At 38.8% G+C, this 276,754-nt stretch overlaps 2 protein-coding genes across 2 annotated transcripts; both read right to left on the bottom strand.

Annotated features, from left to right (window-relative positions):
• Positions 1-55,594: 55,594 nt before the first annotated feature.
• On the bottom strand, positions 55,595-91,556 carry SERPINI2 (serpin family I member 2). The gene is made up of 9 exons (XM_069580349.1): positions 91,423-91,556; positions 88,779-89,033; positions 82,560-82,790; positions 80,947-81,141; positions 80,671-80,863; positions 66,839-66,936; positions 62,290-62,376; positions 59,982-60,071; positions 55,595-55,819 (listed from the first exon to the last, which is right to left on the bottom strand). The coding sequence occupies exons 2-9, from the start codon at positions 89,023-89,025 to the stop codon at positions 55,743-55,745; spliced, it is 1,218 nt and encodes a 405-aa protein (XP_069436450.1). The 5' UTR covers positions 89,026-89,033; positions 91,423-91,556; the 3' UTR covers positions 55,595-55,742.
• A 5,021-nt stretch (positions 91,557-96,577) lies between these two features.
• Positions 96,578-261,302, bottom strand: WDR49 (WD repeat domain 49). Its single transcript, XM_069595505.1, has 18 exons — positions 261,135-261,302; positions 229,961-230,401; positions 223,961-224,137; positions 222,933-223,107; positions 208,190-208,357; positions 205,527-205,675; positions 180,753-180,986; positions 156,441-156,605; positions 153,104-153,219; positions 143,392-143,522; positions 141,136-141,234; positions 139,315-139,479; positions 136,412-136,599; positions 135,450-135,647; positions 131,535-131,701; positions 122,563-122,672; positions 119,987-120,133; positions 96,578-96,708 (listed from the first exon to the last, which is right to left on the bottom strand). Exons 1-18 carry the CDS (start codon positions 261,300-261,302, stop codon positions 96,578-96,580), a joined length of 3,129 nt encoding a protein of 1,042 aa, XP_069451606.1.
• Positions 261,303-276,754: the final 15,452 nt, after the last annotated feature.

Here is a 276,754-nt window from a genome sequence, read left to right as displayed (position 1 = left end):
GTCACAGAACCCTTAAGAAAATCTTGGATTTCCATTCTGCATCATCCATTCATGTTTTAGTGTTACTGATTGCCTACCTTAGGATCACAGGATAGGGTAAGGGTTAAAACAAAAAAGTCCTGCCTTGCCTGGTGTGAGCCTCACAGGTGTTGAAAGCATATCATTCCCCAGAGACCACATCCACACACCTCCCAACATCCGCTGAGGACCTCTTACCTGCCTTGCTCTGGATGCATGCCGTGCATTCTTAGACCTTTGCTTACTGAATGCCTAGGCATCAACTGATCATTCTTGTTTCTCTCTGCAGGATCTCAGTGGTGCTCCTGGAGAGAATTTTAAATGACCTACTTTCTCTTACATTTTTGCATGTTCCATGTCAGACCTACAGAAAATGCTGTCTCATACTTTCCCTGCCACACTGTGGGAATGCAGGACAGCCAGCATGGTCACCTCTCTTTGCCTCAAACACCAGCAAACTTCCAGCTTAGCAATTGTACTTCTGACTCCTCAGGTGGAATATAAAACCAGCCCACTCTGTCCCCAACTGCACCTACCCACTGATGTACATCTTGCCAGGCTTTAAATGATGGTCAGGGACATCATTTAAACTTGTCTGAAACTTGGAAATCATTTAAAGGAACAACTGCATGTCATTTCAGATATACTCTAAAAGCCCACTCAAAGGTTATCTTATCCTCTAGGAAAATATGCCTTTGTGTGAGTATCATTTACTAGTCATAAAGCTCATTCTGTGAAGTAATATGTTAACTGGTAGGTTTTTTCCCATCTACAATTTTCACGTCATTTGCATTTAGGGTTTTGAACCAGTTTAACCATCCTGGTGGTTCCTTCCCTTATGAATTAAATAAACATGTAAATTCTATTAATATATTTATAGAACATCATGGTCTTAATTTCTGAAGTTATATTTTGATAGTGGGTACCAAGCTTTCCTCTTCTGAAGGGAGATGGGACACATGACAGAGCAGAAACTTATCAAAAGTACTCTTTCAATATCCACTCCACTCTTGGTTCCCCAAAGTTTATTACAGGCAGAAGCTGATAATCAAATCAGGATTATAAAACAGATTTTCTATCATCTCCTTTTTGCAAGTCCTGAAATTTAGCCTTACTTCGAAATGGAACATCTACTTTCCTCATGCCCAGGAAGACAGAGGCTATAACATCCTATACATATGTATGGGGTTTTTCAAATTGTCAAGCATAGCCAAGCTTTAAAGACAACATAAAATTACAAAAAGATTTTTAAAAACATAAATTAGTATGGTATAAATGTATTTAGACATATCTTAAGGACTAAACTTAAAAAGGAAAAAGAAGAAACTTATAGTTAAGGTGTGACATTGTCCTTTTTGTAATGTTTCTCAGCATTGTAATTTCTGGCAGTCACCCATGGCATAGAATTCTTCAGCAAATACATTTCCATAACACAAGGCAATGATTACTGATGTTTCACAAGTGTAGGAAAATCATCAGGGCATATGATAAATTCCTGCTTCCTTCAATGTATAGTCCTTTCCCAGTTGAAAAATAAATATATAAGCTTTTTCAATGGGCATGTCGTTTTCAACCAGTATTTATACAACACCTGCTCTATTGTTGACACTTCCTAAAAGTGGATACAAACAGGAACAAAGGCTCTATCTCTGCCTTTGAGGAACCCATTGTCTATTGAAGAAAGTAAGAGATCACAAATAATATGTAATGTAGCAAGTACTATATTCACAACGTATGGGAGAGAGACATGTGTGGCATAGCCAGAAGTTCTGGTTGGTCCAGACATAATATAGACGGCAGGGAGATAAGATAAAAAGCTGTGCTAGAGTCAAATTTAAAAGCACCTCAGACATTACACTGTTCACAGTGGAAACAACAAAATTTTTTTTTTAAACAAAGTAGTCATCTCAGCATGCTGAAATGCAAATAGAGCCAAAGGATAAAATGGAGAGAAAAAGACATATTTAAAGTATGGTTATATTAGTCTAACATAGAAATGATGAGTCTGGAATAAATCGATGCAGAGGGCACAGGCCAAAGGAAAGAGATTCAAGGGGATTTCATAAACTCCAGCAGGATCTGAAGACTGAAGAAACGTGGATGTCAAACAGGGAACAGTTCACAGAATGAGGACCATAGAGATGGCACAGAAATGAGTTCACTTTTCAAGTTTGTAATCTTGAGATAGCGATCAGAAATATTTTTATTGTTTCCAACTGTCATCTCAAAAGTAAAATTAGGTCGAGTTGTAGGGAGAGTGATGGGTCATGTATATTAGAGTGTCTGGTCATGCCATCAACATATAGAGAGTAACCACAGCTAAAGGAGGAGTTAAAAATGTCCCAGGAGCATTCAAAAAACTATGGAGGAGCTGGATTTCATAGAGCTATTCATCCACCATACCTAAAATAGATGGATATGAAACAAATACTTGGCCTTTTTATCTTGCAGTGTTCATTGCAAGGTCCTCACAAATGAACATGACACCATGCATGAATGTATTAATGTGATTCTCAGTTATTCTCAGTGTCATTCATATTTTACCATTGAGAAGCATGCACTAAAGTAATTGTTAAAAAAAAAAAAAGAATTGCCATTGGTCTCTGAAACGTGTTGCCAATATAAATAAACCTACACTCAGCTTAGGTGAAGAAGTTCAAAGCAGGCAAAGAGAAAATTCAGGTGATGAGGTTTTTAGAAAAAAAAATCTATTTGAACAAAAAATTATTTTATTTTGTTTTTCTCTACACTTTCCAATTTAATATGAGGTTAGTATTTTTTGGTTCCATCTAAAGACTGATGCTCACTCCTTGGAAGAAAAGCTATGACAAACCTAAACAGTATATTGAAAACCAGAGACATCTCTTTGCTGCCAACAAATGTCGATAATAGTCAAAGCTGTGGTTTTTCCAGTAGTAGTGTATGGATGTAAGAGTTAGATCATAAAGAAGGCTGAGTGCCAAAGAATTGATGCTTTTGAACTATCGTGTTAGAGAAGACTCTTGAGAGTCCCATGCCTGCAAGGAGAAAACCCAGTTAATCCTAAAGGAAATCAACCCTGAATATACATTGGAAAGACTGATGGGAAAGCTGAAGTTCCCACAGTTTGGCCACCTGATGCGAAGAGCCAAATCATTGGAAATGACCCTGATACTGGGAAAGACTGAGGACAAGAGGAGAAGGGGAAGACATAGCATGAGATGGTTGGCTGGCATCACCACTCTATCAACATGAGTTTGATCATACTCCAGGAAATAGGGAAGGACAGGGAAGCCCGGCGTGCCGCAGTCCATGGGGTCACAAAGAGTCAGACGCAACTTAGCTACTGAAAAACAATAACAATAAAGTATAAGAAAAGAAGCGAAAAGCAAAGGAGAAAAGGGAATATATAAGCATCTGAATGCAGAGTTCCAAAGAATAGCAAGGAGAGATAAGAAAGCCTTCCTCAGGGATCAAGGCAAAGAAACAGAGGAAAACAACAGAATGGGAAACACCAGAGATCTTTTCAAGAAAATTAGAGATACCAAGGGAACATTTCATGCAAAGATGCGCTCGATAAAGGACAGAAATGGTATTGACCTAACAGAAACAAAAGATATTAAGAAGAGGTAGCAAGAATACACAGAAGAACTGTACAAAAAAAGATCTTCATGACCCAGATAATCATGATGGTGTGATCACTCACCTAGAGCCAGATATCCTAGAATGTGAAGTCAAGTGGGCCTTAGAAAGCATCACTACGAACAAAGCTAGTGGAGGTGATGGAATTCCAGTTGAGCTACTTCAAATCCTGAAAGATGATGCTGTGAAAGTGCTGCACTCCATATGCCAACAAATTTGGAAAACTCAGCAGTGGCCACAGGACTGGAAAAGGTCAGTTTTCTTTCCAATCCCAAAGAAAAGCAATGCCAAAGAATGCTCAAACTACCACACAATTGCACTCATCTCACACGCTAGTAAAGTAATCTTCAAATTCTCCAAGCCAGGCTTCAGCAATACGTGAACCGTGAACTTCCTGATGTTCAGCTGGTTTTAGAAAAGGCAGAGGAACCAGAGATCAAATTGCCAACATCTGCTGGAGCATGGAAAAAGCAAGAGAATTCCAGAAAAACATCTATTTCTGCTTCATTGACTATGCCAAAGCCTTAGACTGTGTGGATCCCAATAAACTGTGGAAAATTCTGAAAGAGATGGGAATACCAGACCACCTGACCTGCCTCTTGAGAAACCTATATGCAGGTCAGGAGGCAACAGTTAAAACTGGACATGGAACAACAGACTGGTTCCAAATAGGAAAAGGAGTACTCCAAGGCTGTATATTGTCACCCTGCTTATTTAACTTCTATGCAAAGTACATCATGACAAACGCTGGGCTGGAAGAAGCACAAGCTGGAATCAAGACTGCCGGGAGAAATATCAATAACCTCAGATATGCGGATGACCACCACCCTTATGGCAGAAAGTGAAGAGGAACTAAAGAACCTCTTGATGAAAGTGAAAGAGGAAAGTGAAAAAGTTGGCTTAAAGCTCAACACTTAGAAAACTAAAATCATGGCATCTGGTCCTATCACTTCATGGGAAATAAATGAGGAACCAGTGGAAACAGTGTCAGACTTTATTTTTGGGGGCTCCAAAATCACTGCACATGGTGACTGCAGCCATGAAATTAAAAGACACTTACTCCTTGGAAGGAAAGTTATGACCAACCTAGATAGCATATTCAAAAGCAGAGACATTACTTTGCCAACAAAGGTCCATCTAGTCAAGGCTATGGTTTTTCCAGTGGTCATGTATGGATGTGAGAGTTGGACTGTGAAGAAAGCTGAGTGCTGAAGAATTGATGCTTCTGAACTGTGGTGTTGGAGAAGACTCTTGAGAGTCCCTTGGACTGCAAGGAGATCCAACCAGCCCATTCTGAAGGAGATCAGCCCTGTGATTTCTTTGGAAAGAATGATGCTAAAGCTGAAACTCCAGTACTTTGGCCACCTCATGCGAAGAGTTGGCTCACTGGAAAAGACTCATGCTGGGAGGGATTGGGGGCAGGAGAAGAACAGGATGACAGAGGATGAGATGGCTGGATGGCATCACAGACTCGATGGACATGAGTCTGAGTGAACTCCAGGAGTTGGTGATGGACAGGGAGGCCTGGCGTGCTGGGATTCATGGGTCACAAAGAGTCGGACACGACTGAGGGAATGAACTGACTGACTGACTGACTGATACCCATAATCTGCACCTCATTTCCCTCCCTTTGCCTGGCAACAATTTGTGAGCTTTTGAAGCCAACAATTTGTGAGCTTTTGAGTTTTCCTGCACAATCCTGGGCCACGCTGGTAACGATTTAGTGGACAGAGTATATAAATGAATAAATTCAAACAAGATTCTTTCTTGTGATAATGTAGATTTGAGACTGAGAAAGTGATTCTTGGGTTAGCAATATTCTGCCATGTGGACAAATGAAAGAAAAAAAATGAAAGAAAAAAAATGGAAGAAAAGACAAAAGGAATTTTAAAAAGACAGAAAAGAATGAATTTTATAGAAGTGTTCCCTTTCCTGAGAACTAGCGACATTCTAGCCTTTGGGTTCCATGATATACTCTAATAATCTTAAATTCCCCTTTATTATTTAAACTAGCACAGCTTAGTTTCAGTTGCACAGAAAAAAAAAAAATCTTGACTACAATGCCTGTTAGAATTGTAGTACTAAAGTAACTAGGCACTCAATCGTGTCTGACTCTTTGTGATCCTGTGATCCTGTGATCCTGTGATCCTGTAGCCCACCAATCTCCTCTATCCATGGAATTCTCCAGGCAAGAATACTAGAATAGGTAGCCATTCCCTTCTCCAAGGGATCTTTCCAACCCAGGGATTGAACCATGGTCTCCTACATTACAGGCAGATTCTTTACCACCTGAGCCACCAGAGAAGCCCCTACTTCTTTTATAAGTCCAAAGTTAGATTTCCAGGGAATTATTTTAAACAATGGTTGAACATTAATCCACGTCTCTCATAATTTTAAATTAATATTCCTACATATACAAGGGTAGGAAGGTCATTTGGCATATTTTGAAGCCATTCTATCAAAAAAGGATAAAAACCTTTTGTTTATTTTTTAATTAGTTTAATTTCTTAGTTTATTTTCTTTAAGCTTAGCAGTGCTAGTTTTGTAGCAGACAATTATTTATAATTGATGTAGCTTTAGGAAAAAGCTAATCTTAAAAAGAAAAAAAGCTGACATTTCTGAGAAAACGACATTCATTTTGATCTTTGCCAAGTTTTAATAAGTGTATCTACTGTCTTCTTGAGATTTATGCACTGTTAGTTCTACTTCATTTGGAAAATTTGCATTTTTTCTCTTATGCGCTCAAGCTGGGAGGCACAAAACAAGAGTTATTAGGTTTGTTTGACATGAGATGTCTAACAATAATTTTCTTTCATCAACTTTATTCTATGGCTCTGATCCCCAAGGGCAGATTTTTCATTGGATTTTGTGAAACATTTTATAACAGCCTTACCTTTTGCAGAAGTTGCTCCCAAAACATCCTGAAGGAATTGTCGCAACTCTCTCCACTGTAGAACAAACTAGACTTACCATTCTTATGCCTACTGTGAGTTAACATGACCTATGTATTATCCATCTTTGCAATGATTCAAAAAACCATATGTATATAATGTAGCTAGCTTTCATGAAGGTGTAGACATCAACCAAATACTTCTTGAGAACATATTTTGTCCCAGTTACCTGGATAAATAATGGCTACAAGGATGAGCAGGATAAATTTGTATTCTGCTATTGCAGAAAAGACAGGAGATACAGACAAGAAACTCGGAATATTAATTACTAAAACTGTGTGAGAACATAATACTATAGAAGCACAGAGGAAGGAAATTAACACAACAGTTGAAAGTTCAAGAAAAATTTCTTAGCCTAAATGATTTTGATTTGACTCAGATGTTGAGTAGGAACTCCAGATTTGATCAGGGGAGTGCAGAAAATTAGGGCATGTTGTGGGTAGGAAAAAAAAAAAAAACATGCAAACTTCCCCATGAGGAGTCAGAATATGCTAAGTTTGCTGTTCTGCTGTTCAGTTGTGTTTGACTCTTTGCAACTCTTTGGACTGCAGCCCACCAGGCTCCTCTATCCATGGGATTTTCATGCATGAATACTGGAGTGGGTTGCCATTTCCTCCTCCAGGGTATCTTCCTGACCCAGGGATTGAGCCCACATCTTCTGAGTCTCCTGCCTTGAAGAGTGAATTCTTTACCCACTGAGCCATCGGGGAAGCCCATGGTAAGTTTCGAGACTCTGAAAATGCCAGCATTAGTGAAACTTGAAAGGAACTTAGGAGAAGTAGAAATGGGATAAAAGAAATGACAGTCATACAAGTCTGGCAAAGGAGAGACTAATTAAGAGGCAATAGCCATAGTGAGGCTTCACTGGTAGCTCAGTTGGTAAAGAATAGTCCTGCAATGCAGGAGACCCTGGTTCAGGCAGATATTACTGGCCTAAGACAAGATAGCAGAATTAAAATGAAAATAAGGATCAAATATCTATATGACAAATTCATTAGTGGACTTGGAATTAGAGTAAAAGTTGAGGAAAAGGGATGATCTCCAATATTTATGGATCCAAAGATGGAATTTTTGCATTTATATCATGCGAGATATTAGTTGATAGTTTTCTTTTCCTATAATGTCCTTTTCTGGGTTTTGTTACTAGGGTAATGCTAGCCTCACAGAATGAATTAAAGTAGTGCCTGTGCTGCCCTTCTGAAAGAAATTGTACAAGAGTGGTATAATTTCTTCCTTAAATGTATGGTGGAATTCACCAGTGAAACGTGTTGCTTTCAGTTTTGAAAGTTTATTAATTATTGGCTCATTTGTTTAATAGGAGAAGGCAATGGCACCCCACTCCAGTACTCTTGCCTGGAAAATCCCATGGATGAAGGAGCCTGGTAGGCTGCAGTCCATGGGGTCGCCAAGAGTCGGACACAACTGAGTGACTTCACTTTCACTTTTCACTTTCATGCATTGGAGAAGGAAATGGCAACCCACTCCGGTGTTCTTGCCTGGAGAATCCCAGGGATGGGGGAGCCTGGTAGGCTGCTGTCTATGGGGTCACACAGAGTTGGACACGACTGAAGTGACTTAGCAACAGGCCTATCAGATAGTCTACTATGTGTGTGTTGGCAAATTTTGTCTTTCAAGAAACTGGTCCATTTCATCTAGGTTATCAAATCTGTGGACATAGAGTTGTTCTCTCATTTTTCCTTAGGTAGCTTAGATAGAGACTTTGATTTTATTGATCATTTCAAAGAACCAGCTATTTATTCCACTTATTTTCTCTGTTGATTTCCATTTTCAATTTTATTGATTTCTGCTTTAATTCTTATCATTTCTTTTCTTCTTTTTACTTTGGATTTAATTTTGTCTTATTTTTTTCTTTAGATTCCTAAGGTAGAAACTTAGATAATTGATTTTAGATCCCATAAGTATTACATTCTCCCAATGTATACATTGAATGCTGGAAATTTCCCTCCTAAACACTGTAATCACTGCATCCCACAATTATTGATAAATTGTGTCTAATTTTTCATTTGGTTCAAAATATATGTTTTCATTTTGCTTATATTCCTTCTTTGACCTATGTGTTATTTAGAGTGTGTTGTTTAATCTTTAAGTATTTAAAGATTTTCCAGCAATCATCCCATTATTGATTTCTAGTTTAGCTTCTTTATGGTTTGAGAGCAGACACTGTGTGATTTCTATTGTTTTAAATGTATTAATGTGTATTTTATGGCCTAGAATGTGGCCTATCTTGGTGAAAATCCATGTGTGCTTTAGAAGAATGTGCATTCTGCCCTTGCTGTATGAAGCAGTCTATTGATGTCCTTTATATCCAGCTGACTGATGATGTTGATGAATTCAGTCTGTCCTTACTGATTTTTTTCCTCCTGAACTTGTCTATTTCAGATAGAGAAGTGTTGAAGTCTCCAACCATAATAATCAACTTATATATTTCTGCTTTCAGTTTTTCCAGTTTTGCCTCACATACTTTAACACTCTGGACTGTGAACGTCCCGTACGCTTCTCAGTCGCCCTACCTCCCCTTCAGCTGGGACAGAATGACCCATCATCTGGAGCTGAGTATTTCCCTTCCCCCAGGTCGGTTAGACTCTGCAAAAATCCCAGCAGGTTAGACTCTGACTAAATAACTGTTCCTAAGGATAGATCTTCTGAAGAAGAACTGAAAGCTCTGGTATATTCTAAAATAACTTTTCCCCTCCCCCTGCCAAAAACTTGAGGGGTTTTCCTCCAATATTCACTATGAGAACCTGGTAACATTTCAGAAGTTAAAACACACAAAAGTGTGAGGTCCCTCCAATGACTGGGTCCCTCTGGAGTTTTTACTTTTCTGGGTTGTCTACACTGCACCTCTTGCAATGCTTCAATCACAGTTGTGATTTCCTGACCCTGGCACTGGCTCCCCAGGATGCTTCTGGTCCAGCAAGTTGTGATTCTCTGTATTTGCTGATAGGTCTCTGTAATCTGGGGAGCAGTGGCTTGCCCTGTGACCTCATTTCTCCTATGGATCTAAGAAACACTGTTGATTTTTCACTTTGTCAGCTTTTTACTTGTTAGGACTGAATGGTAACTTCCAAACTTCTTGCCAGAAGAAGCTCATCAGACCAGATATCAGAATCTTCTGTTTGTTTTTGTAGCAGTTGATATGAGAAAATCATAAATTTGCAAATCTTAAATTTTCGTTTACTTCATAGTGAGTTTAAACATTTTCTAATGGCAATTTGTATTTCTAGTTCTGTGAAGTACTTCTTTTCAACATGATTGATTTTTAATTTTTACCATTTGGTCTCTAAACAAGGTCATTTTTCTTTCACCCAAATTTATCAATATATATACATGTATATACACATATAGTGCTGTGTCCATATATATATATATATATATATATACATACATACATACATACATACATATATCTGTCTTAATTGCCCATTCATGTCCAATTCTTAGTGACCCCATGCACTGTAGCCCACCAGACTCCTCTGTCCATGGGGATTCTGCAGGCAAGAATACTGGAACAAGTTGCCATACCCTCCCCCAGGGAATCTTCCCAACCCAGGGATCAAAGCCAGGTCTCCCACGTTGCAGGTGGATTCTTTACCATTTGAGCCACCAGGGAAGCCCAGGAATACTAGAGTGGGTAGTCTATCTGTTCTCCAGGAGATCTTCCCAACCCAAGAAATGAACCAGGGTTTCCTGCATTGCAGATGGATTCTTTACCAGTTGAGCTACCACTATATATATATATATATATATATATATATATATATAACTGAACTGATATATATATAGTGGTCTTCCCAGTGGTAAAGGATCTGCCTGCTAATATAGGAGATACCAGAAAAGTGGGTTCAATCTCTGGGTCAGGAAGATCCCCTAGAACAGGAAACGGTAACCCATTCCAGTATTCTTGTCTGAAAAATTCCATGGACAGAAGAGCCTGGTGGGCTACAGTCTATAGGATCACAAATAATCAGACATGATTAAGCAACTGAGCGCACACACACACACACACACACACACACATACAGTACAATAAAATACACATATTTTAAGTTTACATCCAATGAGTTTTGATAAATATATGCACGTAACTACCACTAAAATCATGATACAGAAAATATATATCATTTCCCCAAAGCTCCTGTTTGCCTCTGCAGTTAATACTTTCAGTCAGTGATCTGCTCTCTTCCACTGTGGAATAATTTTTTCTATTCTTGAATTTACCAAAAGTGTAAATATAAAGTTTGTATGTTTCTGTGTAAAACTTCTTTCACTCAGCATGTTTTTGACACTTTTGTGTGTTGATGTGTTTATCAGCAGTTTGTTCCCTTTTGCTGCTGAGAATCATTTCGCTTGATAGATATACCACAATTTTTTATACACTCACCTTTTAATGAACATTTGATTGTATCTAGATTTTTATATCTTATAATAAAGTTTCTATAAATATTTATGTACAAGTTTGACAATTCAGTCTACCACCACTTGTTTTATGGACATGACCTCGAAATTGCTTGGCTTCAGTCTATATCCCTTTAAACAGCACTTGGTCATGTGACCACATCTGACTGCAAAGGGAAGCTGGAAATATACTCTGTAGCTGGGAGACCAGGTGTCCATCTAAAACCCAGAGTTTCGTTACAAATGGAAGAAAGTGAGGGTGGAAACTCAGAGATTGTTTTCACGTAAATGGGGAAAAATCTAATCTGGCTTCTAGATTTTGGATGGATATTGGTGCCATTATCTGATTTGACATTCAAGTGGATGGATGAGCAAACTATTCACTGTAACTCTCTAGTGTATTTTCAGCAATAATCAAAGCTGGAAATATAAATTTTGGGAATCATCAACATATAGATGGAATTTAAAGCAAGGGATGAGATGAGATACTCTAGAGAATAAATTTAAGATGTGGTTTCTATCTGGTGATGCAGCGATTTCACAAACTACTTTCAGAGTCTAAGCTAAATATATCATCACTAGCATAATGCATGTTAACCTAAAGCAAAACAAAAAATTCTTTTACCCTTTTTTCCCTGGTAATACAGTAAACTACTTAGGAATTACATTTCCCAGCCTCTCTAAAAGCTAGGTATGGCTGTCTGACTAAATTCTTACCAATGGAATGTGAGTGAGTCGCCAATCTGAATACTCATTTCCAAACAGACTCTTACATAAAAGGAAAAATTATTTAACTTCTTTCTTATTTAAGCCACTACATTTGAATTTATTTTTAGCAGCTTAAGTCTTAACTGATTCATGAAGTTAATTCATCCAATTATTTCTCATGCTTAGTTAAACAAATCTCCATTGCCACTCATTTTATTCATTTTTTATTGATTTTATCACAATCTTGGGTTTTTTAGCATTATTTATTTGGGCTTAGTTTTCAAGAATATCAGATTGACAGTATTTCCATAATGGTCCAAGAAATAAAGTAATGTTAGTACCTTGCAGAATATTAATGAATATTTTCTTCATATACTTCCAATTCTCTCCAGCCATTGCCTCAATTAATTCTTCATGCTAAAGTTAAAAGAAAAAGAAAATCTAATGTGGTTGTCCTCATTTCACTGAAGAGGAAACCGAAGTAGAGATATTAAATTATTGGCCTATAAGAGCCAACCAAATTAATGGAAAATGTGGAAGTAAAATGCAGTTATCTCACTTCTATTTTTATTGAACTATTAGATTACAAGTCACAACCAATTAAAAACATGATGTAAGATCTAAACAGTATAACCTTTAAATCGTGTAGACGATGGGTCCTAAAACCTGCCCGTTAGCACTTTGTAAAGTGTTTCTTTCTTCCACTTAATGTTATCAACATTTTTCACCATTAGGTTTACATATAGATACATAGATATAGGCAGATAGGTGAAAAATGTAGAAACATTATTTTTAAATAGAAAATATATTCACTCCAAATTTTCCACATTTATCAAAACCTGTTTACATCCGGATATTTTTTTTCCAGCCCTTTCTCTATCCATATCACTAATCATTTAATTTTCACAAAATTATGATCAAATGTTTGTGATCAAATATAAATTCAAATGGCATGTAATATATATTGTATTCCTCAGCCCAAGTGAAATTCAACAGAAATCCATTGGGTGGAGTTGTACCATAGCTTAACATTTTAAAACATTTCTAAACTTTATCCTTTTTACATTTTCTCCAGTTTTATATAGCTTGTGACTAAGCAATATTTACTATTTGAAGACAAAAATATTTTATTCCCACTGGAAATCTTTTGGAAAGTATTTGTTTAGGCGCTATTCTCTTTTCTGATTGTATCTAATACAAGTAGCATACAATTTAGAATTAAATAATCTTGTCAAAGAATATAGTTGCTTATCTTCCAAGAAATATGCAGATTAATGAGATTAAATAGAAAATAACAGTTGGCTTAGTGAAAAAAAAATGCTGCTCTGTCTTTTCACCTCTCAAACTCGTTTTTTCTGCCATCAAAAAAGCCAGATAAATGTCTGATATTTCAGCTCCTCTGAGACAAAATGCTACGTGCATTAAACAAACAAGGCTTCATTAATGTTCATCCATTCTAATACGTGCTACAAAAAGTTGCCACAAGTTTGATTTCTCCATGGGGAACTAGCTCTCAAGAAGGTTTGCACATGCATACAAAAGCAGGTTAATCTCTCTCTGGCAGAATTTCAGACTCAAGTGTGCATAAATATCAAGGACCCAGTCCTGGAAATTCTGATTTAATGGATAAGAGGTGGACCTCAAGAATTTTACAAGTACCTGCAACGGTCCAGGGACCACATGTGAAAGCATCGCCCTGAGGGAAGGTCAAAGAAGATGGGGACCCAGCCATCAGTTAATTTCAGTCTTGAGCCACAGGAGGAAATAAAGACATATTAAAACTAGCTTCTGATTCAATTATCCTTTCAATTCCGATTGATTCACCCTCTGAAAGAAGACCTAAGATTTTCCCACTTACTCCCTAGTGTTCACTTCCCCAACCTTCCCTTGCCATTTAGAAGAACGAAGGCAAAGACTATAATGGAAAAATGATGAGATACAGGAATTTGTAGATTATTCTGGATAGGTATTTTCTTTGGTTAATTAGGAAGTGCTAAAATTTTTTCTTAGAAAAAAAAGTTCTTGAATATTATTCCTCTTTTGTTCTCACATTTTGTATGTAATTGTTATCGATTTTGGTCCTAGCTGGTTTCACCCATAATACTGATCTTTTTATGCAGGAATAAGGCTGTGAATTTTCTTTTGCTTGGTGTACAGTAAGTATAGACAGGATTACTAGTGTTAACAGTCTGACACCACAGAAAGATCATAGAGTTAAGAATCCTAAAATCTGAATTCAAATTTGGATTCTGGATATAGTAGCTGAGTGTACAAAGGGCTGGTTCTTGACATCCCTGCTGCTGCTACTGCTAAGTCACTTCAGTCGTGTCTGACTCTGTGCGACCCCATAGACGGCAGCTCACCAGGCTCCCCTGTCCCTGTGATTCTCCAGGCAAGAAAACTAGAGTGGGTTGCCATTTCCTTCTCCAATGCAGGAAAGTGAAAAGTGAAAGTGAAGTTACTCAGTCGTGCCCGACCCTCAGCGACCCCATGGACTGCAGCCTTCCAGGCTCCTCTGTCCATGGGATTTTCCAGGCCAGAGTACTGGAGTGGGGTCCCATTGCCTTCTCCGCTTGACATCCCTAAGTTTCACATTTGTAAAATATCAGTAATAGTGCTTTAACAACTTTATCTGGCTGGGATGAAGTTCTCAACAGAGCAAATAATAAAAATACTTTGTAAACTGTGAAACATTTTGAAAATCACAATAATTTTTTTTGGCAATACCTCTGAAAGAACACTGGCATAAACTGTGTAAACTATGGCATGTAGACTATGCACATGAATTGAAGGCTGGGAATCTATCAGAATGCTCACCAATGAATAATTAAATCAACACTGAATATCCTTTCTATTCTCAGTAAAATGTTAACTCTGATACAGCCATAAAGATATATTCCTCATGGTCCAGATGTCTACAATAGAATTCTAGACTATTTGAATGAAAGACACCTTACATGTGTGTTTCTTGGGGTGTTTGTTAAAGTTTCCTGGTCCCACATCAGATCTACTGAATCAGAAACTCCTGGAGACCTATAGACTACAGGATCTATATTCTGTAATAAATACAAGGATATTGTTAATTGTTATGATCAGAAAAAAAAGAACCCTGGGAAATTGTTTCAAAGTGACTTTTTTCCAAACTCCTAGACAATGTTAAGTATCACTAAGCCAACATCCTTTACCATTTCAAAGTGTAATATATTCTATTATTGGTCTTTCAGTCAACAAAGAGTCGGGAAGACAAGGTCATATACATAAAACAGTAGCAAGCACTGTATTCGGTGAGTGTTTTAATGATACACACTTATGCTATGTGCTGGACACCTTTGTTCAAAGTAATGTGGACAGATGAGAAAGAAAAAAGAGCTTGAAGACTGCTTATCTTATAGTGGAGTAATGGAAAGAATATACACAGAATTATAATTGGAGAAACTGGGATTGTTCATATAGAGGGGATAGAAGGAAGTCACCACGATGGATAAAATCACTGAGGGATAAAGTATATGTCAAAATATACAACAGAGATAAGGTTGAAAATCATGTCTGACTTTTTTTGACCCCATGGACTATAGCCCACCAGGCTCCTCAGTTCATGGAATTCTCCAGGCAAGAATACTGGAGTAGGTTGCCATTTCCTTCTCTAGGGGATCTTCCTGACATAAGAACTGAACTCATGTCTCCTGCATTGACAGGTGAATTCTTTACCACTGAGCCACCAGGGAAACTTAGAGCCAGAATAGTGCACATAATTAGCATGGAAAAATAAGTAAAAGAAATGCAGATGGAGAGATGAATCATCTGATGCAATACTTTGAAATCCAAGGAAGTTAAAATAAAAAAAAAGAAGACCACATGTGTCTAATAGAAAGAATGGGGGTCTTCAGATGATACAAGATAAGTGCAGTGCTTGGACACTGACTATCAGAGATAATATGACTGTGGTTGAGAGAACATGTGCTTGATTGTGGAGCAAATTCCCTACTACATACAAATTCTTTTGCTCTATGAAGTACTATAATTGCTGTTAGGTTCCCTGAGTTTGTGATTAAAAGCAATGACAATATTTAGATTTATCTGAAGGCAATAATACTTAAATTTTAGAGCGCATTTATATCACCTGGGGACTTGTTAACAATGTCAATCCTTTAAGCTCATCCCATGAAGTCCTGACTAATTAGGACCTTCACAAGCCTGTTTATTCAGTGTGACTCAAAGAACCAGTGTGAACTAGAAAAAATGTTTGTTCGGTCCTGGGAGAAAGAAGGTAACAAGAGAAAGGGACTAGAAATTTTCTGAACCATTTGACATTGCTGCAACACCTAATCTCCATGGTTAGCGGACTTGTTTCATTGTGCAGATCATAGAACAAAAATGCCAGTCCTCTACGGATTAAGGGGAAAAAGATCCCATGGCACAAAGCTTAAGAAGCCAATTATCTAATGGAAGCGTTAGATAATTCTGAGGCCGATGGACCATTCATCAACATTTGAAAAGATATGCTATTCATGGGCTTCCCTGGTGGCTCAGTTGTAAGAATCTGCCTGCCAATGCAAGAGATGAGGATTCTATCCCTGGGCCAGGATAATACCCTGGAGAAGGAAAATGGCTACCCACTCCAGTACTTTTGCCTGGGAAATGCCATGGACAGTGGAGCCTGGTGGGCTAAAGTCTGTGGCGTCACAAAAAGTCAGACACGACTTCACGACTAACAAAAAAAAGTTCCATAAAAATCTTAATTCGATCACATTTGAAATGTATTTTATTTGTATACAAAGAAATATTTTATATGTGTATACACATTCATATGTATGTGTGTTTATTTATTTATATGTCAAAGTGATATCCAAATGGACCCATACACAATTTCAAATAAGTAGGCAAAATTGAGAGTCACAAATCTAGAGATTCTTGTTATATTTTATGCACAGATTTGACCTGTTTTAAGAATTAGCAGCTTATTTTGTTTTGCTTTGTCTTGTTGAAGGGGCTTCTCAGGTGGCTCTAGTGATAAAGAACCTGCCTGCTGATGCAAAAGACGTAAAAGACGTGGGTTCTACCCTGAGTCAGGAAGATCCCCTGGAGGACAGCAACCCACTCCAGTATTCTTGCCTGGAGAATCCCATCGACAGAGGAGCCTGGTGAGCTACAGTTCATAGGGTCACAAAGATTCAGACAGGATTGAAGCGACTTAGCATGCACGCACGCACATCTTGTTGAAACTAGTCATGAATGCCTGGGCTTGTTATAAATATTTATGATTTATGATTGAGAGTGTGCAAATGGCAAAGTCCTTTTAAAATGAACACAATGATGATGATACACTAAAGTCATTAGGGTTTTGCAAATGAACGCTTTAATTGGAAAAATAACGTTAGCAATCTTTGTTGTCGTTTTTTTTTTTTTCAAAGAGCAAAGCGTAAAGAAGACTGAAATACAGCAAAATGACCTCAAAGAATTTCAACTATCACCAATTGTCTCTGCTTTTTGCAAGACTTAAATAAAATATCACAGTGTCAGATTTGGTTGTTGTTACTGAAGAGGAAAGACCGGGAGGAAGGCAATGTGCTGTAGTCTCATATGGTTAGCATGACTCTGCTTACCTTTTTTTTTTTTTACTCATTAAATTCTTGAGTATCTCATTTATAAACATGAGAAACTCAGTTACTTGCCTGCAAAACTGATGAGATATTTTTTAAGCACAGAGATTCTTGCTGGTAAAAATCTGGCCCCTTTCCACAAACTTCTACATCTCACTGGTCTTCCCTCATTTCAATTTCTTGGCATTTTTCATTTTTTTCCCTTCAAGCCACCAATTAAATTGCCAAGTTTCACTTGACTGAGGAAGAGCTATGCCCTAGGTCTGCAAAGATACACCAGTCACCTCTTGTATACTGTATGGATGACTCATGGAAATGTTAAACTACTCCCTTTCCCATTCTAACATACGCACGCGCACACACACACACACACACATCATACACACACACACACACACACACTTTTCCTTTCCCAGGTCAAGAGAAAATTATTAGATATGTGTTATTTCCTTACTTTGTCTTCCTTGAAACAGTACCTAGTCTCATATATTAATATTTCATTCCCCAATGTAACATGTCAAAGTAAAGAGTTGTGTTGACCAGCAAGAAGTCAGAAGGTAAGAAATTTCTCTGCTTCCAAGAAAACTATTGTTAGTACAGCAGACAATAAATAAAGGGGAAAGGCAGGAGGGAGCCTTTTATTCCAAGAGAAATGCAGACCATGACAAAACTTATAAGGCTAAGAAAAAACAAATCATCTTTAGGAGAACTTTCACTCGAAATGGTTTTGCCTTTCAAAAGGAAAAATGCCCTGCTGAATCAGCAGCATTTGGGAAGAAAAATCTTATGTGGTTTTCTAAATACTAAACGGAAACTCACTGGCAAAAAAGGAAGGTTGTGTTTGCATGTAAAATGAGAATGAATTTAAACTCAGCAAATTGCAAATTTCAGAAGAGGACAATCAAGAAACGAGGTTAGGGAGAAAAGAAACAAAGCACATTTGGACTGGTGGTGTTAGGGGAAGCACACTGTCTGAAACCGCCCACCCTGGCCAGACTCTCTAGTAACTATTCGCATGAGTTGTTTTATGACAGGAGGTCCTAATTAGGAATACGAAACTAATAAGCCACCACTAACCAGAAGAATTTGGGAAAAGTCAAAAGGAGATACCATGTGTCCATCCACCTCCCAGAATCCCTCTCAATAACATCTTGGCTGAGTGATGCATGCACCACCAGGAAGGACTCTGAGTCAGGATGATTGGCCAAAGACAACCCGGAAACTAATCCCATCACCATAAAACCCGAGACTGGGAGCCACGAGGCAGAGCTGTTCTTCTGGGTTCCCTTACCCTACTGCTCTCCACCCAGGTGCCCTTTCCCAGTAAAATCTCTTGCTTTGTCAGCACATGTGTCTCCTTGGACAGTTCATTTCTGAGTGTAAGACAAGAGCCCAGTTTCAGGCCCTGGAAGAGGTCCCCCTTCCTGCAACAGTGGCGTCCTGTTGTATAAGAGAAAAATCCACATGGTTGAGAGTGGGCCCATTTCATCCTGGCACCGTGTTGCATGAATGTGCTCTAAGAAGATGAAAAAATGAATGAGATCTAATTCTTGTTCAGCCATAGAGCTGTTCAGTCAAGCGAGATAACAAATAATGAATCTCTACAATAGAAAATTGATTTGTAGGCTCTCAAATTCTCATTTTGTTTATTTTCTAGAAATGTGTAGATGTGTCAGGATGCCTTACAAGGTTTTGGTTTGTTTTTTTTTTCTTTTCAATATTTTATCATAGCAAAAAGGGAAAACTTGACTATAACTGTGAAATGCAAACTGATTTTATCTCGAAATGTCAGATAGACTATAGTCAGTCTAAGACAAGCATAAAAAGGATAAGATTCTCTGAAGGACTCGATAACATAGTCAGTAACATGCTTTTACTGTGGAAAATAAAAATCCCCAGTTCTTCAGAAAAATATTGTCTGGGTTTTTACAAACGTGAAAATTACAGGCCATAAATAGTGCTATGTATGTTGTATTAGCTAAGAAATATTTTCTGTATCTAGTGAATTTATTATGTAATATGTTTACATCAATTATATAAAAATTTAATGAATGTTTATAGTCACTGCTGGTTAGTATTCACTGTAAATCCTTCCCTTTTTTATCTAAATAGTTATGCTAGCACATCAAAGTTTAGTTTTAGATATCTGATATTTACAACCATTTAGAAAAAACTGAGAAGAAGTGAGACACCAGAAATATATTGTTCTTAAATATTCAGGGTATTGTCATAGGTCAATGTGGCTACATTCAAAACCTTGTATTAAGAGCCATTGTTAAACTGATGAGAATGAGCAAATCTCAGATATAAGAAAAGGTAATTTATAGAGATAATCCAAGTAAAAGCTAAAGCTGTTGAAAACTTAACTGAAGCGTGACAGCTACTGTTCATTCATTCACTCATTCATTTAGTCACTCATTTAGTAAGTATCTTGTGAATATTTCTTAACAAATATTTTGTTAATACTATAAATGACAGTAATTGTCATTTACAGAGTTCCATTAATGTGTTTGGAGAACAGGGAAGAGGTCCAGTTAGAGACGATTGCAGCAATTGAATTCATTGGAATTGTCAAAAAAAGCTCAATGAGAAAAAGAAGTGGCAGAACTCTTGATTTCTGTCATTAAAAAAGGTAGACAGAAGATAACCATCCTGAGATGGAGACTAAGAAGGAAAGAAAGAAGGACTTAACATGGTGTTCCAATAGTTAAGACTCTGCATTTCCATTGCGAGGGGCCTGGGCTCAGTCCCTAGTCAAGGAACTAAGCTCCCATGCCCCACTTGCTGCAAGGTGTGGCCAAAATGACAACAACAACAATCATAATACACTAATTAGGAATCCACTTGACACAATCTCTTTGGCATTCTATGTTCCTGTTGAATTTTTTTTAAAGCAAAAAAACACACACACAAAAAAACAAAGAATGAAATGATATGTCACACACATAAAAAAGAGAGATTAATTTGAGATGAGGATAGTGTCCAAGGGAACTAAATGTTGCAAGAGAATGAAAACTAAAGCACATTCATTTATTTGGGGAATAGAGATCACTCCTGAACTCTAATCGAATATTTTCATGAAGTGGTGAGACGGAAACCTCATGGCACTGAATTGCAGACTGAATGAGAGATAAGGTGAAGAAAGAGTTAGTATCTGTTCTTTTTGGGAGCTTGACTTTTAAACAGAATGGGAACTCCTGACCTGAAAGTAGTAATTGAAGAAGTGAATCATTGTCACCAACAATTAAAAAGTATATGGTGAGAAAGATGTCGTAGTCACTTTCCCACTTAAGCAACCAATAGAGTCTTCCCAACTGGAAAAGAGCTTATCATATCTCCCTTTATGTTATGTTGATTTTCAACCTAAGTGACATCTTCAGATATAATTAGCCCTTGATAACAGGCTTTAATAAGCAGCTCCTCTGTGTGAAGCATTGAGGAAAAGCTTATATTTATAGGAAGAATATCAATAAACACTCAAAGGCAATTTGGGCAAAAGCCAACTTGCATTCTTCCCAACAGTGGACAGGTTTAACACACCTTCATACAATGGAAACACTTTCCAGGGAGCTCATGAGATTGAAAGGGTATGTAGAAAAGATGTAAACGTTAGAAGAAATCTAAATTATAAACCTTTTCATATGTTTCTCCTTAAAAAAACCCTGGATATGAACACCAGGGATATATCTAGGAAAGGTCTTTACATTTCAGATTTCACTGCAAATCAAGGAGCTCTCTCTGTTTTTCTACTTTGATCTCCAGGAAAGGAAGAAGAGAGAAGAAAGGACTTTGAGGAGTGGCGACCAAGACCTAAACACTAACATTATTTCTGCAAAGAGGGTAAGGAATTATGCAAGTTGGAAAAGTTTTAATTTTGTGGGTAAGACAGTATTTGAAAAATAATAGAGGGATTAGAGAAAGATGGCGGAGGAATAGGACGGGAAGATCACGTTCTCCCTCACAAATTCCTCAAAAGAACATTTCAACGCCGAGCAAACTCCACAAAACAACTTCTGTAGGCTGGCAGAGGACATCAGGCAACCAGAAAAGCAGACCATTGTCTTCAAAATCAGGTAGGAAAAAATATAAAAGACGAAAAAGGAGACAAAGGAGGTGGGGAGGGAGCTCCGTCCCGGGAAGGGAAGCCCGTCCCGGGAAGGGAAGCCCGTCCCGGGAAGGGAATTTTAAGAAGAGAGGTTTCCAAACACCAGGAAACACTCTCCCTGCCGAGTCTGTGGCGAGCCTTGGAAACACAGAGGGCAACATAACAGGAAGGAAAAATAGATAAATAATTAAAACCAAGAGATTACAAGCCCACCAGTAACTCCCCCAGCGGAAAAGCAGCACAGACACCTGCATCCGCCATTGGGAAGTGGGGGCAGGGCAGGGACGCGCGGGAGGCGCGGGCTGCAGTGCTTTGTAAGAATCGGGCAGGAACGCCCCACGCTCCATCAGAACGATCTAACTTGGGCTAGCAAACCAGACTGTGGGATAGCTACCACGCGAAAAGCTTGAACATAAGACACCACCAGGACCCAGCACAGAACAAAGGACGGAACGGAAAAAGCCGGCTGCAGACCATTCCCCGCCGGGGACAGGCAGCCAGAGCCGTAAGGACTGGAAAGGGGCAATTGCAGACCCGGAGAGACTTTACTTACCTAACTGCAAGCAGGCTCCTTTGCTAAGACTTCTGGGGGTGCTGGACAGTCACAGTCTGCCTCACGGGGTGCGCCAGCGGTCCACCCAGAGAGCTGAGCGGCAGCGGCGGAAAAGGTGACAAGCCGCGGCGATTGCGCTCGCCAAACTCCTGAGCTACTCGGACCTGGGAAGGGCACAAAGCGCAGTCCCAGCCGCATTTGTGCCTCTGAGGGCTGCCTGAGGGCCGAACCTGAGCGGCTTGGACCGGGGAAGTGCACGCAGCCTAGGGCCGGCCCCAGACGGTTCCCGGCTGAGCATCGTAGAGCCGGAGCGCCGCGAGGAAGGACAGGTCAAGCGGGGCAGAGATACTGTGTACACACGACAGTGCTATTTGTTTGCAGCATCCCCCCTCCCCACCGCGCGACTGAACTAGTGAGCCTAAAAACCAGCAAACAGAAGAAGTTAAACAGAGGGAACCACCTTGGAAGTGAGCCCACACGGCCCATAACATCAGAGAAGAGCCAGATATATTTTTAATTTTTTAATATTTTTAAAATCATTCTTTTTTTTTTTTTGCCTTTTGCTTTTTTTTTCCTTTTTTTTCCGAGCTTTTTTTTAATTGTTAAATCTTCCATTTCTCCTCTAATTTTTATTTCTATAACCTAGTATTACTATTTTTTTTTAAAAAAAGACTTTTTTTTTTTTTTTTTAAGGCAAACACCATATATACTCTTTGGATGGTTGTTGGTTTTTTTTTTTGTTTGTTTGTTTTTTAATAATTCTTTTTTTTCTTTCTTCCTTTTTCCTTCTGCTTTTCTTTAATATTGTATCTTTGAAAATCCAACCTCTACTCCAGATTTTTAATCTTTGTTGTCAATTTTGTACATTTAAAAACCCAAACTTCACTACCCAAGTTTACCTGAGAGCGAGATTACTGGCTTGTCCACTCTCTCCTCCTCTGGCCTCTCCTTTTTCTCCACCAGGTGGCCTCTGTCTCTTTTCTCCCCCATCTCTTCTCTATCCAACTCTGTGAATCTCTGTGTGTTCCAGACGGTAGAGAACACCTAAGGAACTGGTTACTGGCAGGATTTGTCTCTCTCCTACTCATTCCTCTCTCTTATCCTCCTGGTCACCTCTGTCTACTTCCTCCCTCTCCTCTTCCCCGTATAACTCTGTAAATACCTCTGAGCGGTCCAGACTATAGAGTGCACATAAGGAAGTGACTACTGGCTAGCTTGCTCTCTCCTCTCTTGATCTCACCACATCTCATTCCAGTTACCTCTAACTACCCCCTCCATCTTCTCTTCTCCTTGTAACTCAGTGAACCTCTCTGAGTGTCCCTCAAGGTGGAGAAACTTTTCATCTTTAACCTAGATGTTTTATCATCGGTGCTGTATAGATGGAGAAGTCTAGAGGCTACTGTGAAAATAAAACTGAAAACCAGAAGCAGGAAGCTTAAACCCAAAGCCTGAAAACATTAGAGAACTCTTGAATTCAGGGAACATTAAGCAATAGGAGCTCATCAAAAGCCTTCATACCTACACTGAAACCAAGCTCCACCCAAGGGCCAACAAGTTCCAAAACAAGACATACCACGCAAATTCTCCAGCAACACAGGAACACTCCCCTGAGCCTCAATATACAGGCAGCTCAAAATTATCCCAAAACCTTTGATGTCTCATAACCCACTACGGGTCACCCCACTGCACTCCAGAGAGAAGAAACCCAGCTCCACCCACCAAAACTCCAACACAAGCCTCCCTAACCAGGAAACCTTGACAAGCCACTGATAGAACCCCACCCAAAGTGAGGAAGCTCCATAATAAAGAGAACTCCACAAATTATCAGAATATAAAAAGGCCACCCCAAACGCAGCAATATAACCAAGATGAAGAGACAGAGGAATACTCAGCAGGTAAAGGAACAGGAGAGTTGCCCACCAAATCAAACAAAAGAGGAAGAAGTAGGGAATCTACCGGAGAAGGAATTCCGAATATTGATAGTGAAAATGATCCAAAATCTTGAAATCAAAATGGAAACACAGATAAATAGCCTAGAGACAAGGATTGAGAAGATGCAAGAAAGGTTTAACAAGGACCTAGAAGAAATAAAAAAGAGTCAAAATATAATGAATAACACAATAAATGAGATCAGAAACACTCTGGAGGCAACAAATAGTAGAATAACGGAGGCAGAAGATAGGATTAGTGAAATAGAAGATAGAATGGTAGAAATAAATGAATCAGAGAGGAAACAAGAAAAACGAATTAAAAGAAACGAGGACAATCTCAGAGACCTCCAGGACAATATGAAACGCTCCAACATTCGAATTATAGGAGTCCCAGAAGAAGAAGACAGAAAGAAAGATCATGAGAAAATCCTTGAGGAGATAATAGTTGAAAACTTCCCTAAAATGGGGAAGGAAATAATCACCCAAGTCCAAGAAACACAGAGAGTCCCAAATAGGATAAACCCAAGGCGAAACACCCCAAGACACATATTAATCAAATTAACAAAGATCAAACACAAAGAACAAATATTAAAAGCAGCAAGGGAAAAACAACAAATAACACACAAGGGGATTCCCATAAGGATAACAGCTGATCTGTCAATAGAAACTCTTCAGGCCAGGAGGGAATGGCAAGACATACTTAAAGTGATGAAAGACAATAACCTACAGCCCAGATTACTGTACCCAGCAAGGATCTCATTCAAATACGAAGGAGAAATCAAGAGCTTTACAGACAAGCAAAAGCTGAGAGAATTCAGCACCACCAAACCAGCTCTCCAACAAATTCTAAAGGATATCCTCTAGATAGGAAACACGAAAAGGGTGTATAAACCCGAACCCAAAACAATAAAGTAAATGGCAACGGGATCATACTTATCAATAATCACCTTAAACGTAAATGGGTTGAACGCCCCAACCAAAAGACAAAGACTGGCAGAATGGATACAAAAACAAGACCCCTCTATATGCTGCTTACAAGAGACCCACCTCAAAACAAGGGACACATACAGACTGAAAGTGAAGGGCTGGAAAAAGATATACCACGCGAATAGAGACCAAAAGAAAGCAGGAGTGGCAATACTCATGTCCGATAAAATAGACTTTAAAACAAAGGCTGTGAAAAGAGACAAAGAAGGCCACTACATAATGATCAAAGGAACAATCCAAGAAGAAGATATAACAATTATAAATATATATGCACCCAATATAGGAGCACCACAATATGTAAGACAAATGCTAACAAGTATGAAAGGGGAAATCAACAATAACACAATAATAGTGGGAGACTTTAATACCCCACTCACACCTATGGACAGATCAACTAAACAGAAAATTAACAAAGAAACGCAAACTTTAAATGATACATTAGATCAGTTAGACCTAATTGATATCTATAGGACATTTCACCCCAAAACAACGAATTTCACCTTTTTTTCAAGTGCTCATGGAACCTTCTCCAGGATAGATCACATCCTGGGCCATAAATCTAAACTTGATAAATTCAAAAAAATCGAAATCATTCCAAGCATCTTTTCTGACCATAATGCATTAAGATTAGATCTCAATTATAGGAGAAAAACTATTAAAAATTCCAACATATGGAGGTTGAACAACACACTTCTGAATAACCAACAAATCACAGAAGAAATCCAAAAAGAAATCAAAATATGCATAGAAACTAATGAAAATGAAAACACAACAACCCAAAACCTGTGGGACACTATAAAAGCAGTGCTAAGAGGAAAGTTCATAGCAATACAGGCATACCTCAAGAAACAAGAAAAAAGTCAAATAAATAACCTAACTCTACAACTAAAGCAACTAGAAAAGGAAGAGTTGGAGAACCCCAGAGTGAGTAGAAGGAAAGAAATCTTAAAAATTAGGGCAGAAATAAATGCAAAAGAAACAAAAGAGACCATAGCAAAAATCAACAAAGCCAAGAGCTGGTTCTTTGAAAGGATAAATAAAATTGACAAACCATTAGCCAGACTCATCAAGAAGCAAAGAGAGAAAAATCAAATCAATAAAATTAGAAATGAAAATGGAGAGATCACAACAGACAACACAGAAATACAAAGGATCATAAGAGACTACTATCAGCAATTGTATGCCAATAAAATGGACAACGTGGAAGAAATGGACAAATTCTTAGAAAAGTACAATTTTCCAAAACTGAACCAGGAAGAAATAGAAAATCTTAACAGACCCATCACAAGCACGGAAATTGATACTGTAATCAGAAATCTTCCAGCAAACAAAAGCCCAGGTCCAGATGGCTTCACAGCTGAATTCTACCAAAAATTTCGAGAAGAGCTAACACCTATCCTACTCAAACTCTTCCAGAAAATTGCAGAGGAAGGTAAACTTCCAAACTCATTCTATGAGGCCACCATCACCCTAATACCAAAACCTGACAAAGATGTCACAAAAAAAGAAAACTACAGGCCAATATCTCTGATGAACATAGATGCAAAAATCCTCAACAAAATTCTAGCAATCAGAATCCAACAACACATTAAAAAGATCATACACCATGACCAAGTGGGCTTTATCCCAGGGATGCAAGGATTCTTCAATATCCGCAAATCAATCAATGTAATTCACCACATTAACAAATTGAAAAATAAAAACCATATGATTATCTCAATAGATGCAGAGAAGGCCTTTGACAAAATTCAACATCCATTTATGATAAAAACTCTCCAGAAAGCAGGAATAGAAGGAACATATCTCAACATAATAAAAGCTATCTATGACAAACCCACAGCAAACGTTATCCTCAATGGTGAAAAATTGAAAGCATTTCCCCTAAAGTCAGGAACAAGACAAGGGTGTCCACTTTCACCGCTACTATTCAACATAGTTCTGGAAGTTTTGGCCACAGCAATCAGAGCAGAAAAAGAAATAAAAGGAATCCAAATTGGAAAAGAAGAAGTAAAACTCTCACTGTTTGCAGATGACATGATCCTCTACATGGAAAACCCTAAAGACTCCACCAGAAAATTACTAGAGCTAATCAATGACTATAGTAAAGTTGCAGGATATAAAATCAACACACAGAAATCCCTTGCATTCCTATACACGAATAATGAGAAAGTAGAAAAAGAAATTAAGGAAAAAATTCCATTCACCATTGCAACGAAAAGAATAAAATACTTAGGAATATATCTACCTAAAGAAACTAAAGACCTGTATATAGAAAACTATAAAACACTGATGAAAGAAATCAAAGAGGACACTAATAGATGGAGAAATATACCATGTTCATGGATTGGAAGAATCAATATAGTGAAAATGAGTATACTACCCAAAGCAATTTACAAATTCAATGCAATCCCTATCAAGCTACCAGCCACATTTTTCACAGAACTAGAACAAATAATTTCAAGATTTGTATGGAAATACAAAAAACCTCGAATAGCCAAAGCAATCTTGAGAAAGAAGAATGGAACTGGAGGAATCAACTTGCCTGACTTCAGGCTCTACTACAAAGCCACAGTCATCAAGACAGTATGGTACTGGCACAAAGACAGACATATAGATCAATGGAACAAAATAGAAAGCCCAGAGATAAATCCACACACATATGGACACCTTATCTTTGACAAAGGAGGCAAGAATATACAATGGAGTAAAGACAATCTCTTTAACAAGTGGTGCTGGGAAAACTGGTCAACCACTTGTAAAAGAATGAAACTAGATCACTTTCTTACACCGCACACAAAAATAAACTCAAAATGGATTAAAGATCTAAATGTAAGATCAGAAACTATAAAACTCCTAGAGGAGAACATAGGCAAAACACTCTCAGACATAAATCACAGCAGGATCCTCTATGATCCACCTCCCAGAATGCTGGAAATAAAAGCAAAAATAAACAAATGGGATCTAATTAAAATTAAAAGCTTCTGCACAACAAAGGAAAATATAAGCAAGGTGAAAAGACAGCCTTCTCAATGGGAGAAAATAATAGCAAATGAAGCAACTGACAAACAACTAATCTCAAAAATATACAAGCAACTTATGCAGCTCAACTCCAGAAAAATAAACGACCCAATCAAAAAATGGGCCAAAGAACTAAATAGACATTTCTCCAAAGAAGACATACGGATGGATAACAAACACATGAAAAGATGCTCAACATCACTCATTATTAGAGAAATGCAAATCAAAACCACAATGAGGTACCACTTCACACCAGTCAGAATGGCTGCAATCCAAAAATCTGCAAGCAATAAATGCTGGAGAGGGTGTGGAGAAAAGGGAACCCTCCTACACTGTTGGTGGGAATGCAAACTAGTACAGCCACTATGGAGAACAGTGTGGAGATTCCTTACAAAATTGCAAATAGAACTACCTTATGACCCAGCAATCCCACTTCTGGGCATACACACCGAGGAAACCAGAATTGAAAGAGACACATGTACCCCAATGTTCATCGCAGCACTGTTTGTAATAGCCAGGACATGGAAACAACCTAGATGTCCATCAGCAGATGAATGGATAAGAAAGCTGTGGTACATATACACAATGGAGTATTACTCAGCCGTTAAAAAGAATTCATTTGAATCAGTTCTGATGAGATGGATGAAACTGGAGCCGATTATACAGAGTGAAGTAAGCCAGAAAGAAAAACACCAATACAGTATACTAACACATATATATGGAATTTAGGAAGATGGCAATGACGACCCTGTATGCAAGACAGGGAAAGAGACACAGATGTGTATAACGGACTTTTGGACTCAGAGGGAGAGGGAGAGGGTGGGATGATTTGGGAGAATGACATTCTAACATGTATACTATCATGTGAATTGAATCGCCAGTCTATGTCTGACGCAGGATGCAGCATGCTTGGGGCTGGTGCATGGGGATGACCCAGAAAGATGTTATGGGGAGGGAGGTGGGAGGGGGGTTCATGTTTGGGAATGCATGTAAGAATTAAAGATTTTAAAATTTAAAAAATAAAAATAAATAAAAATAAAAAAATTTTAAAAAAAATAAAAAAATTAAAAAAAAAAAGAAAAAAAAATAATAATAATGTAACTCAAGAGATCACTTCTCTCCTAGGAATTCCTGAATGGCCTCTCTGCCCACTGACAGGAGCAAGAACACGAAGGACAGACAGGCTATCGCTTTTGAAGCTCAAAGTTCTGCCACCCAGTCCCCCACTAGGAGTGCCTTCTGCCTGCTCACTCCACTCTGTGCCTTAAGTGTCCACTGAATCAATGTTCGACTGATCTGCTGGGTGGCGCCAGATCATCACATAACCACAGAATCCCAGCAGCATCCAGCATTTCAAAAACTTCAAAAGTGTAAGTATAAATACACAACCCTCTATTTTTTAAATTTCTCTAACATAATCCAAATAATGATACCAGAAAGAAAGAATATTAGATCTCTCCAAGTGTAATGCATTATTTTAAAATGAATTTTTCTAAGGCAAGTGAAAGTGATAGTCGCTCAGTCATGTCCTACTCTCTGCAAACCATGGACTGTAGCCTGCCAGGCTCCTTTGTCCATGGAATTCTCCAGGCAAGCATATTGGAGTATTCCTTCTCCAGAGGATCTTCAAATTAATGCTAAAACATTTTCATATAGAAGGAATGCCCAAAGGTGATGTCTGTACCTATATAAATTTTCCAGTCATTGAGGCAAATACAGGTTCAATAAGGTTTGTGAAAATAATATACAAGCTTTTTATTATTTTTATCCATGCTTTTTAAAAATATTTACTCAGCTGCACCAGGTCTTAGTTGTGGCATGCTGGATCTAGTTTCCTGACCCGTGCTTGAATCTGGGCCTCCTACATTGGGAGTGGGGAGTCTTAGCCACTGGACAACCAGGGAAGCCCCTATCCATGTGCTATAACTACTGATATGCTTTCAGACAGCTCTGGAAAGATCCGGACCTGGTCCTACCAGCTCAGTGTAACATCTTCACTGTGTCCCAAGGTGATCCCTCCTAGTGCCTCCGAATTTATCTTTGCTACTATATTCTCCCCTAAACTTGTTTCAGGCAACTGCAATTGCCTCCTCATACCCAACTCACAATCAGCCCCAACTAGCCTGCGGAGGGCTTACGAATATTCTGGCTGTATGTCCCATACTTTCAAGATTTCACTAAAGCAGTAGCTGCTTTATTGAATTAACTATATCAAAAATGTTCCGAATGATTCTGTGGTGGATACTGCTGCTCTATCGAAATCTACACTCCTATTCTGGTAAAGAGTCCACCTGCCAACACAGGAGACACAAGAGACATGGGTTCAATCCCTGTGTTGGAAAGATACCCTGGAGGAGGGCGTGGCGACCCACTCTAGTATTCTTGCCTGCAAAATCCCGTGGACAGAGGAGCCTGTTGGGCTACAGTCTATGGGCCCGCAAAAAGTCAGTTCCACAGTAACATGGTTCAAACTGAGTGTATGGTTACCTAGCTAGACCACTGCTTTAACAGACTCTTTTGCAGCTGGGATGTGACTTACTTAGCATCAATGGAATATTTATGGAAGTGATAAGTGCAATTTCTACCTCATTAGTTTAAAGGAAAATTGCCTGCCCTAGACATCTGTTCTTCTCACTTGCCCCCGGCCAGAATATGGACTTGTCTGCAATTCAGCCTGTATTGTAGAGATGAAGACTTTTCCTAGGAAATGGCAGATCTTTTAAAGTCCTTGTGTTTGATACCTACTATATTTTATAGCTATTAAGCCTTTACCTAACTAATACAGATGTTAATAGACCAGTGAGTTTCATTTGCATTTGCATTTTTAACACAGGTGGTCCAGAGACCTAGTTACTTAATGACAAGGAGCAGCTCTGTTACAAGAATTCCCCACACCGTAGCAAGTCAGACACATCTGTTACTCTCCTAGCACTAATGATTCAAAGGGAAAAACCATGTCTATCTAGCTCTAGCATTTAGCACTGGTTTCAGTGCAATGATATGTACGGGAGTCGGTGTTTTACAATATTAGGAGTAGGAAAGGTTTGCAGCCACCTAACCTGCTTACACACAGAGTGAGCCCTGCAAAGGTTAGGCTTTATGAGCACTAATGTTGCTGCATTGATGTATATACTATCAAGCCGGAAAACAAACCATATGGTTAATATATCCACATTCTGATCTGCCAGAAAATATGGCAGTTCATCAGGAGATCATCAGTGAGTAATATTGACATTGCTAACTTTATTGACCTCTGAACTGTGCTTTAATATTGGGTGTCATAAAATCACACGAATGGTGAGATATCTATAGGCTTAATAAAAAATGCTGTAAAATTAAATTGAGGAAAAAAACTGTGAAATTTACCAGATAAAAAATAATAGGACATTTGAATCTTTAGCATTCATGCTGCTGTTTGGATGCTGTATTAAAGCAATCCTGGCTCTCCCTGGTCCCTCATGGAAGGCTGTGTTTGCATGAGTTAGGGCACACCTGGGCAGATATGGACCTCATTTCAGCATTATTCTCTAAAGGATACCACATGAGAGCATTTCTTTGCGCTACACAATGATCTTAGCTTCAGTTGTATATTTGGTCTGCCAAGTCTAGGCACCCATCTATAACAACTCTTGAAAGTGATTTTTGTTCTGGGCTTGATCATAAGAGCAAAATCAGTCATAGAAGAATATACTCAACCTGCAGTTTCTTGACTTAATATATGCCCAAGAGAGACAAATAATACCTTGATGGCAAATTTCAGTGCCTTTTCACAAAGAAATCAGAGAGAGGTGTAGATAGAGAAAATATATTTCAAGATACAGAATGGTTTTAGTCTGCTGTTCTCTGAATCTTATACTGATCCCTTTCTCTTTCAACCTTCTCTGAAAGTGAAGTGGCTCAGTCGTGTCCAACTCTTTGCGACCCCATGGACTGTAGCATCCATCCACGGCTCCTCCGTCCATGGGATTTTCAAGGCAAGAGTACTGGAGTGGGTTGCCATTTCCTTCTCCAGGGAATCTTCCCAACCCAGAGACTGAACCCAGGTCGCCCGCATTGTAGGCAGGCGCTCTGACCGTCTGAGTGTAGGTTCACCTTCTCTTGCTTTTGAAGATTGAATTTAAAGGGCTGATGCATAGCTATGGGGCGGGTAGAGACGTAAACAAGCTGCCTGATCTGAGTCTGGTTGAAGCTGCCCTATCATAGAGGGTTTCATTTTTGTCTCTTTCTGTCCAGCTCAGCCTATAAGAAGGATACTATGCAGTTAGGGCAAAACAGAAGTGCTTAAATATTAATAAAGCATTTGCATTTTCTTGGTCTGGAAGCTCTCAAGAATCTGAGCAAGCTGACTGCAAATATTTGCAGGTGACTGTGAAGAGTCAAATGGAGGCCTACATACAAATATGTCTAATATTTACAACTTTTAAATAAAAGTTGTAAATCCAGCCAAAATTTTAAGGGAAGCAAATCTATTCTCTTCATTCAGTTCAGTTCAGTCACTCAGTCATGTCCAACTCTTTGTGACCCCATGAATCACAGTACACCAGGCTTCCCTGTCCATCACCAACTCCCGGAGTTCACCCAAACTCATGTCCATCGAGTCGGTGTTGCCATCCAGCCATCTCATCCTCTGTCATCCCCTTATCCTCCTGCCCCCAATCCCTGCCAGCAACAGAGTCTTTTCCAATGAGTCAACTCTTCTCATGAGGTGGCCAAAGTATTGGAGTTTCATCTTTAGCATCATTCCTTCTAAAGAATACTCAGGGCTGATCTCCTTTAGAATGGACTGGTTGGATCTCCTTGCAGTCCAAGGCACTCTCAAGAGTCTTCTCCAACAACCGCAGTTCAAAACCATCTATTCTCTTACCTTAATGAATAAACTTTCATAGTAACCTGGAAGGAGATTTGAATTCTTGAATTAATTGGGTTCCTTTAGCAAAACACGGTGGTAAGAAGAGAGCCAGACCCTCATCCCCAAGGAGGTAACCCACTCTCTTCTCTTCCACTCTGCCTCTGCCTCACTCTGCGGGGAGCCTGGTTGCATACCCATCCCACCCTGTAAAGCCAGTCTCCATCTGCCACCCTGTGAACACCAGTCTTTTGGCCCATTCCTGGGTCTCAAGATGGTCTCTCTAGCTGTGCAACCGTTCCTGGAGAAAATAGATTCTCAGCAGTGCCCTACGCTCGCCTGGAAAGAAGGCTTGGGACTGTTTGGGAAGTGAATTCTAGGACTTTGAGTATCTAAAGCATGGTCTAAAAGATCTAAATGAGAGGGTTCCAACCTCTGGATGGATTCATTCTCTTAGTTTTGCAGACTTTTAACTCCTTGGTCAGAGGAGGTTTATATCATGGGACACTAACTCTCTTGCCTGGATCTAATTGTGATACCCAATCTAAGGCAGCAGTAAGCAACCAGGAGATTTGTAAGTTGGGTTCTGGTCCTCTTTCCTAATACAACCGCCTGATCTTAACATATGGAAAAGGACCCTCTTGAGCATGTATATTGTGAGCTACGTTATACACCGGCATGGGGATTGATCACATCAAATCAGATCCCCAAGACTGGTGAAAAACTAGGAAGAAATAATTTCGGGCTTACCTATGATATGCATTGGAAATGAGAATTTTAAAAGAATTGTTTATAAAAAGAACTATCACTGCAGCATATGTCATATTGCCCTCATTACTAAATTAGTCTAATTAAGATCTGACTTTCTAGTCCCAAGTGTAGAGCTATAGAAATGTGTTTTTTTCCCCTTTAATTCAGTGTGTACTTACATAGAGACACATAAGACAGTACTGATAAGACAGGCAACCTTGAATACCACTCCCAATTGCTCCCTTTAACTAGAGGAATAAAAGTGCATAGTCAAGGAAGAGAGATGGATTTTTTCAGCATACTCTAGGCAGGATTGAAAGGGAATGGACCACATTCCTTATAGCTTTTTTGGCTATTCTAGAAGGAGTCCACAGTTGTCTGTCAGATCAAATGGGGCATGTCCCATTGAGTCAGGCTGTAAGGGAGGAGTGGCATTTAGACCTTCCATTTTATGACTGCAGTTGGGTGTAGTTCTAACATCACCAACACTGATGAGGCATTCTGGAAAAGAACATTCTGAACGGAATACTTTAAACATGGTTCCCAATGCTTAAAGTCAACTCCAGGAGTCCATTTCAGACTTACAGATATCCACAGTTATTTTCTCAGGTTGCATCAGCCCCCATTTATACATAGATTTTGATTAGTTTAGGTGAGAGTCTGGTGCCTAAAGAGGGAAAGTTCATTATAATATAGCAATTGCTTAGGGAGCCCCAGCTTCATAAAGAGAACTGTCTGGGGCCTTACACCAAAACAGTTACCTACAATTATATGTTTTTTAAAAAAAGTGATTATGCTAGTTACTAAAGCTGCAGTGACTATGGGTTGGTTTCATGACTGGCTGAGACTCTGAGTAAGGTAATTAAGTTACTTAGATATAAGTAGAAATCTGTAAAATATAATTACATCTCTCTTACTTTTAGTGAAAGGAAGTGTTTGTCCAGCTCTCAAGTCTCTTCTCTGAGACCTAGTTTATGTTCCTTTAGGAATGTTAGCCCCTAAATATCTGTAGACAATAACTATCTTAATCAGGACTGAACATATAACCCAAATAGGGCTAATCAGATTATTACAAACTGGAATAATCTGGAACTGAAATTTAATGATGTTAACCAGCCTCTGCTGGTAGGTTGGCTTGTGAATATGGAAACTTATGTGGGAACTTACTATATACTTAACTGTATGCATGAAGCAGCAAAAAAGCTGACTTACAGAGACAAATGAATTTATCAGGATCCCAAAGAAAAGCAAAGATGAGAAAACAGTGTTTCAAAAAGAAGGATGGTAATTTAATAACACTCTGAACAAGATGTTGGTTACGTCTGGGTGCTCATCCTTCCTGAGAGTTGGTTACAGTTTCTCCCTTGGTAATCAAACTATTCCTAAATCCTTTTTCCTGTTTCAGTATGGTGAGTTTCTGTAGCCAAAGAGCGCCTTGACTAAATATTACTTGAATTTCTAATTTACCCTGTAAAGAACTCTGCAAACACTGAGTAGACAAAGATTAGTCTTGCTTTTCTCTTAATATGTGTTCTCTACAAAACAATTTTAATGATTTTCTATTTCCTCGGGGGAAGAAATACACATCCATGTTATTTGTTTTGTTTTATTTTTTAATTAATTTATTTTTATAATTGAAGGATCATTGCTTTACAGAATTTTGTTGTTTTCTCTCAAACCTCAACATGAATCAGCCATAGGTATACGTATACCCCCTCCTTTTTGAACCTCCCTCCCATCTCCCTCCACATCCCACCACTCTAGGTTGATACAGAGACCCTATCTGGGTTTTCTGAGACATACAGTAAATTCCCATTGACCAGCTATTTTACATATGCGAATATAAGTTTCCATGTTACTCTCTCCATACACCTCACCCTCTCCTCCCCTTTCTCCATGTCCATAAGCCTATTCTCTATTATTGCTGTTTCTCCATTCAGTTCAGTTTAGTTCAGTTGCTCAGTCATGTCTGACTCTTGGCGACACCATGAATTGCAGCACACCAGGCCTCCCTGTCCATCACCAACTCCCAGAGTTCACTCAAACTTGCGTCAATTGAGTCAGTGATGCCATCAAGCCATCTTATCATCTGTCATCCCCTTCTTCTCCTGCCCCCAATCTTTCCCAGCATCAGAGTCTTTTCCAATGAGTCAACTCCTCACATCAGATGGCCAAAGTACTGGAGTTTCACCTTTAGCATCATTCCTTCCAAAGAAATCCCAGGGCTGATCCCCCCTGGTTGGATCTCCTTGCAGTCCAACAGACTTTCAAGAGTCTTCAAAACCACAGTTCCAAAGCATCAATTCTTCGGTGCTCAGCTTTCTTCACAGACCAACTCTCACATCCATACATGACCACTGGAAAAACCATAGCCTTGACTAGATGGACCTTAGTAGGCAAAGCAATGTCTCTGCTTTTGAATATGCTATCTAGGTTGGTCATAACTTTTCTTCCAAGGAGTAAGCGTCTTTTAATTTCATGGCTGCAGTCGCCATCTGCAGTGATTTTGGAGCACCAAAAAATAAAGTCTGACACTGTTTCCACTGTTTTTCCATCTATTTCCCATGAAATGATGCCCTGCAGATAAATTCTTCAGTACCACTTTTCCAGATTCCATATATATGTGTTAGTATGCAATATTTCTGTCCTTTATGGAGCCCATTTTGTATGAAATGTTCCCTTGGTATATCTAATTTTCTTGAAGAGATCTCTAGTCTTTCCCATTCTGTTCTTTTCCTCTGTTTCTTTGCACTGATCACTGAAGAAGGCTTTCTTATCTCTTCTTGCTATTCTTTGGAACTCTGCATTCAGATGCATATATCTTTCCTTTTCTCCTTTGCTTTTAACTTCTCTTCTTTTCATAGCTATTTGTAAGGCCTCCCCAGACAGCCATTTTGCTTTTTTGCATTTCTTTTCCATGGGAACGGTCTTGATCCCTGTCTCCTGTACAATGTCATGAACCTCATTCCATAGTTCATCAGGTACTCTATCTATCTATAAGATTTCATGCAAAGATGGGCTTGATAAAGGACAGAAATGGTATTGACCTAATAGAAGCAGAAGATATTAGGAAGTGGTGGCAAGAATACACAGAAGAACTGTACAAAAAATAACTTCATGACCAAGATAATCACAATGGTGTGATCACTCATGTAGAGCCAGATATCCTGGAATGTGAAGTCAAGTGGGCCTTAGAAAGCATCACTATAAACAAAGCTAGTGGCGGTGATGGAATTCCAGTGGAGCTATTTCAAATCCTGAAAGATGATGCTGTGAAAGTGCTGCATTCAATATGCCAGCAAATTTGGAAAACTCAGCAGTGGCCACAGGACTGGAAAAGTTCAGTTTTCATTCCAATTCCAAAGAAAGGCAATGCCAAAGAATGCTCAAACTACCACACAATTTCACTCATCTCACATGCTAGTAAAATAATGCTCAAAATTCTCCAAGCCAGGCTTCAGCAATATGTGAACCGTGAGCTTCCTGATGTTCAAGCTGGTTTTAGAAAAGGCAGAGGAACCAGAGATCAAATTGTCAACATATCCTGGATCATGGAAAAAGCAAGAGAGTTCCAGAAAAACGTCTATTTCTGCTTTATTGACTATGCCAAAGCCTTTGACTGTGTGGATCCCAATAAACTGTGGAAATTTCTGAGAGAGATGAGAATACCAGACCACCTGACCTGCCTCTTGAGAAACCTGTATGCAGGTCAGGAAGCAACAGTTACAACTGGACATGGAACAACAGACTGGTTCCAAATAGGAAAAGGAGTACATCAAGGCTGTATATTGTCACCCTGCTTATTTAACTTCTATGCAGAGTACATCATGAGAAATGCTGGGCTGGAAGAAGCACAAGCTGGAATTAAAATTGCCAAGAGAACTATCAATAACCTTAAGGCAGAAAGTGAGGAGGAACTAAAAAGCCTCTTGATGAAAGTGAAAGAGGAGAGTGAAAAAGTTGGCTTAAAGCTCAACATTCAGAAAATGAAGATCGTGGCATCCGGTCCCATCACTTCATGGGAAATAGATGGGGAAACAGTGGAAACAGTGTCAGACTTTATTTTGGGGGGGCTCCAAAATCACTGCAGATGGTGATTGTAACCATGAAATTAAAAGACGCTTACTCCTTAGAAGGAAAGTTATGACCAACCTAGATAACATATTCAAAAGCAGAGGCATTAAAATTACTTTGCCAACTAAGGTCAGTCTAGTCAAGGCTATGGTTTTTCCAGTGATCATGTATGGATGTGAGAGTTGGACTGTGAAGAAAGCTGAGCATCAAGGAATTGATGCTTTTGAACTGTGGTGTTGGAGAAGACTCTTGAGAGTCCCTTGGACTGCAAGGAGATCCAACCAGTCCATTCTAAAGGAGATCAGCCCTGGGTGTTCTTTGGAGGGAATGATGCTAAAGCTGAAACTCCAGTACTTTGGCCACCTGATGCAAAGTGTTGACTCGTTGGAAAAGACTCTGATGCTGGTAGGGATTGAGGGCAGGAGGAGAAGAGGACGACAGAGGATGAGATGGCTGGATGGCATCACTGACTCAATGGATGTGAGTCTGAGTGAACTCCGGGAGTTGGTGATGGACAAGGAAGCCTGGCGTGCTGCAATTCATGGCCGCAAAGAGTCAGACATGACTGAGCAACTGAACTGAACTGAACTGAGCTCTTCTCTAAATGTTTCATAGAATTCTCCTGTGAAGCCATCTGGTCCTGGGCTTGTGTTTTTTGGAAGATATTTGATCCCAGCTTTATTTTAAGTGCTTGTAATTGGGTTGTTCATAATTTCTATTTTTCCCTGGTTCAGTCTTGGAAGATTGAACTTTTCTAAGAATTTGTCCATTTCTTCCAAGTTACCCATTCTGTTGCCATATAGTTGTTCATATTAGTGTACACCTTTGTATTTCTCCATCGTCTGTCGTAACCACTCCTTTTTCATTTCAAATTTTGTTGATTTGATTCTTCTCTCTCTTTTTCTTCAGTCTGGCTAAAGGTTTGTCAATTTTGTTTATCTTCTCAAAGAACCAACTTTTAGTTTTGTTCATCTGTACTATTGTTTCTTTCATTTCTTTTTCATTTATTTCTGCTCTGGTCTTTATGATTTATTTCCTACTGCTAATTTGAGGGGGGGAGGTTTGTTCTTCTTTTTCCAGTTGCTTTAGGGGTAAAGTTAAGTTGTCTATTTTTCTTGTTTCTTGAGGTAGGATTGTATTGCTACAAATTTCCCTTTTAGAACTGCTTTTGCTGCATGTCATAGGTTTTGAGTTGTTGTGTTTTCATTGTCATTTATTTCTAGAAATTTTTTTGATTTCCCTTTTGATTTCTTCAGTAACCTGCTAGTTATTTAGAAATGTATTGTTTAATCTTTATGTGTTTGCATTTTTTATAGCTTTTTTTTTCTTGTAATTGATATCTAGTCTCAAAGCATTGTGGTTGGAGAAGATGCTTGATATGATTTCAATTGTCTTAAATTTACTGAGGTTTGATTTGTGACTCAAGATGTGGTATATCCTGGAGAATGTTCCATGTGCACTAAAGAAGACGGTGTGTTCTGCATTTGGATGGAATGTCCTGAAGATATCAATGAGATCCCTCTCATCTAATGTGTATCATTTAAGACTTGTATTTCCCTATTAAGTTTCTGTTTTGATGATCTTTCCATTGGTGTGAGTGGGGTCTTAAAGTCTCCTACTTTTATTGTATTACTGTCAATTTCTCTTTTTATGTCTGTTAGTGTTTGTCTTATGTATTGTGGTGCTCCTATGTTGACTGCCACGATATTTACATTTGTTATGACTTTCTCTTGGACTGATCCCTTGATCATTATGTAGTATCCTTCCTTATCTCTTGTTATATTTTTTATTTTAAGGTTTATTGTGTCTGATATGAGGATTGCTACTCCAACTTTCTTTTGCTTTCCATTTGCATGGAATATATTTTTTCATCCTCTCACTTTCAGTCTGTAGGTGTCTTTAGGTCTGAAGTAGGTTTCTTTTAGACAGAATATATATGGGTCTTATTTTTGTATCCATTCAGCCAATCTGTGTATTTTGGTTGGAGCATTTAATCCATTTACATTTAAAGTAATTATAGATATATATGTTCCTATTGCAATTTTCTTAATCGTTTGGGGTTTGATTTTGTAGATCATTTTCTTCTCTTGTATTTCTTGACTATACAAGTCCCTTTAATAGTTGTTGTAAAGCTGGTTTGGTGGTACTGAATTGTTAACTTCTGCTTGTCTGAAACGTTTTTGATTTCTCCATCAATTCTGAATGAGAGCCTTACCGGGTAGAGTAATCTTGGTTGTAGATTTTTCCCTTTCAGTACTTTAAATATATCCTGCCATTCCCTTCTGGCCTGCAGAGTTTCTGCTGAAAGATCAGCTGTTAAACGTATGGGGTTTCCCTTGTATGTTACTTGTTGCTTTTCCCTTGTTTCTTTTAATTTTCTTTGTGTTTAATCTTTGTTAGTTTGATTAGTATGTGTCTTGGCGTGTTTTTCATTGGGTTTATCCCATATTGGACTCTTTGCACCTCTTGGACTTGATTGACTATTTCCTTTTCCATACTGGAGAAATTTTCAACTATAATCCCTTCAAAATTTTTCTCATACCCTTTCTTTTTCTCTTCTTCTCCTGGTATAATTCGAATGTGGGTTTGTTTGATTTTGTCCCAGAGGTCTCTGAGACTATCCTTAGTTCTTTTTATTCTTTTTACTTTATTTTGCTCTTCAAAAGTTATTTCCACCATTCTATCTTCCAGCTCACTGATTCATTCTTCTGCTTCAGATATTCTACTATTGACTCCTTATAGAGTATTTTTAGTTTCAGTAATTGTGTTGTTTGTCTCTGTGTATTTATTCTTTAATTCTTCTAGGTCTTTGTTAATTGATTCTTGCATTTTCTCCATTTTGTTTTCAAGGTTTTTATCATCTTTACTATCCTTATTCTGAATTCTTTTTCAGGTAGTTTGCTATTTCCTCTTCATTTATTTGGACTTCTATATTTCTAGTTTGTTCCTTCATTTGTGCAGTATTTCTCTGTCTTTATTTTTTTTTAAACTTATTGTGTTTGAGGTCTCCTTTCTGCAGGCTTCAAGGTTGAATTCTTTCTTCCTTTTGGTTTCTGCCCCCACTAAGGTTGGTGCAGTGGTTTGTTTAAGCTTTGTATAGGATGAGACTTATGCTGAGTTTTTGTTGTTGTTGTTGTTTTGTTTTTCCTCTGATGGGCAAGGCTGAGTGAGGTGGTAATCCTGTCGGTTGATGATTGTGTTTGTATTTTTGCTTTGTTTGTTGTTTGGATGAGGCATCCTGCACAGGCTGTTACTGGTGGTTGGTGATGCCAGGTCTTGTATACAAGTGGTTTCCTTTGTGGGAGTTCTTATTATTTGATACTTCCAAGGGTTAGTTCTCTGGTAATCTAGGGTCTTGGAGCCAGTGCTCCCACTACATAGGCTCAGGGCTTGATTTCTGGTCAGGAACGATGATTCCACAAGCGGTGTATTATGGCATTAAATGAGATTAAAACACATACCCCAAAATGAGAAACCAAAGATGAACTCCAGACAAATGGCAGTTACAAAATCATGCACATAATAATTAAAATAATGAAATATATACATACATATCCATAAGCAAAATCAAAACAGTCCAACAAAAATAAAGTGCAATAGATTGACCCAGTGAACAAAGGAAACAAAAACTTATATCTACCAGTTAAGAACAAAACTAACTGGAAAACACAAACTGGAAAACAAAACTAAAGTAAGGTGCCAACTGGGGGATAAAGCTATGAAAACAAAAGTAACAAATATGTTGAGAGGAAAGGAAAGAAAGAAAGAAAGAATAGATATGCAAAGCTAAATAGAGGTAGATAAAGAAGATTCATATGCATTAATGAAGGGGAAAAAAACAGTAAGAAAAGCAAACAAAAGAATAAATGTAGAAAAAATAATAATAGGTTTAAAAATTTAAAATTAAAAAAAAAAAGAAAAAAGGAAGAGGAAAGGAAAAAAAGAAAACTCCACAGAACTGCAAAAGACCAAAGTAGAGGCAGAAGTTTATAACAACAATAAAAAGCATGATTGAAAAACAAACAAACTCAAAAGCTTAATTAGATTTCATAGTGCCAATAAAATCAACAACTACAACACGAGGTGGAAAAGGAAAAAAGAAAAGAAAAATCTGAAAGAAACTATAGAACAAGTCAAAATATAAGAATAATAAATGTTTTTCTTGAGTCGCTGCTGTCAGGATCCTTTCCCTTGTTGGGAGTCACAGCCCACCTCACCTCCCTAGGATGCCCTCCAACACCGTGCTAGTCTCTGGACCTGTTGTGGGGGCAGCTCAGATTATAATCTGGTCCTAGTCTTGTGTATTCTTGCCGCCAATGCCCTGTCCACAGCTGTCAGAACTAGTGTGCTTTCTTTTGTGGGAACTCTCAATGTCCTTCTATATATTCTGTAAACAGTCTGCCTAGTTGATGATGTGACTTTAATCTGCAGCTTGTACAGCTGGTGGGAAGGTTTTGGATCTTCTTCCTTAGCCGCACTGCCCCTGGGTTTCAATTGTGGTTTTATTTCCACCTCTGCATGTGGGTTGTCCACTGGGGTTTCTCCTGAGGCTGCCCTGAAGGACTTGGGTCTGCCCCAGTGAAGGCCAGGTGTGGAGGTAGTACAGCTGCTTGGGTTGCAGGGATTCTGGCAGCACCAGGTACTCAGGGGTGTTGGTGGCTAGGGCAGCAGGAAATATAGTGCCCTGGAAGGGTATGGCAACCAATATTGGCCAATACACTCCAGCATTCTTGCCTGGAGAACCCCCCTGACAGAGAAGCCTGGCAGGCCACAATCCACAGGGTCACAGAGTGTTGGACAAGACCAATGCAAGACTTTTTTTTTTTCCCTGTGGCAGCTCTGCCCCAGTGAGGGTTGAGCATGAATTTGGCACAGCTGCTTGGGTCACGGGGACCCTAGCGTCACTAAGTGTGCAGGAACACGGACTGCCTCAGCTGCTGGAGTTATGGCCTTATTAGAGTCTTTTTTGAACCTCTGGTAGCTGGCAATCAGAAAGACTCTTTGGCTACTCTTTCTCCATAGCTCCACCCATTCAGGCATTTAGAGGGCTCCCTCGCCTGGGGTCCCTTTTGTTCATCATGCCGGGCACATAGAGGGCTCCCCCAGGCTAAGGTCTTACTCTGTAGATCAACACATCAGGCCCTTAAAGGGGCACCATGGGTGGAGTCCTACTCTGTAGTTCCATGCCTCAGGCTCTTGATGGGCCAGCCTCTCTATTGTTCAGCTGCCCATGAAGGTGTGTGGGGAGAGAGAGGCTATGGTAATGGCTCCATCCCCTATGCATGACTCAGCAGTACTGCCTTGCTTCCATGACTGCCTGGCTTTCCTCCACAGGCATTTCCCACCTCAATCTCCTGCCATCCCTAAGCTCCAGTTCCCAGCCACTTTGCCTTCTAGGGGACCTGCATCCCAGTCCAGGGTATGTATGGCTGTGGCAAGGACTGTCTGATTCTCATTCCATTTAGGCTGCCACAGATCAGCTGTTTCACTCTCAGCCTTAAATGTTTCTCCTCTGATTCAGACAACTGCCCTGATGTGGGGATCGGATCCCTGCTTTAGTTCCTTCACCCACTGAGGGCAGGTCCAGTTCTAGTAACGCTCCTGTTTCTCTCCTGAGTTCCTTCATCCTACTGAGTTTTGTGTGGTTCTGTATATTATTTTCCACTGGTCAGGTACTCCTGTCCACTCTCAGCTGGTGTTCTGCATGAACTTCTGTGTCTGAAGGTGTATTCCTGATGTATCCATGGAGAGAGATGTACTCCACGTACACCTACTCCTCAGCCATCTCATTCACTCTCATGTATTTTTTAATTGTATTAATTCTCTGTTGCCCTTCCTATAGCAGTATCTGCTCTGGAGTCATGCTCTGCAGTCAGTCTATCCTGTAATTACGTATAGGATTGTATAGCTATTCTGTTTCCTTTTCTGGTAGGACAAAAAAAAAAAAAAAACCACAGGACTGAGATGTGACAGTACTTGAAATAGTTATCACATTATACACATATCTCTGCGATGTACCTATTCCACAGTGTCATATACTCTTGGTTTTTCATCTCATTTATTTGTTTTTGTAATCTTTAACTAGGGGCTTCACTAATGGCTCAGCGGGTAAAGAATCTGCCTGCAGCACAGGAGACACAGGAGACATGGTTTCGATCCCTGGGTTGGGAAGGTCCTCTGGAGGAGGAAATGGCAACCCAATCCAGTATTCTTGCCTGGGAAAATTCCAAGGACAGAGGAGCCTGGTGGGTTACAGTCCATGAGGTCACAAAGAGTCAGACATAACTGAACATATGGCACAATCTTTAACTATCTCATGTCCATGTGGCTTATGTACATGTATGCTAGGGGTCTGTAAGCATTTTAGCTTTAAGGTATCTACACTTAAAAATCACACTTTTAAGATAATTTTAAATATTTAAAGGTTTTTTTCATACTAGAGGAAAAAAAGAACGATTTTTAAAATAATTGTATTAATTCAGTTTAAAATGGCAATAATATGGGAATTTCCTGGTAGTCCAGTGGTTGGAACTCCATGCTCCTGATGCTGGGGGCCTCAGTTCCATCCCTGGTGTAGGGAGCTGAATCCCATATGCTGAAACTAAAGATCCCACATGCTGCAACAAAGATCAAGCACTCCATGTGCAGAAACTGAGACCCAGGTCAACCAACTAAATAAATAAATGTTTTTACAAAATAAATAAAATGACAATAAACATCTATGATGTGTTACATAGTGTATTTTTATTTTAAAAAACTGTTCTCCAAATTTTAAAACTACAGGAAAGAGAAGGCATATCGTTACATTATTCATACCTCTTTTATATCTCATCTAATAGAAGGCAGCTATAGTTTTGCATCTGTCTGTTGCAGTATTATGTCATTTGTCCACATCCCGTGGAATTTTCACTGTACATGCGTGAGAGACTGAGGGTGAAATGGGCAAATAACTTCATAATGTTGTTATGGAAATAGCTTGAACTCATGTAGTCTCAGTTGCTCCCAAGGATTCCCAGACCATACTTTGAAAAGTACAGCCAAACACTAAAAAATTACAATATTAAGAGTCAAAACATAAAATATAAAACAGTTTTTCAAAAACAAAGCTTTTTGCTGTGGCTTTTAACTAATCTGAACAAATTCACATATTTGTGGCATCTTACACTACTAATTTCTGAAGGGGAAATTACTTTCCTACTTTAAATTTGCCAATGCATAATATACTTTGGTGAAATTTAAATTGAATCTGAAAAAGCTTACATTATCTATTCATATAGTGGGCTGGTTTGTTAACTTTTCATTATCAGGTAGACAGAATGAATAAATTAGCAACTTACTTTATTAAATCTCTTCAAAGATTAGCATCACTTTTTCTTTTGAATGTTCCCGTATAGAGCTGGACTATTCTAGCATTTTTCAGTTTGGTATATTTTTTACCATGCTACTGCTAAGTCACTTCAGTCGTGTCCGACTCTGTGTGACCCGATAGATGGCAGCCCACCAGGCTCCCCCGTCCCTGGGATTCTCCAGGCAAGAACAGTGGAGTGGGTTGCAATGCCGGAAAGTGAAAAGTGAAAGGGAAGTCACGCAGTTGTGTCCGACTCTTCGCGACCCCATAGACTGGAGCAGACCAGGCTCCTCCATCCATGGGATTTTCCAGGCAAGAGTACTGGAGTGGGGTGCCATTGCCTTCTCCGATTTTTTACCATATATAAGTATATATTATTTATATATATACACACACACTCCTGGTACAAGAAGTACATAAATAAATATACTAATCAAAATTGAATTGCAGAATTCTATGTATGGATGTAAGAGTTGGACTGTGAAGAAGGCTGAGCACCGAAGAATTGATGCTTTTGAACTGTGGTGTTGGAGAAGACTCTTGAGAGTCCCTTGGACTGCAAGGAGTTTCAATCAGTCCATTTTGAAGGAGATCAGCCCTGGGGTTTCTTTGGAAGGAATGATGCTAAAGCTGAAACTCCAGTACTTTGGCCACCTCATGCGAAGAGTTGACTCATTGGAAAAGACCCTGATGCTGGGAGGGATTGGGGGCAGGAGGAGAAGGAGACAACAGAGGATGAGATGGCTGGATGGCATCACTGACTTGATGGACATGAGTCTGAGTGAACTCCAGGAGTTGGTGATGGACAGGGAGCCCTGGCGTGCTGTGATTCATGGGGTCACCAAGAGTCGGACACAACTGAGCAACTGAACTGAACTGAACTGAACTGATACATCTCTAAAAGGAGAATATATTCTGTGATTTGGTGTATTTGAGAAAATTCAAATATCCCAACTTCCAAATTATCTTTCTTCAATAATCTCTAGATAATTTGATCAAACTCAATTTCATCTGTTGACAATATTTTGAAAATGCACCAGAGTCAAACTCACTTAATCATATTCTGTCTATTCTTAGGTGATTAGTTCCACACTAAATTTGATATTTACAAAGGTATCTAAAGTTACCTTCTTGTTTGTTTCTCCACTCTGGGCATGCACACTCTTCAAGGTGATGTTAAAGGTCAGGAAATAGCCTGAGAAGTAGCCTCTCTGGATTGCAGTGAAATTGCAGGAGATATGGAGGAAAAATATGTATCTACATGTTCTCTGTTGAATTCTAGACTTTTTTTTTCCAAAGTGGAGACAAGATGAGAAAATATGGATATAAAACTAAATAAATAACTATTTATATTGACTTAGATGAGAAAATATGGATATAAAACTAAATAAATAACTATTTATATTGACTTTAACTATCAGCAGGGAAAACAGTGTAAGAAGTTTCCAGTTCTTTGAAGACTTAACCCTTTCACATGTAAATCACATTCTTCCCTTTCATGTTATTATTTTCTGAATCTTAACTGAATTTCCTGTCTTTGGCTTTGAAAATATCAAGCTGATCTGCAAGTAATTTTAGAGCTGCTAGAATGAAACTCAAATCTCTTTAAAGGCAGGCAGCAAAATATAATAACAATATTAACAATGCCCAGCATCTAATCAGAATCACTACATGTGCAAAGAAGCAGAAAATGTCCTCCGTCAATTAAAGGAAAATCAACCAATGGAAAAGTAGACCCTAAAATAACAGTGAATAGGACTGACAAGGACTCAAAATAGCTTTTATAAACATATTTAAAGATTTAAAGGGAATCCTAAATAAAAACCGGAGAAAAATTGAAGATTTTCAAGCATAATTTTATTCATTTATGGCTGTGCTGGGTCTTTGTTGCTGTGTGGATTTTTCTCTAGTTGCAGTAAGTGGGTCTGCTCTGTTGTGGTGTGTGAGCTTCGCATTGTGATGGCTTCTCTTTTGGAGTACAGGGTCTAGAGCGTGTAGACTCAGTAGCTGCAGCTCTGGGGCTCTAGAGCACAGCCTCAATAGTTGCAGTGCACAAGCTTAGTTGCTCTGAGGCATGTGGGATCCTCCCAGATCAGGAATCAAACCCATGTCACCTGCATTGGCAAGCAGACTCTTTACCACTGAGCCACCAGGGAAGCCCGGAAAATATTTTTTTAAATGAAACTTTTAGAGCTAAAAATTGTAGTAAAAAATTTACTGGATGGAATTCAATGAAGATTAGATTCTGCCGAACAAAAATTTATTGAACTTTAAAGACATTAAAATAGAATCTATGCACGCTAATTTATAAAGAAAAACATAAAGCCACAGTGTCTTGTGGAGTGATGTAATGCAGTTAATCTACAGGCAGTGGAAGTCCAGAAGATGTGGGGAGAGAAAAAAAATGCTTAGAAAAATAGTGGTCAAAAAGTCCAAATCTGATGTTAATCCATGAATCCAATAAGGACAACAACCCCAAGCAGAAGGAATCTAGTGAAGATAATATCACAGCCCATTGTAATTAAATAGCTGAAAAGCAAGTAGAAAACAAGGTCATATTACGTAAAGGGAACACTTTAATTGTGGATTTCTCAACCTCACTAACTGTGAGAATTAAATGTCTGTGTTTAACCTACCCAATCTACGGCATCTCATTGATGCAGCCTGAGCTAAGATACACCACCACAGAGATGGAGTTACTAAAGGAGGCTGAGTCTCGTACAGTCATGAGAGCTCTGTATCAGCTGGGGACTGACAACCTCCAGCCTGCTTTGATCTGATACAGAAGTAAATTTTTGTCATTTTAAGTGACTTTTTTTTGAAACACTATTATTCATAGTCAAAAAATTCTACTTTATGCAATTATCTATAATTTGGGGGGCCCTCATACAGTCTGATAAGGCAAATATATACCTGAATTGGTGACTCTAACCACCTGACCTGCCTCTTGAGAAACGTATATGAAGGTCAGGAAGCAACAGTTAGAACTGGACATGGAACAACAGACTGGTTCCAAACAGGAAAAACAGTATATCAAGACGGTATATTGTCACCCTGCTTATTTAACTTCTATGCAGAGTACATCATGAGAAATGCTGGGCTGGAAGAAGCACAAGCTAGAATCAAGATTGCCAGAAGAAATATCAATAACCTCAGATATGCAGATGACACCACCCTTATGGCAGAAAGTGAAGAGGAACTAAAGAACCTCTTGATGAAAGTGAAAGAGGAGAGTGAAAGGCTGGCTTAAAGCTCAACATTCAGAAAACAAAGATCATGGCATCTGGTCCCATCACTTCATGGGAAATAGATGAGGAAACAGTGGAAACAGTGTCAGACTTTATTTTTGGGGGCTCCAAAATCACTGCAGATGATGATTGCAGCCATGAAATTAAAAGATGCTTACTCCTTGGAAGGAAAGTTATGGCCAACCTAGATAGCATATTCAAAAGCAGATACATTACTTTGCCAACAAAGGTCCATCTAGTCAAGGCTATGGTTTTTCCAGTAGTCCTGCATGGATGCGAGAGTTGGACTGTGAAGAAAGCTGAATGCGAAAGAATTGATGGTTTTGAACTGTGGTGTTGGAGAAGACTCTTGAGAGTCCCTTGGACTGCAAGGAGATCCAACCAGTCCATTCTGAAGGAGATCAGCCCTGGGATTTCTTTGGAAGGAATGATGCTAAAGCTGAAACTCCAGTACTTTGGCCACCTGATGCAAAGAGTTGACTCACTGGAAAGACTCTGATGCTGGGAGGGATTGGGAGCAGAAGGAAAAGTGGACGATAGAGGATGAGATGGCTGGATGGCATCACTGATTCGATGGACGTGAGTCTGAGTGAACTCTGGGAGTTGGTGATGGACAGGGAGGCCTGGTGTGCTGCGATTCATGGGGTTGCAAAGAGTCGGACACAACTCAGCGACTGAACTGAACTGAACTGAAGAATCTTCTTAAATTACTTGGATTTGATGAGCCCTTACTAAGCAACCCAGAGAAGCAATGGCAACCCACTCCAGTACTCTTGCCTGGAAAATCCCATGGATGGAGGAGCCTGGTAGGCTGCAGTCCATGGGGTTGCAAAGAGTCGGACATGACTGAAGTGACTTAGCAGCAGCAGCAGCACTCAGCAACCACCAGTATGCAGCAGACTCCTAAATCCTATGGGAAACAAATATGAATGCAATTTCATTACGTGCAATTAAAACACGCAACTCTTCCTGGACCCATTGTTATCTGAACAACTCAATAATTTTGATGATACAGGGAAGAATTCTGGTGGGAAGAAGTAGACATCAAGAGAGACTTAGATGGCTGTTTTAGGAAAGAAACTATTTGGACTAAATCTTGAAGCACAACTAGACCTTCGACAGATTTTGCAGGAAGGGAGAGAAAAGCATTTCTAGGCAGAGGAGGTATCCTTTAGTATCCATTAGTAGATACCACCCAAGGTGAGAGATTGTAGAAGTGCTGGATGACCAAGCACAGATGAGTGAAGATTACTCTAGAAATCTGGTGTTAGTTTATAAGAGACTTTAAATATTGGCTGCAGTCTTGCATTCATTCTTCATGCAATGAGGAATCATCACCTTTGCAATTTATTTACCTTCTTTCACTTGGATTTTAATGTAATCTTTTGCCATTGACCTCTTTCTTCCTTAAATCATGTGTTCTCGTGGTTCCTTTCTGATCATACTGATTATTAGGTCATTCTGAGTATAGCAGAAAAAAGTAAAAATAAAAGATCATAGAAGAGAAGCAAGTATATCCTATTTCAGTGGTTCTCAAAGTATGGTTTCCAGACCAGCAGCATCAGCACCATCTGAAAACTTGTTAGAAATGTAAATACTTAGGACACAATCCAGACCTCCCAAATCAGAAACCCTGGAGGCAGGAACCAACAATCTGGTTTGACAAGGGTTCCAGATGATTCTGATGCAATCGAAGTGTGAGAAGTACTAGCTTAGTAATTAAAAGTGATGTCTGGAGTCAGAGAAGCCAGGAATTGTGTGTCCAACTTTTCTACACCGTGGACTGTAGCCTGCCAGGCTCCTCTGTCTATTGGAATTTTCCAGGCAAGAAAACTGGAGTGGGTTGCCATTTCCTTCTCCAGGAGATCTTCCCCACCCAGAGACAGAACCCAAGTTTCTTGCATCTCCTGTGTCTCCTGCATTGGCAGGTAGATGTATCAGAAGTCAAATACCAGTTCTGTTATTTATACTCCACATGTGCCCTAGAGCAAAGTGTCTTAATATTTTGATTTCAATTTTATCATTTTACAAAGGGTGAAAGAGAAATACAAGGATTATATAAGATATTGTATAGACATTACTTAGTGATAGTAAGATCTCTGTGAGTATAAGCTCTCAATTATAAAACAAACTTAATCACCAGAAATGTTTTTTCCTATATATTTTCATGGACACAAAGAATATGAATAATGTGATACAAACCATGACAAGCTGAAGAATTCAAATATAATATGTATATTAGAATCCAAAATAATGTGTATTTATCTCCAAAAATGATTGTTGAGATCTAATACTTGCAATTTTTTTTTTGTCATTTTCTCTGAAGCATTGAGCACGTGCTTTTAAGTTATCATTTGCAAGCAAGCAAAGGATGCCTACTTTTTATATTAGTCAAAAACCTTTTCAGGACAAATCTTTAAAGATACCCTCAACCCCCAGCCCCTATCTCCACCACACACACACACACACACACACACACACACACACACACACACACGCACACAGGCACACAAAGAGTAACTAAGAGGTAAAGGTTGCTTTTTTACTGAGAGAGTTGTGTGGCAGCCAGAGCAGCTTTCTGTATTTTATATTCTTTTCTCTCTTTTGGTAAAGATACACTTTTATCACAGGGATGAGGAATTTGCTAGAGAAAATGTGCTGGATAATTCCTGAGTTTCTTTCATGAATCAGGCAAAATGAAATAGCATTCCAGAATATTGTCTTACCAAGTCTCAAGCACCAGGATGAGAAAATATACACTACAAGTTAACACATGGAATGTATGTATTGAAAACATTATATTATTTTTGTGAGTTCTATCTACCTACTTAACATGGCTTAGCATTGTACGGTGTATTTCTTGCCCCTAGTACAGTGCGGGAATATCTGGTCAAGGTTGTGATCTATGCAATCATTCAGGGACTCAGGCTGATAGAGATAAGCCATCTCCCAGATGTCTTCTAAGGTTTTCATTTTCATCCTAAGAGTTGATATGCAGAAAACAGGGTGGACAAAAGAGAAAGATAAGTAGGCAAACTTGCTTCCTAATCATTGTGGCCAGAGGGAACAGGTGGCATTTCTGCTCATATTCCACTTGGGGTGTGTGTGTGTGTGTGTGTGCATGCACGCTTAGTTCTCAGTCATGTCTGACTCTTTGCAACTCCATGGATTGTAGCCCATCAGGCTACTCTTTCCACGGGATTTTTTGGGTAAGAGTCCTGGAATTTTTCCATTTCCTTCTCCAGGGGAATCTTCCTGACCCAGTACGCCACCAAGTTCAAGAGAGATGTGAAATGTCATCTCTGGCTAGATACTAGGTCTGTACACACACGGTCTGCTTTCCAGATTATCACAAGCAACAGTTTACCAAACAGTTCCACAGCTTAACAAACTCTGCTGCTTTCAGCCTGCTATGTCTGTGTTGTTGTTGTTTTTGCATCCAATTTCAAGTTACACCACATGCTTTCTCTACTTTGTAGACTCACCACTTTAAAAGTACCAAATCAACCCTCACCATTGTCACTAACAACCTAACTCCAGTGAAAATGGAACTAACTCTTGCTTACATGAGTCCCAAGCTGGTGTTTCTGGTTGGCTTTGGACCCAGCAGCAAGATCTGTAACATACGATGACAAAGGTACCCAGGCTAGCAGACCTCTGTCTTCTGTTAAACAGGACTTCTAGGGTGGCCTTGAGCATTTGCATCTAGCTGGAACAAGAGAAGAGAGCAGTCAGAAACAGACTCACAAGTGACACTCACCTCCACTCAAATTCCACTAAGGAGAACTAACTACAAGGCTCCACTTCGATAAATGCAATGATAGGTGAAATGAAGTGCTCAGCTAGGCTCCTACTGTCCAGCAACATCTCAAAACCACACTCAAAAGCCTTCACTAGAGAAGAGTCTCTGCTACAGTAGTAAGATTGTTTTATGTGCATTCTGTTTTTAAAAATTAAATCTCAAACCTATGAAGAGAAAATTTTATCATTTTTATAACCTATCTGAAAAAGAACGAATATCCATATATGAATAACAGAATCACTTTACTGTACACCTAAACCTAATAAAGTTGTAAATCAACTATACTCCAATAGAATTATAAAAAGAAATAAGTATAAATAGTTAAAGATAGTATCATGAACCAAATCTCTAGTGCATCCTGGATTTCTGCTTCATTTATGCAAAAACACTGCTTATAGAAACAATATTGACTCAAAAGACATAATTCCAAACATGTCTTTGTAGAGAAATCCTGAAATTTACAAACATAGGACTTTGGAATAAGGAACTTAAATAGGATTCGTCCAACCCTTCACTGTACAAATGAGGACACTGAAGTTCCAGAAAATTGAGATGACAGGCCAAAAATATAATGTTAGTGAAAAATATATCATCTTTCATTTTCTTTATATTATAACATTAAGGTGGTCACTTGAGGCATCAAAAAAGAGACGGAAACTAGATTTTTGATCTCTTAAATTTTGGGTTCAGATTAAGAGATGATCACACAAGGAGCCAGAAAAAGAGTAGCTCTGTCAGTAAAGAACCTGCCTGCAACCCAAGAGACCCAGATTAGAATCCTGGGTCAGGAAGATCCGCTGGAGAAGGAAATGGCAGTATTCTTGCCTGAAGCATCCCATGGACAGAGGAGTCTGGCAGGCTACAGACCATGGAGTTGCAAGAGTCGGACACAACTTAGTGATTAAACCACAGGGAGAAACAGTGCTCTTATGAGCAGACTTTCAGTAGGCCCCCTTTCCCACTCTAAGCATGGAGTCGGCCTCAGGACGCACATCTCAACTTACCCCATATAGGGTGTATCTGATGCCATCCTGAGAGAAAATATCTTCTTTACAGAGGTCCAAAACACTGGCTTCTAATAAAACTTGCCCTAAAGTTTTCTCTGCATCTTTCAAGGTTTCCAGGTTTTTATTAACCAATTCAAGAGACTTCTCTAAACCTCACCCCTGAAATAGAAATTGTTTATTGTCTCAGACCTTTGATCTCCCAGGTCCCATTTCCTAATGTAATAGACTCTGTGCTCTAAAATATCCCATGTATTATAACTGTGTGAAGTCAATGAAACCTAATTCCTAATAACTTTGAAATTATGTCATATATATATGATATATTAAGCTTATATATATATATATATAATGTATTAGGCTTTTACAAGAGTTATTAATTTGAAAATTTTTTATCCCACATATATTTTATACTGTTGTGAATCTTAATGGTTTCATATAGCTTGGCAGAGAAAATTATTTCATACTTACTTTATTTCATAAATAAATAAATACACATATATTATAAATACATTCCAGACACTTCTAACCTTTGTAATATGTAACTATAATAACCACTGAGTTAACTGCAATGAAGGTGAAGACTAAGGTTTTAATCTTAGAAGTGCTCTGGAAACTATGTGTCTAGAATGGGGAAAGGAGATATTTTAAGCTTGAATCCACACCAGAAGGCTACTCTCTTTTATAAGGAGATTAAACCATCTCCTTTTGTAAGGCAAGTAATGCCTACCAGATGTAGAGAATGAAATTGGCAGAGAAAACAGCAACATTGCAAAGTTGTACTCCACAGTGGGAAAACTGAGGCAGACATTTAACAGATCTTACTTAAGAGAGGCGTATATATTAGGAACATATTATGAAAACGTATACTTAAAGTGAAACCTGGATAATCACTTTATTACATTACTTGATGTTATAAATTCCTTGCTATTTCATTATCCGACTTTATTTTTTCCACTGGTTTACTATGTTTCTACCACTGGTAAATTGTCAGTTTGGTCAGGTCAGAGACCTTGTCAGTTTTGTTTACTAGTTTACCCCTGTGGTTCAGTGGTAAAGACGCCTCCTGCAATGCAGGAGACAAGTTTGATCCCTGGGTCGGGAAGATCCTCTGGAAAGAGGAATGGCAACCTGCTCCAGTGTTCTTGCCTGGGAAATCCCACGGACAGAAGAGCCTGGCGGGCTACAGTCCATGGGGTCACAAAGAGTTGGAGACAACTGTGCCTGGAACATAGAAGCTCAGTAAGTATTTGTGGAAGGGATGAATGAATCTCCAGAGCAGATTAACATGTAACACATGGAAGAGAATGTATAAATTTACCTAACCCAAGAAAAACACCTGAAAATAAAAATACTGTCCTCTTAATAGTGTACTATGCTCTTCTTCCTAAATTAAGGAAGCATATTTTTAAATCAGTTCCATGATGAAGAACAAACTTGTGATATATCACTAACATATATATTAGCATTCACTGTGTTATATCTAAGTAAGATGCAATTTACAGTCTAGGAAAGCTAGCATTACTTTTGATTATGTTATGGTTTGAAGCCATCACAATTCGTTGTAAAGCTCTCTTCATATGGTCTTGAGTATTGCTCTAGGTTTTGCTACAGACGGACATCTAGACATTGGAGACCAGACAGCATGAAGTTTCAGGGGAAAATCTGCACTACTTTAAAGGACTCAGTGATTATGGTCACAGTCTCCTGATACAGACAGTCCTGAGCTCAAACTTTGAAATACGGTAAAGACTCCATACTTATTTGTTATGCGTCCTTGACTGCTTATATTGTGCTTGAGCTTCAGTTTCTTCATCAGGAATATGGGTAATAGTAGCTCATGGATCTTTCCTGCATTTATCATAATGTCCAAAAAGTGCTGACTTCAGTCCTTGACACAAAATCAGGGCTCAACAAAGGGAAGCCATTATCATTAAACTCTGCAGAGAATTGCCAGCACAAACAAAAGGACATTTTACATCACTAACATGAAAATAGAAAAACTGTGAAATGTTATATGAAGTCATTTGAAAGTAGTATTGTTGGGGGTATTTACATCTGACATCAGAGGAAGTGTGTTGCATTTCATATTTGTAGATTACAATCTTGGCTCTAATCTTCCATTAGCTCAGTGTTATAAAATCATGGACAGTCAGGCTCTGAAATTATACTAATTTAGCTGCCAATTTCATGTATAGGAAAGCTTTATTAAAAAGTTCTTGTTGCTTCTACTTTCTTTCACAGGTTTAAGGCATAAATCAAGAACAAATTGATATGTATTGAAACAAGGCAACTATTAAACATAACACATGGAATGCTAAGTTAAAATAAACTAAATACTCAAAGTTCATTTAATATCATAGGTACCGGATCTTGGTATCTCAAGTGGCACCCCACAGAGGTACCAGCACATGTACTTTCTCTTGACTCAATTCCCCATGGTCTGGATGAAGGTGCTATACTTGGGAGTCAGATAGTTCGGTTTTGTAGGAATATAGAGACTTTTATATCTAAGATATCATAGATAGACTGTTCTAATATATTAATATTTTATGTAAGTTCACTGCTTTTTATTCACATATACTTTATAAAACAACAGAAAGCACAAAAACACTTAATGCATAATTTCATTTATTCATCGATACAGATTAACACAGCCACTGTTTAAGACAGAAAAAGATATATAGAAAAATAGTTGATGATATTTTGCCAGTCAACTATTTTCCAGGAACAACCTTCTATTCTGAAGCTACACTTTCCATTCACAGTGAATCTAAATCTCTTCCCTTCATCCTTTGGGTGTCAGGATTTGTCACCCTTCCCATAAGCAAAATTGAATCTAGGAAAAGAAAAAAAAGATCTTTAGGAATTTCTGGAGAAAAAAATGATAATAATCAATTTTTCTTTATGTTTTAACAAGCCATTTAGTCTTTTTACTTATAAAGTAAACTGATAATGTCTAATAACAAACAAACACTTCTAATAACAAAAATAACACTTCTCTAAAATAGATGACTATATCATTATTAATCACTTTTTGATCATTTATGAAGTATATTAACATCCACAATAGCTTGTCATGGAAAATGCACTAGTTCTGTTTTTCATAAAGGAAAGCAAAATTAAAGTGACAGAGAGGTATTCTTCTAAACATAGAGACTCAGTCAGGCAAACATAGAGTAATAAAATGGTGATGAGCATAGGAAACGCTTTAAATTTAGGCATTAGCAGTCATCTCTTTATGCATGTAATATAAACCCTTGGGGTTAAAAGTGCAGCTTCTCAGTTCCCCTCCTTCAGCTCTGAATCAAAGCTTATTGCTAAAGGCAATATTTTCACATCTCTCATACTTTACATCCTCACCAAAGTGATATAGTATACAGCATAAATGTAAACACCTGTTTCCAGCCATTCTGTGTTTTTCAAGTGAAAAGGAACTATGAACTAGAGGACAAAACAGAAATAAATGACATGTCAAAAAACCATTCACCTTTCTTGCCAACTAGGGTAAGGTAAATAAAATGGCTTGAATGGCTCAATGTCGTGTTGCTTTGGGTTACCTCCTTCAAACTCATATGTAATAAAGATTCATTTCAAAAGTTACAAAATAAAATTTTACATAATTTTAAAGTGAATGAACATTACACTTACAAGTATTGAAATAACAATGGCAGAAATGAAGTAAAAAGGAACAGCCCTTCTTCATTAACTCTTTATTGTTCAGTCCAAAGACACAGTCTTAAAAAAGCCGGTTAACACAGAAATAGACATAATCTCTAGCAGGTTTTTTTTCTTCTTTTTATGATTATAATTAATAATACTTTGTCACAAAAATCTCAAAATAATTCCAACAATACAAGAAAACAAATACTCCTTTTTTTCAGATAGATAAGCATACATAAATAACTTCCCCAGGCTGTATACTGCATTTAGTCACAAGAGGAAGCAACAATAACTCTTATATATTTGTAATTCTATGGCATTAAAATGTCTACCAGAAATGCTTGTTTGAAGAATTTTTAAAGTAACTAACCTCATAAATTGAAGACAATAGTTTAAAATTTTAAACTATCAGAAGTATATGACATTACATAAAAGCCATTTGTCCAAGTCTTTTCAATCTGCTTTTCTGACCAAGGAGAACCACATTTTGAATTAAGTCTACAAGAAATCACCAATCTACTCACTACTAAACTGGACAGATTAGTTAAATCTTCCTTGACATAGTTTCAATGGGTATAGAGGCAGGCTGAAGCAGATTCATTGTTGTTTCCACTTTTCATGCCCACTTCTTAAAGAGGTATCCCTCATATTTAATAACATAGCTATAAAACACCTCTGTCAGAAGCAGTTTTTTAGTTCATAATCTAAAAAATACGATAGCATAACCAAAGCTAACAGCCTAGAAAAAAAGATTTTTTTAATGAATACCCTGCAGTCTGCTTCTCCCCTCAACCCAGGACCTGAAAAAATTCTAAACACAATATTTTTTTGTTGTTATGTATGGAGCACTGTCAGTTTCAAAACCATGATTCACTACTTTCTGGAAAATGGCACATTTCATGTAGCATTTTTCACAACCTTCTTCAGAAAGTCTGTAATGCTGCCCTATACCCTCATCCTTAAAGAAGAAGAATTGTTCTTCATTTCTCTGGAAGTTTGGCTCAGTAAAAGGTTTGGATGAGCATACTGAAATGTATATATAATAGGAAGTTAAATACTGATAGGAAAATATAAGTAATGTATGGATTTTACATAAGAAGGTTGTTTTACCAAAGGAAATTTTAAAATCTAGGTAAAAATTGGTTTTACTAAAACTAAAGTCATTCATTCTCATACTTCAGGAACTGTCAAATGAATATATTTTATATAAATCATTATGCCATTTGGTAGTTCACTGGTAAATCACCAGCTTCGTTAATCCCAAAGATTTCTTCAGTTCATTTGTGAAAGGAAAAATAAATAAATCACTGAGCGAGTATTGTCTTAAGATAATTGGCCATTCTACATTATATATGGCAACAATTTACATCCTCCTATAAACGAGTGGCCATTCATTTGAAACAATACTTCAGGGGAGTAACCCTAATTTAGAAAGCCTCATTACAATAAAGATCATAAAACAGTGGAAATTGTCATTAAGGGCCTGACACTTAAGCATTATCACAAATAAGTAAATAAGTGAATTCATTTGAATTTTCACTACAATTTAACTGATAGCTATTACATATCCTTTGCCCCTCAGTCATCAACTTGGAAAATAAAGAGTCAGATATTATTCTAAATGCCATATTTCCTTGAGCATTGATGCCCAGTGCAGCTTCAGCTCTTTCTGTTCTGCATACTCAATAATTACATACTAATGGTAAGAAATTAGACATATCCTAAGGTTAAGGATGTGTCAATCAAATGACATACGACTATGTCGTAACACTGACTCATCCCCTATAGAATTGAAGCCTCAGCAAATCTGAAACTGTCCCATTGTTTCCAAGATGTAACTTTCAGAATGGTCATTCAGCGTTAGTTTTACACAACCTAAAAAAAGAGACTGATATATCCCTTAGGGGGTAAATAATATCAGTATTGCTAGTTAAACTAACAGATTCCGTTTCTGAAATTAACTATGTCTCTTCTCCATGTAAATCAATTCATTTAGAGAAATTTTTCCACTTTTCTTCCTTCCTTTATGTATATTTATTGATGTATTCACAGTGAACATCATGTGCCAGGCATTGTCACAGGCTTAATATATTCTTTTATTTACCTCTATGAGATAAAGGCTTCCCTGGTGGCTCAGAGAGTAAAGAACACCTGCAGTGCAGGAGACCTGGGTTTGATCCCTGGGTTGGGAAGATCCCCTGAAGAAGGGCATGGCAACCCACTCCAGTGTTCTTGCCTGGACAATCCCCATGGACAGAGGATCCTGGCTGGCTACAGTCCTCGGGATTGAAAAGAGTCGAACACAACTAAGCACAGCACAGCATGACATAAGTACTAATATTATGTTCAAATAGAGGGTGGGAAAAATATAGCTTAGAAAGTATAGTGACTTGTCTTAGAATTATTAGTTCATTAAACTGGTCCTTGGACCCAAGTCCAAACGTTCAATCTCTAGAGATACTGATATTAAGTGCAGGGCACTTTGCCAAATTCTGAGCTGGATACAAAAATGAGTAAGATATTATCTCTTTTCCAGTGGTATACAGTCATCAGGTTATGACTCCTGAGGAGCCCTAAATATATACTTAAAGAAAGCTTCCTCAGTATCCACATTTCTGGCCTCTTTCATTTCATAAGATGCAAAAACATCTATCCAGACCATCTGCATTTATGTGTCCACCATGTCTGTAATGCCAGTCCAACTGACTACTACCCTCACCTTTAGTACCTAACTGCATAATCTTCTAGAATTGCCCAAATTAGGGAATTGGAATAATGTTTGATCCCTCCCTGCCACTCAGAGCCTATAGCTAGTCACTTATTCTTGGAATCTACCTAGGAAACCTTTCACAACTGTGCAAATTCCGAGTTCTACTCCCACTGAAAGAAAGTTGACTTCTGAGACAAACAGGTCTTATTTTCACTCTGCCACTTTTTAGCTGTATGAACTTAGGCAAACTACACAACTCTCTTTGAGTTTCTATGGCTTTATTCATCAAATATCTGACTTATTGGAATGGTGTTACCTGTACAGATTGGTATTTAACATCACCAGCACCTATACAAACTATCTCGGCAACTATTACTAGTACTGATCTATATTAGGTCACTGACATCTCTTAAAACATAATGCCTAGTACAAAACAAGCACTCAACAAATAGTCACTAAAAAACTTTGGAAAAAACTAAAATAAATTAAATAAATGGAAAGAACAAATGATTTCAGACTGTCATTTGCAGCTGGAACAGACTGTGATTAACAGCAAGATTCTAACAGATTCAATAGACTAGGTCTATTGAACTTAAACAGTTCCCCCAGGGAATTCTCAAAAAGGTACCTGTTGGATTATTCTTCATAATAAACAGAAATGGATGATTTGCTATAAATTGATTCCGTGACAGACTCATAATCACAGGTGTGTTTATGCCTATGAAATAGAGACAAGAGTTATTTAGATGTTCACATTTAAAGATCAGTAAAGAAAATATATCCATAATATTCACAATATTTTTTGTAGACAGGAAAGGCCATTTTTGTTTGAGGAGTTGACATGTGGAAAAATAACCATTTTCTAAATACAGAGAAATTTGAAATAAATCTAAAAATTGAAGCACAGAGGAAAGATATTGGATTATTCATGGAATAATTCTAACTTCACACTTTATGCTCAATGAAGAAGAAAGCCAGATACTAAATTCAATTTAGTGAAAGCAGCTGAAAATTTCATCTTTTAAGCAGTAACTTTCTGCTCACTTTTTATTTACATTAGATAATTTACTTTATAATGTTTGAACTCCTAATTCCTATCCAGGTATCTTGTAAATCCACTGAGGAGATGCCTGAAAGTCAAAATACTCACACTAACAAAGGTGATACATCAGGGTCACTGCTGATCCCTTAATGATTGTTACCTCCTCTTAGAGAACTCTATACTAAAAACAAGAGGCCTTGGGCTAGGGCAGATCTCTGAACCTGAAGTCAGGAAATATGGTTTCAGTCCAAACCCTACTGTTTATTACTAATATGACCTTAGGCAAACCGCTCCACACATAGGTCTGTTTTATCACCAACATAATGAGAGGATCAGACAATGATCTATAAGGACTCTTCCAGTTCTATGTAAAAGCAAGTGGAAAATTTGTCTACATGAACTAGCAACTTCATCCCAATACCACCTTTGATTTCTCTAAGGATTATAATAGCCCATTACAGGAGCCCTTTAGGAGATGATAAAACAGTAGGGAGGCCAGTGTGCCCCACCCAGAAGTCAAAATCCATTGGCATTGCTGCTAGCTGCTAAGTCACTTCAGTCGTGTCCGACTCTGTGCGACCCCATAGATGGAAGCCCACCAGGCTCCCCCGTGCCTGGGATTCTCCAGGCAAGAACACTGGAGCGGGTTGCCATTTCCTTCCCCAATGCATAAAAGTGAAAAGTGAAAGTGAAGTGGCTCAGTAGTGTCTGACTCTTAGCGACACCATGGACTGCAGCCTACCAGGCTCCTCCACCCATGGGATTTTCCAGGCAAGAGTACTGGAGTAGGGTGCCATTGCCTTCTCTGATTGGCATTACACAACATTATAAATTAATCAAGAAATTAATAATGTGGATATAAATTTAACAATATGACTATTTAAAAGGATATATCTTTTATATACTGGCTAAAATCCAAATAGTCTGAAAAATTAAAATACATTTACGAGGAATTCATTAAAGTTGCCTTCCCATTTCTAATTGAATTTAAGGCTTTTTCTCCAATTATTTGTTGAGTATTACTTTTATGCAGCATAGATACTATTCAAAATGCCACTTGTTCAAGGAGATATAAAAGAGCGGCTCCTAAACTGTAATGTTCACACAAGTCACCAAGAGACCTTGGAAAATGCAGATGCTGGATCAGTCAGTCTGGAGTTGGGCCTGAGCTTCTGCATTTCTAATAAGTTCCAGAATGATGCTGATGCTGCTGGTCTATGCATTATACTCATAGTACCAAGGATAAGCTGCAAGTCGCTGGAGAGCAGTAGTTCTCAACCTTTAATGCACATTGTCATCACTTAGGAAAATGTGAGAAAATACTGAAGGCTAAAACTCATCACCAGAGATACTGATTCAATATTTTAGGGTGTTCAATATTCAATTGGATATTCAATATCCAGTATTCTAGGCTGGGTACAGAATTTTTAAAAGCTTTTCAGCTAACTCTCACACGCAGCTAAGTTTGAGAGCCACTGCCATAGACACAACAACAAGAATCAAATTAGAAAAAGAGGAACTAAGAGTACAGAGGAAGAATGAAATGAGTGAATTCACTTAAGAGTGAATATTCCTGAGCAATCATGACTTCAGGTTTGAGCCTGACTGCTATTGGGCAGGTAATCCAGTTCACAAATAAGTAGATATCAGTAGATATCAGTCCCTTCTCTCTCTCTCTGTCTCTCTCTCTCTCTCCCTCTTTTTTTTTTTTTTTTTTGCCTTAAACTCCAGCCACACAGATGCGTAAATAGCTTAAATAACCACTTTGCCCTTCCCATAGTGTACTGAACAGCAGGAGGGGAAAAGGAGGTCAGAGAGCCACAAAGTGCCAGCATCCTCATGCTCATTTTCCCCATTCCTTCCTTCTGGCTTCCTGTGACATTATTTGTCCTACCAGTTGATGTTGCAACTTCACTGCCTTCTTCATTTATCTCAAAGAAAACTTGTTGCATTACTCGGGAAACATACACCTCTGAAGAATCTGTTAGAAAACATGAAAGTGCATTTAAGGGTTAAAACTCAGAACCATTACTTATTGGATCCCATTACATTTTCAAATGAACAAAGAAAAAGGGAAAAAAAAAATCTTTCCAAGTTGGTTAATTTTCTAGAGATAAAGGTGGTTTAGGTTTAGTTCTTGCAGAGATGATATAGAGAAAACATGAAGAGACCAAGTTTAGCTCAGATATGAAAGGTAAAGATAGAAGGGGATCAACCACAAGTCAGGTACCCCACTAAGTGAAATATTTCAGTGGACCAAGGGTTTTGCTCCCCTTTGTCATGGTCTACAGATAAGATGAAAAACGCTTTACAGATATGAATTAATCCCACCCTATGTTTTCAACCTCAAAGCCAACTTGCCTTTTAAATTCTGTATTGGGTTTTGATCTGAGTTTAGAACAAAATTTACTTTCCTTCAAGACTGGTGAGGTGATAAAAGTCTAAAGGGCTTTTGTGTTATCTGTTCCAAAACCACTTCAGAGCTAGGCTTTAAAACCTGTCAAATTTCTCAGTGTAAGACAGCGTCTTAACAACATTTTGTTCTGCTGTGGAAACAAGCTGAGAGAGAAGGCCCCACTCATCCCCTTGGTGAAACGGATGTATGTGTGAAGACTTTCTGATATAGTGACCTGTGGAGCATCTCCTTGAGAAGGGGGAAGTGAAACCGGAAGTTCAGAGGCCATCTGCCGTCCCTGCTGCGGCAAGACCAGATAGACCTGACAACGTTCCTCACAGAAGCAACAGAAAGGTGGTGGTGGGTTCAGTGAGGGCGAGAGGGTGGAAGAAAGCAAAGCGAGCCTTAACGCTTGAAGAGAGAGGAAATAAAGGTGTTTTGTCCCTCTTGAGAGAGAAAGCTGATGTGATGCAGGTGGACTCCATCAAGACAACCGGATTTAGAAGAGTTTATGAAGAAATAGGGGCTACTCTGGTGGTTCAGGTGGTAAAGAATCTTCTGTAATTCAGGAGGCTGGGGTTCAGTCCCTGGGTTAGGAAGATCCCCTGGAGGAGGGCATGGCAACCCACTCCAGTATTATTGGCTGGAGAATCCCATGGACAGAGGAGCCTGGCAGGCTACAGTCCATGGGGTCGTGAAGAGTTGGACATGATTGTGTGACTAACGCTTTCATGAAGAAATAATTTAGTCAAGGGGAACCATCTCCGACAGCTTACAGAAAAGTAAATCCCCTCAGGCAAGATAGAGAGAAGTCATCAAAGGGTGATTTGCATAAAAAATGGCTTCCTAAAAATAACTCCAGACTGTGTGTGTGATGACTTTGTCTGGGCCCTTGATTACCTCTGATCCCATCTCCTACCCTCCTTTCCTCACCCAATAGCTCCAGCTACAAGGTCAAGCATTAAGGCTTTAGTCTCATCTGTCCCTCTGCTTAAAATCCCTTTTCCCAGAATTTACCCTGATTGGGTCCCCTGTTACTTAGGTCTCAATAAAAATGACACTTCCTCAAAGCAATCTTCTCTTTCCACCGTGTCTAATTCTGCTCTTATCTGATCTAATCTCTTTATCCCATGACTCTATTTTAGTTAATTCATACCATCTATCACCTCATCATTTAATTAATTAATAACTTGTTAATCGTCCATCTGCCCTAACAGATGTAAACATCATTTGGAGAGGGAATTTGTGGATTTCATTCAACTCTTGAAAATTGCCTGGCAGATAGCTAGCTGACTTATAATACTTGCCAAATAAATAAATCAATGTTTAAGAATATGTCCAGTGATAGAAACAATTCAGATGGAGAAAGGGGGCATCCATATCATGAGCGTGGTTAAACTAAAATGCAGGAGTGTGGTCTTTTTAGGTCATGCAAATAAGCACATTTTTTCCCCACAACTGCCTAGAATAAGGATTTCCATATAGAGCACAGAGTAGATGACTGAGCGGCCCATACAAAGAATGAAGACCAAACAGCAGGTTGGGAAGGAGTGGAGAATTTCATGAATGCAGTTTACCACTGGCACCAAACCAAATGAGCCTTTGGCTAGTATAGTGAGCAATTTGACCTTCTGTATTCCATCTTCTACAGAGGGGGCACGGTCTTAGAAAAAGAACAGGACCTGGAAGATGCTAGATTAGAACACAGGATCTGAACTTCATCAACTCACTGATTTCTATACCTTTGTAATCATTTCTTCCCTTAATTCTCTATGAAGATTTCAAGCATGTCTTCATCAAGTTAAGAGGATAAGAAACTTCCAGTAGCTTTGCTAGAAGATGTGCAAGTAAATATTAATGTGCCATTTGCTCAATTTTCTTTTTGCATTTAACATTTACTGAGTATCTACTATATAGTGAAAGTCACTCAGTCATGTCCAACTCTTTGCAACCCTATGGACTATACAGTCCATGGAATTCCCCAGGCCAGAATACGGGAATGGGTAGCCTTTCCCTTCTCCAAGGGATTTTCCCTACCCAGGTATCGAACCCAGGTATCCCACATTGCAGGTGGGTTCTTTACCATCTGAGCCACAAGGGAAGCCCATCTTCTATATAACAGATGTTGAACAAGGTGATTTATGTATGTCCTTTTATTTCTGCCACTGGGATATATTGTTTATTTAATAGATTAGAAAATTGAGGTCCAGAAAGGCTAAATATTTTACTGAGGGTGACAGAAGTCAAATATTCATCTAAAAGTTGCAAAAATAACTCTTTTAAAAACATTTCATTCAAAATTTGTGGACGATCTGAGTATAAGATAGTGCCTCTTTTGTGTAAATATCCCATAGCAGTAGCACTGGACTGATCCACAGTAGCCTTTGTGTTGTTTTAGTCACTCAGTCATCTCCAACTCTTTGAGACCCCACAGACTGTAGCCAGCTAGGCTACTCTGTCCTTGGGATTTCCCAGGTAAGAATACTGGAGTGGGTTGCCATTTCCTTAGGCAGGGAATGTTCCCCACCTAGGGATCGAACCTGCGTGTCTTGCTTGGCAGGTGAATTCTTTTCACTAAACCACCACAATAGCCTTTAGCAAACGCTTATTGCACAAAAAGTACTAATAGCAGGGAATTAATCACTGTTCTCCTAAAGACTAGAAATAGTGCCAGCTTTGGCTGTGGTTGTTCTATATCAAGCAATAAGACAGAACCAAAGTCGTTAAATCAACTCAAAGAGGTAACTCAGAGCAAAAAATGTTGGACACTTATTCCTTTCTGTTCAGGGTTATTCTCTTATACAAATTCTCTTATAAAGCATTTTGGGTTATTTTATTGATGTAAAAGGAGATTTTATAGAAGTCACAAATTGCTGGGAATTTGCAGAGCAAGTGGCTGTTTGAAATGCCCAAGATATAGCAAGTGAGCTTCCGAAGGCCAGGAAGAAATTTAAGAGGAAGAGGTGTTTAAAAAATGGCTCAGTTTATTTCAAGTTGGTAAGGTGGCTGCATTCCAGGGCACACTTAGACAGAATCCTGTTGCAGTATTTAATTTTGACTGCCTCATTCCTGATGCTGATGAAATTGTCAAAGAAGTCAGATCTATCTGTCAGTGTGAGAACAGGCAGCTAAATCATGTGTGAAGGTGATAATGAACATCTATGTCACCTGTGTACCCCACCCACCTCCTCCACCAGGAAAACTCATTCATTCTGTTCACTTACCCACATAATTGATAAGTGAATAAGTTAATGAATACCTCTCCAAAGCCCACGTTTTATATAGGAATACACAATAATTCTAGGTTAGGATATCCAACCCCATCAGACAAACAAGCTTGTATCATTAGGACTTTATTTTTCTTTATAAAACAGAAGACTGAATTTAAAAGAATTTAAAATAGCGGGATAATTTGTCCCTCTTCGTCCATTTTTTTTTTCTCTTTAGTTATTTTTGAACTAGTAGGTACTGCCAGGATGAGAAATAAAGAGTCTCTTGGGCTTTGTTGTGAAAGAGAGCATCTTAACCATGCACAATTTCCCAAGTGCCAGTTAGTATAAAAGCTCCATCTCTGATGTGTTGTCAGTCTCAAGCTAAATCTACAAGCTGCAGCCTTACAATTTCTAGACTGTGTTCATCATCCAACAGCTTGCAGATGCCTATTTCACGGGCTCTAATATTACCAAATTAACATTTGCAAATTGGGAGTTTTATTAGCTCTGCTTAGACGAGAGCCTCAAATTTGTAATTCCCAATATTCAGATAAGGAAATGCAAACAGAGCTGGAATAAAAGCCCCATACAATACTTTTCCTACATCGTTTCATTGTAAGTGTGGTTAGAAAGCTTATCTAACATTCTAGCATGCTGTCTGACTCTCATTAGGTAAAACTACTTAAATGCAAAATAGAGTGCTTGTTTACAGACAGCTTGACACGACGATGACATTTCTGGGGCCAAATGCTCTTTCAGTTTTAAGATCAGTCAGTTAACAGAGTTTCTAAGAGGACATATTTACTTGATAATATAAGAATAATTTTTCATATTACCTGTTATTCCAGAAAGGTCACAGCCACCACTAAATATCTCAGTTATATTCAATGAATACAAAGCTTCTTTGAAGTCTAATTTTTGTTCTATTTTAAATCTGCTTAAAAAAATGAAGAGGAAAATTTGTGAAACATTGTACACATTAGCTATCAAAAGGGTTTCTTTTTAATAAAATGGATGACTTGGAAGATACTTTATTGTGAAATATTTTGTGTTCATTATCCTCATTTTTCACACCATTTCCCCACTACTCCACTGCGCAATTTTGGATTGCTAATAACTTGCTTCCCAGATAAATCGTTACTTGGGAAAGGAGAAGAAAATACTCTATTTTTTGAGGTAACAATTACCCAACAAAACAGGGTAAGAGTTCTAAGTTTTCGATTATTTGGCTTCTTCCCTAGAACTGTAAAACTTCCTCCAGCAACTGTACATACTCAGGTTTTTTGTTTTTGTTTTGTTTTTTTTTTTTCACATCATCCAAGATGGTTCCTGGCAGGTATCCAAGATCCAAGATGAGGCAGAAACAGAAGCCAACAGTTCATTAAAAAGATCGCTGGCTACTGAGGTACAGAAAGGGGGCATTAGTAGCCTATGAGCCTTTCATATCCACTGTCACAGCTGATGTGACTTCCTTCAATTCACAGACATATCTAGCTTTCCAATAAGCCCTGTAGAAGAGGTAAAAGACTGAAGGGGGAGGGGGACTAAGTTTCTTTCCAGTAAAATAGAGTAAAAAATTATAGGAGGGGAAAAAAAGAAAGAGCTTGCCAATACTTCTAATGCAAGGCCCTAAGTTAAGACTCTAGGTCCTATGCAAGTCTCCAAGCATCACTTGCCTGAAGAGGGAACTTCACCAAGGAATCTCAAAGATCCTCTCAGGCACTGACCTTCTGTGATTCCATGTTAACTGCAATCTATGACTCACCTTCCATTTGAATAAAATGGGAGGGGAAAAAAAAGCTAGATTATTGACTTTATAGATGCTAAAAGCATCTATCTACATTTTATAACCAGATTGGAAATTTTGTTCATGAAAGAAAAGGGTATAAAGTCCTTCAACAGGGAGCTAAGTCTATTTCCGACTTCAGGGAAATCCCAGGACATGGTTCCTGCCCCAGGAGCTCTGTCTGTTCCCTTGCTGGACCTTTGCCCGGTTGGTACCTTCTGGTGTGGATGCAGACATGATTGCTTAAGCACAGGAACCTTGCTTAGCTAACAGGCTCACATCTGGGGCTGGAAATTAGCTTGCACAATCAGTCTAATTAGATTATTTTTTTTAATTGCCAAATACTGAACAAGCTTCTTATAATAATTATAATTTTTAAAACAATGAACATGCTGTAGCAAAAATTTACTGGGCCTAAACTATTTCTTGGCAAATTATTATGTACTTTTGGAAGATGTTATTTCATTCAGAACCCTAGCTAACTGGAATTGCATAATTCCAGAGCATAATTGTGCATAATTGTGGCACAACTCACAATGTGCACGTTAAAACCTACTGATAATGAAAATAACTTGTTTTATGCCAATCATTTTCAACTTCTTTTTACCTTTCTGCTAAGAAAGATAATATGTAGCATGATGATTTTGAGACTTTGGGGTTGTGCTTTTATTCTGTTTTAATTAGCACACTCTTTTTTTTTTTTTACAGAATGGAGTATGGGCTTCTAAAAGGTGGAGGATAAGTGTTCTAGTCCATCTGTAACTTGACTATTTTTAGTATAATAGTCCAATGATTTGGGAATAATGACAAGAATACTGCAAGACTTATTACAACCTCTAATAAGGCCTAATTATACCAGAGAGTCATTTAAGTAACAGTCTTACTCATAATATAGTGCAATGAAACCTACAGAGATAGAAACCTATTCAACCATTTAATAAAATATAATCTACAGCCAATTTCTAATTAGCCATAATTATTGGAGCCATGAACAGTCAGGTGTGAATTAGTACTTCCATGTGTTAGGTTCTTAATATAGATTATAGTTTTTAATCTTCACAAAAAAACCCTGGGAAGTGAGCATTATCATTCCCATTAACATATAAGAAAGTGTAGGTTTTGAGGAGGTTGATTTCCAAGGACAAGATAGACAGGGCTAGAGTTCAAACTCAGGTCCACTCCAATTAAAGCTAATGTGCTCACCTCCACTGCCTTCTAGTCAAAATATAATTCAAAATCATAATCTCGACCAATTCATATATATGCTATGCTGTGCTGTCACTTCAGTTGTGTCTGACTCTGTGCAATAACCCAACAGGCTCTTCTGTCCAGGGGATTCTCCAGGCAAGAATATTGGGGCAGATTGCCATGCCCTTCTCCAGGGGATCTTCCCAACCCAGGAATCAAACCACATTGCTTATGTCTCCTGCACTAGCAGTCAGGTCCTATACCACAAGAGCCACCTGGGAAGCCCCAATACATGTACCTCCTCCAAATTTTGTGAATCTTAATATTTATTCTAAATGTGGTTCATTTTCTTTCTTTTCCCTGACCCTCCTCTAAAATTGTCAAAAGAATACAGCTAAAGTTTAAAGAATGAGCAGCAAAAAGACTCAACAGACAATTACCAAGTAAGCAATCATGAAATGAAAGTTTTAGCATATGTAAATATTATAACACCTTCTTAAAAGGCAGCAATTTACTGCCATAGATGCAACCGTTGTGCTTAAAGCGGTTTCATACAAGTTCAAGCTGCAGAAAACAAAGGATAACAATTTAGAATTTCTGTTTGAAGAAGGATTCACTCCTGGTCTGCAGGCCCTACTGTGGATTTCTATTGTCTCTCCTCCTTTATACACAGGACTCTTATATGACAAAATGTCTTTGGCTGTTTTCCTTCAAGGTCCCTATCCTTAATTGTTTGGAATCCCAGTTTTGATACAGTGGCCTTGAGCCATCACTGAAAGGTTCAGGCTTAGAAACAACCAAACCAAGTCTTAGGGCTGCCCACAAGGATAAAAAATAACACAATCTTTGACAGTGGTCAACTTGGACTATTATGTGAGGGCATAGTAGTTTCTGATCACTTTCGTGTGTGTGTGTGTGTGTGTGTGTGTGTGTGTGTGTGTGTGTGTGTAAAATATTCTATCGGCCTTGAGAGCTGAATTAAAAATGCTTTCTGTCACATAGGAAACCTATCTGGACAATGTTCAATGTAAACTTGGATTCTGCTTTGTATCAGTGTATGATAGATTCAAGTAAATGAACCTTTGTAATCACCACTGCAGGTGGTCATAACTTATCTACTCTCACACCCAACCTCATTTTCCCTGAGGTCATGTTCTCTCACCCACACACTGTTCGCACTCGTGCACTCAGAGATCTGAAGCTGGCCAACCTGGGATGGATTACTAGCCCAGCAAGAACATGATGTCCTATGGAATGTGTGATCTCTTTCTGAGTCTCTGTGGCACCGCTGCCTCACGTAACTTACCCAGCTGCTCATCATGTCACTGGCCATTTGCTCTGTTCTGCGCCCTCCTTCATGTTTGCCCCACTTTACACAAGCGTTTCCTGACTCCTGCAATTTTGACTCTGCCACTTGCTAGCTGTATGACCTCTGGCAAGGCATTTACCTGTCTACATCTCAACTGTAACCTAAATGTTAAAAATAGATTTCTATCAAATTTACGGTGGTGATTAAGTGAGACACGGCAAACAGGGAAAGCAATCCACTATAATGGATTGTCAAGAAAGTTTAAAGCTGAATGAGAATAATAATAATAAACAATACCAACAATATAAGATATACTGAGTACTAAAAATGCAGCAAACATGTTCTCATAATACTCCTCGCAACAACCCTAAGAGGCAGGTATTGTCAGTCTCTCATTTAACAGCAAGAGAAAAATCTTAGGCAAGACAGGTTTTCAGTAAGGAGATGACAAAGCTCTTGGTCTACAATATTATGTTCTATTTTCCATAATCTTGTTTCAACAGTTGATAAAAGATACTGTGAGATGTCACATCAGTCAATATTTTTAAAGAGGGATGCTTCTTTGAAGAACTGCGGCTCTTGCTTAGTCATCACTATGAAAGTGAATGTAAAGTGACAGAGTTAGTTCCTCAGTCGTGTCTGACTCTTTCTAACCTCATGGACTGTCATTATAGGCAGATTCCTTACAGTCTGAGCCACCAGGGAATCCCAGTTATCACTATACTTTTGAATACAAGTATAGTATTTAGCAAGTTCGAAGACTCAGACTGCCAAAAACTTAATGACAACTAAGAAGACTCTCCCTAATACTCATAAACTTGCTAATAATTTCAACAGCCTCAGGGACTCTGAATTCTATTCTATAATCCTAGAAGTCCGTGGTGCCCAGATTAAGGACTGCTACGAAAGAAGAAAATAAGTCAATATCTTCTCATTTTCCTATAAAGTCAAACTTAAAACCTCAGAATAATCTATTCCTTCTTAGCCCGTATGTATGTGCTTAGTCATACACTTCAATAAATGTCTTTCTGCTTCACCTGCCATTTACATTCCCAGTGAAGCTGCTCCCTTAAGCACTCACTACTGAGTGCCTGAATTGTTGCAGTAGTTTCTTAACATCTTTTGGGCTTCAGTCTTTCCCTCTCTAACACATCCCAAACATCATGGCTATTCAAATTAAAGCAACAAATTGAGCAGCTACTATTTTTCAGATGCATGCACTGTGATGGTATCAAAGAAAGGAAACAGGCATAGCTTCGGACTCAACAAGTTTACAACAAGCCTAGTTCAAATCCTTCCTTTTACTGAAGCCTTTGTTTATACAGTTCCAGTCTCTGGTGCTTCCTCTCCCTTCTCTCCTCTCTGTTTCCATGAACCTTGAAGTTCTTACTTATACCATTCTTTCAGTATTTAATTATTAGTAAACTTGTGCAAATCTTGCACCACCCCACCTAAGTGGCAACTATCTTCTCAATAGGAATCCTGTCTATCATTTTGCGTGTCTCAGTTCATTGTTCATAGTGGGGTCCCAATCAATCTCTGCTTTTGAACAGGAAATACATTTTTCTAATAAGTAGCAAACTAATAGTATCATGAGGATATGAACCAAGGGAAATGAGAGCTAACCTGTCTCCCAGAACTTAACTGAATGTCAATCAATTTACTTTTTGACTGACAGTTTCCTTATCTGTGGAATACAATTTATAGCCAAGTCAGACTGTAGAATTATACCATTTCGTATTAAAATGTAAATATTAAATGCTTTACAAAGTTAAAATGGATGTAGATGAAAGTTTCTTGCTTATTTACCTTATTTACATGTATTAAAGGATCAACTTTGCACACATACACAATCATAAAAACACAATCTCAAACCTTTTCTTATGCAGTGAAGAATCTGATACATAATAAGGGTGTGTTAGACTCATCAACCTAGGAAATCTAACTATTAAGATGCTTATACAATTTCATATTAAACTTAGAAAAACGTAATGTGATTATTAGTATACAACTGCAGAATAATGTGTAAAATTAGGTATCCAGTATGTTACAAATAGTAAACATAGAAACCATCCTAGTGTTTTTAGACTATGCTTTGTCCTATTGGCCTCAAATCTAAATGAGTTATGCATCAAAGAGAGGAAGAACTGTTTCTATACTGTCTCTAACAATAATTATAATCATCCACACACTCTTGCCTACTGTTGCTTATATACAAGCATTCTTATGATTAATTTTCTTTTCATGACATTTACTGAATTTTGCCATCAAAGATGCATTTGTTTATTTATTTTTACAGTGACAAAATTTTGCACAGTAGGTGTTAAGTGTTGAAGTGCAGATATAATTAGGTTGAGGATGTGAAAAATTTAATAGACAAAAATAGCAATTAAAGAAAGTTGGGACATCAGAAGGGGGAGCCTACATGCTTTGTGAAGATAACAGCAGAGCCCAACCAGAAGAAGAAAGACTCCTCTTCCTTACTGGGAAGGACTCAGCCAATGAAAAATCATGGATTCCTTGTTTACTACAGCCCTCCCAACTTTCTTCTCCTATATATAATCATTCTCCTTCCCTTGCCTTTGGAGGACTTGCATGTGGCTTGCCATAGTTACAGATTCCAAAGTGAAATTCTGTTGACCCCAAATAAACCTGTCTTTGCAGGAGAAACATCTGGCAATCTGTTTCAGATCAAAGGATCACACAGGAGTAGAGCCAGTTCTTTATCCAATATAACTTACAAGAAAGGAGGATACCACTTAGAGAAAGATGGCCACATGAGGGAAAGATTGGCATGATGGCTATGCAAGAAGAAGAATACCAAGGATGATAAACCACAGCCAGAAGCTAGGCAGAGGCAAGGAAAAATTCCACACAATCTCCAAGAAAGCATGGTCCTACTGACCCCTTGATTTTGGACTTCCAGCTTCCAGAACTTTGAGAAAATAAACTTATGTTAAGTCACCTAGTTTATGGTACTTTGTTACAACAGCTCTGGAAAACTAATACAGCTGACTAATCTATTTTGTCAAAATCTTTAGCTATCAGTTTGAACCCATAATTTATTCATTCAAATATAAAAGGATCACAGCATTGAATAATAAAATATAAAATTGCAAGTTCACCCAAAAGTTTTTATTGAGCCTGTACAACTCCTCTTCTGCACTGACCACATATTTTGAATGGGTAATTTTCTTGTTATTGAGAGAAAGCATTTTGAGGGAAATGTATTTCAGAACTTTCAACCCATGATCTGAGCACTTAGGAACCTTAATTCAATACATGCATCCTGATAGAATAAAATTATTCATGAGCTTAACACATAAGCAAATCATGCCTTTAAGAAATCAGAAGACTCATCCTTTTAGAGAAAATGGAATACATTTTAAATGTAATGTTGTATTAATGTGACTGAATAATTGATAACAGAATTTTCAGTCTTGTGAATTTTAAAAATCTCATTTTTATTTCTCTAGAGGGAAGTTTCTCAAGAAATAACTGATATCCTATCATTCGTTATGCTGCATGGATGGGAAGGAGGATGGCCTCTCTGAGATCCTCACAAGGAATGAATCCGAGAGTGACTAAGAAATTGAATTCTGATTTCTGAGATATTTAAAATTAGATAAATGGAAATAACATAGAACCTCTTTGACTATATTTATGTAATTTAACTCAATAATATTTATCCAGCATATACTATTAATGTGTGTGCATGTGCTAAGTCACTTCAGTTGTGTCCGACTCTTTGTGACCCTGTGGACTATAGCCTGCCAGGCTCCTCTGTCCATGGAATTCTCCAGGTAAGAATACTGGAGTGAGTTGCCATCCTTCTGACAGGGGATCTTCCCATTTCTTATGTTTCCTGCATTGGAAGGTGGGTTCTTTACCTCTAGCACTACCTGGGAAGACCATACTATTAATACACACCATGAAATGTGTTAGGGACTACGGAAGCCAAAATGTTGCAAGACACTGTCCTATGGCTTGGACCATAAGTCCACTGACCTTCTGGCCTGCCACTGTCACATAACTCACATTTTAATAAGACAGACAGGAATGTGATGAAGAAATGAAAATGCAATGTAATGCAAGCTATAGTGTAAATCTGCATAAAGTATTATGGAAATAAAAATAAGGAATGGTTGATTCTAACTGAATATTTTGGGAAACCTACATGTAATTTATTTAAGAGAACCCTGAAGGATGAATGAGAAAATACTGGTTAGACACCATAGAGAAGGGCCTGACCAAGGAAATAGGAGGGATGGAAGTTAAAAAGTCAGAGGACTCTTTCTCATTTGGTACTGGCTGAGCAGATATCTTCCAAACAAAGATAATAAGTCACTTATTTAGCATTTTCTACTTGTTAGGCTTTGTGCTGTGAATAGACATATGTAATGAGATAATGTAATGGAAGCTACCACCACATCATTAAAAAAATCTTTGGTGTCTGGAATTTGTAACGAGGGTTGAACTCTACGGCCATAGATTCTAATCGTAACTAGGAATCTAGCCTAGCAGGGGATGGAAGAAAATCTGGCTTATCTTCTTTTTATGCTGGGAAAAGTTGGAGGATTCTGAATGCTGATAGAGATGGGAAAGATATCCCTTTAGGATTAGTGAGCCCTGACATCATGATAATGGTAAGCTAAGGACAGTGACAGACAGAAGACTCCAAGTACAAGAAATGGCCTACACCAGGAATATTCATCCCTGGAAACAGGTTTTAAATTACTTTTCACCTCATAAGCCCTTTTTATTATTGTATTTTAGTGGTGTTAGTCATGTCTGACTCTTTGCAACCCCATGGACTATAGCCTACCAGGCTCTTCTGTCCATGGAATTCTCCAGGCAAGAGTACTGGAGTGGGTAGCCATTCCCTTCTCCAGGGGATCATCCCCACCCAGGGATTCCCCACCCAGGTCTCCTGCACTGCAGGCAGATTCTTTACTGTCTGAGTCACCAGAGAAGCCCCATATTAGATTTCAGTAGCTGCCGTCTATGGGGTCACACAGAGTCAGACATGACTGAAGTGACTTAGCAGCACCAGCAGCAGCAGGCTTTAGTTAAACATTAAAGTTGATCTTACTTGTATAGACTTGCCAAAGGCTACCTTAACGCATTACCACAAACTACGTGGCTTAAATAACAGAAACACATTGTCTCCCAGTTCTGTAGTTTGGAAGTTCAGAATCAAGGCAACTGCAGGATTGGTTTCCTCTGAGAGCTGTGAGGAAAACATCTATTACAGCCTCTCGCCTTGACTTGTAGATGGCCATCTTCACCCCGTGTCTCTTCACAACACCTTTCCTGTTTGTGTATCTTTGAATCTAAATTTCTCCTTTTTATAAAGGAGTCAAATGGGATTAGAGTCCACCCTAATGACTTCACTTTAACTTGATTACTTCTACAAAGATTCTATCTCCAAATAAGAAAACATTCTGATGTAGTGGAAGTTAGCATTTCAACATACAAATTTGAGAAGCACATAATTCAACTCATAGCAGTTGTCTTGGAGAAATTAAAAGCAAAGTCTGTGGCCACACTATGGGAGAAGTTGTATGAGAAACGTGGCTACAGTTTGGAGTCTAAAAACAGGTCTTGAAGTTTGAAAAGGGCTGTCCAGACTGCAGTAGTCTAGATGGATTTGTGAACTATGAACCAATGCTGTGGGGATTCCTAATGTGGTAGAGAAAGGAATTCTGGTGAAAGCCTATATTTTCTATTGTCAACTGATCTTGGAACTTACCAGATTCCTACCTAGACATTTGATATCTAGACTGATATAGCTGGAGCCATCTTGGTTATAGATACCATTATCTCCATTTTGTGCTAATAAAACCACAACTCAGAACATCAGTGACTCTCCTAAGACCCCACTGCTAGTACATAGTATAGATACTCCTCAAACTCAGGGCTTTCTATGTATGTCCTTTTCTATTAACCTTCCTAAAGGGAAGAGAGAGAGATGTAAATCTGAAAATAAACAGTTTCAAAAATTATTATTTCTATGATTACTAAGCAAATCATCTGTCACATACACCATTATATATCCATGTCTGGCACATAGTAGGAGCTTAAAAAAAATACTCTGAAAGACCAACTAACATCCAGGTAGAGTCCCTTGGACTGCATGGAGATCCAGCCAGTCCATTTCAAAGGAGATCAGTCCTGGGTGTTCTTTGGAAAGAATGATGCTAAAGCTGAAACTCCAGTACTTTGGCCACCTCATGCGAAGAGTTGACTCACTGGAAAAGACTCTGATGCTGGGAGGGATTGGGGGCAGGAGGAAAAGGGGACAACAGAGGATGAGATGGCTGGATGGCATCACCAATTCGATGGACATGAGTTTGAGTGAACTCCGGGAGATGGTGATGGACAGGGAGGCCTGGCGTGCTGCGATTCATGGGGTCGCAAAGAGTCGGACACGACTGAGCAACTGAACTGAGAGATTCATAGACAGTAGAGAATTAGAAGAGAGATTGGAACTTAAGAGTTGGATATTAGAGACATGAAATATAAGGAACAAAAATTAAAAGAGAAAGAGTAGGAATAGGAAATTTCTGAAAATGAAATCTGGTAAACATTATCTGGGGACAGAAAGAAAAAAATGTGTAAGTCAGGGAGCAGGAAAATTTCACAGAAAGAGAGAAAAATAAATAAAAGTAATGCCAGAAGGGTTAAAGAAAGAAAGGTTTTTAATAAAAAAAAGGATGGTTAAAAATATGTGGATCAAGAGCCCAGAGTTAGGGTGAAGAAAGCATAGGATACTTCTTTCTCCTGAGTATCAAAGAAGATAGAGGAAGGGAAGTTTAGCAGAGATTTATACAATTTTTGAGATGAAGTATAGAGAGGTGAGTTTACATAACAGATTGTTTTCTTTAAGAAACAGGGAGTTGAGACATACCTTCGGAGTAAGATGATCACCATGAAGCAGTCCCCGCAGAGCAGAGGTAAAGTCTTGGTGGAGTGTCAGAAAAGAACATTCTCTGAAGATAGATCGTTAAGCTCCAGCCGAAGGGAGGCCACAGTGACTGCTTTGGAGCTTTTGCTTAACAAAATCAGTAGTTAAGGAACTCAAGAGACGTTTTGAGTAGATTCAGGATTCAGGATGAGGAGACAATTACAAAGGAGCAAAGACAGGTGACAAAAATATGTCAAATGTTTGGTGACAGTACGATTCAAACAACTGACTAGATCCTAGTCAAGTGCAAACAGAAAGAAAAGTCAAGCAGGTGGAGAGACAGAGAGCCAGGAAAATGGGGCACAGACCACGCAGGCCCTGGTAAGTGTGAAGAAAACTTTAGGAATGACAGAACAGAAAATAATCTATTAGACATCTCTCCTTTTAAAAGTTCAGGTTGAGAGTTATTTAGACACATCTTTTGCTCTGAAATTTCTCCTGTCTCCCAGAAGCATGATATCAAGAAGTTAGTGTTTATAATGATGGTTTCTTGAGATATGACTTTGTGATGTCCATTTTGTATCCAAAATGAACCCAATATTTTGTAGTTACTATAAATGGAAAGTAATCTTTAAATTGTATAAAAATGAAAAGTTTTAAATATATATATATAAGTACCCCAATAATAAATATTATCCTAGGATCCTACTTATAATTTAATGACTGTTAGAGCACCCTCTATACAGTCTATACATATATGTGTGTGTATATATATATATATATATATCCTCTATACAGTCTAAACAGTGTATAGAGTCTATACACCTCCTTTCTATACAGTCTATACAGCTCTACATAGTCAGCAAAAACAAGACCAGGAGCCAACTGTGGCTCAGATCATGAATTCCTTATTTCCAAATTCAGACTTAAATTTAAAAAAGAAAGGAAAACCATTAGGCCACTTAGATATGACCTAAATCAAATCCCTTATGATTATACAGTGGAAGTGACATATTCATGCATTACATCTGATAGAGTGCCTGATGAACTATGGATGGAGATTCATGACATTGTACAGGAGGTGGTGATCAAGACCATCCCCAAGAAAATAAAAGCAAAGGCAAAATGGTTCTCTGAGGAGGCCTTACAAATAGCTGAGAAAAGAAGAGAAGCTAAGGGCAAGGGAGAAAAGGAAAGATATACCCATTTGAAGGCAGAGTTCCAAAGAATAGTAGGGAGAGATAAGAAAGCCTTCCTCAGTGATCAATGAAAAGAAATAGAGGAAAATAATAGAATGGGAAAGACTAGAGATCTCTTCAATAAAATTATAGATACCAAGGGAACAGTTAGAACTGGACATGGAAAAACAGAGTGGTTCCAAATTGGGAAAGGAATATGACAGAATAAAGGACAAATGGAATGGACGGACCTACAGAAGCAGAAGATATTAAAAAGAGGTCACAACAATAAACAGAAGAACTATACAGAAAAGATCTTCATGACCCAGATAACCATGATGGTGTGATCACTCACCTAGAGCCAGACATCCTGGAGTACAAAGTCAAGTGAGCTTTAAGAAGCATCACTACAAACAAAGCTAGAGGAAGTGATGGAATCCAGTTGAGCTATTTCAAATCCTAAAAGATGATGCTGTGAAAGTGCTGCATTCAATATGCTAGCAAATTTGGAAAACTTAGCAGTGGCCACAGGACTGGAAAAGGTCAGTTTTCTTTCCAATCCCAAAGAAGCTCAATGCCAAAGAATGTTCAAACTGCCGCACAATTTCACTCATCTCACATACTAGTAAAGCAATGCTCAAAATTCTCCAAACCAGGCTTCAACAGTACGTGAACTGTGAACTTCCAGATGTTCAAGCTGGATTTAGAAAAGGCAGAGGAACCAGAGATCAAATTGCCAACATTCGCTGGATCATTGAAAAAGCAAGAGAGTTCCAGAAAAACATATACTTCTGCCTTATTGACTACACCAAAACCTTCGACTGTGTGGATCACAACAAACTGTGGAAAATTCTTCAAGAGATGGGAATACCAGACCACCTGACCTGCCTCCTGAGAAATCTGTATGCAAGTCAAGAAGTAACAGTTAGAACTAGACGTGGAAAAACAGAGTGGTTCCAAATCGGGAAAGGAGTATGTCAAGGCTATATATTGTCACCATGCTTAATTAACTTATATGCAGAGTACATCATGAGAAATGCTGAGCTGGATGAAGCACAAGCTGGAATCAAGATTGCTGGGAGAAATATCAATAACCTCAGATATGCAGATGACAGCACACTTATGGCAGAAAGTGAAGAGGAACAAAAGAGCCTCTTGATGAAAGTGAAAGAGGAGAGTGAAAAAGTTGGCTTAAAATTCAACACTCAGAAAACTAAGATCATGACATCTGGTCCCATCACTTCATGGTAAATAGATGGGGAAACAATGGAAACAGTGAGAAACTTTATTTTGGGGGGCTCCAAAATCACTGCAGATGGTGACTGCAATCATGAAATTTAAAAAAAAGCTTGATCCTTGGAAGAAAAGTTACGACCAATTACTTTGCCACCAAAGGTCCATCTAGTCAAAGCTATGATTTTTCCAGTAGTCATGTATGGATATGAGAGTTGGACTGTAAAGAAAGCTGAGTGCCGAAGAATGGATGTTTTTAAACTGTGCTGTTGGAAAAGACTCTTGAGAGTCCCTTGTACTGCAAGGAGACCCAACCAGTCAATCCTATAGGAAATCAACCCTGAATATACATTGGAAGGACTGATGTTGATGCTGAAACTCCAATACTTTGGCCACCTGATGAGAAGAACTGACTCACTGGAAAAGACCTTGCTGCTGGGAAAGATTGAAGGCAAGAGGAGAAGGGGACGACAGAGGATGAGATGGTTGGATGGAATCACCGACTCAATGGACATGAGTTTGAGTAAGCTCTGGGGGTTGGTGATGGACAGGGAAGCCTGGCATGCTGTAGTCCATGAGGTCGCAAAGAGTCAGAAACAACTGAGCCACTGAACTGAACTGAACTGAATAGAGAGCACCCTCTATCAAAGGTAACAACATATTTTTTAACTGTATAATATCACAAGTGTCTTGGGAATTTTATTTTCCTTAAACACAAAAGAAGATAAAATATTTTAAATTTCAACCAGAGAAAAAAATGTTAGAGAAAAATGTTTGTATAATAAAAAGAGTAATAATTCTTTTTAATCCCAGCATTCTGTTTTGAAGACATATTTTTTCATTCCTTTCAGAGAATATTGAGTACTTAAATTCTATCCTCCTCATGGCAAAACAGCGCTGGCAATGTTCAGACCTGCTTTGTATCCATAAAGTAGAGTAACAATTCCTAATGGGTTTTTCATTTTATTTTTGTCAATAGACTTTTTAAACATTAATTATCTTTTGGCCAGCTGTTGAAATCCGTCTATAAGTGAAAACATAAGAACTAGAGTGATGACATTACCAACCTAGGAAGGCTTATTTCCACTTCCTGTTCTTGCATCTCAGAGAACCATTGCAGGGTTTGAGGAGCAGTAATTAGCTTTTCCATTTCTTCTATGTTCACGTGTTCTGCAGGAAGTATGATAATTAAACTAAACTCATCACCTTGATAAGGTAATTCCAAAACCTGGTAGTTTATAGAGGATTCAGAAAAATAACCTGAAACAGAGAAAATAAAATATTAATATACTTAGCAATTCCCAAAGTTGTCCTTTAGAGTGTGATTTTTTTTTTCATATTACCGTATTTCGTTCTCAGAAGAGCTTTCATCATTGGAATTTTGACTGCTGTGCCATCTTTCAGAGTGAAATTCATCAGTTGTGTGTCTTCTTTGTTGAATTTCTGTTTCCAATCCCCTTTGAAATAAATAGCATTCACCAGAACAAGCCGAGTCAGAGGACCAAATTCTTCCCCTGAAAACATGTCTTTAATTTTTCCTGGGGAGAGAATAGAGCAAGAGGCAGAAAGAAACAGGCAACAGTGATTCAAAAAACTGCTTTAAATTAAATTAAAACAAAAATTTATCTTGCTAACCAATTAAAAATAGGGTGTTTTATCATTTAAACTTGGAAATTTTTGAAGAGTTAAGGAGGAGATTTATTAAATATTGACAAAGAAACAGGTACAAACAGGACTTCATTAGGAAACAGGAGATACGGAATTATCTTAGATAAATTTAGACAGACCTAGCAATGGCTGCTCTTTGGTAAAATCATTTGTGTAAACTGCTTTTCAGACAGAAAGAACAAAATCAAGTATCTCTTCATATCTGTTGTTATTTTTCAAACTCTATTTAAAATTCTTCAGCAAGTCAATCAGAATTAATAAATTAGTGGTCCACTCAAATTCTCTGCTGTTGCATCTGTAGCCATTGACCATTCAGAAAGGATAAGAATGGAGTTGCTAATGTGATGTTCCTCTTCTAAAAAATCAGTCTCTGATTTTTATGTCTAATGAGTATTTCAAAGCTATGAGTCAACAGCATAATCAGGTGCCATGGAGCGTCTACAGATGCTCTTAATGTGTATCCCAGTAATAGTACTTGCCTGTGAACAGTGCTCACAATACCCATCTCACATTTTCAACTTATGCTTCTCTGTCGGAGGCTCCCCACATAAAACAGAGTCTCATCTTACACATCACAGATTTTTTCTGCTTAAATAGCAGAATGAATGAACGAAGAAACAAGTTGCTATTAATTGAGGGCCTGATATATACTGGTCTCTTCACACACATTCTTTTTAATCTTTCAATAATCCTAAAACATTATAATAGTATCCTCATTTTAAATGGGGAATGGCTTAGAACTTGTCAGGATTTGAACTCAGATCTGTATGAGCTTAAACTTGTGTTCTACTATGTCTCTCAGTAGTGCCTTTGGAATCTCTGCTAGCTTATACTTAAAAGTAGATTACAACTCTATGATAGAACTATCAATGTTTATTATGAAACATTAACACATCCAACTAATATGTGTTAATTATTTACAGTGTATGTGGGAAAGAAAGCATCTGAGATTGATAGATTTAAGTCTTATCTGGCCAAAGATATTATTCCTGCTGTCATACTTAAAAAAACACACTTTAATAAAAGATTACTATTAAAATTCTTCCAGTAAGAATTCTCAATCAGGTTACCTGTCCAAAAAAAAATCTGTATACTTTTCAAAGCTGCTTACAATTTCTCTCCATTTTACAATTCAGTGTTAATTTGAATAACAGGGAAGCAAAATAGAGGAACTGATCCCTCTGAGCCATAATTTAATAGGAAAATATTCAATCATTCTTTACTTTAGTATATTAAAAACCATGAATACAATGGCAAATAATGACTCTATGGAAATGGGAAACTTTACCATCTGTTTTGCTTTCTACCCAGTTACTTATTGTCTCTGCACAAGCCTTTGCATTCTGAAAATCCACCAGCTTTATGGCACTCTGAAAAAATTCCTTGTTTCCATGGAGATACTGTTCTTTCACAGTGAATCCTTCTTGAAGGTAGAGGGCATTGGCAAGATTAAATGTAAATTCTTGTTTTTTCTCTGAGATGGCAGAGAAAAATGACTTCAGCTCAGAAAATTCTTCTCCTGAAAAATAATTATAATGTATACTGACATACTGAACAACATAAAAACAACAGCTTCTCGGCTTTACTTCTAAGCACTCTGATTCATATCACCATTTTTTAGCAGCCTAAGGTACAACTAACGACATTTTCCAAGTTAGTATAAATATTTTAAGCATTTATCCCTTGTGGAATATGCATTTTGTAGAGAAACCAGCTCTCCTACAGGAAAAAAAACTGTCCATGTAAATTTGAAATTTGTCAAAAATGAGAATATGCATTCAAAAAGGTTGAAAGAAACTCCCTCTTTATAGTCAAATTTAGCTCATTCTTAGTTGTTGGACAGGTATCTTTAGAATCTCATCCTATGCATAACATGAGATATTTGTGAAAGAGGAATACTAATGAATGTTGATGAGGGTAGGACAGTGATGAACAATCCTTTTCAATACTGCTTTTATTTCAGTTTAAGGAAGAATTGCTCTTTTATGACGAACTGTGCCTATCCAAGTTTTGAAATTTATGAGGTAACTGCTGTAATCATCTTTAGAAATGCTAAGGATTAGAATTGCCTATTTCTCCAGGTTCATAAGTCTCTATACTTTGGTTGTCTATGTGAACAATAAAAATATTGAACCATTCCAACTATAACCACTAGCCAAATGCATCTGATAGATTCAGCTAAGAATCACTGTTGGCCTATACTTATTTATCGTCGGGTCATTCTGACTACAGTGTTGTGAGGAAGGTGTATGTGCTATGAAAGAATTCAGCTCTGATTGCTGCTCAGTGTCTTCCAGTTTACTACCAGAGGGAACCAATATTTTATATTTCCTTCTGGCTTAATTTTGGAACTCAATCATTGAATCTGGGAACTGTATTTCAAATCCACAGGTCTTCAGAGCCTTTGTTTATTTTGAGTTAAATACTGAAAATACCACTTTCACAACTTAAAATTTGATTGCATGCAATTTATCTCCATTGAAGAAAACACAAACGGTTCATCATTGGGAAATGTCCACTGAATAAAGAATAAAAGACTGAGAGGAACTTGCTATGAGGTGTCTATTGGAAATCAGATGTGTACATGCGTGTATAAACATTGTATTAATATCAGAGAGCTAGTAGCCCATAGGACATCTTTGTGCAAATAAGTTGTGCTCTCACTGGGTGCTTGTGGGGGCATAGCATCCCCATTACCTCATATTTTGTCCAGCTGAGTGAAGGCCACATTTCAGTCCCCACTTGTCCTTTTGTTCTGGCTCAGTTGTGTCCAACTCTTTTGTGACCCCAGGGACTGTAGCCCTCCAGGCTTCTTTGTCCATGGAATTTTCCAGGCAAGAATACTGGAGTGGGTTGCTATTTCCTACTCCAGGGGATCTTCCCAACCCAGGGGTCAAACCCTATTGAGCCATCTGGGAAAGTTCTCTTGTGCAAATTCAGCCTACATAACCACAGAACAGACTTGGAAGGTATATTGCATTACATTTCAAACTCCATGATTCTCCATTCATGGGGATATAGACACAGACATAAACAATTTTAGATACAAAAATTTTCTTCCATATGATTGGATCTGAAGAATATCAGTGATTCTTTACAACCCTGGAATTCCTTACATAATAATAATTCCTTACATATTTTACTTATTTATACAATTATTTCAGATGCAATCACTTCTTGCTATTGGAAGCTGAAATATTATCTCAATAGCTGAAAAGTTACCAAGATGACTTTCTGAGTGAAGACATGAGAGCTTCTCCAAAAGAATTAATTAAAGTCAGGAATAAAATGGCAAACTTTGAAACCAATTTTCAGAAGTTCATAATTTATGAACATCTTTAAAGGATTGGGAGAAAGAATGAGAGGAGGAAAAAAAAATAGTTCCAACTCATTTGTCAGAGCAAATAAATTTATGTCATGTACTTTAGGTCTAAGACTGTATGACAGTCAGCTGCTCTTTGATAAATTGCTGGACTCAGAAGTTAATGAAAAAATATTACCAATAGCACAAGTTTGGAGAATATAAAGTTATCTGCCTTATAAATTTAATTTACAGATTAATAGCTTCTTTAAGCATAGATCAAAAAGAATACATATACATGGCTCCTAATAAGCAGTAAGTTTATTTCATTTCCTAAAATAGAGCCATGGAAATCCTACAGGTCATGGGGTGAATGTGACTTTTGGTTTGGTTGTACCAGACCTCCAAAAAAGTTCTAAATTTTAGTACATGTTTACTTCTCCTGCTACTGAAAGCCTTAAGGCCAACTGTGTCTACAATGTGAGAGATCCAAAGATGAAAAGAAAGGCAGTCATAGGACTATAGATGGTTTTAGCTAAAAGGTCCGTGTGTGCCGCGCAGTGCTTAGTCACTCAGTCGTGTCCGACTCTTTGTGGCCCAACGAACTGTAGAGCCCCAGGCTCCTCTGTCCATGGAAATTCTCCAGGCAAGAATACTGGAGTGGTTGCCATGCCCTCCTCAAGGGTATCTTCGCAACCCAGGGATCAAACCCAAGTCTCCCACATTGCAGGTGGATTCTTTACCCTCTGAGCCACCAGGGAAGCCCATGCTGCTGCTGCTGCTGCTGCTGCATCACTTCAGTCATGTCCGACTCTGTGTGACCCCATAGACAGCAGCCCACCAGGGTCCACCATCCCTGAGATTCTCCAGGCAAGAACACTGGAGTGGGTTGCCATTTCCTTCTCCAATGCATGAAAGTGGAAAGTGAAAGTGAAGTCGCTCAGTCGTGCCCTACTCTTAGCAACCCCATGGACTGCAGCCTACCAGGCTCCTCCATCCATGGGATTTTCCAGGCAAGAGTACTGGAGTGGAGGGAAGCCCATGGAAATCATCTAATCCAAACTCATTTGATAATGAAGAATCTAAAATCCAGAGAGATAAGATAGCTTGAAAGGTGCCCCATCACAGGGTCATTTGGACACATAACTAACCCAGGAGTTCATGGCAGGTCTCTTTTCATAAACTGCGTAGAATAAAGAAACACCTTAAAGTTAGTCTTCAATTAATAAGCAGCTTTAATAGAAGCAAAGCAAAATGGAGTATTATCAGATGCTCAGTAAAAAGGAGAAGGTAAATTTTGAACAGATTGTTTTAGCAATGGGGAAAGAAGAGTAAGTGAGGACACTGAGAGCCCCAGTGTGGGTAGGATGCCAGGAGCTTTAAGCCCATCTGCAGAATAAGCAGGTTATGAAACAGGTTGATAGCAAGGAAGGTAAATATAGCCTGATTCAACAGATAGCACCATTTGACAATCAGAGGGAACTGAAGGCAGGGCCAGGACCAAGATGGGTCAATGAGACCCTCATTATGGCATAAAGTTTAAGGAGATGGCAACAAATTCAGTATCAGGATAAACAACATTTTACTGAAATGTATTTTAAATATCAATACTAACACAAAGAAATCCATGATAAACAAAACATAAACATTTAAAGTAAAGGAAAAATCATAATTATTGATTTTTCTTTTTGCCCTGAGTTCCAGTATGGCCCTGCCAGGCACTGTCTTCTCATCTGTTGCACCCTTTGTTTTACCCTGAAATCATTTTGCATCTCTTTCTTTTCATCTTCCTGCACTTTTTTCTCGCTGCTCTCCTTCTTAACTTCTTTCTAAAAATTTTCCAGAGTTTAATATTTATATTTTCTCCCTTTTTGGTTGGTCTTCCTTTTCTTTTTGCACTTATCCACCATCTGCACCTCTCTCTCCTTTAACAAAGTATGAGATAGCAGCAAGGAGATCCAATCAGTCAATTCTAAAGAAAATCAACCCTGAATATTCATTGAAAGGACTGATGCTGAAGCTGAAGGTCCAACACTTTGGGCACCTGATGTAAAGAGCCAACTCATTAAAAAAGACCCTGATGCTGGGAAAGATTGAAGGCAGAAGAAGGGGATGACAGAGGATAAGATGGTTGGGGCATCACCAACTCGATGGACATGAGTTTGAGCAAGCTCCAGGAGATGGTGAATGACAGGGAAGCCTGGCATGCTGCAGTCCATGGGGTTGCAAAGAGTCAGACATGAACTGAGTGACTGAACAACTACTACAACAACAACAAGAGATAGCAAATTTGGTAGATTTTGTTATGTATGTTACAAAGTTAATGTTTAATTATGCATATATACTCTTTCAAAGAAAATATTAAAATTTTCATTGTTGCTCTTGTGATCTATAACCCTCAGTGAATCATTTTTGGAATTAGTTCTGGGCAAGTTACTCAACCTTTCTTTGCCTTGGTGTCCTCACCTGTACAGCAGGTTTATGTCTGGCTCACAGAGTAATTGTGAAGAGTAAATAAAATACAGTATACTGAGTACATAAAACAGTGACTGGTACACTATATATAGTTGATAGTTTTAGCATTGTTATTATTATGTTCACAATCCAGAGTTAAGACTCCCATGTTCCTCTATAAGATGGATTCATTTAAAGTAATTTAAATTTCAAAGGGTCTAATTTTGCTAGTTTATCATGGAATCAATTTACATATTTTCATGAATGTTCTATTACTTTTCAAAGCAATATCATGTGATATAAATGTTTCTGGGACTGTGTCGTGGGATTTGCTGAAATTAACGCAGACAATGAAGACTAGATCTGGAATACAGTGACTTCATCTTACATTATCCACAAAGGAGAACTCTGTCAAGCAACTTCACTATCACCAGTTTCTTTTCTATGTAACATTGCCTTTAAAATGAAGCAAATAGAACTTTGCAAATTGTTTCTTCAGGAGAACAGTTTCCTAAATGTAACTACTCTATGCTGGGCTTCCCTGGTGGCTCAGCAAAAAGAACCTGCCTGCAATGCAGGAGACGCAGTTGGAAAGATCCCCTGGGGAAGGAAATGGCAACCCACTCCAATCTTCCTGCCTGGAGAATTCCATGGACAGAGAGGAATCCGGTGGGTTACAGTCCATGGGGTCGAAAAGAGTCAGACACAACTTAGCAACTAAACAACAATAACTATTCCATGCTAGGGCAGACATACTGAAATTAGTTACAGTTACAGTAATTAAATACCCAAATAAAAAATCTGTATATTGCCTCTAATATTTAGGATATATATCTGACAGTGATATAAAAGTTTATAATTCAAATCATTGAAGAACTTGGAAGCACAAGATAGCTAGGGAGATGGACAACCACACCTTAAGGTGGGATAACGGCACTAAAGCATCTCCACAGTATCTCACGTAGGCCATTGAGAGACTAGATAACAACTGCTCGTACACAAAAGGGTCTCTGATGACTCATGTAAGTGATTCTTTTAAAAAATATTTAGAAGCTATTAAATAAGCTTTGAAACTGTATAAATAAATGCTTTTTCTTGGTCTCATATAAGTGAAAAAGTTAAATTTCAATTAAAAAGCTATCTTTTAAAAGCCTGCAGAATAATGAGAGACACACAAAGATTTCTGGGTGAGGTTGGTTACTGAAGCATTTTTATAAAAGAAGTACTGGAAACTATTTAATGAGGAAGGATTAGGTAAATATGCAATGATATTTCCACTAGAGACAATAAAATGCAGCAATTAAAAATATACTCTGAAGCAACTGCATGATATGAAAAAAAAACAATCAAAACACAGGAAGTGCTAGTGGAAGAATATACATATATATATATATATATATATATATATATGGATGTATACCCACTCATACACACACACATGCATACACACCATGATTTCAATGAAAACTGGCCAAAACAGGCCAGAAGAAAATATACAGACATAGTCACAATTTTTATGTATATAGAATCAATTTTTTATAAATTATTTTCGTAATATTTTCCTTAGGAAACAATAAAATTGCTTACATTGATAATTATTTGCATTTAAAATTCTCCACATTATTATAATTTTACACCTTTCATAACTTTCAAAATTTACTAAAGTTGTATGACCCTTAGCTTCTCTAATAGTTTAAAAATAAATTTGCCCAGATCTTATCCAGTGTAAACAATCATGTGGAAGAATTTTACCCGTTGAGGTGTCCTGAAATTTTAAAGTCTGTCTTATCTGCTGCTGTGCTTTTCCTTTTGCTCCCAGTTGTACCATTCCAAGGGCCAAAGTTGCTCCAAGAGGTGAAATTATGATGTTGTTCTTATGAGATAAACCAACAGCTTGATAAAGATCCACTACAAATTCGGTATTTCTTTGAGCCAAGGGGCTTGAGGCTTGACTTCCAGAAAAAGTCAATAGAAGACTCCACAGCAGGATCTTATCCATTTTGACCTCTGTGCATTCATTAATTCAAAATTTATTAGTTTTTTAAAATAATCAGAGTTTATCATAGTAAGTTCAACAGAAAGATTTCTACCTATTAGAACTTTCCACCTTATTGGAACAAACTACCATGAAATTATTTTAATGCAAATTTTAAGACTAAGCATCATCTATTAGGAGAAATGGGTCATGTGCTATTAGCATTCTTTACATGCATTCAACAAGCAGTATAGAATGTATTGCAGCTTTTTTTTTTTTACTTAAAGGAGAAATTATAATTCTGGAACATTATCAATAGCAATGCTATCTCTCAATAGCTATAGGATACTTTTTTGCATCTTTTCCTATGGTTTTAAATGAGACACTTGTGACCCTGATATCAAGGGAAACTTCTGTCCAGATGATTCTAAAACAGGTAAAAGAACAAAAGGAGAAATGGAATAAAAACTGAATACATTCCAGTGTGGTTTTGAACATATAACATTAGGAAGTTAAAGTATTCTAAACCAGTTGAGTAATCTGGCTAACTTCTTAGAGTAACAAGTCTCACATGTTATAGAATCCTGCTACTGTAGGATGAAAGAACTCCCACACCCACCTCACACTTTTCCAAGGGAAGTACAAATAAAAAAAGCTCAGAAAAAAATTATAAAGAAACAAAATTGCAATCAAATACAAACAGTAGAGCAACAACATAAGAAAACATTTTAAAAAATCAAAGAATAATTTGACAAATAAATTAACAAATATAAGAAAGTTGCAACTGAAAACTGTAACCAATTCACAACACTAATGACACCCTATTAAAACGCTCTCCACAAAAATTGCAGGCAACCCAACCATCTCATTACATCTGGAGTAGAATGATTTTTGCCATATTGCTGCAGACTCCAGGAGAATACTGACTCTGAAGTACCTGAAATTTTAAGTGTTTTAAATGAAATTTTAAATTAATTTTTAAACTATTTTAAATTTAAGTAACATTAATTTTTACTTTACAAATAATGTATTTTAGTAGCTTTAAGTAACTCCTAGTTTAACCCTCTCGGGAAGTAACTCTCTATTGGAGGAAAAAATGAAAACCTCTGGAATAATGTTTTATTAGTCTTATATTTAAAAAATGAAGAACTATATTTCTAGTGTTCTGCAGACTATTAGGAAGGCTTCCATGACCCCTAAATGGTTGAGTCACTAAGAATCACCATTATACATAAAGATGGTCATGGTGGTGGTTTAGTCACCAAATCATGTCCGACTCTTCTGACCCCATGGACTGAAGCCCATCAGGCTTCTCTGTCCATGGAATTTTCCAGGCAAGAATACTGGAGTGGGTCACCATGCCCTCCCCCAGGGGATCTTTCTGACCCAGAGATCAAGCCTGGGTCTCCTACACTGAGCATCAAACCCAGGTCTCCTGCATTGCAGGTGGATTTTTTTACCATCTGAGCCACCAGAGAAGCTCCATACATAAAGATACTAATAGTCAATTATTTCCCAAAACTAAGCTATAAAGTCATTATCTAGATATTTCCATTTCTTTTCTGAAATGTGTAAACTCTATTTGCTTAGATATACAACTTGCAAAGGGAAAAAACCCTCAAAATGCAAGCTAAACAGTTTTTAGAAAATAACATGTTAACAAACTGCAAATATAAATATATGCTATCAAGCAAATGCCTTATTGAGAATTAAATCAGTATATCAGGTTGTGACTGGTAGTACAACAATAATAGTAAAAGCCAGAGTGTAAAAGAAGTTTTACATACAAAATAAATAATTTCTGTGTATCATTTTCTAATATGTTCATTATCTTATAAGATTTCTGACTGAAATATCAGTTTGTAGATATGTAAGTCATCAAAATGTTACTCATATTTTTAAGTCATAAACTGGCAATTTATTTGGCACATATTTAAGTACTTGGTGTATATTAGAGCAATAAACAATATTATGAAGGATGCAATTTTTCCTTAGTAGCAGAATCTGGGAGTTGTCCTATTAACAATCTTAATAATTAAAGTATATATCCTCTGAGCATCTGTTTTCCCAGAAAAATTTTAGGCACTTAATAAACTACAAGCTCATGAAAAAAAAATATGATTTTAAAATTCACTTACCTTATTGGGTTTCAGATTGTACCTCATCGGAAAACATGAAGGACTGGTGAACTAAGCAACCTGATGAACAGTTCTATAAGAATCTGACCTTCAAACTGATAGTGAAAATTTAAGGAAACTTTAGTCTTTATAGGAAAATAAAATGATGTGTTAATTTGATGCATTTAAATTATACCTGCACCAACATGAATTGAAACACCATTCCTCTACTCTATTAACACTCATGGTCAAAGTTATTACATACATACTTCATTCAAAAGCTATTTAATTTTAAGACACTTACCCCCAAATTGGCTTCTGATTACTCACTGTGATGTTACAGTTCAAATGTGCCTGCTGGGAAACACTAGTACATAGAACACCTGATCAGACAAGGCCAACTCTATTTATCTTGAACATTGCCCAATTAATTCCTCTAAAACCAAAGCAGGTGTTCACATTTGTACAGAAGGACTAACATGACCAGGTTAATGATCAATTATGAAATATGCAAGCAACAAGGGAGAAAACAATAGAATTTTTTTAAATCATTAAGTTTGAATTATTATTTCATCCATTATTTCACGATTGAGCAACAAACACACACACACATAGTAAGTAGAAACAAAATGTGGAAGAATGTGCCAATGGTTGTAAATTTGCTAGTAATTAATTCTTTTTGTCTCTTATAGGACTCTCACATCAGATTACCAGTGTATTCCATCATAAATATTTCAGAATGCCTATAAGGAAAAGAATAAAGCTAAATCAAATCCAAAATCCAGAGACAAATTACTGCTGTGTTTACAGAGAACTCAACAATTCATCAAATTATACAATAGTCAGAAGAGTTTCCTGTGGATACAAGTCCCATTTGAAGCCTTAGGAAAAGGAGTGAATCTTGAAGAAATACAGTCTTTATGTTGAGTAAAAAGACCAGATTAAGATTACTGATTTACCAAATTATCAAGATAATATTATTAAATATAAATAATTTGATAATAAACATTGGTATTACTTTTAAATGGTTTTAAAATCCTATATGATGTTCTCTACAAACAGGTTATTAATTAAAATGTATACATAATTGAATGGGTTTTGATCTCATTTTTCTAATTCAAATCAATCACATCAATGGCAATCAGATATTAAACACATTGGTTTATTTATCAGAGGCCTCTCAGAAAAGGAAAATTTGGTCTAGTTTCAATTAAACAAATATTCACTATTGATCACTAAATGTAATATTATTTCTGATAACCTTATGAGAAAGAAATACAGTGAATGTAAATACCTTTCTAAAATTCTTTAAAAAAAAAATACTTCTGCAAGAATGCTGTTAACCTCTTTCAGTGTCCTAACAGGGCAATAGCTCAGGACTGAGAAGCCTGATAACAAAGAACATGATCTCTTAATTTACTAAAATTCTTAATTTTAGCAACATTATCATGCCTCTTGTTCTACTCTGCAATTCAAAAATAAGTCAGAATGCCTAAGACTATCATTCAATCAATGTTCTTCTACCCATGCAGTGACACCAGCAAATATCCATCACAAATACCCTTGGCTACCAAATTATTATGTCTGTACATTACTCAGATTACAATGTGATTTACCCAAGGACAGCTCATTACTTTTCCTTCCAATGACAGAGACAGACAGTCTGTGTTAGTAAGATCAGTTAATGAAGTTGTTCGGTGAGAACCTTATGATAGAGCAGTTCAAGCAGATTGTATATTTTCCTGTCTCTTGGGGAGTAAAAAACAACGGTCATGAATTTCTCTTCCGTGGTTTAAGCTCCTTTAACAGACAATAAAGATACCACAGTTGTCCATAAAATATTGCTGTAAATCTTTAAAATTTTTCACAAATCTGCTTTTTCTATAACTCTATTTGCCCCTAGATCATCAGAGAAAAATTCATTAGTGAAAGCCAGGGCATTTGCTATAAATTTGAGCAGTATCACTATTCCCACTGTAAAAAATACACCTTAATATGTATAAAAAAGAGTAGGAAGGGTTGCAGGTTCAATCTCATTATCTTTCTTAGCATTTTATAGTTTTTTTAAGTAAAATTATATTTAATTCTAAACTAAAAACCCACAAGCAAATGCTCTCATTGGTAAAGGACATATAAGCTAATACTTCCATGTAAGCATGGATTAATTTCAGGCATTCTTTTCTTTGTCTGTTTGCTCTGTATATTGTGAATGATAAGAGGGAAATGTTCTGTAAAAAGAATAGGTTAAATTATATTTAGTGTAAGTCTACACAGCACAAACAAAGCAGCCCATTGAAAATTACGGCACATCCTATTTTAATGTAACAAGTTCTTTCACTGCAGAAAAATGGATCTTAAATAATTGAACCTAAATATTAATTTCAGAACAATTTATAAAGTCTTAGTTCTATTAACATTTGATAGGTGAGACCCTGCTACCTGCCTAGCACAATTAGTTTCTGTAAAATATAAGACATTAAGACATAATAACTAAATGTCTTTTTATTTTTTCCTTTTGTGTTTTTGTTCTAAATTATTAAAAACAGTAACATTAAAAGAGACTTTCATACTCTTAAAAGCTCTATTCTCATTAAATATACTTGTGAGAAAGCCCTTCTTAATTCCTTTTATACAAAAGGCCCTGAATTAATTAAGGATGCAATAGGGTCACACACAGCATAGTGCCATGAACATATAGTAGGTTACAGAGAGAAGTTCTGTCTACATGAACCAGGCTACTTCAGAATCATCACTTCAAACAAAGTCACCTCCGGGGCTAAAAACAGTATAAAGTATGTCTAATAACAGAATTTACAAACTACAATAGAAAAACTAGAAGAGTCACTCAATTCTCAATTTAGAGTCATTGCATTTTATGTGCCTTCACTCCAGAAAGCTGATGGCAGGAGAAGTGTACTCTATTTATATGCATAAAGCTGGTATGGAAAACAGTGCTTTGCATATATGCCTTCAATAATTGGTTGGATAGATATACGGATGGATGGATGTGGAAAAGGAACATCTCAAAGTATTTGGCACCCATATTACATCTCTTTAACATCTTAATATTCTCTTAAATTTCTGGAAATAAGGCTCAAATTTCACTCCACTGTATTGTCACCAATCTATGATTCATAGATCATATGCTTTAAGTTAGAAATGATGGATTATCCAATCAAACCTCCCAACCAGTGCAAGACTTCTCTGCCAACTCCCTATGAGAGTTATTCAGCCTCTGTTTTAACATGTCAAGGAGCCCTTTGTACTAAGGCAAACTTTCATTTTTTAAAATAGTTTGAACCTTAAAGTTACAGAAAAGTTGCTGTTATAATACAAAGAACTACCATCCCCCTCTCTCTGTTTCTCCAATCGTTAACATTTCACCACATATATGTGCTCTATCTATATACCTAATCTTTCTCTCCCTCTCTCTCTTTATCCTTTCATTGTTGCTGTTGTTTGGTTGCTAAATTGGGTCCGACACTTTATGATACAGTGGTCTGCGGCATGCCAGGCTCCTGTGTCCTCCACTGTTCTCCTTTTATATATATACATATGGGTGTATGTGTAGATAAATACATGTGATGTGTTTTTACATATATAAATATATAAACATTATAATTAGTACTTCATGAATCATTTGAAAGTAAGCTGCAATCACAATTTTGAAGCATTCCTAAAAATTTCATTCTATTATCTAGCTAACTAGTTAGCTAAAATCATGAGTTCAAACTGATATCTATAATCCAAAGCCCAAATCTCAAGGTTCTTTCTAGTTTTCTTCCTTTCAAATTTTACAAATACCTTTATTTATTATTATTTTTTGGCTGACTTGGTCTTCATTGTTTTGTATGGACTTCCTCTAGTTGCGGTGAGCGGAGTGGGGGCTACTCTTCTTCGCAGCGCCTGGGTTTCTCATTGCAGTGGCTTCTCTCGTTGCAGAGCATGTGATCTAAACATGCAGGGACCTCAGTAACTGTGGCACATGAGAGCATCAGTTGCAGCTCACAGGTTCTAGAGTGTGGGCTCAGTAGTTGTGGCACAGGGGTTGAGTTGCTCTGCGGCATGTGGAATTGTCCCAAACCAGGGATTGAACCAGTGTCCCCTGAATTGGCAGGCTCCACTGAGCCACCAGGGAAGTCCTATAAATACCTTCTATAACAGTGAGATACTTGGCTCTCATTATTCTCAATATATTTACTAATTTATTTATTTTATTTACTCAATATTTATTTACAACATAATCAATCTCCCAGCTATGCTGGTCATTGCTTCTGCTCAATCCTCTTCCTTCCCATCTGCTAATACCCTTTCCCACTAAATTCCCCCACCCATACTCTTGGGTCCAGTTTATCTCTGCTGAGTTTTCTCTCAGGTCCTCCTACTTTCTTTCCTAGCCATGCAGCAGGACTGCTGCCAACAATTCTGTATCAAGATGAGAAATGAAGATGGGAAGGAAAGGGGAAATAAATCTTTTCAAGTTTTAACAAGGATTAGGAAGCAATTCCAGAATCTGCCTTCTTACAAGTGTGCCCATCAGTTCTACTTCTACTCTCTTTCTTCAAGGCAGCTTTGAAATATTTGAGAATAGTTTGTATCTCCCATGAATTCTCTTTCATAAGCCAAACCAAATAGTCCCTACTTGACCTTCCACATAAAATGAGTCTTTTATACAACCCAGTCTCCTATTTTTTCCCTGAGGCCTTTCCCTCTTTGGTTGTGCTATGCCACTCAATTTTAGAGTATAGTATAACAAAGTATAAGAAGGGCATGGCAACCCACTCCAATATTCATGCCTGGACCATCCTCATGGACAGAGCAGCCTGGTGGGCTACAGTCCATGGCATCACAAAGAGTCGGACACAACTGAGGGACTAAGTGCTGCACAGCACATAGCAAAGTATAGAACATATGCAGTGATTTCTCAATAAGTACCTGGAAGGATGGCCAGGTCATTAAAAAATTAATAGTAATAGCTGTTACTGACAAGATTTAATTGCATTATCAGAATCATTTTTTAAAACCAAAACAGCATAAATAACCTTGAATGCTTTTCTTAGTCAAGTTTATATGCACTGTGTCAGTACATATTTAACTTCAACACAAATTGATTTTACAATGAAAATTGAACAAACGTATTTGTCTATAGGAGCAACAAGAAGTGTGACTGGTTAGAACACTTTGTTCTGGAACTGTTTAGAAAAAAATTGGAACTTTTATATAACAACACGAGAATAGACATCAGTTGCTATTGTCTCCTCTTTAGTCGTATTTTTCTGTTAAAAAGGGAGAGAAATTGAAATGTGATGGATAAAAGCAGCACTTAAACACTGTTTCAAAATGAAGTTTCCTAGAGTTCAAATATAGAGTAAAAGAAAGGAGCAATATTCTTGATTCCATTTTTTGTGAATTTTATATACATACTTCAAGCGATGATGAAATATTTATTTTTCTTTCAATTACAATGGTTTCTTATTTCTTTTTATCTTCACTTCACTATTTGTTTCTTGACATAACTGCTTGGCTCTTCTTTCATGATCCAGAATTTCTTTGGGAAACAGGTTTTTCTCATCAAATACTGCTTTCAATGCTGCAAAATGGTGTAGAAAATGACATATAAATTGTGCTTGGTAAAAGATCCAATTATATGAACTAGTGGGGAGAAATTTTCAAATTTCACTTCTTCTTGAAATGTGGATGTTTTTAAAACAAAGAGTCTCCTGGGAAAATTTTCTCTTAAGCTTCTGCTATTCCTTTTAATTCAATTTAAATGTAAAAGTCAAATTTTAACAGAGTTCATCTATTAATGTATTTATATCATGATAGAGATCTACCATTTAACAGGAAAAGACTAAAGAGGCTTGCATTTTCCATTTTTGTTTTTTCATCTACTTAACAACAATCAAGGACTCTTACAAAGCAAAGAACAAATTATTCTGTATTGAAATAAAACAATTAAAATCATCAAAAACACAGCATGACTGCATGACTAAATAAGCACATCTGCCATTACATCCTTATAGGATAGTTTGATCTGCAGGGATGTGTGGCTTCAGAAGACAGCCAAATTAGCCCCATGAATGGTTATATGTGTCAGTGAGAAGCAGGAGGAAATTGTGCCTTGCACTCCAAAAAATATTTTTTTGGCCTTTTGCTAAATTTTGTCATTTTAACAAACGCTTATTGAATATACACTACGTACTATGCTCAGGTATAAATGGGGCACAAATATGACTAAGTCACAGGCTTCCTTCCAACTGGTAGAAAGTGGGAGCTGTAGCCAAATAACCAAAATATCATCTAGAATAGGATCTGCTCTAAGAAAATATGAGCAGTGTAAATGGTGGTTAAACACATGATGAGGTTGTAACAATACACACAGATCAGAGAAAAGATTTTAAGAATTGGATGCTATTTGAGATAGACCCTGAGGCCCAGAGAGAATTATCACTGATAGCAAGGACTATGGAGATGAGGAAAAATTTGCAAGGGAGAAAAGGAAAGCCAACTACAGGGGACAAAGTAAATACAAGTATGCAGAAAGAGAGCTGCTCTTCTGGCCACTGAGTAATTCAGAAAGATCTAACAGAAGTGTAACATATATAAAGTAGAATGATATTTGAGCTGGACTGAGGGCCACTTTAAATACTAAGCCAAAAAATACAAAACAAAGAAACTACACAAACATTTAAAAAATCCTCACAGTATTGAAGCATCTTTATACATTTGGATTAAAAAAAAAAAAGAAAACCCAAATTCCCCACTTCCCATACAAACATAACTATAAATGTCAGTGTCTTGCCCTCTTTATTCTTGGATATTATGCAAGAACAACCAGGAAAGTAAGAGGAAATAACTTCACAAACAATCTCTATGTTCAGCAAAACTCCAAGGCAGACCTAACCTGCAGCCTACAAACCATGAAGAAGGGCAGCAAACAGCAGAGACTGGACAGAAATCACAAAGAAAAATTGCTAAGTATGGAGAGAGCAGCAGCATTTCAGAAAGTGCTGGCAAAGAGAGGCTCACTAAAGATGAGGGGCTCACCCTGAGGTCCAAACACTGTATCTTTCATTTATATCTATGGATGCTACACGGGGTGAACAAGGCTGGAAGCTGGAAGCAAAAGCTCTCCCCAAGCTCTCATGTGGTTCAGAGAAACATATGAGGCAGGACTATATAAAGAATCTCACCTACAAGCCATATTTCACTAAAAGAAGACCATCTCTACAGGTTGTACAACTTGAAGGCCACACTGATTGCACGTCCCAGGCGCTCGGCCAGGGACCCGCTACAAATTTCAAGTTTATGAAAACCAATCTCAATAAAGATAATTAATTAAAAGGGTAAATTAAAAAAACACTGGCATAGCATGGACACAAACACATTATCAACCAAATTAAAACGAATTTTTAAAAGAGCGGCAAAACTCATCAATACGAATATCACCACCAGGAACATGTTGCCAGTAGACAAATACTGTTACTAAGAATTTTGAGACAAAATAAATTTCAAAAATTGAAAAAAGTGCTTATCTCTGTATGGAAGATCACAGAGCAATAGTGAAAGAACTCAGGGAAGAGATGAAGACACAATGGGAAATGATGAAAAGTCAACTGGAAGAACTTAGGGGAAAAAAATACCGCAAGTGAAAACAGACTGCTGTAACACAATGGAAAGCATAAAGTATCCGAGTGAGGAAAACAAATACGAGAAGATGAAAATCTAAAAGAACAAATTAGAGGGAAATGAGAGATGTGGAAAAAAAGATCCAGCAAGCATAAATGGGATAAGTCTTTAAGAAAGAAAATGTAAGCAGAAATATTTTAAAGCATTCTGTAGTAAATCCACCCTCAAATAAGAGACAACCTGACATACAGAAACGACCTGCTGTTGATCGCCTCTTTAATAGCCTTGCCTCCAAACAGAGTCACATTGTGAGATGCGGGGGGCTAGGCATTTGGGGAAACTCAATTCAGCCCATAGCACGTATTTTGGAACTTTTAAGCTCCAATGAAGCTTCAGTCTTGCCTCTGCATTTTTGGTAACTTAGTCCCAAACCTAATCACAGTTTTATTAATATGTCTTCACTGTTCCAAAATTCCGATCCCTTTATTTGCTGGTAAATTTGATATTTCTTGGTATAATTTTATGTTTTGTATAGCTTAGAGACAGGCAATCCTTGTTACTGGCCTGAGACAATTTTTTTTTAATTGTGGAAAAGATGGAGTTTGGTGATATCTCTAGCGGAAAGAGGAGTTGGGGGCAAAAAAGATATAAGTAAAAAATCTAATTTTTGTTTTTTTCAGGGGGGAAAAAGACATACCTTGTGCCAGAAATAATAGACTCAGAATAGCCAAAAACAATAGCAAAATCGCTAATTTTTAAAGATAAAGACAGAATCACTTGAGAGCCAACCTAAATGACCTAGTCACTCAACTGAAGAGAAATAAATGTCGTATATTAGATATCTTCATAGCAACGATCAATACCAGTAGACAATAGACAGAGCAACTTCCACAAGAGAAGCAAGCAAACGATATGTGAGGTATCAATATTACAAACATCCAAGCTGCCCTTCAAATCTGAAAACTACCAATAGTTTCAACATGTGGGGATTTCAGGGTTTAATGCTCCCAACAGTACTTTTCAGGAAATTATTACAAAATAAACTGAGAAATGAATGAGGAAAATTTGGAAATAGATATGGTGGTGAGCATTGAATGTATTTAATATTTAAATGTATCAGTTCAGTTCAATTGCTCAGTTGTGTCCGACTCTTTGTGACCCCATGAATCGCAGCATGCCAGGCCGCCCTGTCCACCACCAACTCCCGGAGTTCACTCAAACTCATGTCCATCGAGTCGGTGATGCCATCCAGCCATCTCATCCTCTGTCATCCCCTTTTCCTCCTTCCCCCAATCCCTCCCAGCATCAGGGTCTTTTCCAATGAGTCAACTCTTCACATCAGGTGGCCAAAGTACTGGAGTTTCAGACTCAGCATCAGTCCTTCCAATGAACACCCAGGGCTGGTCTGTTTTAGGATGGACTGGTTGGATATCATTGCAGACCAAGGGACTTGTAAGAGTATTCTCCAGCACCACAGTTCAAAAGCATCAATTCTTCGGCGCTCAGCTTTCTTGACAGTCCAACTCTCACATCCATACATGACCACTGGAAAAACCATAGCCTTGACTAGACGGACCTTTGTTGGCAAAGTAATGTCTCTGCTTTTCAATATGCTAACTAGGTTGGTCATAACTTTCCTTCCAAGGAGTAAGCGTCTTTTAATTTCATGGCTGCAATCACCATCTGCAGTGATTTTGGAGCCCCCCAAAATAAAGTCTGACACTGTTTTCACTGTTTCCCCATCTATTTCCCATGAAGTGATGGGACCAGATGCCATGATCTTCGTTTTCTGAATGTTGAGCTTTAAGCCACCTTTTTCACTCTCCTCTTTCACTTTCATCAAGAGGCTTTTTAATTCCTCTTCACTTTCTGCCATAAGGATGCTGTCATCTGCATATCTGAGGTTATTGATATTTCTCCTGGCAATCTTGATTCCAGCTTGTGCTTCTTCCAGCCCAGCGTTTCTCATGATGTACTCTGCATATAAGTTAAATAAGCAGGGTGACAATATACAACCTTGACGTACTCCTTTTCCTATTTGGAATCAGTCTGTTGTTCCATGTCCAGTTCTAACTGTTGCTTCCTGACCAGATTTCTCAAGAGAAACCTCATCCAAGGTAAGGAGCAGTGGCTATGCTTTGCTGGAGCAGCCGTGAAGAGATACCCCACGTTCAAGGTAAGAGAAACCCAAGTGAGATGGTAGGTGTTGCAAGAGGGCATCAGAGGGCAGACACACTGAAACCATAATCACAGAAAACTAGCCAATCTGATCACACAGACCACAGCCTTGTCTAACTCAATGAAACTAAGCCATGCCATGTGGGGCCACCCAAGACAGATGGGTCATGATGGAGAGGTCTGACAGAATGTGGTCACTGGAGAAGGGAATGGCAAACCACTTCAGTATTCTTGCCTTGAGAACCCCATGAACAGTATGAAAAGGCAAAATGATAGGAAACTGAAAGAGGAACTCCCCAGGTCAGTAGGTGCCCAATATGCTACTAGAGATCAGTGGAGAAATAACTCCAGAAAGAATGAACAGATGGGGCCAAAGCAAAAACAACATCCAGTTGTGGGTGTGACTGGTGATAGAAGCAAGGTCCAATGCTGTAAAGAGCAATATTGCATAGGAACCTGGAATGTTAGGTCCATGAATCAAGGCGAATTGGAAGTGGTCAAACAGGAGATGGCAAGAGTGAACATCAACTTTCTAGGAATCAGCGAACTAAAATGGACCAGAATGGGTGAATTTAACTCAGATGACCCTTATATCTACTACTGTGGGCAGGAATCCCTCAGAAGAAATGGAGTAACCATTATAGTCAACAAAAGAGTCTGAAATGCAGTATTGAGATGCAATCTCAAAAATGACAGAATGATCTCTGTTAGTTTCCAAGGCAAACCATTCAATACCACAATAATCCAAGCCTATGCCCCAACCAGTAACTCTGAAGAAACTGAAGTTGAATGGTTCTATGAAGACCTACAAGACCTTTTAGAACTAACACCCAAAAAAGATGCCCATTTCATTATAGGGGACTGGAATGCAAAAGTAGGAAGTTAAGAAACATCTGGAGTAACAGGCAAATTTGGCCTTGGAATATGGAATGAAGCAGGGCAAAAGCTAATAGAGTTTGCCAAGAGAATGCACTAGTCATTGCAAACATCCTCTTCCAACAACACAGGAGAAGACTCTACACATGGACATCACCAGACGGTCAACTCTGAAATCAGACTGATTGTATTCTTTGTAGCCAAAATGGAGAAGCTCTATACAGTCAGCAAAAACAAGACCACGAGATGACTATGTCTCAGATCATGAACTCCTTATTGCCAAATTCAGACTTCAGTTGAAGAAAGTAGGGAAAACCACTAGACCATTCAGGTATGACGTAAATCAAATCCCTTATGATTATACAGAGGAAGTGAGAAATAGATTTAAGGGACTAGATCTGATAGAGTGCCTGATGAACTATGGAATGAGGTTCGTGACATTGTACAGGAGACAGGGATCAAGACCATCCCAATGGAAAAGAAATGCAAAAAAGCAAAATGGCTGTCTAGGGAAGCCTTACAAATAGCTGTGAAAAGAAGAGATGTGAAAAGCAAAGGAGAAAAGGAAAGATATAAGCATCTGAATGCAGAGTTTCAAAGAATAGCAAGAAGAGATAAGAAAGCCTTGGAGCGATCAATGCAAAGAAATAGAGGAAAAGAACAGAATGGGAAAGACTAGAGATCTCTTCAAGAAAATTAGAGATACCAAGGGAACATTTCATGCAAAGATGGGCTCGATAAAGGACAGAAATTGTATGGACCTAACAGAAGCAGAAAATATTAAGAAGAGGTGGCAAGAATACGCAGAAGAACTGTACAAAAAAGATCCTTACGACCAAGACAATCACGATGGTGTGATCACTCACCTAGAGCCAGACATCCTGGAATGGGAAGTCAAGTGGGCCTTAGAAAGTATCACTACAAACAAAGCTAGTGGAGGTGATGGAATTCCAGTGGAGCTATTTCAAATCCTGAAAGACGATGCTGTGAAAGTGTGGCACTCAACATACCAGCAAATTTGGAAGACTCAGCAGTGGCCACAGGACTGGAAAAGGTCAGTTTTCATTCCAATGCCAAAGAAAGGCAATGCCAAAAATGCTCAAACTACCACACAGTTGCACTCATCTCACACGCTAGTAAAGTAATGCTCAAAATTCTCCAAGCCAGGCTTCAGCAACACGTGTACCATGAACTTCCGATGTTCAAGCTGGTTTTAGAAAAGGCAGAGGAAACAGAGATCAAATTGCCAACATCCACTGGATCATAGAAAAAGCAAGAGAGTTCCAGAAAAACATGTATTTCTCCTTTATTGACTATGCCAAAGCCTTTGATTGTGTGGATCACAATAAACTGTGGAAAATTCTGAAAGATATGGGAATTTAAATGTATAAGTGAAATTAAAACAGCATAGCCTTGGATGACAAATTAGAAGGTGAATGCCAGATACAATTAACAAGAATTAAAGATTTTAAAATTTAAAAAATAAAAAACTAAAAAAAAAAAACTTGGAAAGTAAGAAAGAAGTTTCATTCTTGATAATTCAGTAACAGCTGAGAGAAAAAGGACTTAAATCAACAAGTCAAGTGATAGTAGCAAAAGCAAATTTAACAGAAGCACAAAGATCATATTATTGCACAAAATTGTGTGGTAGAAGAGGGGGAGGAGAATGAAGAAACATGTTCATTTTATCATCAGTCAACATGAATCTAATTGTTACTGTCCTAGAAAATAAAGTGCTAGAAGAACTATATAAACCTCTGACTATGAAAGTACTACCAATACAAATGTATAACAACCCCCCAAATAAAAATAAAGAAAAAGATTACCGGTCCAGTGAAAACTTAGCATCATGGGATAGAGAATTCTTACAGAATAATGTTTTATATGTTCTAATATTTGACCAGTAGGAACATATGCTGTTTTTCATATAAGAATCTGTGTATATGTTAATTATTTATTTTTGGCTGCGCTGGGTATTTACTGCTTCATGCAGGCTTTCTCTTGTTGTGGCGATAGGGGGCTACTGTCTAGTTGTGCTGCATGGGTTTCTCCTTGCAGTGGCTTCTCTTGCTGCAAAGCAGCGGCTCTAGATGCGTGGGCTTCAGCAGTTGCAGCACATGGACTCAGTAGCTGGTTGGGGCTACTGGGCACAGGCTCAGTAGTTGTGGCACCTGGGCTTAGTTGCCCCAAGGCAGGTGGGATCTTCCGTGACCAGGGATCGAATCCATGTCCCCTGCATTGGCAGGTGGACTTTTATCCACTGAGCCACCAGGGAAGCCCTATATTTTGTTAATAAGATAAAATGCAACCTGGACCTACCTCATAAGCAAAGCTAAAAATGAAAACACTTTCCACTGCCCTAATACCAGCAACACAAGATGATGTGGATTCCTGCCAGTTCGCAGTTGATTCTGTCCTCTGTGCCTGCAAGTAAGCACTGTAGCATCACAAGGCATTCTGAAGGTCTCAGAATTCTCCTGAGGACCACTGTGAAAGCAAAAATGTTGCTTCTGAAATAAACACTAGTATTTTACTGAGATGTATCAAAACTAGATGGGGAACTTTCATTGTAACTGACTGGTTTGGGGGACCATTCAACCAATAATGAACCAAAAGGCCTTTGTAAGTTCTTGTCAGGGATTATTTATTTATTTATTTTTGAGTTAAAAAACAAATGATGAAAAATTCATAGGCAAGGCTGGATACCTATTTCCTGGGCCTGGAGCTTACAATTTGGAGAGTTTTCTTTAAGAAGATGAACAAAAAATTACAAATACAAAATTATTCATAAAAGTGGCTGTGTATTTAGAATGAGAAAATAAATCTCAACAGATTACTGGAAGCTTCGTAGAGCTGAGTCCTTTTCATCTTCAGATTTCTTTTACAAAAGGCACCTGAAATGTTTACCTGGAAATGATCCCTGCTTGCAACCTGACTTCCTCTCTTTACCCAGAACACCCTAAAACTCCTTGTTGTTGCTGTTTTTCAGTTGTTAAGTTGCCTCTGACTCTTTGTGACCCCATGAACTGCAGAATGCCAGGCTTTTCTATCCATCACTATCTCCCTGAGTTTGACCAAACTCATGTTCATTGAGTCAGTGATGCCATCCAACCATCTCATCCTCTGTTGCCCTCTTCTCCTCTTGACCTCAATTTTCCCCAGCATCAGGGTCTTTTCCAGTGAGTCAGCTCTTCACATCAGGTGGCCAAAGTATTGGAGCTTCAGCTTCCGCATCAGCCCTTCCAATGAATATTCAGGACTGATTTCCTTTAGGATTGACTGGTTTGATCTCCTTGCTGTCCAAGGGACTCTCAAAGTCTTCTCCAGCACCACAGTTCGAAAGTGTCAATTCTTCGGCGCACAACCGTCTTTACAGTCCAACATTCACATCCATACGTGACTACTGGAAAAACCATAGCTTTGACTATATGGACCTTTGTCAGCAAAGTGATGTCTCTGCTTCTTAAAACACTAAGCTTGACATAGCTATTCTTCCAAGGAGCAGGCATCTCTTAATTTCGTGGCTGCAGTCACCATCCACATTGATTTTGGAGCCCAAGAAAATGAAATCTGCAGTGTTCTCACATTCTTCCTGTCTATTTGCCATGAAGTGATAAGGTAAGGCAAGGGTTAGTCGCTCAACTGTGCCCAACCCTTTGTGCTCCCATGGACTGTAGCCCACCAGGCTCCTCTGTCCATGGGATTTTCCAGGCAAGAATACTGGAATGAGTTGCCATTCCCTTCTCCAGGGGATCTTCCTGACCCATGGCTTGAACCCCAGTCTCTTGCATTGCAGATGGATTCCTTACCATCTGAGCCACCATAGTGATTAGTAACTCCTAATATTCACAGGAGTGTTTGTGGATAAAACTTATATAACTTAACCTACATTAGCTTCACTGACAAGCTCCTTTATGTGGCAAAAGTCATGTCATTAACCTAATACTTTCTAAATGAATAATGGTCCTCAATTCATCTCGCTATTCAGAGTAACAACACCTGCTGGATTCATGGCATAATGTTTGCATATGAGTGAGTCTGCCATGGATTACGATACATGTAAGAAACCATTATCCATTTACTGAACCTCTTTAAGATTATAAAAGAATATCTTTAACCTTGCTGTGACGACTCGTTTTCATTACAGACTTCTGAAGACTCTTCTCAGTTATGCAATCAAACACTAATCTAGGTGTTGCTCTAAAGAAATTTTGCCAATATAAAGTCCCTAATCAATGGACTCTTAGTAGGGAGATTATCCTGGATAATTTGGGAAAGCAAGACTTAGCCAGTTAGAAGACCTCAAAAGCAGGACTGAGGCTTCCTTATGAGAGAAAAGAAATGCCAGCATACTGGACAAAGGCTTCTGCTTGTGCCCACGGAGTTTCATGCTCTTCCTGTTTTAACTGCTGTGGATGACAGCTTTAGCCTGTGCTCAATCTACCCATAAGCTTCCTTCGTCACTCAGCCCTACTCTTCTTGGACTTGCTGCACCAGACCTCACAACCCCATAAGGTGATTCCTTGTCATAAATTTCAATATATGGACCTGCTAGTTTGACTTCCCTGAACCCTGACGGATACACTTGCCATAAAGTGTGTTGTTTAAGGCAGAACAGTTGTGAAGGATGAAGTGTTCTTATGGAGACAAATAGACTATTTATCAAGGTTCCTGTGATTTGTGACTGGAATCTTTCAGATATTCCTTGTAAAGAAAATTTATATTTATTCAAACATGCAGCTTATCTTAAAGCACCTTCAAGTTCCCATATAGGTGTCATGTAGAACCTCAAGCCTCAAACTTCTTGTCCTTTGGGTCCAACAACTTACTTGTAATCTTGGTGAGTGGGTCACTCAGAAGGATTAGTAACAGCCAATGTATTTGGATTCATTGGGTCACATTCCATCTTTAAGCCTTCTAAGACTTCCTTCACATTTAAAATTAACCCAGGTTTATTGCCCAGGCTACATGGCCCCATGTGACCTGATACCTAACCCTCTCCACCCTCATCTCATGCCCCCTACAAGCATCTCTCTCACTCTGCTCCAGCAAAACTGACATTTCTGTCCCTAGAATACACCAACATTGTCCCCACCTCAGTAGCTTTACACTTCTGTTCCCATCCTTGGAGTATTCCGCCCCCAATTGTTTGAAGAACTATTTCCTCTTATCTTTCAGGATTCAGCTCAACAATCAGAGAAACTTTCACTGATGCTGCATCTAGTCACATCCCATCACATTATCTTGCTTTATTTTCTTCATACCGTTTGTTAATGTGTGCATGCTAAGTCGCTTCAGTCGTGTCTGACTCTTTGCAACCCTATGTAGCCTGCCAGGCTCCTCTGTCCATGGGATTTTTCAGCCAAGAATACTGGGGTGGGTTACCATGCCCTCCTCCAGAAGATCTTCCCATACCAGGCATCAAACTCGCATCTCTTACATCTCTTGCATTGGCAGGTGGGTTCTTTACCACAAGCACCACCTGGGAAGCCACCTTTTTATCAATATCACTATCCAAATGTACCTTCTTATATTCAGTTATTTAGTTATTGCTCCTAGGTGATAAATTCAATAAGTGCACAGACCATGTCTGCCTATATATCTTATACACCCTTAGCATGCAGCATTGTGTCTGGTATTTAGAAGATGGTAAATATATATATATATATGTATATATATATATGTATGTATGTATATGTTGAATAAATGAACAAATGAATGAAGATTCTCCAGGCTTGTAAAGGGGCAGGCTCACTACTCACACTTTGAAATTCCTATATTCCAGAGACCTGAGACCCGACCTCTGTTATGGTAATAGAAGGGTGAATTTCCATGTCACAAATCTGTATATCCATCCACTAACCATAACACCTGCTCTTAAAAATTAACATCAAGTGTTATCAGTAAACATTTACAGTTTCTACTTCCTACTCAGGAAAAGATGACATTATACATTGATCACTTTATTTTATAGTTGGCTGCCCAACAAGATTTGTTAATAATGATAACCAAAAGGCATTTTAAAAATGATGAAAAATGTGGTGGTCATGAAGCTATTCAAACATTTTCGTGAAAATAAAATGATTCAGTGATTTTAATAAAGCAAAGTTAATCTTTTGTCATCTGATCTCCCCTTTGCCCCCTGATTGAAGACTAACTATATATCAGATGAACAACAGTGCCTTTTCCAGAATCCCAAGCGTAGGAGTCATGAGAATCATACAGTGTGTACCTGCACAGATTAGCTTCTTTCCCTGTGGTGAGAATGCAAAATTGTATGGCCACTTTGGAAGATAGCTGGTCGGTTGCCCTACAACCTTACCAGCATTTGGTGCTGTCAATGTTCTAGATTTTGGTCATTCTAATGAGTGCATAGTGATAACTCATTGTTCTTTTTTACTCTGAATTTCCCTGATGACATATGATGTGAACCATCTGTTGAATCTTTTAAAAAATGTTTTTCACACGTTAATGACTTCTATTTTGTAGGACTCAATTTATGGTGCTATCATGTAAGCAAAGATATAATAGGAAGGATTTTTTGTTTCCTTCTAAGATGTCTCTGAGTTTTGTGCTCAATCTGGACCTTCAGTTATCTAAAATTTCCTGGAATGAATAACATGTAGAAATCTCTTATTTCTTACTTAAACTGAATATATCTATAAATATATTCTCCTTGTATTTAATTATTTGTTCAAGTAAGAAGATTGCCATAATATCAGATTCTTTTTCTTTACTGATACTAGATTTAAGATTGGATTATAAAGCAAGGTGGATTTTATATGTATATGTCTTACCTATAGAACCATAGAGAGCAATGAAAACCCAGTATTGACAGTATTGACTCTAGCATATCCTTCTGAGTAGGCAGATTCTAGCTGAGTTCATTATTTTTGAACTATTTTGCCCCTTTTTGTAAATTGTAGGTTGCCATGGATATGCAAACTCTATCTCATCTGATAGTTTTAACTGACTTGCTCCTGTTCCTTGAAAACACCACTTTTGGTACCCTACCTGCAAACTGGGTCAAAGGCTATTATCTTGTACAAATTATCAACTCCAACTTTTGAACTGTGGTGTTGCAGAAGACTCTTGAGAGTGCCTTGGACTGCAGGGAGATCCAACCAGTCCATTCTAAAGGAGATCAGCCCTGGGTGTTCTTTGGAACAAATGATGCTAAAGCTGAAACTTCAATACTTTGGCCACCTGATGTGAAGAGTTGACTCATTGGAAAAGACTCTGATGCTGGGAGGGATTGGGGGCAGGAGGAGAAGGGGATGATAGAGGATGAGATGGCTGGATGGCATCACTGACTCGATGGACATGAGTTTGGGTGAACTCCGAGAGTGGGTGATGGACAGGGAGGCCTGGTGTGCTGCAATTCATGGGGTCGTAAAGAGTTGGACGCGACTGAGCGACTGAACTGAACTGAGCTGAACCAATTTTCCAGTTCTTCTAGTTTTCTTCACTATCTAACTACAATCCTCCAAACTTATTCAGTTCTTCTCACATCTGTCTAAAACTGAGAGCTAAAACCTGACAGTCTGAGTCGCTAGGCTGCCTTGCAGCTCTCCTTTGCTGTCAGGACCTCCCGGGCTTATTTTTTTTTTTTTTTTTTAGTTTTTTATTTTTTAATTTTTTTTTTTTAATTTTAGTTTTTTATTTTTTAAATTTTAAAATCTTTAATTCTTACATGCATTCCCAAACATGAACCCCCCTCCCACCTCCCTCCCCATAACATCTTTCTGGGTCATCCCCATGCACCAGCCCCAAGCATGCTGCATCCTGCGTCAGACATAGACTGGCGATTCAATTCACATGATAGTATACATGTTAGAATGTCATTCTCCCAAATCATCCCACCCTCTCCCTCTCCCTCTGAGTCCAAAAGTCCGTTGTACACATCTGTGTCTCTTTCCCTGTCTTGCATACAGGGTCATCATTGCCATCTTCCTAAATTCCATATATATGTGTTAGTATACTGTATTGGTGTTTTTCTTTCTGGCTTACTTCACTCTGTATAATCGGCTCCAGTTTCATCCATCTCATCAGAACTGATTCAAATGAATTCTTTTTAATGGCTGAGTAATACTCCATTGTGTATATGTACCACAGCTTTCTTATCCATTCATCTGCTGATGGACATCTAGGTTGTTTCCATGTCTTGGCTATTATAAACAGTGCTGCGATGAACATTGGGGTACATGTGTCTCTTTCCATTCTGGTTTCCTCGGTGTGTATGCCCAGCAGTGGGATTGCTGGGTCATAAGGTAGTTCTATTTGCAATTTTGTAAGGAATCTCCACACTGTTCTCCATAGTGGGTGTACTAGTTTGCATTCCCACCAACAGTGTAGGAGGGTTCCCTTTTCTCCACACCCTCTCCAGCATTTATTGCTTGCAGATTTTTGGATCGCAGCCATTCTGACTGGTGTGAAGTGGTACCTCATTGTGGTTTTGATTTGCATTTCTCTAATAATGAGTGATGTTGAGCATCTTTTCATGTGTTTGTTAGCCATCCGTATGTCTTCTTTGGAGAAATGTCTATTTAGTTCTTTGGCCCATTTTTTGATTGGGTCGTTTATTTTTCTGGAATTGAGCTGCATAAGTTGCTTGTATATTTTTGAGATTAGTTGTTTGTCAGTTGCTTCATTTGCTATTATTTTCTCCCATTCAGAAGGCTGTCTTTTCACCTTGCTTATATTTTCCTTTGTTGTGCAGAAGCTTTTAATTTTAATTAGATCCCATTTGTTTATTTTTGCTTTTATTTCCAGAATTCTGGGAGGTGGATCATAGAGGATCCTGCTGTGATTTATGTCTGAGAGTGTTTTGCCTATGTTCTCCTCTAGGAGTTTTATAGTTTCTGATCTTACATTTAGATCTTTAATCCATTTTGAGTTTATTTTTGTGTGCGGTGTAAGAAACTGATCTAGTTTCATTCTTTTACAAGTGGTTGACCAGTTTTCCCAGCACCACTTGTTAAAGAGATTGTCTTTACTCCATTGTATATTCTTGCCTCCTGAAACAACTGACCTTTGCCACTCCCTCCTAACATCGGGCTCAACTGGTGCTGCTGGAGCAATGCCAGCAAGAATCCCCAAGAGAGACTTCTTCGACACTGTTTTGCCCCACCCAGAGAATTCATGATCACCTCTGGGTTGTCCAACAATGAGCGGTATTCATTCATCTTGAACAAAAGTGAGGTGGCTAACAACATTGAACCTTACCTGAATCCTGTAAAACCAGAACATGAAGGCAGTTAAGAAAGTCACATTCTCTCATGTTCTGGAAACAGATGACAGCAAAGAACCACTCTTTTCTCTCTCCTTCTGTGATAAGGCCTTCTCCCCCCTCCTCACAAGTCTGATAAGACTCATGGATTCATTGACCTGTCTCTATAACAGCGCAAGCCCCCTTCCTTTTTTGAGATATTCCTTTTTAGTGAATACTCTTCATCTTGCAATAGCTTCAATACAGTTATCTCTTACCTTATCCTGTGCATTTTGTCTTTGACAGAACGACATCAACAAAACAACTCACCCGAGGTATCACTAATGCAGCATTTTCTCTACCTTGGAAGTTTTAAAGATGTTATAAGTACAATTTGAATGACTTCTGGGGAATTTATTGACAAAATCTGACCCAGAGACACTTCTAAGTAGCTTCCAGTTTTTTGAATAAAGCATATCAAAAAGGGATTTCAAGCTGTTTGAGAACCCACAGGGAACAACTTGGAAGCTAAAGAGAGATTGTGAAAGATGTTTCAACTTGAAAGGGAAAGAAAGAAAGTACAGAAGAACACTGAAAAACCCAGTAGGTAAGATTAAAAAGTCACCTGGGGGTTACGAAGTGTTTGAAAATTGTCCCAAGTTCCAAAATAATAGTTTAGGGTGTTGAAAGTAAGTCTGGCAAAATGCCTCTCATCATACAATCCCCAAATAACCTTCCAAACACTGTAATTATGGAGATTTCAAGAATGTACGTAAAATGCAGTGCAAAGACTTAAGGTAGACTCTGTAATGATAATGTGGAGGGGGGGCTATATTGGTGATTGAGCTTTTTTAAGATTTTTCAATTGAGATTTTTTTAAGTGTCATTTATGATAGTAATTTTCAAATTCAACAGTCTCCTATGAAAAAGGAGACGAACAATTTTAAATGAAAGTGATAAAAACAGGCAAATATTAAGTGAAATAGCTGGCTTTATAAATCATCATAAGAATAGGTTGCCCAGGGATTGTGATTTCATCACTATTTGAGCAAGAGGGGCTGCATCTAGAAATATTAATAACATGGACACCTGCCTGAATAACATGGATTCTTCTCAACTATAATCCACCTTTTACTGGTTATGCAAAACTAGATAAATTATTTAAACTCTTCTTCTATGCCATAGAGCCTATGCCAGAGACCCTTTATATAGTAAATAGGAGCAATAATAATCCCTATGTCATAAAGCTATTGATGATATAATAATATCATCAATTAAAAAAATGTATTAAACTTTGATTAGGTGACAGGCTCTGTGCTAATGTTCACAACATTATGGGGAGGGTAACAAATATGATGCCTATTTTTAGTTGAAGAAACTAAGGCATAGAGAGTTTAATTGACCTGATCAAGGTCATACAGGTAGCAAATGGTAGTCTTGATTTGAAGCCATGCTTATGTTAGAAATTTGGTCCTTACTATATCTTTATTGCTTTGAGTCTTCCAGGTTTTATTCAAAAGACAACCATAACCATTGACACCTTATAACTTGGTAGGAATAATGACTGTGATTTCAAAGGTTACCAAATATTGTGAAGAACAGGAGTGGAATAAAAAGCATGAATAGCCAGGGAACAGGGTACTATGCCAACTACCAATGTTTTGCTCCTCGGTTCCCATTCTACCCTTCACTGCTTGCTGTGTGATAATGGTCTGTGCCAGCATGCTAAGTCGCTTCAGCTGTGTCTGACTCTTTGCCACCCTTGAACTGTAGCCCTCCAGGTTCCTCTGTCCATGGGATTTTCCAGGTAAGACTACTGGAATGGGTTGCCATGCCCTCCTCCAGGGGATCTTCCAGACCCAGGGATAGAACCTACATCTCTTAGGTCTCCTGCATTGGCAGGCAGGTTCTTCACCACTAAGCACCAGGTGATATGGGCCAGAGTCCTGTAAATGCTCTCCTTTAACAGCTGGGATGATGCTGAGCTCTGTCACTAGAGGGCACTAGAGGGACACTGGATTTCTCTCTAAGTGGGTGCTTCTCTCACCAGCCTCCTACAGGGTTGCTCCTCCAGCCTAGACACCTACATCATGGCTTCCCCAGGACCCAGCTCCTCTCGTGTCTCCTCCAGCTCCAGACTCTTGTTATGCAAGTATGGCTTCTCCAGAACCAGCAGTTTCCCTTGTCACGCTCTCAGGTGACTGCCGCAGAGAGCCACCTGTGTGCCACCATCCAGTGAACGACTTTCCATAATACCCCAGGAGGCAAGGGGAAGGCCACCAGTGTGATTCCTCCCTGTGACAGCCTCCCCTCACCCCCATCATGGCTCTGCAGTGAGTTCTGCACCCCCTGTGGATGGGAGAGAATCTGAGGACAGATTTCTGCAAATTCCACCTGCAGCTCTGCCACCTTGCCATCCAATGAAACGGAGATGAACCCACTCCCGCAAGGTCTGGGTCTCAGCTCTAGCGGGCATCTTCCCCCATCTAACTCAGGCCTGGAAGTAGTGGCTGCTCTTTAGATTCCCTATTGCTGTGTTCTTTAGAATATCTTTACTTCTTACTAGCCAGTGTTTTACAGTGTACATATATTCTATCTAAAATTAGAAGAAAAAAATGAACTAAAACATAAAACTAATTCTAAAACATGCCTTGACTGTAGTTCTCCTGACTTATAGTGGCTTTTCAGTTATTGGTCTTTGTCTTTCCTCCCTACTATAGACAGTTTCTTGGAAAAGTGCTAACTTTCCTTGGTCGATGACCCACACGTACCTCTGTCTCAACACAGTCTGAAACTAACTCTATACCATCTCTTCCTCCTATAAGTCCTCTCTCAATAACTGCCTCTTTTATTGACACAGTTATCCAGGCTAGAAACCTGACTATCATACATGTCTTAACATCTCACCAGGGCACATAATCCTTTCATTTATCTCTGCAACACTTCTCAAATTAGTTACTTCCTTTCAGGGTCTCCTTATCTTCAAAATAATAATAGTTACCATTTATGCTTATTAATGGCTAGTCACTGCTAAAATTAATCCATACAATTCCAGGCACCATTGGTCCCATTCAACAGATGAGAAAACTGAGAATTTGTAGGTTATATAATTTATCCAGATATAAACAACTAGTAAAAGGCAAAGTGAATGTGGAAAAGCAGGTAGTTGATGTCATACAAGTTCCCACAACTCTGATACATCCACTGCCTTCAGTTTAGCCCCATTATAATGCATCTACCACATAGTTTCCAGAAAGCTTTCTAAAATGCAAACCTGGACATGGCATCTTCCTGTTTCAAGATTTCAAAAGGAATTTTGTTTCTGGGTAGGATATAAGTAGCCCCAGGTCATCCTTCTCACTGGACTAGATAGAAGAAAAAAAAGATAAATTACAGAAATTATATTCTTAAAGCCATAAGAGGGCTATGGAAACAAAGATTATCAAATTAAAATACATGAGATGGTAGAACCTTGTCAGGTGAGCTGAGATTGCCAAATCTTTTCTTCCCTCTGGGGATTAATCCTGTCCAGGCACTGCTAAGAAACAGATTTGCACAGACAAAGAGACTTTTCTAAAGGGAAAGGAAAATCAGAAGAGCTTTGGATGACTGTGTGGGTTGATGTGGTGGACTGAAATCCAGAGGAACTTTATAACTGTGCCCAGGGTTCCCCACAGGACTTAATCTGAGTGCTGGGATGGAGTGGGAGACCATGAATTGGACTGGGGAGGCAGATGAACATTTCCCGCAGTCTTATAGTACTTAGAAGACAATGACTACACTACCGTGAGAGGCCTTAAACAAACATTTGAAACTGAAAGTAAACAAAGTCTAACTGCAGCCATGACCCGGCTCTGACTGAACTCAGTTCCTAACTGAATTAACACGAGTCACACTTCATGCTGTTCGCCCAACTAAGGAAAGAAAATAACATTAATTTCATTACCTATAGATCTTTTACACAATTTCTGTCATACAATTAAAAAAAACCGTGCCAGAAAATGTATAAAATTATAGGACTTGCAAGAAAGAAATAAAATGTGACCAGTAACCAAAAAGGAAGAATAGATATTAGAAGCAGATCCAAGGATCATCCAGATATTGGTGTCAGCAGGCCAGGACTTTAAATTATAAATATGTTAAAGAAAACAGAGAATATTTGGACAAAATGGATGACATAAAGTAATTTAAAACATAAGTAATAAGTATTTTCAACTGAGAATTAGAATATATATATGACTTAAATGGCATTTTAGAACTGAATGTATGTATGTATGCACACATATATAAATATAATCTAACATTGGAAACTGATATCATAGGTTTAAAAGACTTGCAAAGGAGACAGGATTAGTGAATGCAAAGATAAATCAATATAACATATCCAAAATGAAGCCCAGAGAGGAAAACAAAGTGGAAATATAAGAACACAGGAAACATTTGTGATATAATTAAAGTCCAAAATATGTGTAATAGCAATCCTAGCAGGACTGGAAAGTGATGATTGAAAAGAAATAAAGATAATAGCTGAGAATTATCCAACATTGAAGAAAGATGCATTCAAAAATTCCTATCAACCCCAAGCAGTATAGATACTGAGAAAAGTGTATTTATGCCCAGCATGATAAAGCTGCTAAAACCCAAGCATAAAGAGAAAAACCTTTAAAAGTCATAAAAAAATATTACATTCAAAGAAGTAACAATAGTATGAAGAGTGGAACTTTATAAACAGAAACAATGGGAGCAAGGAAGCAATGATATAATATCTTTAAAATACTGCTACCTAGAGTTTTAAATCCAGTGAAAATATCCTTTCAAAGACAAAATGAAATAAACACATCTTTCAGAAACAAAAAGCCTGGAAAATGATTAACCATCAGACCCGTCAGACATAAGAAATACTGCAGGGCGTTCTGAACGAAGGAAAGTAATCCTAGTTGGAAGCCTAGTACCCCAAGAAGAACTAAAGGACACAAGAAAGAGTATTGTGACCTTTATCATAATCATTAAAAGGATAATGATGAAAACAAATTGATATAAAAACTGAAGAATTAATAGAAGAGATAAAATGGGATAATTCAGAACAGTTGACTGAAACATTCCAATGTCTCCTCATTTCTGGTAAAATAAATACCAAAGTCCTTAACACGGCAAGCCAAGCGCTCTATGCTTTGGCTTCCATTTGCCTCTCTAGCCTTAATTCTCATGTTCCTTCTAGAACTCAGCCATTTAAAGGGGACTACACATAGCTCCCTAAGCACACACCATCCATCTTGCTCATACCACCTTACCCTTGCATACACTGCTCCTTTGCAAGAAATATATACTCCTTTTTTTTTTAATCTGAATAATATTGATTTAACTTTTACTATTTAGCTCAGGCATGATCTGGTTTCTCTGGAGAATCATCTATGAATCTTCATGTGGTCCCACAGTGCCCAGGGCTTACCAATATTATAGCCTCTGCTATAAAACATAATTGCCAGGGGGAAACACTAACTAAAACCACCCACCCTGGCCAAGCACCATAATAACCATAAGTCCTGGTAAGGAACATGGAACCAACAAGCCACCATCAGCAGGGAAGGTGTAAAGGAGACGCCAGTCCGTATAGTCTTCCACCCTCCCAGAATCCTTCCCACTGGAACTCATCTTGGCTGAGTGATGCACATGCCACCAGGAAGGACCTTGAGTCAGAATGATTGGCCAAAGGCAACCTGGAAATTAATCCCATTACCATAAGACCACATTGAGCCAAATGGCAAGGCCGTCTTCCTGGGTTCCCTTACCCTCCTGCCCTCCACCTGGGCACACCTTCCCAATAAAGTCTCTTCCTTTGTCAGCACACATGTCTCCTCAGACAATTCATTTCTGAGTATTAGACAAGGGCCCACTCTCAGGCCCTGGAAGAGGTCCCCTTTCCTGCAACATAATGATTTGTTTCCTTATCTATTTCCCCAACTAATCTTCAAGAACTTTGAAGCCTGTCCCTCTACATGTCAGCTCTGTCCCTTCACCATCCAGCACAAGTGCCAGCAGAGAAGGCATTCACTATTCACCAGGGAGGCTAAATACACGCATGAGCAGACATGATTTCTGTATCAGCTAGCTGAAGACCATTATTATGCAGAGCATGTTACAATCCTGGGGCATTCTCCAGACCTTTGTTTCTAACTAGCACACCAGTACCTCAAACTCAACACCTTCCAAACTCAACTCTATTCATCTGTGTCAAACTCAGTCAACACGACACTGTCTGAAGTCACCCACTGCAGCCAGCTTGAAATCATTTGGACGTCTGCCCAACTTCACTCCTGATTTCCTTACATTTTTCCTTACGTTTCTTTGGTCTAGACTTCCTCTTCTCCTTCCTCACCCTTTGAACTCCTACCCATTTTAAGTCCACAGGGTCTTCCCTGTAGCTCAAATGGTAAAGAATCTGCCTGCAATGCAGGAGACCCGGGTTCAGTCTCTGGGTCAGGAAGATTCTGTGGGAAAAGGAATGGCAATCCACTCCAGTATTCTTGCCAGGAGCATCTCATGGACAGAGGAGCCTGGCAGGCTATAGTCCATGGGATCGCAAAGAGTTGGACACGACTGAGCGACTAACACTACTAGTCAGAGGAAATTTGAACTAATTCTTTCTGATGCCCCATGTGTGCTAAGTCACCTCAGTCATATCCAACTCTTTAGGATCCCATGGACTATAGCCTGCCAGGCTCCTCTATCCATGGGTTTCTCCAGGCAAGAATGCTGGAGTGGATTGGCCATTGCCTCCTGCAGGGGTTCTTCCTGACCCAGGGATTGAACCTGCTTCTCTTACATCTCTTATATTAGCAGGTGGGTTCTTTACCTCTAAGGCCACCTGGGAAGCATTATGCCCCAGGCAGGTGGCTCAGACCGTAAAGAATCCTCCTGCAATGCAGGAGACCTGGATTTGATCCCTGGGTTCCATCCTATGGACAGAAGAGCCTGCCGGGCTACAGTCCATGGGATCACCAAGGGTCGGACATGAGTGAAGCACAACACAGCACAGACTTAATCTGCCTTCTTGCCTGGTGCTTCCACAGAAGCCATTTGTGGTGTCATGCGTCATGCGTTCCGTCACCCTCAATAGTTTATATCTGTCTCTCTCTCAAGTTGATGAAACTTTTTCAAAAAGGAACTGTTTTCCTTGCAGAGAAAGCAGATGAGTAGAAATATTTAGAAGGGAGCAAAGAAAGAAAAGCTGAAGAATAAAATAGAAAAGCAAAAGAAAGAAAGCATCTTTTTAAAATCATGTGGAAATTACAGGAAAAATTATATAAGTTATCTGGGAGAAAAAATTCTCTTTGAACTTTGAAAATGTATTAGAGGTTTCTTTGCAGTTTTAGTATTTCCAACCAGTCATTCACCCCCACCTTCCCTTACACATCCTCCCTGCCCATGAGGAGCAGTTGTCTGAAAACAAAGGAGAATTTTCCTGCTGCAGAATGTGCAAGGCTCCTCAAAAACACAGGAGCTCCTGGGTCTGAGGAGAATCATTTGCTGCGCTCATCATTTCTTTCTCCTACTTCCTGGCTCTCAGGTTTCTGCGTTCTCCCTCTCCTATTTCTCTTGCCTCAATTCTGACTCTGCTCCATCTTGGTTTCCTCCGGGGTACATGTTCCACGTCTGAACTGCCTTTACACTTTGTTCTGGCTCCCTGGATCTTTTCTTACTGGTCCCCAAATTCTCTTCCACCTGTGACTCAGCAGTACAAGATACGTCCTCCCATGTTTATTCTTGAAAATGAATCATCCTGGGGAAAAAGCAATTGGCTGATAGACTGAAAGCCCTGTCGGATGAACTAAAAGTTATTTAAAGCCCTACCATTTATGGATTCATGTTTTTAAAGGGAAATGAGCAGGTATCATAGATGATCCTCCTGAGAGCAAATAAATGCTAGATTTAGAAAAGAGAAACTGAGAAAAAGCAAAGGAAGCTGATAATAACTAGAGTGGAAATACAGTGGTGAGGAATGGCAGCTGTACCCTGCTTACAAGTGGAATTAAAAACAAACAAACAAACAAATGTTGACCAGCTGTAATCGGGAAGCAAGCAGAGACAAGAGGCTTAAACTTCCTCAAGTGTAAGCATAAACGCCTCCTTCCTACAAGGGTTATTATTTCTCAAGGATTGAACCCCTTTTGAAAAGTTTAAAACCACAGATCTCAGATGGTTAGAGTGCAGTTCTGATCTTTTGACTACTACAAGCTGAAAATGTCTCTTTTCATTAATTATTTTAAATGAGTTCCCTGCGGTGTCCATATGCTTTCCGCGTGCCTCGCCGAGTAGCAGGTTGTATCGCCTGCACTCCCGTTGTGTCCCTCTTTGCGGGTAGGATGTTTGTACAGAATTACTCTTTAAGTTCTTAGAAACTTGGAAGCCTATAACAATCTGAAAAAAATAGAGCATTCTTTTGCACATCTTGTTTCCAAATGTTCAGAGACCATTCACTTCTATGTTCTAAGATAAGCTTTCTTTTCCTCTCATCCCATTAGCCTAGCATTGCAGCTGGAAGTCTCTAAGACAATACAATTTAAGTAGCCGCCATTTACAGAGTTTCACATGAAAAGAACAAACCCAGATTGTCAGAGATTCTGTTCAGAAGCAGCCTTAGGATGTCTCTTTCTCTGGTATCAGATTTGAAAATTCAGATTATTGGCAGGGGGGAAGGGTTCTCATTCATAGCAGAATCATATTACTTATGGCTTTCTGACTTCAGAAAAGTGGCAAAATAAAAATATTCCTTTTATGTATTTCAGTCCATTAGCTGTCCTTTCTGTGAGCACTGACCAGCAACTAAGCTATAAATCTTAACAGTCAAACCACACTTCATTTCACTGCCATCTACAAGGCGAACATGTGTTACCTTCACGTTTCTCCATTTCGTTTTCTTAATCGGTTGAGTTTCCTGGGGAGAAAGGATGAAGTGGTACAGTGGTTGAGGACTTACTTTCAGAAAGTGATGGAAACTCTGGAATTTGGGGGCACTGCTCCTCTGGGCCTTCCCTAAAGTATTTCTCAGGGTCTAGAAGAAAAGCTGGTTTATTCACTTCAGGTAGCTCTTTCAACGTTCCAATGCTTAATGACCTAAAACTGCCTTCACAACAGCAGGTTTTAAGGGAGGATGGGGAAAAAAAAAAAAGTACAATATCATTAATTCCTCAGAAAGAGCTAGCACATTTCCAAGTTAACTTCTTTTTTTTTTTTTTAATTTAACCTTCCTGTTACTCAGCTGGTACAGCTGCAGTGATCAGCAAACCCTGTAAACACAGCTGTTCAAGATAAAGCCATGGTCCTTTTATTCAAAGGGACAAAAAGAAACTCAAGACTCCCCATTCATTTATTTTTCATTTTGTATTCTTTTGTGATCTTCCCTTGAAAATGAGTATTCTGCAATTTTGGAAAAAAAAACCCGTTTCTCTTTTTTTCTGCAAGAAAAGTGCAGGCTTTGTGAGGTGAAACCTATTTTCCAGTATTTAATTTAACAACATATCTAAAATTTTGAATATGCAGGTACAATTTCATTGTGCTATAATGTAAACCAGGGCTGCGTTAGTATATCTATGATTCACATGATGAGATAATGAGAAGGAAGACTTGTAACTGTGGCTTTACAAGCACAGTCTCAGACAGAGTGGAAAGTTTTTTTGTTTTTTTTTTTTTCGCTTCATGGGATAAATGGATAATGGAATGCTTGTGTGCTTAGTCGCTAAGACATGTCTGACTTTTTGCAACCCCATGGACCATAGCTCACCAGACTCCTCTGTCCATGGGATTTTTCAGGCAAGAATACTGAGCTGGGTGCCATTTCCTTCTCTAGGGGATCTCTCCAACCAGCGCTTGAACCCAAGGCTCCTGTGTCTCCTGCATTGCAGGTGGATTCTTTACCTGCTAAGCCACTGGGGAAGCCCCTTGCAAATGGAAAAGAAGTCTGCAAAAACTTAATTCAAGTCAGGACTCTAGGCACTTCCCTAGCAGGCCAATGGTTAAGACTTTCTGCTTCCACTGCAGGGGCCATGGGTTGGATCCCAGGTTGGGGAACTAAAATGGTTAATTAGAAAGATGCGATTCTGTGTGTTCTTGATTGTTAGCTCTAGGGTAAAAACTGCTTTTGTCATTCTGTTGTCTTGTAACCAGCATCTACTCAGAGACAAGCTATGTCAGTGATTCTCAAACCATACCAGATATCAGAGTCATCTGCGGGGCTTGTTCAAGCATAAACCACTTGTACCGCTCCAGTTTCTGATTTAGTTGGGTGGGGAGGCTTGGTTGCTCAGCCATGTCCGACTGTTTGCAATCTGATGGACTGAGCCCGCCAGGTTCCTCTGTCCATAGGATTTTCCAGGCAAGAATATTGGAGTGGGTTGCCATTTCCTTCTCCAGTGGGTGGGCATAGGGCCCCAGAATTTACCTTTCTAAGTTTCCAGTGATGCTAATTCTGGTAGACCAGAGAACATACTTTGAGAACAAGTGTATGTCAAACCAAAGGAGAAATATTCACAACCTGTAAAGTATCATTGGTAAATGGCAGACTTTGGACATCTACTCAAACATATATCATTCCAAAAGTTGTGCTCCAAGGTATAATACTAATAATAATTAATAATATTAGTAATAAAATTGTATTGAGTTTTTATAATATGCCAAGCACTAAGTGCTTCACATATAATTATTTCATGTAATCTTGGCAAAATCCCTATGGAGCAGATTAGTTTATAAATATGCATTGAATATTAACAAATAATAATGTATCTTTTGACAGCAAAAATTTCAACAGAAATTAGCATATTTGCTCTATGAAAGTGCAGCACCCCCTTGGACATAAGGTGACAAAAGATTTGTAGTGAGTGAAATATTCTTGTTATATGATGGAGCTTACTCATCTAAATAATACACTTCAGTATGATAATAATTTTTTTGTTTTCATTAGTTTTTAAAATAATTCTTTATCTAGTCTGCCAAAACTAAAAAATAAAAATAAAAAATACACTGTTCTGTGTGGTTTGGGGCTTTCTGAGAGAAAAAAAAGTTTTAATTTTATTTTTATCTTTTAAACACTTAGGGGAGAAAATTAACATTTCAGTGCCAACTCTATTTTGGAAACTATACTGGGCACTTTCCACATGTTTTCTGGCTTAGACTTTACACTTCTGCCGCTTGTTGATTGTGAAGGCTTGGAGAAGTCACTCCACATCTCTGAACCTCTTTGCCTTCCCTTTATTCAATGGAGATCACAAGACCTTATTCAGGTTCATTATGAAATACCAACATTCCTGGTTCAATCCGAGTCAAGAAGATCCCCTGGGGAAAGAAATGGCAACCTACTCCAGTATTCTTGCATGGGAAATCCCATGGACAGAGAAGTCTGGCAAACAACAGTCCACTGGGGGCTGCAAGAGTTGGTCACAACTTAGTGACTAAACCACCACCACCAATATTCCTGGCACATAGCATAGTTATTTGTTTTCTTTGTAACAATCTATAAAGTAATAACATAATAAAAATATATCAACAGTGATAACTTACTGCATGATTTTTGTATAATTCCACCATTGTAAAGGTCATGTGTTTTTTTCTTATAAACATTTCTCTCCATATATTTCACACCTAAGTTTATGACTTCTGAGGGTCTGACACTGGAAGAAAATAATTTATGATGAAATAAAAATCAACCACAAAGGATGAACAGACACTTTCTGGCTGTAAATATATACCTTTAACAACAACAACAAAAATCTCTATCCTGAAGACTTAAGTAGTGACATTTGTTTACACTAATCAAGTTACATCTTTGAGTAAAAGGCCTAGCCAGGTGATGGTATAAAAGAGGAAGAGTCACAGAGAAGGAGAAGTCAGTTAAGCAAAGGTCCCAGAAGGAAAGTCAGTTAAGCAGAAGTCCTGTCCTCAAAATGTCACAGAAATGCACACTATCCTTGCCCTATGTGTAAATTATATGGGCTAATTAATGTTATTGATCAAAAGTTCTTTTATCCATCGTTATGCCTGCATCTTCACTTATGGTATCCAAAATGCAAAAAAGAAAAAAATAACTCAGTATTTTTGAGGCTTGTCATATGAATCTACATGAAAACTTTAGATTAGCTTGAATCCACAGAAAAAGTTTTTATCAATAAAATACAGGAAGTAAAACCATTACATGGTGGTATATAATTCCAGTCAGCAAACAGGAAATGATTTCAAATATATTTAACATTTACTGTCATAGACCTCAGCCTTAACAGCTACAAGTCATGTTGCCAAAAATTATTATTTTCTTGGAAAGTGTCTGGTCAGAAAACATCCCTATTTTCACAAAATTGTTGAGAGTCACAGGGACTGCCCTCTTCCTTCTGCCTCCTTCCTTTGCATCCTTTAACCCTTTGTGATTACTACTTCCCCTTCTAATCTTTATTCCCACTTTTGTTACATACTGAACAGCTATAGAACTCTGGGGCTTCCCTGGTGGCTCAAATGGTAAATAATCTGCCTGCAATGCAGGAGACACGTGTTTGATCCCTGGACTGGAGAGATTCCCTGGAGAAAGGAATGGCAACCCGCTCCAGTATTCTGATCTGGAGAATTCCATGGACAGAGGAGCCTGGCAGTCTACAGTCCCCAGGGTTGCAGAGTTGGACACCACTGAGTGATTAACACTTTCACTTTTTCATAGACCCTTGAGATGTTTCTTATCCTCTCAGCCTCAATTTCCCACTCTGCATGTAATTCTTATCGTGGTGTTAAAGGAGGTAAGAAGGATGACTGCTGAGTGATGTGTCTAATAAATAATAGTATTCAATAAACATTAATTTCCCTCCTTCCTTTTCCTCTATCCTAGTTGACTTTATCTCTCAAATTTAATGAGCTTAAAAGTAAAATTTCCATTATAGAGTAGTTATAGATTAACAGAAAATTTATAAAGACAGTAGAGAGTTCTGGAACCCCTTCATCCAATTTTCCCTATTGTTAACATCTTATATTACCATTTGTCACAATTTCAAAACCAATACTGGTACATTATTAGTAGTATTTTATTAGGATTCCCATTTTTTCTAACTGCTCTTTTCCTGTCCCAGGATCCCACATTACATTTAGTTTTCTGAATCCTTAGTTTCCTCTGGTATAAAACAATTTCTCAGGTTTTGCATGTTTTAGATGACCTTAACAGGTTTAAGAAACACCTGTCAGTTTTTTGGTAGAATCTCCTTCAATTTGGGTTTGTCTGATGCTTTTCTAATGCTTAGATGGGGATTATGAGTTGTTGGAAGAAAGATAAGAGAGGTGAAATGTTATGTTCATTACCACTTATCAAAGTGAAAGTGAAAGTCGTTCAGTCCTATCAGACTCTTTTTGACCCCATGGACTATACAGTCCATGGAATTCTCCAGGCCAGAATACTGGAGTGAGTAGCCTTTCCCTTCTCCAGGGGATCTTCCCAACCCAGGGATTGAATCCAGGTCTCCCACATTGAAGGCAGATTCTTTACTAACTAAGCCACAGGGAAGCCCACAGTTTATCAAGGGCACATACTATTGACCTGACTTACCACTGTTTGATGTAAACTTTATCAACTGGCCAAGGTTGCTTACCAGGTCTCAGCAAAGTTACTTTTTCCTTTAATGTCTACACAATACTCTCTGAAGGCAGATAAAGAGGAAAGTTAAGCTCTACTTCCTTGATTGGGGGGAGTATCTACATAAATTATTTGGAATTATAACTTTTTTAAAGGAAATCTTTGCCATCCAAAAGACTGAAGGTAGGTAGAAATTTTCCCCAAAACCACAAAGGCCAACCTATTGCTTCATTTGCAAAGGCATTTGACTTCTGGGAAAATGGTGACTATGAAAATATACAGGGAACTGGAAAGAGATGAATACTCCCAAGTTTCCAGTATTCCTAGTAGACAAATACAAAGAAGCTAAAGGATGTAATAAACAGCATGCGGGTGTGCATGCTCAGTCATGTCTGACTCTTTGCAGTCCTATGGATTGTAGCCTGTCAGTCTATAAGCTCCTCTGTCCATGGAGTTCTCCAGGCAAGAATATTGGAATGGGTTTCCAGTTCCTCCTCCAGGGGATCTTCCTGACCCAGGGTTTGAACTCACCTCACCTGCATTGGTAGGCAAATTCTTTACCACTGAGCCACCTCGGAAGCCAAATAAAGAGAATGCGTGCATGTGCTGGTCTCTCCAGTCATGTTCAACTCTTCGCAACCCTGTGGACTGTAACCTGCCAGGCTTCTCTGTCCATGGGATTCTCCAGGCAAGAATACTGGAGTGGGTTGCCATTTCCTTCTCCAGGGGATCATCCTGAACCAAGAATTGAACCCACATCTCTTGGATCTCCTGCATGGGCTGGGGGCGGGGGAAGTGGTGGTTCTTTACCACTAGCCTGGGGGTTCTCTACCTGGGAAGCTAATAAAGAGCATAGATAGAGTTTAAAACTTTTGCAAAAATGTCTTATGGGGTGATGCAAGATGAGGGCCTACTACGGACTCTGGTATCCTCGCCATCAATTCTATGAGAAGGAGAGACCATATTTCCCATCTCTCAGTGCTGGTTGTACAAGGGAGGAATGATGAGTGTCAAGGTCCCAAGTGCCCTATTGAGCATTAAAGGGAGTGAAGGTGCCTAGAGTAGTTGCTTACCCATAGCAGGTGCTTAACAAAACATTTGATCACTTGACTCAGAGACCAACAAAATTTCAGTACTGTCACATGTTGATCGTTGCACAGGCAGAAGAGAGCAACAGCAAAGCGTATTGACTCTGGAGCCTGCTTTGGGGTCCCTGGCTCACCTCTTATGGGTTGTGTAAGTCACTTAACTTTTTTCTGTCTTGCTTTCCTAATTATGAAATGGAGATCACAACTGTGGATACCACCAAGGATTATCAGTTCAGTTCTGTTCAGTTAGTTGCTCAGTCATGTCCGACTCTTTGCAACCCCATGGACTGCAGCACACCAGGCTTCCCTCCCCATCACCAACTCCCAGAGCTTGCTCAAACTCATGTCCATTGTGTTGGTGATGCCATCCAACCATCTCATCTTCTTGTGTCCCCTTCTCTTGTCTTCAATCTTTCCCAGCATCAGGGTCTTTTCCAATAAGTCAGCTCTTCACATCAGGTGGCCAAAGTATTGGAGCTTCAGCTTCAGCTTCAGCATCAGTCCTTCCAATGAATATTCAGGGTTGATTTCCTTTAAGATGGACTGGTTTGATCTCCTTGCAGTCCAAGGGACTCTCAAGAGTCTTTTCCAACACCACAGTTCAAAAACTTCAATTCTTCAGCTCTCAGCTTTCTTTAGGCTCCAACTCTCACACCCATACATAGCCAAGGATTATAGTGACGATTAAATGAGCTAAACCATAAAAACCTTAGAACAACGCCTGGCACACAGTAAGAGCTTAATAAGTATTGACTACTATCACTTTAGGACAGAAGGTGTTCCAATATTCCCAAAAGTTAGTTCTGGGGCTTCTCCGATGGCTCAGCAGTAAAGAACCTGCCTGCCGATGCAGGAGATGATTTGATCCCTGGATTGGGAACATACCCTGGAGGAGGACATGGCAACCCACTCTGATATTCTTGCATGAACAATCTCATGGACAGAGAAGTCTGGTGGGCTATGGTCCATAAGGTCACACAGAGTTGGACACGACTAAGCACCTGTGTATGCAGTCAGTTCTAATATTCTTTTTTTAATCTTATATTTAAATTATTTATATTTACAATTACTCCTATTTTCCCACATAAGCTCTACTGGCAGAATGATTAGAAAATCAAGCATACAAATAATACTATCAGTTACCCTCTAATAATAATATGGACTTTAGTACATAATCATCTCATATGTTTAAGAATCAGTAAGTGTGCCTTCTGTTTTATACAAACTTACTGAGAAATTAATGGAAATTTATGTTTCATTTCTCAACTAATTCTTTTACCCTGGCTTCTAATAAATAATCCTTTCACCATAAATATTTTTTTAATGGTAGCCAAAGAAAAATGTGTGAGATCATAGAAGACGGAGTGCTCTGGAGCACTCCAAAGACAGAGTGCTCTTTGTTGCCCTAGCATAAGAATAAAGAAGGATCAGAGTGTGCTCAGATGGATAGGTCTGACTTACCATTAGAGTCATTCTATAATGAAGAGTGGTTCAATAACAGAGAAGGCTATCTGTACGATCGTGAGTATAGCCTATAGGGTTTACTCAAGATACGGCTGGAATATGCTTTTCTTACAGCTGGATCGGGAATTAGTCTACCAGACATCAGACACCTCTTTCAAATTTGTTACTGAATTATTAAAGATTAATAAACATGTGAAAAATGTTTATTCTCACAATTAATTTAAAAGTCCAACTTAAAACACTGACAGTCTATCAGAGCAACAATTTTAAGACAATGACAACATGCAGTGTTGGTTCAGACACAGTCATTTCCCTTTCCTGCTGGTGGTAGAGCCCACACATCATTGGGACAGCGATTTAGCAAGACTCAGAGACCTTTAAAATTCTGACTCAACATCTCCGTTTCAAATAATTTATTCTAATGATGAATGTGGTCAGGTATTCTAATGCGTATGCATGAAGGTATTTAAAGAAATGTTCCCAGTTAAAACTTGTACTCAGTTTAGATATTTAAAAGAAGAGAATGTTTAGAAAGCTACGTAATAATTCCTAAGGAGTTGTCACAAATATTGATATCTGGGGACACTCATATTAAATAACATAGAAATGTACTACCTATATGTTTTTTAGGTTGTAAAACAGGTTACAAACTATGTATACTACATCCTCATTTTTATAAAATGCATATTTGTTTAGTTGCTGTAGCATGCTCAGAACAAAACCTGAAGCGTGAAATGCCTAAGTGTTAGTGGTGGTTTTGCTGTTAATGATTTATTTTCATCTTTTTCGTCTTGCTTATTTGTATTTCCAATTTTTCTCCTAATGGACATGCATTATTTTCATGATAAAGAAATATTCTAAGGTTATATTGCCTAAATTATTCATTTTATCTGTAATTTATCTAGATTAGAGTACTTTCGTGTGAGTCCAGAGACCAAATATTGCCATACATTAAGAAAAATGCATGTACACTGTGGTTTTGTTTCTGTATTTTATCTTTTTAGTCATTTGATTTTTTTTCCATTTTCTGATGGTAATATGACTTTAGTAGAAACTACAGAAAGGGAAAATCTATTTCTTTGGGTTAATTATTAACTAAGCATTAGAACTTCCTATTCTCTGTTAAACCCCATAACTCCATACTCATCTTCATTCATCTCCTCAGGTTTAAACTGAAGATGACATTTTACCACCTACCTTCTTCTCACACATAATATCATAAAATATCTTAAGTCAATGGAAAACTGATGTTTATGTATAAGACAGAACATAATAAATGCAAAGATTTTATCCTGGAAAGAGAATCTTAGGAGTTAAGGTGAGAACATGGCTTTACATGATTTAATGTTTTCCTTCTCTATTCCTGCTTCTTCTATTTCTTATTGGCTTTTTCTTTTTGTATCTCTCTCTCTTATTTTCCTCCCTCTCCATTTAAACATCTCCCCACCTGCATACCCAAATGTGCTTTTCCCCTTTTAGTCTCTCTAAATTCTTTCATGTATTTACTTTTCTTTCATACTTTGCATATAGAAGAGAACTGGAATGATTTCTCTTTGGATTTCCTGATCCGATTAGGAATAGGGCACATTCTCCAGAATAATCATTTTCTGGGTAAAAGGTAATCTATAATCTCTTCAATACTGGATGAAGACCACAAAAGATACTTTACATCTGACAGTTGTATTGCATTTGTAGGTTTTCTCCATAGGATTCATGAACATGTTTCTGGGAGAAGTCACGGCTGTACTTGCCAAGTCAATTCTAAGAATATGTTTTTAATTTTTTTCTTCCAATTAGTTCAAAAATTTCAAAATGGCATTATTCTTTACTATCTCTTTACTACAATTTTTTTAAATTATGCCAACTACCCATTTGAATTACAGGCAGAAGTTGTAAAGATCACAGATATTTCGTATTGTCACTTGAAAAGATACAGTAAACAGGGATATCTTCTATCTTTACTGCCAGAAACCATTCCCAAGGCCCACAGAAATATATAGCAAAGGTAAGAGGATCTCTCTGCTGTAGTCTTATCTAATCCGGCAGGTGCAAAGCTCTCGTTTTAAGAGAAATCTGTGAATTTAAGTATCTACACATCAGCACTGATTTTCAGAAGACGAGTGTCATGGGACAACAGGAAAGGCAATAAGATGAGACAGAAGTCCGAAAAGAAGTAAAGAGTTCAAAAGGCTAATTTTGAACTCTAAGGAAAGGTTGATTAAAATTAAATAACTGAGACTGTCATAAGGAATGGGAAATTAGTATTTGGCTGAAATAAATAAGAATCTGTGGACATTTGGATTCACTCTTCTGGAAGTGTCACAGAAAGAGAAATGATGATCAATTGGTGTTACCCTGGGGTAACTTTATTTCCTGATTAAGTTGGGTGGCTGGGGGGGGGGGGGGGCATTTTACCATACACCAAGTTTTCCATTCTCGGCATTCTATTCTTGTACAGGATCAGTCATGCTATATTTCTCTATTGAAAGATTCTTCTGCCTAAAAGCAAAATGCCACTTGACATTTTAGCAAGCCATAATTCAAGGAAATGGAAGAACAAATACCAAAGGGTAATTTAGTGTAACAGGATGTTTAAAAGGGAATTTTTTTTTTCCTCCTACCTCCTTATCAACAGAGGTACCAAAAGTCTGAAAGCAAAATAATTAATTAAGAGATAGACAGCATTCCCACATTTCAAAGTGAGGTGCTAGATCAATCCCTTGTGCTCACCCCCTTTGTCAGGAACGTGGCCCCAAAACTGATCTTGTGATGCTCAGATCAACCACCACTCTACGACAAAAAGAGACTAAGGATGCAGAAATTCTAAGAGAGACTTGCACTGGAAAGAGTCACAGGTAAGCACTGAGTCCCACCCTCATGGAAGAGGAGGGACTCTTCCCCTCAGTATTAGCTTCCATTCACATAAGCCACGCAAAAAGCTAAACATCTGCTGCCCAGGATAACCCTTAGAGGGATACAATGAACCAGTGAATTAATATCTGAAACGGTCTGCTACGACTGAAACTGCCCCAGTGAGCAGGAGGAGGAGTGACTGTCGAGGAGCTGGGGTGGGAAGGATGTGTGGGTTTCCTATTGGCCAAGCAGAAGTTAACCCAAGGGAAGTTATGCAAGAGGCAAGGCTGCCAGTGTGAGGAGACTAGAACAGAAAAACCCCAACTGGTGGGGTTGAGTCCCAAGAGTTTGGTCAAAGAATGCATTAATTTAGAAAAGTGCAAGGCGAAGGTCTCTGGGTAGTGTCATCAGAGAATGCTCAACTTTACCCTCTAAATGTGAACTATGGACTTTAGTTAATAATAAAGTATCAGCACTGGTTCATGGATTGTAACAAATGTACCACACTAACATTTGTCACTGTATGGGCTGAGGGCAGAGTATGTATGAACTCTCTACTTTCTATGCAATTTTTCTATAGAGCTTAAAAAAATAATAGAGTCACATGGTAATAGAAATGCCAACTGTATCAAAGAAAACATAATGAATAAAATTGTTTTCTAAAAAAATTGTTTAATACAAAAGATGAAATTATGAGACCATGAGTTAGCAAGAATATAGAAAACAAACCAACAACAACAACAATAAAAAAAAAAAAAATTAAAACTGCCTGGCATTAGAGAGTTAGAAGAATGTAAGAATGAGATCCATCTGAGTGGCAGAAGAGATGAAATGACTAAACAGCAGGAAGGAAAGACTAGAAGTCGTAGAATGAGAGTGATGTTCAATATTCAAAGTTAAGCTCTTTGAACTTCTGTCACATAAACCTCCATGAGTGCAGGCATGCTCAGTCATGTCCAACTTTTTTTGAATCTATAGACTATAGCCTGCCAGGCTCCTGTGTCCATGGGATTCTCTAGGCAAGCATACTGGACTGGGTTGCCATTTCCTACTCCAGGGATCTTCCTGACCTAGGGATCGAACCTTCGTCTCCTGCAGCTCTTGCATGGAAAGGTGGATTTTTTACCACTGAAACACCTGGGAAGACCACAAATCTCTGTGTGCCTTACCAAAACCAGAAGTAAAATCTGACATACATTCTAAGAGAGGTAGCTAGCTAGATAGACACGTACATACATACACACATATATTGCTTTTGAAGAAAAGGGTTAATTTCCAAAATTAGGTTGATGATGGAGTAGACACAGAAGACTAGAAGACAGGATAGAAATCAATCATTACCAAGAGACAAGAAGTAAGAATCAGACATCAGCCTGAGAATATAAATTCTCCCTCTGCCACACACACGCACATCTACCAATGATCAGAATGTGAGCGAAATCCTGAGGTAGTCTTTGGACATTCCCCAGAGCATAGAAGGAACTGGGGGCCAATTTTACCCTTTACAGAGAAGATGTACTAACCTGTATGTTTTCTTATCAAGTAGCGAATGTTTTGATGGGTCTAAACATGATTCCTCCTTAGAAAATAAAGGAATTTCCTTTATGCTTTTCTCTTGAATCTTATTTCCCATTAAATTAGTGTCTCTTTTAGGAACAGAAAAACAGTTTTCAAGTTGCCAATGCTTTTCCTAAAAAAAAAAAGAGAGAGAGAGAGATTTATTTTTATAAAATGTATTTTCCTTGAACATTTGGGCTTCCCACTTGGAGCGAGTGGTAAAGAACCTGCCTACTAATGTAGGAGACATAAGAGATGCAGGTTCGATCCCTGGGTCAGAAAGATCCTCTGAAGGAAGGCATAGCAACCACTCATCTTCTTGCCTGGAGAATCCCATGGACAGAGGAGTCTGGTGGACTAAAGTCTATGGGGTAGCAAAGACTGGGGCAGGAGTGTAGTGACTAAACGTGCTAGATTCTTTATTGAAGTCCTCAGGACATCAAAAATGAAGGAGATATGTAAGTTCTCAAGGAGCTTACAGTCTTAAAAGGGAGATGGAACATACACATGTAAGTTTAATAAAATTAGAAAGGAATGCATCATAAGAAGCAAACAGAAATTTTCTGAAGTTATAATTTGTCTTCTACCAGCTCACATTGTATTCACAGGACTGCCTCAGGGAACACAGCCCGTATGATGAGGGAACATTAGGGATCCCCAGCATATCTCACCTGCAACTGATCAACCTTTGTCAGAAGGATTTACAGAGTAGAATGCCTCCAAGGCCCAGGAATATAGTGTCGATGAATGATCAGGTCTCATATAGGATAATAAATAGTAAATTAAATTCAGCCTCAGTGTTCATAAGCAAAAGGGAAAGAAAGATGGGACTACACTGACTTAGAGTAAGCCCATTTTCCATTAAGGGAGCCATAGCTACTCTCAGGGAATGACATATGTTCTTTTCCGAGAGAAGTAAGAAATACAGATCTTATGTGAAAACTCATGTTCAAACATGGGAAACTTAAATTTTAAACACTGGGTGAATAAGGTCAATCAAAGTCACTGAGTATCAGAAGCATCAGCTGAGGAGGGGGCACCGGAACACAAACTCTGCAGAGCACAACAGTGGTCAATGCTGTGACGGACACTGAAGAAGCACACAGACCACCTCACTTCTTTTTATACCACAATCGTCTGACAGTTTCCTGGGATAAATGTATCTCCACAGATAAAACATCCCCACTCCATCTCTCCAACTCTAGAAATAGACATAGCATACTACTTACGTTTAAAAATCTAACTTGGAAACCAACCTCAGATCAATAGCTATGTTGTAAAACTGATTCACAGTTTTTAAGAAAAAAAACTTCTTTCATGAAATTTACTGAACCGCAATTACATGAAATTTTGAATACGTTAATCAAATTGAATGCGATCGGAAGATGAAGCCTTAATGAAGGAAATTAAAATACATGATTGCCTTTCCTTTTGTTTTTATAACTACTAGACCAAAATTAATTCAACTAAAAGACAAATGCAACATTCAAATATAGGTCAAAGGTCACTATGCTATACAAATCAAGTTGGATCAGGAAAAAATTGTTCTGACCTTAGTCATATTTACAAATGGAGTCCCTTCTTATCTAAGTATTTCCATCTGCCTACCATATCTTTCTGTGAAAGCATGCCTCTGCTCAAACTATGAGAAGAACATTCACTGTTGCTTTTTTCCAGTTATCTACTAATTTCCTTTTTATTCCTCCCCTCCATTTTATGTTCTTCCCCTCCCACTGCCTCCTATGGCCCTTGAAACTAGCAGCACCATATCCAAGAGCTTAATAAAAGTGAGTTCTCAAAAAAAAAAAAAAAATTAAAGCTCAGGCAGAAGGGACTAGAAAACCCAGCTGTCCTCTGCTTTGCCAGCCTTTACTTTCTAAAACTACCCGGGCTATCTTGAACAGAAGGGATAAAACCAAACTGTTTTCACGGAGGCTTTTAGAGGCTGAACTCCTTTGAAAGACAAAAGACTACAAAACAACTAAGGAAAACGACCAAAGGTATACAAATGAACAGTTTTACTAGCATATATTTCTTAATTCTAATAAAATTTCCACACAGGTTGTGCTTTCTGGACACAGTTTTTGTGGCACCCATACCTAAAACAGTCCTATTTCTTGCTTTAGCATCATCTAAGGTCCATGGGGTCCAAAGAGTCGGAAAAAACTGAGCAACTAACACACACACACACACACACACACACACACACACACACAAAAGGTACTTTTGCTCCAGACACCACCTGCCAAATGACTCTTTGTTTCTTTGCACCTCCTTTTACCAGAGCCCGTGTGGCATGGCCTCGTAGCAGTGTCAGGATTGCAGTAACTTCTAGAGCTGCCAGCTTTGCAACTCCTTTTATGTTCAGAATGCCAGCCGCGCCCCATGCTGTCTCTCTCACCACAACTGCCCACACACCCATTTGAGCTCCCACACAGACACTCTTTTTGCTGAGAAAAGTCTAGCACTTGCCTTATTTACAGAGCAGAAGAGGCTGTTCAGCTCTTGGCTGTCACGTGGCAACTCCCACATTACCCAGCCAATCCACCCACCAATTTACCATCATTTTCTGATTTACCACCGCCCTCCACGTCTGCAAGGGCTGTACGGAATTGGGGCAGCACAGGTTGACGTCCTCAAGCTGACTCCACAAAAGGAACACCAACAGATTTTGTCTTCCAGCATGAAGGGAACCGCCATACTCAGGGCATGAGAGTGGCATCCAAGGCTGCTGACTAGGGCTAAGTCAACCAGCCAGGCAGAAACTGAAGTGCCAGGGTGAGCTCTTACCACCATGTCTGAACAGTACTGGTTGAAATAGAACAAACTGCTATATTGTCCCCCAAACAAAAGGGACTAGGAACTGAGTTCCCATGAAAACAAGTGGAAAAAAGAAATATGAGACAATAAATATTTTCTTTCTTTCAAGACCTCCGGTTCCAATTTTTTGTAAGCTCATATAAATCGGAGCTTAGTTTCATGGGAGGAAGAAGTTAAAAACATGAGCTGTGAAATGACAGCTTGAATTCAAAGCCACTTGTTAGTGTCTGTGACCTCAGCAATTGATTCACACTCTCTGTGCCTCTGTTTCCTCATATGTAAAATGGGAATAATGAGCATCCCTCCCTAATGGGACAGGCAATTATGAAGATTACATGAAATAACTCATGTAGGGCTTCCACGTGGCACTAGTGGTAAAGCACCCGCCTGCCAACGCAGGAGACAGAAGAGAAGAGGGTTCAGTCCCTGGGTCATGAAGATCCCCTGGAGCAGGGCATGGCAACCCACTCCAGTATTTTTGCCTGGAGAATTCCACGGACAGAGGAGACTGGTGGGCTACAGTCCATGGAGTCACAAAGAGTCAGACATGACTGAAGCAACATAGCATGCACATAGAGACCTTAGAACAGGACAAACTCAGAAAAGATTAATGAATGTGATTTTGGCAGGAATAAATCAGACAATGAACACAAAAGATTTGTTTTTTTTTTAATTTTCTATATTTGATTATTGCCTGATTATTATCTGAGTGTCACAGTCATCTATCTATTTTATAGTAATGCAGTACAATTATCCACACTGTATTTCTACTGAATTTTGAAACTGAAGAGATCCACTTATTTTGGCGGAGAAATTTTGCTCAGAAATCCTTACGTATTTTAAGCTGCTTAAGCCCCCCATCTTTCCATGTCTCCGGTGTCCTCTACTTGATGGAACTGCCATGGTTAATAAGGGAGGCCTGGAGCTATAGTTGCAAAAATCAAGTCAGTTCTTTCATGACTAATGAAATTTACTAGCCGATGAGATTCAAATGGAAACCAGGCCAAGTTCATACTAAATGTCAAGTAAATATTAGAATAGTAAAGAAGCAATATTTCTACCTGACCAAAGATCTGGACAGGAACACCACAGACATCAGTCACACGAACGCTGCAGTCTGCAGAGGCGGAGAGAATCAGTGAGCGGCCGCCCAGCTCACACATCTCTAAGGAGCTTATCCAGTCTTCATGAGGCCGGAACGATCTTATCAGAGTTGGGGCCTGTGTGAGTTTGTTCTTGCTGGGATTAAGACAGTACTCCTGAATGAAAAGACATGCCAGAATTCTAAAAATGTCCAAATATGAAATGACTACTGTGATAGAACACTTTTTTTTTTTAAGTCCGATACAGAAATTGAACAAAGGTGCATTTAGAAATAGCAATCTGTAACACAAATGCAAAAGAATAGCTCATGATAACAGAGGTTAGAAAAATGGTATTCACATTCCAAAAAAGGTTTCTAACTGATTTGACTAACTTGAGAAGTAGAAACAAAGAAAGGACGGGGAATGGAAGGATGGAAAAATATAAGCAGTAAAGTCAGCTATTAGATAAAGTGAATGAACTTTATCATGTATAGGCCGTCACATTTTATACCATTTTATAGTATTATTAGAAAATTGAGCAGGTAATCAGTGACACAAAAAAAAACCAAACAAACTCAGGATGATAACAATGTTAGATAACAGGCCAGTACACTACTTAGATTATGTTTACTATCTCATTTAAAATGAGGCATATCTTAACTATTTATTCTCAAACAATGCTGTAGTACCGTACTAACAATATTGCTTTCCTAAATTGGGAGACTGACCTGACTATATATTAATAGAGGATTTTCAATATTGAGAAAAATCTATTTTTCTCCATGAATTAAAGAAGTCTCTGATCAATACATAAGTTTTCTTTAAAATACTGAATGTTTCTTCCTTTATCTAGAAACAGACAAGACCTGATTCATAATTATCTGAAACAAAAGACAATCAAAAATTATAATGATAATGTGAGAATTTTTTCAACATACCTCTATATTCCAGATTTTTAACCACCCCTCCAGATCTCCTGTAGCGAGGTATCGATTTGATTTATCAGTAGACATAATAATAGAACCAACTCCACTATGAGCCAAAAATTCAGCCAAAAGTTGCTTCTTAAATGCATCCCAGAATCTGACATACCCAGATCCTCCACATGATACCAGGTTGGCTCCCCCTAGTATACAAGAACACCTAATTAGGAGACTACAAACACAAGAAACAACTTCCTCATCAGTTTCCTTGTTGAAAGCATATGGATGTCGGACAGGTGAGTAGCCCTGCGATCAATTCCCAGCACTCTGATTCTCTCAAATATACACTGGGAAAAGCCCTATGAAAGCTTCACTGGTTTGTGCTGAGTATTAAGTGAGGTAGGATACGTAAGATGGTCTATAAAATCTAGTTACCACTCCATTCATTATTTTGATATTATTTGGGTTTCAAAATTTTGATAAAATTGATTTGTTACTTCAGACATACTTACAAAATATTAATTTCAACATTATGATAATATTCCAATTACAGAAAACCCATCTTTCTTAACTACCCATTGGACACACATACCAAAGTAGTAAAATTCCTCATGCACAGAGCTGGCTATGCATATGTGTATAGTTACAGTAGCACAGCTATGGGTTTCTCTGTGCAGCCATATACTTAGAAATCTACTTATGAGCTTGCTTTTTAAACTTTCATCAAGAATTCATTGTAAGTCCTTATGGAACACTTTTTTGGTTCATAGGCCTAGAACTAACCTTTTCATTTACCATTTTTATACGCATGTAGAAGTACTTTACCTAAATTATTCTTCTGTGGCAAAGTTGCTATTATTATTTGATAAATCTGTAGATGACTTTCAATTTGCTTCACAAATGAGCTGCCTATTAACAATGATATCTGTTTAAGGTAGAAATAATGGTATATAGCCGCTTCCGTGGAAACAATTTGGTAATACTGATAACATTAAGAATACTGATAACATTAAGAAGAATTAGTGTTGAGGAAATGAGAGCAATTTCAGGATAACAGTTCATTTTATGAGTATAGGTGCCTTCTGGAAAATAGAAAGTTTTAGACTCTAACCATTTCAAGGTCTATTCTAAATATTCCACAATGATTCTAGAACTCTATAAGGGTATATACCTTTACTGATTTTTAATGCAGAAAAATTTTACATGAAAATCATGCAGATTTTCTATCTTCAAACTGAATATGAGAAACTGAATATGGAAAACAGGGTTCAGATATGTTTATTTCTTTTTTCAATCATATAATACATATAGATCTAGATTCCTAACATTAAGAAAAAACACTTCTAAAATTAAAAAATTATTTTTTAGAAGAAAAGTGAAAACTATGCATTGCTTTCAGAAGCAGATTTTTATTTTGGGAAGATGCAAGCTGCATCAATACCACGTTTACATCACCACTGAAGACAAAAAGGAAATTAAGCAAATAGTTATTTCATTTATTATAATATCAAATAACTGTGGTAAATCATATGTTAGCATGTATCTTAGAAGCAGCTCTAACCAGACTTATTCTGAAAAGGATGCACAGTTGGTATAGACACCCAAAGCATTACCTACTAACCCCCACCAAAAATATTAAGACAAAGAGCAGGCAGTTCTCATGACCTGGGATCAGCAATTAGCAGCAGCTATTTCAAGTTTCAGATTAGTTTCCAATCTCCGAGTTTCTCACTATTTTCTCCTAGCCCATGTTGATCACATGTGCCAGTGTGGTCTTCTCAGATGCAACTCTGTATCCCATGTAGGCTTTGGCTCATATATTTGGAGCATATTTCATGCTGTGCCCTGTGCTTGTGTATTTAGTGGCTCAGTCGTGTCCAACTCTTTGCAACCCTATGGACTGGAGCCCACCAGGCTTCTTTATCCACAGGATTTCCCAGGCAAGAATAATGGAGTGAGTAGCCATTCCCTTCTCCAGGGGTCTTCTCAACCTAGGGATCGAACCCTGATCTCCTGAATTGCAGGTGGATTCTTTACCATCTCAGCCACCAGGGAAGCCCATGCTGAGCCCTATACCTGACAAATCTCTATGCCATGGCTAGATTCAGTTCAGGATAGTCACTCAGTCATGTTTGACTCTTTGCAATCCCATGGACTGCAGCACACCAAGCTTCCCTGTCCATCACCAACTCCCAGAGTTTGCTCAATCATGTCCATTGAGTCAGTGATACCATCTAACTATCTCATTCTCTGTCATCCCCTTCTCCTCCCACCTTTAATCTTTTCTAGCATGAGGGTCTTTCCTAAGGAGTCAGTTCTTTGCATCAGGTGGCCAAAGTATTGGAGCTTCAGCTTCAACATCAGTCCTTCCAATGAATATTCAGGGTTGATTTCCTTTAGGATTGACTGGTTGGATCTCCTTGCAGTCCAAGGGACTCTCAAGAGTCTTCTCCAACACCACAGTTCAAAAGCATCAATTCTTCGGCACTCAGCTCTTTTTATGGTCCAACTCTCACATCTATACATGACTACTGGAAAAACCATAGTTTTGACTATACAGACCTTTGTCAGCAAAGTAACATCTCTGCTTTTTAATATGCTGTCTAGGTTTGTCATAGCTTTCCTTCATTTCTGATTGTTGCCCAGAGTTTTTCTCTATCTGATCCTGACATACACAACATGGTATGAGTTCCTGGTGGAGTCTGGTCTAGCGTCTGCTCCTAGACCCATCCTCCTGACCTTAACCTTGTTGGCCGTGGCCTGTGACTTCTGTAATCTGCTCCTGACTGTTTGCTAGGTGCAGTCAAACTCTACAAGACCTAGATCAAATCAGACTGAACTTTCTTTAGGTTTTCCTGTCCCATCATTTTACAATATACCAAAGCAGTCTATAGTCAAAATATAAATATGTATTTTACCTGTCCCTGTGATGTTTTTTCTTGCTTCAAGGAAGCAAAGCCTCATAACAGCATGATGGCACTCAGTGTCCATCTCAAAGGAACAGGCTCTCAGGGTAGCCTGGTCATATGTGGGGTGGGTAGAGGGGCTCCTCCCAGCACCAAGAAGCTTTTGAGGCCCTGCATCTGAGATAGAGTCAAGCCAGGTGACAATGAATAGAAACATCTGCTCTTCAAACACTTATGAAAAACAACAGGCCACCCCATCACAGTCTCTGATGATTCCAGCAAGTCTTACAATGCGCTTCCAGTCAATATCCATAGAGCCCCCTGCAGTTCACTTCCTCAGCCTCAACTTCACAGACTGTTTGGTCCCATTTTTGTTTCTCATACTCCATATAAGTTTACTGTGTTTTCCCTTGACATGAATTAATAGGGACTTCATTTTGTAAACCCCGATAACATCTTAGAGATACTGATATGTTCAAGACAAATGTGATCCTAATATCATGCCATTTTCAACTTATTAATCATTAATATTAAGCTTGTAAATAATTTAATGAACTTGAGATATAATGACTATGTATTTAAATCATCATTTTTAAGCAATGTTATTTGTTAGTGAGTTACCCTGAAAAGGATATCCTTAATGGTACTTCAATGATCTAATGACATCATCTTCACATCCCACTAATAAAAACTGGGGATATTCATCTCTGAATCTATGAATAGTCTGAACATACTTATGAAAAACTTATACAGAGGCAAAAAAAAAAAAAAAAAAAAAACATTCAAAGCAAGAAATCTACCGCAATGCTTCTTGTGTCTTTTAAAAATTTGGCATTATCTGCTTTTCTTTTCTATTTGTCTCTCTGTGTTTTTACTCACAGCCACAATAAAGTCTGCTGTGAAAACAAGACTATTCCCCTGAGGGCCAATGCACCAAAGAGGCAGAATTCCACTTTCTCCATGGAGGATTCAAATGAACCCTAATGATGAGCTCTTTGTATTGAAAACAGAAAGCAAGTCAGAGTTTCATGCCTGCAGCCAAGTAAACTCCAAATTTCTTAAGTTAGTTTTCTTCCTCCTAACAAACTACTTCCTCAGCTTTTCACACACACACACACACACACACATGCAAAACTGTATCTGAAGACCAGTCCTTTCCTAAACTAATTCAGTCTCTGTGAGTTTATCCAATTGATATAACAGAACTTCACTGGCACATGAGGTTTGACAGATTCATTACCAAGTAAATTAGTCTAAGGAAAAACCTTTAGTATCTAGGGAAACTAAAATAAAATGTGAAAGGCAATTGTCAAGACATTTTGCTTAAGCATAAAATATTCATCTGCTCTGCTAAACTTCCATAAAATACAATATAATTCCATCTAATGCTCCACACAGGTTTCTAAAGCAAGAAATAATTTAAGATTTCCAGGTGGCATAATATTTAATACAAGCTCTAGACTAAGCCTGAGCAGCCTCAAGTGAACACAAGTTCCCATTTTCCTACCAAGGAGTACCCAAGTTTCACTCAAAGGCAATTTGGCAAGGCTTATTGGCAAAAAATAAACTAGATAAAAATGAGAGTCCTGTTCCCCGCTGTCAGTAATTCAGAAATGCTGATGTAGCATAAGGAAAAGGAACAGCAAGCCATGGAGAATTTGCTAAGCCAAGTAAATCTCAAGGTTCTTTTTAGTCACTTTGACAAGACAACGGTCTCAAGTCTCACTAATCCCTGGCGCTTAGAGCCAATCATCTATAATTCAGAAGCAAGCTGCAGCAGGCCCATGCACAAACAACCAGCCCACATTATTTTAGTTTCAAACTTGCACTCACCCGATTTTGATTTTAGCAGCCTCTGATAATCAGGGTGAAGGACATAGTGAGCATTTTCTGTGCTGTTGTTCCACAGAACAATTTCTCCATCATAACTCCCTACAGGAGCCAAGACAGAGAATAGAAATTACCAGAAAGTTAGATAGAAAATACGAGCAACAACAATTAGAAGAAATCATTATCATAATAACTTACATGGAATCTGGCACTTTGTAAGTTTTCTCCATATATTTGGAGACATGAATGAATAGTAATTACTAGTGTTTTTATTTTTTTGCATTTATTATTTATTTATTTTAATTGGAGACTAATTACTTTACAATATTGTATTGGTTTTGCCATACATCAACATGAATCTGCCATGGGTTAGTGTTTTTATTAAACTTTAAAAATTGGAAACTTCACAAAATATCATTCAGTAAGTTTGATAGAGATTATTGGAATATCTTTTGTGTGTGTGTGTGTGGTAAGAAAGCATTCAGAATAAAGGCTTTGTAATTCATCAATCTGAGTCCTGGTTCTACCACCTACCAGCTGTGTAACCTTGGCAAGTTATTTAACTTTACTTGATGCCACAAGTTCCTCACCTAAAAAATGGGTTAATAGATTTACTTGTCTAATAAATAAATATATGCTCTGATGAATGAAAAGCACCTACTGCCTAGAATATTACAAATACTGAAATAGTATTAATAACTACTATATTATTTGTTTATTATTGAGGGCAAACGAATTTTCCTTCTAGGTTTCTGTTTCCTACATCTGTTCTTTTGTTGTGTGTGTTCTGTTTATTTTTTCTCTTTTATGTTCTTTATTGAATGTTGCTTTCTCCAATCCTAGAACTTTCCCTACACCAGTCTTTTCATACTGTTCCATGCAGAAAACATAAAAAAGTCCAAACAGTGAGGCTAAGTCTGACCAAGCTGGTTTTAGAAGGAGCAGTGCATGCCCAGACCGCTGTTCTCAGCAGCCCCGGGAGAAGAGCTCGCTAGTGAGCAGAGGGCCAACATCAAGAGGAGAGCCAAAGACTAGAACTGAGCGCTGTGTACTGATGGTGTCCTTCTTGGGATTTGGAGAGAGAAGAGAGTAATGCCCACTGCACTGTGTATTGTCCTGGAGAGGCAACCTGTGTAACTCACAAACTGGCCAAAGATAATAAGCTTCCACGGGCTAGCTGTTCATGGGAATATCCACCTTTTCTTAACATTTTAAAATGCTTCACTTGCAAAGTGTTTGACAGAGCATGTTCACATAGGATTGAAGGAATGAACATGAATGAAGAGATTATTTATTCCCCAATTACAATGGTATTTTATGACACTTCAATATCAACTACACAGCGATACTTGTTTTCATCATATTTCAGTATATGGTATGTGCTGCAGGGTAGACTTCCAGCTGCTATAGAGCAAATTCAACTGCAGAGTTGGCCCTCCTGGAAGTTCTGAAAACAACAAAACTCTAAGTGTAGATAAAGCAGGAAACCTCATATGGTAACACTTCATAGATATCCAAGCTCTTTTCCTGTAATTTTTCATTCCTCTTAATTAATGACATTTTTGGTCCTAGAAAACAAATCAGGCTGTCAAAATATGGATTTTATAATTTTATGGTGCAATCTGTCTTTATAAATTGTTTTCTTTGGTTGGAAGTAATTCAAAAGCTTCTGATCCTCTTTAATATGCCACATCAAAGCATGTCCATGGATCCTGTCAAGAGCTTGGATTTATAAACTTTTTGTGAGACCAGTCTTTAACCAACATTACTTAGAGTAAACTGTGCCCAGAGGGTGTTCTTGTTATGAAACATCTGAGTGCTACAGAAGTGTGATTTGTACCCAACAACCCTGAGGTTGCTCCTCAGAAAAGGAAAATGAAAATGAAAGCTAGTATTTACTGATGGGCTTATTGTAAGCACTGGATTAAACCCATACACAGATTATCTTATGTGATCCTCACTATAAACCAACATGCTGATAAATTATTATTTGCCAGAGAAAATGGTATTTTAGAGTCAAAATAACTTGCTCAATATGAGGTAGTGGCAAGTTGTAGAACCAGGATCTGAAGCCCGGTAGCCAGGCTTCAGAGCTGATGCATGTAACCACTGTTGTACAGCCCTAGAAATAAGGACCAGATTTAAAGTACAAGGACAGCTTCTTTAAGAAACCTGTTCATTTTGTAGTTAAGAAAAGGCTTTTTCAAAGTGAGGCAAAGGAAACTATACCACTGATTGTCAAGTGAACATTCAAGTAACCTGTAACAAGAGTTTGTGGGGGTGAAAATGCAGCACATAATATATCATCATGGTGTTGAATGCCTCCCTTCCATTCTTCTGGCTGGATGGAAAACTGATTGAAGTTCTGAGGTCGAAACACAGTAATAGACCTAGTGAAAAAAGGATATAGCAGTTAGCCGTGGATATAAAAGTGATATAGATATGGAGTAGCCATCCCACAGTTGAATAGCATGATTTGAGAAGTCTAAAAGATGATGCTGGGGACCTCCATGGTGGTCCAGTGGTTAAGACTCACACTCCCAATGCAGAGGGCCTGGGTTCCATTCCTGGTCAGATTCCACATGTTGCAACCAAAGAGTTTGCCTGCTGCAACTAAAAAATATCCCATGTGCCACAACAAAGATCGAAGATCCTGCAAGTAAGATCTGGCACAGCCAAATAAATAAATATTTTTTTAAAAATAAAAAAAAAGATGATGCTGTCCAAAACTTTATCCCTACTTGTCATCCATAAGGCTAAATCCCAGCACTGAACTTCCTTTTGAAGTCTCTCTTAAATTCCCTGGTCAATTATGAATATCAGAAGGTTAATCTTCCTTTCACAATCATTAATACCAAACATGTATGCATTTATCAGATTAATCATCCACCACCAAGACCCTAAAAGCAAAATGTCTCCAAAGTGGAACCACTAAGAATTTCGTGGCAGTAACAATACAAAAGAGTAGAGTCTGTGAACAAATACTATTGGATAGTTTAGACAAAATCATCAAAGTTTCTTTTCATCAGTTCATCCAGGATATTTAACATGTTTATATTTCCTGTGGCATTTTCCAGACGTACTTGACCACAGAGTCCTTCCTCATACAGTATCTTGAGGAACTGTTTGTGGAACACTTGAAAATGCAGCTTCAAAGGAATGGGATGGAGGACAGAGATGTTTTCAACAGAAATAGTTTTTTAAAGGTCAATATCCTGAGGCATTACTGGTGAATTTGAGGACAGATCAGAAAGGACAGAGAATGAAATGCTTGATGCCTGGTGAGGAGAAGGGGTGCTTAAAAATTACATACTGGAGGCATCAAGTTATAGGACCATCCTGTTTCCTCTTGATTGAACTCTGGCTACCAGCCTCTGGCAAGCCTCTCCCCACTTTTAGAGCCACACTCATTTCAAAGGGGCATTTGTAACTCCAGGCTTGGTGTCTTCACCCACATTCTCTCTTCACTTTTCTGAAACCTTGCTTCTGTTTCACTCGCACTAAAGGTCTCCAATTGCCCTACCGACTCCTCACCCTCTGATGGATGAGTTTGTTCTGGAAACTCTTCTGTTGCAAAATGCACTGTTTCTCTTCCTGTTTGCTGACCTTTTACTCCTTGTACTCTGTTTCCCCTTCCTCCTCTCTCTTTCACCTTTCCATATGGACACTGTTGACCATCATTCTTCCACCCCTCACTCTCTTATCAAAAGGGCTTGTGCAGGGGTTTTGTATACCATCAATTTTTGTATTGGTTTTTGCATTATTTTTGTATTGGTTTTTGTATTATTTTTGTATTGGTTTTGTATTATTTTTGTATTATTTTTGTATTGGTTTTTATATTATTTTTGTATTGGGTTTTGTATTCACCAGTGAATTTCTAGTTCACTTCTATACACGTGGCTCTTAAATCTATCCTCATTCATGACTTTTTTCCAGTGTTGAGTTGTTCTCACTTGACAGCTGACAGTTCCATTATAGTTTCCATCAGCTAATATCAAAAATCTAAAATTTCTACCTTCCCTCCACAGGAGGACTCACTAAATTCTCAAAATTGGTCAATAGACCAGAATTCCAAATTCCTGCTTGTCTTTCTCTTCCTTAGTCAAATAAAATCCTCAGATTCTGCCTCTGTGATGTTATCTATTCATTCCTTCCTCTTTATTTTAAGTAATCAACGACAGTTTCCTAGCTTAGCACTCACTAGCTCAAGGCTGAAAAAATTGTAAAGGACTCATAACAAATTTCACTGTCTCTAGGCTACCCACTTCTGGTGCATCCTTCATCCTGCTACCAGATTAATCACTTCATTCAGGAGCTCTTCATATACATTCATTCCACAAACATTTCTTGTTTTCTCCATGAAAGTCCCTGCTCATGGTGCTATAGGGAACAGAACTTACAGAGCCTAACCCTATTAGATGGGTAAGATTTGGAAGAGGAAGTCACTCTAAGCAGTACAGGGAAACAGCATGATCAAAAAGATAAGGCTAATATCCTGTTAAAGAAAATATTTGTTAGGTTTTCCATTTCTTACATGACAAAAATCAAATGTGTGGACCTATTATTTGAGACTCAATAATATTTGGATCCAATCAACTCTTTTAGAATGTTTCCCTTTATTCTTCTGTCCTTGGTTTTCAGAGTAAAATGTGAATGTCCAGTTAAATGTTTGACAGGGCTACTGGAAACCACAGGTAAAACTGATACACCTTCCTAAGTGTTCATTTTACTCAAAGATTTGGGGAGAAAGTATTTTTGTATTAAAATAAGGATAGATGGATAAATGTAATAGAAGCAAAGTTCGCCTGCATTTTATAGATAGAATACAAGGTTTCCAATAGATTCCTTCCTTGCAGGAGCTATTTTAAGCTGTTACGAGTATTTCGAGGTTGTTTCTGAAACACATCTCATGTTCAAGCCAATCAGTACTGATGTGTGTGTGTGTATGTGTGTGTTTAGTTGCTCAGCCGTGTCTGACTCTCTGCAACCCCATGGACTGTATCCCACCACACTCCTCTGTCCATGGGATTTTCCAGGGTTTCTACTGGAGCAGGTTCCCTTTTCCTCCTCCAGGGATCTTCCTGATCCAAGAATTGAACCTGTGTCTCCTGCATCTTGGACACTGGCAGGTGAATTCATTACCGCCTGTGCCGCTCGAGAAGACTTAGGCAGTATTCTTGCTGCTCTCTAAATACGTTTTGCATTTCTAGCTGCTTTGTTTTTATTGACAGTGGGCTCTTCCATCCCTCCGTGGATTTCCTTCCACACACATACCCACACTACCTGACTATACACCCATTCATTAAATCCTATCTTGTTCTGTAGGCTTCCTTGATAACTAGTGCTAAAAGAAATATATCCCTCTTCTGGTCTCTTACATAATTTACATTTTACTCGCAACATTTAATTCATATTATATAGTCTCTGCTCCTCTGCTATAATGTAAGTTCACAGAAAACAGGGATCGTGTTTTATTGTACAACCCTATCATAGTGACCTACACATATTGCATATTCAATAAATATTTTCAAATGATCGGATGAAAAATTCTCTGCTCAGATGTTACCTCCTTGGGGAAGCCCTCCCTGACCACCCAAGCTATAGACTTCCTTGAGTCTCTCATTCCTCACCTACATCATTTTGATTACATTATCATTATGTGATATTGGGATCTATATCTATTTGTCTGATTCTTTTCTGTCTTTCCTACCAGAAGTAAGCTCTAGGAGAGCAAAGCTTTTGTTTTTTCCCTCTCAGCATCAGTAGTACTCAAAATAGTACCTAAAAAATAATAGGCATTTCATAAAAATTTGCTGAATCGATACATGAATTACTCTACTTTTTAAATCAATAATCTAATATTAATGTTATTTTAATAGTATTAATATAAGGCTTAGCAAGACAAGATAGTATAAGTAAGGTAATTTGCAGTTCTGAAATTGTCATGAATTTTGTAAGAGTTTTATATGTATATATTTTAAATTTCCTCTTTACCTATTGGTATATTTGACTGAAGAGATTACCTTTTGATAAGGGAGAGTATGAAGGTGGGAGTGAGATGGAAGAGGTCAGTCTATATCTCCTCTATGATCTCTCCACCAATATTTAATGTCAGTTGTCTTCTTTGCCAAGCTACCGTTTTAACTGGATATACTTAAGGAGTACACCCCAAAGCACAAATCCTTTTCATAACATGGTATAAAAAGTAGCCATTCTGATATTTGACCTTGTGTGTCACAGTGGTGAGAAGCTAATTAGCTGCCAACTTTCCCTTAAAACCTAACCTGAAACTTTCATTTGAAATGACAGTTATCCTTAAAATACCTTCAGCATCCACACTGTATTTCTTACTTTGTACATTTCCAAGATAACTTTTTTCTAAGTTTGTACTTTTGCCAAGAGTAAAATTGAAGTGCAGAATGAGCCAATTTTTAGGCCATTTTAAGAGTCTGAGAAATTGATTTGTTCTTTCTGACATTGAAGGAGGTTACTAGTTCCATTCCATACCTCACATCTGGAGTCCTGGGAGGACTGCTACTGAGTCACTGTGTTCTTCTGATGACGGCCTTATCTCTAATTCAGAATTTAGATGTAATGACTAGTTCTGAGAAAGCAAAATTAGTTTGCCTGGCAAGAGGCAAAAATAAATTTTTTAATGTGTTAAAGAATAATCTCTTTTAGGATGAATGAGATAGGATAATGAATTTTACCAAAACGTATCATGTAGAAACTATCACATTGAGAACAAAAGAACAAAGTCAATTATTTGTTCTCTTGGGGCTTCTCAGTGGCACAGTTGGGTGAAGAATCCACCTAGCAATGCAGAAGATGCAAGAGACATGGGTTCGATCCCTAAGTCAGGAAGATCCCCTGGAAAAGAAAATAGCAACCTACTTTAGTATTCTTGCCTAGGAAATCCCATAGACAGAGGAGCCTGGCAGGCTACAGTGCATGGGGTCACAAAATCAGACACGCATTTTACACATCTGTTCCCTCAGAGGTTAATTGTTCATGTCTTGTTAGTCCAAAAGAACATATACATTGTTTTTAGAATAAAAAGGTTATCCCAAAGGTAGGGAATGAGTTAAAAATGAATCAGTTATTTTTTCATGCTTTTTCCTAAAATTTGTGGAGCCCAATTTTGGATATTGAAATCATCACAAAGTTAGTCTTGAGGGTTATTTGTGAATTTCACACATACTCGCCCCCATCCAGCCTCCAGCAAGATTATCCGGAATAAGTCACAGCTTTGGAAATGCTCATTCTGATTCTCATCCTAATAATAAAAAATGATTGAGTCATATATAAGATTACATACAGTTCTTTAGCAAGGCAATTATTTTGAGAATTTAATATTTTGTGATAGGTAAGTTTTATTGTTGAGGAACTTCAAATCCCTAATTTCAATTCCCTTAAAAAATACTTTTAGAAATAGAATTATATCTATAGCTATTTATTGAGCACCTACTTTTTAAAGAATTCTGTGAAGAATGCTACTATCCATCATATTTTCAGAATTATTTGAAATTATATGAAAATTCTCTTTTCTACATTTATATTTTTATATATTATATATACATATTTATATGTCTTTATATATTTTACAGACATAAAACGTTCACAAAGTTTTCTCCTTTAACTGAAAGAAGAGAAATAAAATGAAGAACTTATTTTTATTTTTATAGAGAGTTGTAAATATAGAATCATAAAATTTCAGGGCATAAATTTAAGATAAAAATAAGATAAAATCTTAAACTTCATTATGATCATTTATTTGATTTCACCAGAACTATACATATTATATGACTACTTAACAAATGCAAAGGTAGTTCATCATCTCTTCACTTAGTTTTACCAACATAAACATGGTTGGGTATTTAACCGAGCATTTTTTAACTGACACAATGTCAATTTACAGCTTTGTCTCTCAGTACATTTTGCTTACGATGATGGGAAACATATTGTAGAATTTCTGAATTTGAGTTCTTTTTTCTGGTGGAAGTAACCTCTAGATATGAATGGTCATATTCCTAAACAACCTAACGGGCTCTCTGATTCAGGCCTTGCTTAGCAGAAAGGGGCATTTTCCATATCCTGCCTTGTATGCATCAACTCCTCAATGAGAACATGATGCCCTTGAGTGAAAGAATCTTGCTTTTTCACATTCAGCACACCATGTTTCCTAACTCTATGTTTTCCATCTAGGTGCAGTTTAAAGATATTTGTGGAAAGGAAAGGGGAAAATTATGGTAAGATAAAATTCTGAGGTATTGTTAAGTTGATAATATGTGGTATTTTTTTTCCCTTCAAATACGCAAAACTGATTCATTAGCTTTGATTGACTTGATCAACTTAGGCAAATTATTTCTTTAAAAGAATGCAATTGATCTCCCATGATTTAGTGACTCCATCAGTAATTCAGGAATGGTAGAAAAAGCATGCATTTTGGCACAGACTTTTAACTCAGCTGCCTACTAGGTTTGGCCAGGTTACTCATCAAGCCTCGCCTCCTCCTTCATGAAAGAGAATTGGTAATACTTGGCTTTCTGGCTTATTGTAATGAAAGAATAGATTTGAGTATCAATTCTGTTTTCCTCTTATTTGGAGTGTGACCATGGGTAATTAATCTCTTTAATCTTCAGATTTCCTATCTATTCAATAAATGTTAATTAAGTCATTCAACAAGTATCATATAACATCCAATAAGCATATATTAGATATACATACATATTAATGTTCAATAGTTATATTCCTAGGTTAAATAAAGTCCAGGAAATTAGAAAGCACAAAGACAAATGGGGGTGTATTTCCACCATAGGAGGAAAGAAAAAGGTTCTGGTAGAAAAGATATATGAATGAGACTTCAGATAAGAATAAACATTAACTACATGAAAAATATTTGGAGAGAGATTTCTAGATAAGGGGAGAGAACGGGAGTGTGAAATGGTACGGCTTATATAGGAACACTCTGACAGCAGGTTTCTATTTGAGTTTAGAATTTACACAAGAATGGAGTGTACAAATGAAGCTCAGAATAGGTCTGGGACACAGGGAGCTTTGTTTTTTTTGTTGTAGACATTGAACCAATGAAGTGACATAGATAAATGGTATTCTAGAAAGAAATCACTGTAGAAATCATTTAAATAAGCAAATCTATCTAAGAGGTAAAAGAGAGACATTTACTAGAGAAAAGGACAAGTGAGAAGGCCATGACCTTCGTGTACGTAGAAATGATGCTCTGGAGTATACAGTCTAGTAGCATTGGGAATAGATTTGAAAACAATATCTGGACTTGAAAAGAGATAAGGCTTAGTGACTACTTGACTGTGAAGTTGGATAAGAAGGATGACCAGGTGGATGACTAGGATGTCTAGCTATTAACTGAAGCTCTGAATCTAAGAGAAAAGTAGGTTTAGGGAAAGGAAATGAGTAAAATGGGCTTCCCTGTTGGCTCAGACTATACACAAACTGCCGGCAATGCAGGAGCCCTGGGTTCGATCCCCAGGTCAGGAAGATCTTCTGGAGGAGGGAATGGCTGCCCACTCTAGTATTCTTGCCTGGAGAATTTCATGGACAGAAGAGCCTGGTAAGCTACAGCCCATGGGGTCGTACAGAATTGGACATGACTGAATGACTATCACTTTCACTTTCATGCATAATACACTCAGTTTAGAATGTGAAGAATTTGGGATCACAGTCAGATACATCCAGCAAGCAAACAAATGAGTGAGCTTAGAAAGATAAGAGCTGAAGACAGAGATTAGACATATCTACAAAATATTGCCTGCCTTCCAAGATGAAGCTAAGGATTAAGTTGGATAATGTATGTAAAGTGCATAATACTACAAAGCTCTATGAATAAAATAAATTGATGGCATATTTATGTACCGAATTCAATAAATGTAATTTCTATTCCATCTTGGACAGAATTATCAGACCAATTTCTTTATTTAAATAAAGCCTAAAGTTAAAGTTACAGTATAACTTAAGAGCCTCCTCTGGATTTTAAAGAAAGCTTAATAAAGACTCTCAAACTCCCACTTATTTCTTCTCAAGTCACTAAATTATTAGGGAGTTGGCTTAATGGACTATCCTCCCCAAGACATACCAAACAACTTATCTGTTTTCTTGCCTCTTTTGTTAAATGCTTCTTGGTTAAAAAAAAAAACAAAACCTCCCTGCAAAGATCTTGCAAAATCCATCCTAATGTAAGACATCTTGCTTAGAAAATATAAAAATATCATTTTCAAATTCATCAATATGAAAGTAAAACAATATAACTGGGAACATAGTCATTCAACTTTCAATTCCAACTACAGGATCCAAGTCCTGACAACCTTATGGAAGGTGGAAAAGATGGAGAAAAATGAGAAGAGTGATGTTTTCCTCCACTCATTTCAATCTCCCCCAAAATTCCTCCCCAGGGTTACAGAAAGTGATCACCTACAATACAGATCAGATCATTGGGTGTTCTTTTTAAATCACTTTTAGATTACTCTATATATCTAATCTTCAGAAATGTAACCCTGTGACCAATTTTTTTAAAAAGCCTTACATTCGATGCTAATTTCTAACCATGGATGTCTAAAAAATATGATTAAGAAAATGGTGTCTCCAAAGTTTTGACCAACACATTAATTTTTAAAGCTCTTTTTGATATGTGCAAAATTAAAGTGAATTGGCTGTATACTACACATCTACTCTGCCATGATACTAGATAATTCCACTTATTCATTGCCATAGCCTAATTACAGAGAGCATTAGGCCATAGTCTACTGGAGCAGTTATGAGTCATTGATGGATCATGATTGCTCCCATGGATATGAAGAAGTTTTCTTTCAAAGGTGAGGATGATTAAATTAGTTCTTAATAGCAAGTAGAACAATCTGAGCTATAATTTCTTTCCTTATAGTGAAACTACCTCTGAAAACTAAGCTCTGTGAGCCACTGTATTCTCTAGCCTAGTCTAGTATGTTCACATTTGCGTTAGACGCAACCCTTCCCTAAGTTTGATAAAAATCCCCAAATAAATATTACTTATTTTCTAGGTATAAAATTTGATTTAATCCTAGCTTCAAACCATTACAATCATATTTCTATAGTGAATAATCTTGGGCAAATTACCTATTAGAGCGATATTTCTTGAACTGTTGAATTTATGGACAATGTATTTTTGAAACATATCACACTTCAATTTTCTTAGGGCTTATACAACACCATAGAAAAGGCCCTGTTTATGATCTGTTAGTTCTCTCAGGAAAAGAGGAAAACAAAGTAATTTTCTTTATAATGAAATGGAAAAACTGCTCTTTGAATACAGTAAGTGAAATGTGAAAGGCCCTTCTCTACTCTGAAGTGACAGAGGTGCTAACACAGATTTCAGCAGGCTGCTCCCCTCTTGTGCTGCAACTGAAACTGAAGCTGAGAAGAAGAAATAGTTCCTTTTACAGTTGAAGGAATGACATTTATACATTAAGAATTTATTGACTATAAAATCTGGGAAAGTTTCAGATTTAACACTCAGGAAGTGGTATTATGTTTCTATCTGAAGTGGTTAAAGAAAAAGACAGGTTCTTAAAGCCAGGAGAAAGCACTGTTAACACTTCTCAAAGCCTCTCAAGCATATGATCTTAAAATATTTTATTCACTAAGCATCCAGCCAGTTCCAAACAGTTTCACTCATCAAGGTCACCAGCAAGTTAAAGACTCAGAATTAGGATTAAATGAGTCAAAGACTCAGAAAACAGGATTTCTGGATTCTTTTTTCTTTTGTGGTGGCGGCGGTGGTGATGGTTTAGTCTCTAAATCGTGTCTGACTCTTGCAACCCCATGGGTTGTAGCTCACCAGGCTTTTCTGTCCGTGGGATTTCCAAGGCAAGAATACTGGAGTGGGTAGCCGTTCCCTTTTTCAGGGGATTTATAAAACCCTCTCCTTTTACCTTCCTACAGTTTTGCATGAAGTCTATCATACCTGTTCCAGCCTGTAACTAGGATTGTCTTCTTAAGAACCAGGATGTGTGAAATATCCACAGCTCCTGCTTGCCCAACATTGAGTGCATGGTGACAACAGCCATTGAGGTCCCAGACCTTTAAAAGAGAAGTTAAAATCAGCTTTGAGATAAGAAAAGAAAATGTCTTCTCAGTGAGTACAGCAACAAGATGTAACAGGATTATTTTATACTTTTTTGTTTACGTTCTGCACTTGATTCACTTTAGACACATAATAATTAAAGCCTTCTCACCACTTAAATTTATCTCATATGTTTATTACTCTATTTGTAACCTTATCAGTCTACTCTGATAATAGTTGATTCAAAGGCAATACATCAGTGTATATTTTTAAGGGGGAGGCAGTATAAAAACATGAAAAGCCTCATTTTGGAGTCTGTCAAAATCCTGTTTCTTTCTTCAAGTATCTTTCTAAACTTTGATTTCCTCATTTATCCCTTTATTTCAGGGATGCTTGGAATTGTAAACATACAATACAGGGCTTGAAACACAGTCATCATGTCCTAGGTTTCCTATCTTCTGCCAATAAAACCTCCTGTTGACAGTGGGTACCTGACCCACATCCACAGAAGCACAAACAGTTCTAGTTTACCTCCTCAGGCAGTGGGATAAGGATGTTGACCAACAGGTTCACTTTAAGAGAGAAAGTAATTAGCTGTTAAAACTAAGCCCTGCTAGAAGCATTGTTGGTACATCATCAAAGGGCAGTTGGCACATTCTATCGAGATGAAAATCCATACACATTTCGCCTCAAAATTTCAACTTGTAGAAAATCATTACTCAGAGATACTCATATGTGAAATTATGTATTTTAAAGGATTTTCTGGAAGCATTGTTCATAACAGCTAAAAATTTGAATCAACTTAATCGCTCATTAACAAGGAATTGAACATCCAAATATGGAATATCTCCACAGTAGCATATAATGCAACTATTACAAAGAATGGGTCATTTCCAATTGTCCAAACTTTGTCCAAAGCCAATCAGCCACAGGACCTTCAGCAAGTTGTTTATTTCCTTAGGTTTCAGTTTCCTCAACTGGTCTAATAATAGTACCCAGCATATAGAGGGGTGTGTGTGTGTGTGTGTGTGTGTGTAAAGTGCTTAGGACAGTGCATGATTCATAGTAATATGCAATAAAATTTAACTAATATTTTTCTTGTTGTTGTTTGCCTTCATATAAATCAGTCTAATGCTCACAGTCTAGAAAGATATGCAAGAAACTAGTACTACTGGTAGCCACAAGGGAGGAGAAGAGAACAGGGGTGAGAAAGATACTTTCTTTTCACTGTATATACCTTTTAGGCTTAAAATTGTATTGTGTGCATATATTATTCAAAACAATTAATTTAAAAACAGAAACTTGAAAACCATGATAAATAGGGCAATACTTTTTAAATCTTTGATTGCATAAGTACTGGATTTGGGATTCTAAATTATAAATGTGATTGGAAAAATATCATTCATTCTTGTTTCTTTTTAGAATATGGCCTGTGCAGCCCAACCTTGATTTATGCATCCTACACAGAAGTTGCCAGATTTCAGAATTCTGTTGTGCTATTGTGATAAAGATAAATGTACCTTCAAAACCTGTGATTGTAAAACTAAATTCACATTAACTTATAAGATGTCAGGACTCAAAGTGAGACATTGAGGAGTGTACGAGCTCTTCACCCACGTCACCTTGTTTTCCTCTAAACAGGGCTCTTATAAAGCCCACCTAAAATAATACTCACAGAAAAGTAGTATAAAGATTTGACTGTCCCCAGATCCTATCAAGCCCCTTAACTAGGACCAGTTTTGCAACCATCTACAAGTCTGCCCTACCCTGGACTCTATGACTAGTTACTTTGCAACATAGGGACAAAAACAATCTAATCCGTTGCCTTCTTTTTTCAGTCCAGCCTTATATCCAAGGACTGGTATGTGGGATACTCACTTTTTCTTTTTCTTTTTTTTTTTTTTTTTTTTTGCCTAAGTCACTGTCTAATACCCCAGTTCCATTTACTTCTATTTTGTTCCACCTGACTATTGGGATTAGAATTATCCCATAATCTTCACACATTTAACCATTTTCTCCCATGAAGATGTTATTTGACTTAAACCCATGCTCCAAGTCCATACCTCAAGCCATTATCCTTCCCAGAGGTCACAGTCTGCTAATTTCCAGAGATGCTCACTGCAGCATGCTTCACAGTGACCGATGCAGGCTAGAATTCTCCTAAATACTTGCCCCCAAATTCCACAATGTTCTACCTACAATGGTAACTCACTCCAGTATTCTTGCCTGGAGAATTCCATGGACAGAGGAGCCTGGCAGGCTACAGTCCATGGAGTCACAAAGAGTCAGACACGACTGAGCGACTATCACTCACTCACTCACTACCTACCTACATATCTAGGTAGCTTTCCACTACCATCCCCAGTAGTCTACCTGAATGCGTCGTACACCCTAACACAGGAGGTCCCTCTAATTAATAGCCTTCTGATCCCACTTATGACAGAAACTTAAGAACAATTCGAAGCTTATTCAGGAAACTGTCTTCTGTTGTCTCAAAGTGTCACAAGTCATCTCAATCCGATACTGTCATCACTTTCAGTGCTGAGGCGAGCAGAGAGTGGGTATGATTTTAGATTGTAAGAATCTAGCTTTACCTGAAATTTTGATGATTTTTGCAAAATAATATAGCATTTTCCTCCCAGAAGGAATTAATAATAATTTGATAACCGAGAGGATAAAATAATGTTAGTTTAGGATGGATAATAAATAAGATTATGATTGTTCTTCCTATTATCCTTCTTTACTATCTTATTGATACTTACCTTCACATAAAAATACAATTTACAAAATAGGTTGATTTTAAGATATTCATTTTCTGAAAAACTTGCATTCATGTCATTTTAAAAGTTTATGTACTTGCCCTGATTTCTCAGTTTATAAACTGAGAAAAATGAAACCAAAGACATTAGCTAAAGCACACGAACAGTATTCAGGCCTCTTATTCCCCAAAGTGGTCCTCTATCCAGAACACTGGAAAAGGCTTTCTGAAATGAGTAAGACAAGCTGTGCTTTGATTCTAAATAATTTATTCAGAAAAATCATTTATTCATTTTTCCACAGAGGTTTATTTTCCTAACAGCTTTGTTATTAGATGGTTTGAGTTATTTAGCTCTTCCTTGTCTCATCTCTTTTCTTCCAAGACCAAAATTACCAACACAGATATAGCCAAAGCTGTGTCTCCTCGCACAATGTTTTAGCCCCCTCCTATCTGGATAAAGAAGCGTCACTGTGTTCGCACCTTTACGGTCCCATCTGTGCTGCCAGTCAAAAGCCGCGTCTCATTTGCATCTAGGGCCATCGTGCTGATTTCTGCGTTGCCATGGCAACCGGTAAACTGTTTGATTTTCTGCCCAGTGTCTATCATCCAGAAGGAAACGGTCGACCCCACATCAGAGCTGATTACCTATGAGAAAATAACATTGTAGAGAAATTAAATATAGTCCGAGAATTCACCGTTTTTATTTCAATCAAAATATCCAGCCTGTGCATTTACGCTAGTGAGTTCCACCAACAGTTAGAGACATTTTTGTAATGTATTTGCTTTCTTTTGTTAAGCTGATAACGTTTCAATTTCTAGGCCAGAACTGAGGTAATGAAGCCATGATTCTCTTTATCAGAAAAGATAGGAATCTTCTTCCCTTACCCACTGTTCAGCTTAGTGTCTAGAGACTATCCTGAAATCGAATACTACTGAAAATAAACTTATATAAAGCTTTTACATTTCGATGAGAAAGTTGATTTTATCAGTCATGATGCTCTGACACTATTCACTCTATGAAAATAAACCTTTTATATACACATCAGCTTTCATTTAGCATTCAGAAGAGAAAGCACCGCCAGCCATTATGGGGAAAAGTTCACATCAACTGATTGCTAGAACTACTGCTTCTAACGCCGTTAGTTCCTTTCCTCAAGGTACTGCATGTCACAATCAACATAATTATCGATGGGTCCTTAAAAACAAAGAATCCAGGAAGGCTGAATATAAATCTGCATATACACTCCAAGAAGAAGGCAAGAAAACAAATGCAAGGATAGGATTACATGTAATAGTCCCACAGTAAGAAACTTAACAGTGTCAAGTAGACTGCTTATTTAAGCTCTAGTTAGTTAGATGCCCTTTAAGAGATTTATAGGTTAAAATTACTTTGTTTATGTGACATAGAGATGCAAAGGAATGAAAGAAAAAACAAAAGACCACTAAACATAGAAATATGTAGGCAGAAAATTGCCTGAAGCAACATCTAGATTTTTTAAAAATTTAAAGCATAACTTTATCCACTTACATATTGATTGACAATGTATAAATATAAACTTATCAGGAATTTGTTAAACTAGAGTGTCACATTTTCAGAATTAAATGGGTTAAAATTTATCAAATGCATTTTCAGAAGACCTAGGAAACTGGCTGTTATGCATGTATTCACTCTTCATTCACCCTACAGGCATTCATTGAACATCCACTGGGCACCAGCTCCATGTGGACAGTGGAGCTTCACTGATGAATCTCTGCTCTCAAGGGGCCTGTAGCCTAGGCTTGTACACTAGAATCACTTTAAAAATCACAATTTCAGACCAGACCAGAGTTGGAATTGGACCAACTGGACTAACTGGACCAGCAGTGGAATTTATATAGGTTCCTTAAGTATGCAGCCTGGGTCAAGTGCTACTGGGCTAGAGAGAGAAACAGACAAGAAATAAATAAATGCCTCCAAATCTTACAAGTACAGAGGTATCAGCACTCCGTGATCTGGGGACACAAAGAGTAAAACCCCAAATCCATTCACTGGAGTGGGGGATGGGGATAAAATGTAAGGAGGCTCAATCGGGGATTGAAGGTAGGGACAGTGAGCACCAAGCCCTTTACATTCATTATCTCACTGGACCTTTATACAAAGCCTGCAAAATTATGTTATCACTCTCTTTCTACCATGATAAAATAGAGATTCTAATCAGCTAAGTACCATTCCCAAGCTTATAACAAGGTTTGAATCTTAGACTTTCTATGACAAACACATCAAAAGCCTTCCTCTATTTCATCATTGTACGCTAGATAGTTAAAATGCTTAGAAGAGATCTTGGAGTCTCTTTCAAGCATGAGAAACAGTAAGAAGTGTCATGAAGCCAGAATGCAAACAATAAGATAAATGATGGATTATCAGGTGAGGATGCACACTAGCAACAGATGTTTGAACTCTTTAGTGAGCAATGTCAGAGAATAATAGCGTGTATAAAATTTTTGTTGTTGTTAACTGGGAAAGGGTTCATATCTCTCATTGGTTATCAGTGGTATGTATGACTCAAAATAAAATTAAGAATGATTTCTTTGTTCTAATAAGGAGGAGAGAAGAAGTGCATTTTTTATTAGTTAGTTTGTGAAGATACCTCTGGCAACAGTGTAGAAAACAAACAGGTTGTGAGAAGACCATTCAGAGGCTGATGTTATACTCCAGGTAGAGATGCTCACCTAAGGCAGTAGTTCCCAGAAGCAAAAAAAGAAGCGGGATTGAATGAAAGGGCCACCATTTAACAATCTTTATGCCTCAACAAAGAACTGATTATTTGCATGGGAGCTCTTGTAGCCCCTTTTCCCCCTGATATTGCAGCTCTCAATCAGAAAATTTCTTAAATGATGTAAAACTATATCTATGCTACACATTTTCTCTCAGTGAACCAAAAGTAGCTTCAGTGTTTAATTACCATTATTAAACTATAGCATAATTTCTTTATTTATATATATATATATATATTCATTCCTCCCTTTGGTATGAATTAAAGCCTCCTTTCCCCCTCCTCTCTTATTTCCACATGAATTAATTCTACAATTTAATAAACTAACACGTGGTTCCACTTCAGACTGAGCAGATATTAGACTGAATGACTGGAGACTCTTTTTTTTCCTGAATAGACTTGAATTTTATTTATCTCTACACACAAACACATATCTATACCTATATCAATATCTCTAACATCCATATTCTTGTGTTGTTGGAATAGGGTGTTTGCTATGACCAGTGCATTCTCTTGGCAAAACTATATTAGCCTTTGCCCTACTTCATTCCATACTCCAAGGCCAAATTTGCCTGTTACTCCAGGTATTTCTTGACTTCCTACTTTTGCATTCCAGTCCCCTATAATGAAAAGGATATCTTTTTTGAGTGTTAATTCTACAAGGTCTTGTAGGTCTTCATAGAACCGTTCAGCTTCTTCAACATTACTGGTTGGGACATAGGCTTGGATTACTGCGATATTGAATGGTTTGCTTTGGAAATGAACAGAGATGATTCTGTTGTTTTTGAGATTGCATCCAAGTACTGCATTTTGGACTCTTTTGTTGACCATGATGGCTACTCCATTTCTTCTGAGGGATTCCTGCCCACAGTGGTAGATATAATGATCATCTGAGTTAAATCCTCCCATTCCAGTCCATTTTAATTTGCTGATTCCTAGAAAGTTGAATGTAGAATGTTTACTCTTGCCATCTCCTGTTGACCACTTCCAATTTGCCTTGATTCCTGGGCCTGTCATTCCAGGTTCCTGTGCAATATTGCTCTTTACAGCATCGGACCTTGCTTCTATCACCAGCCACATCCTCAACTGGGTATTGTTTTTGCTTTGGCTTCATCCCTTCATTCTTTCTGGAGTTATGTCTCCACTGATCTCCTGTAGCATATTGGGCAGCTACTGACCAAGAGAGTTCCTCTTTGAGTATCCTATCATTTTGCCTTTTCATACTGTTCATGGGGTTCTCAAGGCAAGAATACTGAAGTGATTTGCCATTCCCTCTCCAGTGGACCACATTCTGTCAGCACAACAACACAGGAAAAGACTCTACACATGGACATCACCAGCTGGTCAACACCAAAATCAGATTGATTATATTCTTTGCAGCCAAAGATGGAGAAGCTCTATACAATCAACAAAAATAAGACTGGGAGCTGACTGTGGCTCAGATTATGAAATCCTTATTGCAAAATTCAGACTTAAATTGAAGAAAGTAGGAAAAACCACTAGACCATTCAGGTATGACCTAAATCAAATCTCTTATGATTATATAGTGGAAATGAGAAATAGATTTAAGGGACTAGATCTGATAGACAGAGTGGCTGATGAACTATGTATGGAGGTTCATGACATTGTACAGGAGATAGGGATCGAGACCATCCCCATGGAAAAGAAATGCAAAAAAGCAAAATGGCTCTCTGAGGAGGCCTTACAAACTGCTGTGAAAGGAAGAGAAGTGAAAAGCAAAGGAGAAAAGGAAAGATATAAGCATCTGAATACAGAGTTCCAAAGAATAGCAAAGAGAGATAAGAAAGCCTTCCTCAGCGATCAATGCAAAGAAATAGAGGAAAACAACAGAATGGGAAAGACTAGAGATCTCTTCAAGAAAATTAGAGATACCAAGGGAACATTTTATGCAAAGATGGGCTCGATAAAGGACAGAAATGGTATGGACCTAACAGATGCAGAAGATAACAAGAGGTGGCAAGAATACACAGAAGAACTGTACAAAAAAAGAGCTTCAAGACCCACATAATCAGGATGGTGTGATCACTTACCTAGAGCCAGATATCCTGGAATGTGAAGTCAAGTGGGCCTTAGAAAGCATCACTACGAACAAAGCCAGTGGAGGTGATGGAATTCCAGTTGAGCTATTTCAAATCCTGAAAGATGATGCTGTGAAAGTGCTACACTCAATATGCCAGCAAATTTGGAAAACTCAGCAGTGGCCACAGGACTGGAAAAAGTTTTCATTCCAATCCCAAAGAAAGGCAATGCCAAAGAATGCTCAAACTACCACACAATTGCACTCATCTCACATGCTAGTAAAGTAATGCTCAAAATTCTCCAAGCCAGGCTTCAGCAATACTTGAACTGTGAACTTCCAGCTGTTCAAGCTGGTTTTAGAAAAGGCAGAGGAACCAGAGATCAAATTGCCAACATCTGCTGGATGATTGAAAAAGCAAGAGGGTTCCAGAAAAACATCTGTTTCTGCTTTATTGACTGTGCCAAAGCCTTTGACTGTGTGGATCATAATAAACTGTGGAAAATTCTGAAAGAGATGGGAATACCAGACCACCTGACCTGCCTCTTGAGAAATCTGTATGCAGGTCAGGAAGTAACAGTTAGAACTGGACATGGAACAACAGACTGGATCCAAATAGGAAAAGGAGTACGTCCAGGCTATATATTGTCACCCTGCTTATTTAGCTTATATGCAGAGTACATCATGAGAAACACTGGGCTGGAAGAAGCACAAGCTGGAATCAAGATTGCTGGGAGAAATAGCAATAACCTCAGATATGCAGATGACACCACTCTTATGGCAGAAAGTGAAGAGGAACTAAAAAGACTCTTGATGAAAGTGAAAGTGGAGAGTGAAAAAGTTGGCTTAAAGTTCAACATCAGAAAACGAAGATCATGGCATCTGGTCCCATCACTTCATGGCAAATAGATGGGAAAACAGTGGAAACAGTGTCAAACTTTATTTTTGGGGGCTCCAAAATCACTGCAGAGTGATAGCAGCCATGAAATTAAAAGACACTTACTCCTTGGGAGGAAAGTTATGACCAACCTAGATAGCATATTGAAAAGCAGAGATAATACTTTCCAACAAAGGTCCATCTAGTCAAGGCTATGGTTTTTCCTGTGGTCATGTATGGATGTGAGAGTTGGACTGTGAAGAAACTTGAGCGCTGAAGAATTGATGCTTTTGAAGTGTGGTGTTGGAGAAGACTCTTGAGAGTCCCCTGGACTGCAAGGAGATCCATCCAGTCCATTCTAAAGGAGATCAGCCCTGGGTGTTAATTGGAGGGACTGATGCTAAAGCTGAAACTCCACTAGTTTGGCCACCTCATGCGAAGAGTTGACTCATTGGAAAAGACTCTGATGCTGGGAGGGATTGGGGGCAGGAGGAGAAGGGGATGACAGAGGATGAGATGGCTGGATAGCATCACCAACTCAATGGACATGAGTTTGAGTGAACTCCGGGAGTTGGAGATGGACAGGGAGGCTTGGTGTGCTGCGATTCATGGGGTCGCAGAGTCAGACACGACCTAGCGACTGAACTGAACTGAACTGAACAGAACATCCATACTTACCCAATTTATACAAACTCTTTTTTTTTTTTTTACCTTATTTTGTATCAGGATATTTAGCTGATTAGCAATCATGTGTCAGTTTCTGGTGAATACTGAAGAGACACAGTCATACATAAACATCTATCCATTCTCCCCCAAACTACCTTCCCATCCAGACTGCCCCATAGCCTAGAGTGTAATTCTAGGTCAAATGACCTGGATCTTCATAATAATATGATGCAACACTTTAGCTATCATTCCATGTAACTGTTTCTATCTGCTTTGGTTTGTGCAATATGCCGGTGGTTAAGCACTGGGCCTGGAGCCAGTATGTTTGAGTTTAAATGTCAGTGTCTAAACTTGGATTCATTACTTAATCTCTATAAGCTTCAGTTTCCTCACCTATAAACCGGAGAGAATCATAGTTATCCCTCAAATCGTTTTTAAGAGGTTTAAGTAAGCAAATACTTGTAAAGCACTTAGCACAGTATATATCATACAATAAATACTTCATACAAGTTAGCTAGTATTACTATTCTATTTAAGCTTAATAACCTGACCTCTTATTTGAATTCATGTCACTTTTCATATCCAAACCAATTCAATAAAAATATTTAATGACTTGGTTTCTTCCAGCCATGAGAATGAATGCAGACAGTTACATTTTAGAAACCAGCTTTTTAGATGAAGCTTGAAATTTAAAATTAAATCACACAAGATTTTGCACACAATTGCTTAAGACTTTGGATTGTATTCATTAAAGACAAAGTCATGAAAACATAATACTCCAAACAAGTGAAAAAAATTTTAATTAATTGCCCTTATTCTTTTTCTTAATTTATTTATTTTTTAGTTGATGGATAATTGCTTTATAGAATTTTGTTATTTTCTGTTAAATATCAACATGAATCAGCCTTAGGTATACAGATGTCCCCTAAGGGAAATTTCTGATAATGATCTTTGAAGAAAGGTTATGGAATTTTTTGTTGTTGTTTAGTTACTAAGTCATATCTGACTCTTTTGAGACCCCATGGGCTGCAACCCACCAGGTTCTACTCTCCATTGGATTTCTCAGGCAAGAATACTGGAGTGGGTTGTCATTTCCTACTTCAGGGGAATCGTCCCAACCCAGGGATAGAAACCTGCATCTCCTGTTGATAGGCAGATACTATACCACTGAGCCACCTGGGAACCATTTTTTCAAAAATATTCATTGATCTATTATATACTAAGCATTCACTAAAAAATATTCTTTGACAGAAACAAAAACAAAGAAAAAGAAAGTAAACTATGTTCAAAGAAAGATGTGCTTACTTGTTCAAGACTGGCCTCATTCACATTGCAAAGCATCTCATCATCCACCCACCGCTTTTATCTAATGCAGACGTTCAATCAGGAGTTAGGAACCTTCGCTTTTTGATGCTTTATACCCCCCTTCCTCTGCCTTAACCGGCTGAGCCCCAAAATACCATTCATCACTTTTCAGCACCTTTCTCTACTCATTTCACAATTTCTCATGAAATCCGAATCAATAACGACAACAGTGTACAGCCAGTCAGATTTCATTCTATGGCAATCTGCCTTAAGGTGCAGTCTTCAGGAAAACCATGTGTTGAAATATAAGGACTGACTATGTCACAAACACACCCCCAGTATTAACCAGAATCTACTCTCACTATGACAATATCAGAATGCGAGAATAACAAGACAAGTGAAAGGACCTTCAAAGTCTAGTGAGAGAGAAGTGTGTTTCGCATCACTTGGCAGATAAAGAGGTTTGACTATCGGACGGTGAAGACGGTATTCATAGCAAAATGTTTTTATCAGTGATAAAACCCAGGAATAAGTGTTGGCATCACATTTACATGCCACATTTTGATGATACCAAGTCCCTTTAAGTTTTCAGTTTACTCCTGACTGCTTCTCATCAGATGAGACATTAACTGTTGAGGACCGAGCTTTGGCATCTGCAGAGCAGAAAATAGCACGGTCCTAATAACTACACTTCAGTGCAAATGGACCTTGTGAGCAAATCATTCCAATGGAGAAATGCTCCACCTTATGTGCCTGAGTTAATAGCTATTTAGGAATATATAGGTCTTTTTGTCTCTCTCATCTGAAGCTGTCACAGTCAATCAGACAATTGTAAGAGATGGGAAGTGCTATCCATGCCCCCTGAATGTCTTCCTGCTATTTCAACAACAATAAGCACTTCTATTATATTTTATATGCATCTCAAGTTGTAGGTCTAGGCAAGAAGAATCAAAAACTACAGAACGGCAGCAGCAGATGTTGCTTGCCTACCAAGGGATCAGGACATTTGATTGAACTGCTGTTCATAATTTTATTTTTTTTAAGTCAATGCTGTTTGTAGTCCCATAATATAAAGCAGGTTACCTCTTTTATTTCTATTTTGCATCAAATCTCTGGAAGTTACAACTCAGTAAATAGTGAGGTGAAGAGAATAATAATATCTCAGAGGACTGGTACAGACAAAGAATGCAAATATTTTAAGGACGTCATTCTCCATTTATAAATCTTATTTGTCAGATATCACCTCTTTCTAGATGAATTTATAATTGGACTTTTTAGATTCATTCCTTGAGTTTACTGAACCCCTACAATATGCAAGGGTTTCTCTGGTGGCTCCGTGGTAAAGAATCTTCCTGCAATGCAGGAGATGCAGATTCGATCCCTGGGTCGGGAAGATCTCCTGGAGAAGGAAATGGCAGCCCACTCCAGTATTCCTGTCTGATGGTGGTGGTTTAGTCGCTAAGTAGTGTCCTACTCTTGTGACCCCATGGACTGTAGCCTGCCAGGCTCCTCTGTCTATGGGTTACAGTCTATAGGGTCACAAAAGAGTCAGATGCAACTTAGTAACTAAACAATAACAACAGTATGCAAGGCACAAGATCTAGGTACTGGTGATTCAACAGTGAAAAATTCCTGCCCTTATATTTAGTGGAGGAAGGTTGGAATCAATACAACTAAAAGACAAAAAAGGCATGCACACATACACACACATGTGCCCACACACACATACACACACAAAATTAAGAATGAAAAACATTATGGAGAAAACTAATCAAGAAGAAGGCAGAGATCACTGTGAGTGGATACAAACTTGGAGGCTCAGGGAGGTTTCCCTGAGGAATTATTTGAAGAAAGATATGACTAAGGTGAAGGAGGAAGCCATACAGATACCTGGGTGAAGAGAGTTCCAGGCAAAGAAAACAGCAATGCAAAGGCCCTGAGACAGAGTGTCCTTAGCATGTTCAAGGACTAGCAAGGAGGCCAGCAAGGCTTAGGGAATGTAAATCAGGAGAGGGGCCACGGGGTGTGCCCATCTGTGCTTATTATTCAGGTGTTCAAAATATTCCCCAAACGACCAGGCACACACAGGGATTAGGGTATGAAGTCAGAAAAGCATCACTTCCCTTTTTTTTGGCTAGTCTTTATTTAGCTTTTACTCCTGCTTTGTTCCGTGTATCTTTATACACAATACCCTTTGTCCTTTAAAGAAAATCTGCATGGGAGGTATTATAAATTCTTATTTTATAGATAATAAAAGTTCGCTTAAAGAAATTAAATTACTTGCTAAGTGGAAATCATCGGGAAACTCTGACTCTAAAACCTCACCACCTCCCTCCTTCTGAAAAATTGCTGAGAAAAAAAAGGTACTTCCAAAAATAGTTGAGATTGCATTGGACTTGCAGGTCCTGATGCCACGTGCTTGGAAGTTTTCATTCCATCCTAACAATGAGCAAAAAGCTGGACAAACTGAAAAATCAACAACTCTTCTTAGATCACTCCAAGAAATGAGGTCACAGGGAAGATCATTGCTCTCCAATTTGGAGAGACCAACAAGCAGATTGAGAAAATCACAACCTACCAGAGCAGAAACTCATGAACAAAAAACTCTCTGGGGAACGGAGCTGAGAGAGGAAAATCAGAACCGTAACTGATGGATTGCTGGAAGCTCAAAGTGGACAAGTCTGAGAGTCAAAAATTCTGAGGAGCTGGTCATAGGGAGCTCCCACAAGTTTACAAGTATTACTTTGAGGTTACAGATCAGGATAAAGAAAGGTATCTCATACTCACATTAAGCAAAATAAAGTAGAAGTAGCTGTATTAATTTCAGAAAAACCAGACTTCAGAGCCTTTGTCCTCTGAAGGCTCTGAAGTGGGCTTCCCTGGTGGCTTAGATGGTAAAGAATCTGCCTGCAGTGCAACGGACTGGGATTCAGTCTTGGGTTGGAAAGATGCCCTGGAAGAGGAAACAGCAACCCGCTCCAGTATACTTGCCTGGGAAATACCATGGACAGAGAAGCCCGATGGGTTAGAGTTCATGGGGTGTCAAAGAGACGGACATGATTGAATGACTGACACTTTCACTTCATGTTCAGGCTTCAAAGCAGGGAAAGTTATTAAGAATACAGCAGGTTAATTTTCCAAGAAAACATAATGATCACCAACGTGTATATAACTGAAACCTTTGTCAAACTATGTGAGGCAAAACTTGTAGAATTACAAGGAGAAATACATGAACCCACTGTTATAGTAGGAGACTTCAGCACCCCTCTATCAGAAGTGGAAAGAACCATTCTAGGCAGAAAACCAGTAAAGATGTATTTGAACTCAACACCACCATCAATCAACTGAATATAATTGACATCTATGGACTATCTCACCCAACAGCAGCAAAGCACACATTTTTCTCAAGCTCTCATGGAAAATTCACCAAGATAAAACACATTTGGGGTCATAAAATACCCCTTAACAAATTTAAAAGAATAAAAATCATACAGGGTCTGATTGCAGATCACAATGAAATTAAACTCAAAATGTATGCAGAAGGATAACTGGAAAACCCCCAAACACTTGGCGACTAAACAACACCTTTCAAATAAAGCATGAATCAAAGAAGGAACATCAATAGAAATTTTAAAATATTTTTAACTAAATGAAAATGAAAATATACCCTATCAAAATTTATGAGATTTTCTTTTCAGCCCCAGTCAGAGAAAGCAGTGCTTAGAAGAAAAATTATGGCACTACATACATATATTAGGGGGGGAAAGAGATCTAAAATCAATCATCTAAAATTCTACCTCACAAGAGTAGAGAAAAAAAGAGTTAATACAATATAAATAAGCAGGAGAAAAGAAAAAATAAAATTAGAATAAAAATCAATGAAATGAAAAATAAAAAATCATTAAAATTAATGAAACCAAAAGCTTGTTCTTAGGAAAAAAGATTTTAAAGTTGATGATCCCATCCAGGCTAAGTAAAAAAAATGACAAAAGATGCACATTGCCAACATCAGAAATCAAAGAGACAACATCACCCAAGACCCCATACACATTAAAGGGACTATAGAGGTATGCTAAACAACTCTATGCTTACAAAGCTGATAACCTAGATGAAATGGGCTAATTTGTTGAATGACATAATCTGTCCAAACTCACATAAGAAGGAATCTGAATAGGCATATATATATATATATGAAATTAAATCAATAGCCAATAGTCTTCCAAAACAGAAAGCAGCAGATGTGATTCATTAATGAGTTTTACAAAACATTTAAGAAAGGAATTATGTCAACTATATACAATCTTATTGAGGGAAAAGAAGCAGAGGAAATACTTCTAAGCTCATTTTATGAGACCAGCATTACCAAAATCAGACAAAGACATACAAGCAGAGAAAAGTATAGATCTATATCCTCATGAACATAGTGGCAAAAATACTCAACAAAATAATTTCAAATCCAACAAAGCATAAGAAGCATTATATTGGTTCAACTTCTGAATATTAATACAAACCATCATATCAATGCAATATCATCATAAAATTAATACAATATAATCATATCATTCACCAGAACAGGTGAATTTAATTCAGATCACCATTACATCTACTGTTGTGGGTAAGAACCCCTTAGAAGAAATGGAGTAGCCCTCATAGTCAACAAAAGAGTCCAAAATGCAAAACGTGGGTGCAGTCTCAAAAATGACAAAATGATCTCTGTTTGTTTCAAAGGTAAACCATTCAACATCATAGTGATCCAAGTCTGTGCATCAACTACTGATGCTTAAGAAGCTGAACGGTTCTATGAAGACCTAAAAGACCTTCTAGAACACACACATACACACACACACACACACACAACAGATGTCCTTTTCATCATACGGGACTGGAATGTAAATGTAGGAAGTCAAGAGATACCTGGAGTAACAGTCAAGTTTGGCCTTGGAATACAAAATGAAGCAGGGCAAAGGCTAACAGAGTTTTGCTGAGAGAACGCACAAGTCACAGCAAACACGCTCTTCCAACAACACAAGAGACAACTCTACACATGGACATCACCATTGATTATATTCTTTGCAGCCAAAGATGGAGAAGCTCTAGACAGTCAGCAAAACAAGACTGGGAGCTGACTGTGGCTCAGATCATGAACTCCTTATTGCAAAATTCAGACTTAAATTGAAGAAACTAGGGAAAACCATTAGGCCATTCAGGTATGACCTAAATCAAATCCCTTACAATTATTCAGTTCAGTTCAGCTCAGTTCATTTCAGTCGCTCAGTCGTGTCCTACTCTTTGTGACCCCACGAATCGCAGCATGCCAGGCCTCCCTGTCCATCACCAACTCCCAGAGTTCACTCAGATTCACGTCCATCGAGTCAGTGATGCCACCCAGCCATCTCATCCTCTGTCATCCCCTTCGCCTCCTGCCCCCAATCCCTCCCAGCATCAGAGACTTTTCCAATGAGTCAACTCTTCGCATGAGGTAGCCAAAGTACTGGAGTTTCATCTTTAGCATCATTCCTTCCAAAGAAATCCCAGGGCTGATCTCCTTCAGAATAGACTGGTTGGATCTCCTTGCAGTCTAAGGGACTCTCAAAAGTCTTCTCCAACACCACAGTTCAAAAGCATCAATTCTTTGGCGTTCAGCCTTCTTCACAGTCCAACCCTCACATCCATACATGACTACTGGAAAAACCATAGCCTTGACTAGACAGACCTTTGTTGGCAAAGTAATGTCTCTGCTTTTGAATATGCTATCTAAGTAACAAATACATTCAAGGGACTAGATCTGATAGACAAGAGTACTGAAGAACTAAGGACAGAGTTTAGTAACAATGTATATACAAGGCTATGATCAGACCATCCTCAAGAAAAAGAAGTCAAAAAAAAAGGCAAAATGGCTGTCTGAGGAAGCCTTACAAATAGCTTAGAAAAGAAGAGAAGTGAAAGGCAAAGGAGAAAAAGAAGGATAGATCCATCTGAATGCAGAGTTTCAAAGAATATCAAAGAGAGATAAAAAAGCCTTCCTCAGAGATCAGTGCAAAGAAATACAGGCAGACAACAGAATGTGAAAGACTAGAGATCTCTTCAAAAAAATTGGAAATTCCAAAGAAACATTTCATGCAAACATGGGCACAATAAAGGACCGAAACAGTATAGACCTGACAGAAGCAGAAGACATTAAGAGGAGATGGCAAGAATACACAGAAGAACTATACAAAAATGATCTTCATGACCCAGATAACCAGGATGGTGTGATCGCTCACCTAGAGCCAGACATCCTGAAGTGTGAACTCAAGTGGGCATTAGGAAGCATCACTACAAACAAAGCTAACGGAAGTGATGGAGTTCCAGTTAAGCTTTTTCAAATCCTAAAAGGTGATGCTGTTAAAGGGCTGCCCTCAACATGCCAGCAAATTTGGAAAACTCAGCAGTAGCCCAAGACTAGAAAAGGTCAGTCTTCATTCTAATCCCAAAAAAGGACAATGTCAAGCAATGTTCAAACTACTGCACAATTGCACTCATCTCACATGCTAGCAAACTAATGCTCAAAATTCTCCAAGTTAAGCTTCGACAGTATGTGAACCAAAAAATTCCAGATGTTCAAGCTGGATTTAGAAAAGGCAAACGAACCAGAAATCGAATTTGACAACATCAAACGGATCATAGAAAAGGCAAGAAAATTCAAGAAAAACATCTGCTTCACCAACAACGCTAAAGTCTTTGTGTGGATCATAACAGACTGGAAAATTCTTAAAGAGATGGGAATACCAGACTACCTTACCCACCTCCTGAAAAACCTGTATGCAAACCAAACTGGACATGGAATAACAGACTGGTTCCAAATTGGGAAAGGAGTACATCAAGGCTGTATATTGTCATCCTACTTATTTAAATTACATGCAGAGTACACCATGCAAAATGCCAGATTGGATGAAACACAAGCTGAAATCAAGTTTGCTGGGAGAAATATCAATAACCTCAGATAGGCAAATGACACCACCCTTACGGCAGAAAGCAAAGAGGTACTAAAGAGCCTCTTGATGAAAGTGAGAGTGAAAAAGCTGGCTTAAAGCTCAACACTCAAAGAACAAAGATCATGGCATCTGGTCCCATCAGTTCGGTCACTCGGTCATGTCCAACATTTTGCAAACCATGGACTGAATCACACCAGGCTTCCCTGTCCATCACCAACCCTCAGAGCTTACTTAAACTCATGTCCATCGAATCAGTGATGTCACCCAACCATCTCATCCTCTGTCGTCCCCTTCTCCTCCTGCCTTCAATCTTTCCCACCATTGGGATATTTTCAAATGAGTCAGTTCTTTGCATCAGGTGACCAGAGTATTGGAGTTTCAGCTTTAGCATCAGTCCTTCCAATGAGTATTCAGGGCTGATTTCCTTTAGGATGGACAGGTTGGATCTCCTTGCAGTCCAAGGGACTCTCAAGAGTCTTCTCCAACACCACAGTTTAAAAGCATCAATTTTTTGGCACTCAGGTTTCTTCATAGTCCAACTCTTCACATCCATACATGACCACTGGAAAAACTATAGCCTTGACCAGACGGAGTTTTGTTGGCAAAGTAATGTCTCTACTTTTCACCATGCTGTCTATGCTAGTCATAGCTTTTCTTCCCTGGAGTAGGCATCTTTTAATTTCATGGCTGTAGTCACCATCTGCAGAGATTTTGGAGCCCAAAAATATAAAGTCACTGTTCCCATTATTTCCCATCATTTGCCATAATGTGATGGGACAGGATGCCATGATCTTAGTTTTCTGAATGTTGAGCTTTAAACCAACTCTTTCACTCTCCACTTTCACTCTCCTCTTTCAAGAGGCTCTTTAGTTCTTCTTCACTTTCTGCCATAAGGGTGGTTTCATCTGCATATCTGAGGTTACTGATATTTCTCCCGGCAATCTTGATTCCAGCTTGTGTTTCTTCCAGTCCAGCGTTTCTCATGATGTACTCTGCATATAAGTAAAATAAGCAGGGTGACAATATACAGCCTTATGTACTCCTTTCCCGATTTGGAACAAGTCTGTTGTTTCATGTCCACTTCTAACTGTTGCTTCCTGACCTGCATACAGATTTCTCAGGAGGCAGGTTAGGTGGTCTGGTATTCCCACCTCTTCAAGAATTTTCCACACAGTCAAAGGCTTTGGTGTAGCTAAGAAAACAGAAGTAGATGTTTTTCTGGACCTCTCTTGCTTTTTCAATGATTCAAAGGATGTTGGCAATTTGATCTCTGGTTCCTCTGCCTTTTCTAAAACCAACTTCAATATCTGGAAGTTCACGGTCCACATATTGTTGAAGCCTGGCTTGGAGAATTTTGAGCGTTACTTTGCTAGCGTGTGAGATGAGTGAAATTGTGCGGTAGTTTGAGCAATCTTTGGCATTGCCTTTCTTTGGGATTGGAAGGAAAACTGACTGTTTCCAGTCCTATGGCCACTGCTGAGTTTTCCAAATTTGCTGGCATATTGAGTGTAATACTTTCACAGCATCATCTTTTAGGACATGGCAAATAGATGGGGAAACAAAGGATACAGTGACAGACTATTTTCTTGGGCTCCAAAATCACTGCAGATGGTGACTGTAGCCATAAAATTAAAAGACGCTTGCTTTTTGGAAGAAGAGCTGTGACCAACCTAAACAACATATTAAAAAGCAGAGACATTACTTTGCCAACAAAAGTCCCTATGGCCAAGCTATGGTTTTTCAAGTAGTCACATATGAATGTGAGAGGTGGACCATAAAGAAAGCTGAGCAGCAAAGAATTGATGCTTTTGAACTGTGGTGTTGGAGAAGACTCTTGAGAGTTCTTTGGACTGCAAGGAGATCAAACTAGTCAATCCTAAAGGAAATCAGTCCTGAATATTCACTGGAAGGACTGATGCTGAAGCTGAAGCTCCAATATTTTGGCCACCTGATGGCTTAGAAAAGACCCTGATGCTGTGAAAGATTGAAGGCAGGTAGAGAAAGGGACAACAGAGGATGAGATGGTTGGATGGCATCACTGACTCAATGGACATGAGTTTGAGCAAGCTCCAGGAGTTGGTGATGGACAGGGAGGTCTGGTGTACTGCAGTCCATGGAGTCTCAAAGAGTCGGACACAACTGAGCAACTGACCTGATACGAAGAAGAAAAAACACATGATTGTATCAACAGATAAAAAAATAGCAAGTGGCACTAACACCCACTTATGATTAAAAACTCTCATAAAATAAGAATAGAGGGAACTTTCCTTCACTTGACAAAAAATATCTACAAAAATCGTACAGCTACTATTATACTTAATAGTGAGAACTTTGCAGCTTTTTTACTAAGATCAGGTACAAGGCAAGGATGTTCGCTCTCATTATACCTTTTCAACATTATACAGAAGCTTGGCATAATGCAACAAGAAAAGTAAAAGAAGGGGAGTTATATAAAAAAAAAGAAGGGGAGTTATAAAGTCTGAGAAGAAAGAAAGAAAACTGTCTCTGTAAGCAGATGACATGATCCTCCATGTACATGCGTGCATGCTCAGTTGCTTCCGTTGCGTCTGACTCTTGTGATCCTATGGACCTTAGCCCACCAGGCTCCTCTATCTATGGGATTCTCCAGGCAAGAATACTGGAGTGAGCTGCCATTTCCTTCTCCAGGTGATCCTCCCAAAAGAGGGATCCAACCCCGTGTCTCCTACGTTGCAGGTGGATTCTTTACCACTGACCCACTGGGGAAGCCCAGTCTTCTGTGCAGAAAATGTTAAAGAACTCACCAAAAACATTTCCTGGAACTAAGAAGCAATTACTGCAAGATTACAGGTTACATAGTTAATACACAAAAGTCAATCATTTTCCTATAGAGCAGCACTGAACAAGTAGAATTTAAAAATAATATCACAGTACAATGTACATTAACATTCACAAAAGTGAAATACATGTAAGTCTAACAAAATATGTATAAGATCTATATGAGGTGTACTTCAAAACTCTGCTGAATGTTATAAAACACTATTTAAATGAGAGATAATCCAGATTCATGGTTAGGAGGACTCAACATAGTTCGTGTGTGCTAAGTCGCTTCAGTCATGTCCAACTATTTTCAAGATCATCTCAATTTTGCTGTGAACCTAAAAATGTTCTTTTAAAAACTTGTTTTTTAAAAAAGAAGTCTTTTAAAAAATAGCTGAATCAGTGATAATGAGAGAGCCTGAGGAAAGGGTCATTTCTTATCATGTGGTTGATTTAAATGCAGCTTTTATACAGAAAATTTGAAAATATTTATCAAGGTTACTGACATAAACACTCTCAGTTCAGTTCAGTCACTCAGTCGTGTCCGACTCTTTGTGATCCCATGAATTGCAGCACGCCAGATCTCCCTGTCCATCACCAATTCCTGGAGTTCACTCAAACTCATGTCCATCGAGTCGGTGATGCCATCCAGCCATCTCATCCTCTGTCATCCCCTTCTCCTCCTGTCCTCAATCCCTCCCAGCATCAGAGTCTTTTCCAATGAGTCAACTCTTCGCATGAGGTGGCCAAAGTATTGGAGTTTCAGCTTTAGCATCATTCCTCCCAAAGAACACCCAGGACTGATCTCCTTTAGAATGGACTGGTTGGATCTCCTTGCAGTCCAAGGGACTCTCAAGAGTCTTCTCCAACACCACAGTTCAAAAGCATCAATTCTTCAGTGCTTAGCTTTCTTCACATTCCAACTCTCACATCCACACATGACCACTGGAAAAACCATAGCCTTGACTTCAACGGACCTTTGTTGGCAAAGTAACGTCTCTGCTTTTCAATATGCTATGTAGGGTGGTCATAACTTTTCTTCCAAGGAGTAAGCGTCTTTTAATTTGACGGCTGCAATCACCATCTACAGTGATTTTGGAGCCCAAAAGAATAAAGTCTGACACTGTCTCCACTGTTTCCCCATCTATTTCCATGAAGTGATGAGACCAGATGCCATGATCTTTGTTTTCTGAACGTTGCGCTTTAAGCCACCTTTTTCACTCTCCTCTTTCACTTTCATCAAGAGGCTTTTTAGTTCCTCTTCACTTTCTGCCATAAGGGTGATGTCATCTGCATATCTGAGGTTATTGCTATTTCTCCCAGCAATCTTGATTCCAGATTGTGCTTCTTCCAACCCAATGTTTCTCATGATGTACTCTGCATATAAGTTAAATAAGCACGGGGACAATATACAGCCTTGACATGCTCCTTTTCCTATTTGGAACCAGACTATTGTTCCATGTCCAGTTCTAACTGTTGCTTCCTGACCTGCATATAGTTTTCTCAAGAGGCAGGTCAGGTGGTCTGGTATTCCCGTCTCTCTCAGAATTTTTCACAGTTTATTGTGATCCACACAGTCTATGACCCACTAATTCTAGTTCTAGGAATTTATCTTACAGATGTTTCCTCACTAGCGCCAAAATTTGTGCATTCAAATTACTATATTATCTGTATAACAAAAATACCGGAAGCAATCTAAATGTCCATAAAAACTGATTAATAAAATTTGGCATACCCGTTAAACAGAATACTATGCAGCTGTCAAAAAGAAAGAGGATATTCTGGGTAATGAGATAAATAAAATGATCATTAGGCTGTATTGTTGGGTGGAAAATCAATGTACAGAGCAGTGTTGCTGTGCATATAACATACTACTGTTTGTGTAAAACCACATAATTAATATTCTTAAATATTAAGAATTATTATACACATCTATTTTAAAGTGAGTATACATATTTGTGACAAAAAATACATATATACTTGTGTTTGAATACAACAGCCCTTAAAGGGTGCTCATGGATCTCATGAACTAGTTGCTTCCAGCAAAGGAACCTGGCAGGTAGAAACAGTGATAAAAGGAAATTTTTACTGTATACCCTTTGTCTTTTTTAGTTTTGTAACACTGAAATGTGGTATTCCTTCCAAGCCATCACTTTTAAATAAACACCTATTTATATACACATACACATACATGTAAGTGTGTATATATGTTGGCAAGCAGAATATTAGTTCCCCAACCAGGGATTGAACCTGGGTCCCCTACAGCGGAAGCATGAAGTCTTAGCCGCTGGAACTCCAGGGGAGTTCCTTGATCTACCCTTAAGACTAAGGCATTTCCTATGTCTTCAGCAAGTGACCAGAGCTCATAGCCTCAGTATCGACATGTAACCAAGTACAGCCTTAATCTGACCAGTGAAGAAAAGCCACATTAACACAGGTCACTTGAAGCCCAGCAGTAAGCAGGCAAGGAGAAAGCTTTCATCCATCTTCATCTAATTCTGTTCAAAGGAGAAACTCATTGATTTCGCCCTGAATACAAGCACTAAAGAGGCATAATGTCTTGTAAAGTGGAGATAAATTTCCCTCAAGCTTGTCCACTTCCCTCTACTCAGATTTTACAGTTCCCAAAGGAACTATGTATTGAATTGGTTAGACTCTCAAACATCACAATTCCCCCAAAATCGTGTGCAGAAAAGAGGACAGGAGACGCACTGCCACTAAAAAATTATCCCCTAACCCCATTTTAAATGAATGATTGACATCATGTTTCTTGTAAAAGTTGGTCCTCAAGAAACAAACACGACTCTAGGTAAAGAAGGTCTAGTCTTCAAATTTTCAAAGACAACATCCCATGGTGAATAACAGAAATAATATCAGAGATCACAGGAGTCCTGCCAGAGGCTGCCAGGCAGTCGCTGTCTGACATGTCTCTTTATATGATTAATGTGTTTACTCTTAAAGATTGGGTAACATAGTAAGATTCAGGAAGCAATTTATGTACTAAATTATCTCATATACATATATTTTAACTTTGAAATTCATTCTTAAGATTTTGCCTTAGAGAGAGAAAGTCATGAGTGTGAATAAATTTATGCATAAGGAAATTCATAACAGCAAAATGCTCATCAAGGCAAATGGATCAGTAAATTATGATACACATACAGTGGGACTCTGCGCTGCTTGTTAAAAATGATGGAGGAGATCTACATTAGAAACAAGGAATTAATTCCAATATGTCATAGAGTAAAATGTAGGTTATAGAACCATATTCAGGTGAACTAGTCTATGCACAGAGAGGTATTTAGAAGATGTTGATGATATTTCAGCAATATTTAGTTCCTTATTTGACCTCTACAGCATTATTGTAATTTCTTGTAATAAGCAAGTATTGTTTTACAAAAAGTAAATTATTTCAATGGGAAAAATAGTGAATATCACTGTTAAGATTTTATAATGCCTATTTGCATTTAGCCTAACTATGTCTAGATGCAAAACGCACTGAAACATCACCTGTTTTACAAAAGCACATCATTAGGATAAGTCAGAAATTTTCTCTTTTTCAGTTTATATGATATCTACAAACATATTTTTAAAGTTCCCCAACAATCATGGGTTTTTAAGAAAAGCTTCACTGAAGAATTCTATGCAAAGACAATTCATGAGAACTATCTCCAGGATATTGTGTGACTTTGATTCTTTCAAAATTGTGCATTCCAAGGACTCCCTCATCCTGTCCCAACTTATTCTGCCACTAGCTGAGAGGGTAAGCTTTGCTGAGTGAAATAAAGCTCACAGTCTGTTTTCAAAGTCTCTGCGTGGCTTAACATCACTTTCTTAGATTAGGATGTGAAGGTACCAAAAGGCAGGAAGATGAGTCACAGAAATATGCCATGTCACTTTCAAATAGGAATAATGGGAAGTTCTCATTGATGACCAAATAGAATGAAATAATAATAAGGTGTAGCAAAGTGCTGAAATGACAACATGTTGTCATGTTTTCATTCGATTCAGATAAAGGGAAAGTCTTTCAATAAAACACCAAACCAAATAACCTAAGAGCACCAGCAGACTGAAAAAGCATGGGTTCCTTTTGAACTTAGATTTAGAAATAGCAACAATCGACGAAATCTAGAATTGACCATTCATTGCTGTTCAGAAGAGTGTTGGGAGTTGTAGGAAAATATGAAAGTGAAAGACAAGAATCTTCCCCTTTTATCAAACATGGGAGGAGAGAAAGTGAGAATTTAGATAACTGTTTAGTTGGAAAACAACTAGAAATGCAAGGGAGAGAGGTGTGGCAGATGTTCCTGGAGACGTCAGATGCAGAGAGGACCAGAGAGGAGTCCCAGAACTGAATGTTAAGCAGCAAGAACTGAATGTTAAGCAGCAAGAACTGCAGTGGCAGAGAAGAGGGGCAGGAAAAACCACTTCCTCATCTCACGGGGCCAGAGGCAAAGCCCTATTCAGGGATCCCTCTGCCTTTCTAACTCTTTTCAACTTCTGCTTTCATATGTTACATGGGTAAAATAACGAGTAAGAAATATCAAGATGCAAATAAGGAAGAGGTGTATTAAAAGCATCACCCTTCAACCTGAGAGGTATGGGGGAACCTGGGAGACTTGCCTGGGCTGACTGCCTGGGAGGAAGAACTACCTCTGAGAAGCAGGACGCAGCAAGGTGATGCTGCAGACAGCCATTGCTACCATATCATGTCTATGCCTGCCCCCCAATACACAGACACACACACTTTTGAAAATCAATAAACCGAAGCTTAGACACAGGACGTAGTCTGCCAAACATTTGAACTCTCTTTTCTCTCTGTGTTCTCAAAACTTCGATCTTTTTATTTTACACTATTAAAAAGTACTGAAGAATCCAAATAGCTTCTATTTATCTGGGAGACAGAGATAGAGATAAAGACAAAAACAGAGAAACCCATGCATTTACCATATTAGAAATTTAAACTGAGATTGTAGAGTAAAATAAAGTAAAAATAAAAATTAAAAAAAAAGAAATTGTTAAAACACATAAATACAAAAGTGCATTGTGCCATCAGTCATCACATAGCCTCTAGGAAACACAACTGTACACTCACGAAACAATGAGAGTGGAAAAAAGTGGACAACAGATTAATGTTATGATGAAAATAGTTTTGATCCTTTGAAAGGGTCTGACTTCCCCAGAGATCTGAGATCACACTGTAAGAATTGCTGTTCTAACCTCAAGTCTATATTTTTCAAAGACTAGATCTTGGTTCATTGAGTGAATGGCATTCACAATCTGACTCTAAGCTCCCCCCACTGTCTCAAGTCTCCCAATATTTGCTAAGTACCCACAAACTAGTCACTCCAGAATAAACCCTCTCCCTGAAAAAAAATGCATTGTTTGTTCTTAAACAGGTGGCCATGTTGTACCATCTGTCTGGAGCTACTTCATTCTCTCCTTTCAGAGGTTCCCACTGGAGATTTCAGGGCTCTGCTAAACTGTCACCCACCCAGCCCCAGGCAGAAAGGTCCTCTTTCCAAGGATAGCACTTTGATTTTTCCTCTCTTCATTTTGCTCTACTCCATTGTTTCTTTGTGAGTGAGTCATGTGTCTGGTCCCCTGATATCACCCCACAATCCTTGTAATGAGCACCTGCCCAGCAGTGAGCTCTGGAAAGATTCTCTGTACCTGAATCTCCTTGAACACTGGGGGTGAAGAAACTTTGTGGTATGTGAATCTTTGAATCCTCATTCCTGGCACCTGACACTTGTTCAAAACAGTTTCATTTGTTTTATCTAACTACTTTGAAATGATCAGTTATCACTGGCTGATGGGTCTGTGGGTGATATTGTTTCCTTTGTACTTGACTGCAATATATATTTTTTGCAATTATAAATGTTACACAATGTTAAAGTGTTTCTCCATAGTTTAGCTGATAATAGGAAACATTTCTGTATAATACACAGCTCTACATACTTTATACACACTTTAACATTGCATTTAATTATTTATACTTTTGACCTCAGAAATAAAAGAGGCATCAATATCCAACTCATTTGTACAGAGATTCTTTGCATGTAATATTCCACATGTGCATATTCTGTTGTTGCCTATAACTGGCATATCCTTGTGTTATTTTGGCTTTATCTTCATATTCCAAATGGAAGATTCCTGACTTTCTTTTCCAGACCTGAATTCCTCATGGAAAATGGCTCATCTTACGGTCAGGCAATATATGATCATAACATCTACACATAAACTCAGCACTTTAACTCTGCAAATCTCAATTAGCAGAACATTCTTCTGGAGAGAAATATATCTCTCAGTGGCCACCAGGGAGCCAAATTAACTGGCTGCCTTCATACAGTTCAGTAAAACATTTACTAGGGAATGTTTCCCCCCCCAGATGGAATTCGAAATGGATTGTTTAGTAAAGGACTTTCATCTCCTAGAATAACCAGCACAGTATTTGAAGCAGTGACATGACACACTACTCATTACTAACAAAGGCCTTTCCTCCTGTTGCACACCATCTGAACTACTCATTTCTGCGTGGATGCAGAAGCTTCTGCAGAAAGGAAAGTAGAATGGGCTGGAGTTATTGTTTAATCAGCCATAAGCTGGATACTGGCTGTCGGCTTGGCTCCTGCTGTTCGGTGACTGTAAGGCCTGGGGTGATCATGGCCACAAACTAAGCTCCAAGGGCAATGAAAAGGATTGCTCCACTCCCTCCACGATACCCACAGGCTGGCCCTCCCTGTCCTCTAAGAAGGGCTGTGGTCCCTGTGGCGTCTCCACTCCAGAGCAGCCCATTTTCTCATTGATATGCAGGGAGTGCTCCCATAAGCAAAGGCTGCAAAGCGTCATTAACGTGGTGGGGAGACAAACAACACTCGAGCTGCATACCAAGTGGCAGCACATTTAACAGAATCATTTTATTATGAATACATTCTGGGCCTGCCACAGCGAGCCACTCGCCGAAACTGTGCCGGCAAAATGGATCTTTGCTAATTACATTTCATGCATATTTCAGATCTTTCCACAGGGATGCAGGGGGATGGTGATGGTGTGCGTAAAAGGGAATTTTACAGCCAGGTTCACTTGCATTTGGCATCAAGAGCCAAACTAGTGGGTAACAAAGATAAGTTCAATTACATTCCATGTTGTGTTTGCTTTAGCTGGAATACTTCCTCTGAGTAACTCTATCAGTGCTGCTGCGGTCGCTGGTTGAAAATGAAATTACTCTCCAAATCCACCCGAATACACATTATTGCAGGAAAGCACACAGCTTAAATAATTTCTTTCCCACCTTTCCTTTTCTATATTTGTCCCCAGATTGAATTAAGGAATTGAATGTGGGCACATGTTAGGAGAGTGACAGAAAAGCATCATTACCTGCTTCAAGACTGAATTGTAAAGTACACAAGTGACTGCCTTCTTGTGGCTTGTCACCCTCTTGCCGGCTTCACTTTTCATTGCCAGCAAAGCTAGCTGGTTATTGAACGAGATGAAGAGTCGTCCATGGGCTTCATCAAAGTGGAAGAGACACCTGAAGTCCTGACTCTTGGGGAAAAAGCAAGAGATCCTCTGGATGGACAGTTGATGCTGAATATCCCAGAGTCTCAAAACCTGTAGGAAAAGTAACAGAGTCATAGGACTATGTCAAGAACAATTCTAATTTTCTAACCAAATTTTCTCTAGCTCACCCTCAACGTCAGGCAGGCTCCCCATAGTGCTGTTAACTATTCGTCCTTATCTTATAAAACACATTTTTTTTTGGATTTCCCTTTTCTGTTTCAGTATTTCCTCAACTGTAATCTCTTCTAGGGAAGGGATTTTGTTTTGTCTCAGTCCTCAGAAAAATGGTTGCATTAAGAAAGGCAATGCCAAAAATGCTCAAACTACTGCACAATTGCACTCATCTTACATGCTAATAAAGTAATGCTCAACATTCTCCAAGCCAGACTTCAGCAATACATGAACCATGAACTTCCTGATGTTGAAGCTGGTTTTAGAAAAAGGCAGAGGAACCAGAGATCAAATTGCCAACATCTGCTGGATCATGGAAAAAGCAAGAGAGTTCCAGAAAAACATCTATTTCTGCTTTATTGACTATGCCAAAGCCTAAATTGTGGAAAATTCTGAAAGAGATGGGAATACCAGACCACCTGAATTGCCTCTTGAGAAATCTGTATGCAGGTCAAGAAGCAACTGTTAAGACTGGACATGGAACAAGAGACTGGTTTCAAACAGGAAAAGGACTACATCAAGGCTGTATATTGTCATCCTGCTTATTTAACTTCTATGCAGAGTACATCATGAGAAACGCTGGACTGGAAGAAGCACAAGCTGGAATCAAGATTGCCGGGAGAAATATCAATAACCTCAGATATGCAGATGACACCATCCTTATGGAAGAAAGTGAAGAAGAACTAAAAAGCCTCTTGATGAAAGTGAAAGAAGAGAGTGAAAAAGTTGGCTTAAAGCTCAACATTCAGAAAACGAAGATCATGGCATCTGGTCCCATCACTTCATGGAAAATAGATGGGGAAACAGTGGAAACAATGTCAGACTTCATTTTGGGGGGCTCCAAAACCACTGCAGATGGTAATTGCAGCCATGAAATGAAAAGATGCTTACTCCTTGGAAGAAAAGTTATGACCACCCTACATAGCATATTCAAAAGCACAGACATTACTTTGCCAACTAAGGTCCGTCTAGTCAACGCTATGGTTTTCCTGTGGTCATGTATGGATGTGAGAGTTGGACTGTGAAGAAGGCTGAGCGCTGAAGAATTGATGCTTTTGAACTGTGGTGTTGGAGAAGACTCTTGAGGTCCCTTGGACTGCAAGGAGATCCAACCAGTCCATTCTGAAGGAGATCAGCCCTGGGATTTCTTTGGAAGGAATGATGCTAAAGCTGAAACTCCAGTACTTTGGCCACCTCATGCAAAGCGTTGACTCATCAGAAAAGACTGATGCTGGGAGGGATTGGGGGCAGGAGGAGAAGGTGACGACAGAGGATGAGATGGCTGGATGGCATCACTGACTCGATGAACATGAGTTTGAGTGAACTCCCGGAATCTGTGATGGACAGGGAGGCCTGGCGTGCTGCGATTCATGGCGTCGCAAAGAGTCGGATACGACTGAGAGACTGAACTGAACTGAACTGTGTTAGGAAGAATAATTGTCTTCAAAGATATCCATGTGCTAATTCTTGGAAAATGTAAAATTAAGGCCTTTGAGATGGAGAGATAATCCTGGTTGATTTGGACCAGTCCAGTGTCATCACAGGGCTTCCCAGTGGCTCAGTGGTAGAGAGTCCATCTGTCAATGAAGGAGATGTGGGTTTTATCCCTGGGTGAGGAAGCTCCTCTGGAGATGGAAATAGCAATCCACTCTAGTATTCTACCTGGGAAATTCCATGGACAGAAGAGCCTGGCAGGCTATAGTCCCTGGGGTCACAAAAGAATAGACATGACTTAGTGACTGAACTTTTTCACTCTCCTCTTTCACTTTCATCAAGAGGCTTTTTAGTTCTTCTTCACTTTTGGCCATAAGGGTGGTGTCATCTGCATATCTGAGATTATTGTTATTTCTCCCAGCAATCTTGATTTCGGCTTGTGCTTCCTCCAGCCCAGTGTGTCTCATGAGGTAATCTGCATATAGGTTAAATAAGCAGGGTGACAATATACAACCTTGACACACTCCTTTTCCTATTTGGAACCAGTCTGTTGTTCCATGTCCAGTCCTAACTGTTGTTTCCTGACCTTCATACAGATTTCTCAAGAGGCAGGTCAGGTAGTCTGATATTCCCATCTCTTTCAGAATTTTCCAAAGTTTATTGTGATCCACACTGTCAAAGGCTTTGGCATAGTCAATAAAGCAGAAATAGATGTTTTTCTGGAACTCTCTTGCTTTTTTGATGATCCAAAAGATGTTAGCAATTTGATCTCTGGCTCCTCTGCCTTTTCTAAAACCAGCTTGAACATCTGGAAGTTCATGGTTCATATATTGTTGAAGCCTGGCTTGGAGAATTTTGAGCATTACTTTACTAGCATGTGAGATGAGTGCAATTGTGTGGTAGTTTGAGCATTCTTTTGCATTGTCTGTCTTAGGGATTGGAATGAAAACTAACCTTTTCCAGTCCTGTGGCCACTGCTGAGTTTTCCAAATTTGCTGGCATATTGAGTGTAGCACTTTCACAGCATCATTTTTCAGGATTTGAAATAGCTCCACTGGAATTCCATCACCTCCACTAGCTTTGTTCATAGTGATGCTTTCTAAGGCCCACTTGACTTCACATTCCAGGATGCCTGGCTCTAGGTGAGTGATCACACCATCATGATTATCTGGATCATGAAGATCTTTTTTGTATAGTTCTGTGTATTCTTGCCACTTCTTCTTAATATCTTCTGTTTCTCTTAAGTCCATACCAATTCTGTCCTTTATTGAGCCCATCTTTGCATGAAATGTTCCCTTGGTATCTCTAATTTTCTTGAAGAGATCTCTAGTCTTTCCCATTCTGTTGTTTTCCTCTATTTCTTTGCACTGATCGCTGAGGAAGGCTTTCTTATCTCTTCTTGCTATTCTTTGGAACTCTGCATTCAAATGGGAATATCTTTCCTTTTCTCCTTTGCTTTTCACTTCTCTTCTTTTCACAGCTATTTCTAAGGCCTCCTCAGTCATTTTCCTTTTCTGCATTTCTTTTTCTTGGGATGGTCTTGCTCCCTGTCTCCTGTACAATGTCATGAACCTCTGTCCATAGTTCATCAGGCATTCTGTGTATCAGATCTAGTCCTTTAAATCTATTTCTCACTTCCACTATATATTCTTTAGGGATTGTACCTGAATGGTCTAGTGGTTTTCCCCACTTTCTTCAATTGAGGTCTGAATTTGGCAATAAGGAGTTGATGATCTGAGCCACAGTCAGCTCCTAGTCTTGTTTTTAGTAGAGAGTAAAAACAGTCTCCTAGACTGTATAGAGCTTCTTAATCTTAGGCTATGAAGAATATAATCAATCTGATTTCAGTGTTGACCTCTGGTGATGTCCATGTATAGAGTCTTCTCTTGTGTAGTTGGAAGAGGGTGCTTACCATGACCTGTGCATTCTCTTGGCAGAGCTCTATTAGCCTTTGCCCTGCTTCATTCTGTACTCCAAGGCCAAATTTGCCTGTTACTCCAGGTGTTTCTTGACTTTCTTCTTTTGCTTTCTAGTCCCCTATAATGAAAAGGACATCTTTTTTTTTTATTGTTAATTCTAGAAGGTCTTGTAGGTCTTCATAAAACTGTTCAACTTCAGTTTCTTCAGCATTTCTGGTCAGGGCATAGACTTGGATTACCATGATATTGAATGGTTTGCCTTGGAAATGAATAGAGATCACTCTATCATTTTTGAGACTGCATCCAAGTACTGCATTTTGGACTCTTTTGTTGACTATGATGGCTACTCCATTTCTTCTAAGAGATTCTTGCCCAGAGTAGTAGATAGAATGGTCATCTGGGTTAAATTCACCCTTTCCAGTCCATTTTAGTTCGCTGATTCCTAAAATGTTGATGTTCACTCTTCCCATCTCCTGATTGATCACTTCCAACTTGCCTTGATTCATGGACCTAACATTCCAGGTTCCTTTGCAATATTACTCTTTACAGCATCAGACCTTGCTTCCATCATCAGTCAAATCCACAACTGGGTGGTGTTTTTGCTTTGGCTCCATCTCTTTATTCTTTCTGGAGTTATTTCTCCGCTGATCTCCAGCAGCATAATCGGCACCTACCAACCTGGGGAGTTCATCTTTCAGCGTCTTATCTTTCTGCCTTTTCGTACTGTCCAAGGGGTTCTCAAGGCAGGAATAGTGAAGTGGTTTGCCATTCCCTTCTCCAGTGCACCACATTCTGTCAAAACTCTCTACTATGATCCGTCCACCTTGGGTGGCCCTACATGGCGTGGCTCATAGTTTCATTGAGTTAGACAAGGCTGTGGACCATGTAATTAGATTGTTAATTTTCTGTGATTATGGTTTTTAGTCTGTCTGCCCTCTAATGGAAAAGGGCAGACAGACTGCCCTTATTGCAGAAAGTGAAGAAGAACTAAAGAGCCTCTTGATAAAAGTGAAAGAGGAGAGTGAAAGTGTTGGCTTATGGCTTAAATTCAGAAAACTAAGATCCTGGCATCTGATCCCATCACTTCATAGCAAATAGATGAGGAAACAGTGGAAACAGTGACAGACTTAATTTTGAGGGGCTCCAAAATCACTGCAGATGGTGACTGCAGCCATGAAATTAAAAGATGTTTACTCCTTGGAAGAAAAGTTGTGACCAACATAGACAACATATTAAAAAGCAGAGACATTACTTTGCCAACAAAGGTCCATCTAGTCAAGGCTATGGTTTTTCCAGTGGTCATGTGTAGATGTGAGAGTTGGATTGTGAAGAAAGCTGAGCACCGAAGAACTGATGCTTTTGAGAAGACTCTTGAGAGTCCCTTGGACTGCAAGGAGATCCAACCACTATCTCAGGAAATCAGTCCTGAATATTCATTGGAAGTATTGATGTTGAAGCTGAAACTCAAATACTTTGGCCACCTCATGCGAAGAGATGGCTCATTTGAAAAGACCCTGATGCTGGCAAAGATTGAAGGCAGAAGAAGAAGGGGAAGACAGAGGACAAGATGGTTGGATGGCATCACCAACTCAATGGACATGAGTTTGAGTCAACTCTGGGAGTTGGTGATGGACAGGGAGGCCTGGCATGCCGCAGCCCATGGGGTCACAAAGAGTCAGACACAACTGAGTGACTGAACTGAACTGAACTGAAGTGACTAAACAACAATATAACCACAGGGAGATTAAAGTTACAGAATGTAAGATAAACTCTGCCGAGGGCTTCCCTGGTAGCTCACTCGCCCGCAATGCAGATGACTGGGATTTGATTACTGGGTTAGGAGGATCCCCTGGAGAAGGAAGTGGCAAGTCACTGCAGTATTCTTGCCTGGAGAATTTCATGGATATAAGAGCCTTGGCAGGCTACAGTCCATGGGGTCTCAAGAGTCGGACACGACTCAGCAACTAAAACCACCACCAGTGTTCCTAGTTTGGAGGATGAAGAAAAGGGGCTATGAACCAAGGGAGTTGGAAAAGGCAAGGAAACAAATTCTCCTCCAGGGCCTCCAGAAAAGAAGACAGCCCTGTGAGTACGTTGATTTTAGTCCAGTGAGACCCAGGCTACCATTCTAACCTACAAAACATAAAAGGTGTGCTGTTGCAAACCATTGAGTTTGTGGGTATCGGTCAAAGTAGCAGAAGAAAACGGATACAATCTCTTTCTCTATATAGCTAGTGAATAGATAATAGGTAGATGGATAGATAATATATGTATTTTTTGTGAAACAAAATTCTTTACTGTCTGCGTTACCAGGGATGTCCGTTAAAGGAATCAAGTTCAGATAACACAGACAATTAAGGCACAAAAATGCCACACACGTGGAGGAGCACTGAAGGAAATGGGAAGAGGAGCTCTGCAGATGGCAGTGTTGCCACCGTCAGTCATGGAGTAGAAGCAACAGTTCAGTGAGGGAGAATCAGGCTTTCCTGGCGGCTCGGAGGGTAAGGAATTCGGCTGCAATGCAGGAGAGCCAGGTTCAATACCTGGGTGGGGAAGATCCCCTGGAGAAAGGAAAGGCTACCTACTCCAGTATTCTTGCCTGGAGAATTCCATGGACAGAGGAGCCTGGCGAGCTACAGTCCATAAAGTTAGAGAGAGTTGGGCATGACTGGTTGACTAATACTTTTGGTGAGGGAGAGTCAGAATGAGAGGGAAAAACCCTTCCAAAGGGGGCTTCAGGCCAGTTCTAGGGCCAGATTTCTTCGGTTGTCATCTTGCCTCTGTCCCTTACTGCAGAGTCAACTCTAGTAGGTTTCTTTGTCTCTCTGAATTTTTGATGTGATACCTACCTGAAAAGTGAAAGGGAAAGTCACTCAGTCGTGTCCAATTCTTTGCAACCCCATGGACTATACAGTCCTTGGAATTCTACAGGCCAGAATACTGGAGTGGCTAGCCACTTCCTTCTCCAGGGGATCTTCCCAATCCAGGGATCAAACCCAGGTCTCTCATGTTACAGGTAGATTCTTTACCAGCTGAGCCACCCCCTAGCCAGCTGAGAGAAGCCCAAGAATACTGGAGTGGGTAGCCTACTCCTTCTCCAGTGGATCTTCCTGACCCAGGAATCGAACCAGGGTTTCCTGCATTGCAGGCAATTCTTTACCAACTGTGCTATCAGGGAAGCCTGGTACCTATGTAATCTGACCCTATAAAGATTGAATGAGTGGCATGATGAGCTGTACATAGTAAGTGCCCAATAAATGTTTTATTATTAAATGTATTTTATTCCTTTTTGTTATATAAATATTAGAACCTTAGAGCAGAAAAACTTTATTTCAAATAAACTAGTGTGCTTTATCCAGTGTGAGAATTATTTCTAAATTATCTATAAAAGATGGCCTCTTTACACAAGTGTTTATTACTCCATAAGGCAAGTGACCCTGTAGTTTTAACCTATTTTAAATGTTATACTCCTTTGGGGGAAAGAATCAGCTGAAAACGATGGCCCATCCCCTCCTCTTAAATGCACATGTTCATATATGAGCACAATACTCCATGTAATTTCTTTGGATACATAGACACACGAATCTCCCATGCAGATCCTGGGATCCCATGGGATAGGAATTCCTATAGCATTATGATAAGCCACAGACTTCCTCTTCTACCTTTTGATTCTATCCTACTCTCTTTCCCTACATCTACATAAGCCTCTTCATACAGCTCTTGTCCAGGGTAGACGACCCCAGTCCTTCTAAATCATAGCATCATTTGTAGATCCCACTCTTGATTCTCTCACTTTGTCTTTTTGTTTTTTTTAACTTTCTCTCCAGGGAGGTTGGTCATCCAGGCCTTGATAACTTTTTCTAAAAAATGTAATAAGATATGTCCATTGTGTAATATCCAATAGCATCAAAATGGTTTTTTTAAAATCAATTCATCCCTCTCAATCCCAAGTCCCCATCCCCCCCCACCCCCCCCCTACTCTCAGAGACAGCCTTCTTTGACTCTTTCTGAGTTATGGTTTTCTCCCTAACACCAAATAATAGCTGTGTGTGTGTGTGTGTGTGCATGCATATGTGCCTGTGTGAATAGAGCAAATATTAACTGTACATTGAATAACACTCTCTTCTGAAAGAAATACTTACTTACACTCCTATTCTCCCTTTCTCATCCCCTTTACCCAATCTAACCATTGTATTTTTTAGTCCTAAACATTGTGTGTGTTAAGTTGCTTCAGTTGTCTCTGATTCTTTGTGACCCCATGGACTGTAGCCTGCCAGGCTCCTCTGTACATGGGGATTCTCCAGGCAAGACAACCAGAGTGAGTTGCCATACACTCTTCCAGGGGATCTTCCCCACCCAGGGATCAAACCTATGTCTCCTGTGGCTCCTGCATTGCAGCTGGATTCTTTACCCCTGGTCACCAGGGAAGTCCTAGTGTCATACATTTTAAAATACTATATTTACACATGCTTCAGCAATACGTGAACAATGAACTTCCTGATGTTCAAGCTGATTTTAGAAAAGGCAGAGGAACCAGAGATCAAATTGCCAACATCCGCTGGATCATGGAAAAAGCAGAAGAGTTCCAGAAAAACATATATTTCTGCTTTATTGACTATGCCAAAGACTTTGACTGTGTGGATCCCAATAAACTGTGGAAAATTCTGAGAGAGATGGGAATACCAGACCACCTGACCTGCCTCTTGAGAAATCTGTATGCAGGTCAGGAAGCAACAGTTAGAACTGGACATGGAACAACAGACTGGTTCCAAATAGGAAAAGGAGTACGTCCAGGCTGTATATTGTCACCCTGCTTATTTAACTTATATGCAGAGTACATCATGAGAAATGCTGGACTGGGATAAACACAAGCTGGAATCAAGATTGCCGGGAGAAATATCAATAACTTCAGATATGCAGATGACACTATCCTTATGGCTGAAAGTGAAGAGGAACTAAAGAGCCTCTTGATGAAAGTGAAAGTGGAGAGTGAAAAAGTTGGCTTAAAGCTCAACATTCAGAAAACAAAGGTCATGGCATCCAATCCCATCACTTCACGGGAAATGGATGGGGAAACAGTGGAAACAGTGTCAGACTTTATTTTGGGGGGCTCCAAAATCACTGCAGATAGTGACTTCAGCCATGAAATGAAAAGATGCTTACTCCTGGGAAGAAAAGTTATGACCACCCTACATAGTATATTGAAAAGCAGAGACATTAGTTTGCCAACTAAGGTCCTAGTCAAGGCTATAGTTTTTGCAGTGGTCATGTATGGATGTGAGAGTTGGACTGTGAAGAAGGCTGCGCACCGAAGAATTGATGTGTTTGAACTGTGGTGTTGGAGAAGACCCTTGAGAGTCCCTTGGACTGCAAGGCGATCCAATCAGTCCATTCTGAAGGAGATCAGCCTGGGATTTCTTTGGAAGGAATGATGCTAAAGCTGAGAAACTCCAGTACTTTGGCCACCTCATGTGAAGAGTTGACTCATTGGAAAAGACTCTGATGTTGGGAGGGATTGGGGGCAGGAGGAGAAGGTGACGACAGAGGATGAGATGGCTGGATGGCATCACTGACTCGATGGACGTGAGTCTGAGTGAACTCCTAGAGTTGGTGATGGACAGGGAGGCCTGGCGTGCTGCGATTCATGGGGTCGCAAAGAGTCGGACACAACTGAGCGACTGAACTGAACTGAACACATTAATTAATGTACCATCAATAGAAGACAGTATATCTCTACTCACCAATATATAACAAGAACATCTTAGGGTCCCCAAGGGTCTATTTAAGCAAAGTGCTCAGAATTGAGCCAATATTTCAAGCGTGTTCTAACCACTGTTACAGACAATGTGACTTCTTTAAACACCTTATTTTTACATTAGCTGAATAAGCTATTCCAACATGCATTGCCCTTAACTTGAGGTCCTGACTGAGTAAAACTCTAAATATTATTCCCATGAATAAACAATCAAGGTAAACATCTAATATTCTGCCTTCAAAAATCTGATGCTATAAGCTAAAATTAGGATTTTTCTAGTTTCAAAGTATATGAATAAAATTTTGAATCCTAATTATATTATATTGATAACTCCTCCCTGATTTGTCCACATATCCCATGGAATACAGTAGATGGTAAATAGATATTTTCTTAATTTGTTGAAGGCTGTGGTTCATCTAATGACTATGTTTTTATCCAGCTCATTGATGAAAAATATTAGCTAGTGTAAGTCCAAAAATATAACACTTCCATAAACAAAGCTTGCCTCAACTTCTACAAGGTTATTTACCCAACTGCAGATCTCATCTAATTCACAAGAAAATGTTATGAGGATTTTTCAGAAATCTTGCAGAAATGAGGATGCTTGGGGTAAACCGGATCATGGCATCCAGTCCCATTACTTCATGGCAAATAGATGGGGAAACCGTGGAAACAGTGGCAGACTTTATTTTGGGGGGCTCCAAGGCCTCTTGATGAAAGTGAAAGAGGAGAGTGGAAAAAGTTGGCTTAAAGCTCAACATTCAGAAAATGAAGATCGTGGCATCTGGTCCCATCACTTCATGGGAAATGGATGGGGAAATAGTGAAAACATTGTCAGACTTTATTTTGGGGGGCTCCAAAATCACTGCAGATGGTGATGGCAGCCATGATATTAAAAGACTCTTACTCCTTGGAAAGAAAGTTATGACCAACCTAGACAGCATACTAAACAGAGACATTACTTTGCCAAAAAAGGTCTATCTAGTTAAGGCTCTGGTTTTTCCAGTGGTCATATATGGATGTGAGAGTTGAACTGTGAAGAAAGCTGAGCGATGAAGAATTGATGCTTTTGATTTCCTTTAGGATGGACTGGTTGGATCTCCTTGAAGTCCAAGGGACTCTCAAGAGTCTTCTCCAACACCACAGTTCAAAAGCATCAATTTTTCGGCACTCAGCTTTCTTTATAGTCCAACTCTCACATCCATACATGACCACTGGAAAAACCATAGCCTGACTAGACAGTCTTTGTTGACAAAGTAATGTCTCTGCTTTTTAATATGCTGTCTAGGTTGGTCATAACTTTCCTTCCAAGGAGTAAACATCTTTTAATTTCATGGCTGCAGTCACCATCTGCAGTGATTTTCAGTCAGTTCAGTTCAGTGATGCCACCCAGCCATCTCATCCTCTGTCATCCCCTTCTCCTCCTGCCCCCAATCCCTCCCAGCATCAGAGTCTTTTCCAATGAGTCAACTCTTCATGTGACATTTAGTCACATTCAATTAAATGAAAAATTAAAAATAGATGAGTGATAACCTCTACTCTATGACACGTGAGTTCCTGCTATCAGCAATCAAAACTAGAGGTGCTTTTTAAAAATCATAATGTGTAATTTATTAATTTTTCTTAAAATTAATTTTTACTTTTCTTCTTTCCCTCCTTCCCTTGAAGAACCCTTAATTCTCATAATTAGTGATCCTACTAAGTTCCCTTCCATCTTTAACTATCTGATTTTTATTTCTGCCAAGAATCAAAGCCAACAACATTTATATACTGTCATCAATGTACAACACAGTGTTTCTTTTTTTTAAATTTATTTAGTTTAATTGGAGGCTAATTACTTTACAATATTGTATTGGTTTTGCCATATCTTGACATGAATCCGCCACGGGTGTACATGTGTTCTCCATCCTGAGCCCCCGTCCCACCTCCCTCCCCATCCCATCCCTCTGGGTCATCCCAGTGCACCAGCCCCGAGCATCCTGTATCATGCATCAAATCTGGACTGGTGATTCGTTTCACATATGATATTATACATGTTTCAATGCCATTCTCCCAAATCATCTCACCCTTGCCCTCTCCCACAGAGTCCAAAAGACTGTTCTATATATCTGTGTCTCTTTTGCTGTTTCACATACAGGGTTATCATTACCATCTTTCTATAATTCCATATATATGTGTTATTATACTGCATTGGTGTTTTTCTTTCTGGCTCACTTCACTCTGTATAATAGGCCCCAGTTTCATCCACCTCATTAGAACTGATTCAAATGTATGCTTTTTAATGGCTGAGTAATACTTCATTGACATAATAGGCCCCAGTTTCATCCACCTCATTAGAACTGATTCAAATGTATTCTTTTTAATGGCTGAGTAATACTCCATTGCAACACAGTGTTTCTGTCCTCCCAGAAATAATGTCATGGCATGTGACTTCCCATATGATTTTCAATTTTTCCTATACTTACATAATTTATGATAGTGATTCTTAATCTTGATGATAGAAATACCAATGGTGTTTGAGAAAATGCTTATTTTTGGGCCCTTTTCCACAACCAATTAAATCAGACTCTCTGAGGATGGGGCTCAAGCATGAGTTTTCTTTAATTTCCCAAGTATTTCCATTGTATTATACTTTAGCTTCTCAACTTGCTTTTAAGGTCAATACTAATCTCCTTGAACAAGGCCTCTTTCTCTCAGCTTAATCAGTAATATCATGTGGCTTGGCTTTCAGTTCAGTCACTCAGTCATGTCCAACTCTTTGCAACTCCATGAACCACAGCACGCCAGGCCTCCCTGTCCATCACCAACTCCCAGAGTCCACCCAAACCCATGTCTATAGAGTCGGTGATGCCATCCAACCATCTTATCCTTTGTCGTCCAGTTCTCCTCCTGCCCTCAATCTTTCCGCGCATCAGGGTCTTTTCAAATGAGTCAGCTCTTCGCATGAAGTGGCCTAAGTATTGGAATTTCAGCTTCAACATTAGTCCTTCCAATGAATACCCAGGACTGAGCTCCTTTAGGATGGACTGGTTGGATCTCCTTGCAGTCCAATGGACCTCAAGAGTCTTCTCCAACACCACAGTTCAAAAGCATCAATTCTTTGGCACTCAGCTTTCTTTATAGTCCAACTCTCATATCTGTACATAACTACTGGAAAAACCATACCCTTGACTAGACAGACCTTTGTTGACAAAGTAATGTCTCTGCTTTTTAATATGCTCTCTAGGTTGGTCATAACTTTCTTCCAAGGAGTAAGCATCTTTTAATTTCATGGCTGCAGTCACCAACTGCAGTGATTTTGGAGCCAGAAAAATAAAGTCAGCCACTGTTTCCATTGTTTCCCCATCTATTTGCCATGAGGTGATGGGACCGGATGCTATGATCTTAGTTTTCTGAATGTTGAGCTTTAAGCCAACTTTTTCACTCTCCGCTTTCACGTTCATCAAGAGGCTCTTTAGTTCTTCTTCACTTTCTGCCATAAAGGTGGTGTCATCTGCATATCTGAGGTTATTGATATTTCTCCCAGCAGTAGTGATTCCAGCTTGTGCTTCCTGCAGCCCAGCGTGTCTCATGATGTACTCTGCATATAAATTAAATAAGTAATATCATGTGGTTTGGCTTTAAAAGCCAGATAACTGTGCTCCCCTAATCAGCCTATAGCTCTTTAATCATGAAAAATATCTCACATTAATTCTATTTTCTTTGCAAAATGTCACTTAAATAACTATTTATTATTTGAGAATTCTTGATTTTCCTCTTTTTTATGTTCATGTTGACTTCTGGAAGAGAATTATGCCACATTTCAGAAAGGAGTATATTTAATATCATTTTACATTCCAAATATCTTGAGAGGTTTCCTTTATTCTTAGTAGGGAAAATAAAGAAATGGGCAAACATCCAGGCTTAAAAATTATCATTGAGTAAATGATTATTTTTTAATTTATATTTTCCATAAATTCTCATCTAAACTGCACTTTCTATTTTCATCACGATACCTGAGAACTTGTGATGCTTGTCCAAACACAGACTTACTAAGTCTAGTCCTTGAAATGATTTATACACGGCTCTTTATTTCATCTCCATTTTTACAGTGTTAGGAGGAATAAATATCCAAGCTTGTGATTTTATATCAAGGCAGAATTTAGTTTTTCATATAATAATGAAGACATCTTTCTACTTAATCTTTATCTTGTTACCACTTAATAATGCAGGATTATGAAAGCAAATCCCATACGAATCATAAATAGCACTAGAAATCAAAGATGGAGACTCCAGACATCCTGATCCTCATTTTAATACTACTCAGGTCTGTCAGTTTAGGTGTATTATATTACCTTTCCATTTCCTCATGTTTATACAGAATGGGCCCCTGCCAGCTTTGAAATTCTGCCAATTTTTTTGGAATGTACTGAAATTGCTCAATCCATTATCTATAGGTTCCAAAATAACAAAATGGAAGCAGTTTCAAGAAAGGGTATTGTGAAAATTGGGGTAAAGAAATGTAGTCTAATTTTACTGAGGAATTTCTTCCTGCTTCCTGCTAGAGATGGGCAGAATCATTTCACACAGGCACAACAAAACTATAACGTTTGCAACCCTATGGACCAGAGCCTACCAGGTTCCTCTGTCCATGGGATTTCCCAGGCAAGAATACAGGAGTGGATTACCATGCTCTCCTCCAGTGCATCTTCCTGACCCAGGGATCGAACCCGCATCTCCTGTGGCTTGGGCATTTGATGTGGATTCTTTATTGCCAAGCCACTGGGGAAGCCTAATAAAACTATAATAAATAAATGAACAAAACTTTTTTTATCCTATAAATATTAGATTTATTAAGCACGTAACTTCATGGAAGGGTGGGTGCACAAATAGAGGTATGGATGGATATAGAATCTGTTTTCAGTGCACTTTTTAAAACCAAATCAGTATTATTTACATATTGGCAACATGTTCAAATTTAATTCAAAGTGGTTAGGGGAAAAACTGTAAAGTTTCCTAATAATGATAGAAAAGTGAGAAAAAAGTAGAAGACAGACCCCAGACAACTGTATCTAAATGAGACTTGTTTGACTGCATCAAACATTTGCTACTAAGTCCTGCCATCCTGCAGGGCATAGATATAAAATGACAATAAGAAAGAGAGGCAGAAAGAGAATATAGCACTAGGGGATTTTGAAGACAGCAGTGCAGCCGCTCAGCTCTCCAGGATAATCCACTAAAATGGATAGCCTACTTGCAGATACTAGGATAACAGGAACTGAGGGCATTGGCTCTTCTGAATATACCTTTATGTATTAACAAGTCTATTTATTTAGAATTTAAGCCTTGGGGTAATCCACAAAGGCATAATCAGTGAATGTTTAGAGGCAATTTTGTTAGACATGATATATACTGGCAAAAGTATTCTACTGAACACCTCAGTTAGTGTTTTTAACTTATATAACAGATCTTCTTTTAAGAAATATTTTTGCCATTTCCCCCCCCAGGATGAGATCTAATTTAAGATATTAGTTGGAAATTAAAATCTCTTGTGCTATTCACCCTTAAATTGTTACCATAGCCATTATTATCTATTTTTTTCATCATTTTCAATAAAAATGAGAGAAGACATACAGCTCTAAGACACAGATTTCTATTGTGTATCTGTTTGGTATTCTATCACTGACCTTGAAAAAGTCAAAATGCTTCTTAACACTATGAATTGTTTTGAAAAAAATCTCACTAATTTCCCAGTTCAAATTCAGCACTAAATTTAACTAACACCAACATTTTGTTTCAAAAGCTTTCTTTTTTCAGAACAAAAGTTCATTTGGGGGATTTTAAAATTTCAGTTAAATTGATTTTTTGGCTATTATCATTACTCACATAACACTGAAAAACATAACCAGTTTTTTTTCCCCAGGCTTTAAACAGAAGTTTTCAAACTTTGTGTTTCAAAGATTACTGTCCCTTTTTTATTTCACAAAGTAAACATGAACACTTTAAACTTCTTTCTTTTTTAAGCTCAATATTTATACTAACAACCTTTTTTGAAGAAAGTAAGTGAAAACCAACTAAAATAAGGGAACTCTGGTTCAAGTATCACTGCAGACTAGGTTTTTGTAGGGGGCTTTCCTGCTTCAAAGAAAAACAGCTCTGACTAAAGCATAATTTCTGTCGCCTTGCTGGATCTTCAGGGATTGCAGACAATCTCCACAGGTCCAAAAGAAGAAAGAGGTATAAGAAGCAAACTTAATATGGAGACAGTGAACAATAGGCATACACGAAGAGACTATAACCAGGAGCCTAAGCCTTGGGCCAGCACGACAACGGAGGCACTGAAGCAAGATTGCTCAATTAAAAGGACAAGGAAATAGGAAAATGCAGTAGCCTCAGGACAATAGCTTTCTTTATTTCCATATTGCAGAAACAAACACAAATCTTCTCTGGAGGAAAGCATTTTCAATTTCATTCTTCAGAATGTCTATAGTTTAGCAACAACCAAAAATGAGGTAACAATAAAGGATAACCAGACATAAAAAGGAAACATGTCACCATGTGGGAGAATCACCAGAACAGCAAATATCAAATTTGGTTCTCCAATGACTACAGGTATTAAAATTATCTGATAAGAAAATGCAGCAATTAACATGAAATTAAAGAGCTAAAAGTCAAAATCCCCCAAATGAGCAAAAAACAAAAGAGTATATACAATTAACAGGCAGTTAAAAAATGTTTTAGAAAAAAAGAATTGTTACATTTAAAAATTAAATGCATAGGTTATATAGAAAGTAGGCATATCCCATTATAAACACACCCATAAAAGTCAAGAATATGACAAGATGCCTTCTGAAATGTGGAGGAAAAACCTCAACAAGGAATGGAAACTTAGTGTACAATTTTTCTGGAAAGACCATTAAAAGAAGAAAAAAGTAAAATACAGAATATGTTATCTCAATATTTTAAAGATGTCACGTTCAAATTCAAGGGAAATCCAGTTCAAAAATTAATGTAATTTTTCATGGAACATGAATACTGATCCTAACATTTACTTTGAAAGATAAAATGCCAGTTCAGTTCAGTTCAGTCGCTCAGTTGTGTCTGATTCTTTGTGACCCCATGAACCGCAGCACGCCAGGCCTCCCTGTCTACCACCAATTCCCAGAGTCCACCCAAACCCATGTCCATTGAGTCAGTAATACCATCCAACCATCTCATTCTCTGTCTTCCCCTTCTCCTCCTGCCCTCAATCTTTCCCAGCATCAGGGTCTTTTCAAATGAGTCAGCTCTTTGTGTGAGGTGGCCAAAATATTGGAGTTTCAGCTTCAACATCAGTCCTTCCAATGAACACCCAGGACTGATCTCCTTTAGGATGGACTGGTTGGATCTCCTTGCAGTCCAAGGAACTCTCAAGAGTCTTCTCCAACACCACAGTTTAAAAGCATCAAATTTTTGGCACTCAGCTTTCTTTATAGTCCAACTCTCACATCCATACATGACCACTGGAAAAACCATAGCTTTGACTAGACAAACCTTTGTTGACAAAGTAATGTCTCTGCTTTTTAATATGCTGTCTAGGTTGGTCATAACTTTCCTTCCAAGGAGTAAACATCTTTTAATTTCATGGCTGCAATCACCATCTGCAGTGATTTTGGAGCCCAAAAACATAAAATCAGCCACTGTTTCTACTGTTTACCCATCTATTTCCATGAAGTGATGAGATCGGATGCCATGATCTTAGTTTTCTGAATATTGAGTTTTAAGTCAACTTTTTCACTCCCCTCTTTCACTTTCATCAAAAGGCTTTTTAGCTCCTCTTCACTTTCTGCCATAAGGATGGTGTCATCTGCATATCTGAGGTTATTGATCTTTCTCCTGGCAATCTTGATTCCAGCCTGTGCTTCCTGCAGCCCAGTGTTTCTCATGATGTACTCTGCATAGAAGTTAAATAAGCAGGGTGACAATATACAGCCTTGACGTACTCCTTTTCCTATTTGGAACCAGTCTGTTGTTCCATGTCTAGTTCTAATTGCTGCTTCCTGACCTGCATACAGGTTTCTCAAGAGGCAGGTCAGGTGGTCTGGTATTCCTATCTCTTGAAGAGTTTTCTACAGTTTACTGGGATCCACATAGTCAAAGGCTTTGGCATAGTCAATAAAGCAGAAATAGATGTTTTTCTGAAACTCACTTGCTTTTTTGATGATTCAGAGGATGTTGGCAATTTGATCTCTGGTTCCTCTGCCTTTTCTAAACCCAGCTTGAACATCTGGAAGTTCATGGTTCATGTATTGTTGAAGCCTGGCTTGGAGAATTTTGAGCATTACTTTACTAGCATGTGAGATGAGTGCAATTGTGCGGTAGTTTGAGCATTCTTTGGCATTGCTTTTCTTTGGGATTGGAATGCCAGAGGGTTGTTAAAATTAAAACAGAAAAACAGAAGTAGGAATTTCTCTGCCAGGCATCAGAGCATACAGAAAACTATGCTGGTTAAAACGGTGGTATATGCATGCAAGAAAGGACAGCCTAATGGAAAGAATAAAGCATTTAGGAACAAATTCGTGTATACGTGGAAATTCAAATAAGAACAATGGAATTTGAAACCAGTGAGTGAAAGTGAAGTCACAGTCATGTGGGACTCTTTTCGACCCCATGGACTGTAGCCTGCCAGGCTCCTCCATCCATGGGATTTTCCAGGCAAGAATACTGGAATGGGTTGTCATGTCCTTCTCCAGGGGATTTTCTGGGCCCAAGGATCAAACCTGGGTCTCCCACGCTGCCGGCAGACTCTTTACCATCTGAGCTACCGGGGAACAAATTATTCAAAACAATTATTCAAAAACCTCTTGGATACCCATTTGTAGAACAAAAAATTTTACACAAAAATAAACTGCAAAATTAAATGCAAAAAAAAATCAATAATAAAAAGAGTATTAGCTGAAACCAAAGTAGAATATGAAGTGTGGAACACATTCTTAAGCTAGATACAAAATCCATAGCCATAAAGAAAATCATTTCTTACACTCAGTTTTGCAAAAACTTAGAACTTTTGAATGATAAAAATTGTATAAACGGGTCTTCCCTGCTGATCCTGTGGTTAAGAATCTGCCTTGCAATGCAGGGGACACTGGATCAGTCCCTGGCCTGGGAAGATCCCACGTGTAGAGGAACAGCTAAGCTCTTAGACCACAACTACCGATCCCATGTGCCACAACTCTTGAAGCCTGCATGCTCTGGAGCCTGTGCTCTGTAACAAGAGAAGCCATTGCAGTAAGAGGCCCCCACACTGCAAACGGAGAAAGCCTGCAAGTAGCAATGAAGATCCAGCTCAGCCAATACATAAATAAATACAATAATTTTTTAACCTCACATGAACAAGCTTAAAAGCAGTATGCTTGAAAGAGGCAAAATACTTGCATCATATATAATAAGGGATAATCAATTTATTTCTCAAACTACAACTGCTGATAATAGTCCTGAGTTCAGTTAATAAGATAAAGAATTTAAAGGATAGCAAAAGAGACACGGACATAGAGAACAGACTTGTGGGCACAGTGGGAGAAGGAGAGGATAGGATGAGTTAAGAGCGCAGGACTGAAATATATACATTATCATGTGTAAAACAGATAGCCAGTGGGAATTTGTTATGTGACACAGGAAGCTCAAGTTGGTATTCAATGAAAACCTAAAGGGGTGGGATGGGGTGGGAAGTGGTAGGGTTCAAGAGAGAAGGGACATATGTATACCTATGGCTGATTCATGTTGATGTAAGACAGAAACCAATCCAACATTTTAAAGCAATTATCCTCCAATTAAAAATCAATAAATTTTTTTAAATCATGAAAAAGAAAATAAAGGACATGATCAGATAATGCACCATAAAAAAATAGAAATAGAAATGGTCAGTAAATAATTGAAGAAATTCATTCTAATTTTTTGTCCATTAGATTCACAAAAGAATGAGCACGTTAATGGTATCTGTCATTACCAAAGGATCTTCTTACGTGGCAGAGTGGTAAAGAATCCACTTGCTGATGCCGGAGACACAAAAGGTGAGGGTTTGATTCCTGGCTCAGGAGGATCCCTTGGAGTAGGAAATGTCTATCCACTCTGGTGTTCTTGCCTGAAAAATTCCATGGGAAAAGGAGCCTGGAGGGCTACAGTCCAGGGAGTCTCAAAGAGTCGGACATGACTGAGCACACACAACACACACAAACATCATTACCAAGAGTGCAGGGAAACAAACACCTTTACACGTCTCTGATGAATATGCCAATTGGCGCAATAATTCTGGATCTAAGCCATTCTTTCAGAATTGAATCCATGTTGACCCAATAGCATCATTTCTAAAAATTCATCTCTAGGAACATATCACAAAGAAATCAGCTTATGTGGTCTTAAACATGCGTATATGCATGTGTGTGTAGGTGTCATAGACACAATATCTCTTATAATCAACATGTGATTGAATAATTAAGGTTGACCATCCATACTATGAATTATTATGCAGCAGGTAAAAAAATCAGGTATATGTACACTCATAATGAAAGATCTGCAGGAGATATGGTTTAGGGAAAAGGAAGTGGCAGAAAAATATATATCACGTGACGCCATTTATAGAAAAGTAATAATAAATAGTACTTCGAATTTGTATACACACATAAGATGGTACATAAATAACAAATTATGACACCACCACATATTATAATGCAATATATCAATAAGACAATATGTAAGTATATGATAAAAATGTGAGACTCTACAGATCAAGTGTTAATAATAGCTATTTCTTGGAAGAGGAATTGATTTTAAGAGGATGAAGAAAAGGAATATTTACTTTTTTCCAACTTGCTTCCTCGTTTGCAATTTCTGCAAAAGATCATTAATCTGTTTACTTGTACAATTTAAACAAAATGAAACTGGCTTTGAGGAAATTTGAGGAGAAAGGGTATACAGGAGAGCCAGGAAGATAAACAGGTAAGAGCTAGTCACCAGCACAAGAGCCTTTGTATTTTCCTTACCAACCTTGGGACCGCAGTATAGAAACCACACTCTGGAAAAAGTCAAAACCTCAGACAAAAGATTAAGTTACAAACTGATCTGATTCTGGTGGCCAAATCAGGATGAGCAGCCTAAGAGAGGAGTTAGGAGCAATAGAAAAGCCTAATCAGATTTCCTGGTTGGAATGTCAACCCCCAGCAGAGGTATTTCCCAGAGGCTTTGAAAATCCTTTTACTTTCCATGGTGATTCCTCCTCTAAATGACCAAGTTATTGGTTCCCAGCAGGGCCATGCCATCAATCAGTGATTACCATTTTATGAGACAATTTAGGACTCAGAAACAAAATGCAATTGGACTATTGCTTCGTATAATATTAAATTCTACAGATAAATTTATTGTTTAATCATCACTGGAAAGCACAGTAGAGCAGTTTTCCAAAAAAGAATTGAAGTCTCAGGTCATTATTGGAGGAAGTTATTTAGATCTAAATTGCTTTGATTTGAAAATCCTCTAATTAGCAATTCATAGGCCAAAATATGGTTCAATCAAAGGCTTTTTGAAAAAAGAATGCTTTCTTTCGTTTTCCCCATTCCCTAAATTAACCCTAGTCCTATAAAATATCCAGAATTTTATGACAATAAAGCCAAAGATTAACCTGGTAGCTGAAAACCTGTTGTTTGTTGTGAAGACATACAGGCTAAGATTATTATGCATTTATCAAAGTGAAATGGATTTAGACTAATGTGAAAGACAGCATGACAAGCTTTATTACAAGGTAATGATTTAAAAGTCAAAGCAAAAATAGGATGATAAAATTGCCTTGAAAGAGACCAGGCAGTCTTAACATTAATGATAGCTATATGCAATTAATTTTAAGAACATTTTTTTCCACTTGCTTCTAAAGGTATACCACTTTTCAGGGAGTTCTATAATAATAAAATATCTGTTATTTCCTTCATACTTAGCTCTGATAAAGATTTGCTTACTTAACCAAGATTTATTAAGGACCTACTATGTGTATGGTGGGCTTCCCTCGTGGCTCAGTGGCAAAGAATCCGCCTGCAAATGCAGGAGACAAAGATTCGATCCCTGGGTCAGGAAGATGCCCTGGAGAAGAAAATGGCAACCCACTCCAGTATTCTTGCCTGGGAAATCCCATGGACAGTGGAGACCGGCAGGCTATAGTACACAGGGTCACAGAGTCACAGAGTCAGACACGACTTAGCAACTAAATACACAACAATACACATCAATAAAAAAATTCAAAGATATAAATTCAACAAATAATCTTTGCCTTTAAGCACTCAAAATCTAGTGAAAGATACAATATACATATACAATCTTCAAGTATACTTGTCAGACTGTGTGAAATTCAATAGTGGAAGTTAGAGCTAAAAGATCTTAGGAAATAGAACAACTAAATAAGTCTAAGGCATCAGAAAAGTTTTCATTCTGAGTTTCTTTGTTACTTGATATTCACAGTAATATGTCTTCACTTTAAACTGTCAACAAATAACCACTGAACAAACACTGCGAGGTGCAAAGCACTATGACTGATACCAATACATAAGCTGAAAAGATACAACCCAGCTTAAGACAGCAAACTAACAACTTCAGTACAACAGAACACATGCTCTAAGAAGGGACACAGGCATGATGGGAGTGCACAGAAACAAACACCTAGGTCTGCACAAAAGACTCCAAAAACGTCTGAAACTTCAAGGATAATAGGCTTTTGCCAGTCGAGCATGGAGGAGAGGGAAATGAAGACAGAGAGGAGGCACACAGCAGAACTATGAGGCTGCATGGTGGGAACAAAGTGTGATAGGCTGCAACATCAAATGAACAGAAGAGAAAAGCAGGAAGTGAGCTGGGCCTGGTCTGAGAATGAGTTTTATAGAAAAGCTTAAGAATTTTAGTGCTGATATTTAGAATGAGGGTAAGAGAAGATGTTGAAGAATTTTTCTTACAAACCACTTAATTAGCAGGATGGAGGCCAGACTGAAATGAGCCCAGTTTGCAAGAAGAAAGACATGCTAGGAAAACTTTGCCATGGTTTGGATGAAATAATTCAGAAGATGAGATTTTGGATTAGAGCTGTGGCTTCTGAGAGAGAGGTGAAGCTGATGAAAATATTTGATGGCAGAATCAACTGGAATTGGTAGTTTAGTGGTGAAGGAGATTTACAGTCTGATACACAGTATACTAAAATAAGCAAGTTTGGCAGAACTTATGTATCAGTTCAGTTCAGTGGCTCAATCATGTCCGACTCTTTGTGACCCCCATGGGCTGCAGCGCGGCAGGCCTCCCTGTCCATCATTAACTCCCAGATCTTGCTCAAACTCAAGTCCATTGAGTCGGTGATGCCACCCAACCATGTCATCCTCTCTAGTCCCCTTCTCCCCCTGCCTTCAATCTTTGCCAGCATCAGGGTCTTTTCAAGTGAGTCAGCATCAGGTGTCCAAAATATTGGAGCTTCAGCTTCAGCATCAGCCCTTCCAATGAATATTTAAGACTGATTTCCTTTATGATGGACTGGCTGGATCTCCTTGCAGTCCAAGGGACTCTCAAGCGTCTTCTCTAACACCACAGTTCAAAAACATCAATTCTTCGGCACTCAGTTTTCTTTATAGTTCAACTCATATCCATATGTGACTACTGGAAAAACCATAGCTTTGACTAGATGGACATTTGTTGTCAAAGTAATGTCTCTGCTTTTTAATATGCTGTCTAGATTGGTCATATATTTTCTTCCAAGGAGCAAGCATCTTTTAATTTCATGGCCGCTGTCACCATCTGCAGTGATTTTGGAGCCCCCCAAATAAAATCTTTCACTGTTTCCATTGTTTCCCCTTATGCATAACGTGAGGCTAAGGAGTTTAGGTGAATTTCTATTTTATTCTATTTAATTTTCACATATACATGTATCACTTCAGAATAAAATTAAAAGTCCGAGTCACTGAAAAACTCGCAAAGGCTGTCCCCAGTAAGTCTATAGCCTATCCATGTTCTCCTCACAATCAGGTTTCTTGAAATCTATCACATTTACTGGATCTATGTCAGGCATTATGTAAAACAGAAGCTTTATAGGGGAACAAATGACAAATTATTAGAAATAAGAAATTTACCTGGGAGATATGAGTTGTAAATAATATGGTCAGGCTATAACCCAGACTATCTGATTCTGGTACAATGTTTTTTCCATCCCTATATAGAATATGTATCAATATCATTAAATAGAATGGACAGACATATTTAACTGCAATTTCTTAATGTAATATCCTGCAGATTAACTTTGATTTTCAACTTTCTGAGACTCTTCAATAGCAAAGCAACACTGGTTCATTGTGTCTATTCCATATTTTTTAATTTGAATGCAATTGCTTTGCAGTGTTGTATTAGTTTCTGCTGTACAACAATGTGAATCAGCCATATATATATATATACACACACACACACATGTTCTTTCCCTCTTGAGTCTCCCTCCCACCCTTCCATCCCACCCCTCTAGGTCATCACAGAGGACAGATGTGCTTTACACCAGCTTCCCATTGCACGCATGCTAAGTCACTTCAGTCATGTCCGACTCTGTGCGACCCTATAGACTGCAGCCTGCCAGGGTCCTCTCTCTATGGGATTCTCCAGGCAAGAATACTGGAGTGGGTTGCAGTACTCTCCTCAGTGGGATCTTCCTGACCCTGGGATTGGACCCACATCTCTTACATCTACCTGCACTGGCAGGTGGGTTCTTTACCACGAGCACCAACTAGCTATCTATTTCACACGTGGTAGTGCATGTATGTCAATGCCACTCTCAATTCGTCCCATCCCCTCCAACCCCCACTGTGTCTACAAGTCCATTCCCTACATCTGTGATTCTATTCATCCATATCTTATCAAAGAAACATTTATCATTTCCATTTCGGTTTTTTTTTAATTGCGTTAATGAATACTTTGGAAACTTTCAAAACAACCCATTGAAAGAAAAGTGGAGTCACTCAGTCGTGTCCGATTCTTTGTGACCTCATGGACTGTAGCATTCCAGGCTCCTCCCTCCATGTGATTCAAAACAACCCATTGAAAGCTCAATAATAAGGAAATTTATGAGCACATGGTTTGAGGAACTTTTTAATGAAATAACTCATCCAGTTGCCCAGGACTATCCTAAATTATCATCAATATCTTTTTAAAAAATATAGATTTCCAAACCATGGTAGTAAGTCACTATATTTTAAAAATCTATACCATCTCTAAGAGGAATTTCAAATCAAAGAGAGATTTGGGTAGGAACTGGGGAGGCAGAACTAAATAAACTGAACGTACACTGCTACTTACCTTATCTCTGGAGAAACTGAAAAGTTGTTTTCTTGCAGCAAAGAACTGGACAGCTATCACACTGGCTGAGTGACCCCAAAGTACACCAACTGGCTTAGAGACAACATAGGGGTTCCAAAGGCAAACTTTGTTGTCAATGCCAGCAGTTGCTAATCAGAATTAGAAAGAAAAAAAAAATGTTTTAGTAATAGGAATACCCCACAACACTTTCTTTTTGAAATGAGATATATCACATACTATATCACCATAGGCTGATAAAAGCCTTCTCAGCACTAACGCACCTTTGTTTTGAAGGAAGGAAAATTCTATCATTGTGCAACAGTCCAGGCTAATAGGGCATGAGTTCTATCACTGGAAGTAGTTGAAATGGAAGGGGTAGGGGAGATGGGTCTGCACGGGCTAAAAGGACAACAGTTTCTTTAAAAGGCACCAGCAGCCCAAGCAGGAGGACAGAAAATTCTTCCTCCCGGTTCCAGGGTTTCCCTCTCCAGCCTGCACAGCCTAGGAATGCAGATCACATTAAAGTTATCCCAGGAGTAAGAGAGAACTAAAACAATATTTAAAGTTTCCAAATTAATGAAAAAGTATAAGGAAATCAATTATTTTTCACTGTCGTGTAAATAATCGAGAATTTGTAAGCAAATGAGCAGCAGAAATATATGTTTGACCTGCTCTATTGAGAGAATAAGGCTTTAAAAACAATACAAATTAATTATATTCAGGGAGTGCATTAGAAACTGGGAGCACGGTGCCTGTGCTTCTTCAGTTCTGAGGAAATTCAGCGGAGCCCTCTCTGCTGTTCCCATGTTTAGGGCCAACTGCAGAGCTGAATCTATTCACATTTATGGAGTCGCCAAAAATGTCAGACCCCTATTTGGATTAATAGCCCAGGGTTACAAAAATAAGAGGAACTGAATGTACTTTTGTTTCAAGTCTTTACTCCATAGTATGAAATTAATGTGATAAATTTCACCCTGAGTATTACTGTATACAGTAACATGTAATTCCAGCACTGGGCCAGGTACATGTTAGAGATCAGTACAAAGGAGCTGAAATAATAATGAATCAATGCAATGGTTATTTGAGTCCCTTTAAGCCCAATTCACTAACTCCTCCAGCTTTCTCTAATAAATCTACAATCCTCCTTGAAAGTTTGCTGTTCGCATATCCCTGAATTCAAAGTCAGTCTCTTTTATCATGAATGGCAGCTATGATTGTTGGGAATTTTAGAGATTCAGCCCCTTAGCTGATATCAATACTCTTTATATGAATGACAGCTTTTGAAAGAGGGTCAATAAGACCCATTCTGTAGGCCATGTGAATTCATTCTCTGTAACTACCCTATCAATTTTAAAAATAACACCTCACTTTTCATATTTGAACTAATATCATATACATCAAATTATCACCTTTCAAAATGTCTAAAATTTATTTAAATAGACAACACCTGAAAATCTTTATTGCTTATTTCCTCAGCTAAAATTTACATAGAAAAAAAGAAGTCTCCTCTAAATGTCCTTCAACAGAGGAGTGGATAAAAATGTGGCACATATATACAGTGGAATATTTCTCAGCCATAAAAGGAATGAAATTATGCCATTTGCAGAGATGTGGATGGACCTAGAAGCTATCATACAGAGTAGAGTAAGTCAAAAAGAAAAAATATATATTGTATATATTAACACATATGTGGACTCTAGAAAAATGGTACAGATGAACCCATTTGCAAAGTACAAATAGAGACATAGATGTAGAGAACAAGTGTATGGACAGCAAGTAGGGAAGGGGAGTGTGGAATGAACTGGGAGGTTGGGAATGACATATACACACTACTTTGTAAGATAGATAACTAATGAGAACCCACTGCATAGCAGAGGGAACTCGACTCAGTGCTCTGCGGTGACCTAAATGGGAAGGAAATCCAAAGAAGAGGGGAGATATCTATATGTTATAGATAATTCATTTTGTTATACAGCAGAAACTAACACAATATTGTAAAGCAAATGTACTCCAATAAGAATTTACTTTAAAAAAATTCCCTTAGTATGCTAAAGGACAAGACTGAACATTTTCAAAAAGCATCAGAAGTTATATTCTGAAAGGTGATTAGAAAATGTTCTACATTTTACATTTCTCTAGTGAGTGTGTGTGTGGTGTGTGTACACATGAACAAGGAAAATGGTGTATTTGGGTAGAGCGAGTGAGTGATAGTCACTCGGTCATGTCCAACTATTCGCAACCCCATGGACTGTGGCCTGCCAGGCTCCTCTGTCCATGGGATTCCCCAGGCAAGAATACTGGAGGGGGTTGCCATTTCTTTCTCCATTGTTTGGGTTGAGCATTTGGTTATACTAAGAAGATGGCAGAAGGCAGATACTGCACTAATAGTCTTTCTCTATGGCATTTTACATTCCCCACCAATTCTGAGAAAAAGGCTCATTAAAGCATTGGAGCACTTTCTCATATTTTCACCCCAATGTACTTCATATATGCCGCACATCTTAATGCATCATTATCAGACATGCTCAGGTAATAAAATGTGAGCTGCTCGAGCTGATCTCTCCAGCAATAAAAGCAACAAGGTGAAGAGGCCCCATGCATGCAAATATGCATAGCAGACTATTCAGGAGTCCCTCATAGTTATCATGATTTATTTTACATACCAATTAAATTGAGCTGAGAGTGGTAATCAAAAGCATGAATGCCCTGGGCAATGTTGAAGGATGTCATTTTATGATGCTTTTTGGATTTCTCTCTCCAGGCCAGCACCACAGTGTTTGTATTGCTGGTTGTACTGGAAATAATAGCATCTAAAGATGCATTGTAAGTAACTGAGCAAAGGAAAAAGAAAAAAGAAAATCTTTAGTTGATTTCTCACAAGACACAGGGAGAATAGTATTATTTTAATACATGAGGTTAAAAATTAAATTCATATTATGATGATACAACCTGACACTTAGAAAACACCTCACCAACCCCTTCTCCCACCAAAAATCTTAGAGTGAAAACTTACCAAAAAATCTACAATCAGACTTTTCTTCCACCCCAAGGATAGCTTAAAAAATTTTAATTAGAACACATGACAGGAAACAGTATGAATCACAATAATTACATGGGATTCTGGAGATATAAGTAACTGGCTAAAATGCTGGGTTCTTCTTCCTGGGCCTAAAGTACCAGGAGCTGAGCAAACATCTGCTACTCTCAAGGTCCGGCTCATGCCCAAACCATAGGTTTACTTATGTTTTGACTGGTCTAGAATGGTTGAGAGTGGGGTAGCCAGGACCTGAAGCTCTGCCAAGTTTCACAGCTAGAAGTCCAGGTCGATTGGCAGTTTTCCTGTTCCTGATGATCTAGTACTAGGAGCATGAGAGGACCATGCGTGTTTAGTCACGTCCGACTCTGCGACCCCATAGACTGCAGCCCGCCAGGCTTCGCTGCCCATGGGATTGTCCAGGCAAGAATACACTAGATGAGCAGCAAAACCCCACAAGCAAGAAAAATGATTCTGTTGTCTTTTGTCAGAAAGACCTGTGAGTTCCTATAGACTCACAGGCTCCAAAAGACACAGCTGCTCTGCCACAAACTTCTCACCACTATGCCCTCCATGGTTAGATGACAGTTTTCTTTCCCATTTGGCTGAGACAATATATTTGTGCCCCAAGGTGAAAGATGTCCAATTTGACCTCAAACCCAAATTTCTGCCTCACACAAAGAGAGATATTGTAACTTCGTACAGCTTGAGACAAGTTGTTTTAATAGAACGGCTCTTGAAAATGTTTCTGATCTGTTTATTAATCCAGCATTAACAGCTAACATTCTTGTAATACAATTCTCAGGGATCACTAGAATTCTTGCACTTCTTATTAAACTAATCCTTGACTGCACTCTGTTCCTCACTATCTTGTCAAGAGTGTTTGCATAGGAAACACCTTAGAATATGAGACTGCCTCTTTTTCTGTAGCAAACGATAGACAAATTTACTACCAAAAATAACTCTGGAGCCAAAGACAGCATGCATCCTGCCCACTGCAGGAGATTCAGATTCTATAAGCTCAGGGTTCTTTTCCTGTAACATGACCCACTGTGCAGGCATTCATCTACAACTCTCTGCTTTGCCTCTGTGAGACCTGTTGTCAAGGGGAACTGACATTAATATGCTGATACTGATGGGGGTTGCTGTGCTGTGAATAATGAAGTCCTTTTTTCTGTAACACAGGAGTCTTATGTCCGCTCTCATTTTAAGATTATTTTAAAAGTTCTTTCTCCACGTGATAGCCACAGTATTTGTATTGTTGGCTCTGCTGGAAATGGCAAGCTAACTTACTAGTAACTAACTTGGAAACAGTCTTACTATTTTGGTTGATGACACCACCCTTATGGCAGAAAGTGAAGAGGAACTAAAAAGCCTCTTGATGAAAGTGAAAGAGGAGAGTGAAAAAGTTGGCTTAAAGCTCAACATTCAGAAAACGAAGATCATGGCATCCGGTCCCATCACTTCATGGGAAATAGATGGGGAAACAGTGGAAACAGTGTCAGACTTTATTTTTTGGGGCTCCAAAATCACTGCAGATGGTGATTGCAGCCATGAAATTAAAAGACGCCTACTCCTTGGAAGAAAAGTTATGACCAACCTAGATAGTATATTCAAAAGCAGAGACATTACTTTGCCGACTAAGGTCTGTCTAGTCAAAGCTATGGTTTTTCCTGTGGTCATGTCTGGATGTGAGAGTTGGACTGTGAAGAAGGCTGAGCACCGAAGAATTGATGCTTTTGAACTGTGGTGTTGGAGAAGACTCTTGAGAGTCCCTTGGACTGCAAGGAGATCCAACCAGTCCATTCTAAAGGAGATCAGCCCTGGGATTTCTTTGGAAGGAATGATGCTAAAGCTGAAACTCCAGTACTTTGGCCACCTCATGCGAAGAGTTGACTCACTGGAAAAGACTCTGATGCTGGGAGGGATTGGGGGCAGGAGGAGAAGGGGACAACCGAGGATGAGATGGCTGGATGGCATCACTGACTCAATGGACGTGAGTTTGGGTGAACTCCTGGAGTTGGTGATGGACAGGGAGGCCTGGCATGCTGCAATTCATGGGGTCGCAAAGAGTCGGACATGACTGAGCGACTGAACTGAACTGATTTTGGATGGAAGAATTTAATTCGCTTTATATAAATGTATGTATACATATATATGAATATATATATTTCCAAATTAGTAAAAGCAAGGATTCTGAGAGGCAGAACTGTAGCTCAATACACTTAATAATACACTTAATATGCATCACACACTTAATATAATACACAATAAACTGAACGGGAAGAGCTAACTCAGTCAGACACAACTTAGCGACTAAAACAACAACTGCAATTGACATGTGAATAGCTTGATTTAACATATTTCATAGCTATTTAACTATGAAATATATGTCTTAACATGGTTGTGCTTTGTGCGTGCTAAGTTGCTTCAGTCGTGTTCGACACTTTGCGACTCCATGGAATGTAGCCTGCCAGGCTACTCTGTCCGTGGGATTCTCCAGGCAAGAATACTGGAGGGGGTTGCCACGCCCTCCTCCAGGACATCTTCCCAACCCAGGGATCCAACCCAGGTCTCCCGCATTGCATTTCTTTACGGTCTGAGTGGTAACAAAACACAGGGGTGGGAAACAAAAAGCAAACTCCAGAATTCAGAACTGAAAGAGGACTTATCTACTTCTTTATTTTACAGACTAAGAAATAGACACCTGTGCAGATCCAAGGACTTGGCAAAAGTCAACAACTGACTGTTGTCAATCTCTGGACTGGAGCCCAAGCATTTAGACTCTGAGTTTGGTTTAATGTTATATAGCATACAATATTAAAGACCCAGGCTCAGGACAACTCACGTTTGGCAGAGCCAGAGTACAAATTCAGACCTGATCTCTTGACCACTGGAACAGGGCTTCTCATATTGCAATAAGCAAAACAGTCACCTAGAAACTGGTGTTAAAATGCAGCTATTCGTTCACAAAATCTAAGATGCTGCATTTCTAACAATCCCCAGTTGTGGCTGGTGATGCTGTTTGGTGATGATCACACTTTGAGTAGCAAGACACTAGAATACATTACTAAGAGCAAGGCTTTCCTATACTCTAGAGAATTAAACCATTCCCTGGTGGCTCAGACAGTAAAGAATTCACCTGCAATGCAGGAGACCCAGGTTCAATCCCTAGATTGGAAAGATGCCCTGGAGAAGGGAATGTCTATACATTCTAGTATTCCTGCCTGGAGAATCCCGTGGACAGATGAGCTTGGTGGGCTACGATCCATAGGATTGCAAAGAGTTGGACACAACTGAGCAACTAACACTTTCATTTTCTCAAAATTTGGGAGATCAAATGTTCCTTTGGCAATCTGATGAAAGCTGTAGACCCTCTCCATCAAAAAGATGTGTACACACAAAAGTTTGTATAAAATATCAGGATTTGAGGAACCTTCCCAACCTCTCCACCTCTATTCATGAAGCCCAACAAAAATAGATCTGAAGAAATCACATGAGAAATCTCCAGCAACAAGGTAATTTGGGATTGCAAAACTTTCACCTGCTTTCTCAAATGATTCTTAAAGTTCCTGTTACTAATGATGCATATGCTTTGTGTTATGTTAATCAATGCCCATGTAAGCATCTCTTGGCAGGAAATAGCTCTTTGCAGGAAACCACTCTCTGCAGGAGGCTCCTTTTGTCTTGTCACTTTAGAAAAGCTATATTGTAACTAACCTTTAAACCAGGCTTTCCCATGGTCTACTCATCTCCTGGTCAAGCACACCTTCCAAATCCTTTGATCACACAGTGCCTTGTCTAATCTGTTGATTCTTTTCTTAGATCAAAGAAATAGAAATGAAGGGTAAGTAATTAACAACGAACTAGATCTTTTCCCCAGCTTCCCCTTCCGTAATCCCTCAAGCTCCCTGTGTGAACAAGACAGCATCTAAAGAAAGATCACAAGGAGTCCACAAGTCTGCACACAGTGGGAGATAGTGATGAATCTGACTCCTTATCTCAATGATTAAATGAGATTATGTCTCCTTTTTCGCTTTAAATCTTCTAAGGCCAAGCAGAATCTTGGAGTTGGTTCTGGAACACAAGTCTACCTTCTACCCCAGGATGCAGGCTTCCTGAATAAGGCACTTCCTTTCCTGTCAGCGCTTGTCTCTCAAGTATTGACTTTCAATTGGTGAGCAGCTGAACCTGAGTTTGGGCTTCTCTTTTTAGTTTCTACTTCTTAAAGTAAATGAGTTTAACTGAGTTTTGATGCCAAGTTCTACTAGTCAATGCCAATCAGAACACAATTTCTAAGGAAAAAAGAAGGGGCTCTGATAATGCAAAGGAGACTTTTAGAAAAGAGACCTCACAGAGCTCCAGGCAGAAGAATAATTCACCAAACAATGTGCTGTGAAACTTTGTGAAACACAAAAGGACTGCTGCTGCTGCTGCTGCTGCTGCTGCTAAGTCACTTCAGTCGTGTCCGACTCTGTGTGACCCCAGAGACAGCAGCCCACCAGGCTCCCCCGTCCCTGGGATTCTCCAGGCAAGAACACTGAAGTGGGTTGCCATTTCCTTTTCCAAGGCATGAAAGTGAAAAGTGAAAGGGAAGTCTCTCAGTCGTGTCTGACTCCTAGAGACCCCATGGACTGCAGCCTACCAGGCTCCTCCATCCATGGGATTTTCCAGGCAAGAGTACTGGAGTGGGTTGCCATTGCCTTCTCCGACTAAAGGACTGCTGAGGGCCAAAATGGTCTACTTCTCCACTCAGCCCAGAATTCACCTGGACTGTTGTTTCTTGTTCATCCCCTATCATGTAATCTCCCTCAATCTGTGGATTACTTAAAAGTATTATTAGAGTAATGTTTTTTAATCCCTTCCATACCAGGTATTTCCGGGAGTTGGTGATGGACAGGGAGGCCTAGCGTGCTGCAATTCATGGGGGGGTCGCAAAGAGTCAGACACGACTGAGTGACTGAACTGAACTGAACTGATACCAGGTATTAAACCATGTCCTTATCTTGTAATCATCTTTAGTGGGTAGCTATCACAAATTTACTGATGAGGATATAGCCCAAAAGCCATATCACCCTAGGTCATGTGGCTAATTGAGGACAGAGATGAGACTGAGTGCCATCCTGATTGGCTGTGAGCTTTTCATTGGTACCACTGCATCTTTCTTTTCCACAAAATTAAAAGATGTTTGCTCCTTGGAAGAAAAGCTATGACCCAGCGAGGTGGTATATTAAAAAGCTGAGACATCAAAAAAAAAAAAAGCTGAGACATCACTTGACCGACATAGGTGTGTATAGCTAAAGCTATGGTTTTTCTAGTAGTCATGTATGGATGTGAAAGTCGGACCATGAAGAAGGCTGAGCACCAAAGAATTGATGCTTTCAAACTGTGGTGTTGGAGAAGACTCTTGAGAGTCCCTTGGACTGCAAGGAGATCAATCTTAAAAGAAAGCAACCCTGAATATGCATTGGAAGGACTGATATTGAAGCTGAAGCTCCAATATTTGGCCACCTGAATAGAAGAGCCAACTCACTGGAAAAGACCCTGATGCTGGGAAAGATTGAGGGCAGGAGGAGAAGGAAACAGAGGATGAGATGGTTGGATGGCATCACTGACTCAATGGACATGAGTTTGAGCAAACTGAGGGGAATAGTAAAGAACAGGGAAGCTTGGCATGCTGTAGTCCATGGGGTTGCAAAGAGTCAGACACAACTTAGCAACTGAAGAGCAAACAACAATCTTTCTCTTCCACTAAGCCACGCTGCCGTATGTATGCCAGGTTTTTTCTATTATCTGATTTGAAGTTCTTTCCACTACCAATTACATTCTTTGAGCCTCATTGTGTGCATGCATGCGCAGTCACTTGGTCATGTCCAACTCTTTGTAACCCTGTGGACTGTAGACCACACGGCTCCTCTATCCATAGTATTTTCCTGGCAAGAACACTGAAGTGGGTTGCCATTTCCTCCTCCAGGGGATCTTCTTGACTCAGAGGTAGAACCCGAGTCTCCTGTGTCTCCTGCATTGCAGGCAGATTCTTTACCACTGAGCCACTGGGGAAGCCCCTTTGAACCTCACTGGGGAGCAATTAATTTCAGGGAGCATAAAGTTTGCTGATCACTTGCTACATTAATCCTGCTACTTTACTAGAAGTACCGGCAGTATAATATCTGAGGATAATATCCTTATCAGGAGCATCCTCTACGAAACAATTCCCTTTGTTTACAGAAAATGCTAAGAGTTATTATAACTTGACTTAATAAAGCAGTAGTATAACACATGAAGTATACTACAGAGCACTATAATTGTATCTTCAAATCCATGGACATTCCATAATGGCATTACAGCACAATCAAAATAAAGTATTGCTACCCTGAAAATGAGAAACGCTGGACTGAAAGAAACACAAGCTGGAATCAAGATTGCTGGGAGAAATATCAATAACCTCAGGTATGCAGATGACACGACCCTTATGGCAGAAAGTGAAGAGGAACTAAAAAGCCTCTTGATGAAAGTGAAAGAGGAGAGTGAAAAAGTTGGCATAAAGCTCAACATTCAGAAAACGAAGATCATGGCATCCGATCCCATCACTTCATGGGAAGTAGATGGGGAAACAGTAGAAACAGTGTCAGACTTTATTTTTGGGGCTCCAAAATCACTGCAGATGGTGATTGCAGCCATGAAATTAAAAGACGCTTATTCCTTGGAAGAAAAGTTATGACCAACCTACATAGCATATTCAAAAGCAGAGACAAAGATTAGTTTGCTGACTAAGGTCCATCTAGTCAAAGCTATGGTTTTTCCAGTAGTCATGTATGGATGTGAGAACTGGACTGTGAAGAAGGCTGAGCACTAAAGAATTTATGTTTTTGAACTGTAGTGTTGGAGAAGACTCTTGAGAGTCCCTTGGACTGCAAGGAGATCCATCCAGTCCATTCTGAAGGAGATAAGCCCTGGGATTTCTTTGGAAGGAATGATGCTAAAGCTGAAACTCCAGTACTTTGGCCACCCCATGCGAAGAGTTGACTCATTGGAAAAGACTCTGATGTTGGGAGGGATTGGGGGCAGGAGGAGAAGGGACAACTGAGGATGAGATGGCTGGATGGCATCACCGACTCAATGGACGTGAGTCTGAGTGAACTCGGGGAGAATCTTTTCCAATGAGTCAACTCTCCACATGAGGTGGCCAAAGTCTAGCAAGTGACATTTATGGACCCGTAGTCTTACATACCGGAGGTTCAAACAATTCACACTTTGTTTCTAAACCAAGATATAACTTGTTTCTGGTTAAACTGTAGAATGCCAGAGTTCCTGAGAATGCCCGAGCAAAAGGTAAAAGTGAAACCATTTCCTTGAAATCAAATTACCTAGTAGATAAACATGTGTTCCTCACTTCTTGAAGAGAGAAAAGGAAATAATGGGTTATAATGAAGAAGTTTTTAAAATACCAAGCTAGGGGATGAAAAGAACTGATAAAATAAATGATTTGTTTTAAATATTCTCAGTGTGTTTGAGGATTGGTAGAGGGTAGTGGCACCCCACTCCAGTGCTTTTGCCTGGAAACTCCCATGGATGGAGGAGCCTGGAGGACTGCAGTCCATGGTGTCGCTGGGGGTCGGACACGACTGAGCGAATTCACTTTCACTTTTCACTTTCATGCATTGGAGAAGGAGATGGCAGTCCACTCCAGTGTTCTTGCCTGGAGAATCTCAGGGACGGGGGAGCCTGGTGGGCTGCCATCTATGGGGTCGCACAGAGTCGGGCACGACTGAAGTGACTTAGCAGCAGCAGCAGCAAAATATTTAAAATTACTTTTAGATGATATGCTGAGGGATAAAAAAGACAATTTGATCATGTCTGTCCATTCCTTAAGATGCTAACTTTCAACTGTTCCTCTGTCTTGCCCTTTAGTCATAAAAAAGGCATTAAGGGAAGCTGTCACCATAGAGCCTCACCCTTGTGTTGCTATCAAAATAACTGTGTAATACCAATTAGTTTATGTGGAAAAAGTGATTTGAAAATGAAAAGTGATACCTAAAAACTCAGTAAGTAACGCTATTAAGTGCACTTAGATTAAGTTAGAATGCTGCTGCTGCTGCTAAGTCGCTTCAGTCGTGTCCGACTCTGTGAGACCCCAGAGACAGCAACTCACCAGGCTCCTCTGTCCCTGGGATTCTCCAGGCAAGAACACTGGAGTGGGTTGCCATTTCCTTCTCCAGTGCATGAAAGTGAAAAGTGAAAGTGAAGTCACTCAGTCATGTCCGACTCTTCGAGACCCCATGGACTGTATCCCACCAGGCTCCTCCGTCTATGGGATTTTCCTGGCAAGAGTACTGGAGTGGGGTGCCATTGCTTTTTCCGAAGTTACAATGAGGCCCTTTTTTATCATCTGCCAACAGATGGAAGCTATCAGTTCAGTTCAATCCCTCAGTCATGTCCAACGCTTTGCGATCCCATGAACTATAGCAGGGTAGAAAATTGGGCCATTTCTAACTAAGAATTCTTATTATCATTTTTCAGGTTTTCACTTTATGAGTCATATGATTAGGAAAACTCCCTACCTGGAACTTTCTTTGATGGTCTCTGGTCTGAAAGTAACGTGAAAGTGAAAGTCGCTCAGTTGTGTCCGACTCTTTGTGACCCCATGGACTGTACAGTCCATGGGATTCTCCAGGCCAGAATACTGGAGTGGGTAGCCATTCCCTTCTCCAAGGGATCTTCCCAACCCAGGGATCAAACCCAGGTCTCCCACATTGCAGGCACATTCTTTGCTAGCTGAGCCACAAAGGAAACCCAAAAATACTGGAGTGGGTAGCCTCTCCCTTCTCCAGCGAATCTTCCCGACCCAGGAATTGAACCAGATTCTCCGGCACTGCAGACAGATTCTTTACCAACTGAGCTATCAGGGAAGGTCTCTTGTCTGAAGGAGTCTTGTCTGAGGGAGTTTATTTTCAGTTGTATTCCTGATTTTAAAGTTGTAGTAGTCCCATTCTCTGAGACCATCCTGGGTCTCTCTACATTCTGAATAACTACCATTTCAAAGAGGAAAGATAAGAAAGAATAAAGCTAGCTATTATATTTTTTTAAAAAATCTAACTCAGCCTTGGTAGGCATATTAAAAATAATAACGCCATTCTTTTAGTGAATTTTCAAAATACTAGACTAGACTTACAATGGATCTTACCCTTCTGCCACACTACGGGACAATCTACAGGAAGAGATCTTTTACTGCAAACATTGGCCAGTCTCTCAAAGCTGATTTCAACTGCTTTAAACTCAGCAAGAGCACTGCCCAGAAGGGCAGCATGTTCCAGCTGACTCTGTGGTGCACCGTTTTTCTCTGGAGGACTGACGTAGATGTAGGGAAATGGAAAAACACACAGGCAAGACACTAAATCTGTCTTCTCTTCCAGACTTAATCCCCATCAATTAGAAAGGCTCTCTAAGAAAACACTCTGCTTTCTGTATTCTAAATTCTCTGGCATCCTTTCATTAATCAGCTCAACAATCAGCTCAGCAATTAGTGATTTTATCAGTTCAAACTGTTTTGTACCTTCTCATAGCCATGGCCAAACAAAGAGGGCAAAACGCCTTCCAACATAATAAAGAAAATCAATCATATTTATTGTAAGCAATTTAGTATTCACCTTTTCCACAGCTGAACTTCCAGTCTGTGGGTTTCAAGGTTTCCAATGATACTATCTATATGAAAAGGCAATTCTTTATGATCAAATAAGAGAAAATTCTCTGCGGTTCAAGACATTTATGTCTTGCCACTATTGCTCAAAATCTCTGTACTTACTCTGCGCTTACTTTACATTTCAGAAGGTAATTATTTTTCCATTAAGATACAACACAGAACCACTCAGACAAGATGAAAGCATTTTCTCCTTCAAAGTTTTAAATAAACCTGAACCTTATCTTAAAGCAGTAAGCTAATATCCTTATGTCTGAAAGTGAGTATTTCTTATATTTCAGTTTTAAAGATACTTTTATCTTAGCTTCAGTGAAATAGTATTACCAAGTTGCCCATGTATTAGCTTCTTTTGTCTGTTGTATATTCCCTCCTCACACTGAGACAAAAATCAGTAAACATATTCCTCAAGGAGGTCTAAGAATATCAGTTCATGTTGCTGGGGTCAAAAAAAGCCTCACTTGAAAGCAATCAGTATTTGCTTGCTCCTTACAGAGCAAGGCTAGCAGACCAAGGAGCATAATCGCTACTAAAACCATCGTCCTGTGTTTCATTCCAGCCTGCTTTCCTCTTTTTTTCTGCCTCCTCATTTCAGCGTTCCTTCCTTCGTCTTATACTGAAACACCTGAGTTACAAAGAAGCCAATAAACAATTGTAGTTAAGCTTCAAGTCCCAGTGACTAAACCTGGGGAAAGGCAGTCATCCATTGCCTTAAACGGAAGCGGATCCCCTTTCAGAGGTACCTGAGCTTCAAATCCCAACTTTGAAAGGAGAGACTCTTATATAGATACTTCACATTTCCACACACTCTACTTTCTTCTTTTTCAGTTATTGTCTCTTCTACTACATTTTCCACAACAGCCATTTGCACAGTATTAAACCCCACTCCAGTACTCTTGCCTGGAAAATCCCATGGCTGGAGGAGCCTGGAAGGCTGCAGTCCAAGGGGTTGCTAAGAGTCGGACACGACTGAGCAACTTCACTTTCACTTTTCACTTTCATGCTTTGGACCAGGAAATGGCAACCCACTCCAGTGTTCTTGCCTGGAGAAGCCCAGGGACAGGGGAGCCTGGTGGGCTGCCCGTCTATGGGGTCACACAGAGTCGGACACGACTGAAGCGACTTAGAAGCAGCAGCAGCAGCGAACTACACACTATTGGTAAATGTATTTTTCTCACTTTGACCTTTTTCTTTTTACTATAAATTATCCCTCTTAAAAAAAGAAGCCTACCAATATTTAGCCAGATTTCTCTTGGTTTCTCTTTTCTTTTGAAATATTTTAATAATATTTTCCCAGTGTCTTACTCCAGGCTGCTATAAGAAAATGTAGAGACCTACTAATGTAAACAGCAAAGTTTATCTCCCACAGTTCGGAAGGCTAGGACATCCAGGACCAAGGTCCTGACAGATTCGGTGCCTGGTTAGGGTCCACTTTTTAGTTCACAGATGCCCTCTTCTCACTGGGCCCTCACATGTGGAAGAAGTGAGAGAATCCTCTGGGCTCTCTTTTGTAAGGGCACTAATCCTATTCATGGGGCTGTCCTGGTGCCTCAGCAGTAAAGGACACCTGTCCCACCTGCCAGTGGAGGACACACAGGATCGATTCCTGGGTCAGGAATATACCCTGGAGCAGGCAATGGCAACCCACTCCAGTATTCTTGTCTGAAGAATCCCATGGACACAGGAGCCATGGGGTCGCAAGAGCTGGACATGACTTAGTGACTGAAAAACAACAAATCTTATTCATGAGAGCAACACCTTCACGACTTAATCATCTCCCAAAGGCACAGTCATAAGGAGGGAGGACTGGGATTAGGACTTCAACATATGAATTTGGGGGGAGGGGACACAAAACTCCAGTCCATACATTCTTCCCCTAGCCCTCTCCCCCAATTCATGTCCTTATCACATTAAAATACATCTCAACAGTCCTGAAAGTCTTAACTCATTCCAACAACAACATTAAAGTCTTAAGTTCAAATTTCATCTAAATATCTAAATCAGACTTGGGTAGGACTCAGGATACAATCAACCCATCCTGAGGCAAATCCTTCTCCAAGCTATGAACTTGTGGAACCAAGTAAGTTCTATTCTTCCAAAATAAAGTGGTGATAAGTGATAAAGGCATGTGATAAGTATTTCTATTCCAAAAGAGAGGAAAAAGGAAGTGATAGGTCTCAAGTAAATACAAAACCTAACAAGGAAAACTCCATTAAACATTATGGATCAAGAATAGCCCTCTTGGTCTGGTTAATCTGCCTTCCAGACCCACTGGGATAGCAATGTCACCCTCAATGTTACTGTCCGTGCTGTGGCAGTGGCCCCACCCATGCCACACCTTTCTAAGGTGGCTCCACTGGATACAGCCTACACCAGGTCTCTGCCAGGCTTCCCCCACCAAGGCATTAGGCCGGGGCATGCTGGCTCACCTGAACCACAGAGGCAGCCTCACTCACCTTTGAAACCACTCTGCAATCTCTCAAGACCAAAAGATCTAGGAATTTGAAGGCACAGTAATAGAATCTAACTCAACTAAAGCACGGGTTCCCCAGGTGGCGCAGTGGTAACTCCTTGGGAATCGAAGTCGTTATAAGATACTCTAATATTGTTCATCACACCACATTTCAGACCTTGAGTTCTGAAGATCCCATTTCAAAAGGCTGCTTGTTTCTCTCCTTGCTTTATCATTTCCATGACCAACTAGCCAATTTGATTGCAGTTTCTTTCTCTGTCCTCCAATCTGTGTGGGACAGAACTATTAAATAAACTTTTCCTAGACGCTATTTATATCAAGTCTGCACAGATTTCCTCAAAAACCTTCCGTGCGTCCCTGTTTCATTTTTCTGTTAAATGTGAACTTGGTCTGGTTGTCAAGATCTTCCAATAGACATTCCTGTTAGACCTTGGCATTGTTATTTTTCTTACTACTCCATTTCTAATCTATTCATGTCCATCTCCACTGCCATTACTACACCTGCTTGCCTATATTTACTCATGTTCACTGTGCTCTCTTCCTCTCCCCTCATTCATCCTTCAGCTACCACCACTCTCCCCTGAAGCTTTTCCTCATGTCTTTTCCTGTTTACAAATTCCAAAAGAGTCAAAAGCTTGTTTATATGACTTAGTAGTTAATTTTCAGTACCACTGTACAATGTTTAAACAAGTTATCTTATGTTAGTCTTTCATTCTTATTTGTATATTAAGTTTTTTGGGATAAGTCTATAATTTATCTTTGTTCTATTGCCACCAATGCCTAAGACAGTTTTAAAGCACAAAAAAATATTAAGTCTTTAGTTTATATATGAAAATGTAATACTTGTTTGGAAGCAGCTGTAACACCTTCCATCACTTTGAAGTACTTTCTTACTTTCTAGTACTTACTTGTTTCCATGTTATGAAAACATAACACAGAATTTTGTGCCTGTCACACATAGTTGATGACCAAAAATTTTATTTTTTGTTTACCCATGATTAATATCATGTGAGAATTAAGGGTAGGTACAAAGTACAAAGGGCTTCCCAGGTAGCTCAGCTGTTAAAGAATCTGCCTCCAATGCAGGAGACCTCGATTTGCTTCCTGGGTTGGGAAGATTCCCTGGAGGAGGAAGGCATGGCAACCCACTCCACTATTCTTGCCTGGAGAATCCCCATGGACAGAGGAGCCTGGTGGGCTACCATCCATAGGGTCACAAAGAGTCAGACATGACTGAGGGACTAAGCACAACACAGCGCAGAAATTACAAAAGACATGGTATGACTTGTACTGAAGAAAAAAATGCAGAACTTATAGTTCATCATGTGGGATATTATTATCATGGGTCATGCATTAAAGAGTTAGTTCCATCACACCAGCCAATTGTTGGGTCCATTTTGACTATCTCTTCTTCAAAGTACATTAAGAACATACCTGCAATATAACAATGAGACTGATCCATTCTTTTCAGTGGATGTTGTTTATGTAATAGTTTTGAAGTGAAAAAAATACCATAGTCTTAGCGTCTGGACCAAAGCAGATATCAGAGCAGATACTGCACATTTGGATCTTAAACCATCAGATGCAAATTTCATAAAAATTAAGCATAATACAAAATTAGCAAACTCATTGTTGACTAGGTTTTAAAAAAGTCCTGACCTTCCATAGATACTGTCTTATAACATAGTCCTATCTCACAGAGAACTGCCATTCAAGTACTCTAGATCAAAGCAGTTCAGTCCTTATATAGAAAAAAAAAGAGAAATAAGAAAAGAAAATTAAGAAGATTCCATTTTGAAAACAGTAAAACTAATACACCTCTCATGAGAAAATAAAGAAAGCAAGGGAGTGTTTTAAGGGCTCTTGCTAAATTCTTTTATTAAGTAGACCCAAATGTGACTAGATAAAATTGGTTAGGATCAGAGTTGGGGTGAAATTAAATGGATTCTGTGATCATTTTCTCTTCTCTCTTGAGATTTCTTGATTGCACAGTCCATCTGAATTAATTGTGTGAGGTATAAATTTTAGAATGAAAGAAGTAATTCCTGCTAGCATGTAGGGGATAGCAGAGTTCAGGTCAGAGCCTCCTGGGAATCAATTATTAGTTTCTAGACTTGAACACTGTATGTGAAATATTTTCATGAAAAAATACAAATGTAGAAGGCTAAGGTGACTGTTTCTTTCATCGCTGTTTAAGTTCAGTACCTTGTCTGACCCAGTCTCCATGATGAAGTTTGTGCCCTAATGTATAGCAACATTTGTGATGTCCAGGGCGCAGCTCTGCCCAGTTAATGGTCACTGTTGCTTCTTCATCTTCACATGCACCCGCAGGATGCTCAAAAAGGGAAATCAAGGCCGTTGTGAAAGCAATTACTTGAACCTTGAGAGAGACATTGCAAGAGAAATAAATAAGTGTAGGGTGATTGTTGAAAGAAGATTCTATGTTTTTTAAGATTAATAAGAAATAGATATTGAACAAACAGGCATTTATTTAATATTATTTAAAGGTCACAGGAATTATATTGAAAGTTATGACACTACAAGGTTGCTAAGGCAATTACCAAGGGCATTTATTTGTTTGCTTTTATGATATATTTGTCATTAAAAACAGTAAGGATGAAAAACTTACATAATTATGAAATGAAGTTGTTCAAATTAGACTATTTCAGCATTCATAGACATATTCTGTCTATGTCATTCATTAAAAAATCATTTTTAAGAGTCATAGAATTTGATGGAAAAACAGAAATTACTGTATGCAGTGTCTGAGGTTTGGTGCTGCTCTCTTTAATGCATCTATTCCTTTGTCACTTGAGACAGGAAATAAGCATGTTCAAAGAGTCCACTACTAAGAAGCCTGAAACCTTGTGAATAAAAATCTGAATAATCAATATGAAACAGTTGTAAGACATAACTTTAGACATTTAATGTTATATGTTGATTAACATTGGAATCTAATAGATTAAGCATCCTATGGTCAAAAAGTTAGGAAATATTTTTTCCTAAATAAAGAAAATGAGTCTATACTTAGGCAGGAAAACCACAGTGAAGATTGGTTTTCATAGGCAAGAAGAGGAACTATGACCTAGTCCATTTTTTTTATGTCCATGGTATGTGGCCTTGTAATCTATAAAGCAGTTCAATTAGGAGATCACTTTCATTCCACTCTCTATGTTGAGCTATAGTTTGATGATTGAATCCACAATGTTCAACCTTATCCTCCCCTCACTTACCTTTCCAGTTATGTCCCCAAAAGAAAGAATTGACTCATTGGCATCAAGAGGGTTATACCAATAATCCATACAAATTGGTGTTCCTTTCAGGCCTTGGAGTTTATATTGACAAGGAAATTCTTCTTTGGACAGTAGATCATAGAAACAAATCTCTTTGCTTGTAAAAGCCACTGCTATCTAAAGTAACAAAGCATAAAATCAGAAAACATTTCTGATGGATTTAGTGAAATGAAAAGCAGACATGCAAATCATTCAGTCCCATCACTTCATGGAAAACGGAAGGGAAAAAATGGAAACAGTGACAGACTTTATTTTCTTGGGCTCCAAAATCACTGCAGATGTTGACTGCAGCCATGAAATAAAAAGACACTTGCTCCTTGGAAGAAAAGCTATGACAAACCTAGATAGTGTATTAAAAAGCAGAGACATTACTTTGCTGACAAAGGTCCATACAAGTCAAAATTATGGTTTTTACAGTAGTCACGTATTGATGTGAGAGTTGGACTACAAAGAAGGCTGAGTGCCGAAGAGCTGATGCTTTTGAACTGCAGTGTTGGAAAAGACTCTTGAGAGCTCCTTGGACTGCAAGGAGATCGAACTAGTCAATCCTAAAGGAAATCAATCCTGAATATTTTTTGGAAGGACTGATGCTGAAGGTGAATCTCCAATACTTTGGCCACTTGATGTGAAGAACCAACTGACGGGAAAAGACTCTGATGTTGGAAAAACTGAGGGCAGGAGGAGAACGGCAACAGAGGATGATATGGTTGGATGGCATCACTGACTCAATGGACATGAATTTGAGCAAGCTCCAGGAGACAATGAAGGACAGGGAAGCCTGGCACACTACAATCCATGGGGTTGCAGAGTCAGACATGACTGAGCGACTAAACAATGACAAAAACCAGAACAGAGGTATCACCAGAGATATCTGCAAAGACCACAGGCTAGTTGTGTGTGGTGGCAGAAACTCAGGGTCTAGAGATCAGAGTTACTCCAGGTCCCAGCATCACTGTATGGCCCAGAAAACCTTTGTACGTCAAAATTTACTTTTCCGTCTTCATGTAAATTGCCTTTATCCCCTTTGAGATACCAAACCACCACTCCAACACCCTCTTCTGTCTTTCCTAAAGATGGTATTTTCAGCAACCTAGACAGCATATTAAAAAGCAGAGACATCACTCTGCTGGCAGAGGTCTGTATGGTCTAAGATATGGTTTTTCCACTATACAGATGTGAGTTGGACCATAAAAAAGGCTGAGTTGAGTGCCAAAGACTGGGTGCTTTTGAACTGTGTTGCTGGAAAAGACTCTTGAGAGTCACCTGGACTGCAAGGTGATCACAGTCAATCCTAAAGGAAATCAACCCTGAATATTCATTGGAAGGACTGATGCTGAGGCTGAAGCTCCAATACTTCGGCCACCTGATATCAAGAGTTGACTCATAGGAAAAGACTCTGATACTCAGAAAGACTGAAGACAGGAGGAGAAGGGTCTGACAGAGGATGAGAGGGTTGGATGGTATCACCGACTCAATGGTATAAGTTTGAGCAAACCCTGGGAGGTAGTGAAGGACAGGGAGGTCTGACATGCTGCAATCCATGGGGTTGCAAAGAGTCAGACATGACTTAGCAACCAAACAACATCAACACAAAGATGGTATTTAAGGTGAGGGCTTTGGACATTTTGGTGAGTTACTCAGTACATCTGAGATCCTTCTGATATACATGTTATTCCCAATACCAGGAATGCCAGGTTAGATAACATACAAATATCAACTAATGTAATACACCATATTAAAAGGATAAAGGAGAAAGGCTATATTATCAACTTGATACCTGCAAAAAAGCATTTTACAAAGCCCAAAGCATTTCATGATAAAAATATTCAATAAATCAGGAATAGAAAGAAATTTGATAAAGAGATTGTACAAGAAAGAAAAAAATCTACAGCTGATATCATATTTGATGGTGAAAAACAATGTATTCTCCCTAAGATCAGAAATAAAACAAGGATGTTCAATCTCACCACTTGTATTCAACGCTATGCTAGAACTTCTATCCAGGGAAATCAGGCAAGAAAAGTAAACAACAGCAAAACCAATTAAAACTAATAAATGAATTCAGCAAAGTTGCAGGGTATAAGATCATGTTTATAAACCTATTTATATTCACTAGCAATGGACAATCTGAAAATGAAATTATCAAAAAGGATGTTAACAGAATGAAACGAAAAAGCACAAACTGGGATACAATATTTGTATATTATCTATCACATAATTGCACATAGAATATATACAAAATTCTCAAAATTCAATAGTAACAAAATAAACCCAGTAAAAGTGGTCAAAGAATTTGAACACTTCACTGGAAAGGATATATAGGTAGGAAACAAGCACATGAAAATGTGTTCAACATTATTATTCATTAGGGAAAACTGAAATCAAACCTCAATAAGACACAATACAAACCTACTGCTAAGTTGCTTCAGTCGTGTCCGACTCTGTGCGACCCCAGAGACGGCAGCCCACCAGGCTCCCCTGTCCCTAGGATTCTCCAGGCAAGGACACTGGAGTGGGTTGCCATTTCCTTCTCCAATGCATGAAAGTGAAAAGTGAAAGTGAAGTCGCTCAGTCGTGTCCAATTCTTCGCAACCCCATGGACTGCAGCCAACCAAGCTCCTCCGTCCATGGGGTTTTCCAGGCAAGAGTACTGGAGTGAGGTGCCATTGCCTTCTCCGGCAAACCTACTAAAAGGGCTAAAATTAAGAGGAAAAAAAACAAACTTGATCATACCAAGTATTGGTGAGGATATGTTATATCAAAAATGGAATATTACACAACCATAAAAGATAAATTTCTCATATATCCAACAGCATAGATGAATCTCAAAATAATTATGCTAATTATGTTAAAGAAGCCAGACCAAAAAAGAAAAGTGTATACACGTATAAAGCAATTACATAACAGATGAGAAAAGGCAAACTAGTCTATAGTGACAGAAAGCGGACCAGTGGTTACTTGACAAGTAAGAAAAGGAGGAGCTGGATGAAGGATTACAAAACTACTCGAGGAAAATATGAGGGTAAAAAAAATGCATTCATTATCTTCATCATACTATTGTTTTTTCACAGCTATATACATATATTAAAATCTGTCAACTTGGATACTTTTAATATATGCAGTGGATTTTGTATAATCACACCTAAACAAAGCTGTTTTAAAAGGAAGAAAAAAAATATAAACGTTAAAGCTATGTAAGAACAAAGGAAAGGCTAAGATTTAATTATCAGTCCTGGAAAGCAGAAACAGTGCAACAGAGTCATTACCCGATACCAACACAAACATTACATGATAATGCAGAATGTTACAAGGGCTTCCCAGGTGGTGCTAATGGTAAAGAACCCAGCAATGCAGGAGATGTAAGAGATATGGGTTCAATCCCTGGGTTGGGAAGATTCCCAGGAGGAGGGCACAGCAACTCACACCAGTATTCTTGCCTGGAGAATCCCAGGGACAGAGGAGCCTGGCAGGCTAAAGTCCACAGGATTGCAAAAAAGTAGGACATGACTGAAGCAACTTAGTACACACACACGCACAGAATGCTACACACACATACCAAAAAAAGGATAAACTAGAAACATTTTTAATCCACACCAGCTAAACATTAACATCAGATAAGGATGAAAGATAAGCAAGAAAGAACTGGATATGATGTCAACTGCCACTAGGGACACAGCAAAGATTCTGAAGCACAGGTTCCGAAATCAAGCCGCCTTGGTTTACAAATCTTGCAATATTGATTGCATCCTGTGTGACATGGGGTACATATCACAACCTCTCCTTGCCCAGTCTCTCTTTCTTAAAGTGGAAATAAATCCCCTCGAAAGTGATTATTCATTAGAAGGACTGAAGCTGAAGCTGAAGCTCCGACACTTTGGCCACCTGATGCCAAGAGTATACTCATTAGAAAAGACCATGATGCTGGGAAAGACTGAGGGCAAGAGAGAAGGGGGTGACAGAGGATGAGATGGTTGGACGGCATTATGGAATCAATGAAAATTCATTTGAACGAACTCCAGGAGATGGTGAAGGACAGGGAAACCTGACAAGCTGCAGTCCCTGGGGTCCCAAAGAGTCGGAGACCACTTTGCGACTGAACAACAAGGTGATCTGGAGATGATTAACAGAGCAAGGCATGTCACATAGAAAGCTAATGTTCATGATGATTATTTTTTGATGATTCTTGGCAGTAGAACATACTATTCCCCACTTGAAAGAATCTGGCTCTTTGGAGCCATTCAAATGGCTGGTCCTGGGTCTGCTCTAATAAACATACAAGATGATCCTAGAACATCTAGTCTAACCAGGAAATGAGGAAGCTTTGAAAGACAGATAGGGTTATATCAGAAAAGACTCCAGTTAACTTCTATTAGTTCCATTGTCCAAAGATGGTATAATTTAGGGGGCAGGATTATAACTCACTGTATTGAGACATATCAAATTTGTTTAAACCCACGAGTTTATAATGATATTGATAACAATGATGAGATAGCACTCATTTTTCATCTTATTAGAAAACTAGCAAATTATTTTGAATACTGGTAAATAAAAGGAAAGACCTGGGCATTTATTCTGCTTTTGTTAACAATTTGTATTACACAGTAGCTAATAATGGGGAGTTTCTTTATTTTATAGAGGTATTCCAGCTTATAAAGAAAAAGGAAATGATGAAATTAGAATATCACCATCTTGCAACTCCTGATAAATGGATGTATCTAAGAATAATCCATAATATCTGTTAAGATCCCAAGAAGAGAAAGAACCAGGCATTCTGTGCCCTGTGACTGAGGAACAACTCTTCTAAAATATACCAACGATCAAGGCTTTCCACTTGAGGACCAATTTACTGAAAATACAGAGAGCAAGTGGCCATGTTAAACAGCCCCGTGCAAACAGTCTGAGAAATTTAGACTGTGAGAAACTCTAAAGGACAAACACCTAGCTTCTTGAACAACAGCAATAGCAACAACAACAAAATACAAAACAGAAATTAGATAGAGGAAAATGTGTGGATCAAAAAAGGCGTATCAGCCATTCATAACGTTTGGACCTTATTCATATCTTGACTCAAACAAACTATCAAAACAAATGACAAACTATTAAAAAATCATAAGACAATGAAATATGTTCATGACTGGATATTTCATTATATTAAGGAATTATTGTTATTGATATAAAATGTAGTATGGTATTATGGTTATGCTAAAGAGACATTTTTCAGAAATACTAAAGTATTTACAGATTAAATGATTGGAATTTTGGATTTCAGTATAAAGGGGAGATGAATTGGACATGGCTAAGGATGAACATTGGTTCTTAATGGGATTATCTCTGTTTGCGTGTGCACTTTAATTTTTTCATTGTAAAATTTACCATCTGTTTAATGTAATATAATAAGAATATGGATTCTTTAAGCTGCATTATTCCCTCAGAAACTGACTTTCTTTTCAGTATGTTATCTTCCTTATAGGTATGGTTACATGAGGGTATCTGGACTGAATGGGTCCTACCCATCAAAATTAAGAAACTGACTAATCCAGCAGTCAAAATCAGATAAGCGGTTTCCTGAAATTTTCTGATCTGTGCCTTGCACTTATACAGCCTCTCAACTCTGCATATAAATGTATATACTTTCAGACTGTTAAAAACTACAGATGCATAAAGGTCTTATCAGCTAGTAATGTACTGACCTCATGTGGGACAGAGCCAAGAGTCTGAGTCACCAACGGTTTTGTCATTTAAAAGCACACAACAAAATATTTTGGGTAACGGAATAATTCACTTAGCTTGACTTGTGTTCCCTCCAGGTCAGATTAAAGGTATGGAAGAATAATGCAGTTCTCTATCACTGCTAGTGTTATACTTGCTATTTATCAGGAGTCTTGTCCCATCATTTCCCCCCTTTAACAAGCAATAAATTTATTTATACAGCCTCTGTACCTTGTTTACATTTTCCAGAGAAACCATACTTGTCACCCACAGGTGCTTTAGCTTGGTGGCGTCTGAAGTGATGGGAAGCGTCTCTTGCAGCTTTAAATTCTCTCCCCAGATTCCTACTGAACCTTCCTTACTGATGGTCAGATAACGACTTGAACTTTTTAAGAAAATTACTCTTTGGATGGTATCCTTGTGTTTCACTGGGAGAAATTCAAGGTCTCTCCATTGGGGAACCACAGTTGCCTTTGCTTGTTCATCTTTCTTGTAAAGTGTTAACAGCAGAAACGAAGTCAGCTTGTCCCAATTAATGAAGCCCTCTTGGGCCACATCCACTTTATCAAAGAGCTCTCCATATTCTTCCTTTGTGCCCCAACCAACAATCTCTGTCATCCTCTGCACAAACTCTTCTCTAGACATACAAATAGTTTGACTGGGCTCTGGGGGCTAGAAACAAGAACAAAAATAAGACATCAGTGAAAGAGATCTATCTTGTGCTACCCTCAAGGGTGAATCTCATCAGCAATTCTTCCAAGATGCAAAAAAATACCTTCTGCCTTACAATGGTGTTATACTGAAGGAATTTGGGCTGCGGAGCAAATAATTGACAGATCTGCAAGCTGACATCCTCAGTCACAGATGTCCTTGTAATTGGCAGAGGGAAGCAGGAAAGTCAGAGATTTGATATGTGGTGGGTGCAGAGGTCAGAGTGACACAGGACTGTGAACCAAGGCATGCAGGTGACCTCTAAGAGCTGGACAAGCCGCGGAAACAGATGGTCTCCAGGAGGAAGACCGTCTTGACCACAGCTTGATGTTAGCCCTGGAAATCCCATTGTGGAATTCTGAGCTATAGAACTGTAAAATAATATAGTTATGAGTTTTATGCTACTAAGTTTGTGGTAATGTGTTATAGTGTCAATAGAAATGAATATAGTAGTTCAGAGAAAATAGATGAATCCCTGAGGAGTGTTTAGCAGTGCCAGTAAAATGGTATCATGGGAACACTTTAATCCAAGAGCAAGAAGTCACCTCTATGAACACACAATTACAAAAACAGTGAAACCTTATAAGTTGATTTTGGTTATTCATGATAGTTATGTACTTTAATGGTTATGTTCTACAAACACAAAATTAGCAGATACTGAATGATGGCTTTTATGGAAAGATACGGTTAGGTTTCTGTGAGCCTCTGGTCACCATATTTTCATCAACTGGTAAAATCGTAATTTTGTTATATGTCTGTTTCCATAAAAAGACATTTTAATATATACTGTTAATTCATTAATATTGAATTCATGGCCAACAGCACTGTAACTTATAACTGAATGGAGCTTATCTAACACCTATATTTTCTCCAAAAGGCACAGCATAGCCTTCTTGCACTTAGACAGAACTTTACACTACACTTGGGGAGCCATTTTAAAAAGTGAAAATCACCAAAAAAAAAAAAAGCTCAAAATGCAAAAACTTTACACTAAGTGGAGCACAAATAGAATACCTTTTTATAAGAACTGGAATAAGAAGGCAAAGTGTGTACATAAAATAAATAGCTAATAAGAAGTTGCTGTATAATACAAGGAGCTCAGCCTGGTTCTCTATGACATCTGAGACAGGTGGGATGGGGTTGGAGATGGGAGGGAAGTTCAAGAGGGAGGAGACATATGTATAACTATGGCTGATTCATGTAGATGTATGGAGGAAACCAACACAACATTGTAAAGCAATTATCCTTCAATTAAAGTAAATAAATTAAAAAATAAGAGAAGGCAGGGTGTCATCAAGTTTGATCTCATCATGAAATAGACACACTGGAAGACTGCAACTTTTTGACATTCTGTACATGGCTGTGAATGCAGAATTCCAAAGAAAAGCAAGGAAAGATAAGAAAGCCTTCCTCAGTGATCAGTGCAAAGAAATAGGGGAAAACAATAGAATGGGAAAGACCAGAGATCTCTTCAAGAAAATTAGAGACACCAAAGGAACATCTCATGCAAAGATGGGCTCAATAAAGGATAGAAATAGTATGGACCTAACAGAAGCAGAAGATATTAAGAAGAGGTGGCAAGAATACACAGAAGAACTATACAAAAAAGATCTTCACGACCCAGATAATCACAATGGTGTGATCACTCAGGTAGAGTCAGATGTCCTGGAATGTGAAGTCAAGTGGGCCTTAGAAAGCATCACTACGAACAAAGCTAGTGGAGGTGATGGAATTCCAGTTGAGCTATTTCAAATCCTAAAAGATGATGCTGTGAAAATGCTGCACTTAATATGCCAGAAAATTTGGAAAACTCAGCAGTGGACACACTGGAAAAGGTCAGTTTTCATTCCAATCCAAAGGAAAGGCAATGCCAAAGAATGCCCAAACTACTGCACAATTGCACTCATCACACACACTAGTAAAGTAATGCTCAAAATTCTCCAAGCCAGGCTTCACCAATACATGAGCTATGAACTTCCAGATGTTCAAGCTGCTTTTAGAAAAGGCAGAGGAACCAGAGATCAAATTGCCAACGTCCGCTGGACCACTGAAAAAGCGAGAGAGTTCCAGAAAAACATCTACTTCTGTTTTATTGACTATGCCAAAGCCTTTGACTGTGTGGATCACAACAAACTGGAAAATTCTGAAAGAGATGAGAATACCAGACCAGCTGGCCTGCCTCCTGAGAAATCTGTATGCAGGGCAAGAAGCAACAGGTAGAACTGGACATGAAAAACCAGACTGGTTCCAAACAGGAAAAGGAGGACACCAAGGCTGTATATTGTCACCCTGCTTATTTAACTTATATGCAGAATACATCATGAGAAATGCTGGGCTGGAAGAAACACAAGCTGGAATCAAGATTGCCGGGAGAAATATCAATAACCTCAGATATACAGATGACACTACCCTTATGGAAGAAAGTGAAGAAGAACTAAAGAGCCTCTTGATGAAAGTGAAAGAGGAGAGTGAAAAAGTTGGCTTTAAGTTCAACATTCAGAAAACGAAGATCATGGCATCTGGTCCCATCACTTCATGACAAATAGATGGGAAACAGTGGAAATAGTGACTTTATTGTGGGGGGCTCCAAAATCACTGCAGATGATAACTGCAGCCATGAAATTAAAAGATGCTTACTCCTTGGAAGGAAAGTTATGACCAACCTAGACAGCATATTAAAAAGCAGAGACATTACTTTGCCAACAAAGGTCTGTCAGTAGTCACGTATGGATGCGAGAGTTGAACTGTAAAGAGAGCTGAGCACTGAAGAATTGGTGCTTTTGAACTGTGGTGTTGGAGAAAACTCTTGAGAGTCCCTTGGACTGCAAGCAGATCCAACCAGTCCATCCTAAAGGAGATCAGGCCTGCATGTTCATTGGAAGGACTGATGTTGAAGCTCAAACTCCAATATTTTGGCCACCTGATGTGAAGAGCTGACTTATTTGAAAAGACCCTGATGCTGGGAAAGATTGAGGGCAGGATGAGAAGGGGACGACAGAAGATGAGATGGTTGTATGGCATCACCGACTCAATGGACATGAGTTTGTGTAGACTCTGGGAGTTGGTGATGGACAGGGAGGCCTGGGGTGCTGCCGTCCATGCAGTCACAAAGAGTCAGACACCACTGAGTGACTGAACTGACTGACTGGCGTGTCTGTGAATGATCAGGAAGGTGACTTGAGTTTTGACTTTGGGGACCCAAATAAATTATAGCAAGTAGTCCAATTCACAAATACAAACTCTGACAATGATGAGAACCATCTGTATCCCAGATGGTAGTTTAATACTGATAGGCTGTTTAGTTTGGTGAGCTTCACAGTGAGAGAATCTGTTTTCCTACTGTCTCAGAGCCAAAGGGTCAGATTTGACAGTAAGCACTGGGAGGCAGCATGTTGTAGAGCAGGTCAAACAATTGAAGGTTTAATCCTGGTTTCACCAGATATGTGGGAACTACTAGAAAGTTACTTCATTGTTGAGGCTTAACTTTCCCATCTGTAAAGTAGATATGACAGTAGATATAGCAAAATGCCAGTCTCAGGAAAATGATTATGAATGTTAAATGGCACATCAATAGATGAAGAAAAAACATTTGGCAAAATTCAACACCAATTTATGATTTAAAAAAATTCTCAGTAAACTAATAATAGAAAGGAAATTCCTCACCTTGAAAGAGAGTATCTACCACAAACATACAGCTTAACCAGAAACATCATCCTTAACAGTGAGAACCTTGCGGCATTCCTACTAAGATCAGGTACAGACAAGGATGTCTTCTCACCATGGCTTTTCAACATCATATTGGAAGCTCTACTTAATGCAATAAGACAAGAAAAGGAAGTAAAAGTATAAAGATTGGAAAGAAAGATAAACTGTCTTTGTTTATACAAGATATGATTATCTATGTAAAATATCTGAAAGCACCAATGGAAAAGCTCTTGGAACTATCATAATAAGTGATTACAGCAAGACTGTAGGACACAAGATTAACATTCAAAAGTCTATTGCTTTCCTAGACACCAGGAATGAACAGGAAGAATTTGAAACTAAAACTACAACACCATTTTACATTAGCATCCTCAAAAATGAAATGCATGTAAATCTAACAAAATATGTGTAAGATCTATATGAGGAAAACTATAAAACTCCTATCAGCACAATCAAGGAATAAATAATTGGAGAAATATTCCATGTTAATAGATAGGAAAATTCACTTTTGCTAAGACCTCAATTCTTCCCAAGACAATCTATAGATTCCATGCAATTCCAATAAAAATCTCAATAAGTCCTTTTATTAATACTGACAAACTGACTCCAAATCAACATGGAGAGGCTAAATACTGAGATAACACAATACTAAAGAATAAGAACAAAGTTAGAGGACTGACTCTACCCAACTCCAAGACTTATTAAAAAATGACAGTAACCCAGACATTTGTGATATTGGCATAAGAATATAAACTAGATCAATGAAACAGAATAGAGAGCTCAAAATAGACCCATGTAAACATGGGGTCACTAAGAGTTGGACACGACTGAGCGAATTCACTTTAACTTTCACTTTTCACTTTCATGCATTGGAGAAGGAAATGGCAACCCACTTCAGTGTTCTTGCCTTGAGAGTCCCAGGGACGGGGGAGCCTGGTGGGCTGCTGTCTATGGGATCACACAGAGTTGGACATGCCTGAAGCAACTTAGCAACAGCAGAAGCAAACATGGTCAACTGATCTTTAACAAAGAACCAAAAGCAATACAATTGGGAAAAGATAACATCTTCAACAGCGCTGGAGCAACTGGACATTCATATAGCAAAAAAGTGAACTAGACACCGACCTTATTCCCTTTACAAACATTAGCTCAAAATGGATCACAGACCTAAATGGAAGACGCAAATGTGAACTACTCAGAAGTCCGTCATTCTTGTCTTTGTTGAATTTTTTTAATCTAAAAGTTCAAATAGGTGGAAATTTTTCAGTGACCCAGATATTAACAATGAGGAAGGAAATTTCAACCTAAAAACACTTCATTTGAGCCAAACTGCAAACTGTTTCTGAAAGCTAAGTAGATGTTGGCCCTTTGAACTATTACATAATGACATCAATCAGTGCCTCAAATGTATGTTGTTATTAATCCATTTATTAATGTTATTAATCCATTTAACAAAAATAACCAAAAGACTGAGTCAAAATATTCTCTCCCTGTGAGTTTGTAATTTATTTTTATTTCTACAATCAAGAAACTGTTTTGACTGACAAATATCAAGGCAATTTCTTTTTTACATTCTAGAATATGGAATTGCAAATAGACCATAAACAAGGACAAAAATAAATTTTCTTCCCCAAATTAATACATACAATCAACTTCATAATTTTATGTACAGTGATGGTGCCAATATACTCTGGGGGAAGATTTAAGAAATACTTCCAATTTTTGAAATTGACAGATATGTGCAATTGTATCGCTGATTGTTCACTCGCTAGCTTTATTTGCTTTGGTCTGAAACTAAAACCATGATTTTGCCATACATTTGGTTATAATTTAGGAAGCTGTTTATTAAGAAATCCTAAGTTGTTCAAGAAGCACTATACCTTGATAAGTGTGAGATTTATGTTTATTAATTCTATCCAATGCCAGTTTTAATAAATTCAATGTACAATTAAAATATATGAACTTTAATTCAAGCTCAGAATCATAAATGCATTAACTTTCACTGAACAATTAATTCTCATTTTATCAGTGGCCCCCACTTACGCTCTAGGATTAGAATTCATTCACTCATTCAATTGTATTATTTGTATCACAAGTTGTAGTAGGGAGATTGTGTGGTTGCATAATAGGAGCTTGAGATTCAGCTTGCACCTCTAAGTAGAGCTAATAACTAATGCTTAGAGCTGTTATCTGGAGGAGGCAATGGCAACGCACTCCAGTACTCTTGCCTGGAAAATCCCACGGACAGAGGAGCCTGGTAGGCTGCAGTCCATGGGTTCCCAAAGAGTCAGACACAACTGAGTGACTGGACTTTCACTTTTCACTTTCATGCATTGGAGAAGGAAATGGCAACCCACTCCAGTGTTCTTGCCTGGAGAATCCCAGAGACGGGGCAGCCTGGTGGGCTGCTGTCTATGGGGTCGCACAGAGTCGGACACGACTAAAGCGACTTAGCAGCAGCAGCAGCAGCAGCAGCAGGATACCACATGGGGCCATTTAATGTGAGTTCAACACATTTCTTCTTATTATTTGTACATTAGTATTTATTTACTATTGAAAGTCAAAAAGTGAAAGTGTTATTCGTGTTTGATTCTTTGTGACCCCATGGACTATAGTCTGCCAGGCTCCTCTGTCCATGGGATTTCCCAGGCAAGAGTACTGTAGTGGGTTCAGTTCAGTTCAGTCGCTCAGTCGTGTCAGACTCTTTGCAACCCCATGAATTGCAGCACGCCAGGCCTCCCTGTCCATCACCAACTCCCAGAGTTCACTCAGACTCACGTCCATCGAGTTGGTGATGCCATCCAGTCATCTCATCCTCTGTCGTCCCCTTCTGATCCTGCCCCCAATCCCTCCCAGTATCAGAGTCTTTTCCAATGAGTCAACTCTTTGCATGAGGTGGCCAAAATATTGGAGTTTCAGCTTTAGCATCATTCCTTCCAAAGAAATCCCAGGGCTGATCTCCTTCAGAATGGATTGGTTGGATCTCCTTGCAGTCCAAGGGACTTTCAAGAGTCTTCTCCAACACCACAATTGAAAAGCATCAGTTCTTCAGTGCTCAGCCTTCTTCACAGTCCAACTCTCACATCCATACATGACTACTGGAAAAACCATAGCCTTGACTAGACGGACCTTAGTCAGCAAAGTAATGTCTCTGCTTTTGAATATGCTATGTAGGTTGGTCATAACTTTTCTTCCAAGGAGTAAACGTCAAAATCATCTGCACTGATTTTGGAGCCCAAAAGAATAAAGTCTGACACGGTTTCCACTGTTTCCCCACCTATTTGCCATGAAGTGATAGGACCAGATGGCATGATCTTCGTTTTCTGAACGTTGAGCTTTAAGCCACCTTTTTCACTCTCCTCTTTCACTTTCATCAAGAGGCTTTTTAGCTCCTCTTCACTTTCTGCCATAAGGGTGGTGTCATCTGCATATCTGAGGTTATTGATATTTCTCCCGGCAATCTTGATTCCAGCTTGTGCTTCTTCCAGCCCAGCGTTTCTCATGATGTTCTCTGCATATAAGTTAAATAGGCAGGGTGACAATATACAGCCTTGACGTACTCCTTTTCCTATTTGGAACCAGTCTGTTGTTCCCTGTCCAGTTCTAACTGTTGCTTCCTGACCTGCACACAGATTTCTCAAGAGGCAGGTCAGGTGGTCTGGTATTCCCTATTCTTTTCTCTAGGGGATCTTCCCAACTCAGGGATCGAACCCCGGTCTCCTGCATTACAGGCAGATTCTTTACTAAGCACAAAGGGAGCCCTTATTTATTATCAGTTGACTGCTAAAGAGTTTAAAGAATAAAAGAACTATAAATTGGGACTTTTTGGTGGTCTAGTCATTAAGTTTTCACCTTTTAATGCAGGCGGTGTGGGTTTGATCCCTGACCTGGGAGCTAAGATCCCAGATGCCTTGCAGCCAAAAAAAATCAAAACATAAAACAGAAGCAATATTGCGACAAATTCAATAAAGACTTTAAAAATAGTCCACATCAAAAATCTTAAAAAAGAAAAAGAGCTATAAATTGAATCATCATGCCAGCAATGACTATTCCCTGAGAATTTAGCTAAATTCATTTGTTGACTATGTATATGTGTGTGTGTAAGGCACTAGCTAGTTGGTCTTAAAAATGATCTCAGTGAGTCTGAAGAATATGTCCACCCACCCGGTTACCTGAAGCTCTCTGTTTCTATGACCAGCGTGGTCGTAGGAGCAGATGCTAGTTTTCGCCTTAATATGAAACAGCAAAGGCACATTGTTTCAGCTGCTCTTCCTCAGAGGCACAAATATAAAACTGTCCTAGGTGAGTCCAGCGAAAGTAAAGTTTACCTCTTCTCAGCAACCAAGACTATTTCACATATATAACACTGACTTTTCATCACCATAATTGCAGCTCCTATCTTGTCTTGAGCTATTTATCGTGCCACTCTATGAATTTCAGGTGAGCCTGCAGTTCCTATCTTCTTGGCAATAGATAATTTCATGGAAAGAAGGAAGAAAATCCTTTATTTTAAAAATGAGTTTGCACATACCATGATTTAGTTGTTACAAACTCTCAATCTGTATTAGGTTCAGTGCTAAGTGGCAAAATAATTTATCTTTGAGTCATCTTTGGATATATGTTTATATGTTTATATATAGGTATGCATAAATTTACATTTATATTTATATATAGTAACATTTATATACATATAGATATGTATTTAAATTGGGCTTCACTGGTAGCTCAGCAGTAAAGAACCCGCCTACTATGCAGGAGCCACAGGAGGCATGAGTTCAATTCCTGGATGGGGAAGATCCCCTGGAGGAGGGCACCGCAACCCTCTCCAGTATTCTTGCCTGGAGAATCCCATGGACAGAGGAGCCTGATGGGCCACAGTCCATAGGGTCACAAAGAGTCAGACACAACTGAAGCAACTTAGCATGGCTTGGCACTAATTTAAGTATAAATTAGTCCTAATTTAGTTAGCATCTGAGTTTTATGCCTGAATTTACAACATAATATTTGTGTGACCATAGGTTAGTCATACTCTTTCCAGGGTTTTATAAGGCTGCGGTAAAATAATATGTATATAAGGCCATCTTTAAACTGGAGAAGGAAATGGCAACCCACTCCAATATTCTCTTCCGGAGAATCCCATGAACAGAGGAGCCTGGTGAGTTATAGTCCATGCAATCACAAAGAATTGGACATGACTCAGCAGTGAACACTTTTCACCTTAAACGGTTTTATTCAAGCAATATTTATTATTGTTGAAGACATCCACATCAAGTTAAATTCACAAGCATATAGTTAGTATAGCTAGCAAAATATTGAGAATTGAGGAAATTAGATTTCATGGTAAAACAGAGTACAAAATAATTCTGTCTCTTCAATTAAAAATGTAATTAGTATGGCTTTAACAAAACTGTCTTCCCATAGACAGTTTGTTCTAACTTGAATGTAGGACTTCCAAATAAAAACTACCACATAGTGTTTTAAAGTACACCCTTTCACTCCTATTAGTTTCACTCCTGTCGATCTTTTTGAGTAAAAATTAGTACCCCTGCATCTATTAGAACTCCTCTTCTAATAAAAGCAAAGGGTGAACGATCTATTTAAAAACATATTCTTATTCAGCCCTTGCTAAGATAATGTCAACAAATTTATTTTGCTATGTCTATGTAACGAACATGTCTATGAATAAGAAAATAACCAGTGAAGACCTCCAACTGTTCCTGCAAGGAAGCTAATATACTCAGAATGTCTGGTTGATTATCTCAGCAAGCACATCTTTAGACCTTTAAAAGTCTTCTTGTCTTCCTGAATCCCTTTCAGAGAATATTCTAAAAATCATTTTCTTTTGCCTGGAAAGCATCTTCTGCAGCTACAGTCAGTCCTTGTGAGCTTTAAAAAAAAAAAGCATGAACTCTATAAAATTCTCTTCAGCTTTTCAGCTTTGTCAAGATTTGGATTTCACTGTAACTTATATAAAAATTGAGCACTAAACCTAAATTCAAACTTCTGAAAATACAGCTTTTTAAAATAATTGACAGCCCTTTCTTTCCATCAAGAAGAGATCGTGTACTTTCAATTAGAACATATGAGTATGCCAACACATTTTTAAAATTATTTACTTTTTGCATGAAATAATTCATGTTTACTATAGAAAAGACAAAATATAGACAAGTCAAAATTTAAAATCCTCCATAATGCCATCAGCCTACCAGGCTTTTTTCCTAGGCAGAAACAGAAATACTTATGCATTATTTACGAAATGGTATCATGATTTATTAATGTATACCTTGTGTGCTTTTTCCATTTTATATCATACCGTCTAGCTATGCCTTGTGTAATATATATTTGTCTTTAACATCATTTTAATGGCCGCACAACCTTCTGTGGAGAAGAAATACAATTATACTCCGCATTATTAAAAACTTGAATTGTTCCAGTGCTTTTCCATTCCAAATAAACAACCCTGCAACAAGCATTCCTGCACATACATCTTTGCTTAGTTATCAAATTATTTCCTGAGGGAAATTCCTTAGAAGTGCTGCATCAAAGACTTTGCACATTCTTAAAGCTTTTGGTATATTTTGCCAAATCGTCCTACAAAAGACCAAACAAATTTACATGTTCATTAACAAAGTATGATATTGCTTACATGCAAGACCCTCACCAAGCTGGGGTATTCTTATTCTTTTTTAAGAGTCACTGATTGGTTTCTAAAAAAATAGTTCTAGTAAGCCTGAGCATTGACCTACTTGCTGGCAACACAGAGCGAAACATTCCCAAACCAGACACTTAATTCTTTGAAAAACCAGTAACTCTTAGAAATGCTATTTATGTTTGTTTTTTCCTTAACTTTTCCCTATAGCAATATTTTATAATGAGTAAAAGAAAGATAATTTTTCTTCTTTTTTCCTATTCTGTAAACAGGGACTTGCCTAAGACAAGAATACAAGTTCTGCTTTAAAACTATGGAGAGAGCACAATTTTAAAACTATGGAGAGAGCACAATCCAATCTGGTCAGAAATCTGGAGTATTTTTCAAAACTGATAGTGAGTTAATATGTCACACTCATTGCCTTTACCCATTGTTAAGCATTTTCCTTCAGATTCTGAAAATTAATGTCAAATGGTGAGTTTTAAGTCACTTAGAGAAATATTTCCATCCTCCTACCCATTGACCTATTTATTAATATATATTGAACATGTAGCCCATACAAGGTAGCATGAGGTAGATTTATTTATTCACTCATTGAACAAGAATTTGTAAAATGTCTGATCCATGCCAAACCAGCTCTGAATAAGACAGCAGAGATCTCTGCTCTTCAAATCCGTATATTGCAGTGAGGATCCCAAACATACTGATCACACTGAATGACATGTGGTTGTAGGGTACCATAAGTAAAAACATCACAAGAATCACAGTAATTAATGCTTTTCCTAATTTCAAACTGAATTTAGAATTTAAACATGTCAAAGACATTCCATGAACTGAAATCTTTCACGGACCAGAAATCTTTCTTTCCTCTGGAAAAAAAAAATAGTTTTTCTTAAGATGATTAGAATTCTGCAGTGCTTCTTTTTCTCTACATTAAAAAAAAATAGTATATTTATGGCTGATTCATGTTTTTGCATGGCAGATGCCAACACACTATTGTAAAGCAATTATCCAATTTAAAATAAATTTTAAAAAATAGTTTGTAGTAGGAACTCAGAATCTTGTTTTCCCCAGAACTGCTAGTTTTATCAATCACTTCACCAAAATTATTATTTTTTTCTGTCAAATCTGTGGCATGAGTTTTGGGTAAGGTTCAGTACAGCTGAATGAGGATATACTATCTCAATGCATCTTTCTCCCCATCTCTCTAATTAAATTTAAAATTAGCATGCTGCTTCCTCACGCTTCATTCCATTGCACTTGCCTCAATTTCCCTTGGTTACAAAGTGCGTTGGTTATGAATATGTATTAAAGTTTGCTGTCAAACACTGTGAACATCTTCTGGAGCAGATTAGATATGTTATTTCAAAACAGATGCATCATTTTATATCATCCCCGCAATTTTCATCTACCAGTGAACATTCATAAGAGACTGAACAACAGAACAGAAGAGACTAGTCTGCCAGCCAAAGTTCACACTGCTCTTTTTTCTTGCTTCATTGATTATAATTTTCATTTACATTATGATATCAATGATTCAAGAATTCAGAAATCTGAATGGAGTTAAATTTTTGTGACTAACGAAGACACGAACCTTGAAACCCCTATACTGAATTGAAGGTTTAGAATTAAGCTCTCCCATACCCGCCCCCCCAAAAAAATGGGCTGCCCTTGTGGTTCAGCTGGTAAAGAATCTGCCTGCAATGCAGGAGACCTGGGTTCAATCTCAGGGTTGAGAAGATCCCTTGAAGAAGGGAAAGGCTACCCACTCTAGTATTCTGGCCTGGAGGATTCTACCGACTGTATAGTCCATGTGGTTGCAAAGAGTCAGACACAACTGAGCGACTTTCTTCATGCTTCATACTTCATACCCTAAAGTTCAACGTATTTCCTACCTAATAAATAAGTTAGAAGTGAATTGCAGCTTCAGGATAAAAAGTCAATAAATCTTTCTCTTTTACATAAAGATTATAATTCCTAAGAAGTGTAACTGCTCATATCTTTTTTTCTCTAAGCCCATGGAAGTCTTTAATTTTCTGCTATGGACCTAAACCATGTTCATCACTATCATCTCTTTTAACTAAGCTTAAAAACTTGGAGGGAGCAGCCTGACCAATGGAATGGTATTGCCAAGAGACATTTGAGTTTTACGGATCTTCATTTGGAAATATCCATACAGTAGGATAAACATACACTGTTTTTAAAAACAATTGCTGTCTCTTCATTGGAAACCCATAGATGGAGTCAAAGAATTGCACACATCCATGAATTTCTGGCATATTAGAGCTGGAATTTTAGAGAATCTATACCAAAACCTTCATTTAAAAAGAAGACACCAAGGCCCAGAGAATTAAAATAATTCTCTAAGGTCACATAGCTCACTGCTGCCAGAAATAAGGTTAGAATCTAGGATTTCTAATTTCTAACCACTTTAATCACAGCACAAATACACTGACTTCAGCAGAATCTGATTCTCTCTAGGATAACACATTCATCAGCAACAACAGAAACAGGAAAATATGAGGTTGGAATGTGTATACCCAAATCGCCTCGCGAAATTTTGATAAAAGATTTTTACTGAGAACACTGAAGCTTCCCTGGTGGCTCAGACAGTAAAGAAGGTCTCCTTGAGAAGAGAATGGCCACCCACTCCAGTATTCTTGCCTGGAGAATCCATGGACAGAGGAGCCTGGTGGGCTACTGTTCCATGGGGTTGCAGAGTCAGATATGACTGAGAAACTAATACTTTCAGTTTCACACTGAAGATTTCTGATGAGGTACTTAAAATATACATATGAACTCTGAATCAACAAAGTAAGCAGGAAATGAGTGAGAAAGATTCCATCCCAGGCTCTAAAGGACATTTTTTTTTTTTTACCAAATTATTAGCTTTTTCTTGCTGTTGTATCCTTCTCAAATTATAAATCCAATACTTCAACCAATCTCTGGCCCTAACACTTATTCCTTTGATGTCACTCTTCCATCCCAGGTGTCCAGCAAAACATTAGCCCTGGAAAACCATCTTCTCCATGACTACAACCAGGTTGCTGAACAAATATCACAGAAATGGGCAGAATGGTGCCCCTATAATAAAATACATGATCTCCAACCTCAAAAACTTCTTTTGCTAATAGGAACCCTTCCATGTTTCCTGTCTGAACTCATTTGCTTTCTTCAAACACCTACTTCATCATTTCCATGTCCATTCTTAACAGAAATCTGACTCTCACTCTCAGAAATGAAGAAGGAGAATAGAGAGAAGGAGGAAAGGGGAGTTGGGGGAGCATCAGTCATATGGGAGCTTCCTCAGCCTTCTGCATACACACAGAGATTGACCTGCATCTGTAGCCATTTCTTTCTTCCTTCCTGTGGCAACAGAAATTCTCCTGTTTCCTAGATATGTCCTTCCCCCACCACCTCAGTGAATATCTTCTTTTGCTGTCTATTGACTCCTTTTCATTAGCATTTCAACGTAATCAAATTACTTGAACTGCTAAAAATTTAACCCATTCCCATCTCTTTAAGCCACTGCCCCACCCTTCTCCTTTCGAACAGCCATCTGAAAGGAATCATTCCTTCACTGTTTCAATTCTCTCTCCTCCAACTTACTCACTCTTTGCAATCCAGCTTCTTTTCCTTCCCCTTCACTGAAGCTGTTCTTACAAAGAATAAAAGCTTGTAGCTAAATCTTTTAGTGGATTCTTTCCAATTCTTATAAGATAAAATATACCAAGTTAATTTTGATGCCAAAATATCTTTGTTTCAGACTCTTGATACTCTTTAGTTGGAAAGTGAAACTTGAGGCACATGAAAGACATCAATCAAGAAAGAAAAAGGTTCAAGCTGCTCTAAAGGAGAGAAGAATAATTTGGTAGTTTTTGCTGTTTGATTAAACAGCGGGCAAGAGAATAATGTCAGACAGGGGCTGTGGACAAGATGGGAGACAAGATGGCAGGTGGTGACACGGCCACTGAGAAAATTCCAAGGGAAACATAGCTCAAAAAAAATTATATAAATACGTAGCTGTTCATGTACCTCCCTCCATGTGACTTTAAGCCACTAGGATAAAGCCCCCCACATATACACACATCCTCAATCCCCTCCTCCACTCTTCTGCTGAAGAATTTGGTCTTCATGACAGATTGCTTTGGGAGCTTTCCCTTCCCCAGAACTTCACAGTAGCCTGATCACACCACGTTAGTGATGGGAAAATCTCCAGTCTTTTTTCTGGCAGTATTTACCAGTGTCTCTTCACTGACCAAAGTCCACAGTTGATCAAGGTCGACGGTTAGGCAGAAGCTCTGCCAGAAAGCAAGGAAGTGATAAAAGATTGATTGTGATCCCTTGGACAGTAGCCCACCAGGCTCCTCTGTCCATGGGATTCTCCAGGCAAGAATACTGGAGTGGGTAGTCATTCACTTCTCCAGGAGACCTTCCCGACCCAGGGATTGAATCCAGGTCTCCTGAATTGCAGATTCTTTATCATTCTTTATCATCTTAGAGCCAACAGGGAAGCCTTAAAAGATTGGTGGAAATTTGTAAAAAGGATGTTGGAGCTGGTTTGAAGGGAATGACACTGACCAAATTTGGGGCAATTTCCAATATCAGAAAGAATAATGATGATGATAGATAATAATGCATTGAATAGAATAAATGAATTCATGAGTCATAGTAATACTCAAGATACAGAGACAGAGTGATAATGAGGGAAGAAAACAAAAGGGGTGAGAAAGAAGAAGCCTTTTTTTTTTACAGAGTAATGCTATGTTTAGAACAGTCACTCAGTCATGCCTGACTCTTTGTGACACAATAGACTGTAGCTCGCCAGGCTCCTCTGTCCTCTGTTCTTGTGTCTCCTGCATTGGCAAGCAGATTCTTTACCACTGTGCCCTCTGGGAATCCAAAACCCCTAGTGGACCCACTTTAATCAAGGGATCCAACTTATAGCATCACCAATAATGGGACAAGCAACATGCTGTGCCTCTGATGTCTCAAGAGGTAGACATAACACTTCTTAAGAAGTATTCTTGCCAAAAATGGTGAACCTAAATCTAACAATGTACCTAAATCAAATTAATGAGAAAATGCAGATTGTAAGATGTTCTAGACATGGCATGACTCTTCAAAAATGTCTATATTATGATAGATCACAAAAAGTAGGATTATACTTCTCGATGAAAGGAAATTAAAGGAAATATGTAATCCTGGAAAGGATCTGTAATTTTAAAAAAAAGTGAAATACGTTAGTAGGACAAATGGGGATATTTTAATATACACATTTTATTAGGTAATATATGAAGTTAAATTTAGAAGAAGGCCCTTATTCTTAAGAGATATATTTTGAGCTAATAGGGGCAAACTATTATTATGCCTGAACTCACTTTTAAATGACTGAGGTAAAACGATGTACTATGGTCTGAATATTCGTGTCCCCTCAAAATTCACCAATTGAAATTTTAATGCCCAACATGATGATATTAGGCAGTGGGGCCTTTGGAAAGTGATAGTTTATGAATGTGGAGCTCTTATGAATGGAATTAGTGGTTCTTGTACAAGAGACATCTAGAGCTCCCTAGCCCTCTCCTAGCTCCCTCCCACCATGTGAAGACACAGCAAGAAGTCTACAGCCTGGGAGAGGGTCTTCACCCATCCATCCTGGTTCCCTGATCTCAGACTCCCAGTCTCCAGAACTGTGAGCAATACACTTCTGTTGTTTGTAAGCTACACATCTGTCATATTGTATTGTCTCCTGAAAAGAGTGAGACACTGTATATATATGTATATGCATATGTATATGTATGTGTGTGTGTGTGTATGTATACATACACCACACTGGACTTCCCAGGTGGTGCAGTGATAAAGATCTGCCTGCCGATGCTGAAGACGTAAGAGACATGGGTTCGATTTCTGGGTTGGAAAGATCCCATGAAAAGGAAATGGCAACCCACTCCAGTATTCTGGCCTGGAGAATTCCAGCGACTGTATAGTCCATGGAGTCGCAAAGAGTCGGACACGACTGAGTGACTTTCACTTTGCGGGGGTCAGAGTAGTAAAGAAAGCCCAAATTATAAGATAACACTGTGTGAAATAACATTGGAAAATTAGAAGTAAGTTTGAGTGAAGTTTAGCGTTCTTCACTAAGAGCAAACAGACAGAAATAGATATCAGACTACTTTGAGTGATATTCTGCCAACAACTCAAATGGACCTGGACAAATCCTTTCATTTGGAATTTCGTTTCCTCATCTGTAAAATATAGGCAATAAAATAGGTCTCTGTAGTTTCTCTCTTGATTAAAGCTCGGTGAAAGGAAAGTGGTGAAGAAAACTACTTAATATTAAGACAACATATCTAGAGGAGGTGCTACTTTTATTTATTTATTTTTTTAACTTTAACTTTTTAATCTTTTTTTTTTTTGTCACACAGAGCAGCATATAGGATTTTAGTTTCCTGACCAGGGATTGAACTCATGCCCCCTACAATGGAAGCACAGAGTCCTAACCACTGTACCCACAGGAAAGTCCAAAAAAGGTCCTGCTTTTAAATTCAGCATCATTAGACCATACGTTTAGAAAATAGTAGCAACAAGTCTTTAGGTTATTAAAATATACTGACATTTTATCTTTGCATTGAACTATGGTATAGATAAAAAGCCCACAAAGCCATTTGGCATACCTTACCTTGCTACAGGCATGGTTCTATTTTTCCATAATTGAGGCCTTGACACATACACAAAAACACACATTTTTTGTTTTAGAATAATATTATGCACTGTTCTGTTATTTTCTTCTTTTCACTAAATGGCAAATCTTGGTAATTTGGTGTCTTCCTTATTCTTTTTAATAGCAGAGTAGAAGCATACCTCAATTTATTTATCCATTAATTTATTGGTGAACATTTGGGCTATTTTAAATACTCCATTTTATTGACAATATTACAATAAATACTTTATACAAATTTTATTTCTGCCCCTGTCATAATTTATTTAGGGTACCTTGTAGAATTAGAATTGCTGGTTCAAAAAGTATACATTTGATATATTTTGGAAAATTGCCTACAAAAAACAGCCTTGACAATTTATAATCTTAGTAATAGTGTCCATTTCCCTGATTCTTTGCCAACAGAAAATATCATCAATCTTTCTAATATTTTTCAAGCTGATGAATGAAAAGGCTGTCTTCTTTCTTGCTTAGAGCTTCAAATCCAATTCCTAGTGAATCTGAGCATCTTTTAACATATTTATATGGTACTTTTCCTTGAATGCACAAAATATGACAAAGTATGTAATATATATTATATGTGAAATAACATTGTATGTAAACTAAGCTACATATGATATGTATATGTGCATATATGGGTAGATATGAATAAAAAACATACTGGAAGGATGCAGCATTGAATAGTTACCAATCGCATTATTGTATGGCAGAAAGTGATAAAACATTATAAAGAAATCATCCTCCAATTAAAAAATAAAATAAAACCATTACAATAAAAAAAGCACAACTACAAAAAAAAAAAAAAAAGTAGTTACCCTGACTAGTCATTGAGGGTGGGCCAGAGGGGATTTCACATGATAAATTTGATTTTATAACCATGAAGATGTTGTATTCATTCTAACTTGTTTTTAAAAGGACTGTTAAATGAAACTGTGTATGACTGGCTGCACCAACTTTTCCTGTTTGCCTGTTTCTCCTCCCTCATCTTCTAGGAAATAACCCTGATTCTCTTTCTGTATTGTACTGTATGTAAGGACTCCAGTTGTTTCTTTACCCCCATGAAGGATTTCCCTAAGATCCAGTCTTAGACACTCTGCTCTTTCCTCAAGATGATCTCATTTGCACCGAGGGTCTCCACCTTCCAGGATCTCACACGGATTTCTCTCTGCCTTTCTGATCCTTCTACTTGGCTCTAGTTGTACTTAATCAGAGCATCTGCAATTAGTACAAGAGAACATACAGGAGCTATGAGGAAAGGAGACAGTAATTGGTATTAAGATATTAATCCAGCCAGGGTGGATAGAGAAGGCCTTCTGGGGACAGCGGTATTTAAACATGAAGCATGAATAGGAGTTAGCTGGAGATGGCAGAGAGAGAAGCAGGAATATTTCAACATGAGGCACCGGCATTTGATAGATTCTAAAACAGGAATACTCTTAATAACTAAAATGCCACAAGAACGGACAATATGGGTAATGCTCCATCCAGTGTCAGATAATTTTGTGACTGACTTGTTGGAACTGTAAGCCTAACTGAATACCAGTGGGGAGGGGTGAGCTCTGGGCTTGAAGGAGGGAGGTAAGGATTCCTTTGAGAGAAATGGATGTCCCCATTCTCTACGGCCCTGGTAGAAGAACATGGAGAAATGGGTCTTAGACTCAAGTAAACAGGAAAATATTTTCTGGTATCTCTAGGGGCAGAGCTGGATATCTCACAAGCTGGAATCAAGATTGACAGAAAAAATATCAACAACGTCAGATGTGCAGATCATACCATTCTAAAGGCAGAAAGTGAAGAGGAACTAAAGAGCCTCTTGATGAGGGTAAAAGACGAGAGTGGAAAAACCTGGTTTAAAACTCAAAATTCAAAAAACTAAGATTACGGCAGGCAGTCCCATCACTTCATGGCAAATAGATGAGGGAAAAGTGGAAACAGTGACAGATTTTATCTTCTTGGGCTCTGAAATCACTACAGATGGTGACTGCAGCCATGAAATTAAAAGCGGCTTATTCCTTGGAAGAAAAACTATGACAAACCTAGACAGCATATTAACAAGCAGAAACATTCACTTTGCCAACAAAAGTCCATATAGTCAAAACTATGGTTTTCCAGTAGTCATATATGGATGTGAGAGTTGGACTGTAAAGAAGGCTGAGCACTGAATAATTAATGCTTTCAAATTGTGGTTCTGGAGAAGACTCTTGAGAATTTCTTGGACAGCAAGGTGGTCAAACCAGTCAATCCTAAAGGAAATCGATCCTGAATATTCACTGAAATGACTGAGGCTGAAGCTGAAGCTCCAATACTTCGGCCACTTGATGCAAAGAGCCAACTGACTGGAAAAGACCATGATGTTAGAAAAATTGAGGGCAGGAGAAGGGGGCAACAGAGGATGAGATGGTTGGGTGGCGTCACCAACTCAATGGATACTAGTTTGAGCAAACTCCAGGAGATAGTGAAGGACAGCGAAGCCTGGCATGCTGCAGTTCATGGGGTCACAAAGAGTAGGACATGACTGAGTGACTGAACACCAACAATCACCAGAGGTAATAATCGGTTTGGCCTCCAGGTTCTGAGGAATGAAGAGTCTGGTATACTTCCAGGGAGGACTGAAGGGCTGAGAGTAGCCTGTTGGCCATATATATATGACCAGACATATGGAAAGGGGGCAAGCTACTAGGATACCAAGAAAAAGCTCTAATTGTCCAATAGAACTTTCTCTGATGAAGAAAATATTCTATAATCTGTGTTCTCTACTGTGGTGGCTACTGGCCACATGTACTTACTTAATACTTTAAACATGGCTGGTGCTTGTGAGGAACTGAATTTTTATTTTATTAAGTAAGTTCTAACTTTATTATGCTTACTCCTTGGAAGGAAAGTTATTGACCAACCTAGACAGCATATTAAAAAGCAGAGACATCACTTTGTCAACAAAGGTCCATCTAGTCAAGGCTATGGTTTTTCCAGTGGTCATGTATAGATGTGAGAGTTGGACTATAACATAGCTGAGTGCTGAAGAATTGATGCTTTTGAACTGTGGTGTTGGAGAATACTCTTGAGAATCCCTTGAATTGTAAGGAGATCCAACCAGTCCATCCTAAAGGAGATCAGTCCTGGGTTTTCATTGGAAGGACTGATGTGGAAGCTGAAACTCCAATACTTTGGCCACCTCACGCAAAGAGCTGACTCATTTGAAAAGACCCTGATGCTGGGAAAGACTGAGGGCAGGAGGAGGAGGGGACAACAGAGGATGAGATGGTTGGATGGCATCACTGACTCAATGGAAATGCGTTTCAGTGGACTTCGGGAGTTGATGATGGACAGGAAGGCCTGGCGTGCTGCAGTTCATGGGGTCGCAGAGTCAGACATGACTGAGCGACTGAACTGAACTGAACTTTATTTCATTTTAATTTAAATAGCCACCTTTGGCTCAAGGCCGCCATATTGGACAGATCTGGAGAAAGACCAGTGTGACAACCAGGCCTCAGAGGTTGTAAGAATTAAGAAGAGAGAACCTGGGAAGCAACAGAGTATAGGAAAACTGTGTCCCTGGAAGTCCTCAGCAGAGAATGCTGGTGCCCAGAGTCAAGATCTAACAAGACTCTTTTCCATAATATGTTGGTAACACCTGATGAGGGGAAAAAATGATCCAAGGGACTTGTGTCTGACCAGAGCTTCAGGGAAAGATCAGAAATCATGAAGGGCAATTCAGAGGGCTCTTGTCTAATCATTGGGTGTAACTATATTTGCTAACACAGCACAAATGCAAAATCAAAATAGCACAAACTATATTTCTCCAATTGTCTGTTTTCCTCACTTTTCTTTCTTAATTTTTAGAAAATTTGAAAAGGTAGGCTGTGCCCTTCATCTTGGTTTCTCTGGTGGCTCAGCAATAAACAATCCGCCTACTATAGAGGAAACACAGAGATGCGGTGCGATCCCTGGGTTGGAAAGATCCTTTGGAGGAGGGCATGACACCCCACTCCAGTATTCTTGCCTGGGAAATCTCATGGACAGAGGAGCCTGGCAGGCTATGATCCATGGGGTCACAAAGAGTTGGACACAACTGAAGTGACTGAGGAAGCACACAGCCCATGGTGTAAAGGTCTGGCTAAGTGGATATACTACAAATGAATAGCAATAGGGATCTTTGCTTGCTTGCTTTCTCCTTTATAACAAGTTTCTTGCTTGCCTTCTCTACTCCAATCCTGGCCAAAGCTTAAGGTTAAAATGTTTGTCCCTCAAAAGTACTCTTCATCACCCTCTCTGATCTAGATTAATTTTTATAAATGCCAGTTCTGAAAGCAAACAGAGAAATTAGAAAAGGCATGAAGCTGTTAGAACTTGTCACAAAATTCAACACAAAGGCAGCAGTGTTCAGGAAGGCCGATTTTTCATGTGTGTTGACAGAGAACTTCACTTGCTTGTGTTCCAACGATGGCATCCTTTGTTAACCTCCCCGTGAATTCTAACAATTCAGACAAAACCACCAAAGCATCCTCTGTCGTTTCTGTTTGTGCCAACCACAGGGCTATCAAATTTGTCTTCATGCTATTACCTTAACGATGAGGAGGGGCACCTGCAGGGTTCACTGATTTTCTGCTGCCATCAAAAATGAGGTTTTTTGATTCCTCTAAGGGAGCTGGAGTGAGAAATGCTCTGACCTGCTGCTTTTGGTCAGCAAGTGATGGATTGACTGAAATTGCTGGATGCACTCTGTACTATGGAATACAGCTGTAGGTTAAGCTTTACCTGTTTACCTTCTCACAGGCCTCCACTGAATGCCTTCAGAAAGGAAAAAGTAATAAAAAAGCAATGAGTTATTCCTATCCTTCCCTTTCATTCTTCCACCCTTCTGTGCATTGATTTATTATAGGACTTATTACTTGCTGATTTGCATTAATTCCAAGTGACCAAGGCACAGTGTCTCTGTGGTACTAACTTGACATGTTCGTTTGATTATTAAAGTCCGTATCCTATTGGATTTCTGTTCCTTAGAGCAAATCCCAAAGGGTGGGTGCCTGGTGGTCAGTGGGAGCCTGGCGGCCAGTGGGAGACCTGCCATAAAAAGGGCTGGAAGGTTGACAATCTACCCCGGGGCCCTGGCTCTGCTCTATAGGGTAACTCAATTAAATATATTTGAGCTTTATTCTCCCCACGTGTAAATGGGAAATAAAAATACCTGCCTTGACTAGATTCCAGGCTGGTGAGAGGATCAAATCACACGATACCTACAGAGGTATTTGGTAAAACCTCACCGTACTTCAAAGACATTAAATTTTTATTCATCATTTTTACCTCCACTGATTTCCAGAAAGAACTTGAGTTCAGTTACAGTACATAGGCAATCAGACCATTAAAAGCAAGATAAAAGAACAAGGATCATAGAGTGAAAACAGAAGACAATTGTTTCAGAAAATTTTATGTTAAGAATCACAGTATCAATTGAAGACTAAATTTAAATTTGAACTTCCTGGCAACAGACACAAAACATAAAGCATCCTTAGGAACATCAATTCAGTTCAGTTGCTCAGTCATGTCCAACTCTTTGCAACCCCATGAATCACAGCACGCCAGGCCTCCCTGTCCATCACAAACTCCCGGAGTTCACTCAGATTCACGTCCATCGAGTCAGTGATGCCATCCAGCCATCTCATCCTCTGTCATCCCCTTCTCCTCCTGCCCCCAATCCCTCCCAACATCAAAGTCTTTTACAGTGAGTCAACTCTTCACATGAGGTGGCGAAAGTACTGGAGTTTCAGCTTTAGCATCATTCCTTCCAAAGAAATCCCAGGCTGATCTCCTTCAGAATGGACTGGTTGGATCTCCTTGCAGTCCAAGGGACTCTCAAGAGTCTTCTCCAACACCACAGTTCAAAAGCATCAATTCTTTGGTGCTCAGCCTTCTTCACAGTCCAACTCTCACATCCATACACGACTACTGGAAAAACCATAGCCTTGACTAGATGGACATTAGTCAGCAAAGTAATGTCTGTGCTTTTGAATATGCTATGTAGGGTGGTCATAACTTTTCTTCCAAGGAGTAAGCGTCTTTTAATTTCATGGGTGCAATCACCATCTGCAGTGATTTTGGAGCCCAAAAGAATAAAGTCTGACACTGTTTCCACTGTTTCCCCATCTATTTCCCATGAAGTGACGGGACCGGATGCTATGATCTTCGTTTTCTGAATGTTGAGCTTTAAGTCAACTTTTTCACTTTCCTCTTTCACTTTCATCAAGAGGCTTTTTAGTTCCTCTTCACTTTCTGCCATAGGGGTGGTGTCATCTGCATATCTGAGGTTATTGACATTTCTCCCAGCAGTCTTGATTCCAGCTTGTGTTTCTTCTAGTCCAGCGTTTCTCATGATGTACTCTGCATAGAAATTAAATAAGCAGGGTGACAGTATACAGCCTTGACGTACACCTTTTCCTATTTGGAACCAGTCTGTTGTTCCATGTCCAGTTCTAACTCTTGCTTCCTGACCTGCATACAGATTTCTCAAGAGGCAGGTCAGGTGGTCTGGTATTCCCATATCTCTCAGAATCTTCCACAGCTTATTGTGATCCACACAGTCAAAGGCTTTGGCATAGTCAATAAAGCAGAAATAGATGTTTTTCTGGAACTTTCTTGCTTTTTCCATGATCCAGCGGATGTTGACAATTTGATCTCTGGTTCCTCTGCCTTTTCTAAAACCAGCTTGAACATCAGAAAGTTCACGGTTCACGTATTGCTGAAGCCTGGCTTGGAGAATTTTGAGCATTACTTTACCAGCATGTGAGATGAGTGCAATTGTGTGGTAGTTTGAGCATTCTTTGGCATTGCCTTTCTTTGGGATTGGAATGAAAACTGACCTTTTCCAGTCCTGTGGCCACTGCTGAGTTTTCCAAATTTGCTGGCATATTGAGTGCAGCACTTTCACAGCATCATCTTTCAGGATTTGAAGTAGCTCAACTGGAATCCCTCACCTCCACTAGCTTTGTTCATAGTGATGCTTTCTAAGGCCCACTTGACTTCACATTCCAGGATGTCTGGCTCTAGATGAGTGATCACACCATTGTGATTTACCGGGTCGTGAAGATTTTTTTTGTACAGTTCTTCTGTGTATTCTTGCCACCTCTTCTTCATATCGTCTGCTTCTGTTAGGTCCATACCATTTCTGTCCTTTATCGACATTTATATGTCCTTAGGAACATAGTTTTCCTTAATCTATGAAATATAGCACACCGCTTTATTAGGAGAGATGTAAATTTTCCTACCATTACACTCTGAGGATAGTGAGTGAGACTGTTTTCTGGGCACACGCCTGCCTACCCTTTCCAGCTGCCCTCGCAGTAGAGATGGGAGTTTGGCCCATGAAACCTCCCCCATGTGCTCCTTCAAGCTCTTACTCCCATGACTAGCTTGACACAAGGCCAGCCTGAAGGCAGAAGATGGAAGGAGCTTGCCTATTAGAATCCCTACTTGGAGCTGCTACCAATTAGAATTATCTGCCCTCTACATGAGTGATAAATAAACCTCTATCATGAATGTGCTATTATATACTTTACACAATTTGCACACCCTGTAAAATTTTCTAATATCAGAACTTTATTGGATACCATACTATACAGTTGTTAACTATCAGTCCTACCTTAAAAATAATTTTTAAGTGATCTTCATGGACTGTATCATATTTTGACAGAGACAAGCAAAATCTAACAGTTCTGAGGAGAGGTGAAACAAAGATGGATGGTTTTATTTATGCGTTTGGGATGGTGATGTCTAGGGTAGAGGAAAAAAAGAAGCAAGAGGTAAGAAGAGTTCTGGAACATGAGCTACATCTAGGAAGGCCTGTCCATTTGGGTAAATTAATAGCAAAGATACAGTGGGCAGTGAGAAGGCAAGTCCCTTATGAACTGGGAGAGTCCTAGAGTTTAGAAAGGCCAGGGACTTCCCTAGCAGTCCAGGGGCTAAGACTCTGACCTCCAATGCCAGGGGCTAGGGTTCAAAACCTGGTCAGGGAACTCTGATCTCACATGCCAACTGGCATGGACAAAAAATAAATAAATAAACTAATTTATATATATATAAAAGAAAGGCTAAATAATGGAAAAAATGGGACTCTTTTTTTTCAATCTCATATCCTTTTAATAGATCACCCACCCACACACCCACCCACCCACCACTTACTTTAAAAATGCAGACTAACACTGTCACAATCATCGGGTTACTCAAGCAATTTCTCCTTCTCATGTCTGGGAGGAGAAGATGGAAGGGGTAGAACAGGAGGATCAGAAGACCGAGATCATCCTTGTTTGTTTGTTTGTTTGTTTGGGGGGGGCGGTTAATATGACTTACCTGACTGTAAATGTCGGAGAAGGCAATGGCAACCCACTCTAGTACTCTTGCCTGGAGAATCCCAGTGATGGGGGAGCCTGGTGGGCTGCCATCTATGGGGTCGCACAGAGTCGGACACGACTGAAGCGACTTAGCAGTAGCAACTGTAAATGTATGTCATTAAATTTTTGATAACAGTGACTTTCTGGATTCCTTAAAGTCTTCCTTGCCTAGCAGGGCATCAGAACTCTCGATTTTGTCCTGTTGGTACAAGGGAAGCGTTGTTCATAGGCCCTGCTGTAGACAAGAATGTTGGGAATTTTTATAAAGACAATCAAGCATGAAGACATCATAAATTCTGTGGACTTAATCATTTATTATACCTTAAGCGCAATTTTCAGAACTGCAAATACCTCCTGAACTTCTCTGGTCTATCAAGGTTAAGTGAGCACAAGTGCATCGTGTTTAGATTCCATTCACCCCCCAAGATAAGTGTGTTCTGAGAACCTTCCCTGAAAATCTCTGGGGACTTCCTGTTAGGATTTCTACCATGCCTTTCTCACACTGAACAGTTTTGGCCCTTCCTACTTTAAGCATAAATAGCTCACTGTTTACATACGGTTTAGGAGCTTCATTTCAAGCTATTTAAGCCTAAGATTTAGTAGGACTTGGGCAAATGGCCATGTATGGATGTGAAAGTTTAACTGTGAAGAAAGCTGAGCACGGAAGAATTGATGCTTTTAAACTGTGGTGTTGGAGAAGACTCTTGAGAATCCCTTGAACTGCAAGGAGATCCAACCAGTCCATTCTGAAGATCAGTCCTGGGTGTTCTTTGGAAGGACTGATTCTAAAGCTGAAACTCCAATACTTTGGCCACCTCATGCGAAGAGTTGACTCATTGGAAAAGACTCTGATGCTGGGAGGGATTGAGGGCAGGAGGAGAAGGGGACGACAGAGGATGAGATGGCTGGATGGCATTATCGACTCAACGGACATGAGTCTGAGTGAACTCCGGGAGTTTGTGATGGACAGGGAGGCCTGGCGTGCTGCAATTTATGGGGTCGCAAAGAGTCGGACACGACTGAGCGACTGAACTGAACTGAACGGGGCAAATGGCAGCACAGAGCAGACAAGGTAGGGCCAGAAAGGATGGACCAGGGGATGCTACAGACAGTGCAGCTGACAGAGGCAGATGAGGACCCAATCCAGCAGCGTAGCAAACTATAGACCCAAGCCAAATAGGCAGCAAGGTTTCCAAGATCAAAGAGCAGATTGTCCTGATATAAGGAAATCAGCGATGGAGAAGTCAAGAAAAGAAACATTCAAGAACCTACATAGCCACAGTCTTGGGGGAAAAAATCAAAATATATCAAGTCTCAATTCAGTGTTTCCAAAATCCCATTTCCCTTAGATCATTAATTTCTACTTCTCAAGCTTCCTATAAAATCAGCAAATCATAGGCATCCTTCTTCACACAATAAGGGGCTACTGAAGTATCTAAGAAAATGTAAAATATGTTTGACATTAAAATAATATGACTATCCAGAGAGCACATCATTTCTTTAAGTAGGGAAGTTTGGGTAACAAGCATTTTACAGTTCTATGACTAATACAACTGAAATATGGCTTTTTGGACACCATCACATAAAAGAAAAAAAAAAGATCTCATAGTTACTTTTCTAGTACTTCTATCTAGATAACTTCTTTGTTCTAAAGAAGAGGATCAAGATATCTTGACATCTTTCACATGCTAATCAAATATGAAATAAGAGATGAAAAGATGAGCTTTTGTACTCTTCTATGTGAATTTGTGTCTTTGCAACTCATTGTTTCCACTTCCTATCCCAACCAAAAGGAATATAAAAGCATTGTTGTGAGTGTTATTCAAAGCATAATTTGGTGGGGAGGCGGGAAATGTATGTGTTAAAGTTAAGAGACTATTAAAGGCCATGTGGTTCAATTTCTACTCACTGAAGATATAATAACTATGTTGACTGAGCACTTTTTGTATATCAAGCACTCTTTCAAGTGCTTTCCAGATAATATTTCATTTAAACCTCACAACAATCCTATTAGAGAGATTAAGTGATTTGCACAAAGTCACATTGTCAGTGACAAAACAAGGATTCAAATCCAAGAAGTCTGACCCCCGACTCTTAAACACTGATTCTGACTCATTTATACCATCAAACAATAAATGTAAGCACTACTCACGCTCTCCCCCCTGCCTTTTCTTAAAGAATTTTTCGTTGTGGACCATTTTTAATGTCTTTATTGAATTTGTTACAATATTGCTTCTGTTGTATGTCTTGGTTTTTTGGCCAGAGGGCATGTGGGATCTTAGCTCCCCAACCAGGGATCAAACCTGCACCCTGTGCCTTGGAAGGCCAAGTTTCAACCACTGGACCACCAGGGAAGTCCTAAGTACTTTATCTCTAAATGTTACTACTAAGATTTATATGGTATGTAATAACTCATTTGGAAACATGTGAAACATTCACTACACAATTCAAAGACTCATCTTTCCATTTTTCAAGTAAGCATTGCTACTGCTATTTAAGAACATGGACTTTGCCATGTTTACCTGTTTGCCATGGACTTTACCTGATAACTCTTCAGCTCCAAATAAGCTATCTGGGTACAAGAAAACAAAACAAGAGATAAAAGGATCCAGTTTCAGAATTGTGGCATTCCAAGAGTGTGTCTTTAGTGAATGGACTACAAATAATTGCCTTCAGAGTTCTATGATGCAGAACAACCCATGAGGGCAATTTTTCCTTTTACGGCAATCTACAGCTGTGACCTGTGGGCCCATCCCTCACGACAGACGGAAGGGAGTTTGTGGAAATCATCTAGTGCACCATTCTTCTCTAGGTGTCTGTGCTGTTGGTGGAAACTGTGTTGTCTCAAGGGCCTGATTTTCATTCCTGATTGTACGGTTGCCATTGGATCATTCCATTCTGTCTGTTGAGTCTGTTAAAATTGGATGGACTTTCACTTTTCCTTGAAGTAAGCCTGCAAAGCTCAATTTCTTTTTTAAACGCTGTCATTAGATTCTCCAGGTTCATGCAAGCTCTGAATAGTAATCTCTTTCTCCTTTTCAACCCATCAATGGTACCTGATCTTCAAAGTGCTTAATTTCAAAACAAGCGATCCAGTCTTCGAAACATTTATTAGAGATTTAAAAAAAAAGATCTTGAAATTGAATTGTCCCATTTTACTTTGGTTCACTCCAGACTAATCAGTAATTTGGAAAGAACATCCACCCCTAACCTTTTGTAGCAGTTTAGCAGTTTCACTCTCTAACCCATGGACTTTATAACATAGACTCTCCTAACAGACCCTAGCACTCTACTTCATGTTCTGAGCACCAGAACAAAACTGCCCACATTTCTGTTCATTCCAGAGTCAAAGCTGTCAAAGTCTGTGGTTACGTTTTTCTGAATGCCCTCAAGCTGTCAAAATGTTTGCAATGTCTATCAAAATATGCCAGACTCATTTAGGGCATTGGACAAGAGCAGCACTAAAAGTCTTTTCAGACAAGTGGGTTTGGATGAACTGCAAAAACATGAAGATTAAAATGAGAAAAGTATAGGGCAGAGCATGTCTGTCCTACTAAATATGATAGAGTCTATTAAAAAGAGATGATTGATACTAATGGGACATTATCAACACAGATAGAATTTAACAGGTTATACAAAATAGAGTATAGTAGTTTTCCAGTGGCTAGTAACTATTTTGGGGGGTAGGTAAAGATTAAAATTTGTGCCAATTACAGGGCAATAGAATGGTTAGATTTCATCATGCTTTATTAATTTCAAGGTGGTATTCCCAAACATTGTATGTCTGTTTCAAATTAACATGACATTCTCAAGCACCCTCAGAGGACATCCTGAAACCCTGAGAGCATATTTTAGCAAGTGTAATGAAGTAGAAAGGATGGAGGCTCATGTCTACTGAAATTCCACAGCATGGAAGAGTACTTCTTCCTATCAGCACACAGGCTAAAAGTCATTTTGATGTACGCTGTTCATTCTGCACAGAGGCAGAGTTCCAACTTAATTGAGATAGAGAGAAGGAACTTATTCATTTATAGTTAAAATTCCTAAGGTTTATATGTAGAATTAAAATTTAAATTTTTTGTTTTCATTGGCATTGCCCCAATATTTGCAAGAAAGAGTGTCAGACTGATTCCTCACAGGAGATCTGGGACAATGAAGTGCCACCACCTGCTATGAAAAGGAGCCGTGTTGCTTAGGATGAGGCAGGGAAGAATGTCTTCACACAGAAGGTGCATGCGTGGAAGCATGTTCTATCGTGTCTGACTCTGTGATCCCACGGATTGTAGCCCACCAGGCACCTCTGTCCATGGGATTCTCCAGGAAAGAACACAGGAGTGGGTTGCATTTCCTATTCCAGGGGATCTTCCCAACCCAAGGATCAAAACCTGCATCTCTACTGTCTCCTGCACTGACATGTGGATTCTTTACCATTAGCATCACCTGAGAAGCTCATATACCTGGAGGTGCCTATTTGCATTTCCAGAGAGATAGGGTTATTACTTGGAGTCACCCTAGAGATCTGGCTTCCCTTTCTTAGCATCATAACTTTCTATTTTTCCAAAAATACATTGATCTCTTAAAAAAATTGTCCAGGAATTCATTTTCCTTCCTGGATGGTAATGATATTCAGTAGCAGCAATTTCATACTAAATAATTTTATCTCACCCAATGAACCAATGGATAAAGTTACTTCGTATTAAATCCAGGTGCAGTGAGACGACCCAGAGGGATGGTATGGGGAGGGAGGAGGAAGGGGATTCAGGACGGGGAACACGTGTATACCTGTGGTGGATTCATGCTGATGTATGGCAAAACCAATACAATATTGTAAAGTAATTAACCTCCAATTAAAATAAATAAATTTATATTAAATAAATAAATAAATAAATCCAAGTCTGATTAATTCTCTTCAGTTCCCTGTTTTTGTTGTGTCTCTCAATTGTGTCTGACTCTTTCATGACCCCATGGACTGTTAGCCTGCCAGTCTCCTCTACCTTTGGGATTTCCCAGGCAAGAATACTGGAGTGGGTTGCCATTTCCTTCTCCAGGGGATCTTTCTGACCCAGGGATCGAACCTATGTCTCCTGCATTGCAGGCAGATTTTTTACCACTGAGCCACCTGGGAAGCCCTTTTAACTATTTATTAAAAACAAAAAAATCTTTTAAGAGAAAAGTCTTTGTTCCATCCCTGCCTCTTTCACAAACAACTCACACTCTCCAGCAAATAAGATGAGTGCTTACCTCAAAGGCTCTCTGTATTTGGACAAAGTCGCCCAGGGTGAGTTGTTTCTCAAGCAGCACTGTGCTGGCATCTTCCTTTGCAGTTGCACCGTGTGAATTCTTCTCCAGATTCTCTGGCCGGGGCTGAGACCCTTTGTTCAACCCAGGGGTAGCATTCTGGCAACTCATAATGGCTTCACCTCTTTTCAGCAGTCTTCAACTCTCTCTATAAGTTTTTTTTTTTTTCCTTTTCTTTTTCACTCAACAGGTGCCTTTGAAAAGAAACAACTTAGCAATCGAATTCCAAAATAAAAGTATATTTCAAGGCACTCAATTAGGAGGCAAAAAATTCAAGCTCAGAGGCAGGGAATGAAAGCTCTTGACCCTCACTCTTCCTTAATTCCAGTTTATTTTCAAAGACCACTGTTGAATCCCTTTAAAACATCCCCCCACCAATATTCTGTTTAACCTAGCTTGATTACAAGAGTGTAAAAGCTTTCCCCCTGGTTTATAGCAACTGACACAAAATGCTACTTCTAATACTCGTTTAAAATGCATTAGAAAAGCAATTTCTCAAAAATCTCTGGCTAACCTTGCTTTTTTCCATATGTCATGGATTTAAACTCCGTTTTCTTGTCTTGAGGTGTGAGGTGACACGGCCGTAGGGTTTCTGTCCCAGTGCAGCGTGTGCCTCTGATGACCACCTTCCCAGCAACGTGGCCTTGTTTGTTTCATGAGTGCATGCTATCTTTGTGTGCTTCCTGGCAACCAGTGCAGCCAACTAAGGCTTCTCCTTTTTCTCCTCCTCTTTACACCCCCATCCTGCCAGCAGCTAAGGACTGACCTGAAGGTTTGACTAAACAATGTAAACATTGGGGTTTTTTAAAAGGACAATTCAGCCCACTCATTTTTTTAAATTAAACTTCATCACTGCACTATTTAAAGACAACTTTTATAAACGTATTTTCTATGAAACATGTTATGTATTATGAAGCAAGATGATTATTCAAAGAAAACAACAGTGAATTTAGGAATTTTACATTTTCTGTGTAAAAAATGTTTCATTTGTGTTTAATAAGAATCCATTTCTTATCATCTCTTTGTCTTAGTTTCTATGTGTATAAAATGGGAATCATTTAGCCTTTTTTTTCATTCTTTTCATAAACATTTATTGAGCACCTACTATATATATTTTTAAATTTTATTTATTTTTTTAAATACCAAAAATGTTTTGTATTGGGGTATAGCCAATTAACAATGCTGTGATAATTTCAGGTGAAGAGTGAAGGGACTCAGCCATGCATAAACATGTTTCTGTTCTCCTCCAACCCCCACTCCCATCCCGGCTGGCACATAATGTTGAGCAGAGTTTCCTGTGCTATACAGTAGGTCCTTGTTGGTTGTCCCTTTTGAATATAGCAGTGTGTACCCTACTATGTACTTTCGACAACACTGGGAACAATGTGCAGTTGCGAATGGCTAATGTCAGAGGGAATGCTAATTACTTCATATAAGAGATTAATCAAACTCTCCAAGCAAACATTTCATTTACTGTCCCATCTGGAAGTAAAATTGTCATCAGTCTACAGTAGGTGCTCTGCATCCACGGGTAGCATAGGTTTTCAATTCATTGAAAACATGGAAGGAGAACACAGTATAACATACTATGATAAATCTTATGATTAAACTACCTACAGTACCATCACTGGTTCAGCTAATATTAATGAAAAGAAAGGAAAAAGGAGAAAGTTAACATTTTGTTTTCACATTTACCATGTACCAGGCACTACACTAAGCACTTTGTAATTCCTTATCTTGTGAAAACTTCACAATAATCCTGAAAAGCAGACGAGCTCATTCTTCTCACTTTACAGATGAAGTGAAAGTCACTCAGTCGTGTCTGACTCTTGCGACCCCATGGACTGTAACCCGCCAGGCTCCCCTATACATGGAATTTTCCAGGCAAGAATGCTGGAGTGGGTTTTCATTTCCTACTCCAGGTTACAGATGAAGAGGCAACATTGACCCCAAAAGTTTCATAGTTAGTAAGGTGTAGAAAATGGCAGAGTGGCTCCTGGCTTCAGATGCATGCCTCCTCTGAACCTTATTCTCATCTCTGTAAAACTGAAAAGATGTTCTCTAAGTTTTCTTCCAGCAACATCATTCAATGAGCTAGTCGCAAGGTGATACAAAGCACGTTCCCTATAACGCAGAGATGGACGCATCCCACAGGCTTTCCTGAACCAGTAGTGAAAAAACGAAATATCATTCACCCACCCATTAATTTATCCATCTCTCTATCATTAATTCCAAAAGCCATTTATTAAGAGTCTTTTGTTTGTCGAGTCCTGGATTGGACCTGGTGCCTACCCCTGAGGGACTTACAGTCTTGTAGGAACAATTAGCTGTCTGGTTCATCCTTCATGTCAAGTCCCAACCTCTTGCTGTTTTCAGGGCTGTATGGAGAATTGTGAAGTCATATGCAGGCTCAGAGGAAAAGAGCGGCATTATAAATTATAAATGTGTATCACAGGCACAAAAGGGCTGAGGGGGGCATGTTTATTACACATTTAACTTTCCTGGTTTAGCCCTTCAGTAAATTAGATAAAACATCTTTAAGCCCTAATATGATAAATTCCCCTAAATTATCTCACATAAGAATAAAATCTGTCTTCTTACCATCCTAATTAGCAAATTAATAATAGTTTAGTTGAGTCAGATCAGTCCTATAAATGTCTATAAAATGTTTTATAGTGATCTGTTGGAGAGTTGGGCTTAATTCCACAACAGACACTAATGAGGGAAGGAAGAGGAAATAGAAAAAAATACTCTGTGAAGCCGCACCGGGAGAGGTAAGCATCCCACTGGCTGACAATGCAAAATTCTCTAATTATTCTAAGACAGTCAAACTGCCTGAATGCCTTAGCTTGCACAGAGATGAAGCTCTAAACGTATTCATTAGTCAAAACAGGAGACTATAATGAGCAGCCAACAAATTACTGTAGAAGTTAATCAATTCACACAGTTTCCTTCCTGTAAAATCATGGCATTAGAAATCATTCTCAATATAAAGTCTTCCATGGCTTTCACCTTCTTTGTAATGGTGTGGTTAATTTTCAGGCTAAATTTCTACCACTTTAAAAAGTCTATACCTAGTCTTTTGTGTGTACGTGTGCTCAATCATGTCCAACTCTTTGCAACTCTTGCCTTTGCTGAAATTTACCCTCCAAGCGTCAGATATGAGTTTGTGAAAATCTGCCACATGCCCAGTCTCATCCTAGGCTCTGTGTGGGACAGGGAAGTGATGACAGTCTGTCCTCTTAAAAAGTGGAAGGTCCCTGGTGATCCGCTGATTAAGAATCTGCCCTCCAATGCAGGAGACATGGGTTCAATGCCTGGTTGGGGAACTAAGATCCCACATGCCATGTGGCCACTGAGCCCACACGCTGCAACAAGAGAAGACTGCACACTGCAACGAAGACCCAGTGCAGCCTAAAGTTTATGTTTTTAAAAGTGGGAGCTCTAGATTGGAGAGAAAGCTGACTGACTGACACTTGCCCCTCTCTCCTGCAGGGACCAGGCAACAGCCACCAGCACAACAGAGCACTAGGCACCCAAGAGGACCGTGCAAGCAGATACATTGCTAGCTTTTGCTTTTTTTGGAACCTTGGGCCTGCATCATTATCCCCACTGAATAGACACTCCCATATGTGTCCTTGTCACAATTCCCAGTTCACCCCCAAATCCCTGCTCTCTTCCTCCCCCATAATTCACACCCACCAACACAAATAGCAGGCCCCGCCTTTCCTCTCAATTTTCCTTCCCTTTGTTTCTACTCTCCTCACACCAAGGCCTGTTCTTACCAACATTCTTTGCACCCTCTGTCACTTAGTCATGTCCAACTCTTTGTAACCCCATGGACTGTAGCCCACCAGGCTCCTCTCTCCATGGGATTTTCCTGGCAAGAATACCTGGAGTGGGTTGCCATTTCCTCCTCCAGGGGATCTTCCCAATCTAGGGATCAAACCCATATCTCCTGAGTCTCCTGTATTTGCAGGCAGATTCTTTACCACTGAGCCATAATCTTTGACGAAATTTCTCCCTCCATCTCCTTCACGTAAGAGAAATCAGCTTCCCCTTATAAACCCCCTTTTTCACCAAACTGTCTCAAGTTGAGGCTGTTCCTTGCCCCAGTCCCCTCCCTCGGGGCCAGTGGCAGGGTGTCTTCCCACAGTCTCCTTGCTTCATGAAGGCACACCTTCCCAACATGGTCCCAGTGGCCAAATACACCCCTACAGCCCTCTCTTTTCAGCTTCCAGCTCACTTAAACATCACCTCCTCTCGGAGCTTGAGAGAAAGGACCAGCTCTGCCCTTGGCACCTTTTAAGCCCTCAATAAATATTAGTTTCTCTCCTTTCTTGTTCCAGATCCTCCTGGCTCAAATTAATTACTCCTTTCACTCTGCAACCACAGCATTTTGTTTACACTTTAACCACAGCAGTTTTTCTTTCTGCCTTGCAATATAATTAGTTGCCTGTGTATCTGTCTCTCTCCCACCACACTAACTCCCTAAAAATAAGGACAATACCTCACTAAAGCCTACAGCCTAACATGGCCCAACACAGAGCTTTGCATAAACTGCACAGTGACACAGTTGTGTGTGCTTATTTGTAAAATAAGATGGGCTGAAAAGGAAATTCTCCTGTGGCTTTGAGTTTTCAGGACAGTTTCCTGAGTGGTATTGAGTCTGAAATAGAGGTAGAATTCCACAATAAAATAGTTAATGAGGGAAACCAGCTTTGCAATTGTCTCTTCAAGGCTCTTAGAAAAAACTGTTTGAGAACACTTGAAACAAAGTGTTCCATTTAATACATGCAATTTCTACATAAGATGCAGACTTGTTGAGGCCCTGCTCTGTTCTGCTTACTGCTCTAGACACCAGAAAAGCAAAAATGAATGAGATAGTGCTCTGTGCTCACTGTTGCTCAGAGACATGATAGTAAATTCTGAGGAATCCCCTAGTGGTTTCAGTGGTTAGAACTTGGCACTTTCACTGCCGTGGGCCCAGGTTCCATCTCTGGTCAGAAACTAAGATCCTGCAAGCCACATGACATAGCCAAAAAGAAACAGACAACAAAAACCCAAACCCAAAACAAAAATTTTAAAAAGTCAGTTATGGTTTTAAGTTAATTTTATCTTTTGAGAAAGCAGGTCCCCTGTTAACTCTTATACCACATAATATTTGCCTTTTTTTTTTTGATCTGCTGTACAATGCCCAAATTAAGAAAACTGTCTTTATACAACAGCATTTCTCAGACTGTTCAAATATTTAAATACTGAAAATTCATTAAATAGTAATTCATGATATACTAAAATAACTAAATTTATCATTGTGCAATAAATTGCATATCATCATATGTCAAGTTCTAGTCTAAGCAAGCAGTGTTAGCTAAACTTTGCAATATGTGGAAGTGGAAGGTAAAACTGGGAAAATCCTAATTTTTGACTTAAGCATTCCTGCTCATTTGAAAAAAGCAACTATGATTTTATTTTACCAGTAGATACATCGGATCCAATGAACTAAATATTGAGAATCAGTGCTTAAAAATATTCTAAAGTTCAATTTTTATGTAAATTCTGATAGGCGTTCCCATCAGTTAACCAGTTTTTGAGGCCCTCTTTGGTTTAACAAATTCTTGTCTTTGAAATCCAATGTCCATGTTCAAAGTCACACATGGACTTGTTTGTCCGTGGGATTTTCACCAGGGAGCCACTTTCTGGGCAATTACTCTGAACTAGGTTACCAAATTCTTTCATGTTGCCTCTCTGAGAGAATGCTGTGTTTTATTCCACTTGGAGCTTGTGAACAGTTAGTCAAAGTCACCTTGATATCGAACACTTGCATCCATGTATAGAAACACTAAAAAGTAGTCATAAAATCATTGCAAGAAAGGACTCACTGAAAATCCAGTAAACATTTATTGATTTCACCGGTAAAGAAAGAAAGAAAGAAAGTAGGTGGGAGATTAACAATTATTGAGTCCCTAGTGTATGCCAAACACTGAGTTAGGCACTTTTCCGAGTGTAATTTTATTAAGCCTCATAATATCCCTGCAAGATACTTAATATTTTCCAAATTGATTTTTACTGATAATGGTACTAAAAAAGATGAAGTATCTTGCCCAACTTCACACAGCTTGGTAATTGTATAACACAATAATATCACACTATGGTCTCTTCTAAGACTTGATACTTGGGCTTCCCAAGTGGCTCAGTGGTAATGAATCTGCCTGCCAAACAGGAGACATGTATTGGATCCCTGTGTCCAGAAGATCCCTTAGAGAAGGAAATAGCAACCCACTCCAGTATTCTTCCTGGAGAATCCTATGGACAGAGGAGCCTGGTAGGGTCTCAAAGAATTGGACATGACTTAGAGTTTAAACAACAACACGACTTGACACTTCTTTTCATTTAATTCTCTTTGAAATCCTATGATGTGGGCATCGTATGGTCACCATTTTATAGGTGAAGAAATTGAGACCTAAATAACTTGTCTAAGGTGACCCAGCGAAACTATAATTCAAAACTCATAGCCTTCTGTGTTCTCCACAGTGCAAAATCCTGTGCAGAGTATTCTGCTAGACACCAGACTAAGTTCTGATCTAGTCTGGGAGCTGAGATGTATGAAAAGTGAGGAAATGAGAAAGGATATACTTGGTAATAAAGTCAGAGGAACTTAGAATTTAGACTCAGTACACCAGGTTCAAGTCTTAATTCTCTCCCTTTCAATCCTTTATTTCTTGAGCAAGCTGGATCATTTCTCAGAATGAAGATAGTGTTGCTTATCTCAGAGTAGTTTTAAGGTTAAAATGACATAAGGTGGTGAAAGTCTGTCAACGGTAAAAACATTATGCACATGAATTAGCATTAACATTAGTACACTGTCAGTGCAAGGGAAATCCCCTTAAACTCAGAGAGATTGTGTAGGAGTTCACAGAGAGGCTGGAATACTGTAAGTGAAGCAGAATGAAGCAAAATTATCCATGTCATGACATTTACTATTGAAGCTGATATTCTATCATCATTTTCATTGCTCCTAGGAGTTTTCATTGCTCCTAGTTCTTATGTCTAAATCCATCCCAGAGAGATCAATGCCATATACACATTTTCAAGGTTAGTTATTATAAACAATATCTATTATGTGTGTGTATATGTTATATGTAACACTTTGAAAAAACATTTTCTGTTTGGAGTGAGTTAGAGCTAACGGTAACTATAGAAATCTGCTTGGTGCTGAATCTGTCTTTAGTAATAATGGAAATAGTTCTTTCCCATCACTGAAACCATGTAACCACTGTCTGTCATAACATAAGCCTCTTACCGTTTGACTTCCCTGGTGGCTCAGAGGGTAAAGCGTCTGCCTGCAATGTGGGAGGCCCGGGTTCAACCCCTAGGTCAGAAAAATCCCCTGGAGAAAGAAACAGCAATCCACTCCAGTATGTTTGCCTGGAAAATCCCATGGACAGAGCAGCCTGGTAGGCTACAATCCATGGGGTCGCAAAGAGTTGGACACAACTGAGCGACTTCACTTTCTTTCTTTCTTATTATTCAAGTGTCCAAATCCCCAGAATCAGATGTTTTGTTTATAAAGCATTGAAAACTCTGTTTTAAAAGGGAAAGGGATTTTTGATTCAATATGGACTCTCTGGATGGCTTAACCTCAAGGAAGGATATGTATATGTAAATGTAAACACATACGTATGCAGAGAGAGAGAGAGAGCGGGGAGGAGACATGTTTAAGAGCGTAACTTTGGGAGCTTCTAGATGAGTTGTCTCAAAAGCAAGGGACAGTCGTGGGCAACCATAGCCTTTGGGTGAGCACTGATCACTAACCAGGTGTGATTCAGAGATAAAAATATTCAGAGGAGACAAAAATATCCAGAAGAGATAAAATATAAGGAGACAAGAAGCTCTAAGTCAGAGTCAGGAGACCAGGATTTTAATGTAGTTCCACTATTCCACGTAAGACTGGATATTTACCTCTGGGCTTCAGTTTTCTACAGTTATAAATGGAGATAGTAATTCCTACGTGCCTACTTCAAAGACTCACTTTAAGGCTCAAAGGGGACAACATAGGTGAAAACGTTTGCCAACTGGAGAGAGCTATGTGAATATGTATTTGTTGTTGATTCATTCATTCATTTTATAATATTTCTGTGCCAACATGTGTAAGGTATCACTGTCCTGATACCCATGGTTATCAGTCGTGGGTCCTAACAGTAAAGGACATGAAGTCTACAAAATGATCCGTTCGGGTAAAATAAGTGTTATAGATGAGGCACTATGTGGAAGTGGCAAAGAAAGAGGTTGCTTACATATATTTAGGGGGCACTGTGGATGGAGCAAAGATAGCCTTAAAAGAGGTGGCATTGAACTTGGTGTTATGGCTTGTATTATGTATTCCCCAAATTCATATAATCTTAACCCCTGATGCCTCAGAATGTAACCTTATTTGGAACAGGGTCATTGCAGAGGCAATCAGTTAAATTAAGATAAGGTGGCTTCCCAGTTGGCTCAGTGTTAATGTAGAGAATCTGCCTACAATGCAGGAGACCTGGGTTCAGTCTCTGGGTTGGAAAGATCTCCTGGAGATGAGCATAACAACCCACTCCAATATTCTTGCCTGGAGAATCTCCATGGGGACTATAACCCATGGGATCACAAAGAGTTGGACATGACTGAAGCAACTGAGCATGCATGCATGCAGGAACAGCAGAGCATACTGAAGTAGTGTGGGCCCCTAATCCAGTATGACTGGTGTCCTTAGAGAAAATTTGTACATAAACACACACACACACAATGGCATTTTAGTTACTCTGCTACAAGCTAAGGAACTAGAAGAAGCTGGAAGCAAGTGAGGCCTGGAGCAGATCTTTTCTTAGGGCTTGTAGAGGGAGCATGCCTGTTGTCACTTCGATTTTGGACTTCCAGCCTCCAGAACTGTCAGATAATACATTTCTGTTGTTTAATGAAGCCACTCAGTCTGTAGTAATTTGTTATGGCAGCCCTTGGAAATTCATACAGTTGTTTATACGGTAATACAAGAAAGACAGTTTATGTATAGAAATGTGTTATTAACATATTTACTATTATTATTAAATTAATAAAATGTAAATACAATCTTTATAATACAATAATACGGTACTAAAAGACCCTGATGCTGAGAAAGATTGAAGGCAGGAGGATAAGGAGACGACAGAGAGACATGGTTGGATAGCATCACAGACTCGATAGACTTGAGTTTGAGCAAGCTCCAGGAGTTGGTGATGGACAGGTAAGCCTGGCATTCTTCAGTTCATGGGGTCACAAAGAGTTGGACATGACTGAGCAACTGAACTGAACTGATTATATTTTATGTGGGATCCCCTGGTGGCTCAATCAATAAAGAATTTGCCTGCAATGCAGGAAACCAAGTTCGATCCTTTGTTCGGGAAGATCTCCCAGAGGAGGAAATGGCAACCCACTCCAGTACTGTGGCCTGGGAAATCCCATGGACAGATTTTACAATAGTATATTATGTAATATACTATTATATAATATTAAGCACCTAGCACAGTGTTTGGCACACACTTGGCACCAAATAAATACTTATTGAATGAATATTTTAATAAATACAAGGGAGATCACAGAAACAGGAATAGATTGGCATCAAATATATGTATTTTTTTATCTGTTTCATACTTTCTTTTCCTTTCCAGGCCAACCCTTTACTTATCACACATGCAAAAAAAAAAAAGAAAAATCCACACTCCTATGAAAAATGCTGCCATTTCCCCTGTGTTTACTCCAAGAAACTCTGTCTAGGAAAGTAAAGAAATAAAAAAAGGCAATAAAAAGGAATTCAAAACTTGTAAAAATGAAAGTTCTGAGACAAACTGCACTTTAAAAGATTGAAAGCTATGATCCCAAGAGAGAGAACACTGCCACAACAAATATTTCTCACAGAAAGAAATGCTCTCGGACGTGGTGCTCTGATGAAAAGCCCTGAAGACCACAGGCCTCTATATGTCTGCAGCAGAAACAGCATTGGTCAAATTCACATCGGAAGTACACTCCTAAATTAAGTCGTTGAAACTGTACTCATAGAAAAGCATCTTATAAAATGCAGATGGAACTTTTGCAATCATTGCCTAGACCAAATGCTGTCAGAGAAAATGGATCTTAATTTACTCAACATATTTTGGTTTTGTAATTTTCAAGATGAATTCTTGACAATGTCTGAAAAAAACACGAGGCCCTTTCAAAGCAAGCTTTAAAAATGCACTCTGGAATGAGACAGGGAGTTGGGCATGTTCAGAGCAGATGGCAAAAGGGCTTGATTACTGTGTTCATATTTCTACAGATGTGTGTGTTAGGGGGCCAGTTAGATCAGGAAAAATCTCATCCACCTATTGGGAAAATATAGCTGTGGTAATGGTCAGGAACACAGATTTACCAAGTGGGATGCTAAATTTAGAGAAGTGAGTCAGATTTTCAACTAAGCAGAAAAATGATACAAATCTATGATCATAACCAGCTGCATGACTTTGGGGAAGTTACTCAACTTCTCCGGTTTCAGAATCTTCATCTGTAAAATTAAAAGATTAAATCATATAATCTTTAAAAGTTTCCTCTATTACCTAATTTTAAGAAGTGGTGGTTGGGGGGCTGGTACATAAGAATCCTGTGAGCTCTGCAGAAAAAGAAAATATTCCATGTCCCAGGTAATATTATTTCATGTTTACCCACAGTAGCCAAGGCACGTCTTTTGACATCATAAATACTTTTTTATGATAAATTATCATACGGACTAACTAATGGGACCTGTCAGTCAAGCATCTGCCCACCTGCCACACTCTCACCCCAAGACTACCTGCTTCTCTCACTGGATTAGCAGTGGAGATTTCAGCTTTTGATTATCGCAAAAGGATTCTCTCAAAACAATACATTTCAAATGGATTGGCTTATTCACTCAGTCATTCATTTCACCATATAGTGATTGACAGAGTGGCCCAAACATAGTGCAAGATACTGGTGCTATCAAGTGGTGAAGTCAGACTGGCTCCGACTCTCATAAAGTTTACAACTCAATAGAGTAAGAGGTAGATTCAAGGAAGAACATGCAGGCGCTTCTAACAGAGTTGGAAAGAATGGAAAAGGAAAGTGTTATTGAAAAAAGTTATAGTTATGATGGTTCCCAAATGATGAGTAAGTATTAGCCAGATAAAGAATAAGATGAAGGGAGTTTAAATAGAAGAAACAGCCAAGGTCTGGAGACGACTGAGTTCGTGGTGGATTCCTGGGGATAAAAACAATTTAGTCTGGATGGCTCATACAGCATAGGGAAGGAGGGCTGAGGGAAGGGACAGAAGTCTGGCTGGAGAGGTAAGCTGGACCAGATCGTAAGCGCCCTGCTGGGGAGTCAGGTGTTCATGCTGTGGGCAGTGGAGTTATGGAAAATTTTAAGCAGAGGATGTAACATGGTGAGATGTGCATTTATGGAAGACCACTGATGCCCAGTGGCTCTCATCTTGGTGGTTTTTAAGTGATCTGGTAGCTTTTAAAAATCCAATGCCCAAGTTCCTCTTCAGAATAATTATTTACAGTCTCTGGAGGTGGAATCTAGTCATCAGTAATTTTTAGAGTTCCTCAGATGATTCCATTCTAAGATTGTACAACTAAGACTCAGAACTACTGTATCAAAAGGAGGCAAGATCAGCTAGGAGGCAACTGAGGAAATAAAGCTGAGAGCTGATGATGGCTTTTATTTTTTCCCAGAAAAGTATCAGAAATACAACAGAGAGTATCCAATAACTGTGGAGGAGAGAAAAATCCAGGATAACCATCAGCACAATTCTGAAATCTTATTATATGGTTTAGATTTCAGAAACTACTTTAATAGTTTAAATATTTAAAAATATAACTAATTAAATAAGAGGTGGGCAGAACTAAAATTCAAAACAAATAGAAACAAGTGAACTTAACCAAAGATAAAACATAACTACGGGGAAAACAAAAACAGAACAAGCCCAAGGAATCTTTGAGCACAGGACTTTGACTATATTACCTCTATGCCAAAGCCTTTGACTGTGTGGATCCCAATAAACTGTGGAAAATTCTGAAAGAGATGGGAATAGCAGACCACCTGACCTGCCTCTTGAGAAAGCTATATGCAGGTCAGGAAGCAAGAGTTAGAACTGGACATGGAACAACAGACTGGTTCCAAATAGGAAAAGGAGCATGTCAAGGCTCTATATTGTCACATATACAGTCTTGCTTATTTAACTAATATGCAGAGTACATCATGAGAAATGCTGGGCTGGAAGAAGCACAAGCTGGAATAAAGATTGCTGGGAGAAATATCAATAACCTCAGATATGCAGATGACCACCCTTATGGCAGAAAGTGAAAAGTGAAAGTGAAAGTAAAGTCACTCAGTCATGTCTGACTCTCAGTGACCCCATGGACTGCAGCCTTCCAGGCTGCTCCATCCATGGGATTTTCCAGGCAAGGGTACTGGACTGGGGTGCCATTGCCTTCTCAGAAAGTGAAGAGGAACTAAAAAGCCTCTTGATGAAAGTGAAAGAGGAGAGTGAAAAAGTTGGCTTAAAGCTCAACATTCAGAAAACGAAGATCATGGCATCTGGTCCCATCACTTCATGGGAAATAGATGGGGAAACAGTGGAAACAGTGTCAGACTTTATTTTTTGGGGCTCCAAAATCACTGCAGATGGTGACTGCAGCCATGAAATTAAAAGACGCTTACTCCTTGGAAAGACAGTTATGATCAACCTAGATAGCATATTGAAAAGCAGAGACATTACTTTGCCAACAAAGGTCCTTCTAGTCAAGGCTATGGTTTTCCCAGTAGTCATGTATGGATGTGAGAGTTGGACTGTGAAGAAAGCTGAGCACCAAAGAATTAATGCTTTTGAACTGTGGTGGTGGAGAAGACTCTTGAGAGTCCCTTGGACTGCAAGGAGATCCAACCAGTCCATTCTAAAGGAGATCAGCCCTGGCTGTTCTTTGGAAGGAATGATGCTGAAGCTGAAATTCCAGTACTTTGGCCACCTGATGCGAAGAGTTGACTCATTGGAAAAGACTTTGATGTTGGGAGGGATTGGGGGCAGGAGGAGAAGGGGACAACCGAGGATGAGATGGCTGGATGGCATCACTGACTCAATGGGTGTGAGTCTGGGTGAACTCCTGGAGTTGGTGATGGACAGGGAGGCCTGGCATGCTGCAATTCATGAGGTCGCAAAGAGTCGGACACGATTAAGCGACTGAACTGACTGACTGAAGGACAAATAGAACTACAAAGTATCTTGAACAATAGTTTTCTTGATAGCAGTGGCATGGATTTCAGTTATTTTAAAACTATTTTGTGTTTACTGCAGGGTGGCACCAATAAATGAACACTGATTTTGTTAGGAATCAGGATTTTCTTTGTAGCAGAAGGGAGATACAAACATGGCCAAGAAGAATTCTATAATATTGCATTGGAATTAGAAGATAAAAATATAAACTAATCACACACACACACACACACACACACATACAAACACACACAAACTTAATTCCTAGCTCTGACTGCTAAGACATCGCAAATGCAATAAGCACATCTAGCCTAGACCTTCATTTCTAAATACCATTCTCTTTGGAGAAGTAAATGATTTCTGAGCCAGGAAAGAAGCAGTACAAGATAAACCTTGGGTATCTTGTTTGCTAGAAAGTTTTTAAAAAATGCTTTAAAAATGAGACACATAAAAAAAGAAATAGGAGAAGGCATAAAGGGACTCACACTGGCCAAATTGGGGTCAATCTAAGCAACAAAATGAACAATGAGAAGAATGGGTAACAGAGACCTTTCAGGAATGGTCCATTATTCTATACTGACACAAATATATGTATATTCATATATATATAAAGAAAGTAGAAAGAAGGAAACAGGGTGGGGAGGGAGGAAGGGAAGGATGAAAGGAAGGAACAGGACAGGGAGGGAATAAAAAGACGTAAATTTTGATAGAGTTAAAAAATCACTGTTTTATAACCAACTTTATTAATAATTGATTCACGAAAAGATCAGTTGATTAAATATTCTTAAAAAATAAAATATTTACACAATTTCAAGGTGTATTTCCCACAGATTACTTATATTGCACAAGGCAAAGGGGTACCTTGCAGAGGGGTAAGGTGTCGGAGTTACCATGGCCAACAATGGGACCCACTGACACCACGTGCATCTGGGTGCGATGTGCCGAGGACGCAGCATCACTCCCACAACATCCCTGCCAAATGCAGACCTGAGTCTGTTCATGAACAATCAGACATACCCAAATCGACAGAATTCCATACAGCCCACCATCTTCAAAAAATATCAGTGTCGTGAAAAGATAATCGCTGAGACTGAAGATACGAGGCAGCTCCATGCAACTCATAATCCCTGACTGGCTCCTCGAATCGGGGTTGTGTGAAGGGAGGGAACAGCACGGGGAGCAGAGGCAACGTTTAAATATGGACCATCTGTTAAGAAATAGGTATCAATACGAAATTTTCCGAATTTGATAACTGACCTGTGGTTATGTAAGAGAATGTATTTACCCTTAGAGATACATGGTGATTGATGTATTGAGGATAAGGGTCATGATGCTTGTAATGTTTGCAACTGACTCAACGATAATGATCATATATTATATAACAATTCTAAATTGTTACATTAACAATTAAATTGATACATAGACATATGTTATTGTGTAATTATTACAACTCTGTAGCTTTAAATTTTTTTCAGACAAAGAGCAAATTTCAGGATTTGAGCCTGAGCTAGGGGAAGTGCCCACCAATGCCCAGCTGAGTGTCCATTTTCATTCAAGGAAGCCATTGACTTTGGGGTCACTTCAGTTTTTACAGTTAGGAGTCACCCAGCATCCTCCTCCAACCCAGGTGCCCACTCTCCAGCACAGCCTGCATCTCATAGTACTGGTTATTAATTTCTCCAAAGTCATTTACAAAGTCATTTGCAACTTCCTTGGTGGTTCAAATTGGAAAGAATCTGCCTGCAATGCAGAAGACCTGGGTTTGATCCTTGGGTTGGGAAGATCCCCTGGAGGAGGGCATGGCTACCCACTCCAGTAGTCTTGTCTGGAGAATTACATGAACAGAGGAGTCTGGGTGGCTACAGTCCATGGGATCCCAAAGAGTGGGATATGACTGAGTGACCAAGCACAACACAAGTGCAGGTGCTTGAACTGTTACAGTCCTTAGAAACTCATTTTTCTTAGGTCCAGGATACATAAACTCCCTGTAAATCCTAGAGTTAATGTGGCAAGAGCAATTCTAAAAAAGGGCAAATGCAAGACATTTCGAGGCTTGAAAAAGCCACTGAACCAGGTGTAAATTTTTTCTCACCGTCTTGCAAGGACCTCAACATTCTTTCCTTGTCCCTTCCTTGCTAAGAGAATCCCCTTTACAAAGAGAAGAAATTTGTACCCAACACAAGGCAAGACAGGTTGTTTTCCCAGACTCCCTCGCAGGCAGAGATGACCACATGACACAATGACATAATTCTGGTCAATGAAACTATAGGTAGAAGACTGTCAGGG

Source organism: Ovis canadensis, chromosome 1, assembly GCF_042477335.2.
Source record: "Ovis canadensis isolate MfBH-ARS-UI-01 breed Bighorn chromosome 1, ARS-UI_OviCan_v2, whole genome shotgun sequence".
Classification (NCBI taxonomy): domain Eukaryota; kingdom Metazoa; phylum Chordata; class Mammalia; order Artiodactyla; family Bovidae; genus Ovis; species Ovis canadensis.
This window is presented reverse-complemented; position numbering and strand designations above follow the sequence as displayed.

Excerpts from the sequence above, each read along its gene's own strand:
- SERPINI2 (XM_069580349.1), bottom strand. The coding sequence starts at position 89,025 with ATGGATAAGATCCTGCTGTGGAGTCTTCTATTGACTTTTTCTGGAAGT. Across the intron at positions 80,864-80,946 it reads TCTTCTGAGAACGAAATACG|GTTATTTTTCTGAATCCTCT; the intron begins GTAATATGAAAA and ends TCTCTGTTTCAG. Across the intron at positions 55,820-59,981 it reads TATGAAGAATAATCCAACAG|ATTCAATTTTGCTTATGGGA; the intron begins GTACCTTTTTGA and ends TTCTTTTCCTAG.
- WDR49 (XM_069595505.1), bottom strand. The coding sequence starts at position 261,302 with ATGAGTTGCCAGAATGCTACCCCTGGGTTGAACAAAGGGTCTCAGCCC. Across the intron at positions 141,235-143,391 it reads CCCACAAACTCTTGTTACAG|GGAGTTATGATGGAGAAATT; the intron begins GTTACTTGAATG and ends TGGCTCCTGTAG. Across the intron at positions 96,709-119,986 it reads GTTTCCATCACTTTCTGAAA|CATTGAAAGCAGTATTTGAT; the intron begins GTAAGTCCTCAA and ends ACCATTTTGCAG.